Source organism: Trachurus japonicus, chromosome 13 (genome assembly GCF_045865225.1).
Source record: "Trachurus japonicus isolate A0001 chromosome 13, Traja_1.0".
In the NCBI taxonomy this organism is placed as follows: domain Eukaryota; kingdom Metazoa; phylum Chordata; class Actinopteri; order Carangiformes; family Carangidae; genus Trachurus; species Trachurus japonicus.
The window spans coordinates 28590415-28837144 of NC_140919.1; the positions used below are offsets into that span (position 1 = coordinate 28590415).

Sequence of the window (246730 nt, forward strand, 5' to 3'; positions counted from 1 at the left end):
AAGTCAGGCCCTGCAGGAGTCAGACAATACCCTGAAATTTAGATTTTGGCTCTGCAGAATTTGGCCTTTATAGAACAACAACATGTAGCTGTATGTTATCACTGCTGTATCAGTCCTGAATTGAAGAAGGTTACAGTAAAGATTATAAAACAGGAAGAAGATCAAAATCAAAGTCTCTCTTACCATGAGTCTCAGTTTCTTGGTGAGGGAATACAATGCCTTCAGTTTCAAATAGGGGCTGCAGGAAGGCCACTACAGAGAGAGGAAGCACAGGGGTGGGGAGTGTGTGGCGTAAACTAATCATACAGAGAAACAACCATTATCATGATCTCTTAGCAGCACTTTGACTTTATATAAATTTAAAAACTGCAGCCTGTTGTGTATGTATAAATACAAAACACATTCTCAGTGAAAAGATACAGGTTCAGTTAAAAAGCATTTTGGCTAAAATCAGCCACTAGATGGTGAATGTTTTCTTCTGCATCAAGGGCCAGGAATATAAACAGCTTCTGCATCTTATTAGCAAAATAAAAGAATCGTTTAGGCTAATCTCATGTGTGATCTGATTAATTCAAGCTGAAAATGTCAATTATAATAGAGCTCATCAAGACCTGATTCTAAATAAATCTATCTGAATAAACACACATTTTGTAAAACAGAAGTAACTGACAATTTTTTTTCACCAAAGACCCGCAACCAAGCTGATCCCTCTTTGTTGTTTATGTTAATGTATGTGTGTATGTGTCTGTGTGACTTGGTCATTTTCAACCAAATGTCATCCGATCATCAGCCTGATGCTGTTTGCTGAAGGAGTGTTGACCTGGTGTTCAGCGCGGCCCCAGTAAAAGCCTGCTCCGCCATGTTCATCATCATCATCATCATCCCAACCTTTTCATTTGTCTAAATGGGCGAGCTGCCTGAGTGTTATGCAGGCGAGAGGATGGCCCTCTGGGGGTGGTAGTGGGGGGAGGCCCTTGGGATTTTACATGCAGTGAGGAGGAGGCTTTAGTGCTCTGAGCGCTGCATCGATCTGCAGTTAAACAACGCCGGCTATAACCTGCAGCTCACCCCTCCTCAGCCGGACACTCTCACTGTCTAATTATTACTCTGTCTGTCATGTTTCCTGTTGGGAGCTGAAGGGACTGTTAAAAATGACTGACTGTTTCTTTCTGTCTTTGCCGACAGGTCACTCCAAAAATCAACAGAAAGATACAAACTTATTGATCTTGAGTTATTTTCTTATTGCACCTGTTATTGTTGGGGAAAAAAGGACATATCACTGAATCTCTTTGATCTTGTGAGTATTTCATTGTGATCTGCTAAATAAATTAGGCCAATAATGACACCTTAGTGTTCGGACCAGTCTTGACCACCTATGACAGGATGGAGGTTCCTCTCTGATCAAACCTGCTCAATCCTAGTGCAAAATCAATGTTTTTCATTTGCATATTTTATTGAGGAATTGACTATTTTTTAATTACTCCCAAATTTGACTAATTCACCAAGCATTAGTCATTTTACTTTGATAATATACTAACAAAAACACATTTCATCAGTGTGTGTTTGAGTGAAGAGTTTTAAGGGTTTGAGACTATTTGTCCTTTACAGGAAAAAACTATTTATGGTGTTTTATCACGTAAAAATGTAAACAATTTAAGCAATAGAGCTGCAGGCAACTTTATTCAGAAAATATCCTGATGTGGATCTATCCTTAGCATTAAAGGTGCAACTCAAGTAAACTTTGTGTGTGTGTGTGTGTGTGTGTGTGTGTGTGTGTGTGTGTGTGTGTGTGTGTGTGTGTGTGTGTGTGTGTGTGTGTTTGCTTTTTTCTAAATCTTGATGACCATCAATGGCAGTCGTGACCTTAAAGCTTGGCTCTCTGCCACTTCATACTGGGATATTTCCCTCAGTCTTACTAATGACATGTTTTTCTGTGTCTCCCAAAGGAACATGTGTCCAAAAATAGAATGACATGTTCACAATTGACAGTCAGATTTAACAGTCAATAACAAAATGTTGGGTCTCCCAAAATCTAATTATAATGTTTTAAATCATCAGAGTCAAAATCTTTGGCTGCATATGAACAAAATCTCCTAAATCCATATCTTCTAAGAGTGCACGTGGTGCTGTGTCAATAACACATTTGAAGGTGTATTGTATGTCCAAATGTCCATGATGGGGTGCATGGCCAGGAGAGGCTACTGATGGTTGTAATGTCGGGTGATGGGAATGCTTGGCGCATGACAGCATGTAAACAAAAACCAAATATGGTGATTGCCATGGAGACATATCCATATTTCATCCAACCAGAGAATAATGAAGAAACATGATTGGACCGATTTAGAGAGAGGAAAAAAACTCTCTCTTCTAGCTGCAGGTTATTAAAATCAGGACAGCAAAGCATGGTAAAATAAAAAATAGACAGGCTCTGACATATAGCTACTGCAATAACACAGAGACTGTCGCATTCTGAGCTGCTCTGGATCTGGATCCCCCTTCCAGAGCACAGGCCTGCTGTTATTATGAGTCCGCTTGTTTATCCGCTTGTGTAATTGTACACAAAGCGGCGATGGTGGCTGATGTGTGAGATTATCACAAGGTCATCCGTCGACGGGATGAGAGCCTGCGATCACGCACCAGCCCGATCTGGCTTTCACTTGTTTACATCCTTATTTTGGCTCCAGCATGGCCGCTGTGGCTGCGCGTAAATCTTAAGACGCAATAAAAAAAAATAAATAAATAAATAAAACACCCAATTCTGCTGATCTACAGAGGCTGAGGGAGTCAGGATGTGCGCGAGGGGAACTGGCGGCTTCCCTCCAAATCCCCCCTCAGTCCCTCTCATTGTTTCCTTCCCATCAAAAGCGGCGGCCTGTGATTATTTTCATGCTGATGGAAAATGACTGTCACACGTTTAGAAAGCGGATAAAAATACCGTGCTCTCTGTATTTATAATCAGCGCGTTATTGAAGTAGAGATCTGAGTGCGGTTGCTGTAGCATGCCGCTGAGTACGTCAAGAATCAGATCAACCTGCTCTCCTTTCTCTCTGCCTGGCTCAGGACGAAGCAACATTCACCGAAACCCGAACAGCTCCCCGCATCCCCATCGCTGCTCTTACCTCCCGTGTTTGTGCGCTTGGTGCTGCTGGCCTCCGTGGGAGTCTCCAGGGGTCTTTTACGCGAGTCCGGAGGATCGGACTCCATGTGTGGTTGTTGATTGTGATGGTGAGGATTTGAGAAAATCCCGTTTTGTTGTACTGCTCCGCCGGCCATCATTTTCGAGCTTGCTCTTGGATGCTTGGGCTGCGTTTGCGTTTAAATCCCCCCTTTTCCGTTTTTTTACGCAGCGTAGCCGTGCAGATGAGTCCTTGGAGAAGGCGAAAGCGATTTAGGAATTGGAAAATACGCCTGTTTCTTACGGACGGGGGAGGTTAGCTGCGCGTTTCTCCGTGGTGCGCCGTGCGTACAGAGAGATGCTGCGCAGGGACAGAAAGCGGCGGATGATCGGTTCGGAGTGGGTGAAAAAATCCGAAAACTCTACAGATAGAGTATCTTCTAGGCTACTAAAAAAGCGTGCAAATGGAGCGTCAATCTTCCATTAACCTTCAGATATGCGGGCTAGGATATGTGTGTCATTCCGCTGCAACCGGATAAAAGAGCGTACTCATGTCAGGCAGTGAAGGATGGTGGCGCTCCTCTGCAACAGCAGCGAAACGAACAATAAATAAAACAAAACAAAATCACAACCGAAAGACAAAGAGGCGAAATCAACCGAGGAAACAAGAGAGAAAAGAAAAGGTCGGTGAAGCAATAATGATACAAAAAAAAATCCGATGCGTTACTGGCAGGCTATAATTTCTTTCTTCTTATCCTGTCCTGGGTCCGATCATGAAGACACCCAGGGGTGACGGGGTGGGTGAGGGTCCGGAGACGCGTAGCTGGATGAACACACAGAGAAAGAGACGTTTTTCCTGCTCGTTCTCTCGGTGAAGATGCTGCAGTCTTGCGTTCAGAGCATCCCTTCTCTGACTGGCTGCTGGAGGGAGCGCAGGGGAGCGGCTGACGTCACAGGCCTCGCGATGCCTTCAAAGACTAAATATAAACTCGGATTTTTAGAAATTTATAGGCAAGCGTGCCACTTTTCTGTACCTTTCAGGGGATTTGGTGAAGAAATAAAGTAACCGACAGTTAATCTAGGTAGTGCTTTCTATTTAAAGCAGCGTTTTGCTCGATGAATGGTGCAGAAACATCACAGCATTGTTCTTATCCATATTACATCCCAAATTTGAAATGCACTCACGTTAGTTAGGCTTGTAGGCCCACTATATGTGCTTTTACCAAATAAAATCAAACGAGAAAACGAGAGCAAATGAATTCTAAAGCTATGTTGGTACCCTATTGCATGTGGTGAGTTAAAGAATCAAACAAATAAAACCCGACACCCACATTGAGCTCACTCACAGCGAGTGAAATTCTTAGTTTCGACGACACATGAAGGCGTCACGAGAGAGAAAGCGAGAAAAAATGAGAGGGAGAGAGAGACGCCTCCGTCGAGACGCGATTGGCCGAGGACGCATTTCCCCAGCAAAACGAAGAGGACACATATATTCGCCCGGTGGAGTCACATGACGGAGAGGAAAGGATGCGGCGGCGGGTTTTACTCTGTTACAGCCGCGGCAAATGCAATTACGGCTGAACGGGAGCCTTAAGGTCCCGCTGCGGCTGTTTGGAGGTCTGTAGCGCTGCCTGTCAGGAGGCCAAGAGAGCCTCCAACACACCTGGAAATCTGCAGGAGAAGAAGAGCTCACCTACAGTTTTCTGGCTTACTGTCTGAGATTAGAAATCAGCAAGTGTATGAGCTGGTGGAAGTTTAAGGAGGATGTTTTAGTGCCAGAGCAGTAAAGGCGCACACTAGTAAGCATGGGTGTTTGTCAAAAGTCGTTGGCTATTTTTGACTTTAGCCCATTAGGACTTGTGTATTGTGATATCCAAAGGTTCAGATTTTTGTTTCCAAAGCTGGTCAACCGAGATGACCCCAGGCCGGACTGCAGGCCCACTCAGCCTCTAATTGCGCCAAAAAAAAAGAAAAGAAAAGAAAATACCCCAAACCTGTTTCCTAGTTTTGCATGAGCGTCATGTAATGATAACAGTGAAAACTGCCCTGTCACGTAAGACACATGATAATGCGAGAGCCCGGCCTGTCTCACCTGTCCCCTCAGCTGCCGTGTGACCCACCTGTGTGTGCTGCGCCTGACATCTCTGCGTCGCTCTGCCTGGATCTGAAGAGGGATCCTCCAGAACTGTGAGCGCTATACCCGCCTCAGTTTCCCTCTCTCTCTCTCTCACACGCTCATACACTCACACATTTGGCATATTCTCACTCACACTCCGAGAGACACGCAAATACCTTCTACTCCCTCTCTCCTCCTCTGTCCAGTGCCGTGCAGATGCAGTGCGCCCTCAGTGCCTCTTGTAGATTGTAGTCAAGGTGACATTGTGCTGCCTGTGAGCACACACACACGAGCACGCACACACATGCACGGTCGCACAGAGCAGCTATCTCACACTATTTCACATCGCCATGAGAAACGCACCGGTGAGCCAGTCTCCTGCTCTGGAAATACGTGGCAAATCCGAGGCAGATGGATCCCAAGCTGCAGTCTGAAACAGATTCTGCACCACAAATAGCAGGCGCTGCACAGAGGGGCAAAAGGCCTGGATGGCGGCACCTAATTGCATGAGCTAGTCGCAGTCTGGAGCGTGTAGCACACTTTCAGATGGATATATGCTTTTATACATTCAGAGCAGAGGCATAATCTATTGGAAGCAGAGCTGTGAGGGTCCCACACAGCCAGACTGTCCACACTGCAGCAACAGCAGCATATGGAAAAAGTGAAGTAGCCCCATAAGCAGTAAAACACACAGACTAGCAGCATTCTTGAGTTTTTATTAGGCTGGGCTTATGAGCAGATGTTAGTGAGATGGTTTTAAGAGATTTGGTTCTGCAAACTCCTGTTTGGCTTTGGACAGTGACCCCCAAACACTTAAGCTCTCACGGTTGCCACAAGTTATCCCGAACAGCAAATGCGAGAAGGCGGCGAGGAGGAAGAAGAAGCACGGTTACAGTAATAACTCAGATTTTCCCACTATGTATTAATCTGAATGCAAAAGCCTCAGTTTCGCCAACAGCAAATGTTATTCGGTTCCACATCAGTTAGGAAGAGGAAACTTTCCAGTGATGGATTTTTCATTTTGGATCCAAAGCTTAGGAATTCCCAGTTATGTGACTAAAGATGTTTGGTAGTGACTCAAAAGCAAGAAGGAAGAGGAGCAGAGAGATGAGCCAGCTGGAGCGTCAAATCTCAAACCTCTGAGATAGTAAAAGAGCTTCTTGAATTTTGCCTGGTCCAGAAAAAAAGAGCAGTGAGAAAACCATAAGTAAACATTTCCTGTTACGCCACCATCAGTCCTGTGATTAGAAAAGCATTTGGTAGCATTTCTTTAATCCCCATTAAATCAAATAGACTGTGAAGCTCTCAGAAATTTATTTCCTTTAGAACAAGGTCGTCCTCTGCAGGTGTGACCTACTCGCACCTGTTTTCCCTGCAGAGTTCAGCCCTGTGCCTACAGCATTCAGGGTGTTTCTCTTGCACTGGGTCAAGCCTGACTGCAGCTAAATGGATATTCAGCATGTAGAAGCGGCTTTGTTGCTCTCAGATGTTGGGCCTCTACTGCACCCTGCTGGCAGCCTGTGGAACAGCAGCAGGCGTTTGTAATCATCCCGCAAGTTTCCTATGTGGGAGTTCACTGGTGGAAGTGACTTTTTGTTGTCTATGTATTTTTTGTCCATTATTGTTCAAACATCTGGCAGTCTTACACTGTCACTAATGAAATTTCCTTATCAGTTGACATTGGCTCATCACAGATATACTGGTTATGTTGACAGACATCTATAAAAAAAATACAGTAAGAGAATATTTTTGTCTGCAGTTTTAGCAAAAGATATAGCCTAGCTCTATACATTTAGTTTCCAAAGCAGGTATAGGTTCTATAAAAAACAATGTGAAAGCAGCAAAGCCCCAGTCCACACAGAAATCCACACAAGCTGTATTTAGACAGCTTCAGCGTTAAAACCAGCCGTCAGTACTTCTGTAGCTTTGTGATTAGTCACAATAAAGCAGTCACCGCCCTCAATCATGACCCACCCACCTCAACCCACCATTTAAAGCAGAACTAAGCGGAATGTTTGTAATAATATAAGTCTTAAATAGTTATATCTTCCGACAGCAATCACTTACATAGAGTGTTTGGTCTGAAACACAGGTCTGTCAGTCACTCTGCTCTGCTGTAAGCCGAGGAGAAAACTTTCCTTGTATCCTACAACCTTTATCCAATGAGGAGAGAGAACGGCATAAAGGGGCGGTCCTCTCTGTGTGTGCAGCCAAGGGATGCGCGTGAATGTGGTGACGTAGGGACGAGGGCGGGGACTGCTAACTCCATCGGCTGACAAGAAGTTAGCCAAAACGACCGGATCGCTTACTTCTGCTTTAACCTTGCAGGATTTGGTTTCTGAAATCTACAGAAGCTACTTGTATTTGACCGCTCAATAACTGTCTGCCAATCAAAAAAGAGGATCTGAGCCTCCTCTCTTCAGATTGGCTTACTGACTTGTTGTTACTAGAGCTCCAGATAGAAGCCAGAGAGAGATGTAAAACGACTCTGGTTTATTAGAACTACAAACATACCTCTTAATGGATCAACGCTTCGAATAAAACACAGGAACTCTTCAGGATCAGTGTAAACAGCTGGAATAATTACAACAACTATAAAGCCATTCATTGCTCCATGTGAGTAGATGTGGAAAAAATGTTGGCATTAATTAATTTTTCAAATACAGTTTAAACTTTAACTGTTCCTGTGATTATGAAAATGAAGGCCAGAGTTCAGCAACAGTAAGAAAATTAGACAACGCTCACTGCTCACTCTCCCAAAAAGGAGATCTTGTTCATGTCTAGTGTCCTGACATGGAGGCCTAAACTTACAGTGTAAGTGAAGGACTTTTCCCTGAAGCCCAGTGTGTCCCCTCCCTCTACCCACTTTTGCATAATTGTCCTCCCACAACGCACTCATTCAGGTCTGTCCCAAAAATCAATTGTGAAATCGATACAGTGGAGGAGGCTGGGCCACTCTGTGAGATTGAAAGGAGACAGATGTGATGTGTCCCTAGTTGCTGACCTCACTCGTGCCATCATGCTATCAAGATTTATGACTGAAATCAACATGACCTGACTGCAGCAGAGGGAAGCGGATTATAAGTGTATACCATTTACAGACTTTACCAATCAGCACACAATTGTTTTTTTCTGGAAACGACTGTCCTGGAGCAGAGTCAGCTTTTATCTGATTATTTTGCAGAGAGGAGGGGTAGCTCTTCCTCATCATTCATTATCTCAACCGTGCAAATGAGTTTGTGTGGAGCGAGATCACGACTTAATCATAAAGCCACACAAATTACAGTGTAATTAATCAATTTAAAAGCCAATCTCACTCACCTCCACTATAACTAAAGTATATAGTTTTGAGGTTTCAGGGGCTCAAATAACAATTCAAATAGGTGAGTGAGAATTTACTCAAAATCTACAGTACAGCCACATTTCTGTCCAAACCAGTCTAACACTAGTTCTGGATATTACAGACAATACTGAAGAGTGGAAACAAACAACCGCGTGTGTTATGGTAATTTTGGACAGATGGTAGTGGGGGGGTTGGCTGAGTGAAAAGCCATCATTCCTCCACCTCTGGTGGAGGTTTATGAGCTTTCCCATAAATCCACACTGTTCTCTGCAAGCTGTCTTTACAATGCTGCTGCGTGAGCGTGTCTGCACATACATGTTAGATCGAGGTTGTTCTCCATGCTGTGTTTCACAGTCATTCTTGGGATCCCACTTTGACCCACTTGAACTGTTAGTGTTATGTTTTAATGATCAGTGTCCTGCAGCTTGACTCTTTTACACTTATTTAAACCACTTTGGAGAACTGTCAGCTCACTGTCTAAAACACAACAGTAGTATTGAAGTGTATGTGACTCAGAGGGTGGAAGGATAAATCACTTGCTTCTAAATCATTTCAACTTTCTATCCCTAGATATGATTTTCTGTCTCCTTGGGTTGGCCAGCTATGAATGGACATGCAATGGGCAGTGAGCTGTGACAACCGAGGATTTGGGTTGTTTCACATGACAGATGTGGTAGGAGGCCAGGAGGCAGGTGAAGCAGCCATTATTTCACAATGAAACTGGAAAGAATAGGACACATTTCCATTAGAAATATGACTTTTCCATCTCCCCTCCCGAGAGCCGCTGATGAAGAGTGGGAGCTCCTGTCTGGCCAGATGCCATCACAGTCATTGCTCTGCTGCACAGACTTATGCGCATGGACTGACGCACATCTGGTCAAGAATAATGAAGAATGCCTCTGTGTTTCTGATATTGTTCCTTTTGCAGTTACACTGATATTAGTCCTGCTGCAGGAGGTGAAGTTACAGCTGCTCTCAAGATCACATTGTGAAAGAAGCTTTGGAGTTACTTCAGAAATGTCACAGCAACCACAGCTGTGCTGCATCTTAGAAACACATTAGAGAATTGGCTGTGGACAAAAACATAAATATATTTTTTATATAGAAAACAGAAGCAAATTAAAACCACCTCTAAAATCTGAAGTGTCTGGGGGAGACAAGGTCCCAGCGTGGAGAGGAGAACAGCCAGATGAAGTTTGTATTGCAGCCTGTGAGATCATTTTACACAGCAACTACTGCCTGTAAATCCAGCTGCTGCTGCTGTTGATTACATCCACTAAGTACTTGTCAAGTCTGATTACTATTTACTTGAACCAGCCAAGTTGCACTTAGTGTTCAAACTGTAATGATCAGTTATAAGACGGCGAGGTAGCACCTTCTCAGCACAGAATACATTTTTGCTGCATTAGGTGGGATTTCTCTAATCTCTTATCCTTGCAGCGTCAGGCCCTGGTTTTCAAAATGAAAAACTGCACAGGGAAAGTTTTTGAACAAATGAAAAAGTGATAATGTCAGACACTAACCATTATCACATAAATGAATGTGAGGTTTAGAGTCAGCGGTTTTCAGCCATGCTAATTCTGATAAAATGTTTAAAATTATAGTTTAATTTAAGCCTTGAGGGAAAAGATTCAATGATTTTCAACTCATGACCAAAAGAGAAAATCTAGGCAGAAAAATGGCTAAAAATCCTTAAAGCAATGAGGGGCAGACTGTTTTTATCTATAGTTTTAAATTAAAAAAATTAAAGAAAGATTTATTTCATTTAAAATATTTGCCATGTTCACCACAACCAAACGTCCAACCATCACTGCCCAAAAAATCATCCAAATTACGAAAATATGTTATGGTAAGGATTTTTGCTCCCATATAAATTTTTGAACACACATCTTGTAGCAACTGTCTGCCCTTTTGATGATTTACTTCCGTTTTTGGGCCATTTCTATGGCGCTGCAGCATGTTTGACAAGATTTTTTACTCTACAGGTTCTACAGTCAGTAGGTTGTTTCAGGGTCAGTCCACTGTACATGTGGGACAATACAATAATGTGTTTATGAACTTACAGTGCTTAACCCATTTAATCCCATCGGTCACAAAAGTGACCGTAAAAAATATTTCCAGTTGAAAGGCCCTAAAAATGTTAGTAAATGGAGTATTAACATATTTCCAAAAAATACTGAAGCAAGAAACCCTTCTGATCACATATGTGCAGTTTCACATGTTTAGTGTAAATTGTCACATGATCAGAGCTGATTACTTCCTGGTTGCACCATCCGAGGAAGATGGCTGCATCAAAGCCTCAACAAAGAAGGTCAGTAAAGAAGGTTGACATAAAAATAAGAGAAAGATTTTTGGCACACATCATCTTTAAGGTGTCTAGTATTGATATATGCATCTACAATCACTCAACTGTGTTTAGTGTGGTCACAGCATGAGTAAGATTGTTGACGGCAACAATAGTGACCGGTGGGATAACACAGTGTAAGTAGCTAACTTTCTACTTTTTAAAAACTTTCTTTTTTTATTATTATTATTTAAATTTGAATCAAACACAGTATATGTTGGACCTTACAGACCCTAAAGCATTTCAGTTAACCTATCTCTCAAAGTGAAATAGATGTTGTCCCCAGTGACTGTGATATGGACTATAAGGGCGAGACTGGCCAATTGCCAGCCAGGCTGTTGAATGAAAGTTAGGCAAAAAGATTATGTAAGAAACAATGTTATTAGGGATGATAACTTCCCTCTCACCACCCCACTTCCACCCACTGTTGGTGAAGAGGCAAATCCCTATACCCACATGAGCAGCTATGGGCAAACCTTCCCACAAAGGGCCGCGCGGCTGCAGGTTTCTGTTCCAACCAAGCAGCAGGTGCAGGTTGCAGGTGGTCAAAAATAAAATCTAAACATTCAAACAACCTTCATAAGGTGTCATATCTTAATCAGGTCCAAGAAGTGGTGGGGGCCCACCTTTACATGGTCCCTCAATGCACTCATAAGCAGCCACCTCTTCTACAGAGATGTTGTAGGAAGGAGGTCTCATACATGGGTCAGTGACAAATAAGGGTTGGCAAGATGAGCAATTCATGGATTTTCTTAAAAAACAATTTTAAAAGCTTGCATCAAATTTGTTAAAATGTGTATTTTGTAGTCATGTTGGTTTTATGTCTTTTGAAATTACATTTGAACCTGAACAAAAGTAAGACTGAGGTTATGCAGGTTATTCTGAGTGACCCCTAGGTCAATAAGTCAATATTGCACTAAAAATGTACATTTACAATGGTAAAATGAAAAGTACACTAAAGCAATATTGCACTAACTGTAACACACTGTAAATCCAATAACAAAGTTACAATATGCATGTCTTAAATTTTTCACAAAAGTGACAATGGCAATGTTGATAGGCGTCTTTTCGTTTTTGCTTTTAGTCGTTCTACATGTTTTTGATATGTAAAATAGCCACACTAACATGTGATAAAGCACACAAGCATCTGTTATGTATGCTAAAAAAAAAAAAAATACAGTTTAATTTAATTTGTATTGAAGTGATATTCCTTCCTATTGGCATAGCCCCAGCCCCTTTTGGCATTAACCAAGATTCCACTGCGACTAAAGTCCAAAGTTGAAACAGACATGCTGCACTATGCAACTGCAGATACAGAAACCTGACCTGACTTAAGTCTTTGTGCTGTGTGTTTGCATCTCTGTTTGGGCCACATGCAATGTTCTTATTTTCTTTTTGGGTGTAGATCCAACATATAACGAATACCAGTCTCATGTTTTAGGTGTTCCATCACTTCTTGAACAGTTTTTTATATCATTGTGTTAACGTGCACAACATCATAATTGAGAGTTATTGCAATCTGTGGTCAGTGAGCATTTTAAAGCAATGGAAAGTCTTCCATGGTTTGTCCACACAGACAGCTGTTATAAAACTATAATAATAGACACTTTTATCCAAAGTGCAGCTCGTACACTTCAGTAATAGTAATATCAAGTGTTCAGCAGGAAATATTTTTAAGTATGATTTTCTCACCATTTAGTAGAACTGTACAAAATCTTACATAGCACTGGCATCTCAGATCCAAATGAAACTGACTACTACAATGAGGGTTTGGGCAAAATGAAGTAGTCATTTTCCCAATTCATACACTGGATGGTGCTGTTGTCCATGTTTCAGTAGATTAAATCCAAATACCAGATGACAGAACTGAGCAGTGCTGCAGTGTCAATACAGTATGTGCTAACTAACGTCCTACCAAAACTGAACATCCTGGTTTATGGCATTACATAAATTATGTTCTTATAGAGATTCACCCTAAACGTCATCAACACAATCATCCCACACACTTCCTGTTCTGATACAATAGTTTGTATGTGAGAATTAAAGTGCTGCAGATAGATCAAACAGGGAAAGAGGCACAACAAAATCACTGAATGAAATGAAGGGGGAAAAAAAGAGAAATTCTTGGAGCTATTATTTTGTCAATGAGAGTTCTCCATGTCTAAACCTATTCTCTTTTTCCAACTGTCTTTCTGTGTTAATGGTGTGTATACAGTAAAACTCAGCCATACATCAAAGTGTATTATATTTTCTTTCAACAGATTCATTTTGAATAATTTCAATAACTCATCTACAGCCGTTTTTAGACTTTTTGTCTCTCCAGACCTTTTGCGATGCTTACATTGTATTTTCTTCTTCAAAATGTTCTCCCCCATTAAAGAAACAGGGAAATCAGATTGCAATCACTGCTGTAATCCGAGTAGTGTAACACCCTTACAAAATGCTGTCGGTGCAGTGCAATAAAACTGCCTGTCAACCATCTTGGGAGGGAAGGTAAACATAATGGTCACGTAGATGATATTCTTTGACCACGCCAGTTTGTTTGTTCAGCATCGGTCCAGTCTGGGTACCGTGAGAAAGCTCCTTCTATTGGTTCTTCACAGAAAGAAACACACAACACATATTTGTTCTATATGGAGCCGAGTCTCCCGCCGCTGCTGACAGGCCACGGCACAACCAAGGGTGTGTGTAAGTCATCCCTAGATAGATGTATTGTATGTCCTCCTTTGATTATATTCATTACAACATACAATATGCTAAAGAATCAACCTACATAATTGTGTCAGAAAATATTTATTAAATGTTTATTAATAAAGCCTCACACTGTGTTACCATGTAAATGCTTATATGCTCATTTGATTAATTTTACTTAAACGGGTTAAATTTTGATCTGTAATATCCTGTAAGTGCGAAACTATCCATATTTCACAAGTCACAGTATATTGATTTTCAGTAAGGAAAAGAAAATGCTTAACCTGATCATTTAATTCAAACCTGCAAAATCTGAAAGTTAAAAATGAAGAAGAGCGAGAGAATGAGCAGCAATGAACTCAAAATAAAAGTAAGAGCAACATAAACTGTTTAAAAGAAAGAGCCTCCATATCCAGAAACATGAGATTGTAAAACATCATTGGCCAAACAATATAATTATATCACTTGCTGAAAATAAGCCTGGTTATTGCTTTAGTGATTAGATGATTTTGAATGGAAAATAAACCGAAGCAGAATCGCTGATGACAGCGGAGGCCCAGGCTGAGCAGAAACAGAAGGAGAAAAGGGAAATTTTGTTTGTAAACAGCGTATGGGATGAAATTCTTGCCTGTCTCATTTGCAGACGATCGAGGCTGTTTGTTTTCTTGAGCCGATGCTATTTACTTTGGACATTTTCCTCCGTGTCTACTGGTTTACACTGTTCCAGTCTGAGGACATTCCTGCTGAAGCTTCTGCTCACAAACAAAGATCACAGCTCGGCAGAGGTAAAACATCCGCTCCTGCCTGGACACATCACAGGGTCAAAGCCCATCAACAGAGACGGCTGCTACTTTAGTTTTATATTCATGAATGAATCTTTTTTTTAAAAGGACCCAAATATGACCTTAGTCCAGATAACCTGTGGGTATTTAGACCACAACAAACCTTGGATTACAATTTATTTTCTCCAAGTATAAGCAAAGTTAACCGCAGCTTGATACACAGCTTCACAGCTCACACAAAGCCATGAACAAATAATGGGGTTTCCCTGATATTGTATGACTCCTGTGAAAAAGTGGAACTGCCGATAAACTCATTTGTGGTTCTGGGATTCAGTCTGGAAGTGATGATGAAACAAAAACTTCTTTGGTAAAATCATGAATCACTAATGCTCTCGGCTGCAGATGACTGCTGAATCATACAAAGCTCAGCTGAAACACACAATACCTGATATCTCCTGTATAATTTTCTGCCTCGGGAAAATGCCTGTTCGGCTCCTGCTGGTTTTACGACTGTTGTCTGTGTCCATCTAACATAACAGACTCATCTTTCATTGCTTTTAAAAAAAGTCTCTATCATTAAGTAAAACCATTCTTAGCTAAAAGTATTTGCTGTATTTGACTTTTTCATATCATCATGTGTTCAGCAATGCAATTGTTATTTCATATCATATGTGTGAATGTGATTGCTCTGCTGTTAATGCGCCTAATGCCCAGTCAATCCTCACTGACTAAATAATGGTTGGAGGAAAAAAAAATCAATAGCAACATTTTTAAAGAGCTGAGTAGGCAGGCTTCATTAAACCACTCCCGAGCAGAGCATTAGCCATCGATCATGTCAGCCAGCAGCTAAACCTGAAACACTGCAGCCAACACTTACTTCTTACATATAGGTGTTTGTGAGTTGAGAGTTGTCTATAGTGCAGCTCGTCACAGGTTCAGTTCTTTTCCAATAGCTGCTACAACCACTGCAGTGTCCTTTAACAAGATGCCGAGTCCTAAACTCTGATGGTTGCCTCTCTTCACCATCTTATGTTCAAGGGGCCACTGATGGTGATGACGGTCACTTGCCAGTAGCACTATCTCTTAAAACAAAGATGTGGGAAAGAAAAATATAGATCCACACACTGTAGCTCTCTTCTTTCTCTTTGCTTAGTTTGCAATACAAAAGATTCTTCAAAACTGACAGGATGCTGAAGGCTGCTGCTGCCTTTTTTTTTTTTTTGCAGTGTAGCTACATTTTGTCACAGCGTGACGGAGCGGTTCCGCGTGGCGCACACCTTGGCGACACACACAACACACACGCCACACTCATGTCTACTTTCCTCAGATCATTCTCGCTAACAACCCCCTTTTCGCTTAGTATCTGAAGCGCAACCAACACCTGGTAGTCCCAATTTCATTCATGTAAACATTTAAACTTACCTCATGGCCTCTTAAACTGCACGGCAACTTACCTGCTGTCTCTGTGTTTGACCAAACAGAGACAAATCATTTCTGGTGGTATATGGTACTTCCGCATTTTCCCGTGAATAACCGAGGGGGAAAAAAAATAAAAAATCAAATTGTTGTTGAATTTATAACAATGGAAACAGACTATGGGTCTCAATAAATCAGAATATCATGGAAAAGTCAATTTATTATTTATTTATTTGTCTAATTCAAATATACACACAGACTGCAATTCTCTTAATTGTAATGATTATGGCTTATCTTAACCCAAAACCCAAACCCAAAAATCAATAAATGAAAAATTAGAAGAATATTGTAAAAAGTTCACTATCCAACCTAATGGTGTCATACTCTTATCAGCTAATTAACTTAAAACACCTGACTGCTGACCTCAATGATAATTTAGTTCATTGAGATTCACCATAGCTATATAGTTTTTTGCACCCTGGGAGTTTGGCACAATAAATCACAACAAATAAACTAACTAACTAACTCCAATTTATATAGCACCTTTAAAAAACCCAACATCATTGGGGGGGGGGGGGACTAAACAGCTAATTGGGAAAGGCCATGGTGAAAAGGTGTGTTTTATGGGCTGATATAAAAGTTTCCAGGGTTGGGGCGTGACAGAGAGTTGGAGGAGAATGGAGGCTGCCATGCTGAAGGCTCTGGCGCCGAAAATAAAGAAGAAGAAGAAGAAGAAGAAGAAGAAGAAGAAGAAGAAGAAGAAGAATAAGAAGAAGAAGAAGAAGAAGAAGAAGGGAAAAGACTTTTCAATTACACCACAGATTTTTCCCAGTTTGCCAATATAACCCTGTGACACATCGATATCTTTCTTCCCTTATATTTCCATTTGTTTCCTGTTTTCTTATGGTACTATTATTATGGTTGTGTCTCCTCTCTGCAGGCCTTCTTCCTGCCCTCCTGTGTGATTACCTGACCCCGCCCTGATGTGTCACACCTGTGTCATTGTCTCCCTCCTGTATTCAGTCTCAGCGTTTCCTTCAATCTGTGCCAGTTCTTCTGTGTCATAGGTGCAGCCTTTTCCTATGTGTAAATTCTGGTAAAGACTGGGGTTGTATTGCTGGTAAAGACTGGGGTCTTCTTAACCAGGAAGTAAAGATCCCAGTGGGAAGCTGAGTTTTCTCTCTTTCTCATGTAGCTCCTCTTAGTGTCGATTTGTATCAAGGGCTCTTTGGAAAAAAACATGCATTTTGCAGTCGCACCAGCAGAGGCAAAGGTGTATCTGATTATTAGTGAACACATATGCAAGAATCATTACCAGGAACTAAGCAAGTCTGGTAGCTTTTTCACTGTTTTGGTTGCTTTTGTTCCTCTACAGACCTCCCCCTACAGTTTTGGAGCATATTTTCACTGTCATAAAAACACTGTCGCTAATCCTCCTCCTTGTTTTCATGAAGCCAGCGAGAAGGCAATCCGTGGAGCGCTGTCTACTGAGATGGGTAACGTTAACAAGAGATGACAGATTAGTGGGCATTTTTGTGTCGTAGTCCATGTTTCTCAAAAGCCGAGATCTGGGACACCAGGTTGGAGGCGCTGATCTTGCAAGGTTGGTTTTCAGCCGCTACAGGTGGAAAGCAGAGAGCCTCCATTCACCCTGTAACAAGTCATTTAACCATCACAAAGGTAAAAATCTTTCACAGCTCCTCTTTAAGTTGTTGAGACAATGACAGTCTGAGGGTTTACAACACATGGGGATTCAAAATGCACACAAATCAAAATTACAACACACTTTATGAAGGAACAGAGTTTCACTTCTGGGTCCTACGTGTAAGTAATTCCAGTGACGTCAATGATTTTAAAAATGTAACCACAAAATCCAAATACAGCCAGCGACACTTTTTTGAAAAATATTTTTCTTCAAAATATGTTTGAAAATGAACCAAATAAATCCTTCAGTCAGATTCTACTTTTAGCAGGGCTGTAAGAGTAAAAATACAGGTGTTTCCTGACAAAGTGTGATTTGAGATGTTCTCTTGGAGACACACCCCAGCTCTCTTTGACATGTAAAAAGTTCATGCTTATTCTTTCATGTGATACTCTCCTAATTTATGCTGTATTTTTGAATTATGTTTTATGTGTAATAGATTCAAATCATTTAGAGTTATCTTTTTTTTTTCTCAACTAAAGAAACCAGCCCCAATCTAAAAACCCAGTTCCCACCAACTCCTCTCCCAACCCCTCATAATTTGAACCCCATCCTGTTCTCTCTACTGTATCAGCCTCCGGGTCTCTGTTGCAGCTCTGGTGTCGGTCTCTAGACCTCACCCAGTCCTCAGTGTTGGTTCCTGTCCCAGTCTCTAATCTGAGCCCATCCCTTTCAAAATTCACAGACCCCACACTGACACAGCAGGACTCACTCTGTCACCACCATGGGGACTATCTGTTAACAGGAAGTAGGCTTGCTTTACGCTTCAGGGCTCATTTTCTTATTTCCTCTCTGAGTCAACCAATCGGAACAGGAGTCATAAACTGGGACAGACCACCAGCTCAGTGTACTGTCGGGAAACATCTGCAGGGGTTAGCGAGGGTGTTGCATATATTTTAAGGAAACCAAAGATAACCGAGCTACTGGGTCACAACTGCTAATAGTCTGACCTGCTGGCAGAGGAGGAACTTATACAACACTTCTACAAAAAAAAAAGACATTACGAATTCTTCAGAAGTTACTGATGTGTGTTGGTTTACATTACATATCAACAAGATTAAACATGTGACATTTTGCCCCATTTCTTATGTGTTACCACTGTGACAATTCAGTGAGTCAAAGAATGGATTGTGATTTTGTGACATCCGGGATATAAACACAGTTTTGTGTTAAACCAAGTCAGATGCCATCACAAATGATCTCATATAAATGAAAAGACCATGTTTATTCTGCAAGGATTATCTAAATGAAGTGTAACTAAGAAATAACCAAAATAAATTGGTGTATTATTTGAAAGTTGGGACCAGCATTACGATGAAAGACAAACAGAAGCGAACGAGCGAGAGACTAATCACGCAAAATTGCACAGATCCAGGAACAGTAAATACTAAAAATAAATTTGACAGTGCAAACCATATAGGCCAAAAAGGCATTACTAAGACCAAAGATTTGCAAAACCAGGACAACCCTTTAAAGGAGAGAATTGCAAGTTTTGCTGTTGCAACATGGTTATAGCATTAACAAACCCCATGCTGCCCCACTCCATGATGCACACACAGATTTGTAATTGGTGCATCTTACCAGCCAACAACTCTCAACTAAACACATGCTGGCAGGTTGGTAACTCGAAACACTGATTGATACAGCTAATTAGTGTTTGGTCAATTCAAACATTTTTACAAAACCTCTTTTCACGGCAGGATTGCTTCAGTCGAAGAAAGTTCAGTCCAATTCAAACAACCAAGGCCTTTTGTCAAAATAGACTCAAACAGCTCAAAATGTAACAGCAGTGTTACCTCATGTCAGTCTGGGGTTTATCCCTCGCGTGGACAGACTCACAACCTTCTGTGACCTTTGTGGGGACATGTGGCTGGAAATGCAGATACCACAACCAGAGGATAGGGTCAGGTGAACTCCTTAGGGTGGTTAAGTGCATGCTCTGCTCCAAATTGAATATTTAATGCTTGTGATGTGGACAGGTTTCAACTCTGTTACTGTAACTCTGTAAATTAAAGTGGTAGACTCTATTACCTCAACTCCCACTTAAAGGTTTAAGTTAAGTTTTTTAAAGTGTTTTTTCTTCTTCTTATACTTCAATCACCTACTTCACCTCAACATTAAAATGAGTTCCTGTATGTATGTGATCAAATGTTGGAGGTACTTATGAAAATTAAACTTTATAGAGAATCCAGTGTTACCCCACAATCCCAGTGTCATTTAAACAAAATATGAATATGAATAAATATGAATACATTTCTGAAAGTGCCTGAAACAACATGAACTGGTGCTTTCCTCCATTTAAAAGTAAATAATTTGAAAACACAATATAGTTTTGCAGCATTCCCCTGTAGTAGGCTAAGTGGGACATGTAACATGTTGTATAAGTAAATTCATATTAATTAAACAAGACAAGGCTGGTTTATTGACATTCATCCATCTCTGAAAGTAAATTATTCCCATTCTCAACAAAAAGATAGTGGTGGTATATTGCACCATCATGTGATGTTCAGTCTGTATTCCAGGTCACAGGGTCATGAGATAATGACATACCAATGTCACGAGTGCCCAAATCACAAACATTAAGGAACAATGATTTCCTTCTTACTCACATAAAGACAGGTTTGATTTCCTTCTTCCCCCTCTTCTGTTGCACCATCATTTTAAAGAACAGTAAGAAACTCTGGGATGTTTGTCTTGAATATGAAGGTCAACTTTATTTTAACATGGATCTAAGTTTGCTTGGTTTCTCCTCTCATTTAATCAGGATTGCCCTCCACAGCTGCAAGTGTAACCTGATTCAAAGTAGAAATGGTTGGGGAGTGGTTTGGGACACATTAAGGCGAGGTAAGTGAGAAGAGACCTGAAACAAAACAAAAGGTTACCAAAATTAAACAGAACTCTTATTTAAATAATTATTAAACACAGACATAATTATTCTGCTCTAGAGTGCAGCTTAGTAAGATAATTTGACAACAGTTTTACAGTTAAATGGTTCATGGTCAATAGCTTGTTCTTTGACCTGACGAAACATTTGCATCTGTCAGAAAAGTTGTTAACTATATAGATGCTCCTCCGAGCTGTTTTAGGGCAAGACTGGTGGAAAATATAATTTATGTAGTTTAAAGGCTACCTATTGACATTTGAAAATAGTACCTGTCAGACACATTTTAATACAGTGGACTGCATCTGTAGAAAACATATGCAAATAGATTAAACACAGATACATTTTCAATCTTCCTCAATAACCAAATCTACAATCTTGTAAAACAACAAATCAGCCTCTGTCAATTAAGTTTAGCCTTTTTTCCATCTTAAAATGTGAAGAAAATACTTCCCAGTTCATTATGAAGCCAGTTGTTTCTGTTCCAGGGCCATGGTGTACACTTGTGCCTGTCTTAATTTCTGATTCTCTCTCAGGTTCATTGTTAAAGTGGCAGTGAGGCAGAGGACGATGACTGAGGCTCAACACCAGACATGAGTCAGACTTCAGAACATTGTGCCTCCATTAGGCTGAGGTAGAAACAGCTATTGTCCCATTTCCCCTCACCTCTTATCTCATCAAAAAACAACATGTCACACCACACGATGAAATGTACAGCATGCAGGGTGTATGTGCATATTTCCACACAATATGATACAAGCAAACTGTTTATGAACACTCACAGTTACAGGATGAATCCAGCCAACATCAAGATCTATCACCAGCCACTTACATCAGCATCATAATGAACTTGAACCTTTAGCTTAACCTCACCCTAAAATTAAAGCAGATAACAGCGGCACGGCCGTTTCGGCTAATGCTGTGTTCAAGGCAGGCTTTTGAAACCGTAAGTTACAGCTTCAAGTCACAACTACGACTTGGTAGCGTTCCAGGTAACCCGTAGCTCGTGTTTTTACCGTCCTGTTGTCTGTGAAAGTTCCCTATAACGGCCACTCGTAACTTCCGACCCGTGAACTTGTACCAGATCGAACTGGTATGACTTCACAGGAAGGAAAAACACAAAGTACGAGTTTCCTTGAACGCACCATGAGTTAGCAGCCCCCGCCCTTGTCAGGCATCAATTGGTCCTCGTGCTACGTCACCACATTCACGCGCATCCCTTGGCTGCACACACAGCCCTTCATGCCGTTCTCTCCCCTCATTGGATAACACTTGTATCCCACAAGAAAAATTTTCTCCTCGGGTTACAGCAGAGCAGAGTGACGGAGAGACTCGTGTTTAGGCTGAAATACTTCATGTAAGTGATTGCTGATGGAAAATAGGACTATTTAGGACTTATATTAACAAAAACATTCCACTGATATCTGCTTTAAGTTTAAATTCAACTCTAAAACAAAAGCAGTGGTTTTGAAGCAGTGAGGACTGGACAAAATGTCTTCACTGAGTCCTCATAAATAAATTCAAGTTCTTGATCCTCACAAAGATAGACAAATGTACCAACAAGAACAAACACACAAACCAGGAGAAGGAGGACACGACAACACCTCCTGTGGATCTTGAAGATTAGCTGCCTGGTGACTCACAGCTCAATACTGGGTGGGAGAACTGTAAATCACTGAGGCAATTTCACCTTTAGGGGGACACTGGTCTGTTTATAGCTCCAATTTGCAGGAATATATGGAGGCACTGGACTTCAGTGCTGAAAAAAGATCAGTATTTTCTGCAGATACAGGGTTGCTTCTCTTGCTTCCGTGGTACAATTATGATGTTGCTGACAGACTGAAACAAATACAAAATGAACACTGATGTTGGTCTTCCTCTCACTCAGCAGATAGATATTTCTGAGTCCACAGATTGGTTAAATATCACATCCATAGTATTATCAGAGGGATAACCTTCAGCCTCACATTGAGAAGGTTCTGGGTGTGAGGAGATTTACTGTAATGTTCGCCTTGTGCCTATGTGAGTTATCTGGGTATTTGGGCTTCCTCCCACTGACCAAAGATATTGAGCATTATGTTAATCAGGAAACAGGCAACCACCAGCTACCCCACATCTGTCAGTGGAGGGTGAGCGGTCTTACTCTTGTTGGTACAGACTTAGTGAACCATCGAAGCCAGCCAGCTGTTTCCTGCTCTCTATTTGGTCTCTTTTATGAACTTTCGTTTCTCTTCAGCAGCCACTGTGTTTGACAGCTTAGATTTATTCAACATGAAATGATGAAAGCACCTTTGTAAACACTTGAGAGGCTAATAATAGCTGAGAGTATTTGCTCTGTGTTGCTCTGTGTTAGTGTGTTAGTTTAATTCTAAATAAACTAGCTAAATACTAAACAAACATGCAGCTAAGTGAAGACAAATGTATTTAGTGCACTTGCCTGTTGAGTCCCACATTCATGCAAATATCTCAACCTTAAAAGGCAAGGATCACAAGCAGGTCACAGAGCACATGAATTATGGGGTAGTCATTTACAATTCCCTCTCTGACCTCTTTCATCTTACTATGAATCCATAAACCTAAAGGCACTGTGTGATTCAGTCACCACTGATTTGTATTTCAAATTAGCAGTGTGGTCTGGATGTGAATAAGGAGGCTGTATAAATGTGGAGGAGTCTATTGAGAAGCTCCTGAATGAGTTTGGAGGAGTCTGATGTGTGGAGGCAGCTCTGCCTTTGTTTGAGTCAAATATAACAAACTGGCTCAGTGCAGTCGTAATGATCCTTCCACTGTCGGCCAAACAGGAAGTCCTGCTCACATTATTATATTAACATTAACCACACCAAACCTTTATCTACCCACAATCTCTCTAATATTGATTCAACAAAGACTGTGTTTAGTAAAGTTTCATAACATCATTTCCATTTTTGTTCACTCTGCATCTGATAACAATTTACAAGGTAAAAACAAAAAACACAATCATGCTGAAGTCTGTAGCAACATTTTCCAGATGGACAGCGGTTCAGATGCTTACTGTCCCTCATGAATAAGTCCTAATAAAAACAAATATTTATACCGACCCAACAGAAACACAATGGGTCATGTAAAAGTGTAATATTATCTACTCATCAAGTACGCTGATCGATCTCCTTCTCACTCAGCAGATTGTTCAGCCCGTCAGTGTGGTAGAGTGGCTCTTTGACAGATGAGTTATTCCATCGAAATTTCTTTTTTTTAACCCTTGTGCCTCACTTTATTACCCTCAAGCTGTTGCCTGCTAACCACCACATGAATGACATGCACCTTATTTAGCCACTCCATTAGAGGAACATCCAAAGGACGTGGGACAGCTTTATGAAAATCAAGTATAAAATATTGAAACAGAGCTTGCCTTTGTTCTTCATTCAGCTTGTTTCTAGTCAGTGGGCGGTTGAATATTTCCCCTTGACTAGCTTGTTTATTAGCAACTGCTTGTGCCGAATTCACAAGCTCTTTGCTCAAACATGGATGATCAAAATTCTTTCAGCCTGTGTATAAAATGTAACTGTTTTGTCTGCAAGAGGTGGATGCCAACTGCATATCTTGCACCACATTTCAGTATGCTCATTGTTAGCTTCAAAGGCACATCTTGGAGCCATCTTTACATAAATAAACTAATTCTGCTCTGGCCCATTTTGCCATTTCTTTGCAGATTGCAAAACATCATAAATGCTACTTAATGTACTTACCGACACACGTGTAGATGGCATACACTGATGATGACCTGACTGTTAGGTATGCAAAGGTACATTGTCTGTAGTTCCCTGCACTCCAGCCTGCTTGCCCAGCCTCAGTCTCATCCTATCCATTAATCTCCCAGGGTCCTTATTAAAAAAAGCCCCACCTTTAATACCACCACTGTCTGCCTCGGGGTCCAGACATTTAAATGCAAATATTACATGGGATAAGCAATAAACTGTGTGGGCAGCCAAGAGGCAGATTTATGGAAAAAATATTGTTTATTGCACATGAGATAAATGAAAATGTTTGTACCTAATTGTATCTTGCCATTTGGTTGTAGCAAGTTTTGTTTCATCAAGAAGACCTTTGATTTTGGCCTCAGGTAAAAATATATTGAGGTGGAAGATTAGCAAGAAGAGTCTGAGGTTTGGTGTAATGTCGATGGACAACTGTGTTTGTGTTTAACTCCACTTTTTTTTATATCTGTTTTCTGTAAAACCATGTTTCTCACTGCTGACTTCACACATGCTGATGGTGTTTTATAGCAAAAAAGACTGAAATACTCACAGGGACCCGGAACGCCACTTCAGATTTGATAACATGTAAAAAAAAACAAAAGAAAAAACACGCTTGTCAGTCAGAAATGAAGGCTTTTGTTCTAGACTCCTACACAGTTCATGAAGCATGGTTCAGTTCTAAAGGCAATATGACTCTATTTTTATAGTATTACACATTCGTCTGAGCTGTTCAGGGGCTGGTGACCTGCTTCCTCTGCCAGGATGAAAATACAAATGAATGAGTTACTAATTGGATTATAACATGCATCTAAAGAATGGATTCTGGGTCACATTGGTCACAGTTGTAGGAGGAATAAACAGCCCATAATGTAAAGCTATGATCAAAATTGAATGTACATTGTATGGCCAAATGATTTAATGGAAGAATATTTTGAGCAAAACATTTAAGTAGGTAGTCTTCTTGTTGCATTTAAGGTGTTCATTGCAGAACAAGTGGGCTGCTCTAACATCTGTGAAATGCATAGTTCCTCTCCAAACATGCTTAAACTATATGTGAAAATACACCCCTATGATTATTATTTAGTTTAGTACTGTATAATTATCACACATAGAAAATCAGAAAACAATATCAGAAACTGGGACTGGAAGCTCATTAACATTTACCTGGACCAGTTCTTGTGCCACGCCTCTGCTACTTGCTCTATGTTGACAGGTTAGAGGGGGAAACATCATATAACTTAACTCAGTCAGAAACTTTAGAGTTTGTTGAGGAGTAAGGACTTTCTTGTGTCTGAAATCTCTGACTATATCACATACCATAACAGTAAGCTAGTTATTTGTCATGTTGTTTGTTAGCTTTGCAAGTTGACAAGAGTGGTTCCTTTGAAATATGACGTATGAAACCCTCTCTGTCTGAATCTCCTTTATGAGACTTCTTACAGTTTAGTGCAGCTTAATGTGGAAATAGTTAGTCTTAACTGATTATATTGTAATATATAATAACACCGTATGGACTTGGAACGTAAATGCCCAATTTTCATTGGAGGATTAACATCAAATTGTTGTTGACAATTAAACTTAGACAAACATTATTCTCGTTTAATTCTAATATCCTAAATCATGCAGCCAAACTGTGAATAAGTGAATGTTTTCTAAGTGCAACAGAAATCTTTTCCTCTAACTGTAGGTCAGGATTACATTGTTTAAACTGAATTACCTGTGAGAAATGACTGAGGAAAGGAAAGCACATCACTCTTGCCTCTATAAATCCTATTTAGTTACTATGAGCTTTATAGAGCTGAACTGAATGCTCCAGATTTACCTCTGCTGCAGATCTGCAGCCAGGCCAGAAATAAATCTGAATATCTCATGAAAATAACAGCACAGCAATCCTCTCTGTCCTGAGGTGTTTCTGTATCCTTACCTGATAGTAAATCATTCTCATAATCAGGTGAGCAGCTGGTAATGACAGTTGGTAATAGCCTCTGGTGAGCCTCTATATATAGCAGAGGTTACCGGCGAAGCATAGAGGACGAGAGACAGTGTTCCCTCTGAGTTATGAGAACGAGTTATGTCCTTCCTCTCCTCTCAAGAACATAAAGGCATGTGTGGAAATTTGCCTCTCGCACACATTTTCCTCCAGATACATGCTGTGAAACACAATTATCCACGGAAACACTCATGTGCATTATACTGTACACGTACCTATGCTCATTCATGTATGTTAAACAAATCCATTGTTTTCTTTCTAGGTCTGTTTCTCCCCCTTTTTTTCTTGTCTCTCCAACACACCCACATGTCTGATCTTATATAACACAGTGTGGAAGTGTCCACCCCCATGAGGACAGGTCGTAAATATAGGGTTCCTCCTGATGTGCAGGGTAAAAAGGAAAGGACACACCACACACTGTCAAAGATAAAGTGCACAAGCACACACAGTACAGTCATTGAATTACATGCAAATAGACACATGCGCATGCACACACACATGCACAAAACCCACTGTGTGTCCTTCGGGTCATTCATTAGTTGTACAGGTCTGGGAGTCTAGAGCAGGACAAAGTGAAGAGTGAAGAAGGTGACTCTGTGTTGGCAGCATCCCAGACCTGCTTTCTCTGCTTTTCACTGCAGTGGCCTGTTACCACAGCAGGACACTTGCTACTGCAGTGTAGCAGGAATATGTTGAGCTCTTGGTTCATGGAGTGTGTTCACCTCCATGTCTGTGCATGTGAACCTGGTTTGGATTTGTCGGTGGGAGTCGTCGACTATTAGCAACACATGAACTCTTTCTGATCTGCTGCTCCTCTGATAAAAGTTTGGCTATGTTTAAACTACAAGTTGAACTGGTGTTGTACAACATGTCATCCAGGTGCTCAAAGTTGTTGTGGATGACTAAAGGAGAATAAAAACCTCTCATAATCAGGCAGTCTCATCTGGATTACTTTACCAACAACAACTGCTACGTAAACTGTGTGTGACTGTTGAATTATTTATTTCAGACAGTTTGAAAACACTGGTGTGTATTCCTGTATATTTAAAGCTGAGGTGATTTTTATTGTTTGCTTTCTTTTATCCTCCAAATAAGTTAAAGGTTGTGTCCCATGTTTTATTTGAATATGTATTTGTGGTTTCATTATATCATATCTAGGGATACGGAAGCAACTAACAATTATTATATGTTTCATCATATCATATCTATGATATGATATGATGAAACCACAATATTAAATGTATTAAAATACATTTTAATTCTAAAACAGATCATTATTTCAAATTGACAGTGCAAAAATGTGCACAAATAACAGGTTGCTGCTTGAACATCCCTGAGATGTTAAAAGTAATAAATTATTATTATTAATAATAATTAAAGAAAAAACAACTACAGTAAATGTTGATGTCAAATAGCTTTATCAACAGGCTATGGGGTAACACACAACTAACTGTTCATAGGATTTGTTTCAACATGGTGCAAACTAAATAAAAGTGATCTTGCATGGCACTACCACACAGACTCTCATTCTCAGACGCCCAAAGTAAAAGACAGACACTCACAGATGATGCTCCTGTGCCATCCCATATCTCTTTTGCAAAGATTGCAATTTGCAACTAACACACAGCGTTATGTAGAGTGAAATGCTCCCACACTTGATTGCACGCAACAAAGTTGGGGCTTGCATATCGGCTGCAGAAAGAAATGTGCCTGTCTGCCTGCACTTTTTTTCAGTTCGTAGATCCCAACAAATAAACACAGGAGGATGTTCATTTCTGAATGCATAATTTATTTCTCACTGACACTGCCAATCAAGTAATACACATTATGAAGCCTGGTACCTCCTCTCTGAGACAGACATACAGATGTACAACAAAAGCAGTGGCACAGAGCAGCGTTTAGAGCGAATCTGAGGAGAAGAAAAAATAAAACCTGCCTTATCCTCATTGTACTGAACACAGTGACACTACCACACCAAGACAGCATCAAAAATAAGCTCTGATCACATTGACACTGTTCAAAATGTCTCTCATCATTATGAAGTAATAGTTTTTAAGTGCAAGTGGAACATGGATGCCTGTCTGTCACCATAAAAATCGTTGAGTTGGACTGGAGCCTATGAGCCTTAATACTGCACACAAGGGAAGTCGGTGTGTCACTGTCATATTTGTGAACGTAAAGTTGGGCATCCTATAATGTGAACTGTTTGAAATGTTACCGCCACTGGCTATTTGAGAACAACACAGAGTTGATTTTGCATGCCTCTGCTCTGACACCTGTGTCTGCATTTTGTTTTAGTTTCATTTATTCATAGAAGCTGCCATTAACCTTTAGATCCCAACTGTTGCAAAATGTAAAACCAAGACAAAGTTTGGTCAGTTTGTGTTGTTTATACTGTAAGAACAAGCTGCCGACTTGGAAAATGAAGGTTATTCATATCAGTGAAAAGTCAAATCATGGTAAATATTCAGCACATCTCTTACTTGACTCAGAGGGTAGTCAACATGTGGTAAAATATGGCAGGTAAACCAGCACTTGTTGTTACAACTGTCAGTTATGTTAATATCACCTTCACATACAAAAGGGGGAACATTGTCTGTAGTTTTGTAGTAAACTTTTATTCCGTGAAATAAATTTCTTCAAAACAACAGACGTTACGTGGCTGTTGTGAATGCAACAAACAGACAGGAGTCATGACCCCTGGAGATGGTTTTATGTTAATGTCCAGTAAAATATGTCTTCATTTCCTGAGATATTTGACATTGCAGAGAAATATTTCTTACTCTGCCTCCCTAATATGACCAACAATGTTAGCAGTCAGCAGTGTTGCTTACATCAAGAAGGAATGCACCAATTTGACATTTTTGGTTAAACCATCATGTAATTCCTGTTCTTTAATGGATATTGACTTTCAAACTGAGCTGAATGCAGCAAGTCTTCCAGCAAGTGGTTTTAGAGTTTATCCTAAACCAAATCCTCCTGTTCTCAGTGAAGTGATTTCTGACTATTTCTTATCTTTGTGGTAAAAAAAAAAAAAAACTTTGCTTACTTAAAAAAAATTCTCTAAGCCGTATCTCTGTCACAGTTTATGAGCTGAGGCTTCATTATTTCCTTCAAAAACTAAAGAAACACTAAAGACATTTCCAACGATCATTACAAATGTTTTTGACCATAAATGTACAATCTTTTTTTTCAATCAATCTTCTTTCATATTCCAAAGTGGCACATTTGGGATTTAAATCCCAATCTCCTACATCAGCCCTTTGTCCAGTTCAGGGCTCCAATCAATCTGAATCCACAGGTGTCTCCTCTCAGACTGCAACCAATACTCACCCCTGCAAAGGGTGAGTATTGTTTAAATAATTCCACTTAAATATTCAAGAATGTCTTTCAGAGCAAGAATGGCTCCTGGCACAATGGTCCATTGTCCAAATATCCAATTCATTAAGTTGTGTTTGATGTTAGCCTTGTTAGCCGCACCACTGACAAGGCTGTGGGGCTGTCAGGCGGTCTGTCGTTCTGGTGCTCCAGACTGAACATCTGGTGGCGTGACATGGTTGGCATGAAATTTTGTACAGACATCCATGGTCCATGGCAGACCAAAATGTTTCCTGGTTCAACACTACATGGATACATAAGAATCTAATGTCACAGCTTCTGTTGCCCCCAACGATTAATAACGACGACCTAGCATGTTAATATAACAACATTAGCATGCAGTATACTGTAGCTGTGCAGAAGTTGACACTCTACAGCTTGAAGTAATGCAAATTGACCCAAATCACATGTTAAAATGGCCACCATAAAAAAGATAAACCTCATGAACTGTCTCTACATGCCCCAGTTAGGCCACACTCACATTAACTGTCCCTCTAGTGGTAAAGATTTAACAATAACAATGTAGTTTCTCCATTTCTACTGTGCAGGCACTCGACACATTTGTCTGTATCCAGCACCTTTATCCACTGGGGTTCAGTAAATGACCACTCCTCATAATTGGTGAAAGCATTTCAACCTCTCAGAGGCTGCTGCCATGGCTACAGACCGTATGTCTCGTCTATGTCATCAATCTTTTTTGCCAGGCTTCTTGAAGTGCCGTGGAGTGGATCTGATTTCAGCCCATCAGGCCAGAAGAACTCAGCTGCTACTGGATGCTCCAGGTAGACGTTACTTCCTCACGCTGAGGATGGTCATCTGTAGACACTCTTCCTTCAGAGCCACCAGCTCTGTCTTGTAGCTGCTCGTCTTGCCTCCCTCAGCGTACACACAAGGCTGCTTCTTTGCCGATAGTGGCGTTTCCATGGTGACCGAACCAGCGTTCAGTATGTCGGCATGTGATGGTGAGGAAGAGGAGCCCTTGTAGCAGGCCGCAGACAGCAATGCTGAGAGGGCTCTGCCGACATCGTGCCTCGCCCCCTCATTTACGAAACAGTACAAAATGGGGTCAGCAACACAGTTGAGGCTGGTCAGAGCCAGTGATACATGGTACGCTGCAAACAAGCTCTCCTCCGAGCCACAGTCACACGGCTTCCTTAAAAACATGACACTCCGCACCAGGAGGAGGACATGGTATGGTCCAAAGCAGAGCAAAACGATCAGGATTAAGCTCAAAGCCAACCGCTGAATTTTGGCCTTCTCCTGGCGCTCTGTTGAGACGTTGCAGCGAACTGCTGCCAGGATCCCACGGTAGGCAACCAGCATGGCTGTCCAGGGAGCGAGGAAGCCCAGAAATGTCCTGTAGAGGTTCATTCCTGCCACCCAGTCTTGCATGGGGTATTTCTCAAAGCAGAAGGTGTGGTTGAACCGATCCTGGAAGAGCTCATCATGGAAGAGAGGAGCAGAGTTGGCCACGATCTCAATGATCCACACCATGGCACTGACCAGGACAGCTGTGCAGGAGGTTCAGGGAAGGAGAGAAGAGGAGAGAGACAGGTTAGACATTCAGAGAGCAGTCTAGAGATCAGACTCTGACATGTGTCCATGCTCTCCTGGTGGTGTAAATGTATCATGTTTTAATTTTTGTGTTATTCAAATTGTCTGTGTTTGACCACAATGCATACCAGTGTATATAAGTCATTTTCAACCCTAAAGAAAACTTTATTTCAATTCATTTTGGGACCCTGCATACTCATTTAGCTATATTATGTTAGAATTTGGTTTACAATTTACCTCAGAATTGCCTGCTTGCTATGTCTGATTATTTGTATTGTCTAATGTTTGTTTGTGCGCCATACCACTTACACTGTATGTGGTCGTGAGAAAATAAAAGTGAAAAGTGAAAGTGAAAATAAACGATCAGTGTGGTATTAGAAAGAAAATGTGAATTAAGTTTCTCAAAGCTAATTCTGATCTTTCATTAATAGCAGTTTCATCAACACTACTTTCATCCATATGAAGTGTTTCTAAAAATGTTAGTTAGGGCTCATGGTCATTAGATTTTATGAAAACTAATGACTAACAGACATCCTTGGTTAAGTGGTGGACATAAGTGGTTATTTATAAAAACTTCTTTTGACATGGAAGTGATCTTATCTCTGCACAAAGTGAATTTCTTGTTTCATCAAATGCAATATCTCAATCATGTAAAAACAGGATACCACGTGATTTTACAGTAATTAATTAATGTTTTATTTTAGAGATACACTCACACCAGTTTATATTCACATGGGTTATCAGCCTACAACCAGTCCTCCAACCTGAACAAGCAAGAGTGTATACTGTAGAGTGTTTCTGAATCTTCTCATATGAGTAGCCCTATAGGTCATAATAACCTGCTGCAGCGACCTGCAGCCTTGTCGTTTACAGTCTTTCCACGTACCTGTTTTGATTCGTCGAACCTTGGCGAAGCGAAGAGGATACGCCACAGCCAGGTATCTGTCCAGCGATATACAGCAGAGGAAGGCGATGCTGACATAAATATTAGTGTAGAAGATGAAGCCAAACAGCTTGCAGCTCTCCTGACCATGGATCCAGTCATCATGCTGCAAGAAGTAATCGATCCACAGCGGAAGAGTGGTAATGTAGAGGAGGTCAGCCACCGACAGGTTGATCAGGTAGATGCCGAGTTCGTTGCGTTGACGTACCTGGTGGGAGGAGTGTGATGAAGGGAAAGAAATGATGGGGAGGAATGATGCAGGTGGGATAGTAGGTAGGGCGGTGGGTGGGGAATCCACAAAGAAGGAGACAAGTCAGTTTTTACATGCAGTATTAATATTACAGTGTTAATATTTTAGTATCAGCAATCATGTTGCAATTTGTTAATGTCCATTTGTGTTGGAGCAAACCGAATGCTAGAATGTTTGAAACATGACATTGATAGTGAGATGGAAGGAGGCAAAAAGCTAATGTTCAAATGTCACTCGCTTGTCATAACGTTTGTGCTTAAATAATGGAGGAATTGCTTGAATGAACAGTCAGTAATAATCCTTCCTTCAGCCAAAGCAAACTGACAGTCTGTGGGAAACAGTGGAAGCAACTGAGGTAGTATGGGAAAATATCCTGAGCGCTCTGTTGACCCGCTGTCACTGCTGTACATGTTACTGAGTGAAAGAAAAATACCATCACCTCTAATTACGTACATCATCAATACATAATCATCTACATCTACTGTATTACTTAACCATACCTTGTTAATTACAAAATGTAAAAATGTGTTGGGGTCCATTTGTGCCAAATATGTGTCAGTGTCGACTGAACATGTGACAACAAATTTTGTCTTCTCAACTCTGACCTTAGGTTGAGTGTCATTGGTTAAAATAACTTAATATTTTGACACTACATTTATGGTCTGAAGAATTTTACAACATAAAGCACATGAACTGAACTTCTGCTTGTTTACACACACTTAAAGATATATATACTGTAAAATCCAAAGCTTGACACATCATGGAGCCAATTCTAATATGTAGACCAGGCTGACAGATCCCAAACTGACTGTGTTTGAAAGACTAATATTACTATACTGGTGACAGTGTGTATGCATGTTTTTGCATATGTGCATGCACGTCTGTGTGTGTGTGTTTCCTCCTCACCTGCATGTAGGCAGCCCACAGGGCCATGCAGTTAGTGGGCAGCCCCAGAACGATGACTATGATGTAGAGTGTGGGCTGGAAGAACTGATCCACCTTACTGTCCACATCACAGAACGAGATGTTGCACATTGTCCTGCGTGGAACACTCGGAACGTGTGCTTGTGTGCGTGTGAGTGTGTAAAGTGTCTTCAGCTACTCTCAGCTCTGTGTGTCTCTCTGTAGTTTCACTAAACTACAGCTCCAGCAGTTTGACATGCCGACTCTGGCGTCCTGCTCAGCTAACACGCCGCTGTCCACGTCTGAGTTGCCCAAGAAAACAGAAATGTCATTTCTGAAGCATTTCATGGTTCCTGTTTCTTAAAGCACTGTCCTTCTTGCCGAATGGCCATGTGTCATGATCCTCTCTCATGCTCTAAAGCCAACTCCCCCCGGTCCTCCGTACGAGAGAAAAGAGGAGAAGAAAGGAAGGAGTGAGGGATAAAATGTGCTGAAATGAAAGCTGCCTTATCGACACTGTGCCAGGCCTCCTGCGCCTGGACAGGGCCTCATCAATCTTTTAGAGATTAGAGGTCTGCCAGGTTTACTGTGAGAGGGAGAGGTTGAACATCAGCGTGTGTGTGGGTGTGTCTCAAGGTCCCGATGACACACAAGACTCCTCAGGGAAGTTAGCACTAAAACACAGGAATGACTTTACAGAGTTTCAGCACTTTGGACGCGACAGGCCGTCCATTTACTCTGAACTCCCTGACATCTGCAAGAGAGACAAAAAGAGAAAGACTTTTAAGTGATGATGCTTTTTAAGAACTGTACACAACCAAAAGCAAAAGGTTTGATAAAAGAAAAAGAAAAAAAACATTTTAACATACATACTCTTTATTTGAAACATTATTTTTGACGGATTGCAGCAGCTTAGCCATCAAGGTGCCATGAAATCAAATTAAAACAAAATAACTGGTGGTCATTTGTCTCTGCCAATCCGTTAACTTACAGGAATATGGTCACACTCTCCCCTTCCTGAGTTACAGCACTAAATAATGGCCAGACATGTTTCTGGGGAACATTATGATGTCCTAATGAGTTTTTGTGCCAAATCCAGGTGTTACTGAGATTTCACATTCACAACAATGGGGCAGAAAAAAAGAAGACAAACAGAAACTCTTGTCCGTCTGTGTCATATTCCGTTTATTGTGAATGATCGGAGCTGATTTATTCAAACCCTGTATCATTGCACCAGATGGAAATACATTATTCTGCCTGTCATGCTTCTTTTTATACACATTTCACTCATATGTTTGGTGTTTTAAAATAAAACTGTGCTCAAACTACACTGAACATAATGCTCATTGTGTTGTAATTTACATTCTCCTCTGCTCTCACCAGTCATAAATAAAGGAACAGAAACAAAAGAATGAAGTTTGTCAACGCTTCTTTCTCCTTGTTTGGCGTGTCAGAGCTGTCCTCACACTACAGCCATAAAACTTTCTGTTTTAGGCTTATTTCCTGTATTTCCTTGCTGTGTTCTGCCTCTAGTCCACATACACTTTTAATGCACTATACGGTTTCTCGTCACAAGACTCAGAGCTGCACTCTCTAGGCATCTGGTTTGATTATTTGAAGTGAATGGAATCTTTTGTGCGGTGAAAACAAACCACTCAAAACTGCCTGGAGTGAACACACCCTCAACACATACAGTCAAAGCATTTTTTTCTTAATATATTGAATTCTGCTGCTTCGAGCATCCAGGAACATGTGTGAGAGAGAAGACAGTGAGAGACAGAGGGATGGAGAGATGGAAGAAAGAGGCAGCAAGAACAGTGAAACAGCAGCGGTTTATCAGGACACCATGCTGCACAAAAAGACTTTACAGTGGGTGCAAATGAAGAGTCCATGACATGTGATAAACATCAAGTAAGCCTCCACATAAACATGATGTGGATAAACATGTGGAGTAGAAAGACAGGGAGAGAGAGAGAGAGAGAGAGAGAGAGAGAGAGAGAGAGAGAGAGAGAGAGAGAGAGAGAGAGAGAGTGGAGTTAAAGCTCAGCCTCTTTCACTCCACAACTTCTCAATTTTCACTCCTAGCTCAGCTTGTGTTTATACATCTTGGACCACCTTGATATTTTTGCATGCAGCTGATATGAGTCCACATATGCTTTCAATCATTTTACTTAAATATGCTCGTAAGCACTGGGAACTGCCTTTCTGCAGAGTTTATGTTTGTTTCAGCTTCTTGTCATTCCTTCTAGATCGACAGATTTCAGAGGGAACTGTTAAGGTTTTTCAGCATTAAGGCCAGACTAGTGGTGGACAAGCCTGCACATCAGTGACATGTTTATCACAGGAAAGACTGAAGTTGAATTATACCCTGTATTGGACACTTTTCATTTCACATTTTGATCCTATTTGAGGACAGCCACATGTATCAAGCCCTTGAACACATGGTATGATGGAGGGTCATGTAAAGCTGAGGAGAAACAGAAATGTCAACCTGATATACCTAACATTTCTTTGAAGATCATAAACAATCATCACACAATACACACCATGATTCCTTCAGTACAAAGGTCTTGAGATTGGTCTTGAGTAGCACAACACTAGTTTTCAGTGTACAAATCAGAAAGCTTTCGCTTTGGAGTATGAACTAGGGCTGTTTTCGACTAAGGATTTTCATAGTCGAATCTGATTCGTCAGATTTTGCCGTAGTCGACTGATCGTCGAACCTTTTTTTTTTTTTTTTTTTTTAGATAGCAGCAAATTTGCGACTTTTTCCCTTTAAAACAAAAGAGCTAAAACACCCAAAAAATATGGTAGGTGTAAAACAAATACCTTTATTTATTTTCCACACTTTGGATGATGTTTAGCCATTGTGAGCCAGGGTATGCGTTTATGTTACGTTGCCCTGGACAACGCTCCTTTTGCTCGGACTGTGAGTGGCAAATCAAACATCCCTCAACGTGATGAAGGATAGCGGTGGTCGTGGACACAGAGAAACCGGGTAAAACATGTAGTATCAAAACAAACGGAGGTCAGAAGGACTCGACAATCCGTACATTACGTTAATCAATCCTGTAACACACACAGCACAGTGTGACCGCGGCACCGGCAGAGAGACAGACAGGCTGCAGAGGGACGAGATCACAGCTGTGACTCCCGACACTTATGGTGCGTTCATGACAACTCGGAAGTCGGAAAAAAAACAAGTTCCTCTTCTGAAAAAGTCTGACATGTCAAACTTTAGGATGTGTTAGGGACTAATTCATCTGTCTAACCATCAGAACTATTAACACATGAAACGGTAAACACAGCTGATCCATCAAAAAAAAATCACCGCTGGAGTTAATTTATTTTCCGTGATTGAAAGCAGGTTCTTGAATGTAACTCGGTCAAAGTCAGATGTATCCTCACAATGTTTTGCTGTTCTGTCAGGTCATGCATGATAAATGCTGACAAAGTTAGACTGTCAGACTTCCTTGATTTTAAACTTTGGCGGCTCTGCCCCTCGTCTTTTTGCCACTCAGTGAGTGTTCTGCAGTGACTTCTGAGTACCGTGACTTTGACGGTCCTACTGCTCACCTCCGCTCATTTGGAAAAAAAAAAAAAAAAAACCTCCGCTCATTTGATTGTGCAACTGCAGTGGGTGATTTATTAATACGTAGTAAGAAGCTAAGACTACCGTTTAAACGCACACATAATTTTGACCTCTTTATTAACAGAAAGTAGGCAGATTTTGTATCAAAATAGTCTTTTTATAACGAAAAAAGACATTCTATATAACAATTTATGCTCAGCAGCCGTGGGCACCCCCATATAGTCAGAATGGTATGGTCTTGGTTAGATTCGACTATGAGGTTCATAGTCGAATCAGACCCCTCCGAATCGAATCGTCGAATAGTCGACTTTTGGAGGTCAGCCCTAGTATGAACCAGTGCTCATATCTCTTAACAGACACTGGTTGTCCTGGTAAACTCCCACCTGTTGGCTTTGTGACTAAAGAAAATATTGCCTGCTATTTCCAATAAAAGCACAAAGCACAATCAACTCTGTGTTCACTTCCTGGTTAAAAGTCTAAGGAAGAGGCCTCAGACGTGTCTGTCACCACCCAACAAACAAAGATCTGTGAAGGAAACAGCTTCAGCCTGTGATAATCTGACAGTCACTGGTGTGGAACAGTGATTTTAGATTCAGCTGACCTACTGCCACAATCACACACACTAACCTAAGAGCAAACACACACACACACACACACACATACACAAGGGCAAAATGAGGTCATATCTATAGTAACCTTGTCAAATTACTCTTTGTTGGGGGAAACACCCATGTTGATATGATGGACCAAAGCTAGGCCATATTTCTGCTGTAATCTGTTGTCACACACACACACACACACACACACACACACACACACACACACACACACACACACACACACACACGCTTGTTTGGTAAAAAACGTTTCACATTGGAGGTTTAAGTTATAACCTTCTATTTCCCCAAAAGGCTTGTTTGTGTTGTTGTCATTCCACAATGTCAGTGTCACTGTGGTCATGGAGGATGAGCGTCAAGCCATGTTTGCATTGTTAAAATTCCACATTAAAGCAGGCAACTGATGTCTCAGTTGTCTCTGGGTAAAAAGGCTTTGTGTTTTTAGCCTTTTAGGGAAACTTTGCTCATTTCAATAGTTTACGGATCATCATTTGAGGATGTTGCTAATACCATTACAGAGAGACCTCCTCCAGCCGGCCTCATGCCAGAAGGAATTTGTCTTGTGTGTCTTCATTTACGGTATTTCAGTAGCTGAATTTAGCATTGAATGGAATTATATGAATTTGTGTTTGTAGGAGGAAGACCACATTTGACTTTCACTTTGAATGAATCATTACTGTCATTCAATATGAAACAAACATTAAAGCAGAAGTAAGCGGAATATTTGTGTTAATATAAGTCTTAAATAGTTATATATTCCGACGGCAATCACTTATATAGAGTGTTTGATCTGAAACACGGGTCTATCAGTCACTCTGCTCTGCTGTAAGCCGAGGAGAAAACTTTCCTTGTATCCTACAACCTTTATCCAATGAGGAGAGAGAACGGCATAAAGGGGCGGTCCTCTCTGTGTGTGCAGCCAAGGGATGCACCTGAATGTGGTGACGTAGGGACGAGGGCGGGGACTGTTAACTCCATCGGCTGACAAGAAGTTAGCCAAAATGACTGGATCACTTACTTCTGCTTTAAGTTTTTGGTTTTCTCCTTGAGCCAAAGACTCTGCATCACTGGTAAAAAAAAAAAAGTCATGCATAGTATTGGACTGACAGTACAATTATACTGTATGTAAAGTTTCAAACTGATCTGTCCAGTTCTGAGGATGGTCAAGCTTTCAATAGAAAGAAAGAAAGAAAGAAAGAAAGAAAGAAAGAAAGAAAGAAAGAAAGAAAGAAAGAAAGAAAGAAAGTCTCTGTGCTTCAACCCACAGTCACAGTGTTTCACTATCAGAGAGCTGAGATCATGTCTGTCACCACTGAGCACCACAGAGAGACCTTTCGCACCCTCTATTAGATATAACCTTTGCCATCAGTGTGTGTGAAGAACTTGGTTCAATTATGAAAATACAAACTAAGTTCATGTGTGATGAAGTCACAGTGAGATTACTTCTTCCAGAGTAATATGATGCAAAGTGACGCAGTGTCACAAAGTTTTCCTGTGTGTCGCGTAATCCACTTGTGTTTATCTTTATGCAGCCTGTTACCAGGAATGTGGTTCGTGTTACAGATATGTATCATGTAGTGTTTGCATGCAATAGTCACACACGCACACATACATGCATGCACACACACACACACACACACACACACACACACACACACACACACACACACACACACACACATGCACACACCTCTGTTGGTGTGTGGTTCTGGTTCTTGTGCCTTTGTCATGGATCTGTCCTGTTTTGAGTTTTTGTAGCGCTTCCTGTTTTATTTTGAAATTACTTGTTGTTTTGTTTCTTGCCCTTGCGTGTTTTTCCATGCACCTGTCAGGCTGTTATTTGTCACTACGGGTTACTTCACTAGATCACTGTGCCTGTGTCTCTGCATTTGTGGCCTGAACTCAGCGACCTGTGACAGAGTGGAGGAACACACAGGCAGATGGATGGATGAAGTGAAAGGTGGACAACCAGACAAACTAATAAAATACAGATGCTGTATCTTAGTTCACTTACTTCTATACTCACACTTGTGATTTTGCTTGCATAAGTGCATCCACATCCACAAGAAATCATGTTTCTCACCCTCACCAATCGCCATCTTAGATTAAAATAAGATTAAATGTTGTTATCACTGTGTCATTTTGTGTTAATGCTTTTTGACTGATGGACATGTATAGATGATTTTTAAAATATTTATTTTCCCTTTATTTCCCCTCAGTCACAGTATGCTCTGTAGGGTTTGTATACAGTTCACAGGTGGAAAGACGTTCAAGAAGTTTATTGATAATTAGGAATCAGAAGTTGTGTGTGTGTGTTTGTCTATGTGTACAATGGAGGCCTATATCAACCTGCTCTGTGATGTCCGGTGCAACACAGCAATGTTTGATCTGGTTCCAGAGAAGATTAGGTCAAAGCGGCCATGCAGACGTCAGGCTGGTTGTCAGCGCACATGCACATGCACACACACACGCACACACACACGCACACTTACATAACACGTTGCTCCTCTTCCCTCAAATACAATGTACTTTTCTTCTTTTCACTTTCTGTCTTCTCTCCATTGTTCAGCCATTTCACTCTCATGGTCTACATCCATGATACATCCTGATTATCCATACTGAGCCAGTCCACACTCACACACACACACACACACACACACACACACCTTGAACAACAAATAACCTCACAAGAGATATGACACGCTAGACAAACAGTCAAAGATGCTCGAGTGATTTTCTTTTATACATCAGAGCAGCACTAAAAGTGAAGGTCAGGCTGTTAGAGTTATCAAATGTAAAGTCAAAATGGGTGACTATGTGCTTTGATAAGGTTCAATTGAAGTGACTCAGCCAAGTCAGTCATGCAGTGAGTGACCGAGTGATGATATGGACAAGTCTAAAATGTATCATACTCAGTAAGTATCATTACACATTGCTACGTGTGTGTGTGTGTGTGTGTGTGTGTGTGTGTGTGTGTGTGTGTGTGTGTGTGTGTGTGTGTGTGTTGTTTATCTATTTACATCTTTTATTTATGTGTCTGTTTATGGTTGTTTTCATTCATTCATTTTTTTTATTACTGTAAGTATAATGAAACTGCATCCTTAATGTTATGCAGCACGGTGTCATCAGGTTTTGTACTCTGTACACACTACTGCTGTCAGGCCTTTATGGTAGAGGGTGTCCCTTTACTGTAATTGTTCTATGTCAGTAGAAACACTTGAGAATATGAAGCCCGGAGGGAAGACGACACAAACAAGTTCCTGAGCTGTATCTCTGAAAACGGAAACATCAGGGTCACTGCAGTCATTTACCCTGTTGGGAACATGCGACAGTAGCCTCACTGTGTGTGTGTGTTGCACTTGTGAAGTCAAATTGATTTTCTGACCTTGAAAGTGAAGGCCTTTCTAGATAGGGGGGGTCTTGATATGACTGATTGGGGTTTAAGTTAATTCCGGTTACCTCCAACTTAACACGTTTTTGTAATTGTTTCAGTCAGTTGAAGAAACCACAAAGGTCCAAAAACAAATTTACATGTAACAATGTGTGAAGTGAAACCAAGTTAAACTGCTGCAGCTTGAGGTTGAAGCAGGGAGTCATCTGTTCACTGTGACGAGCTTTTCAACCAACCTTGAGTCTTTTTAATCAAAAATCTTCTTCCCGTGTCTGACTTGTTCTTAGTGGCATCACCACATCATACAGTACAAAGATCAGTGCTTACCTGGCACAGCACTTGTTACTGATGTCTAAAACTATGCCAGAAATAAACTGAAGCCATTCCTAAACATGTTATAAAAATAAAACTGTGTGTGCATTTGTATGTGGATTTGTGTGTGCATGTACGTGTGTGTGTGTGTGTGTGTGTGTGTTTTGGCAGTGACTGTGTGGCTGTTTGCCAAACATTCCTGTTGACAGTCAAACAGTGGAAGCAGGAAGACAGTAATGCTACACTATCAAACATGTGGACACACCTCTTATGCTGACACAAAACAACGCGGCTACTTCCAGGACACACACATACTCACACACACTCACACACTCACACACACACACACACACGATCCAGTAACCTCGCTGCCCTCGGTCAAAACGAGTAAAAATGATGAAAAACCAAACCAATGATAATCTGCAGCAGGTACAGGGAGTATCAAAGACTATGCCGTGCCTACTGAAGTATAAACTGATGTACACACTGATGGCACAGGAATGTTCCCATCCTCAAAATGCAGAGCACCTTTTTTTCCCATTGACAGTGAAACCTTTTCATTCTACTCCTTCACGACCCCGATCAGAGGGTCTTTGATGTTTGCAAGCTTGCGGTCCAGTGACTGATGTTATTTATTTATTCTAGTGACTGAGCCTCATTAGGAGCAGCAGTGAGACCTAAAGGACAACCCCCTGGGTGTCATCACGCCTACACTTCACTCTATCTGGCAAAAACCACAGTGGAAACACTGCAGTTTTATATTTGGTTTGTTTGGATCTTCGCTGTGTGATTGGGAATCAACCTGACACCGATGGAGTCTGAGCAGATGTGTTCCCAACCGCAGATTTCCAACATCCAAACATTTTTGACACTAGTGATGTTTTCATCAGTCATCTTCCAGCACGTGTTGAGGTTCAGTATATTCATGATGAATCTTGTTTAGTTTACGAGTGCACTGAGGGTTTGGACATGAATGTCAGAAAAACTTGCTGACTGTCACCCCACAGTAACCAGTTTTCTCTGTGGGATCCTCCGGACGATCTGCCTGTGCACTTTGGGACGGCTCAGGGGATTTCAAGCAATGACGTCAAACTTTCTCTGTGAATCACGACCATTAGCTACTGTATGTTAAAAATGCTTGACAACAACAACACTTCCTCTGCAGTGTCATCCAATATCCACCAACAGTTTTACACAGTCTAACCTCATCATAGTAGTACTAAAAGGTCCCTGGACTTTCGGTGAAAATGCGGCTATTGATGTTTCTAACTCCAGTGCTTTCACTTTGTCTTGAATGGCAGTAAGTCCCATCAGACCTCGCTCCTACACTGACACTCAACAGTGGATTGTGAGAGCTCTGTATGAATCCACAGTTGAGATTAATAGACTTTAACTTGGTCAGAAATATATGAAACCACTTCGAATGGATCTGGGGACTTAATTAATACATGAAACCTTTTCATTCTACTTAGTTTGAGTTTTATTGAGGAAATCTACTTCCTGGATAAAAGGCATTGAGAGATCACTGACCCCAGGCCTGACACGAACAAGTCCAACACACAGTATACTGTACACCAGGGACACAGATACTGCTACATTCCCACCAATATGGAGAGGCAGTTTTCTGTCTGTTGTCATGTCAACCAAGCTCCCAGCTACCAGCTATGCTACGAATCCTGCCCAAATAGCATAGGCTATGCCTGTTTGAAGTGAAGCCAAAGGAGAAGTTTTTAATTTTCCAATGAAATTTCCCAATCAAGTATTTCCTATAGGTTTTCCATTTTATCTATTTTTTTGTTAAAGGGACAACGAGGAGTTTCTATTCGGTTATAAAAAAGTCTCACGTTAATGTGGATGAATCTCCGCTACCCACACTTGTTAATGGGCCCATTTTCGATAAATATATCGTTCTGTCTCTATCGTTATTTTGTTATTATTAGTGGTGGCGGAAATGCTGGTCGAGCCGACCAGCTGAATGGCCGTAAATGGTCGGAACTACGACAGTAACTGAACGTCTTTGAACCTCTGACTTTAATTATTGATGAATGAAAACATGAGTCCGTCTTGCGCCGGTCAAAGAATTTTACGGTGCGCGCGGAGGCTCATAAATGTAGTGTGAAAACGCTTCGCTTTTCCAAAACTCCTCGTTGTCCCTTTAAGTTATTTATTTGGGCCATTTTATGACTTTATTGGTATATAGGTAGCCTATAGAAGAGAGATATGAGATGGGGGATTGACACACAGAAAATGGTCCATCCTGTTGGTAGGCGATCCAACAACCTTCAAGCGCAGTGTGCCCATATAGTCCAACCACTCCGTCACCATGGCTCCACAGTTTTTCAACAGATTCATTTCATTTATTAATTTATTTTTATTTCTACTCTCCTTTTCAAGTTGACATTTAAACATTTCTTTCCCTTGTTAATATGTAACAACCTTATTGTCAAGAGAGTAATGATGAATTTTGTCATTGTTTTCTATTTGAATTTGCCGAATGTGGCAAAAACAGGTACTGTTAACAACAATAATATTAGGGATATATATCCATAAGAGACTGGGGTAAGTTAAGCATAGGGGCAAGTTGGGCCACCCCATGTTGCTAGCAAACCATAAGAAAGCATGAGCATGAGCATGAGCATGTGACCAAATATTTAGGAGCAAGGCATCATTTCATGGAGTCTGTGAAGGTAAGAACCACATGAGTAAAGTGGTTTAACATTTATGTCCAATTAAATTTAACATCTATGAGCTATGAGGTAGTAAACTAAAACTTAAAGTGAACCATTTCGACTAATAAAGTCAATATGGTAGCACTGGGGTAGGTTGAGCCACCTGCCCAATACACTTAATGAGTGTATTTTGTCTGTATATGTCCTAATCATTAAATCACGATTCTGGACGTTTATGATTACAGTATGTTCCTGAAAACAGACAAAGTTGTTTATGCTGAGCCAAACTTTTCTTTCAAAGAGAAAGATGAGGGCTTATTCCCAAGATGTGATGTAACCGCAAAACTCCCCAAACCTCACTGTTGAGTTGAGACCTGCAACCTGGACAGGTGGAGTATTGAGTAAAGAGGGAGGTGCATGAAAGGGAAGTTCTGTTTGTTTGAGGGGGTGCACAACATCCTGAAATATATGAAGATATATTAGTTAGCAACAAAACTATAATTGTCTTGATGTAGTGATCCTGAACATGAAAAATGGCTTATCTTACCCCACTCTCCCCTAGTGGTTTGGATGAATTTTCTAACTCAACATCCGAGAGCTTGAAAATGCAAATATGAGTGAGTGGGAAACATTTGCATTGCTATTTGTTTTGCACATGAAAATATTGCAAACACACCTCCCACTGTTCAATTAATATTCTGTTCTGGATCCTGTCTATTCAAATAACTCATTGCTGTCTTGTTCATACCCAGCTGGATCTGGCAGTCTCCTTTTGAGAAGTTATTCAGACTGGTTGACTATGATTGCAGTACTCCACACAGCACAGGAAAGACATATTCAGTTATTGAAAATATTATTTCAGTGGTTGCTGTTAATGTTGAGAGGGTGAGATTTAACCATCCCCTCTGGAGACTCAAACTGGCAACCCTGTAGTCAAACGGCAGGGCACCCCTGACATCAGGGTGACACTGGGGCACTTTTAAAAAAAGAATAAGGAAGAAGCTCAACAGGAGGGAGGAATTAGGGGGAACAGACGGAAATATAGAGAAACAAAGAACCCAGCGTGAGATCTCCTCCCAAAGCATCATATTTCCATCCTACCCAGAAACCTTTAGTCTGGCAGGATTATTATTGTAACACAATGATGGTGTTGGTGACTGAAATCTGAGAAAAGCCTAAAAGGTTTCCATTGTCCAGGCCTGTCATGTTTTCACACAACCCAGACCCAGTGAAAGAGTTTAAACACAATTTCTGCTGCAATTGAACATTGATTTCAGGCTGGAGGCTGCAGTTTGTCATGTTTATCTGACTGTGTGTGACTGATTATTGCTTTTTATGCAATAACCCTGAGTGCATATTTCACATCTCGGTCACCACTTGCACTTGCACTTGCAGGATCAGACATAAAATGTTCTATAAAACTGGCACATTTAGTGGTGTATGCTGACAGTGAGAATAAATTTAGTCTACTTTCAGCCCCCATCTAGCACATGCTCAGTCAATGATATCACTGTAACTGCAGAATCACTAAAATGGCACTATGGTGCTGTTAAATTAGCTTCTGAAGAGATGTTTTTATGTTTTTCCTGGTTCAGGGATAATCTGGCAGCAGGGATGGAGGGAAGGGGTGGAAGTGGATGTTAGCATCAGCGGCCATCCACTGACAGAGGGATGCAGCCGCCTCCACAGTTCTCACTGAAAACATAAATGGTTTGGAGGATGGATTCCCTTCAGTGATTATTCTCTGTTTATCATGGCTTCGGTAGAACGAGAACACATTTGCTGTACACAACATTATGTGGGCCAGCATGTCATCTCATCAGTATAATTCTATTCTGGAGGTTTTTCTATGTTGTTAATAAGATGCATCATCTCTAACTGGACTCTAAACACCAGCATTAAAGAGGAACTATGCAGGATTTACTTTAACTATCCTCCATTTGCGATTTGCGTCACCTTGACGCGTAGGGGTCCATGTTGTCGACATGACATGAAACCATAAACTACCCTTAGCATAATCGCTTGTTTATGACAGATAAGACTGCACAAATATACATGTTGTAACATGATATATAACATTATTGATTGATTTCAAGCTGGCTTGTTGTAACTACGTACTACACGGCCCGAGGGATGGTTGAAAACACAGAGAAAAGTGTATACCAATATATTAGGTTTAAAGGTGATTAAATAAATGTCTCATGTACCAGATAAAGCCAGTAGCAGAGCAACATTATGGGGTTTGTTTTTTTACATTGTGGATCCATGATCGTGTAGTTAAACAGTTAATTGATACCATTTATAGTCTACACTTGCAAACCCTACATAGTCAGCGGATTAGCCTACCTGTGAAAAAGGTACTGTCAATCCATTTTAACAGGAAGGATGTAAAAATATGTTGAGATGCATAAAGTCACTCGTTTACTGCAGCTTGACAAGGTGAAGCTGCTGCAACAACAAACACAGTGAAGCTGTGTCACGTCGCGTCCGTGCCTGGTGTAGCAGTTAAAAAACTCCGCTCCGCCCCGCTTACGTATCGCGCCGCGGCCGTTCCTAGTGTATTCCTGGCGTAAGAGTGAAATAACTGATGAAATGAAATAACTTTCATTCTTGTGCCTCAACACAATTTGCTACTTCCTGTTTGGTGCAGTAGAAGCATCATTGGTCACTATCTGCTGTAACCATGTTAATGGTTAATGTCATACTCATCATTATATTATTAAATGTTTAAATTTACTCGAAAATGAGGACGAGAAAAAATACTTAAGACACCTATGGAGATGACGGCAGCTTGCAATATTCTGAGGATTTTATTCTTTCTACATTGGACATTTTTGAACTTGTAAAACAGCAGCAGGACTGATGGGGGGAGACAGCTGCTGCTGTTCTGTTGCTTTGGAGAGTTAGTCCCCTCTGTATCTAATATATTTGCAACTGGATGCTTCACTGATTGTATCAGTCTGGCTGATGAAATCTGAGCCGTGTGTGTTACCAATAAGTAGTGTTGCTCATAGTTTTATCGGCTGCTATTTTTGCTCAAGTAAATAATCTTAATTAAATATGGAAAGATTGATGTTGAGTTTCAGCTTACATCGAGTTTTCTTTTTTTTAACACTCGCCTACTTTCTCTAGTGTGCTCTCTCTCTCTCTTACACTCTCACTTCTTCTGAACAACATCACTGGGTGATACAGTAAATGTGGGAGTGGGATGGGAGTGGGGGATACTGCAGTTTGTGTCTTTAAACACACTGCATCCTACTGCACTGCCCTGTGTTGTTTGAGGCCAAAACACTGAAGAGACACGTGAATGTCATGAATGTGTGGATAACTGTAGTGTTACTGTTTAAATTAAAACTAGAATCAAAGCATTGTAATTGTTCCCTCTGCCAATCAGCCAAGTCCCAGGAAATAAGGTCACAATCTCCCCTTCACAGCACTAAATAATAACCTGAGATATATATATTTTTTTTACAAAACATTATGATTGCACGGGGAGATGATCTTTGACCTTTTGCATATGAAATGTCATCACTATGTTTTATCCTTAGAGACACTTAAGTGAAAAACACAATGCCCTGGCTCTGACTTTCACTGACATGGAGGCATAATAACAACCCAACCTGTGGAGTTTTGTGTTGTCACCGTCAACTTTTGCATGAGCTCAGTGAATCAGTGTAGGCTCCTTGGCTTATCTTAAAATGTGCTGACTATTCTAGTATAAATAACAAAGTAAGGGACATTTCTTCCTGTGTATGAAATGTCTCACATGGCCAGTTGGACACAGGTGTAGAAAAAAACAGCTGTGCTGCCATCAACTGTGCACCAGGATGGAGGGAAAAAACCCAAATGGTCCATAACATACAAACAGGTCATTCATCAGGTAGATCTGTTTGGCTGTATCTTTAACTATTATTTCCACACAAGAGGCACGCCTCCCTGATGGCGCCAGACTTGTTTGTCATGAAATTTGTTTAACAACTGTGAAGCAGACAACCAACAGAATAAAATAACAGTAGCTGCATTACATGGCGAACATCAGCATTGGTACATGTTTTTGAGAGGCTTTGATGGTGCAGCTCTGGTCTCTGTCTTTGTATAATAAACATCTTGTTTTTACCGAGAGGCTTGATGGGAAAGAAAACACATCAGTGTGACAGCTTTACAGCAGGCCTACATCTGTGGCTATTGTGACAGAGCAATAAAGATAAGAGATGAGATTAGATAAAATAAAACATTAATGATGTCTGTGGGATACTGAGTTACTACAACAACAAATTCAAGTTATAACACAATGGAAAACTGCATGGAACTGCATACACATGGTTTTTAGTTCATTCAGTAAACCTAAATGGAGTCTAATGGCCATAGTTTGCGGTGCTGTTGAACTGGATGATTTTTCACTGATGCCATGCTCCAGGACTACACTGCAAACATGGGTTGATCTCACCCACCTGCCTTACATGGCAGGCTTTCCTGTAAACTGAGTTTCAGGAAATCCGAGTTGTAATATAAATACAAAAAACTATATTATACATAAAACACTGATGACTGCCAACTGTCAGAGACGACAGTTGGACTGCATCTCCTGTCCCAGAGGGGCGTCCCAGAGGGGCCTGATTGTCATAATGAGTTGTAAACAGGAGGGAGGATGGCTCAGTGTCAGCTCCCATAAGTGTGGTGGGAAAAGCCCCGGCATCATCCTGCCGAACCCTGCAACAATAAACACAGCATGCGGAGAGGAGAAGAGAGGAGAGGAGAGGAGAGGAGAGGAGAGGAGAGGAGAGGAGAGGAGGCTTGTTGGGAAAAAAGTTGCCTTCAGCTCCAGCTCCATGAGGCTGCAGACTCAGTGACTGGGTCAGGTTGACCTGACACTGAATACATTGTGTGTTTATTTGTGTGTTCTGGTGAGCTCTTGTGAGGACCAGTTTGAGGTCTTCAGAGAAAGGACATTTTTGGAAAGTGAGGACATTTTGTTCAGTTGTCTCTTCTGTGGTGGTGTGTAGTTAAGAGGGTGGGCAATACAGTTTTTGTCATTGACGCTCTCCTCCACTCTTCTGTCAGCTGTCACTTCAGTGCTTATTGCCTTGCTGCCATTACAGCCAATCTCCAACCTATTCACCTCCAGTCTACAGTGCCCACATCTACTCCTTATCACATCCAACATTAAGCGCCTACCACCCTTGTGGGCGTTCCTAAAGTTCACAACTTCGCTTTAAATACAATGACTTCCGGCTCACATCTCTCACTTGAGAGAGGAGGAAGGAGAAAAAGTATATTAAGGGGTGGGTATTGAGAGGAAGAAAAATAATTAAAGAGGGAGAGAGAGAGCGGTAGGAGAATAAAAGGATGAAAATAGTTACACTCAGTAAACAGAGAGTTCAACTCAGGTTTGTTTATGCCAGACAAAAGAACAAGAACATTACTGTACTGTACATGCAATAAATAAGTGGAAATATCTAATACGTCTCACAATTATTGTTTGCTTAATAAAAATTATGCAAATGAACATTCAGTGATGGAGATATCACAAGAACACTGCCTGTCCTGTCTTGAGGATTTGAATATGGTGAGCAGGTTTCGACAACAAAATACTAATGTGATCAGGTTGAAAATGAAAGAGGAGTAAATTAAGGTAGTGTCCATAATTGTCAACAAGTTTACTTCCTGTTTCAACTCACAGTGATTGAACTTGACATCAGTCTCGCTTGGATCCGCAAGTCTCGCTTTCAGGTGCATTCACATTAAGTTTTCTAAATGCTCTTGATAAAGCCTGGTATTTTCTTGTATTTTAGTATTTTAATTTAATTGTTCCATGATGAATTAGTTGAGTAACTTGCACAGTAGCCTCCAGATGGCTGATGCTTGTTGTTTGTGTTTTATTTTCTTCTTGCTGGGCTCAAGGGACTCCGCACTGCCTCGACAGTTCTTACTGTGATTCCCCCTGAGCATTGTTGTTGTGAAAAAAAAATTCACGCACCAATAAATGCCCACAGTTGAGCTTTTAAAATGATGCTGCTCCCAAAAATCCTACAGTGTAACCATGCAAATGTAGTGGTGTGGAACTCTTTGTCCTTGTTGTATTAAACGTATACATACAGAAGAAGTTGTGTTGTAAGGGTGAGAGAGAGAGAGAAAGAGAGAGATCATGTGACTGAGTTCTTGTGCTGTTACTGGCTGCAGGTGATATCTACAGTATATGGGTAAGAGTTGACTTATTGTTCAGTTCCAGCTCAATTGACAGATAATGTTTTTGTGAAGAATCCCACCAAACCAGTTCCAGGAAAATCATAAGTTAATGTAATGTTGTGAGCGTACACAGAGAAAGTCATCTATTTAAAGTGGGTGATGAGGGAACAGTGCAGGTGAATTGCAGTGTACCCGCAGCAGATTCAGATCTGAGCACAGGCACACACTCTGAGGGCTGTCCTGCTTTGTAGGGGGTCAGCAACTTGATAGAAAAAAGTTCATATACTGTAAGTCAAAGTGTATGCTTTATTTTGAATTCTTTCGCCACTCATTGTACCTTACAGCCCTTTACGGGAACTACCATTAATATGCCAAGGCCATCTACAGTATAGCACACACAGGTGAACAGAAAATTTTGATCCATATGAAGAGGCTTTTTGATTGCAAGATAAAGAGGTGGAAATATTCAGTATAGTCAACACTTGACTAATATGGGCTTGTGGATGACAACACTCACAGCAGGTCAGGACATCACCCACCTCTCAGCTGCAGGTAATAGCTACAGTAGGCTACTAAACAAAAATTCACTCACCCCTTTGTAAATAACGAAACACTATCACTTTACTTCACTGTCAGTTCAATTAAAAGAAACAAACCTGCTTAATTTTGAACACATCATTAGCACCAGACTACATCCTGTGGCCTTTCTGTCTAAATAAGATAAAGTGCATGCATCAGGGTCCCCAGAGCCGATCCACAGAGGGGCTCTGTGCATCGCCCTTCACGAGCAGCTCGCTTGAGGCCCGATAAAGACTTACCCCTGTGATAGTCACAGTGTTAGCTCATTTGGTTTGCTAGCATAAACACAACGCCTGTGGTGAGCTCAGACGTTCTGTATCAGCTGTTTCACATGGAAGCGGGCCAGCGACTGTAACACCAGCACTCATGTTACACAGAGACAAACAAGCGGGTGGAACAGGGCTGCAGCCACAGACGGCTGCAGTCCAAAACCAGCTGAAACATTTTTCAAATCTGACTGAGGCACGTCAGACTTTTAATGAAATTACGCTCAGCTATAACATGCCAAAACTACTAGCACTCGTATAAACAAACATTTATTAATGCTCTCAACACTGTGATTCTAACACTAATGTAGCCTTCCTGCCTTCCTCACCTCCTCACAGAAGGGTTAGAGTTCGGTTGAAGACTACACAAGACCCTGACCACAGCGAGGGGCGTTTCTAGACACACTGATGTTTCACCCACAAATGTGAAACATCATAATTACATAAATGACAGCTCCACTTCAGTGCTATCAGTTCTAAATCGGTTACAGTACATTTTCTAAATCTAAAAATGAAAATCACCAGTATACACATTGTTTTAAGTTGATAAAGTGGCACATTTCAGTATAATATAGCTGAGGCTCATGGGAATCCCATGTCCTCTCATGAACTATTTGATTTTTTTTTTCTCATATGAGGGAACATACTACGATTCATCCTCTGGGGACCACACAAATTCTCAGATTCTTCTATATCTCACTCTCACATTGTTATAGATCAGACTAGATTGTGTATTGTATCATAACAGTTTAGTTGTTGAAATGCTATAATAGAAATTTTGTATGCAAAAATATTAAACTCTGCTGAAAATGCTGTGGTTATCATCATAGTATGCACTGCACTTTCCATGATATGTCTTCTGTCTTGTTTTGTTCTCTGTTAGAGGAAATGCTGACAGACTGTTGTCACCAACAGTGTGGCGGCCGCCCAGGGTCACAGTTATTACAACGATCCATCAAAGCTATAATCCTTTTACAGGTGAGTCACAACAGACGGTGACTTCATTAGATTACAGTGAAGATGACTGGGTATATCTGGACCAAACAACCAGACTGTATTATTAGACAGGCTCAGCCTCCAGCTAGGTAATCACTTTCTGTAATATCTTTGGAGTAAAATGCACCACTATGGCATCTGCCTTCAACATCTATGCAGAGTGTGAGTCAGTGCACACAGCGAAGCAGTCTGTGGATGTTTGTCATCAGCTGAGGACTGAACACGTCTGTCATAGTCTCAAATGTGTCAGACTTGTAAAGCTCAGCAGGAAATTGTTGCACACCTCATGTCATATCGACCTGCACTGGTCCAAGCAAGGTGAGCAGACTACACTCTGACGTTTGTGTATGTGTATGTGTGTGTTTTATTTTGTCTCTGCCTCTCAACTTTTCCCATTTTTCCTATTTAATGTATCAAATGTCAGGTTCAGGAAATTTGACTGTGATTTCCAGCGGCTCTCAATGTCCTTAAACACTGTTTGAAAATCACTTGGGCTCAATTTTCATGCAAGGTCTTACATTACAGTTTTCACTAAATCTTTCAAGTGTTCTAAACAAAACACAACTCCGCCCACACCAGGACATTAAGGTCAAAGAGGAGCAGGACCCTTAAACAAAACAACATTTTCTTTTTCCTTTTCATTTGGTTTAATTAATTAATTAACTAAATTAATTAAACCAAACCAAACACTCACAGCAACAGCATACTTTAAGTTCTGTTGGTATCAGCAAGCATCAGGGCACGGCCTTACTGTGGTAGAACCATACACTGTCACCATTAGGTTTTATTTAAGAGCAAATCTCAACTGATGAAGACATTACAACACAGTGCAATATCAACATGTAGCTACAGTATTGTGCTCAACTTCATTAAAGCTGCACTCAAAAAAATGAAACATTGACTTTAATTAAATTTATTTTGTCAACAGGTTCCACACAAGTGTATTATGTTAGTTTAAAGCAAAAATGATAGGTTCATCTAACTTAATGTATTTGTATTACCTTAACACAATGTGAATTGACCCAACTAGATAAAATAACTTCTGATCAACAAGAGATATTTAAGCTCACCCAATCTAATTTAGTTATGTTATATGGACATAAATAATATATTTACAGGCTACATATTTTACATTTGTCCTTTCAACATAATACATTTAAGTTCAATTTATTAAAAAAGGTTTTCATCCAATTTAACTTATACTTATTAGTCTGACCTAATTCTAGTTTGTCAACAGGTTCCACACAAATGAATTAGTAAACCCAACATATTTTTGTTATTTCCTTTATTCACCAATATACATTCAACATTTTGTTGCCACTTGGTACAAAATAATACCCCACAAGACATTATGGTGCAGCATGGTTCAACACTAACAGTTTTAAACTACCATCCAACTGCAGTCCCACAATACAACCAGGGCTTGCAGTTCTCCATTTTTTTGGTAACAGCATGATAATTTAACCTTGACACCTGCTGCTGTCAACTTTATTTTAATATTGTGGAGGGAATACCCTGAAATGTACTTAAATTAAAGGAATAGTTCAACATTTTTGGCAAATTGGCCCATTGCCATAATCGCTATCGTCATAGCAGTAGGTTCGTTACCTTTGATTGACGGTGCAAGCTATTTTTTAGAACGGTGGAGCAGAGCCGCGAGCTGCTCAGAGCTACGCTACGAGGCTGAAGGAATTTCTTGGTTTCCCTCATCAAACTCATCAAATACACAATCCAACAACCAAAACGCTTTTGTGGACAAGTTGTGACCTGCATAATTCACCACGCTATGAGATAATAACGGAACGTTACGAAACGGAGCCGTTTTCGAGGTAAATACAGGGTACAGAGACTGCTTGCTGAAAAACTGTCCCTGAAGGCAACGTGCATCAGCGGTTTTGCATGAATTTGCCTCTAAAACAACTCTGTCTGGTAACGTTGTGTTATCTCATAGCGTGGTGAATGTGCAGGTCACAACTTGTCCACCAGAGCGTTGTGGAGTTGTTGGATTGTGTACTTTATGAGTTTGATGAGGGAAACCAAGAAATTCCTTCAGCCTCCGTAGCGTAGCCCTGAGCAGCTCACGGCTCTGCTCCGCCGTTCTAAAAATAGCTTACACTGACAATTAAAGGTAACAAACCTACTGCTATGACGATAGCAATTATGGCAATGGGCCAATTTGCCAAAATATTGAACTATCCCTTTAACAAACATGTCACTTGTGATGTAGCATTGTTACCCAACATTAACAATTATAAACTACCTTAATGCAGCATAAACAACTCTGCATATTTTCTAACAGATAACCATTTTATTCACATTCGGCATCCAGATCAATGTTTGGTTCATTCATACAGTTTGTTCTTGAGCATCTGTACCTTGGTTGAGAGTCTGCCAGCATCCAGTTGAAGGAAGAGCCTCTGAAGTACAGTTTCCTTAGGATAACTGAGGTTCAGTGCTACACCCATTAAGAGTTCATATGCAGAGGCGACGTCTCCCAGGTCATGTAGAACTTCAACATCCTCGATCACTATGCCAACATCAGCTGGAGGTGTGGTGGTGGCATCACCTCCCTCAACTCTGATGCTGTAGATGCCATGGGTAACTTGCTCAAGCTCCCTCTGGACAGCAGCACCATCAGTATCCTTTACATAGGGGAGAAAGAAAGGACACAACCAATCTATGAAATCACAGATTTTGTAGAATTCCAAAGATTAACTTTTGCCTTTCAGGTTTCCCTTAATGAAAATAGCATGATACTTCTAATATATCTCTCAGAGTTGACCATGTCTGCTGTCATGCATGCACGCTTCTCTCTGTGTGTGTGAACGCCAATAACGGACAAAGAGCGCTAATGCGGAGAAAAAGGAACAAAACGATATTGCGTTGGTCGAGCCAAAAGCCGAAAAAATCTATTTGCGGCGGACGCAATTTATTTGTGGCGGGCCGCCACTAATAAATTAATGTAAGGGGAACACTGCATTCATTATGTGCGCCATGACCCCCCCATAGTCAGACTAGCTTAATCTAGTCAGAAGAGCATGAACTGACTGACCGACTGAAGTGGAGATGACCGGATTCAACTCTGAGAGATAACTATGACCTGGACGAACAAGAACCTTCACAGATATTTCTAATATACACTCAACAAGCATTTTTTTTAGCAACAATCTAATGCAATCCAATACAAAAGCAATCATTTTTTTTACTTTGCTAAGCTTATACATTTTAAGTTTTTTGTTTACATTGCGTCAGAAAAATGTTCTTAAGACTTTGCCACCCTCCAAATATTTTAACAGGGTAGACACAACACTTTTCTTACTTACTCAATAATAAACAAAGTAGAATTATCACCTTTCTGACAATGTCAATAAAAAATGAACATGTATAAGCTTAGTCAAAGTAGAGTAGAGTATGGTAGAGCTGTTGGATTACACAGGTGTGCCTAATAAAATACTCTGTGAGTGTATTTAGGTTTCCAAAAAAGCTTAAACAAACTGACTCCATGCAAATTTTAACAAAGTAACATGATTCATTATTCAGGAATTTGATTTAATACAGGTAGAAATTAACTATTAAAATTACCAATCAGGTATTCTTTGAAGAGGATGTTGGGGTCTTCATTCAGGTGGATACAAAGTGCCCCGAGAATCCACTCCAGTCCTCTTTGTTTCATTCTAAAGAGAGAAAACATACAGAAAATTATTTTAGGACTTCACATAGACACACACTACACCTTGCAATTTCTATAAGCATAGGAAATGAACGACAAACAGGAAATGAATAAAATAATGCAATATATTATATAGGCCTACAATACACCTCTATAGAGATGGTGTTTAAATATAAACTCAAAAGGCACAGGCAAATGCTGTTTCAAACGACCAAAAATTTTTTTTAACTAAATAATTTTTCTCATGTAAACATGACATGATTTCCGGTCAGTCGTCATGGAAACGTGTCACTCATCTACGGTTTTGACCAGAGTGGAAACACACGTGTGTGTGAACACGAACCATACGAGTTGTCTGATGTGCATCGATGTCTCGAAGCACCATGAACCAGCTTTGTAGCGCTGCTCCTCCGGTTCGGTGTTCAGACTTGTAGGGGACGACGTGCTAACAGCTAACGTTAGCAGCTAACGCTAACAGCCGCGACGGCTAACAGCCGTGGCTCTGTTTACGTTAACGGGGATAGACTTGGTGCAGTCCTCTCAGTCTGCCGGTGAACCAGCAGGTCCAATGAGCATGTCCGCATCACCGTGACATGTCCCGGTATGCTCGACCAACCGAGTAGCCCAACGTTAATTTGCTGTTAACACACGCAGCATTTCCTGTCCTGTTTTCAAAATAAAAGCCCCCCACAAGTTTGTAAAATGGAAAAATTTTAAATATGAAGCAGTGAACGTGTTAACGTCATGGATGTATTATATTAACGGTAACCGTGTTCACAGGGATAAAAAGCAGACCGACCTACCGTCAACGTAGCATTACCGTGCGACTTAAGCTAGTAAAAGTGCCAGACCCTCAGCTCTCTAAAACACAACCACAAATATAGAATGAGTGTTGTATCACAAACACAACTAAATCATGCTCAGTATGAATGAAATGAAACAATAAAATGTCCTCTTACCTCTTTTGACGACAAACCGTTGGCAACTTCACCGCGAAAATCAAGGAAGATTTGATTGTTTGCGCATGCGCAGTCTGAAGCATTTTAATCTTCTTCTTACTGCCACCTTCTGGATGTAATTAGTATTTCCACATAATTCACTTAAATTAAATGGTTTGTGTTTAACCAACACATAATTATTTTGTACACATAACGAAACACACAATTACATTGAGTTTATTAGAAAAACATATTTTAACTCAACAAAGATATGTATTTTAAGTAAACTGAACACATTAAAATAATATACAGTGCACAACCCACCCAATTCACTTTTTTGAGTGTGTATAACTGTTGACAGCTACTGTCTGTGTGGTGCTCAGGAGGAGATTCATGATGGTTTGATCTGAATAAACAGAAGAGGTAATGAAAGTCACAGTCATAAATCTTCATCCATGAAAACCAAGACCTAGCTTGGACTACAGATATCAACAATCCTACACATGAACACTTAACAATATTTTTTTTTTCTCACAACAGTTCACAAATGAGAGTGCAGCCTACATGTCAGTGAGTGTGTCACACAACTTTACACTACCAGTGAAAATAATCATCAGGAGAGGATGTGTTGCTTTTACAGTACAGTCTCAACACATGTCTGTCACCACTGTGCATGTTAGACAAGATGATGGTGCTGCAAGGACCAACAGGGAACAACTAGAGAGAGCCACCACATGATAACAGCTTCCAGCCCACCATCAGCTGCCGAGCTGAGTCATGAGACCGAAGCCCGAGGACCCACGCTGTCATCATGTGGCTGTCTCACCTGTGTGTGTGAGAGAGATATATAAAAGGACAGAAGGTTTTGTCTGCTGATGAAATAAATAACATCTAGTGAGATGAACATACAAACACACACACACACACCTTAGGAACTGAACATTGGTGAGAAACTTAGATCGAGAAATGCATAGAAACACAGATGACCATCATTCAAAACGCATACTACTCATGTAAATTCACCTTTACCACAGAAAACCGTGCTTCAACCTACTACATCCATGGTACAGTGTAAATATTACTTAGCTGGATGTTTGACTGACTACATGCATAATATTCTCAAAATCAAATGAAATCACTCTTAGCCAGAGATGCACTGGATGTGTCACGTGTGCATCGCAATGTATCACGACTGTGGAACGTCTGAGGGCCTGGTTTACCAAGATCCCACACAGAGAGTGCTAAAACGAATTTTGCATTGTAACGTATTGCGTATTTTCATGGTGCTCAACTAAGAATAGTTGCGTAAATGACAATACAGTACATGCAAACAGTATTATCTAAATGAGGGTTTTAATGGAGAGTTTGGACTGAAAGAAGGATGGCCCGTGTACAAAATGAAATTTGATCTGATGGAGTACGTATTAGTACAGTAGGTACGTATTAGTGGAAGGGGCAAATAAATGTATTGTTTAGCTACAGCAAAGAAGAAATACTCTAAAGGAGAGTATCTGTGAGATGGTTAATGCAGTTGGTAATAAGACATGAAGTTAAAGAAAATAGAACAATATAAGGAGAAGAAACAACAACAAAAAATGTCTGGTAATAAAATCTCTGCAAATGGGGGAAAAGCCTCTGACCAGTGCTGAGCAGCAGGTGCAGCTCACTTTCTTTGATGAGCAGGTCACTGGGATACCAGAGTATGACACCCAACACTGAGGAGTCGTCGCTGCAGGAACAAAAAAATCCACCTACAGTACTTGAGGTTGGATTGTCATAGCATGAGTACTCAGTTGGGACACTTGGGCCACTTCCATGCGCATTCAGCAGCTGTTCAGAGCTGTACTGTATCTGGTCTGAAGATGGAAGTAAATACCCTTGTGACAGGGACTGAAGATGGGGTAAAAGCAGATGAAAAGTCTCTTAATCCCTGTGGCCTCAGATCTGAGCAGAAGGGATGGAGAGGGAGGAGAGGAGCGCGCTGGAAGAGGGACACACTCTCTCTTCCAGTGCCACATGTATTCAGACATGTGGCACGTTTGCTTTGTTCCCATTCACGGGCTAAAACAACTGTTGCATTTTGGGTTGGGTAGCAGTCCCAAGCAGTACAAAGTTGTAAACAAATGCCATGCATTGTTCAGAAACCTTACCCGGAAGGAGGAGAAGGTTACAGGAAAAACAAAAAACATGGAACATCAGATTGACTAGTTAGTTTTGAGTCATTTGTGTCTGTTGCTGAGTCGATTACATTCTCACTGCAAACAAAACGCTCCAGGGATCCAATGGAAGCAGAGCGGAGGTGACTCCAAATCAGCCTGTAGTTCATCCAACTGCTCCAACGTAGCATTCTTAGATAGGCAAATGTCTGAATTATTTTCCCTTGTATCATTCCAAACATGTTAACACAAGTGAGAGAAACTCATATGCACACTTCAGTTGTTCCTGTGTTTCCTACTCTGTCTGTTTAGCGCACTGATTAGTACCTTCCTTTCAAACATATTCATTCTCCTCCCAGTAGTCTGCACATAAGCACAGAAACACCCCAAGCTGCATTTTCATAAATGCCAAAGGCCCTAAATGGGTATTTGAAAGAGGCAATCCTCAGTTCCTCCCAGCTTGCACATTTGTTTGTGGGTGATATCAAGTTTACAGGTTTTTACACATACAAACCTTTGGTAGCTCAGGCCTTAATTGTTATATAACCTGTACATTATGTAGGGAGATGGAGCTGGGAGCAGAGACGCACTTCTACAACCACACACACGTAAAGTAAGCAGTGTGTTGCCCGGACATAACAGACTGATGTGTGTCAACATGTCACCATGCATCAGTCACACACGGCTTGCATGGTGGCCAAACATACGGTTTCATTCATATATTTGGCCATAACTCAACCATGCATGTGTGAAGGTGCATGATATCTGGTTACAGCATGAGCTGAAAAACACAAATCTGTTTGACTCCTTAAACGTAAAGAGGAGAGGAAGAAGAAGAGAAACGGAGAGAGCCAAGCTTCACACACTCAGCTCGCCAGGTCGTAGTCGGAACTAATGAATTCAAAGCAGATGACTTTGAACTTTCAGGCCTTCCCACCAGCAGAAGAGTTATGACTGACAGGAAAGACAGGTTAGAAAATATAGCTTCAGTTCCTTCCTGAACTTTCTTTGTAGAGCTCAGCTCAGTGCTCGATTTGAATTTCCACGGCCTTTTCATGGCTTTCCAAAATTATACCTTCCCTTGTTCACAGCCTAAAAATGTTCTTCCTTCCTGTTTTGTCACATGAATCGCTGAAAAATATTTCAGGCATTTAAGGTGCAGTACCTAGACTGAGAAACTCACTGAAGTCTACATATCACTCAACAATGTACAGGACACACTCAGAAATTAGCCCATTCTTTCGCTTGTTTCACTTCCTGTTTCTATATCAGGCTCGAGGAAGCCCAAACTCAACCACTCACAATCCATTTACATCCTAAGCCTCTCTGCTGAGAAGCTGCTTGTTTACAGTGACACAAAGCCATAAAGTGAAAAAAGAAAGGCTGGTAAGTAATAGGATATTCATCGAAGGTGCCCTGGACACATTAACGGGAGCTTTGATCCTTTGTGTAACAGTTTTCACTGGAAACCATCTAGGTTATGAGAACAACATCTCTCTCCAACTGTTGTCATAGTCTCTGAGGTTTGACCTTTCAGAGAGGATGGATGAAACTATTAATTATTCACATTGATCCTGGATCATAAAGCCTCGTAGATGAGAAAACTAGAAACCGAAACCTGCAAATTTCTACAGTACAGATAAATATGTAAGAGACATATGCAAACATATGCAAAATTAACTCAGTGTGTCTGAGATGATTTACTGTCCAAGTGGGAAATCTAATAACCCACAGGCTGAGACAGAGTGAGACACAGTGTCAACACTGTACAGTACTTGACTTAACCATTGCAGCACGAAGTGGAAGATTTACAACATTCATGGTTGAGAATCTGTCTTGCAAGAACATCTTACTTACTAAATTAATAAGTTAATATACATTTTTTTTAAAAATAATTTATATTAACTTATTAATTTAAAATATAAGTTAAAGGGACAACGAGGAGTTTCTATTTGGTTATAAAAAAGTCTCACGTTAATGTGGATGAATCTCTGCTACCCACACTTGTTAATGGGCCCTTTTTCGATAAATATATCGTTTTGTCTCTATCGTTATTTTGTTATTATTAGTGGTGGTGGAAATGCTGGTCAAGCCGACCAGCGTTTCCTTACTTTCGGTTTCGTGGCGAGTCATGAGAATAACGCAGCCAAATCACTGTTTATGGTCGGAACTACGACGGTATGTGATCGTCTTCCAACCTGTGACTTTAATTATTGATGAATGAAAACATGAGTCTGTCTTGCGCCGGTCAAAGAAATGTACGGTGCGCGCGGAGGCTCATAAATGTAGTGTGAAAACGCTTTGCTTTTCCAAAACTCCTTTAACATTAATATTTAAAAAAATACCAGTTAATTCTGTGTGTTCAATATGTAGTTGAAAAGAGGACTGCAATTCATTTCGTTTCATTTGGAGTTATATCGTAAAATTTACTTCAATACCCAGGAAGCTCGAGGAACAAAAGGTGAACATGAAGTGATGACGTCAGTCAGCTGTTGTTGTAGGCAGCCATGCTGTACCTCTCATTTTAGTTTGCACACGCTATACAGTATGTTTTTTCCCTTTTTTATTCACTAAAGCATGTCTGATTTAAATCCACAGTCTAGCTTCATCATTTTTAGTTGTAAGCTGAATCTGCAACATTCAGAGAAGTTCCTGTTGAATCTTATTTCAGTGAAGCTGCTGCATCAAACCACACACTGCAAACATGTTTTCTTTTTTTATCTATCACCACCATGAAGACCTGTTATCTGCATGAGCTTCACCGGTCTGTCTGAATCTGTCCTTGCTTGTTAGTTATCAGACAGTACCCACATGCTTTTGTTATCAGTGATGCAGAGTGTTGATGTGCGTTTTGGATATCACCGGCTCTAACACCAGATTTATGTGATGCACATTACTAGGCTGTGTCACGCTCTAATGGCAGAGCTCACACACACAATTAGAAGCTATTTTGTTTGCACAGAGTCCCCAGAGCCACCCCACACTCCAGTACATCTGGCTGTGTATTCAAGAGGCTGTTTGTGCCCAGCTGAAAGTTAAGTTGTGCACACAAAATACAAATTAGGCAGCACACTAAGCTCACTACTCTGTATTCTGTATACATAATGGTGTGGTCTTTGCTTTCAGTCTTTTGGGAAGGTGGTGAGTGTAAACTCATATATCTACGGCAACAATTGGCATGTTAATGATGATAATGATGCTCCTGTTGGCATGAGACGATGTCTACATGTCCATGCATGAGGTGTTTTTCTCATACTGATGAGGAGTTCAATTACTCCTGACTTCACCTTTGCATAATTATTACAAACTTCCAAATGTCTCTAACTAGAGGATCAAGAGTTTTGCAACATTTTATTTGATATTGATACTTAACAATAATAACACTGACAATAATTAACTTTCTTTGGATAGCACTTTTCAAAATAGAATCTCATTAATTTAGAAACAGTAGCTATAGTTAACCAAACAAATAAATCACGTAAAAATATATTTGTTTCCTGTTAGTTCTTTTCCTCTATGGTATTGACACCTCTCTTCACCATGAGTTGAGCATAGTACCTGGAACCTGGTTACCTTTTGGTGTCATCTCTGCCAAGACAGGACCTGCGACTGTGTGTAACTGTACCCCATTACATTTGTTGAATTTTGTTCTAAGCCTTTATTCAACCTGCAAAAACCATGCAGTAGCAGACAGTGGTGAATATGTATGTCTTGTGTACTGTGTGTGTGTGTGTGTGTGTGTGTCCTGTTGAAGATGAGCAGAGGAGGACAAATTGCACAACTTCATTACTTGAGTCAAATTATGGATTTTTGGAGCCAAACATTCTCCAATACAAGTGAAAGGTGTTCTTTACTACTTGAATTATATTGTTGCACATTCTCAGCGCCTAATGTCTCTGAAACAACCTGCTGACTTATAGAGCCTGCAGGCTCTATAAGTCAGCTCAGTCAGCAGGTTTATAGCAAGTTTTTTATTCTCCATGGAGAATACTTGTAGCATTGCTATAAAGCCTGTGGTCACAATCGCAGCTCTTGTTCTTTGTGTGTTTCTCTATTGTGTTTTTTGTGGTTTGAAGTCAGAAGTTCCCAAAAAAGGAATACTGAACTGAACATGTACATGTACAGCACTCAGATAAATGTACTTCACTACCGTAGTGTCTACCCCTGAAGATGACCTCAAAAGCTTCATGCACCATCATGACTGATAGATATCCGCTACACAATATCTACATTGGAAATACCTGATAGAAAAAGCAAGTCGTGTCAAGTCGAAGGTAAAAAAAAAAGAGCAGCTTTGAAGGATAAAGCATGTTTACGCTTGTGGCAAGGTGAAGAGGGCCCTGGCGGGCTTCGAACCCCAGACTCCCGGGTAAGAGTCATGCGCACTAACCACTTAGTAGCCAGGGCGCATGATCAACTGGAGGCATAGTGACAGGACCCTCAACTGTCACACGCTGTCACGCACTTTATCTTGATCTCCTACTTCTAACAGCAGAAAGTGCTCTGCTGATTATTATGTTTTAGAAATTATAACTGTTTCCAAATCATACATGTTGGGCTCTAGTTTCGTGGCGCAGCCCGCGCAGTGCAAGTTTTGTGCAGCAAGACACGGCGCACCAGTTTGGCAGTTTGGTAGACCCAGGTGCGCCGAGATGGTTGTGGCGGCACAGCAGGGGGAGGTGACAACAGATTCAGCTTGGCACAGTGACAGTTTCGTGCCAAAAGGCAGCCCATGCAGTGGTAGTTTGGCTGACTGGCGTGCAGTGCGCACACGTCACCAAAACCTCACAGGCAGGTTTCCACAATTTCAGGCATATTTCAATGCAATAAATAACCACAACAACCACTATTCAATGCAACTATCTGAATCAGCACATAAATGTATAACTATATTGACTGTCCCGTCACAACAGGAGTACAAAACTTGCAAAGTGCCCCTGGACACACCCCGTTGGTGCGGCGCACCTGCGCTGCAACTTGCCTACGAAACTAGTGCCCGTTATGTGACCACTCCTCATCAGAATTTGTCTCCAACAACATGGGTTTTCTTCCTGTGTTTTGACCCTTCTTAAGTCAGGTTTGCAATCCTGTTACTGCCTGAGAGACGAACTGTGCAGTTGAGGTTGTAGACAAGAAGTCTTTGTCATAAATTTCATCATGTTTTGTCATAATTTTTTAATGATAATAATCTAGATTGTTTTATTGTCCAACACTCCACAACTCTGACTGACAGTATGATCACTACAACTGTGCTATACTACACTACATCTGACTGTCTCACTACACTCATCAAGTTTGTTCTTAGCACAAAGACGTAAAACAACAGGCATGCATTGGGACAAAAGCAGCGAAACAAAGAAAACAGAAACACTGAAGAGGGAAGACAGAGATAATCCAGGATGCAGGGCAGACACACAAAGAGAAAGTCAGGGCTGCAGGTATTTAATCCTGACTGTTCATTACATGCTTGGGTGGCCATGCAGCCGTCCATGTCGCAGAGCCCTTGTAGGCTCAACCTGACACCCTGCAGGGAAAATTAATGACTTCAATAAAAGTGTAACATTTTCCTGTGACGTTTCCCGCATCGAGCTTTATTGGACAAATCTTAATTTGGCTCTGATCGGATCACCACAGCTTGTTACTGTACGTCTGGAAAGAAATGAATGAGGCACTGTGTATGTGTGTATGTGTGTGTGTGTGTGTACCAATGACTTACTTCTTTCCTTTCTGCAGCAGCCAATACACAGGCCATGATGTATGATATTTGTGTCATTTTAGCTGAGCACCTGTGTTGTCGTAGTCTGCCCCAAAGGCCAGTGGATGTCAGGACAAGCCTTGACGTTTTTTCCACAGGGAGACTTTTGTCCACTTGATCAGATTTTAAGTGTCAACAACTGACGATTTATAATATATTAGCTTTCTATACTAAAATGTCTACAAATGACCTCCAACCCAGATAAATCTGTGATTTTATCCCCTTAAACCCCACTGGCCTGCCATTGATTCACGTTAATGCCTGTCAATGGCCTCATATCCCGTTTTTGTTATGGTAGTTCAAAAATTGAGTTTTTCCATTTTAAAACACATTTTTATGCACCTTTTACATCTTAGTTGTATTCACAAAAGCAAAGGTCCAGTCTCATGATCACCACACAGCTGGACACTGAATGAAGTGATACTAAAGGAAGCCAGACTGAGATATTGCTGACACCAGTGGTGACGAACACAACTCCCGTGATCCTGCAGTTCACAACATCACCAAACATATTAAACATGTTAGTCGCTCTGTGGTACAGTCACAGTATTTCTATTCACATTCGCTCCACTCAGTTAATATTTCTCTCTTGTAGGATCAAACCACTCTGTGTACAAACTGCTGTGTCAGAGCAACACAGCGGTTTGTACACAGAGTCCTCAGCTTCTCATGGCACCTCAGACAGATGATATTCCAGTGGAGGTTTGGATGTGGAGGTGTCAGCAGTTTTAATGACAGGCTGCAGAAAACCTCTACTCATTTCTGAGGCACAGCCTACCAGACTGATCCCACCAGGGCTCTCTCTCTCTCTCTCTCTCTGTGTTTATATACAGAATGGGACCATGCATATGATTGAATTTCTCTTGAGTGGTGGCTATGTGTGGATGTGTGTAGATGGGTGAGGGTGGGTGAAACTACAAGTGTTGACATATAGGAGGGAACTACAGTGGCCACCTAACACAACACACATACACACACAGCAGTAATGTACACACTCCATGAGCACACTGTTGTGATGTTATGGTTATACAAACTACTTCTTCAGCACTTTATGAGATTGCACAATCTCTTTTATCTCTCTGCTATTTCATATTTTACCATATAAGGGATGCATTCATGTTTATACTGTTATCATAAAACTTTAAATTGGGCTGAATGCCTCATTTAAACCACCACTGTGAGGCCCTGAATTATTCATGTCACGAAGATATTAATCTATTAACACAGTCCCACTCTGAACACTCATAAACCCATATCATTAAGTTCTAGAGTGAAGACTTGGCGGTTGACAGTTAGGTGTACATTAGGGGTATGTTAATGTGTAGATTTAGGGACAGGCAAGTAGTGGTTAGAGTTGGGTTAAGTTTTTAGGAAATTACTCAAAGTTCTCCTTGTGAGTGATGGGAACATGGCTTTGTGCGTGCGCGTGTGTGTGCACGTACTTGTGTGTTTTTGGCAGCACCACTCTCTTACCAGGATGTGGCTGCTTCCTGTGCCACTTCCTGTTCTGTGTCTTCTCATCTGATTGGTCAGTTCTATTCTGGTTATTGGCGTTGAGTGAGGTGTGGGCATGGCACCTCACTCGTTTAAGGTGGGGACATAGATGTTTGGGGACATAGACGTTTAAGGTGGGGACCAAGGGGGCAGTTGTCGGTCTGAGAAGTGAAGCTCACTTCCGCGTTCAAAAAACTGCAATCCCCTGGGCTGTCGCTGGGGGCTGGCTCCAGAAGGGAGCAACTCCAATTGAGCCCCATGTTAAAATAGCCGACTTTACAGCTTAAAAAAACATATTTACAGCCTGGTACATTTTATTTTTTTGGTCTCAACCGATAGTTTCTACCCCCGCACACACTTTGAGGGGGGTGAAGTTTTTTTTAAACTCTACCGTTTTACTGTTATTAGGTTAAAACTCTGGCCAATTAGGGCGCGGATACGTTGAGTGACAGGTCCGGAGACCGCTGCTTCGAGGCCAGTGGGCGGGTTCTCGGCCGGCCAACCGCCGCACCTCTCCAAATATGGCAAGTAAAATCCAAGATGGCGCAGTTCAAACCCCCATAGTAGCAGCACAAAACAGACTCCCCCAAACCAATGGGTGACGTCACGGGTGCTACGTCCATTATTTTTACAGTCTATGGTGGGGACATAGATAAAAGAGATATTAATTATATGTATATGTAGCCCTTGCTAAAGTAATGGGTGTATTTGCATTTTGTTAACAATATAATGTACAGATTCATAATTCATGTGAAGTTTATTGTGTATTGATGTGTTTAAAAATGCATAAATATGGTTAAAATACAAAGGTTAAAAAAGTTAAAAATCTACAAGGAGTATGTGTTAAAAATATAAGTTCATGTCATCTCATGTCGTGTCCTAAAAGAAAAAAGAATAAGTTCATCTGAAACAGTGTTTAAGTGTAATTACGTTATTTACACAATATTATTTGTTTTAAGAGGTGTCGATTACAAAAGTCTTTGCTGTGATTGGCTTGTGCAGAGCTCAGGAGACTCCGGCCAATCGCGTGAGCAGTCTGACGTGAGGGGGTGGGACTTAGACTGTGTGGTGGTTCCGGGAAAAAAGCAGGTGGAAGAAGAGAAAAAAAAAGGAAAAGAGGGAGAGACACGAGTTAGCCCAACCGTGTTGAAGTTCTGAGACTTTTTAGAGGCTGAAAGTTCTTGTTTTAAGGTGAACGGACTGTTACCGGATAATATAGACTTTTGTGCCCTGTCGAGAGGATCTGCGCCCTCCGGTGTGGACGAGAGCTGTCGGACGGAATCGTTAACGAGCGGACTGTGAGTTTCGGCTGCGCCTGCCGGCGAGCCGCCATTCCCCCCTCATCCCCCGTTTCCCCACGGACTGTCGGGAGCGCATGGACTGTTGTCGGGAGCCGTGAGTAACTGTTGATTTGCACGTGCCTTTTATTTTGCTTTCAGAGAGCGAAGCGGCCAGTGTGTTTTGGGCCTCAACGCACACGAGCAACGAAACAGGCCTGCAACGGGGTTTTGGGGTAGCTTTTCCCAGACTGTTGTGGACTGTGGTGTGTGCGTGTGAAAGTGTGTGTGTGGGTTCATTGCATTATTCGCTCGCTTTATGTTTCATGATATTTGGTGTGAATAACCAGTGATTGCCAGTATTTAAAGTGATCAAAACGGGTATCATTTCTGTTGAACATTAATTTTATTGTCACTGAACCCAAGTGATTATTTCATATTTTTTATTTTTCTATTTTGAACTAAAAAATCCTCTAACTAAAAAAGTATTTACATTTAAAGTGATATTGTGTGTGATTTTCATTTAGCCTACTCAATTCTTATTTTATTTATTAAGCATAACAAAAAGGGGAATATCATAAGTTTAACCCAGGCCCCGCCCCATAGGTACATGAGACGGGTGTTACATATATTTATTTTGAATAATTGAAATTAGATTGCCATTTGTCTTATAGCATTTAGAAATGCAGAATTCGTCTCTCGAATAAGTGGAAGATTTTAATGTGAAAGAAACAAGCTCTTGTCATCTGCATAAAAAGAAAAAAAAACAGTGTCCACAGATGAGAGTGATAAACTCAAATACTACTGTTTTTGATAAGACAAGATGATCAAACACTGTTGAAAAGCGAGGTTCTAACTTCATTGATCTAGCCGATGAAGAGGTAAATGTATGGAGGAAATTCCAGGCAAGTGAATTGGTTAGTCATGTTTAAAAGCACTTTTAGACATTTGATGGCCAGAGTTGTACAACTTATTTGTGCATTGAGTCACATGATCCCGGACACTAAAACAATTTCAGGTTCAAACTGTCATCCCTGCAGAATAGACAAGGCTTCTGTGGACTGGATCACCTCTCAGTATGAGTATATTTTGAATTACATATTAAACAAACAGCCTTCTCCGTAAGCTTGGCTGAGGCAATAGTTGGCGGTTATACAGGCTTAGAGAAGCAGGGTTAAAGCATGAGTGCTCATAAATCTGCCTGCTGCCATATTGGAAAATGCAAAGCACAGTAAATTAAAACTAACTTGTGTGCGACATTCATGCAGAACATGGAGAAAATGTTGCCATGTTGGAGGAATAACAACTAAAAGGGCAATGTAATATTTCATTCTTCATCACTTTTTCCCTTGTTGTCATTCAACCTTTCACTATACCACTTCTGTGCTGGCGACAGTGGGTGGTATCTGAAAGTCATCATCTGCTGCCAGAAAATGCCAAGGAATGATCGCTTATAGGTTCATTTTTGCTGATCAGTCAGTCAGTGTGCACCATGTGAACAGGTGGCTGCACCTGCAAGAGCAGTAACCTCATGTAGTTATGATACAGAGTAAAGAGAGCAACATGCTGGGTTTTTTCTCACTGTATTACATGCATGAATCATCCTGTGAATCTCTCATGCTTATACCAGGAATATACTGCCTGTATTGCAGTTCAAATGCTACTGGAATGTAATATATATTTTCCTTGTAAATTTCTTCTGTTTTTTGAGTTTTGTTTTTTTTTGGAAACATTATGACAGTGCTGTACAATTGCTGAGAAGGTAAGAAAACTTTTTTTTCATGTACAGCCTACACACTGAAACCATAGTGAAGGATGTTGATTTTACATAATGCCAGAACAGGAACGGTGAACACCCACCACCCATAGAAACTATAGAGAGGAGGCACCTAAACGGAAATACAAAGTTAATGTGGTCATGCTGAAACATGGCACAGACACAAACTTGGCAAAGGCTTTCTTGAAATTGTCGTGAAAATAAAGAAGCGCCAGTATCTGTTAACCTATAGCCGTAACTCTCTTCTTGTGGTCATGCTACCACCACACACTAACTGTGTATGAGTCAATATGCTATATAAGTTTTAAGAGATCAGGCCCCTGCCCTTTTTGTGAGGCCCACCCTTTTCCAAAAACAATTTGGATAAAGGGCAAGACAGCATAACTAAATCCTGTCCTTCAAAGCAGTCTGTTGCTCCAACAGTCAAATAAACCAAATAATCCATATAATTTTGTCCATCATCGCTACTGGTCAACAAAACACTATAATTTATGATGAGAGTTTTACAGCAGAGTCTTCTACAACTGTTAAACCTTATGGAGTATCACCTGAAATACAAGCAAAACAAGTCTCTTCTACTTTACTTCAGATAAATCATCATTTGCAACAACAACAACAGGATGCAGGTTCCAGTAAAGGATGTGTTATTTTTGCCTACTCTCTTGGATCAGATATCAGTGTTTACCTCATTGTTTACTTGTATGAATTTCTTTGAAAAAGAGATGGTAACTACCTGAAGAACAAGGCAATGGCATGTGATAGGAGCAATCCTGAATTACACTGTTCCATGAGAGAGAAAATAGTTAGCAATTAAATTTCAAGTAGAGTTTTCCACAGTAGCACCTATGGGTGCCTCAGCGATACTGACCAATCGGGTGCATGTGTAACAGAGTTTGGCTGTTGACTCCACTTGTCACATTGACAGCCAATCACATTGCAATCACATTGCTCTCCTCAGCATATAAGTATGGGCTGTGATGAATGGACTGACATTATAGGCTACATACAGTATTAACATCCCAATCACATCACTTTTAGCAACACTTGACCTTTGTTTTGTCTTGTGCCGCCTGTTGCATTAAACAATATCTCTGTAGTCCTTCAACTACACAAACTTAAAATATAGATTCTAATCAATATCTCATATCAATAAAATAGCCATGTGAAAGTTATCACATTATCATTTAACCCTACTGTATAGCTCCCCCTCTTTCAACTCATTTTGTTTTTGGGACCCTTCACTAATTAGATGAATTATGTTCATTTTGTCTTCTCAATATATTAGTTATATTTTTCTTGTGTTCAGACAATGAAATCAAGAATGATGTTACCTGCTTGACAGTTTCGACTGTAACTCCAGTCTTCCTCAGAAGCATCATCCGACGTGCTGTGACACGTCAGCAGCACGTCGGAAGCAGGTAACATCATTCTTGATTTCATTGTCTGAACACAAGAAAAATATAACTAATTTAGTAGGGACGGGAGAAAAAATCGATTCACATAAATATCGCGATATCCTTTTTGACAATTTTTAAATCGATTTTTTTTTCAAAAATAAATATTTTTTCTTTTTTATTTATTTTTTTTAATTTTAATTTATTTTTTTAATTTTTAATTTTAAATATTGTGCAATGTGCATTTGTTAGCCTTTTTTACATACAGAGAGTACAGGTTTTGAAAATGGTTTAAGTTGACTTTATAATGGAGTATGTAAATTTATAGTCTCCTACAGTATTTGTGTGCAGATAAATATTTAATATGCAGACTAAAAATCGAGAAAATCGGCAATATCGTAGAATCGCAATTTAAATCGAATCGCCATCCAAAACATCGTAGAAGAATCGAATCGGGAGAAAAGCATATCGTCCCAGCCCTGTAATTTAGTTCACTAACCACATTTAAAGCTACCGCAGCTTTCCCCAGACAAGCTCAGATAAACACACTATACATCACCTACACAAAAAGCTAGCAACTGGTTGGTGAAAATAGTGGGTCGTACAGCTATAAATATATGTACATCATATGTATCAGTTTATATCTTGTTTCTTCAGAAATGTGATTTCCCCCCCCACTGGGATCATTAAATATTCATCTGTTCATCTTCAATAGTCCATTACTGAAACAGTCGATAACTGCAGACCTGATGAGAGACTGTGGGGAGACACAAAGACACTGAGGCACATCTCCTGTCTCTCTCAACTGACGCTGTAAACAACATTATGACACCATCAGGCTGTCCATTTCAGGTTTCATTCAGATTAACTGTGAGTATCTTTAATTTCTTACTCAACAACCTGAATGTATCATTTCAACTTTTGTAGTAAAGTTGTAAAGTACTTCTACCAGGATGAGAAAGAACAACACCTCTCCAGGAGATTTACACAGTCGGTACGAGGGCCAGCAGCATTAGATCACATTTAAAATCAACTATAGAGAAAAAACAATATTCAAGATGTAATGACAGAGTGCAACAAACTGTTTGCCAAATATCCTAGCAGGGAGCGCCCTTAAAATATACCGTTATTAGTTTGACATTTGCATGTCCTATTGAGCTGTTAGCAAAGTAAGCCTGTAAATATAATAGAGGACGTTAACATGTGAAATCCTGCTTACCTAACAATCATGACAACAAACCTCTGAAAACGTGCCTGGAAGTATTTTTGGATTGTCACAGCAAACGGCAAATAAACCAAAGACAAAACTGTTTGGCAGCTTTGGTTGCTAGTAATAACACACTATGTACGTCGGTTTGAATTTGTCTGTGGTTGATTTTTTTATTTTTTAAACTGACAGCCCTGATCAAGACAACCACGGAGTAAGTCTGTGCTCACACAGACAGAGAAACCCGGATTAGTCACCGCTGAAAGTGTTTTGCTTTTGGATTCAAACCAGCAGCTGGAAGAGATAAACGGAGAAAGAAAAAGACTGAAAATAGAAAGACTGTTCAAAATCAAAGTCAGTATTTCACAGAAAAAGTGTCAGTAGACAGTGAACACAGTTGCACAGAGCCCACACAATCTGGACCAAAGAGGAAGATAAAAACCACCAACCAGAGTAAACTTCATGGGTTTTCAGCCCATTGGAAATGTCAAGAGATAAGAGGAACGGAAAGAGATAGAGAGATAATGTGAGAGATGGAAAAGGGGAGAGCGAAATGGACACTGAGAAGACAGGGTCATTTTAGTGACAAAAAGAGAGAGAAGAAAAGACAGAGAAAAGGAAGATGGAAAAGGAGATCTGGATCCCTCCCCTTTTGTTTAAGTCTCCCTCACAGCGAGCTGTTTCTTTTTTAGGTGCTGGACACCAGGAAGATTAGTTGTCACCAAGGCGTCAACTAATGGGGATCCATATCTGTTGTTTGCCCCCTTGTTGTTTTTATTTTATTGTTTTTATTGTTTTACTCCATTTATTCTATTTGTTTTATTGTCAATACTGATGATTATGGTTTTATGCCTTTAACCTGACTGTTTTATCTCACTCTGCAAAGCAGATCAGGTTTTTGTGGTTTTATGTTTTTCTAAATGTTTGTGATGACAGTGTTATTTTTACTTGATCTGTAAAGCACTTTGTAACTGTGTTTTGAAAGGTGCTATACAAATAAAGTTTATTATTATTATTATTATATTAAACAATAAACAGTTTCATCGACACCTAGAGACGTGCTCCGCTGCATCACAGAGGCTCACACTGAAATGATGGAGGAAGGCCTTCACAGTTTGTTGATGCAAGAATCCATCTTTCCATGTTAAGAAACACACCAACAAACTGTAGTCTGGCTGCTTCTTGTAAGTGTGGAGGAGAAGAAGAATTTTGATTGAGAAGAGGAAACCCTCATGCTGAACTCAGTTTCATTCCCTCTGACTTTGTACACAGCTATGGCACAACTATTTCTCCCTGAACCAAACCACACCCACTGGCTACACCTATATCGACCTATATCGGTGGGGGCGTTGCTGCCATTTTCAGGAAAAACTTACCCAGCATGTTAACTTCCCCACCCACTTCACACCAAGTTTGATGTGATGCTATTGATTGACCAGGGCTTCAAGATTTATCACTTTGGTCCTCAGTGAAATCAGAAAAAACTGGGGTCTGTGTGTGATTGAATAAATCAGCTAAAAACAACACATTGATCTCTGAAATAGTAAAATTCTTTTTTTTGAAACTTTCTTCCATTAATTGTAGTTTCTGACCTAAAAATCTAACGCTCTAACGACTTGTTAATTCCCCACCAGTATGAATGAAGTAATGGAGCAGTAAAACGCTTCTGCAAACTTGCAGGAGTTCACAGGAAAGTTAGTAGTGAACTGGTGTCTCTGATTAACTGAAGCTGATTTTCAGGAAGACAAATAATTGCCTTATCGCCTTGACAACAAAGAGAGGTTGGCCAGGAGGTGTTGCTGCTGATGCAGATGAGCTCTCGATTCTGGGAAAACAAAAGCACAGTCGCCTACGATAAAACACACCGTCACAAAAACACCTCTCTGCTTAGAGACCTCCAGTTCAACGTGTAACTGTGTGTGTGTGTGTGTGTGTGTGTGTGTGTGTGTGTGTGTGTGACTCAAACCACTGTCACCCTCACTGGCTCATGAGTCATCCATTTCATTGAAAGACCACAATCGTGACACCTCGCAGCATCTCCAGAACAATTCTCCAATTAGACTGTGCCGTGTGGCTGCAGGCGCTCCTCACTCTGAACTGGAGACAAACAATCTATTTGTCCATTCACCACCTCGAGTGTGCATGTGTTTTGATTTGGCCTGTTGGTTAACTTGCCAATTAAATGTTGATAGCCTCCCTGGTAGATTTATTAGTCTAACCCTCAACACTAACGTTATGACATCCATTGCTGTACAGATATAGTTGCTTGAGCTTGCTTTGTCTGTTTGGTTTGATATGAACAGTCTAACAATGCCATGTACTGTACATGTCCATGTGTTGATGGAGACCAAACAGAGCTAAAGCCATCAGTCTATCAGATAGATGAACACACCATTCAAAATCAACTGCAGTGTTGCTCTGTGTCTCCTTTAATTAGGTGTGGGGGTGTGGGGAGGATATCAACTCACAATCTAAATCGTAATCTTAAACATCTTCCAGTTTCCACTCTGAGTTGTAGAGTTGCTGATGAGTTTCTGCTTGTTAGTACTCTTTGCAGACTCTGTTACTGAACTGTGCCACAACCAGTTGTAGGCTACTTCATGCTTTTAAATCTATGTACACAGATCGGCCGTAATATTAAAACAGGTGACTGGTTTTAATGTTGTGACTCATCTGTGCAGTAGCATAAGTTAATAACAACAGGCGCCAGTGCAGGCTATTATGATGGGCCCTCAGGCTCTATAGTTATAATAAAGCACACACAAACACTTAGATGTGCACACAAAAGTATGGTACAGTACTACAGGTCAACAGTTTGGACACACCTTCTCATTCAATGGTTTTTCTTTATTTGTGTTACTTTCTACATCGTAGATGTATACATAAGACATCAAAACTATGAAGGAAGGAACTCATATGGAACTATCCAGCGAAAACAAAAGTGTTATCTGTCACCTGACCCATTGAGATGGTTTGGCATGAGTTTGACGGCAGAGTGAAGGCAAAACAGCCAACAAGTGCTCGGCACCTCTGGGAACTCCTTCAAGACTGTTGGAAAACCATTCCAGGTGACAGCCTCATGAAGCTGATCAGAGGATATCAAGAGTGTACAAAGTCATCACAGCAAAAGGTGGCTACTTCGAAAAATCTAAAATATTAAATATGTTCTGCTTTATTAAACACTTTTGTGTTTACTATAGTTCCATGAGTTGTTTTGATATCTCCAGTATAAATCTACAATGTAGAGGATAATGAAGATAAAGAAAAGCATGGAGAGAAAGTTTAAGTGGCACGTTCTCTGTCTATTGATCGCACAGCACCTGTATACAGTACGTACACGCACATACACCCACAACACACACAAACAACGCTGTCCATGGTGCTGTGACACTGAGTGACATCAGGAAAAGGATGGATGGAGAATATCCTGTTATTGTTATCTTATGCCAATTGAAGAATTAAATTTGTTTGGGTGTTTAAGCCCTTTTCTCCGGAGCTGAAAAAGACACAAATGAGATTATAAATCAATGAGGGGAAAACAAATAACATGATTTGACGATTAGTCGACTAAAGGCAAAATCTGATTAATCAGATTCGACTATTAAAAGTTTTAGTAGGGATCTCCTGCAACCAACAGCTGGTTAGAAACTGTTAATGGTACGATCTGTACCATGCATAAGATGAAGTACGTTCACCCCTCACATACGCTAACAAGAGCCGAATGCAACTTTACACTGACCTGGCTAGAAGCAGTGGACTCTGCACCTGCAGCCTGAAGACTTCCTGTGGCTGAAGTCTGTTGCCTCAGTAACAGCAAAAGGTTGTCTCTTGCCTCTCATGATGTCATGCATGTTAAGCACTGAGTAAGTAGCTAAGCGCTGATTGTGCAGCCATTTTCTGATGAGACCACTGGCTGATGATAAAGAGTGATTTCATGAGCAGCCAAGTTTCCACACATTGATTTCCTCATGCACACTCCAGCAGCTTGTTATTGCTAAGTTAGAGCTAAGGAGCTGTTGATCCTGCATTCAGCTTCCTCAACTCTTTGCAGAATGTGATGGAGTACAAAACTGTGCCTGTGTGTGTGTGTGTGTGTGTGGGTGCGTATGTGTAAAAAGGAGAAACACAGACAGGAACACAGAAGTCGAGTTTAACGGCAAACCACCCACTCGCTGCTAACAGACGATGCTGTTTGGAAGAATAAATCTCAGATAAAAATCGCAGTGTGCCTGAATCACTGTACACAAAATATAATTATTGTGATGATTCATAAACAAGTCACTTCATAAGTAAATATAGATTGTGCGTTGTATAAAGCATGGCCTAACAGCACAGCTTTGTAACGTTCACTGTTCAGATACACAACGTGCAAAAAAGACGCAACAGCACAGTCAGCTGTGACCTATACATTAACTTTATGATATACTTATACTTACTTATACTCTAAGTCAAGCAATCCAGAAAAGCTGCAAGCTCCCTGGTGGGAATCAACACAAGATCTGAAGCGAGGTAGATGACGCCAAACTCTCGTCTGAAACGTTCCTACCTGACATCAGTGTTATGTTACAGTATAATGTGATCATGTTGTGCAGTGGGTGTCGATCCTTCAGTCAGGTTAGCTGTTAGCATCGCTCTCTACCATTGTAGCCGTTCTGGCCCTTAATCACAGTGATTACTTAACCACAGAGGCTCTTAAGTGCTGCTTATCTGAACTCCTCTGGAGAGCAATTACACCATCACTGCTCTCTCCTTCACATCCACCCTCCTCCAAATCTCTTTTTTTATCCCCCAGTTCTCTCACCTCCATCTATTCGCTGTCTCCTGTCTGTAGCCAGTCTCTTGATGCCCTCCTTTCCTCTTATCCTCCTCTTCTCCTCTCCTCTGCCCTATTTTATTCTCAGCTCTGTCCTCCATTTCCATCCCTAGAGCCAGCCAGGTGCCTAGAAAATAGACCCCACTAAAAACTACTATTACTAACAATAGGAAAACAGATGAGTTGTGTCCTAAATGTCTGGTTTGGCCCATGTGCAGTACTGTGTGTTATTATTCAGTGTCTCGTGCTGAAAGGTCTCCCAGACTTCACCTAGATGAAGAGAGCAGCACTGTCTGATTGCTGAGGAAGACGGAGATCAAGGAGCAAGGAGGCGGTGTGTTTGTGTGTGTGTCTGTGTACTGTATGGCAGTGGTTACAGACATTGTGATTGGACAGCAATAGGGAACGGAGGTATTTGCATTCAGAGATCTTACACGGACTTGAACTGAGCAGGACGACAGGATTCAAGACTTACTAAGCTAGAACTGCATGCAGACAGAAGGTGTCAAAGTCCCCACTACCCAAAATGTGCATTTATCTGTTGCGTGTGTGTGGTTGGATTGGTTGGAGAGCAGTAAAAGGAGCTAACCACAGTCATCCTTCTGACTTGAAGGTCGGAGCAAAAACTACACATATTATCTTTCCTTTAGGTCAAAAATAGTTCAGTACAAGGGTTGGAGGAGGAGGAAGGGGAGGGTTGAGGGTGAGGAAGAGGGGGAAGAACAGAGTAGAGGACAGATCAAATAAAAGAAAGAGGACTACTAATTGACTTCTTCACAGTGGGTTGAAAGAGAGAGAGGGGAAGAGAAACCGAGTGCTGACAGAGACGAGAAGAAAAAAGAGATTCTACTGATTTTAATATTACAACTGTTGAGCTGAAAGCAGGAATTCTGGAGGAGGAACAGAGGATTCATTGTACTGACGGTTTACTAAAAAGGCCGTTAAGGTTGAATCATTTCCCTACAGATCTCCGTCTCTCTTCTAGTCTTTTATGCCCGCATATGAGCCATACAATACTGTATTTCTGTCAAAATAAAAGCTCCTTTTTTTTTTTTTTTACACTTTTTTACACACAGACTGCTGTTCTTAGGCCTTGTCTACTTCCATTGTGTGAGATTATCCTTCACAATGAACATGAATCTATCATTTGATTAGGATCGAATTCACTTTATCCTCCATGAAGTTGTATGGTTTTGCTTCCATGCCCTTTCCCACTGTTCCCCTCTGACGTCTGCATTACAGTAAGAAACAGAGGACTTTTATCAGGAAACAATACGTCAAAGACAAGACACTTTGTAAACTTCACTCTCATGTCCATTTAAAGCTGGTGCATGCGCAAAGAGCAGTGCATTCTCGACTGTGGTGCAAAATGCTGAGGTGGTGAAATTACTACTGATGAGCCTCATCCTGACTGTAACACTTCATTCATGTTTGTCATTGGTTTCTTCCAGTGAAACATCTGACCACAGCACCATTAAGCAGCAAAATTAGGAGCCAACAAATGATCAGTGCGCAGCTGCTAGAGCAAAACAACCTCAGCTAATTCTAGTTTGTTCTCTAGCTATCAGACGTGTGTTTGTTTTGGAGGAGTCTGACAGGTTGTGGTTTGCAAACCAAACCTTCCTCATAATTTACTGGCAGAGGTAAAAATCTAGGATCTGTAAACTACTTCAACGATGTTATGTCCACTGCACTGACAACACACAGTTGCAGCGGTTCAGTGACACGAGCAGCTGATTTACTCGTTCCCTCTCATGATTTATTAATCGTTTGTAGACAGACACACAAGTGGCCGCTGTACAGTAACTTCAATGCCGCCAGCTGAGCTCACTCTCCATCTACTAATGCAATTTGACTTGGTTTTGCAACAAGTTAATGGGAGCAAAAACCAGCCTGCTGGGCTAGGAGTGGAAATGATGTCAGATGTGGAGCACAAGCTGAGTTCAAAGTGAGGGGAAAGAGCAGAGGAGACGTTTATGTACAGCAAGTCTTGCAGTTTATTACAGTGAGCATTATGATCTGGCTGTGGAGTGTTTAATCTGAATCATAAACACTGAGGAAATGTGTGACTGTTATGAGATGTGAATAAGCTGACATACTGACCTAAAGATCTACGTAGCTGCCAGGGGAAATCCCACCAAAAACCAAGATAGATAGATAGATAGATAGATAGATAGATAGATAGATAGATAGATAGATAGATAGATAGATAGATAGATAGAAATTGAGACTAAATGAAGACTGTCCTCCACTAGCTACACCATGCTGCTGTGCATTTTCCAAGCTAATTGGTCTAAGAATGCAAGTTATCTCTGTGTAACAACTGAGCTCATTCATGCTTAAAACGCTGAACAATGGCTGTGTGTGGCAGGTGACAGTTTCACCCACACGTCCTCTGCTCTGTGTGTAAAGGAAGGAGTGAGAAAGAGTGTGAAGACTCAGCTCCGTACTCACGTTCAGGTTCCCGGACTCTCCCGGACCGTCACCTTCCACCACAGCGCCTATCCATCCAGAGAGGGAGCGTAAAGTCAGCCGGTGTCACTCGACCTCCGCGACAATACAAAAGCTTCAGTTCAGTCAGCTCACAGAGGTGATGGTAAGAGAGGCTCCAGAGCGCGAGACGGTGTGAGAGGAGCGACCGCAGCCGGCAGAGTGAGAGAGAGAGAGAGAGAGAGAGAGAGAGAGGCGGCACTCACCCAGACTGTTACGCCCCCTGTGTGTGTGTGTGTGTGTGTGTGTGTGTGTGTGTGTGTGTGTGTGTGTGTGTGTGTGTGTGTGTGCGTGCACTTGTGTAAATGTTGAAGGTTTGTGCACTGACAAATAAAAGTGCAATAACACATACAGTAATAAACTGTTTATTGAAAACGAATAAAGAGACACACACACACAAATGAACAGTAGAAAATCTCCTAACTCAGCCTATCTCATCCAAAATGACGAGGCTGTGCTGAAGCAGCTTCATCCATCCAGCAACAACTGGACATCATAATCATAATTAAGGAGCATGAGTAACACGTCTTTTAGACTGCATCAATCAAAGAGCTATCACAAATTACAAATGACCCAGATCGCCCCTCTACCCTACAGGACTCTGAGGTGGAGTCGGGCTCGGTTCAGTAAGAGCTTCGTCCCCTCTGTAATCTCTGCACTCAACAAACTCCCACTGTAACCTGTTGGACAGACCCCTCTCCCTATGTGTGTGATAATGTGTCTGGTGGGTTTTATGTTTTTGGTGGAGTACAGTACATGGTGTGTAGTATTGTGTGTCATGTGACAGAAAAAATCCCTTTGGTCCAATAAAGGCATCTATCTATCTATCATTATTACAAAAGGTTGAAATTGCAAACAGGGTAGACCAGCATCACACACTTTCTCTGATTGCAACACACAATCTACAGTGGCCCATGTTCGTGGCATGTGTTGACCTTCTGATTATCATTTTAAATAACATGGTGAATGTGAGAAACAAAGAAAAGTGATAGAGCAGAGCAGAATATCAGCACTGGCTGTTCCAGCAGTCAGTTATCTGGACAGCACATGAAGCTCTGTGGCGACAGTCCTCTTCCTGGCTCGTCTGGGAATCTGGAGGTGGAGGACGACGGTGTCGTTCCTGTGGAGAATCACAAACTGATGTGCATGTGTTATTCAGAATGAGCTCCATGTGTTTCGATTTTGATGTTTGCCCAAAGCTGAAGGAGGCTGGATTCCCTCTTGCTGCTGAGTCGTCTGTCTGTTCAACGACTTTTAAGTGTCATCACTGAGTTTTCCAGTCTATTCAGGCTTCAACAGAGTGAGTCCAGTCTGCTGCCTCAGTGCTGGATGTCCTCTCAGGAAATGTTGCTATTGTGACAGTGAGCGGCACAGTGTAATAAGCATGGTGCTGTGGGACAAAATTGTTGACAACTCTTGCAGTATTGCAAATATTGTTCACTGCCAGGGCCTCGGGGTTAGCCAGGGTGAGCCCCCTGAATTAATGTAAGTCAATACAGTGTTTGAGAGAGAGAGGGAAAGAGTGTGTGTGTGTGTATTGTCTAAACAACAGTTAAGTAAAAGCCAGCCTTGCTGGTATAAAACGTCTCCCAGCAGTGAACTCATTATGTTCCATTAGGACGCATTAAAACACCATCCAGCTCATTTACTCTGTGTTTTTGTGCAATCTGAGTAGCCACAGTGAACAGAGCAAACAGACTTTATTTCATTTTCGCTTATTCATGTGGCTCAGCCTGCTGCTTGATCTGTCCATACAGTCTATGATCTGTCCCCATAAACGTTTTAAAGATGCTACCAAGACTTTATGTGATGTTGTTGAATCAATGAATGAGTGGGGTTGTGTTAATCCACTACAACACAGTTATAAACACCACAGCAGCATCAGAGAACTAGTGACACAAGAAAAGAAAGTACTGTATACAGTCATTACTCTCATATCAAAGTACAAGAGACACAAATTATGTCACAGGGAAGTTTTAAAATATTAAAGACTTAGGCCCCAACCCCCATCCTCTGATTGTCATTAAAGGATCATAGGGCAGGATTTGTGAGAAAATACCGGAAAATACCCATGCGTTTTACGTTTTTTAAATAATAATGGGTGAGGAAGCGTTCAAAACCAAAAAGAACGAGCCCATCCGCGTATCTCTCCATTGCCCTGAACGGGGTCTGTGCTGCAAAATGCGCTGCAATTCAGGGGGTGAATTTCGCGCGTTGGCCGGCGGACCTGACGTCAGCGCGTCCACGACTGCCTTCGAATGGATCAATGGAATGGAGACATGAAGAGGGCAACCGCGGCAGAGCCGTTGATACAGTAACAGAGTGGCGACACTCCCTCTTATATCAATCGCTCTGAACCAGGGTGGATCCAAATTAGGCCTACTGTTACTGCCAGCAAACGACCCAGCACAACTGAAAGCCCTGTAAACCCCCCCCCGCCACTCTCTCTCCCCCTCCCTTCACACACGCACACAGCAGCAGGCAGGTCACTAACTTACACACCCTCTCCCTCATCACTACTGTCTTATTATTAGCCGTTACCCGCAGCTAGTGGTTAAAAGCCGACTTTATAACTTTAACAACGTTATCAGGCAGGTGGACAAACGTCCTCTTTTGCCCAGACACGTCCACTTTTCACGTCCTGGCCGGCGTGTCCGCGACGCGTCCGTTTTTTTTTTTTTTTTAATGAAATCATGAATATGTCCGGTGTTGATTGGTTTTCATGGGACCGCGGACCCTGACAGATGCGGTCCGACACCCGGACCCGGCGCGTTAATTCTCAGTACCGGCCTGTAGGAGTAGGAGCCCATACAGATCCATGCAGAGGAGCTCAGAGGAACAGACAAGCAGCCTCCTGCTGCAGCACAGTGAAGAGACAGGTGTGTGTGTGTGTGTGTGTGTGTGTGTGTGTGTGTGTGTGTGTGTGTGTGTGTGTGTGTGTGTGTGTGTCTGTCTGTCTGTCTGTCTGTGTGTGTGTGTGTGTGTGTGTGTGTGTGTGTGTGTGTGTGTGTGTGTGTGTGTGTGTGTGTGTGTGTGTGTGTGTGAGAGAGAGAGAGAGAACCTACAGTAAAATACCCCCCCTCCCTCCCCAGATAGGAAAGACTGTAAAGAGTAGAGTAAACAGCGAAGAGTCTGTGCGCGCTCCCGTGCCGGTGGCTTCGCTGGTTGCTGTAGTTACGCGCAGCGGCCGTCGCGTCACTGGCCGTTCTCATTAATCCTGCCCTATGATCCTTTAATGATGCCTAACAGCAACTGTGTCCTCTGTGCTCCTACTGGTTCTGCTCCATCCCATTTTAGTCCAATATGAAACCATGTCATCGCTTCCCAGCAAATTGCTTCAGACAACCACATTCCTACAATGTCAACATCATTGAACTGTGACAGATCATATAAAACACACTCTCAGTGGACCCAAAAACATTTTAGGAAGTTGCTTTTGATCCTGCGGATGTTTTGATGATTTTTTTTACTGCACACAGGATGAATGACAGGCCAATAGGGTATTTAATCATGTAGCCTAATCTAAAAGCTCCCATTTCCTTTTTTTTTTCTTTTTTCTTTTTTTTTTTTTTTTTTTTAGAAAATGTTAAAGTTTAATCGTTCACCCTCATTATTCCATCTTCATTCTCTCAACTCTCTAGGTTCATTCGAGATTATATGTCAATAGAGGCCGCTAAGATGTATATGCATTCCATGTTTTTTTATATCATCTACTGTTTAACTACCTGGTCACAGGCTAGTATACCAATAGAATCTTTGTATAAACGAACAGTTAAAATCCTTGACAAGAAACCGGTACATTCTCATCATTGTCCAATATTACTGTAAGAAAATAGAATCTGTTGAGTTGGGACAATTTGATTAAATATGTAAATGCCTGTCTTATGCGCAAGATTATATATGGTTCCACCACGCCTCCGCTCAGACAGTTTGTCAACATAAGAACAATTGCATATGGGTTCACAAGAGGTGCAGCAAGAGGAGACTGTATTATTCCATTTAGGAAAAGTTCGTTTAGTCAGTCTGCATTCTCTGTTAGAGCTGCACTAGAGTGGAATTCCATCCCAGCTACTATTAGAGACCTGAATACTTACAATTTATTCAGAGTTCATTTGAAGAGATGGTTAACTGGTGCTCAGCTCTGTCAGCACTAGTTCTTTTACACCTTCCTTCCTCTCTTTGGTCCGTCTGTGCTGAACCTGTAGCCATCTTGTTGTTGTCTGTCTGCCTGTGTCGGCATGCATGTCTTTCTGTGGTCTCGTTTTTACTGTGTATGCATGCAGTTTGTGTCTGTGCTTCTGCTTTGCATGCTGTGGTGTGACGTGTCTTGTGTCTTGCGTCATGGGTCTTTTTGCTGCATGTGTTGGGGATGTATTGAATTATGTTTTCTGATTGATGTTATATTATGTTCTTTTGTCATGTTGTATGTTCTTTTGTCAAGTTGTTAATGGCTGTGCATGTTTGTAGATTGCCTTGGCTAATAACTTTGTTAATTTTAATCTTATTTCTCATATTCACTCATATGTTTTTAGGGTGACTTTTTAACATCCGTCTGGGGACTATAGATGAAAAATAGCCTCTTGGCTAATTCTGGCGCATTTACAGTAATGTTATTAATGCACTGTCCCTGTTTTCAAATAAACTTATTATTATTATTATTATTATTATTATTATTATTATTATTATAACTCAACCATGCCAACACTGATTCACTTGCAGGTGCAATTTTGAAATCTATAAAACAGCACAAAGATCATAGCTTTAGTTGCAAAAATTTACATTTTAGGTTTGTTTGTTTGTTTGTTTGTTTGTTTGTTTGTTGCTTAATTGTCTGCAACGTGAGAGTGTCTTAAAATGTTACTATCACAGATATATGAGGAAAAAATGTAGGACTCATGTCGAAGAATGTCGAAACAAGTATTTCCTCTCAACTTCACTCATGTGTTTCTGTGCTGCAAAAAAGCTTTCATGTTGAATGGTCTCCAGTCTATCTCATGTGTTTCAGCTGCCCATGTGTGTGCATTGTACTGTATTGTATTAAATAGTCTACTTACCTCAACATGTGTGTGTCTGTGTGCATCACACACAGCCACGCCCTGCACCTGCTCTGTTGAGACATGTGGAGTCTGCCAAACACTGAGTGATTCCAGACAAAACCTGGAGCTCCCGTAGAATCGACATCACGCAGAGATGAAAGGCAAACCTTCATCTTCAACGTTCAGATTCAAACCACATTTTTACACCTTTTTCAGGACAACCAGGTGTAGTCTCTGTGAAGTGGGTGAGCCTGGAACAATACCCAGAAATGAAGCAAATGAAGCATCCATTGCAGCCTTGGGCTCCAGACCCAGCACACTAACACTAATCAGTTTCTATTTATTTTACTGACTCACATCTAGTCTATCAGCTGCTCGCTTTTTGGTTGCCATGGCATTCATGGTCCTCGGATGATGCATCACCACGACTTGTCATTGTTTTTGCTCATCACTCACTTATTGAAGTGAGTGCCCTGTGTGCACAGCTCTCTGTGACACTGTGTGACGTTGTGAGACTGTAAACGGTTAACTGGAGGAATTTACTTTGTTATATTTCTGTGTTTAGTTTGTTTTCGTTCGCACTGCTCGAGTTCCAGGAGGTCTGACCTGCTGGAGTCCTCAGAGACGGCCCACTGCCTTCACTAACATATGACATCATATTGACAAACATGTGTTTTCCATGTCCGTCACCTCCTGTGCTTTTGATGTGAAACAGGAACTACAGCAACATTACATGTAAGTCTTTAAAGTATAAATCTTGCAAATGTGGCCTGTACCTGCCTCCATTTCTACAGTCTCTAAAATTGTGCTTTCTCACTCTGACATGCTTCAACAGCAGCCAACAGTGTAACAGTGATTCCTATGGTGGTTCCTCTCCCCTCTGCAGGACGAACAGCAGCGCACTGCTGTTATTCAGCAACGCCCCGTACATCAACACGTAGCTCAACAGGCCATCGACAGCAGCTCAGACACCCTGGGGGTACGAAGAATAGACTGTGAGCCACTATCTACATTCTTGACCTTCTCCCTGTGCTGCTCCTTTCCTCCACTCCCTTCTTCTGACTGTACCCCGCCCTCTCCTCAGCTGTCTCCATCTTTCTGTCTATTTTTGTTCTCTCACGGTTCTTCCTCTCCTTTCTCACAGGAAAACATATTGTTCATACTAATTATCTGTAAACTCATCGTGCAGAGCGCAACCACATGGGAAAATGAAGGTCCACGAGGTGCGGCTGGTTGTTGCCTTCAAGCTGTCTGCCACATGATGCAAATTCTACTTCCACAGGATTGCAGCTATAAGAATCTGTGCTGCTTTTGCTAAAAAAGGAAAGAAAGAAAGAAACTCAGCAGTTAGCCAATGTCCATATTTTCTTTCTCCAAAAAATGCAATGGACACGTCTGAGTGGGATCAACATCTGGATCTACATTCAGGCAAAGCACAACACGGTATGTAGTTACTGAATCAACAACAACAAACGCAGGGTCTGAATGGCAGTTTGCCATTACGGAGGGAAAAATAATTATAACAATGATGAATGAACCTTAATTACAATTATTAATAATATTATTAAAGGAGGCAGAGGAAGAAATAAGGATAAGACACACTAAGCAGAGACAGCAGGAGAGAGGGAGGGAGAGAAGTCTTTTGTAACGAAGCTTTGTACTGACTGCTAACTCTACACGGAGACCTCTGATAAAAGTCTGTTAAATTATGGAGGTGAAATTTAACAAAAACTAAACTATTGATCCCAGATGGAGGCTGTGCTCTGTGTGATTAAAAAAATAAGAAAATGTAGTCTATCCATAACCTGTTAGACTGTGCACTATTGGCCTCAAGTTTGCCTGGGTTGAGTCCAGTTACTGATGGAATCCAAGCTGGGAGAATCTGACGGTAACGATGCTGAAGACTCCTGACTCCTGATCCCACACACTGAGGTCACCCAACAGTGTGTTTCGTCATTGTATAATTTGCACTCTGAACGTGCATACACTAACTAAAGGATCTACACACACATGTAAGTATGCTGCAGATATCTGCATGGGATCTTAGAAAACATGGGATTCACAATCAGCAGTGTTGAGAACAGTCTAAAAACCTACAAAACAAGAAAATCAAAAGAAATTGGAAAACGTACAGTATAGACAAATGAAAAGATTAAGATCCTGTATTCTGAGCCTTGCCCAGAAAAGACACTCAGTGTGCCTGCTAGAACGTATCCATTTTAATACACTACACTTTGAAACTTTCTTTAAACTTTGAAATGGTCTCAGTCTGGTCTTGTTATGAAACTGTGTCTGGAATATTAATTCGTGTTTGCATTTTTTCCAAATACAACATTTTGGCAGATGCTGTGTTGTATTCACTACACTGCAACATGAGCACAGATGTCAGAGGTTCAGTGTGTGACGTGCAATTAAACCTCCTACAAGCAGGATAAACTTTAAGATTTGGAGTTATGACTCATGATGAGCAAACATCACATTTTAAATGTATTATTGCATTCATATTGTCCTTTGACATTGTGTACATGACTGTTTGTAGATTGGTGATGCAGAAATAGAAGTACTTTTGTACTACATTAAGTGAGAGGATTGTCATGATATTCTTGGAAAAATACTATTACATTAACCTACAATCCGTTTGAATTATTTTGTATTTAACTCACTGTGTTTGTGTTGTTAACCTGTAAACCAGACCCAACTGACAGTGCGGAAATAACAATAAGCAGAAATATATTCAAAGGTTGGTGTTTTCAAATAACAACACCCAAAGAGATTGTGTATCAGAGCCATCAAATAGTTTCACAGTCTGAATCCTTATTAGAGCATGTTTTTGTTGGTCAGCACAACACAGCGCTCTTGTGTTAACTAAAGAAGGATTGAATAAGAACACAAAACTTTAAATACATCAACTACATGTCTCAGAGTTCATCTGCAGTCTGTAGAGGAATGATTTCATTAAGAAGTGAAACTGGTCAGCTGCAGAGGACAGTGTCTGTAGCACATAAAACAAACAAACAAAAAACAGAGATATGGACACAGAACTAATAATCAGCAAATATGTTTTATGTCAAAGGAAGAAAAGAAAAGAAAAAAAACTCCACATGGTGCAGACTCATAAGACTCCTTCTGGTTCTGCTTATAGGGTTAGAGATTAGGAAATGCGGTAACACTTTATAATGAGTACACACTATTAAGCATTAGTTAAGCATTAATAAATATTGAATTCATCATTTATAACACATGAATACTCATTAGTATGTAGTTAGTAAACATAGTTATAAATGTTTTACTCATCATTGATAAGCACAGTAGTTATGGATTAGTAAACACTGAATTCATCATTTATAAAGCATGTTTCTGACGTAAATACTCATTAGTAAGTGGTTTACAATCACAGTTGTAAATGTTTTACTCTTCATTAATAAGCTCATCTATATAAATGATGGATTCAGCATTTCCAAGCGCTCTTACGCGTTCAGTATGAATGGTTAGTGAGTGTTAGTAAATGATTTATAAAAACTCACAAATTTCATTTCCAATGGATGACTTATAAACAGTTATTAATGCAGGAATTCATGAATTCAGGCAGTTACAAAGCACTTACTACTTGTTAATTAAGTATTTTGTGTGAGCTCATCTAAAGTGGGCACTATCTATGCCTTATAGAGCATTTACAAATGAGATATTAAGGCTGCAATGCCTCAAGACTCATAAAAGTCTTGGTTATCTTAACAGACCAAGGAGAGACACAACACAAAGGGATAGTTCATATTGCATTGTATTTATTGCAACTTCCCAACATATTGTAACTGTTCTGTTGATGTAAAACAAGGGTAAGCATGGCAGAATAAAAACGCCAACAGTGGATCACAGAAGTTTAAGTTCAGCAAATAATTCTTTGAAAAAAATCCTTCTGTAGCCTATTTAATTTGTTTTTTTCTGTATCAAAAAATTAAGTCAGTTCCTTATATTTGCTGGGGGCAGCTCTCTGCGGTTGGAGCAGTGTTCCGGTCCATCCCAACACGCTTGAAAGCAGCAGACCAAACGGCCAGAGAATTTTCTTGTACCGGGAAACGGCCTGATCCAGATTTTGGACTGCAATTTAGAGAACAAAAAAGGAAAATTAGCAACAGTTTAAAAATAAAGAAAAGAGGGGGGAAAAAAAGGATATTTAACTTAAGTCACACACACACACACACACACACACACAGTCACACATTGGCTTGTAAAATCAGAACAGACATAATAACCTGTGATTTTCAGCTATGATTATCCTTTACAGCAGGCACATTCTGACAGATGAGAGTCAGTTATTGTCCCCCCTCTATTAAATATGAAAGGAGGCTGCTCTGATGATACAAGTCAGCAGTCCTGAAATGTGTGTTTACATGTCGCGGTAGTACGTCAGGGAGCGAGAGCTAAAGCCTTCAGCTGCAGACAAGCTAACGTTAGCTATCATCCATGGACCATGTGTGGCAGCAAACAAAACGAACACATACTCACCACTAGTGCCGCTGACGACCGCCGACTTCGATATCCATCTCTACACCGGCTTTCTTCTGGGCCCGCGTCCGCCGGACTCGTCGATTCTGGGCAGAGTTCTCCGTCTCCAACTCTCCATTCATCTTAGCTGCTGCACCAGGCTGCACCGGCTGCAGTGTTGCCGCCTCCCAGCGTCGTCCAGGCGTTGTGACGTTGATGACGTGTAAGGCTCGTCGACGTACACGTCCAGCGGCCGCCGGTGCGCGTGCAACCAAAAACAGGGGGCAAAAGACTGCTTCGGGGTCATGGATGTATGTTCGGAACTTTATACAGTCTATGGTTCGGAGTGAACTGATATCAGTGTAGATGCCGTATTGTTTGTAGGGCTGAAGCCGATATCCGAGTACTCGCTCGGCTTGGGCGGTACCCGGGTGCCATTTCACTGGCGGATAGCAGAACACTATAGCTAGCATTAGCATGTTACCGTCACAACACGACCTGTCCATCTGCCCGTGTGTGCGCGAGAGGGAGAGAGCAGGGAGAGAGTCGCGGCCGCCACAGACTCGTTTATAAATACAAATGGTAAACGCTGGATGCGCTGGTTGATCAGTTTTATTTTTACCAGACTCTTATAATATTCCCAAGTTGCAATAAATACAATGCAATATGAACCATATCGTGTTGTGTCTCTCCTTGTGAATCTTAATATCTCATTTGTAAATGCTCTATAAGGCATAGATAGTGCCCACTTTAGATGAGCTCACACAAAATACTTAATTAACGAGTAGTAAGTGCTTTGTAACTGCCTGAATTCATGAATTCCTGCATTAATAACTGTTTATAAGTCATCCATTGGAAATGAAATTTGTGAGTTTTTATAAAACATTTACTAACACTCACTAACCATTCATACTGAACGCGTAAGAGCGCTTGGGAATGCTGAATCCATCATTTATATAGATGAGCTTATTAATGAAGAGTAAAACATTTACAACTGTGATTGTAAACCACTTACTAATGAGTATTTACGTCAGAAACATGCTTTATAAATGATGAATTCAGTGTTTACTAATCCATAACTACTGTGCTTATCAATGATGAGTAAAACATTTATAACTATGTTTACTAACTACATACTAATGAGTATTCATGTGTTATAAATGATGAATTCAATATTTATTAATGCTTAACTAATGCTTAATAGTGTGTACTCATTATAAAGTGTTACCGGAAATGCATATGTCAATGACTGAACCCCTACAAGAGTAGTGAAACAAGTTTGTGTGTGTGTGTGTGTGTGTGTGTGTGTGTGTGTGTGTGTGTGTGTGTGTGTGTGTGTGTGTGTGTGTGTGTGCCTCAGGGTTGGCCATTTTGTGGTTGAGACCCCAGACTGTCAGAATCTTCCATCCTGTGTTTTTTGATTAAATGTGTCTGAGAACAGCTCCACTGCTTTCTGTTCTCACGACTCATCACCCATCAGAAAACAAAAACACAATCTACAGCACTTTTGTCTCTCTTAAAGGGATAGTTTGAGTTTTTGACTTGGGGTTTTGTCTTGAGTCTTGCATAGTCAGTACCAGCAGTAGGCCTGCAGTAGATTCTGATCACAGTATAGTGATGCAGTGGTTGAAAAATGTAGTGCCAAAAGGAAAGTGCTGTTTTCACAGTAAGATAAACTGTCAGTGACAATATTCTGCACAAAGCATACATCTTAACAAATCCATTACAGTTAATGTACCATCTGACTACCTCACTGAACCCCACAGCAAAAAACTCACTTCAAGTCATTCGGCTCACTGAAAAGTTACTTGATATTGGCACAACTGTCATTTATTCATTTTCTTTTCTGCTGCCTGGACGCTCCATCAGTCCACTCCCCTCTGCTGGTTTATGCCAAATATACTGTTACTCTGTCAGTCCCAACTGAGACAAACTACATTACTATTCTCTAATGTGTGGCTTATTCCATCTCCCTGTTATTTGTTGGCTTTCACACAGTGAAGAAAATGCTAATGAGAGCAGACTGTTCTCCCTCAATGAAGATCAATAAATTACAGCCCACGTCTTGACTGATTTGCATTAAGTCCAACTTACTGTGGTGCGAAGCCTAAAGTCCCCCTCTACAGTGTTTGGTACAAAATAGACTGCAGACTGTTCTTTCATCAATCCATTCAAAAACTGCATCCACATTATAACATTATCAACATCTGTAGCAGTGTCAAAAAAAAGGAACTTTAACCTTTCTCCAGCCAATAGCCCCCACTGTCTGTTAACAGATATGAAAACATCAATTGTTTTTATAATCAACCTAATTGTTTATGATGTTCATCAAGAAAAGATATTCAACATTCTCTCTGACATCTAGATGCATTTACTTCAGAATATAATAAAATTGCTTTCCATAAAGATGCATTCAGAGGTCATATCAGTGAAAATAATCTGCTTTCAAAGTGCAGGACCAGTGCATGCAGTTAAACTTAATATAACAAATCCAGTAAAGGTAATGTACCATCTGTATATTACAACAAATATACAGTCAGTGCAATACTTTGTTGTCTGGGAGAGCACAGTGGCAGGGTGCAAACCTACCAGCCAGAGGCAGCTCCTCAGTCAATCCACCCACCAACAACCATATAGGTCCCTTTGGGGCGCCGAGTGGCGCAGTGGGTTAAGCAGGCGCCCCATGTGAGGCTATAGTCCTCCTGCAGGCGGCCCCGGTTCGAATCCAGCATCGGCCCTTTCCTGCGTGTCATTCCCTCTCTCTCTGGCTTCCCAAATAAAAAAATGAATTGAAAAAGTACATTAAAAAAAACAAAAACATATAGGTCCCTTTGATACAACCAGGTGCACTGCACGTCGGTTGTCATAGTTACAATAAGAAACACACTGACTGTACCAACAATGGCTTCTTTGGTGACCATTGTTATTGTTGTAGCTTGTTAAAGGTTCAGGAAAAGACTTGGGCTGAAAATCAGTACCTTCTTAAATTTAGACAGTCTTTGTTGTCATGGTGGGTTACAATAATAATAATCTGGTTAATTTTGTCCAGCAGTCATGGATAAGAGAAACAACTTAAACTGCTCCTTTCACATGGGATCACAAACTTTTACAGCAACACCAACAAATTACACGCACACTGTCTGAACTGCACAGCTTCAGCACAACTTGTATCCCACATCACAGAGGCATCACTGAAGTCTCCAGGCAAGAAGAAAAGTTTAAACATCAACTCTATACCATCTGCGTTCCTAGGAGATTGGTAGCACTGCTGTGATCACAGTCAGTCAGTATCACGCCTGTGAGCACATCAATGTCCAACTGCCTGCAAATTTGCAGGAAATCTGCTGCTGTGGTTGTACTGTACCTACTGTAACTAACTAGTGGTCACTCATAATGGCATGGTACAGTACCTGGCCTGCCAAATAAATGTGGTTAAGTATTAGTCAATATGTCTTGGCATCTGGCGTAAAACTCATCAAAATCAAAATAATTATAACAACATTAGGCTACTTGAATAATGCATTCTGCATTTACTCAGGTAATCACCTCTCTCTGTGAACTGCCCATGATGAAATCAAATGACAATATTTAAACATCAGTCATGCGCCTTATGGAGGGAAAACAGGAGCGGTAAAGGTAAAGGAAACACAGGAGGATAAACATGGCTTTAATTGTTTAAACACTGCTGTGAAATCCCCTGTCAAGATAAGATAAACCTCATTATACCTCTCAGGAAACTGTATCACAGCTGCTGCATGGAGGAGATAGAAATAGAAAACCCATTAAGGACGTCAAAGAGACAGATGATATCAATAGAAAATTCATTGTGACTAACACACGTTTTAACACTTCCTGGGGTGTCTGCTCCTGACTCCATAACTCCAAGTTACTCTCTGCTCTATGCATGGCCCTGCAGCCTGTTGGGAGAGATTTATGACACACTGCAACTACCCTCTAAATGCCAACACACTGGTGACAGGGTTAACTTCCATCTTTGAGAAGTGATGGTGTCCTCTAGGAGGCCTTCATGCTGCCTCCTCCTCCTCCTCCTCCTCCTCCTCCTCCTCCACGTCCTCTGCGTCACCCCTGTCCTAAAGGTCAATGTTTATTGTGTTAAAGTTTAGGGTATCGTATGTCTCACGCTCTTCCTTTGTACTGTATGGGAAGTCCTTTTGTCCTTGTGGTGTTCATGTTGTCCATGCATCACAGAAGCCAACAATACAACATTTTGCTTACTCTATAGATGGAAAAATGAGTTGGGCCAAGTTTATGGAAGAAATTCAGAAAGCAGAGCTTCATAGTAGACAATAATAAGACAATGTCAAAAAAAAAAAAAATCAAAAAGTTTTACATAGAATAATTCAACAAAGTATTTTCAAGTATTATCAAGTTTGTCATTTATATGCTTTTATTTAAAACCTTAATATCATTTTTATATAATTTATCTATCTTATTTAGCTTTATTGAACTGGCCGACAAAAGAAAATTATCTTTATTTGTGTTCTCTTACTCAGTGTGTTTGCCTTGTGATCAGTCTGTACATCAACACAAAATTGTACAAAAACTGAAGGCCTGAAGCCGTGTGTGAATCTTATGGAATCCACAAAGATCAGTCTGTCTGCAAACCTGCTGACCATCTCTGACGTTTATGTTGTGAGGATGTTTACGGTTGCTCCCTCCTCTTCCAGATTCTCATCTGCACCAAGATGTATTGACAGACAACAGCAGGCCATCATGACCACAACATCAGAGTAACCTGACACTGTGTAAATACTGGAGTCCTCCTCCTTCTCTTTGACCTCAGTCTCTGCATCTTCTCCTATCATCATTACAGCTACACATAATAGCTGTGTATTGCACCTACTGTTTGAATTTGTAATTACGGTTCTAACCCTTTTTTGCTCAGGTTTATTATTTGTTGTCTGCATCTTGGGCTCAAATTCCTGTGAGCCGGAATGGGCCACACACATACAACTTGGCCCAATGACTGAAAATGATGTGCATCAACTTTCCAAGAAATATGAGCCCAATTGGCCAGATGGTGGCGCTGTTCAAAAACATGATTTTCATACCCTGCTCAGTATCCCCTACAATGTGACCGGGGATGGTTGTAACAGCCTCACTTTCACCAGTAAGGGATAACATTAGAGTTATGTGATCAATATCATGTGTACCCACTTATTCCCAGACATTGCATTTGAATTTGCATGGCTGTGTCAATAAGTGTGTAGGTTTTACAGCCAAAAAACATTTTTTTCGGATATTTATACATATGATGTTTCTTTTTAATGTATGATTTGTCTAAGTATGATATGTGTTGAGTGGGATTGTGGGGATTGTTGAGCTGCTGTGCAGCACAAATTTCCGTAAGGACAATAAAGGTCTTTTAAGTTTAAGTTAAGTTAAGAAACTAATATTGTGGACCAAGCCTAAATTTTGACTAATATTGATACTGTTGAAGTTTGAATTACCAGGTTCTTAGGTGAAATATGAGTCATTTCATCGATGTTTATTTCAAATCACCATGCTGGTACAGATAATCAAACAATGGCTGACAGGTGTGGGGATGGTCGTAACACCTTTTATCTTTGTTGTTTTATTAAGTGTCATTAAGTGTCAACCATCTTTCCTGGAATTATACATGGACTATGATGGGAAAAGAAACTCATTTATATTCATTAACCTTCTTATTGACATGAGAACATGATCACAGAGAACAAACAACACCCGCCTATAGTGGGTTACCATTATATGTCATGTGCATTTTAGTGAGTGAAAACTTAGCAAAAAGATTTAATGAAATCTGAATTTATTCCATTTCACAATAAGTATGCAGAAAATATTTAAATGAATGAATGGATGACTTTTATTATTGTGTCATGCATACTTCTGTATGCCCAGCCCGCATGCGCTTATAAACCACCAAGAAAACAGATCGGGACCAGAGCACATCATTAAAACATCAAAGAAAAAATAAAACAAACAGGCGTTCAAAGCCAGTATCCAAAAAAGGAAAAGGAAAACAATGCCAAGGTTCAAAGGAAATCATCAGAAATTAATTAAAAGATTTTTCCTGTCTTCTTTTCCAGGCTTTAGAAATAAAACTAACAGTCTTAAACACACAACCACTCCAGTTCTCAATCATCATACAAAACCCAGGGTTCACCCTGAAGTAACCTCGCTAAGTCTGAATTCTGCTTCGTAATACAGGCCCCAGGTCATGGGTATGATGTTGTGTAGAGAGGTAAGAGAAAGTTCTTGTTTACTATCAACTCTCCAGATAACTGTGTGATGTGGGTACTTGAACCTCTGGCAACAAACTGACTCATCCTCCAACCATCCCACACACATGTTGACAGTCAATGGACGGATCATACAACTTCAACTACATCACAAACAGTCAACAGCCTGCTATTAGTTCCTTTCTTCACTTTTTACAACAAAAATATTTTCTTTCATTATCCAAAATCCATTATGTACATTACCAAATTTCGACTACGAATAATAGCAATACTGCTAACACTAATGATTCTAATACTAATGATAATAAAACCACCACCAGTAGTGCTAATAATATCAATTGTTAACATATGATCAACATGTTGAACCAAAATGTCATACAGATTTTTAAATATTATATTTTACTTACATAGTCTTATATGTGTATATCATGAGATAAAAATATATCACCAGAAACTGTACGTATAGCACCGTCACCCTTGTTTTGCTCTCAGCCATTTAAGAGTTTTAGGAATTATTTAGATTATAAACATAGATATAAAAAGTATAACGTAGATATAATGAAGACACAATCATTTTTAATATATTTTTTACTCAACTCTTCCAGGATCATCTCTTGACATAATTATATATCTTAACCCTTTTTTATAGCTAGTTAACAGGAACAAATAGAGACTTCATGCAGTTTTACTTGGGTAAAAACTTTATTAACAAAACAGAAGAAGGCAAAGCACAGCTCAAGCTCACTTCTACAGCACAGTAGCCAACATTACCCTTCTGTCAATCGCTAAAAGTGCCACAAGAATAACATCCATCATTGTTACAGTTAAATATTAAAATAACACAGCCACTCGGATATACTGCATAATATATATTTTTTTACTCTAGAGACCTTTGCAACATTAACACAATCTACAGGAGGACAGCCTCAATCATGCTCATTCTCTTGTATTGTAGCGCCATCTAGTGCCTTCTCAGCACAGTTACAGTAGTAGTACAATCAGAAACACAGCAGCCTGGGGGAGCGAAATGAGGGCTCAGGACAAAACAGCCACTTCGTACCATTTTACAGTCTCTTACAGCAATCTGTGATCATTACAATCTGAATCTTAGGAGTTTGGAAATGAGGCTGGGGGCTGGAAAGTATAAGTATAAGAAGGCAATGGGGTTATAGTAAGTATTTTAGAGGGAAATACCACCTATTTTAGGAATCCCAATACCTTCCTTTGCCCAGAGAGAGGTCAGGTACCTCCAAACAGTTACTTTCATAAAGCTAGAAGCTAATAAATGGGATATCACACCTTGACAATTTAGTTTTATTACATACTTGCACACCAAAGTCAAGATTATTTGAAGTACAGCCATCATGTGAAATCTTCCAGGCCCCATATTGATTTAAAATAGAATAGGAAAAATAGGATATGTTTTACACTACAGCATACAACATATTTATGTAAATTATTATTATTTGAACAATCCATACATTATATTTTAACAAATTATTCCGCATTATTTCTCTGATTTCAGAAGTTCCAAGGACTTTATGGAAACCAATAGTTAAAGGCAAAATACCCCAAAATGAAACCCCAAAATATAAATGTAACCCTAACCCTGTAACATGCATTCAAAAATGGTCAACAAAGTGCACATGATTTGCAATGAGGGAGCCAAAATCAGCAAACATACTGGTCCTTTGAGATAGGTGGAATTCCTGTTAAAAGTGGTTAAATACAGTTTAGGCACAGTTAGTAGTAATGCTAAAAATCATTTACTGTGTATCACCAACAGCAGCTTCCTGCTCAGTTGGTGTTACAGCTATTGTTTTCTTTTTTCTTTTTGGGGAACAGTTAGGACTCACTTCCTGCATGGCAACAAGTCATTTTCTCTACATTCTATTACAAACATCTGGACACTAATAATATTCAATTTATTACAATGATACTCATCTTGTCTTAGCTGGAGAGGCCTGTGGCCCGGTTAAGTTGCGAGTGTGGTGTAGTTGTAGTTTCCAGTAGGCACAGAGGAGGGGCTGGCTCCTGGTGGTGGGACGGTAAAACAGTGGAGGGGATGACAGAGAGGATGCTGGTCCCCGTCTGTGGGGATTAGAGATGAGGGCTGACCGCTTTGCCTAGGCCACCACCCACTGCAGGATGCTGGTATCTTTCCCGCCGGTGGAGATAAGATGACTGTCGTCGTGCAAGAAGGCAATGTTGGTCACGTGACTGCTGTGGCCACTGCACTCGTGGCTCGGAGCCTGGAAATTAGAGCAGATTACATAGTAAAGTAATGAAGGTGTCAGATGATGTCAGGTGAAGGCAGCGACAGGATCAGCCGTTACCCTGCCTACTCACATTTCTGCTTATTCAGCACCTTTTCCACTTAGACACACACACACACCCTGGCAGAAAGGACAAGTCTGGCAGTCTGGACGCAGGCATGGACCATAGACAGAGGTCACATTTGGAAAAAATACTAAACTTTACTTGTCCTCTTGGTCAAATCATTAAAAATAACATGTAACCGTGTCTAACACCTGTAAAGTCACAGATAATGACTTGCGTTCAAAACTTTTTGACTGGTGTTTTTCAGACTGACAGATGGATCAGTAGAAAGTCTCTTTTTTATATATGTATATATTTTTTGGGGGGGCTTTTAATACTTTCATTATGACAGGACGGTACTGTATGAGAGACAGGAAATCAGAGGAGAGAGTATGCACTATGCCTACCGTATATGGGCTGCGCTCTATGGGGTGAACCATCAGAGCGCCCCATTCAAGATATATCTCTGTCTTATCAACACACTCATGAGATCTCGCAACACAGATCTGTCCTCTCTATGATATAGTTTCACAGCTGCACTGCTTCCTGCTCTCACACCGCATAAACTTAAGTTAAGAGGGACTTCCAGGTATGTGCAACTTAAATTAAAACCCATGTTTATTTGCTTAATAATTCTACTACTATTATTATTATTATTATTATGATGATGATAAAATTAAGCTGATTTCAAATTGTGTTACTGTAGTGAATCATCTTTCTCACAGAGTATCTTTGATTTGTTTCATGAGCTGGCGTTTGGGAGCCAATAACAGTGCCTTTGACAGTAGCACATTTTTGTACAAAGTTATGTTTTGTTTTTTTGTGAAATAAAACTGTGACTTTTAATTTTAGTCATTAAATGCGTGTAAAACTTTAACGACAAGTTAATTCCAAGAGTGCTGAAAACGGTAACATGTGTTGCAACACTGTTTGCAGCTGTTGCAACTTTCTGCGCTAATGATAGCCAGCTTGTCTGAACGGACAATTACGTTTACAACTCCAGCATAAACATCTCTGGTTGAAGGACTTGTTCGTTAATGAGCACAAAACAAGCACCTGGTAGAAATTTGTGGCACTATATGTCTGGTGATGATGCCACACTCAGTCTTGAGGTTGAGCATTTTGTTATTTCTGCTGAGATTTCATTGTGTTAATTTACTCATAATCACAGTGTGGTCAGAGTGGAACAGTGTGGCTAGTCAACACTGGAGGAGAAAAAGGTCAATGTCAGTGCAGCATGGAGCAAACTCTAGGATGGATGAGTTCTTGGGTAGAAATCAGGACATAAGCGTGTCAATACAAAAACCATGTGTGCATAGAAACACACAGGCACTGATGCTGATGTGCTCACAGACTGTGACAGTGGGTGAACACTACTGACCCTTGGCTGAGAGCAGGGGAAGGAGAACAAGTGCACTTTGCCAAAGTCATCAGCAGAGGCCAGCAGGGATCCGTCATGTGACCTGCACACGGCGTTGATGTCTGTGCCGTCTGCTCCATCTGGCCAAATTCCTGAGTGGGACAGACGGAGAGGAAGAGAGAGAGTTGGTAAAACTGTGAGACAGACACACAGTCTGCAGCAAAATGCAAATCGCTCTGCAGCAGCTTGATTAACAGTCAATATTGACAGTTTTCCACCAACAGGAATGACAAGTCAGAAATGAAAACAGCTACAGGTGAATGCTCCATCCAGAAAAAGCTGGATTCGTATCAGGTTGGTGAATATTACAAAAGTACAGTACTTGTTCCTATCAAAGTACATTTGCTTGATGCAGCTTTTTGCTTTCAGTTAATTGCTCACACACAGATAAAAAAAAAAACATCAAGTGAGTGTCATCAACCTACCAAAGGTATTAAAACCCAGAGTGCAGGTGTAAGTGGCCCACTCCAGGTTGCGCACCATGTCCATGTTGGTCACATGTTTACCACTGGATGCCTCCCCTGGGAAGAAAAAAGTCAAAATGTCACTTTAACATTTAATCTGTGTTTGGAACATGAGTGATTTGAATTTCCATATTTTAGCAGAAATTAATTTGTTTATGTTAAAATTAAAGGGCAAGCTTCTTCTGCTTGGTTTTTTTGCATATCATTCAAAAAAAAGAAAAAAATAGAAGGGTGAACAGAGATGAAAGGGAGGACCTACAGAAGAGGATCTCATAGTCTCCTGAGTTGGTGACCAAGTACTGGCTATCTGTTGACCAGTCCAGGTGAGTGACGAAGCTGGAGTGGCCCTAGGGAAGAAGGACACCGCAGAGACAATGTGTCAATGTTTTGTTCAATTCAATTAAGAAAAACAGTTCAGATTTCTTCATCTAATTTGTATTTCATTATTTAAGTTTAACAACAAAAACAAAGTTATTCATCTTTAAACTTTAGTTATGTAATAGAGTTGTACATAGAGAAAAACTGGTGGTCCTTTAAATAGACAGTTTTTTCAGACAGCCAACATACAAATTGTGAAAAGATGTTATTATCTTGGAGAAGTAGACTTACAGTGCATTTCCCAACACGGCTATACTTTCGGCCATTATCAGTCACAGCATAGATGTAAACAAAGTTGTCATGGGAAGCAACAGCCAGGAAGTTACCATCTAAAAGGCACAAGGTTACCAGAGTTAGCAGCACTACCAGCAGAGAGAAGACGGTATAGATAATAATGTATTTGACAGATCTTTTTGGTTTTGCTGATGTGATCAGATGATGTCTTACCTGGAGAGTACTTGACGTTGGAGATAATCTCATTGCCGTCTGTGTGCATAGAAACAAGATCCCGAGTGTCAGTGTCCAGCACCAACCACCTGCAACACACACACACGCAACACAACACAGCAGAAATATGTGAAACTGTCCATCACAAGTTCACAGAGTCAGAATGACTATTAGGTGATTATTTATCAGGTCATGTTTTTATTATTACCTATTCTTTAAGTGTTCAAATATGGCAATAGGTGTAATTAAAGTAGCAGCCACAACAAAATACAACATAAAGTAAGTTGAAGTAGTTCTCTATTATACGTTTTTGAATTTCATGACACACGTGCACATAATGTGTTGTAGCTGCTTTACATGATTATGGCTTCATGAAACTGATTTATTGTTGTCTTGTGTAACAGTTGTTCCAAATGTGGTGTATGTTGTGTTAGTGTTTGGTTTATGAATTTTAACTGTGGGAACAAAATGTCTGAGACAGCTGAGAGGCCGACCTTCCAGTCATGGTCCCTACTGCCAGAACAGCCCCGCTGGGATGGAAACCTACAGACCTCCCTGGATCCTGGAGCAGAGCAGAGCACCAATTGGTTCATTCACCTCATTAATCTTATCATTAAAGACTTGAAAAGAAATCAGGGCTTAACGTCCTGATGTGAAATGATTTGTCCAACTTCTCCTCACATCAATAGTCTTGCTCCAGAGGGGCTGATGGGAGTTGGTGTCCCAGAGGTGAACCTGTTTGTCCTGAGAGCATGTGGCAAACTGCTCCATGGAGGGATGAATATCCAGCCCCCACAGCTCGTCTGTGTGACCCTGTAACACATCACATGTCTTGTTGAACACATGCTGCTGCTGTGTGAACACTGAGCATCTTTATTTATTATCCGATAATTAATGCCAGACATCAGTGTTGGAGAACTAATGGTAGAAACAACTTTGACAAACACCTTTCATCTCACTCACTTGGAGATACTGATATTTAGTGACATTAGGAAAAGAAATCAGAAGGTACAGTTTATGAGATATGTTATCATCATTTGCTCTTATTAATCCGGAAAAAGTAAACTGTAATGGTGTGTGTGTGTGTGTGTACCTGTACAACAGGAGTTAATGTATCAGGGAAAGCAGCTCTGATGATGGCGTTCTTCGTGGTGCCAACAAACAGCTCTCCTGGTTTTCCTTCAGCCAGAGCTCGAACAGGTCCAAACGACTCACCCACCTGGACATGCGCGCACACACATACAAAGCACAGGCTATAAGTAAAGGGAAACATTCTTTATCTCGTCCTTTTTGATGTCCACAGGATAGTTAAGCACCATTACAGTACCTCCATCTCAGCCTGTTTCCTGTAGTCATGGTCCCACAGCACCACCTTGCGGTCCTTCCCTCCTCCAGACACCATGGTGCCGTCCTTCAGGACACATATTGAGAAAATGCCGCCCTCGTGGGCCCCAGACACCACCTGGCTGATGCGGTTACCACCTGTCAGTCGGCAGATAAACAGACACTCACTGCTTTTGGATCCTTCATACTTTTCTATGTTACTTGATGATGAACACAGTGAAAATACCTGCTTTAAGCATATAATTACACATTTTGGAAAAGTAGCAAAACAACTGTCAGAAATGATTAGTGTCAGTTAGATAACTGAGAAACTGGTTTTATTTTCCCGCGGCATGACAGGCTGCTTTTCGACAAGCCAATCGTGTTCTCACATGAACGCCACCACTGCATTAGCATTACATAGCATAGAAAGAAGCAGGGCTCTCAGCGTTGAGACTTTAGTCTGTACATGTCTTGAATAAAGGTTTGGGCTCAGTGGAATACATTTAGATTTTACCTTTGGCCCAGACGTAGATGTTTCCACTGGAGTCTCCTGTGATGGCATCTCCATTCTCAGCAAATGCCACACACAGCACATACTTTGGTTTCTCGTGTTTCTACAGAGAAAGAGAGAGATAGAGAGATGGTGATAGAGATAGACAGAGAGGGTGGCTGGGGGGGGGGCGTGGCGTGGCTGTTTCAGGCTAGACTACGTTTGTTGTAGCTAGCTGTATTTCATTAATAAGTGAGATTTCATAAGATTAATTTGGGGTATGACGTGTGTTATATTTATATTTGTGGAACAGAGCAGCTGTTGCCACGGCCATACCTCAAACAGGCCCTGTCTCTTGCTCAGAGTGTTGCCGTCCATGGTCCAGAAGTTGAGGTGAGATTTTCCACAGGTGACAATCAGGTTGGCATCCATGGGATGAAACACAGTGGCCAGTACAGAGTCGTTGGAGCACTGCAGAGAGGCATGATGAAACACAAATCTCTATCTGAATGATTCTGATTATGTTGTGTACAACCTATTTGACCATTCTGGTGATCCATACCGTAGTTTTTTAAAGTTAATAATTAATATTCAAATAATGATAGAGCTGTCTAAATGGGATAAGGCTCAGGTGGTCAAAGGTCAAAGTTTGGGATACCTTGACATCCGCCAGTTGCTTCTCCTTCTGCCAGTTCCAGACCGACAGGATGTGATCGTTGGCATCGTCCACAGCGCAGAGGAAGGTGCCACCGTTCTAAAAGAAAGATGAAGACTAGGTCAAAATGTAGTATGGCTGAAGCACCTGTGGTCAAATTCTGCTTCTCTAACCATAACATCATCTGAGAAAAACACATCAAATAAAGAAAAAGACTGAGCTGTCACTTCAGTTGCATCTGCTGTAAGTTGCCAAAATAAGGAGTTAGGTCATCATAAAGATGTATTTATTAAAACTAGAACTCATTGTATATCACATGTCAGCACTTGATTGAACTTTGCACAATGTCACACCCTCAGTAAACACCACAGGACATGCAGCTGCTCACCGACTTGGAGAAAGCTACACATGTAACCGCTCTGTCAAACACTCCCATCCCGATCACATGGAGCGTGTTGAGACTCACAGAATCCCAAACACGGACATGAGGAGCCAGTAACTGAGCAAAGAAGAAAACAGATCGAATCAGATTCAAAGACATGTTAAAAAATAATTAAAAGGAATAAATACTTTTTAAAATAATTGAACTCAAACAGGATGAGGTGTGGTTTTTCACTGTACCTTTCCATCTTTAGAGTTTCCAGCCACTTGTCCCGTTGCTATGGTAACCATGTCAGGGTGCACACTCAGGCTAAAAAGAGAAAATATTAATTATTACGCAACTTTCATTTTCTCCCTGTCCTTTCTGGGTTTTGGGGGCGAAGGGTTCAGATTCAAGCACAAAGCAAGTGAAGGCATCGCAGTCAGGATGTAACATTAGCTGCTGTTTACTCGACACAGACAAGGTCAAGGAATTTATATTTGAAGATCAGAAGCCTGAAATATGTTTGACGGACAATGTGACTCTTTGCACCATTAAGTGGACAGTGAATATTTACTTGAAATATCATTTTTCTTCTAAACCAACCATATTGTTTCCATCTTGTTGTATGTTCTGAGGTGAAACATAACATAAAAAGACTACAGTGGTGAATATTGGATCCTTTCACAGCCAAGAGAAGGAAAGGGACAAGGAAGACGAGGAGTGACGGCGTGGGAGAGGGGACCACAATTGTTTCCCTGTAGACATGAGCAGCTTTCCCAGCATGGCCCGGGGGGATTCAGTTTGTTTACATCCCAGTGGCTCCAGTCACAGAGCTCATTCAGGATGTCATTAAATAAACCAGAACTCACATTAATGATAAACATGGTCAGGGTGAAGAAACGCTGATGAACCTGTCAGCTGTGAAAACTCTGAGCCTCAGGTTTGACAAACGTGTTGTGTGCAAAGTCATTTGGTGGATGGATGAATTATACTGAGCACTGAGCACATAGAGCGATATCAGCAACTTGCTGAAAAGTCATCCAGACAAATGTGCTGCACACACAGGATGTGAGGGGGAAATCTTTCAGCACAAAGTCAGCATGTGTACACACACACAGACACACACACACACACACATACACGGGCTAAGACTGGTTACGCAGGACATTAAATAGCATGTTTACATGTGCTCTTACTCTACACCTGTAAATAAAGGAAGCAAACATTTTCTTGATACTGTAAATGTAGCAATATTCAAAATATAGTGCATATGGAATCAAAGCTGGGGACAACCACGATCAGCCTGCTGTCTGCTCACCATTTGACATCATCGTTGTGGCCCAGGTAGTGTCTCTGCTGCTGCTCCTCCGTGTTGTACAGCACCACTACGGAGGCATTGAAGTAGACGATCTCTCCTGTGGGCAGCAGGTAGAGGTTGGAGCGGCAGTCACGGCCACGGTAGCCGTAGCTGATCCACGCTAAAGTTAAGGAGGAGAAAGAGCCACCAAGCAAGAACTCACAATATTCAGATTCAGTGGATGATTTTTTTCCCCCTTCTGCAGTTTCTAACTTAACAACAGATCAAAAGTCAATAGTGATACTTCAGGTTCAGAAGTGCATCTCAGAGAGAACAGACTTAACAAAAGTGGAGAAATAAGAAAATTTAAGCTTTCAAGTTAAACTGCATAAGAACAACTATTAATAATTGGAGTCCTACAGCTACTCAGGTTTAAACATTTCAAATGTATCCATCAACTGTGTTATGGGTCTAGGGGTGTTACTGGGGGTGTTACTGGAAAACTGGTTTTCCCTTTCTCTTAAAATCTTGGATCTCTTATTTACTCAGTCCTGTTCCATCAAAGACCTGAGTGTTTCAGTGTGAAGGATACACCCACTGCAGCTTCAGCTTGTGATCTGGGAGCGCCACCTTGTGGTCAAGGCTGTAGCTCTCCTTCCGCTGGTCTGGGATGTGCATGGTGACAGGACGACCTCTGAGGAACATCCTCACGTAGCCGTCCTCTGGAGGGAAGACAGAGATGGACATTTAAGCAGAGAAAGGAACAGAGTGTAAATGTGTCTCAAAACTGCCCTTAGTGAAGGTTGTTAGTTTCAGTTTTCAGACTTTAATCTACTCCTGTGTCTTTGTGAAGCGAGATGTAGGGCAGCGAATCCAAACTATGCCTGAGAGGCCTCATTTTGAGAAACACAAACTGAAGGCACAATGTCTGCTCCCTTGAATCTTGTGATCACCACAGATTGATCATATCTATGCTTTGTGAATAGTCCCTTTAATCTCTGACGTTTGCTCTCGTTTTCTGGAAAATTGCTTGTTTACATTCCCAAGTGAAACCAAGCTTAAAACCTTCGTTACTTGTGATGATCAGATAATCTATAAACAGACACAACTTTGGTCTGCAAAGCCAAACTATTAATCACTATCGATGTCTTGGTAACATCGCTGCGTTTTTGTGGGATTTTCCAATTAAAAATAAAGTCTCTCTGTTAGGGAGAAGCCGTCAGTTCAAAATTTCTGATGAGAAATATCTGATGATTCTATCAACAAACACCCTGAAGGTAAATACAGTAGCACACATCAGAGGCTGTCATCCTCTTTACAGCAAGTTCAAGCATGACAGCAATGAGAGCCTGAGAGGTAATAACCAGCTGAGTCTTAAATTAGACTCACAGACATCAGAGGGACAGTCTTACCTGCATTGAAGGTGCATTCTTTGGATTTGCTGAAAACAGAAAAAACGGAGAATGAGTAACATGCCACCCCCAAGAAGTCTGATCTGCAGCATAAGAAGCTTCAGGCTCTGTCATTCTTAACAATAATTTTGCGTAGCTACGGAGACTTTGTTCCATAACATCAGGTCTTCGTATGAGATTCTGAATTATTCATTCTTTGTTCCACATGCTGTAACCCACACTACTCATCTTTACATTGTGTGAAAGAGCTGCACTGTTCAGTCAGCAAGAACACACAGGCCTTGCATCATACTGTACAATCACAGGCCTGGGAACCAGCTTTCATCCTGCTGCAACGCGTTTGTCTTCATATAATTAATTAAATAATTAATTAATTCATACAAATCAAATGTTCAGCATGCTCAAAATTCATGGAATTTAACATTAGTAAATTACTTATGATTTTTGGATTTTTTTTTTTTTTCGTAGGGACGATATATCCACCAAGTAAAATTAAGAACTGTGAAACATTTTTCTCTGAAAGAACAAAATGTTCACATCTTAAAACGCTGTGAACATCATTTCCTCGGGTGATGACAGTAACGGTTGTTAAAAGAACTGAAGAAATTAGTCCATCATTCTGTATGTCATTACAGATTTGCAGTAATTGCTGTGATTTGATTAATTTCAACTTGGTCACATTAATTAACTTCACTCAGGCTCCAGCATGTGTGCATTTTGAGATAATTTACTGAATCTAAAAAAAGATTATTCTGTGTATATACTATATAATCCTGAATATAAATGATTCATCCTTTCTTAAGCAGTCTACACAGAACTGGTGTGTGTACTTGTGAGTATGTGATGTGGTGATGCTGGTGCAACATGATTCATACAGTGGGTAGAGGGTGAGAGAATCAGTTGTGTTGCCAGATCTCATATAAGAAAGCTAAGTGTGTCTAATGAAAATGTTGTATAGCAGTTTTGAATCTAAAAAGGAAAACCTGCGATACAGTCACTTTGCCAAAACAGATAACTGGACCCGTCACTCACAACCTGCAGCTGCATCATCAGTTTGCAGCAGCGGAGCTACAGTTGCAGCTTCTTGAATCGGCTGTCTGTCCACCAATCAGAACTGCCTGCTGTGCATTTGAGTTTCATGCTGACCACTCCACCCAACCTGTCAGGATGCTGTCAACCAATCAGACTATCATGCCGCCTCAGCTGACAGGTGGATGTCACCATGGCAACAGCAGTCAAACCAAGTCAAAGTACGGCTTGATAAGGTACGGGGAAAGTCAGGGCTCAACTCTTCCTGCTCGGCAACAGGAGAAACTGGAAAGATGTGTTTGACTTCCCTGTGTGGAACGGTGCTGCAGAGTGAATAACACATCAGCAGCAGGGTATACACACTCACTCCACTTCAAAAATTAAAGGCAGAGCAAAACACAGATGTCTGCCCTGAGGAAAACTATGACCTGATGTGTCTCAGGTTCTAAAATCGAAAACAAATCTCACAGTGGAAAAATCTCCAAGATGCAAAGAAAACTTTTTTTTAATGACAAACAACAGCGTCAGGTTCTCCATTGTCAGTGCTCCAACAATGAAATGCAGATCAGTGTCAAATGAGGAAAAACCCGAATAAAGGAGTGGAAAGATAAGAAAAGCAGGTGCTTCCTCTTTAGAAATAATGACCTCTGCAATGACACACAGTGAGTTCTAAATGCAACAAAACTGTGGAGGATGAAGGAGACTACTGCAAGAAGCTACGTTTTCAAATATTAAGCTATATCATTTTTACATTAATAAGGAAGATCATTAATTCTACATCCACACAAACCTCAGATTATATGCAGCATTGTTGATTGTTCACAAGAGAACATCACAGCACTTCTTTGAGAACCAGGAGTTGTCTGTGTATCTACCTATCCTGACATTTGTTTAACGAGGCTTTAACTGGACCAGGCAGGTTAGCTACAATAAGTCTAACAGATCACTGGTTAAAAACAAAAGAAGACAAGAGATCACAGCATGTGTGTTTCATGACATAACACAAAGCATCTGACAGAGATGAAAAGACAAACCGCAGAGTAAACAGGCAACTGATCTGAGGAGCTGACTGGAGTCTGTTGTGTCTCTGGTCAGCTGGAGGCAACCAGGCAGGGTGTCGACTCTAAAACCACCACATAAAGGCCTGGTTGTCTCTTCAACTGTGTCTGTGTTTCGTCTGCCAGGAAGATGAGGCGTGGCCTGGTTCTAGCCAATGAGGGGAGCGGATTGATCCAGAGCCAGTAATTAGTGCAGGGCATGCTGGGTAACTGGCAGCCGGACAGGGCAAATAACTGTGGATATAAAACCCATGTGGCTGCAGTCCTAGTCACAGGGCTTCCAGGGAGAGGGAATGCACAAACACACCACTCATTAACATGGATGCCGAGTGCATTGTTGGCATTTTGTGGCTGCGTACACACTGTGAACACAAAGGGCTCTTGTAAGATCCAGAGGGGACTAATGAGCAGCAAGGACCTGTCATGGTTCCTCCGTGAAATCCTGCATCAGTTACGTTTTGTGAAGGTGCCGGCGAAATCCACTGACTCTTTGAGGGGAAGAAAAGAAAAAGAATATTTGCCTGAGCCAGAGGAGTGGGGACAGAGATACTTCTAAAGACGGTGGCAACTCCTGCAGCTCAGCTTCAAGGTTTTTTAAATTGAAAAAAAGAGAAAACAAAGCAGCTCTTCTTCAACACTGTACAAGAGGTGTCTGTTCAAAATCCAGCTGCTCACTGTCCTTCACTAAACCACTCATGCCTGACTGGTTTCAATACGTTGACTGTCAGAGCACCTCCAGAAAGACAAAGAACTAAGCCATGACTCTTTAATGTGATCTCAGGTGTCAGCTTGTTTATCATATTGTGGATGTGCCGGCCTCATTAAAACATCATTCAGTGCTCTTGTTCTAAAGACTGACACTTATTTCATAAAGGCTGGTCAGTCCATTTTGAACTTTCGCTGGATGCAAGAGTAAATGTGTCTGAAATCACACGTTTAGATTAAAAGAGATTCCTGGTCATTGTGTCCCATAAGAAGCGAGTTTTAGGTAAGTGCTCCATCCGGCTGGGAGTGATTGCAGCGATTAGTATGATGTAGGCAGAGAGGAGATGGATGCTGTGGTCTGAGTGATGGGTCACGGCCCCCTGAACTGTGGGAGTGGTGGGAACAGCCAATTTCCTGGTCCATTATGACTAAAGTACTGCAGTGGTTCAGTTAATGGACACAAGCACATCTCATTGTCTTTACATCTTCACTCAGCTCATACAAGAAACACACAAAGAGACTGAACTACAGCCGCTGTTACATCAGACTGACCCACTTTACATTATTGTGGTAACAGACATCAGACAAAATATACGAGAGAGAGAGAGAGAGAGAGAGAGAGAGAGAGAGAGAGAGAGAGAGAGAGAGAGAGAGAGAGAGAGAGAGAGAGAGAGAGAGAGAGAGAGAGAGAGAGAGAGAGAGAGAGAGAGAAAGAAAGGGATGAGGGAGGAGGATGATGATGATGATTTCATTTAACAAAAGGAAAAGATCTCAATCTTTTCAACATGGTCCAGATCGTTTGAGGTTTTCCTTTGTCAGAATTTGCATGGTTTCAATCAGACTATTTATGCTGCCTGTTGAAGCTCGTTAACTTCATTTAAGTTTACACTGGGGCCACAATACACTGTATGTAGTATTATGTATAATCTATACACAGGATGGTTTCGTCTAAAAATCGTAGGCTATATTTTGTGGAACAAAACACACTCTCCCAAACATGTAGCCAGCAGGAGGAAAACACAATGAACATGATAGAAATATTTTCCCTGTTCCTTGTATTTGCATAAATTGAATTCAAAATTAAAACTGAACTCAACTTCAAACATTTCTCTATGATTTTAAGGGCTATTGCCCTTAACCTTAAAAGAAATGTAGTCATACTGATGTTTTATGGATCTGAAGTTGGTTTTAGTACAGAATGCTTCCTGCCATCAGAGGCATGGTCAATATGTTTGTCGCATGGAAGTAGGAGGTCCAATCAATGCTATCAGTGTTTGCTGAGCATATGTGCTTATCGTAACATCAGCCCCACTGTGGTCATAACACTGCAGTGATCATAAAGAAACCGTCTCTGCACCATTACATGTAGACTCTCAGATAAAAGCTCCTCCTCATGTTCCAGATATTAACACATTCAACAGAAACTCTTTGAACCTTAAAATTCACATCAATCGAGGTACAAATGCACTCCACCCAAAACTACAGCAGTGGATGTGGTGTAGTTAATGATGCCGTAACATGGGTAAAATTCCCCCTGTGTCATAAAGGGTTTAGCAGAACAATCAGTTAAGTGACAGAGCCGCTGAGAACAGTGTGACCGCTCATCTGTCACCTCACATTTGCCCATTACATCCATGTGTGTGTTTCATAACTGAACGCAAACATGACAAGTTTGTTTGTTCCCACCATCATCAGAAGGACAAAGACAAAAGAGCCACTGATGACTAGAGTCATTCAATGTGTGTGACATGATGAGATACAACTTAACTAACCCTAAAGAGAAGTCTCTAGATTATAAAACACTCCATTATTGTCTCATTATTGTCTACAATTAGGCTTCAGACTTTACAAGGCCTTTCTAGATCAACGGTCCAACTTGCCTTTTGCTTTCTTTTTTCAAATTCTTTAAGTATTTTGTATTTTCATCTGATACTGGTAATTTGATATGTGGTCCACAACAACACATGAGTATTGTCTTTGTTTTGTCTACAGTATGTTACTGTGGTGCAGCCCCGCTCCACAGCCACACACAGCCCTGCAGACAGGGAAACCTACAACATGAAACAGTTTGCGTGACAGCAGAGTTTCATTAAACAGCCCAACTTCCTCAGGCGGTGGTGAAGACAGACTGACTGACTCAGTTTAGATTGAAAAAAACAAACAAAAAAACTTTGGATGATGACGCATGAATGCATTTTACCAACCAAACCACACTTAAATGTGCAACCTATCGACATGCAAACTATCTATCTATAGCTAATCAATAATCCATTCAAACATTAGTTAAACAACAAATGATCGTCTGAATGGGTGTGAAACAAAAAAGTATCTTTCCGAAATTCATGCAGCTGACTTTAAATGCTGTGTATGTACTTTAAAACAGCTGTTTTTAAAGATTACAGCTATACAACTCTCCTCCCTAAATATAAACATTTACTTCACTGTGCTACTGTTTTTGGTCAAGAGTGAGTAAGAGCATAAAAGCTTTACCCATAAATCCTCTGTGATCACGTCTCCCGCCCTCTAATCACTGATCTGTTGTAAAAGCAGCTATTTACCTGGAGGATTTCTTCATGTCTGCAGCCTTTCCGTTAGAGTAACAGTCAAAAGTCAAAAGTGAAGAGCAGGCAGAGCAACTCCTGTCCTGTTCAACAGCCACAGCAACACGCAAACTTCCTCCTTCACTCAGCAAAGGTTTAGCTCTGCCTGAGCAGGCCCCGTAGCCCAATCAAAACACTCTTCCTGACTGTGCAGACCCACCCCCTCTGCCTGGTGGCCACACCCCCTGTTGGAAATGTGATCCATCAGCAGAAAGTCAAGAGGGAGCGAGGTAAGGAAAGGAAAGGAAAGGAAAGGAAAGGAAAGGAAAGGAAAGGAAAGGAAAGGAAGTGAATTTAGAAGAAAGACAGAAGGTAATCAAAGGATGTGTAACTGTATAACACAGACACTATAAACTTCCTTTGAGTTTGTTTACTGGTGACCCACGTGTTGGCTCTGACACGTGGACACTTCTCTGTCCATCAGACCTATCAGACAGCTGTGGCACTGGAAAGACCAACTATCTGTTAGCTGTTAAATGCAATGCATGGTGACAACTGAGAGCTCCTGCAGGCTAGCCGGAAGTGCTGACTGTGGAAGTGTGACAGCTACACATGATGATGACGATGATGACGATGTGCAGAACCCATCTCTGTGCTGTCACACAGTCTGAATAATTCAAACCTTTAAACATCCTGAGTGAGCTCTAAACTTTAGAAACGCTAAACCATCAGTTCTCAGCAGCAGCAGCTCCCACGCTGACCACTGTCAATGTAAAAAAAAAAAAAAACATTATCAAAATCAGATACAGATGCTGAGAGGGGGCAGCTTCTCCTCTGGTCCTTTATTTTGTATTTAGTTAGCAATGCGTACAGTATTTGATTGTGTTGTGTTGTATGTTAATTTAAGAGGGGCTCTGTGGGTCATGTTGTTCAGAGATATCTTGAATGGGAAAAAGTCACAGACTTGTAAAAACGGATTAATTTGTTGTTGAACCAGGACTGTTATCTCCTTCATTCACCAGTATCAACAGGTATAAGACAGACCATCATTACATTTGATTAAGATGTAGCGAACACTGTGCATTTATTTCTGTTAAGGCAGGAGGATGATGATCTCCTGTGATAAGCTTTTATCTCACCACTATGGACTTTAATCTCAAATCAAGCACAATTGTTGGTGTTAAGGCCCAGGGATGTGTATCTTTCCATTCCCTACATCCACTTATCAAGGTGGCTGGAGCCTATCCCAGCATGCATTTAGAGAGAGACAAGACACAACAGCTTTCATTGTGTTTAGTGCTCTATTTAAAAATCTGATTATCTAAACATTATCAACATCAATAACATCTCCTTCTCCAAACCAAGAGTTTAACCCCAGGCAATAGTTTTTTTCTTTCTGCCACTGATCAGACTGATGTTCCATTTGTCTGTCCACAGACAGGAGGGTACAGTATGTCCTGCTCATTAGAGCAATCTACGGTGACCCTGTGAGCTCCTCCAGAGCCCCAGTGACCCACAGGACACAAACATGGAGCTTGTTATAGAGGTTTTCATGGCATCATTGGATATAGCATTGTGTTTTCTCTGTTACAAGGCACTGGTTTTTGTGAAAAATACAATAACTGTTGAGTGCTTCATTTATTCATAGAGCACTGAAAATGTCCCAGGTAGGAGCTGTTCATAAACTTAGAAATACGGTGTATAATTCATGTGAGATGTTCCATCCAGCAGGAAAAATGTGTTACCTTTTGCCACCAGATGAGCTGCTGGAGGAGGTGGTCCGACTCCGACTCTCTGCTCCCATCTCTCTCCTCACCAGGGTGAGACGCTCTGTGGACATACTCTTTCTAGAGTAGAGGAGAGGAGAGGAGAGGCTTTAGACATCACATCTCCCTAATTCACACAATGAGTAAATGCATAAATGACAACACTCTAGGTGAGAGCAAACACATTTTTTTGTGTTTTTTCTTTTGTCAGTATACCTCTTGATGGATTGCAGCACTTCTTTCTTGGGAGATGAAGGGGAAGAAAGGAGGCGTTTCTGTTGAACATAGCCATTACTAAGAGGTCTGGAGGGAAGAGCCTGCAGAAGCTGACGCACTGAAACGTAAAAAAAACCCCATGATTATTCTTATCAAAAAATAAATCAATAGAGGATGTGCTGTGTAAAAATACTTGTTTCTAAATCTATGTCATCAAGGGAAATGCCTACAAAACTTCTGTATGTGATATAAGAAAGCCTGAGTCTGTACATGGCCCTCCACAACTCTGATCGTTTCCATTGAGTTTAATAGTTTTTCAACAGTGGCGAGTCATTTTCATTGGTGGAGAGGTTAAACAAAAAAAATAAAATAAAAATTAGTAGAACAGCAGCTGGAGAACCACAGTGATTAGATAAAGATACAGATAAAACAACTACTATGTAAGGAAGCAAAACTAATGAGGATGGAGTTTGGCTTAGCCTCTTTCTTCACTCCTTGCCTTGAATCGTGTGTCCACTAAATGTACCTGCAGTTTTAAATCAGATTATAACGTTTTGGTGCTAAAAGTTCCTCTCAGGATTTTGGCTGGTTGTAATTCCACTACAGACTCATGGCTGTGGAAGACTGGGAAAATTACTCTGCTGGCGTATGGAAGACCAAGCTGTTCCCCTCCAGTCCAGCAGGTGGCAGTAATGAAAAAACTATTGAAAAAACAATGACATCATATGCAACAGCAAGCAGGAAGAATTTGTGCAATACTGCCACAACAGTAAACATGAATAAACTCAATAAAGCCTTGACATTAACCTTAACATCGCTTGACCTTTTGAAGGACAAAGAAAACTGTACATGCAGCTACATACTTAGATATGTATAATAAAAGAAAACAACAACAAAACACACACACACACAGAAATGTTTAGTGCTGCCTGTTCCCCCTCAAGGTTCCTATCGTTTTGGAAGAAACAAAAAAAGCAAAGTGTAAATGCGGCTTTAGTTACCCTTGGTAGGCGCTGCTGAAGCTGTGGTGGCCAGAGGTCTCCTCCCAGCAGCGTGGCCTCCTGGCTGCAGCGGCAGGCTCTGCTCCTCACAGTAGCCCAGTCGGCGCAGGGCGTCAGCCAAAGCCGCCTTTAGCAGCTGGATCTCGTCTTCCTGCAGCTGCAGTCTCTGCTCCAGGTGGGACACCCGGTCCTCCATGTCCATGTTACTGCTGGCTGACACCGTGTCATCTGGACAGGAAGTCAGTGAGGCGAGAGGGTTTCAGCTCAAAATTTTAGCCCGACACACAATGAGGTTCAGAAGCAGCCAGAATGGGCAGCTTCGGGAGCTGTTCATAATGCCTCTGTTCATTAGGAATAAAATACACTGTGATGACTGTTCTAGTTTACAATTCATCATCATTTTATAGGGAAATCTGAATTGGCCTCACTTAGCAATAATGTTAGCTATTTAACGTGAATGAATAACTTAGCTGCATGTAAATATGAGAGAGATTATGAATCTGCTGTCTGATTAGTTGAACATTTGAACTCCATTTGGACATATACACAAAGAGCTACTTGAGGTCAGTATGATGATACCTGCTACCACGGGCACTGCTGCTTTGTCAACCACTGGTTTCCAGTTTCCCTGGGGGATAAGACCACTCAGGAAACGTTACTAGGTTTTAATAATTTAGACTCCATGTGTGTTTGTGGGTGTGTGACTCGAGAGAAAGAAAGAAAACACCACCAGTTCCATGGTTGTTTTGTTTGAACAGTGTGGGAGAGGAGGAAAAAAAAGAGGGCTGGAGAAAGAGTTGAAAACAAGAGAGATGAAGCTTTGTCTTCATAACATTCCCGTGCGTCATCATTTAAGGATTCCCTGTGGAGATTTTAACTATCACTTGTAATTTGAATGAAAAGTTTTGATGGGCAAGTCCACATTTTGCTTGTATTTGTTGTGCCCTGTTATTTGCATCTCTATTTTGCTAACTGCAGAGGGCAGAAAATGCAAATGTAGGAAAAAGGCATTCAGCATTGAACAGCACCCATTTATACATACAGTCTTATGGTTCTATATAGTGTAAGAATTGTATCTCTTCTTTGGTTTTTAAAGATGGTCTAGTTCCAATACTAATACTTGTTGTTATATTAAGTGCTCATTGTACAGTGAAATGTACACAGCCTGTATTCAGAAACTGAGCCTTAAAACACGCTCGCTCCCTTTTAACTGGTGCATTTCAGCAAGTACAGTGGCCAGAGATAAACCTGTAAATCCAAACTAAGACACATCTTTTTAAATTCTAAATCCTGCTGATTCATTTGTTTGTAAAACAAATCATTCTATCACATGGTACTTGTGACACTGTGGCTGAACTGCTGCCGATTCAATCTGCCTTACACACATCCCCCAGTCCTCTGCCGTCATTCCTCTCAATTTGAACTCTTTCCAGCCTAATCGTCCACCATCCCCCCACCCACCATGATGACATCATTTGGGGCCAGCCAGATAATCCAAGGCAAACTCCCCAGTAGTGCAGATTATTAATCTGAGGCTCACATTGACAATCTGATAAAGTCAGAAAACAAGTTTCTGTTTGGAGAGAACATCTTATGTGTCCTAAATTCGAAAGCTTGTCTGCTCCCTGTTATGAAAGTTCTGCTACATCATCATGATCAGAAATACAGATTCAAGAGAGAGTTACATCTTTCATGATCTCACATGTACTGAGACAGAAGTGCCATTGCTTTCAGCCTTACAAGTCAGACTGCAATTACCTACAGTGTCTTCCACTGCAAAGTTCAGGTGGGACACCCCACAAAGTCCTAGTGATGCTCAATCACCAGTTTTGGCAGTTTTAAGGTTCTAGCCAGGAAGAACACAATGAGTTCTCACCTTCTCTATAAAAAACAGGTAGTAATGTTTGTCAATAAATAGCTGTTACAGTATCGGTACTAAAAATATGCAGCCTTCAAATACCAGGCTGTTTAAGTAAAAAAGTTAAACATTGGTAACTCAAACCAAGTTATAATAACACCGTTAAAGCAGAAGTAAGTGGTCCGGTCGTTTTCGCTAATGCTGCGTTCCAGGCAGGCTTTTGCAATCGTAAATTACAGCTTCAGTCAACTTACGACTTTGTAGCGTTCCAGGCAACCCACTCGTGTTTTTCCGACCTGTTTTACCTGTGAAAGTCACTATAACGGCCACTCGTAACTTCCGACCGGTGAACTCGTACCAGATCGAACTGGTACGACTGCACGGTCGGAAAAATACGAGTTTCCTTGAACGCACCATAACAGTCCTCGTCCCTACGTCGCCACATTCACGGCGTCCCTTGGCTGCACACACAGCCCTGCATGCCGTTCTCTCTCCTCATTGGATAAAAACTGTAGGATACGATAAATGTTTTCTCCTCGGCTCAGAGCAGAGCAGAGTGACTGACAGACCCGTGTTTCGGTCCAAACACTCTATGTAAGTGATTGCTGTCGGAAGATATAACTATTTAAGACTTATATTAACACAAATATATCACTTACTTCTGCTTTAAACACACAGTATCCTGTGCTGTTAGGGGTCTCCAAATCAAAACATTAGAAGGAGTTGGGTAAGGCCTACTTCACCAGGAGGTTTTTGTGGGCAGTTGTTGTAAGATGTAAAAGAGTTTGTCTTAAAATTGTGGCATAAAATTCGATACTTCTCTGTTTCTATTACATCTAACATAGTTCTAGTCATCTTTAAATATTTTAATGTGAAAATATTCCCTGTTTAAACTAAATGACATCTTTAAATTACATCTTACCTGGAACAATGTCTTAGTCTGGGCAAGGGATACAAATATTTTAGTCTTTTCAACACAAACACACTAAAAAAATAACCTAAAAACTAACTAATGGCCATAATGAAGAAGACTCGTAATATGATAATCTACCATTAACTTCCTCATTGTTATTATTAATGCAAAGGTCGCATTCATCATGTGTGCGCTATTCAGAGGTTTGAGCTTTGCTACAGTTTAAAGTATTAACTTCAAAGAGCAAGACACTTCCAAAAGGGGTTTACAGGTCATACAGCTTTGGCAGGCACTACAGTGCTCCCAGCATGCATCACTTCAGCAGTGCAAACTGAGCTGGAGGACACAGGGAGAACTGTTACTGTTACCGTATCACATCTCACAGTCAAATGAGAAAGGAAGGGGCCACAGGGAAATCAAGCTGCAGATTTACATACTGAAATCAAGCTCAGTGGGGATTTGCATGGCAGTCCTGCCCAGTCGACTGACAGTACTATGTTAACAAGACCTAATGCCTTTATCATTTTTTCTTAAGTATCCAACATTGTGATTCGGCTGGTTTTTTACAGAGGATGTCACCCTTTTGTTTTATCTGTCAGTTTTGTTGTCCACTATCAAAAACCAAAAACCTCAGATATTAAGAAAAATATTTTAAATGAAGCTTTACATTTCCGTTTTTTTAAATAATTTATTAAATCCCTGTATTCCTGAGTTTCCATTACAATAAGATAAGGATGGTTGCCTCCCCTTCATAAATAACTTGTGGCTTGGAAAAGGCTTTATAGTTTTCATCGTGGTCTAAGCGCTGTTTCAAATAGACCCATGTGAAAATTAAACATTGTAATTTAATGATGAGAAACCAATTCCACTGGTCAGAATATATTGGCATGGATGTTTTGTTTAAGAAATTTCATAATTAATGTTTTATACCTCCCAAACAAACTGCCTCCGCAAATGTCTTCTTATTGTCCTACTGTATGTTAAAATACTCAACATTCCCTCTTTGCAGAGAAACCACAAGTGATTCATAGTAATTCAAGAGCAATCCAATGTCTCATCTGTGGCAGAAACCATGTACAAAATGTCTGTGTAATCAAATACAGGGGAAGTGAACAATCCCATTGGTGCAAATAATTAAAAGCACAAAGTGAATGAGCAAGCAAGACTGAAACAATCTTGTGAAACAGTCATTAACTGAAGTCGAAGAGGACAGACTGTAGGTGGGAGGAGATAGAGGGTGAGAAGAACAGATAGGACTCAACGAGGGAAAAAGGAAAAGAGATGAATGATTAATTTTCAACTGACTACAGCAATAATCTTTTTTTTAATGTAAAATACCTTGCACACTGAATTGAACAGAAAACCAAAAATAATGAGGAAACAACCACAGAAACCAAATGAAAAGACAAAAGGAGACTGTTTTACTCTCAAAAGACTGTGTCTATACTTTTCAGCTTTCATTATTCTACCAACGACAGACACAGCGAAAAATGGCGAAAAACGACACAGATGAGAGGACTCAACAAGTCCTCCAACCACCATAGTATTATCCCTTAACAACCCAACAATATGTGTACCAGACTTGTGGAAACAGTTATAACAAACACAGGGTTAAGTCTGCAAAATGGATGGATAAAAGAGACAGCAATCATCAATTTCACACAGGATGTGAACGGTGCTCTCCTGTGTGAGCATTCTGCGTTTTGTCAACCCATCCATCCACCCCGACCCCATCCCAAAACAGACTTGATGTTATATCACCTCACGCCTTTGTTCCCATTATAATTACAACAGCCACTAGAAGTAGTAAATCAATAAAATGAAACCATAGTTTTTAAATCAGCAGATCTATAAACAACTTCCAGCTGTGCCTGTGGAGAACAAAAAGTTAAAGTTTGTCCTAAGGGTGGCACCGGAGAAGAAGTCATGTTGTTATTTTAACTACTGCTACATTACCGGTGGATTAGCTGTCATGAGTCTGAGCTGGTCTCAGCTGTGCTATAGCCTGTTAACATGCAAATTCATACATGTTTACCACAGCGCTGCTTCCCATTGCTGTGTCCGTTCAGTAGCAGCACTGGCTACTAATATCTTTACTTGTGTGTACTCTGTGATAACTACACCCGAAGATATCTCCAAACTGTTTCAAGTCAGAAACACATCAACAATGCAAACGTTTGGTACTATGTGATCTTTGAAACATGAACATTATCTTCCCTGGAGGGGACACTTGCGGAATCACAGAACTCACATTGACTTTACAATAAGGTACAGAAAACATTAGAAAATAAAACATGATGTTAACCTGGAAAACTTGTTTGTATGTTAACATTTTGCATGTTTAGTTTAGCTAAAGTAGCAGGCTGGACTGTCATTGATTTTTAACATCTTTACATAGTGAAGAGGCAGAGCAGGAGAGAAGGAGGGGGTGAGAGAGTGAGGGAGAGAAAACATTGGTAAGATCAGCAGGGATCACCTTCATCTCCTCTACTGTCAGGACACCTGTTTAAAAAAACACTGCCACGCTGGCTACTTTTTCTGTTTGCCCTTGAAAACACACACAAGCAATGGTTACACCTCATCTACACACACGCGTGCATGCACGCGCACACACACACACACACACACACACAATCTCAGCCAATAAATTCTTGTAAAGTGTGATTAAAAAACCAGCTTACATGAGGCTGGTTTTACATGGCCGACACATTGCTGCAATCAGGAAGCAGCAGTACAGAAGGGATGGAGGGGAGACTGATGTAAAGATGTGGATGATGAAATGCAGGGGGGTGGGGGGGTGGGGGGGTGGGGGGTTGGGCTGTGTGTGTGATGCTGCTGGAGAGAGTCAGTGAGATGGACAATGGGAGGTCGACGCGGGGCAATAAGAAAACTGAAAGCTGCTGAAATATTCATGGTGCAGAGAAGTGATGAGGAAGGTGGAGCTCGTCTCGCCTACCTGCCATCCTGCCACACTGAGCGCCTGGTCACTCCTCCTGTCAATCAACCAGTCAGTCCACAGAGTAAACGCTCAGTCAGGTTGTCCACTTGCTCTTACTCTTCCTACCCTGGAGGCTTTCTGACTCTGGCTCCCCTCCCCTCCCCTCCCCGCCTGTGGCCACTGCTCGGTCACTCCCTCTCTCCCTCTCTTTTACACAAACACTGTGTAGGAAGTGGAGATGGAGGAGGGACTGTGTGTGTGTGAGGCAAACTCCCTTGCTTCCTGTACCACTCCCTCTTCCTCCTTCCATCCCCTCCTCCTTTTTCCTCCATCACTTCCATCCCTCGTCTTCCTCCTCCCTCCCGTCTCATCAGTTACAGGCTCGGAGAACCAGCCCAGAATGGGTGGAGCCTGGCTAAGGGCCAGCCACACACGCACGTACAAACCCACACACACAGACACACACACTGCAGCAATATCAGCATCTGTACAGCCAGGCACCACCAGGAAGAGATGCTGCTGCAGAGCCAGACTCCGGGATCTGTGGCACACACACATTCTTTCACTCACAAACAAAGGTGTGACCGACTGTCACAACTTTATTCTTGTACAAGCTCCTATGTGAAAATGTAACAACTGTGCTACGGAGCACTCATGTGGCCTTACAGCCAGTAAAACATTAAACATTAAAACATAAACATTAATGATTGGCTGGACCACAACGGGACAGCCAGCCATATAATTTCAAATGTCCCCTGAATGACTGACTGGAGTTACAGCTATGCATCTGCTCTCAGTAGCGTAGTTGTTGCTAGTTTTAAAGATATTTTTTAACAAACACAGTATATTTGTACTGTGTATGGATGCCAACGGTGAGCTTAGGGCTACACCTGCAGTCTTCTCAGCCAAGCTATTTACAGTAATGTAAGCATTCGTTTGTGACACTGTCTACCCTCAGAGCTACACCAATTTAGCCTATAGTTTGTTTTACTGATTAAAAATGATCAGTTTGACATTTAAAACGTTAGTTCAAAAGTGTCAAGTGTTTTTGCTCGTACATTTGATGAGATCCAGTGTATCATAATTTTGATGCTACATTTAAACATCAGCAACATCAGTGTGGCTCATAGTGCATGCTGACAGGTGAGCTCACCACAATAGTACTGAAGATGCCCCTCATGTTTCGGAGTTAGATGGTCTGAGTTTTATTTGTAATAAATCATCCCTTTAAATAAAGGGCACATTCACTTTTTGAGGAAATACAGCAGTCAAAAATGTGGATCCCAGACTGAGGCTGTGTGCAGTGTGAGAGACAAAATAAGAAAATAATTTTTGGCATGTATATTTTCTCTTTGAGTGATTTTTTTTTTTTAAGTAAAAAGCCAAAAAACAAATTTCAGTCTTTGTCATATACATTTGGAGATTTTGTCAGCTGGCTATAAAATCAAGATTGAAGCATCAGAGCATTAGCTTAGAAATAAATGGGGAGTTAAGATACTCTCCATGGGCTTAATTCCAAGCAAAAGCTAAAAAATTATAGTCACATTAAAATGGTCCTTTACACCACCCCAGGACCTTTCCTTCAGCTCCCACATAAAACATGTGACTCGGACTGCCTTCTTTCACCTGCGCAGTATAGCCATTAGCCAAGTTTAGGAATATCCTCTCCCAGAGTGATGCTGAGAAACTGGTGCATGCATTTATCACTTCTAAGCTGGACTACTGTCTGTAACTCTCTCTTGTCAGGATGTCCGAAAAACTCTCTAAAGAGTCTCCAGCTGGTCCAGAACGCTGCAGCGAGGGTTCTGGCTGGAGTTAAGAGAGAACACATCTCTCCCGTTTTCCTGTAGGATTCAGAATACCGGTAGACTTTAAAATCGTTCTGCTGACTTATAAGGCTCTTAATGACAAAGCTCCATCTTGATCTCCTGAAAGAACTAATCATTCTTTACTGTCCTACCAGAGCACCCCGTCCCAGAATGCAGGTCAGTTAGTGACTCCCAGTATCTCTAAAAACAGACTGGGAAGTAGAGCCTTCAGTTACTGGGCTCCTTTACTGTGGAACCAGCTCTCTCCATGGGTCAGAGAGGCAGACACTCTAACTACATTCAAGTCTAGGCTTAAGACCTTCCTGTATGACAGAGCTTTTAGTTAGGCCTGGTTCTGAACCATGTTATAGCTATGCTGCTATAGGCTTAGACTGCTGGGGGACACATCTGGTTACATGGAGCCCTCCCCTCTCCTCTCCTCTCTCTCCTCCTGCACTTTGTAGTTTGGCCTTGGTGTCTTGCACTGTTTCCATAGATCCACCGGAGCTCCATCTCTGCACCAACCGCCGCCTGCATCGCCCCCTTCCCCCCTTTCCCCTGCTGTTAAACTGACCTGCCCTCCCTTCCTATGAACCAGTCTACCATCCAGTACTTCCATTAAGCTGGCCTGCCCTCCCTGCCTTCCCTCCCAGCAGAAGCTGTCTTCCTCAACTCTTGTTAACATTTCCATGTTTTGCATATTCTGTGCTATAAACTGTTTTCTTGTATGTAACAACATCTATTGCACGTCTGCCCATCGTGGGTGAGGGATCCCTCCTCTGTTACTCACCCTGAGGTATCTCCAATTTTTCCCTGTTAAAAGGGTTTTCCTGGGATTTTTTCCTCAGTCGGTGTGAGGGTCTAAGGACAGAGGATGTTGTTATGATGTTATGTAAAGCCCTTTGAGTAGGGGTGGGCGATATGGCAAAAATATATCACGATTTTTTTAAAATGAAGTCACGATTTCGATCTTAAATCGAAAAAAGAAAAACAGACAATTTAGGCCAAAGAACCTTTCTGAACAGATTTTAATCTAAATACAGTAGTTGCAGTTTTGCCAACATGTGCAAACAACATAGTAAAAGGTAAACAACAACACTCTGATAAAGTGGACTCTTGCAACATAAAAGGTAGCTTTCAATAAACATGAAAGTAAAATATTAATGAAGACATTACTGTTTGTTTTATTCAACACAGTCATTTTAACAGGATTTTAATCAAAACACTAAATAGCTGATTGAAAAGGGTAAAATAAAAATACAAACTAAAGTAACTGTTGTTATCTCTTTTAGCAAACTTTGCAAATGTCCTTTGTTTGCGCTTTGCAGCATAGAACTGCAATTTATAGAATGTGCCCCAGACGATCCTACGATCTCTGCACTTTGGCAGATCATCTACACGCTCTAATCCTTCACGATCTAATATCGCCATATCGCCCACCCCTACCTTTGAGACAAACCGTTTGTAAAAATGCGCTAAAATTGCCTTGCCTTATCAAACTGAATCTTACAACTGGACTGTTAAAGGAAATAGTATCCAGCCATTTTCTTTAACTTGGAGGACTATAGAATATCAAATTTTCACCAGACTGTAACCGGACACTCAAGCAAAATCAAAGATGCAATTTGTTGTTTTGTTTTTTCAATTCACAGCAAAGATGGTAAATCACAGGGCTGTGCAGTGTGAGGGAGTACAGTGTCCCATGACTGACAGCTCTTCTTGCTGTTAGACTCCATGGATCAATCGTCAGTCATTCTGCAGCTGAAAGAACACGCTGTACTCTGCTCTGCAAACAGATGCATACGGTATCATGGAGCTTGCGCATCATCTCTTTAAACTGTTCATAATGTTATGTTACTATGCACTGGCTGCACTTACAGAAATGCAAAGATTAAGATAAACACGCCAACAACAGCTGAACCTCTCAACTATACAAATGATATGTGTGTGCAATATATAGTGTCATTCAGGCAGGACTGGAAAAATAATTTAAAAGTTTGTTTGTGTTTGTTTTAAGATGGGAGTCCCAACTGGGTGTGAGATCATTTAGATAAAGTCACAGAGGCTGTCAGCAGGAAAGAAGCTAAACTAGCTCATTATTGCTCTACATGAATACCAACCCTGCACCTCAGTACAATAAAACTATTAAAACAAAACTGTAATGGGTGTGTGTAAACTGTCTGTGTTTGGCTCAAGATGTGAGCAGGTGGCAGAGGAGTACAGATCTGATGAACATAGAGAGTCTCTGGTTACAGTGAAGGGACAGATGGCAGAGGGAGAGGAAGACAAACCGAAAGGAGAAAAAAGACAGGAGGCTGATGGACAGACGCTAAACTAGACGACACCTTATCAATACAAACAGGGCGGCGCACACTGCTACTCTGTACTGTCTGCATCAGGTGCAGCATCACACAGTCCAACACCTCGTCGCTGTCTCTCTGACTGACTATGGTATTCTCAGGTCTTGTTAACACTTCAGAAAGGACTATTTTCAGCATCTATTTCATCACCTCCTACCACAGTCTGAAATGTTTCCTATTCTCATGTCATAGTTCAAGATTTAAGAGCAACTCCACTGTGTGAAAACCAACAGGTTAGCACCCTCTTTTCCAGGTGAGAGTGTGTTAAAATCAGCTGGGTTATGTTGGATTGTAGGCCTCTTGAGCCTTTATGACACACTAAGGAAAGAAGAGGGAGGGTCATGGCTGAGTTCAGTTTCAAATGCCTCCGGTAAGATGCTGAATCCCTCCAAGCTCCAGAGAGTTTGACCTCTGACCTCTGAATGCAGCGAGGCAAGGAGATAGACATCTTTTCCTTTGGGCATCAATACAATGTCCAGAAATGTCAGCAAGCACATTCAGGCCCATTTTCCTTCATATGTGAGGACATTCTCCAAGACATCCACTCTAATCACCTCATGAACCCTAAACTAAGCCTCAAATCAGAGCTGAACCTATACAGAAATAAGCATACTGTGGATAAATGTTTGTTTCTGAGAATTTCCACATCTTTCTCTCTCTTTGTCATTAAGAAACACAGCAACACACACCTCAGTTAACCACCGCATGTGTCCAAGGAATCAGAGCGACTGCGTGAGAAGCTGTCTCTCACACCTGTTCCATGTCCGTAGGTGTAATCTCCGTTTAATTTAAGACAGAAATGTCCTTAAATGGAATTTTCTTGAAAATAAACCACAGAAATGAAACAAAAATGGTCTTTGCTAATCAATGAATTGAATATATTGCCAAAACATCATCACAGTTACAGCTGTCCTTAACAAGCTCTGGCATATTTCTCTTAACAGTTTTATTTTACCTTTAGCAGATACATGAGTTCAGCTCCTGTGACGCTCACTGGGCAGAGTATGTGTGTCTGTCTCACAGCTTAACTGAAATTGTTGTGACCCGTGGAGCTGCAGGAGGCTTTGGACCACAACACTCACCAAATGGTTTGAATGGCACATGTTACATCTTGGATCACCAACATTACAGCGTTGGTTAGACTGCCTTGACCCCTTGCTGTCTCGCCACCTGCCACTCAGTATGGCTGTCTGTGAAGTTTAGGGACGGTGAGGCAGACCATGGAGAACTCTCTCAGATAACAACATCACCTTACATGCTTACAACCCTTAATGATATACACTGTGTTACACTAAGAGAAACATGCCATCTGCTTTGCTTAAAACAGCTAGAGAAACCATCACTTACTGCTTCAGCTGACAGACAACCTTTTCTTGCTATAGAAAACAGCCACAATGCTCTGCAGTCAGCCCTGATATGATCAGGCAGGGCATTTGCATTAAAGCAGGATGTGACAGATAAAGAGACACAGGCTGCAGGAGTCAGAAGAGCCGCAAATGAAACTGGCTAATGACCATCAGGGATCATCGTCTATTTAAATACGGACATTGATAATGTTGATGGATAAAATCTGGCAATTTGTAATAATACCAAGTTTCTCAATCAGGATGACAATCACCTTTTAGTGTTAGAGGTGAAAAGTGAGTAGTACTTTCTAGACAGCATTTTGTAGCTTTCGCTTGGGAGGACCTTCAGTCACCTGAGATCTTAATAAAAAAGAAAAGTCCAAGATGATACCTAGTTCACTGTTTAACCCTAAAAACCAGCTGCGAACCACCCACATGAGACTGGAAAAGGCCCAATGTAAAACTCACTTCTACAACAACCTAGGTCATTGATGGAAAGTAAGAGACTTGATTAATGAAAAATTAAAATGAATTTTAAAAAATGAAATAAAAAATTACAAAATATAGGCTAGTTGAATGCTGCATATAGCCCATTTTAAGTCAACACATTTCACAGAAATATTTCTGTTTTTAATTTAAAACAGACTTGGTCGTAAATAAAAACATAAAAAAACACAAAAAAACATGACGTTGTTTGTATGTGTATGTAACTTCCAAAGGTATTGGAAAGCATAAAAGTGATCGATACATTTGGCGATCAAATTATGAAAGACAAAACATGATGAGAGAGGGAAAAAAAGCTGGCGTCCCAAGAATATCTGAGATGACAAAATGGCACTCATAAATGACGCAGCCAATCAGGCTAATTTTTGGTAAATAATATTAATGTGTCTCTTTCCATCGAGTTTATGTCATTTTCAACAGGCTTTAGCTACGCTTATGGGTTAATGCCCGTGAATCTACAACCAGCACTGTCACCTCGCCTTATAAATGATTTCTTCAATGAGTCTTCGTGTGTCGACATTGTGTCTGAGATAAATTCACTGGGCTGCCTGGATGATGATTTTTTTTTTCTCTGTTGTGTCTGATGAAGTGAGATGAGGGGCAGCTCACCGTTGTTGCAGTACTGTAGCAGCAGGTTGGTGCTGTCATACAGGCTCCCACACGAAGCTATCCTCTCCGACATCCTTCCCTCTTTGCTTATCCCGTCTCTCTCCCCAGCTCTTCCCTCTCTCTGCCCGGTCCTTTGTCCTCTTTTCACCCCTCTGGACCTCCTCTTCACGCCGTCACCCCTTCCTTTCTCCCCCACATTCATAAACAGGCTGAACACACACACACACCTTTACCTGCCTCGGTTCCCTCTCTCCCGCTCTCGTTTCGCTGCTAAGTTACATACGACATAAAAAACTACACTTCCGTTTTCTGATTTCAAAATAAGAGTTTACCGGTATGAAGGGTTCACTGATATTGTGTCAGAAAAGCAGCTAGCTAGACCTACTGTATTCATAACATGTTTATTTAGCCTGACAGGTTTATATCAATGTTATGCTGTTCTCTCCTCGTATTAATATTTAAATAACCCAATGGACACACACAAACCCTACTGGCTTCCATTTAAATTCTTAATTAAATTTTATATTTACAGATAAAATGTTGCCAAATATTCCGTTACATATTGCAAGATATTTTTCCACTATAAATATATCCCCCCTCTTCTTCCACATTCTCTATTTTTACCACTACTACTTCTTTCCATTATTTTGAAATGAGAAACCCATTGTTTCCGGTGAAAATCCACATTATTATCATTGACTTGACAAAACGTCGTTGCCTGTATCTGCCCCGCGTACTGTTGTTGCTATAGCAACAGCCTCTCCACCACCTCCGATCGAGATGATTGGAGGCGGGAGGGAAACATAAATGAACAAAGTGCATTTTTCAACAATTTGAACAACACAGGAACTGAGGGAGTCGTTTGTAAACAGAGTTTTCTTCCTCCTCAGGCCTCAGTTTGTGAAAAGGTAGGTGATCCTTCCTTCCTCTAAATAATTCATTGAGAAACGGTGTGCTACACCTGGCGCACGTGTTTGTAATTGACGCCACACTGTTGGAACATGAAGCAGGAGAATTAACCCCTTCCTCTTTAAATCATGTGCAGAAAATTGACTACTTAATAATAAGCCTATAGCTCCATCATGGCGCCCACAAATATATTTTTTCTTAAAAAAAAATAAAAATCATTGTGTTAGCAAAGTCACACTTTTGAAAGTATGGAGTAGCCTATTACGCCAGACATTAAATCATTTCACACACACACACACACACACACACACACACACACACACACACACACACACACACACACACACACACACAAATGCTCGATGGAAGCATTTTTCAGGCTGAAAATGTTAATGTAAACACATGAACCTGTGTTGATAAAAAAAAAAAAAAGATTAAAAAAACAATGTCAGCTTATATTCTTAACACATTTTTTAGCCCACTATTGCCTAGTGTGGAAGGTTCCTAGTTCAAGACATTCAAAGGTAAAACGTCTCTGGTAAATGTAGCCAGTGTTACTTCTGGCACTGGTGATCATCACAGGACTTGCACTTTAGTTTTGTCCAGTAGGTGGCAGTGTAGACATGTCCTGAGGTCTTCACTGGCTTCCTCACTGTCTGTCACCCTGGTCGAGGACTCCTCTTTTTGGGAGCTCCTGCCCGGTCTGCTCCACACAGATGACACGAGTTCCAGGGATGGCGAAGTCTTTGTGCATCTTGCATTTACATCTTCCACAGGTCTGCTTCCACAGGTCTGCATCCGCACCACTTTAAGAGATGGATGTATGATCCATTCCCTTGCCTTTCACATCCATGTCATTGTACAAACCTACAGGACTGTAGTCCAAATTCAAATATTTTATTATCACAATAAATTACAATATTATAATAAATAATAAAATACTTTAATTTGGAGTGCTGGTCCTGTGGTTTGAGGATCCAGCACCCAAATATCTTTGGAGGCTGAGCCCCTGAGGGCGTTGTTTTTTGGATTCCTATATTAATACATTCATTAATAGCAGCAGGAGTAGAGTGGGTAACATCAGAAGAACCGGAGATTGTGGAGCTGACTCGGACAAGTCAACTGTAATAGATCCATGGGACAAGTCTGCAGATGTGAATGAAGCAGGGTGGAACGTAACGCGTCGTCTCCTACGTAATGTTGTTATTGTCACGTGTTTAGCTGACGTGACTCCACGACCTGTTGCCAAGTAAAGTAACTCAGAAAATGATGAAATATCACGAAATACACTGACTGACTGGTGACCATGGTTCAGCGATAAGCTGTATAGGAAGATTAAGGTTCGTCATCCTTCGGAAGAGGAGTCGGGCTGCAAACGGTGTCAATACTCAAGGCTAGCATTAGCATTAGCATTAGCCAGAGCAGCAGAGAACAAGGAAGAGGACTGAGCCGACAAGAGTAAGTTTGTAGCCACTAAATGCCGCTGATAAATTCGTATTCGGGTATTTTGTTATTTTCAATCAGAATCTAATGTTTTACAAATGATACTTAGTTGTGAGACTGTTGACCGTCGCTAAACTAATATGCAGGCTTTTCCACAGTCCACAGACGTCAATCCACTGTCGGAACAAAATAGCACCATGATTTTACTGCCATTTATTGCCACATAGCCTGAACAAAGTAAAAGAACCAGCCCATCGTCTTTGAGCTTATCATAACTGAAATTCTGCTGCGTAATTTAGATAATGGCATAAGAGAAGAACTGACAACATTTCTCCTTAAACTTTGCCTTGTAATTCTGAAACACCGGTGTAAGTGCACTGTTTACACTGATAAAATAAAAAGAACAATGTCGGATTTGGAGTGGAAATTGGCTATATTGTATGTGTGAATTTAGTGGAAGTGTATAGGAGAATCCTACTTGGACATAGGCTACTATACCAAAAAACACAATCCCTGAATTCACAATTAAGTCACAAAGTTTCTTGCTCACTGTAAATGGACCAACCCTAAAATCCTGATGCCGTATGTTCATAAATTTGAGTCTTGCTGCTGTGATGGCTTCTCAGATATCAAAGACGCAACACTTCCTGTTTTTCAGAAGAATAAAACAGGCAAATAAAAGCTGGGGGGTGATTACTGTATGTAAAATAAAAATACAAACTCTGTTAGAAAACTATAGATTAACACGTGTAAAGATCTGTCTTCCTTCTGACTTTATTAGTGGCTGTTTTGGAGGAGCACCAGCAGCAGAGGTGTAAAAGTCATATTTCTGTTTCAGCCTTGACACGGGAACAACAAGAAATCTCTGTCCCTAAAAAGTGGACCTGCAGTTATCAGAGGACACAAAATACCTCCTCTTCACTCCTGCTATGTAGGCTAATATTTTAGTAGTAGAGGTGATCTTGATTAGAAGTCAAAATGCATTTGTCTCATTGCAGACTCTTTTGAGTATGCGGAATCGACAGAGGGGATCCCACATGGGATTGTTGCTCCTGGCCTCCCAGCTGTTTCAGGTGGGTCTGGACAACATCCCACCTGTCACCCTGGCTGTCCTGGCTCTCAATGTGTACCTGTACCTGTTTCCTGCAGCCCCACTAATGCAGGTAATGCACTAACATAACTAAAGAAAACACAGAGTTTACCTTTTAGAAGATTTAAAAAACCTACACAAAAAGGTCCAATCAACACCTGGACCACCATTCAGGAATGACTTGCACTGGTGCATTGGACTACAGTATGTTAAATTATCAGTACTAATGTGAATACCACTATCTATCCAATCCACAGGCCTGTGTGAGTGTCCAGCAGGCATATTGGTTCAGTGATTGGAGACGTCTTGTGCTATCCCCACTGCATCATGCTGATGACTGGCATCTTTATTTCAACATGGCGTCCTTCCTCTGGAAAGGAATCAGACTTGAGCAACGGCTGGGTGGAGCCTGGTTCGCCTACCTGCTGTCAGTCTTCTCTCTGCTCACTGGATTAGTTTATCTGGTGTTGGAGGGATTGCTAACTGAGCTCACTCAGGACCAATCCTACAGCATGACCTGTGCTGTTGGCTTCTCAGGTATGGTCTACTGGGTACAAAAGGGAATAACAATAAAACATTATTGAACAGTATTTCCATTTAAACATTGTATGTCCACACCACACAACTTACTACTTTTTAAATCCCAGGATTGCAACATTGAACTTTGTCAATGTGACTGTGTTTTTAGGTGTCCTGTTTGCTCTGAAGGTGCTCAGTAACCATTACTACCCTGGAGGTGTGACTTATGTGATGGGTTTCCCTGTGGCAAATCAATATGCTAGCTGGGCGGAGCTAGTGCTGATCCACGTAACATCACCAGGGTAAGTTTAGTATCACAACTTTACATAATACACAATACATAATATATAATACACGAAGATTTATGATTCATATTGCAGATATACTGTAGTAGAGATTGCAATGTGATGGGTGTAGTAGGGTGCTGCAGCCGGGGTCAGCGGTTCTGTTTTCAGTGGGATGACCTTTCAAATTGCATGTCTTATACGGTAATACCTATATATGTGCTATTGAATCATACACCTGCTGTACCGTATTTTCCGGACTATATGTCACACCTGAGTCGCATCCGTCAAAAAATACGTCATGAAGAGGAAAAAAAACATATATAAGTCGCACCGGTTTATAAGTCGCATTTATTTTTATTTAATAGCTGGGTCTTATACAATGGCCGGGGCTTTGTTTACACGAAAGGCCGGCACCTATAGCCTACTACAGGCCGGGTCAAAAGAAAGAAAAACAACTCCGTCGCCTGGAGCAAACTGAAGAGGATATGATCAGAAACTCTTTGAGGACTGTCTGTAAAGACTGACGGGAGCCGACCTCTCCTCTGCTTCAGAGAGGGACAGCCTCGCACTGTCGGACCTGGGTCTCTGATTCCGGTTGGGACCGGAGCAGAGACCGAAGATGGACTGCAGAACACGCTGTGAAAATACCCTGAATTGACTGGGAGTGAAGCGCTACAGCGCAACGGAGACGGGTCCAACAGCGCAGCGAGGAGAACAGCACGCAAGGAAGATGAAGATGAGCTACTCAACGAGGAGGGATTTAGAAATAAAAGCCTCCCTTCCCTCTTGTGGTCATAGCGTAGGCTATATTTTTGATATATATATGTCGCTTCTGAATGGCCAGCCAAACTACAAAAAACCCAGCGACTTATAGTCCGGAAAATACGGTACACACTTCTCAGGTTCCTAAATATTTTATCAGATGATGCAGGCAGGGGCCACAGCAGCTAGGGTAGTTACAATTAGACACTTTTTTTTTTGGTAGATAACCTTTTGAACTTGAATGGATTTTAAAGGCTAGAGAGACAAATCAGGTCTGCCGCTAAATGTAAAAAAATAAAATATATAAAATAATATAATAAAGTGTTGTAGTAGAAAGTAGTGGCATACAGGTACTGTCTTTGATCCCAGTCTGTATTTGTCAGCAGTACAGATGAGAAAAGTAGTAAGCAAGAGCACCAGTGATTTCTGAGGAATCTGAAGGATAGTCACAACATTACTATGTTCACAGCAGAGAAGGCTACATAATGTTGTCAGTACATATTCAAAGATCATGGATCTCCCTTCAGAGTCACAGGCCACTTCATACTTAAACGTATCCTTCAGACAGCCAGTAAAGTCCTCCAGGTGGAGAACAAACAGAAAAAGGCCAAATATTTGTTTATTTACCTCTGACCTGTCTCTGAACTTTGGAAACTTCTGGGTCCCACTTCCTGTCAACTTAGTGTTGGCATTCAAGTAGATTGTCCTGTGCTCTCTGATACTGTGGATCCAAGTGTCCACAGGATGGCAGTGTTTCATTAGAAGTTAACATTTACTCTGATGCTTTAGGACCTCTTTTGTTGGTCACCTGTCGGGTATCCTGGTGGGTCTGCTCTACACTTCTGGACCCCTGAAGACCATCATGAAGAAATGTGCAGGTCTGAATTTATATATTATGTGTTGTTCATATAGACAGGTCCCCTATAGGATAGGACATTTATGGGGCTACACAACAGACAGAGCAAGAGTGTGTTTTAGTGTGTGTGTGTGTGTGTGTGTGTGTGTGTGTGTGTGTGTGTGTGTGTGTGTGTGTGTGTGTGTGTGTGTGTCAAAAAAGTAAAATATTTTTGTGTGTGTGTGTTTTTATTAGGATTTTGAGTGATTCTGTAGACCACTTTGAAATGGATGTGTGTGCCTTAGTATTAATCCATACTCACGTCCAGATGCACGTTAACAGTAATATTCCTGAACTGAAATACTCTGTTTATATGTGTTACCAGATCTGGTGGTGTGGAATGGACATTACTCCCAGCCCAGTGCACGCTACTACTCTACAGGATCATCAGGTACCAAAGTCTACAAGGAAATCGTTGTATACATTAGTGTATAAGCTAAAACCCAACACTGAACACTGTCTTAAGAGCTCCATCGCTGTCCATCACTAATAGGGTGTGCTGTAGAGTTGTGGGTGGCTGTGTGAGTATCTTGTGAATGGGGGAATGTGGCTGTAGAGGAAAGCACTTTGAGTGATCATAGAGACCTTCATAAGCACAAGTCCACCCATCTTTAGTGGAGCAGTGACAACAGCTGCCAACAAATACACAGTTTACTCATGTAACCTACAGAGTCCTGCTGTTTTAGGAAATTACATTACTGAACCTTTTTTTTTTTCTAAACAAATGAAACTATATTGTCTTCAATTGGAACCAGTGGACTGGGGGCTGAGTGCCACAGGCAGGGAATCAAAAAGTCATGAGAGACTGACTAACACTTTGAAGGTTTTGTTCTTTTCATATGATTTATTGACAAAAGGAAAAATGCAAATATAGAAGCTTAACCTTTTTTCCTCTTTCTGTACTCTGTGTGTGTATGTGTGTAGGCTCCAGTGGCACCGGTGGAGGATACTCAGGATATAATCAGTATGCACCAGGTTACTCCACAAATCCATCAACATCTTATACAGGTGGGCTGACAGAGGAGGAGCAGTTGGAGGCAGCCATCAGAAACAGTCTGAATGACAGAGGTAAGAGAGGAGAGGTAGATTAATTACGGCCTAGAGTGACACTGAATCCTAAAATCTTTACCCTGCTTACAGTAAAGTCACCAAAGTCCCTTAAGTGTGTATATTTCAAATAATACATATTTTGTTTTTTAGGACAAAGCAGCAGGAGAGGAGCTCCTCCTCCTTATGGTTTCAACCTCTCAGAGGAGGAAATCAGGCGGAGGAGACTGAGAAGATTTGACAGCTGAACTGCCAGGCAGCAGGGAGGAAGAGTGTTTAGGTGACAAGACACTGAAGCCTGGTGCACACTCTGCTTCCACAGGCTGAGCAGGAGCACCTTGAAAGAGAAGGTCTAAGCATACAGTCAGACACTTTAAGACCTCTTTCACTGCGTGGTTGTATTAACATGCTTCTAAGTGTATACCAAAGACTTACTGTTCGCCATGGAAAGGAAATCTACATTAATGCATAATAACTAGAACGTTATGCTATGCATATGCTAATGAGCAGGTTATGTTTGGATGTTGAAGTCGTCCTCTGGCAAGTTGTGCTCTGCCTTCTACAGCTTCCAGTTTCGGGAATTAAGGGGAAAGTTATGAGGATATCCATTGTTACATCCCTTAAAGTTGTAATTCAGGTACAAAACATCACTTTAAATAAGGTGTTTAAAATCCAGTTCTTAGCTCTAGGAACATTTGGAAAACAGGAAAAGGGGCAATATCAATAGTTGTTCTATTCGTTTAGACCCAATTGACCAAAAATCACAGTGCATAGACTTGTGAAACAGGCAAACAGGACAATGGAGGGTCCAGGGACTAGTCAGAAATAAAGAACGTTGCATAGGCATCAATCAATCATTGTTTTTTATTGTTTAGTTTCTGATTTTTAGTTGATCGTCCGTGGTTGAAGATAAAGCGATGGAACTGACTCTTTTCTGTTCGCACATAGAATTTGTTTTTCAATTTCTTATTTCTTTTTTTTTTTTTTTTTCATAATAAATAGCAAACCAAAACTGGCCAGTATTTTCAAAATGTGAATATATATATGTTAATACCAGCAACACCCATGTGATACTTTTCAGTTTGAGCTGTGGCCTCCTTCATGCTGTTCATGAGATTTCTACAACACAATTTTTTTATAGTGCCAAATGTTCATGCTGTACTTTACTATTAGTTCCCTATCATAGCGCTGTTTTACAATACTCATAAGAAAGTGCACATCTGGTTTCAAGAAGGCACAAGTTGCTCCTGTAATGTTATGTAATAAATGTTCTTTTGAAACATTACTGCTATTTTTTTAAGCTGTGCAGTGGCCCCTTTCTAAACACATAGCTGAATTTCATCATATAACTCACGACCACCGATATTATTGTCCACCAAACCTGTTCTCAGTAGCATAGATTTTTTTTTTTAGAATTTCACAATTGTCACTGACTTGATGACTAACTGACTGATGGTACTAATACTATACCTGAGTGGAGTGCTGAGCTTCAGTTGTTTAAGAACTCTTAGTTGATCAACAAGGCAACATTCAGCAGCAGCAGGGGTTTATTGCAAAACACAGCCAAATATGACAAACACCCAACAACTTGGGGACATCCAAAAAACCCGCTGATGCATAGAATTTCAGGCTCTTATAGTCTCACAAGAGCAACTTACAGCTCAGTGTTCAGGAGTCCTTGACCTAGAACATGTTCTTCGCTCAATCTTGTTCTTACTGGGCTGGTGTCCATGACGTCTTCAGACAACTCGGGATTCTTGGATATTATGACAAGCTTCTTTGAAACAGGGCACAAGCATTTTAACAAACCATCTTGTAGTTTTTACACATAAATATTTAACAACACAGTCCACTGAGCTGCTCTGGTTTCCCAGCTGCTCAGGAACTGCAATGAAGCAGGGAAGCCTGAACCTTGCCTTAGTTACAGCAAAAAAAGTTAATTTATTTCATGTGTCATTACATAATAATAACCAAACTCACTGCATACTCAAATTGTACAAACTGGCTGCTATGACCAATTCTACATATCAAATAGAGGAAGTTACACATAAAAACCTGGCTCCAATCTTATGATTTATGATTTGGAAAAAATTAAGGATAAGCCATTATTGATCCCAGATGGAGGCTTTACTCTCTGTGAGAGACAAAATAAGATATATAGACTATCTCAGGACAGGTTCAGTTGTTAGCTCACCTGCCCTTTGTTGCATGTCTTCCACTTTCCCTGTCTCTCTCTAATTTTCTAATTTTAGTTTTTCTTTCACTATGGCTGAAATAAAGGTAAAACCCTGAAAGAAAAACTTTAAAATATACAGTAGTCTGTCTCTTCTAACTCTCAGATAATTTAATTAATATAATATATTAATATAATTTAGTAGATATCGCAAAAATCGCAGCACTGTCAGCACGTAACTGGTGATTTTACTATATGTGGTCCAGCCATATTTTATGTTTTGAACCTGTCTTGTTTAACAACCTCAGCACTGTGCAACTGTAAATTTTCTAAAATATCCCCGTGCAAGAATGATGAAGTTACAAAATCAACATCTAAGAAAGTACAGTCCTGGCTCTGATACCACTAATGCCCTGAGGCATGATGGGAAGTAGGACAACTTAAATTAGAGCCAAGAAACGCAACAAACCACACATCACCACTCATGGGTCTAAAACCATCCCACATGATCAAACTGTATCCAGTCCCTAAGGTAGAATCTCAATAGGGAGAAGGGGAGAAAAGGTTGTCTGTTAAATATCCCTACTCAGCGTCTCAGTAGGTGGATATATAACTGTTCTGACATCAGTTGCATTTGACAGTTTATGCTGCATGATGAGTGTGGGAGCTGAGTGGAGCACAGGGCCCTTGCAGAACATGAATGGTGAAAGCTGAAGAGTGACAATACATAGACTTGTCAAACATGGTGCAGGGTAGGAATGACAGGATAGGGACAGGGATGACGCACTGCACAGCAGATGCTGCCGTTGCAGCCCACTGTGTGTATGATTGTGTATCTTGACATGTTGGTGGTTTATGTCTTTTTTCTGTGTCTGTACAAGTGAGGGATGTTGCATGTCAGTTTGTCATCTCAACTCACACTTCTTCTCTAAATAGATCCAACTAATTGGTTCTGCGAAGAGCTCCACCTGCTGTGACACTGTCACTGAGTGTTAGAGATAAAACCATGAGAAACCCCCTTTTCCTGGTTTACACATGAAGGCTGAGTTCAGTGGACCTTTGAGAGACGCAAGAAAGCTCGATAGAGTCACTTATTAACCAGAAGACTCCGGCTCAAGCCATACTGACAGACTTGGAATCTTGGCTCCTTGAGAAACTCTCTGGATCCCTGTTGTGTACTGTATCTGAAACTGGTGTCTACAGATGGACTGAAGCCCAACATTAGAGTGAACCATTTGAATTGGTTCATCGGTGGAAGTAGAGTTGTCATTTCTATGCCAGGTGCCATGGCAACAAGAATGAAGGGAGTGTAACGTATTACCTTTTTTTTCCCGATTTGTTGCCATGAAATAAGATGCAACAGGATGGAAGGCCTCAATACTTAAAATCACCTTTTCTAGGTCTCTGTGGCGGCCACAGTCAGTGCCAGAGGCATTATGTGTTTGGGTTGTCAGCCTGTTCCATTCTCATGGACATGTTATCTCAGGAACCCCTAAAGGGAATTTCTTCAAATTTGGCAGATGATGTTCACTTGGACTCAAGGGCTAAGTGATTGATATTCTAAGGTAAAAAAGTTTTTCATTGAGCATGATCACTTTTTGAGAGATCTTGAGTTTATATCGTATGGAGCTCTCAGGGCTGGTGTGGGTGACGTCATCAGATATAGACTCTAACCCTATTCAGCTGAGCCAAAAAGGTTAGAACTGCTTGCAGATATATTCTAATTGTTGTTCTTTGTCTTTTTACTTGTAGCTACTCTCATGCTCAAGGGGGTTATACCTATTAGGACTTGTACTTCTGCTTGTGTATTAGTAATTATGAGATGATGCAGTTCTGGTGTATGATTTTGGATGGTTGGAAAAAGAGCTTAAACATGCAAGACACTGGTACAGTCCTGTCCTTGACTATTGAAATATGGCACTGTGTGCCCAGCAGAAATGTTCTCCCCTTCTTAAAAGCCATGTTAACTGTACACAGAGCCACAATTTGTCAGACGTGTTAAGGTTATTATGTTTGATTACAATGTCAGCTTTTCAACACAGTAGCTCTGAAGCTGCTGGCAACCAAACACACCATGACAGGTCTCTATTTCAGACAGGGACATGTAGGTGGGCTGAAAAAAGATTGACCTAAAATATCCCTCGGCACTCTGACTAAGCTTAGCGGAGATGTGCCACCCTGCTGCCATGGGCTGCATACCCACTGATCCCTTGAAAAAAAGAAAAGAAAAAGACAGCCTTCTCTCAATCCAACGTGAAGGTCAATTTGTCTTTGTGTCTGCCAAAGCTAGCTCAGATCACAATAGGTTCCTATGGGGACCGATAAATATACCATTGCGTAAATGAAACAAGCTATTAGAAAAAGACAGCCAGAGTTTTGGATCACATTTTCTTTACTCCCCACAGTGTAGTGATTAACTTCATCACAGTCAAATCCTGCTCAGCAACTCCTAAAGTCTCATGGAGAATGGTATTAACTTGGGCAGAGGTATAAGCCCAGGGCAAATTTTAGAGCAGTTCTATCGCTCGTGTGCCAGAGTTGCATACTGGCATTGATGACTAAAGAAAGTTGCCACACTATTTATAGGATAATCTCATGAAATCCTCCCGTCACTCCCAGCCCACCCTCACCCTCCCACTTATAATTATCCGGCAGACTTTGTTCTCCACTCTGCCTGTTCTTCCCTGTGCTGTAGTTGGAGTTAATGGAACTTCCTGTTGCACAGTCAAAGGCTCTGCACGCCCACATAGGTATTTTCAGCTCTGATTGATTAGAGCTCGGTTCTAATCAGCTACAATAACCAAACTCACTGCGCTAACAACCGATGAAGGTGCAAGGCGTAAACCGTGTGAGGCTGGATCATGATCAAAAGTCTTTGGTTTTCACATAGAGAAAACTAGCCATGTTTCAATGAATCCTGAGTTCACACTTTGATCTATAGAGCTAAACTGTTAATTTAATATTTGATTAAATATCTTATCCACCTCATCTGTCATCAGAAGTAAAGGGGGTTTCCACAGCTAATATTACAACGCTGTCTGAATGGTAGAGAATGAGAAAAGACATTGCATTTGAAACATTCCTTCATCCATCCATCAGCCTCATCACTTACATCAGATATTCCCCTCTCACATCTCTGACTCATATCTCTCTCTCTTCCTGGCATTGAGCTGCAACCTATTTTGTGCAATACAAATATTTCTACCATCTCAAAGCTACTGACTTCTATTTATTCAATTTCTTCTCTTCTGTGATTGATACATTCAAATCAATTCCATTAATACAGCCCAATGTCACAAATCACAATTTTGCCTCAATGGCCTTTACAATCTGTAGAGAATTACAATACCCACTGTCCTTAGACTCTCATTTCAATGTAGATTTAGTTAGATGACCAAGTGTCAGTAACATGTAGTGTATAGTATATAGTATACACTCACCATAACACAACACCACATGGTGTATTTTGTATTTCTTTCTCATCTGGAGTCATTTGCATCTTACTTCTTCGTTCTTGGCACTTTGACATGTGGACTGGATAAACAAAAAGGTACCGTATATGACTACGCAACGATGAACAAAACACAATAAATGATCAACTAGATACAAAATAGAAACAGACTGAGTCTAGAATTAGGTCCATATATTTATGATACAAGGCAGATACTGAGGACAATATTGATTTACTGTCTTCATATTTCATATTATCTGGTAATAGAATTTTTTACATAATCATACAGTACACCTTTTTTTTTTTAAACTGCGCACATTATACCCCTTACTGATTTTGTCTTTTCTTTTTTCTTTTACTTGTGTTAGTACTAATAAGGTTAAGAGACACACCATAAGGCGAGAGACACCATCAAGTGGGACGAGGGGGTGTACACCCTCTCGCACACCTGGGATTCCCTGATCCAGAGACCACCCAGGGCAGGGGGAGCGGCCAGCTGATAAAAGACACGTCAGCAGCACATCAGATGACGCTTCTGAGGAAGACTGGAGTCACAGTCAACACTGTCAAGCAGGTAACATCATTCTAATTTTTTGTCTCAACACAAGATAATATAATAAGAATAACTTATATCTACAAGAAGACAAAATGAATAAAAATCAATCTGAAAAATCAGTTTGTCAGTGCTATTTTTAGAAACTTTCTCAGAATTAAGTTCGCCATATTTGTACTGCAGTAACTTCTCAGCTAGCATGTGGTGATGCCCTTAGGTCTGCAATAAGTTAATATAGTCTGATATTGATCTGGATGGTGTATTGGTTTACCTAGCTTCTCAGCTTGTGTGTGTTGTATAAACTTTACTACACAGCTATGGACATACATTTTTTTAAAGGGATTCACACTCATTTACTTTACTCAAGATAAGCGTTAACACTGCCAGACAGACACTTGATTGTATCCCTTGATCACAGCCAGCGCCCGAGCTTCCAGAGGTGGAAGTTAGTTCACCTCACATACTTGGAACATCAGCTGTCCACCATTTGACTTCCTCCTCTTCAGCGGCTTGAGGGGTTGACAAGAGTAGTTAGGATGATCATGTTCGCCCCTTCCTCAAATATCAAGTCAAATCTGCTCTAACACATCTTTTGTTACTGGGTTATATCCTGTGCTGCTGTCACACAAACTCCCTCCACATTTCTCTTTTGTTCTGTGCTGCATCACAGCGTGTCTCTCTCTACTGCTTTAGGATTTTTTCTCCCTTTGAATTTTGATTCCTCCCCAGTGTCTGCGCTCCACTCTCGCCTTTTCTAAAACTCTTCTCCCCTTTCCGCTCTATATCTCTGCCTCCTTGTACGCGTCTCAGTGATGCGTTCTCTCTTCTTCTCCCTCCTTGATGTTTCGCTCTGTTTCTCTCTTGATTTGTTTTCACACTATCTAGCACCAGTTTTGATCTCACTCAATATACCTCTATTTTACTCTCTCTCTCTCTCTCTCTCTCACACACAATACACTCACTCTGTCTCTCTCCTTGTGGGTTGCCTGTAGATCCGAATCGGCATGTCTCTTAGTAAGCTGCAGCTACCAAGCTCCTTGATTCATCTGATCTATCTGGGTGACCCATTTCTGCACAAACTCAAGACATTCCATCGCTGTGATTTGATTCTGTACTGTAAAGTGTTTTACAACATCAATTCAACAGAGCACCTATATAAATAATTATAAATCAAGCCTCTTCACATTCTAAAATGGAATATGGATGCCTTCATGAGGAACAGACTGAAGACACATTACACATTTAACTAGCTACATGTTTCTTTTGTCTCTGACACCATAATAAAACTCCTGGAGCTCTGTTAACGAGGATGTATACACTGTTGAAAAAACAATAAAGTTTATGGCTTGTAGAAGCAAGAAAGGTGACAAGCTGGAGCTTTCCTGAAACAGATTTGTTAGTTCTCTCTAAATCCTTTGGTCTAAAGACACACTGCCATCACACACAGATTGCTGCAGTGATCAGGACGACCTCTAAATGTATTTAACTATCTAATGAGATGGATCCGCTAATGAAATGGATCACTGGGATAGGATCACAGAGTCCTTTATATATATTTATATATACGTATACGAGAAGTAGGACAATACATACTTGTGCACATACACGTATATTCATGTCTTAGACTTTTTCACACAGCTATAGATCTTCTTTTTTTTTCAATTCTCTATTTATGGTTTCATAATGACTGAGTCACCGTAAACTACGTGCTTTATTTGTTAACTGCTATCAAGGAATATGACTCTCCTTCGTAGTATGCCTGAGAGAAGATGCAGCCAGATTTGTGGACGTCTGCTGATAATGTAGTGGGCTGGTCTGGACAGAAATGTCAGGGCTGATTTTTTGTCCCAGTCCACACCTGTATACATAATATACTGTATAGACCTATATACTATATATAGCCTTCATGATAAAACCACCATGTGGGTATTTACTTCATAGGGATGACTGATGAGTTCTTTGACTGCCCTCAGATATGAGTTTCTCTTTGTTCTAACTGGGTCACTATTCATTTATGACTAACTTCAGAGGGAAATCATGAACCTTTTATTCACTTTTTCATTATCTTCCTATTCATCTTAGTTCCTTTGTAAACAGACACGCAGTTGTTTTACAATATCATAAAATAAAAAAATCATTAATGCTTTTAACACTTCACAATGGGTTTATATTTTATGTTAATACTTAGTATAGTGCTGCAATACAGTTGTAATGAAGTATTACATTGATAACACTGATAAAATAAAATGCTCTGCCAGGACAAAGAGAAACACTGGCTGTCATAGATCAGATGGTGTCTGGTCGGAGCGGAGGGATGTTGGTGCGATGTCCTGGCGGAACCTCAGCTGTTTTCCCAGGTCAACCTGCAGCTGCCAATCAGGGACAGGGTGTGGAGGAGGCCTACTGTTGTCTGTGGCCGTGCCCGAGGTCTCTCTCTCCGGCTGTCAACATTTCAAGTAGACCCTTCAGAGAAACCAGTTCCTACAAGGTTGAATTGAGTTGATTGGGCTGGAGTGAGGGCAGTGACTGCTTAGTTGTGACATCACAAAGTTACAGGAGCCCAGACCGCTTATTTTAAGGTTCAGATTCTGAATACAGGCTGTGAGCATAAACTGAGCACTTTAATACCTTTGATACTCACAGTATAGAGCCTAAAGCTGCTGAGTAGCTTCTAATCAAAGAAGACATGGACAACTTTTTTTTTTTTTTTACTAGCTATATGGGAACTTTAATGCAGAATGGGTTTACTCTGCTTTGTGAACTGAACTGAATTGAATTTGTGTATATAGTCCGTTTGAATCATTAGTCCATGGTGCAGATGGATATTGTGACATAACTGGTAAATTAAATAGGGTATGAAATGACTATTTATTTTTACCATTGGGGGAAAAAAAAGCCATCCTTGTAAGTCCCCAGCCAGCAGAACAACACTGTAAAATCTTTGAATGTTCTGTAATTGCAGGTAGATAATTGGGTGCTGGTGAGAAGACACCCCACCCACCTCCCCCCCTGACCCGCTGTGGAGTGAAACGTCGCCGGGATCCACGTTTTCCCCCCGCCTTCGTGAAGCGCCGTGGAGGCTATGTTATAAGGAGAATAAGAGGAAATAGCAGGGCACAACAAACAAGGGGTGCGTGCGGAAATAACAAGAAAGCGTTGCTGCCAGAATGAGAGAAAGCGGGAAGGGAGAGGAAGCATCGGGACATAGGGCTACTACTCTCTTTCCCTGCTGCTGCCGCTGCCGCTGCGTTCCCGGAGCATCTCTACCTTCAGCGGAGGACGCTGCATCTCTGAAGCGCTGCTGGTCCTAATCCACGCAGCCTCCTCAGATCAGTCTCACTGTGATTATCGTGTGACGGGGAGGAGGACGACGCGAGAGCTGCTGTCTTTCAGGGAGCAGGAAGGTTGGCTGAACGTTTAGAAGGTTTTTCCCTGAGCATCAGCGAGGGCTTTTTTTTTTTTTTTTTTTTTTTTCTCCTGCGCTCCCGGCTCCTCTCAGTCGCATCACTGCCGACTTCTGTTAGACGCAAAGGAGGGAGAGAGAGAGAAAAAAAAAATCACAGACTTGATAATCTCCTCTTTGTTCAATTATTTAAGAGTATCTGTTCCTCAAGCTCAACATATGCCGGGGTCTTTGTTTTACATCTGCCGTGCATGATCTTACAATCAGACTAGAAGTGGCGCTGACACGGATGAAAACCGATGGCCAGGCGCCCCGTATTTTCTCAGAAGGGGGATGCAACCTAAAATAACCCCGGTGCCAAATGGTAAGAGAGCAGATTTCGTGTCAGGAGATCAGTAGCCTACAATGTCTGGACATTGCAGTAACATCTCTGTGGGCTCTTTATCTTTAAGGTCAGGTTGCTGAATTATCCCTGCAGCTTTCCGCACATCGCATGCCTATGGGAGTCCTGAATCTGTGACACGTACGGCTTCTCCGGAGACTGTCCCCCTCTCATCCTCCTCCTCCTCCTTTACCCCCTTCTTGCCCCCCCACCCGCCACCACCACCACCACCACCACCACCTCTGAGGCCCCGGACGTCGGTGACTTTTTAATGGCTTTTGTGTTCAGAAGATGGAGGGTCTTACTGGTGCTGAACGTGCTTGCTGTTGCCGGGTTCATGACTTTCTGGGCCAAGTGCAACACACGCAGCGTCCAAGCCGCCGGTCCGGAGGCTCCGGCTGACGGGAAAAGGGCCCGGGGCAACGGGACGGCGCAGGGAACCAGCATCAGCCATGAGGTGCTGCTGAAGAGGCTCAGCTCGCTGGAGGACGTGGTGTACAGGCAGTTGAACGGTAAAGTGCAGCGTAACATTTTTAAACCGAAATGACATGTCAAGCTGATTTCCCTCTAAGGAATAGATCTGCAAATGAAGGAAAAGTCACTGCTGGCTGACTTTCTCTTCACTCTTCACCTGAACATGTGAGAATGTAGTGATTAACATTGTCTCTTGTCTCACTGTTCCCCACAAGAGTCTCTCACTCTGTGCAGACACCTGTCACATTATTTCACTTTGACAGGATAAATCACCCTGCTACAAATCCACTTCACCGGCCTCTGGAGAAACTGTCCTTATGCTAACCTCTAGGAAGCAAAGATCAACAATAAAATTGTAATACATTTGCATTAACAATTACATTTATTGTTAAATAGCTAAGATAGGTAGATTAAGCTTATATTTTACTGCAGTGTTGTTTAAAATATATGAAAAAACACAGCAATTTGAATTTAGACTTGTTGTTTATTAGTAATTTGATTTGACGGTTCAAAGCGCAAAATTCACAAGGCACATTTTAGTTTCCTTTTTTGTCCTCCAATACTGTGGTTCTTTAGGTGCATTGTCTTCCCTCTATGGAGCTCAGAGGTCAGGGTCGACTACAGAGCAGACGCTTTTAGGGATTCAGTGCCTTCAGGACACTTCAGCAGGATGTTTGCCAACACGGAGGCTTGAGCACAGCTTGTCACATTGAAGGATAGTCACTTTAATTACTCTGCCACCCACAAATACACCAAGTCACACTGAGAAGAATCTTATTTTATCCTTAATTTGAAACAGAGAACGCCTTGAAGCATCATTAACATCTTGCAGCCTTAAAATGGGGAGGTTTTTGACTTTCATCTTCAAACAAAAAACATTTCATTCAGTGTATTCTTCCTTACTTGAGTACACAGGAACTGCTGAACTCATTAGGAGCAGGAAGTCTCAAAATAGGCCTGTTTTACACAAGCTTATTTGTAAATGTCTATATGTACCATGATTGTGAGTATTCTGTGTGCATCTGTGCCATCATTTGTCACAAGTTCACAATTTTGACAACCACTGACTACACACTGTGTGTTCATGCAAGGTTGGCACCGTGGTGAGGAGGAAGGCCATTAGCTGTGAGCCACAGAGCGCGTTACTTAGAGGACAGTGACTCAACCAGACTAAAGGATCCTGACATGTAATCTTCGCTTGTTTGCCTCGCCCAGGACTGTCCAAATCTCTGGGCCTGATTGAGGGCTTTGGGGGTCGGGGTAAAGGCGGCCTCCCTGCCACACTGTCTCCAGCTGAGGAGAGCGATGCTAAATTCCTGAGGGAGAAGTACGGTTACAACGCCTACCTCAGTGACAGAATCTCCCTGGACCGGACCATACCGGACCATCGGCCCAGCAAGTGAGTTGAAGAAACTTTAAATTTCACTTGCAACATTTGTTGCATAACACATATTTTCCCACGTACCCTGAGTGGTATCTTAATCATGCATGTTTTCAAGATGAGATCTGTTTCTGAGTTCTCTGGCTCTGTCCAGTACAATGGGGATGAATGGAGTTTTTTGTTTTTGTGGTGCCAACAGTGGTCAGAAGGAAGTGTTCCAGCTCTCTTGGGAATGCACAGCTAACAGTCTCCACATTGTGTCATAGTCTGTACATTAACAATACATAATAAGACGCTATTATGAACAGAAATGTTGCTGATGAATAATTGAAATGGAGTGAAGTGGCTCAGGCGGAGCACCAAAGTTCCTTTCACATTAGCTGATTGGCGTCAGCTGTTTCATTCAGCTCCACGATCACTGGATCATTCACCGCTGTGTGGCGATCAATGGACAAGCTCCATTCAGCACAATCACACAGGTGTAGAACACAACTGTTACACCCTGATGGCTCTACTCATTCACTGAGGCCACATACTGTAGATAGATAGACAGATAGACAGATAGATAGACAGATAGATAGATAGATAGATAGATAGATAGATAGATAGATAGATAGATAGATAGATAGATAGATAGATAGATAGATAGATAGATAGATAGATAGATAGATAGATAGATAGATAGACCGCACAGTGCACACACACACACACACACACACACACACACATACACTCCTGCTCATCCAGACAGCTTTGTGCAGTGTGTTGTGTATCTTCATGCATGTTGCTCCATAAATGCTCCTTTAAAGAGTCTCTGTCCCAGTTTGCTGGTTAAGCAAGTAACAGCCCCTCTATTTGAAAATCAGTGATTATGAGAAACCCCTCGACCCATGGCTGCCACCAGCTGTGTGTGTTTGTGTGTGTGTGTGTGTGTTTTGGGGGTGGTGGGATGGAATCAGAATCCACTGCTCTCATTTGTCACTCGGGGGGGTCTTTTATGTTACTGGGATCAAAGTGGCGTGTGAAGCGTGTTAGGGTGTGATATCCTCAGGCTTAGCAGCAGCATATAAACTGGAGTCTGAGGAGTCTGCTATGTTTGGCTGAAGGTCCCTTTACACTGCAGAGATGGTGATGGTGAAATGAGAGAAAGGGAGAGCGAGAGATTGAGAGATGAAGAGACACAAAGATCAAATGTTAAACCTCAAATACAAAGAAGAAACACTGTTGTTTTTAGGGTGTACTCTACAGTACATTTGCATAAGGTCTTTTTAGGAATATTATTTTGTCCGAGCCGAAGCAGTAAGTGTATACAGTACAATAATCAGAACCAGTTCTCATGTGAAACAGCTGATAAATAACAAGAAACTGGAGTGCATACATGCAACAAGGGGCTTTGGCTGACTCTGCCGACTCTTAAGTCAAATTAGTCAAATGAATGAGGGTGTGACTTGCGCTGTGACAAGTTCACACTCTCACACCTTGGGATCATTCATGCTGTTCTCTTCTTCATGCTACTGCTGTCACTGGCTGCCCTGATTTGCCTCCTCCTGTTCTTACTATTACCATAATTGCTGTGGCACCTCTTGCCTTGCACATTATGTACATATATTCCACATTTCACTGAAAAAGGCATCTGCCGGTCTCTGCAGACTCCTTGAGGAATTTTAAATACAAAAAAAAATATTCACACTCTGAGACAGTTGCTTGGTTCTTCAAACATGGGGCCATTTCCTGCAACTGTGTCTACTTTCGCCTGACAAAAAGCGCACATGTCTGTTTAAAAAATATGTCTAACAAACAAATGATCATCATGATGTTAAACAGAGAAGTCAGGTAAAACTGTGGGTTTCTTAAACCACAGGGTTTCCTATCAAATTACTTAAATTGAACTTGAAAATTTCATTTGGCGGCAAAAATCACTTGTTCATCATGTTTAATCCATGAAAAACTATGTTAGCATCTCTTTTCTGGCATGGAGACTAAAACAGCATCATAGGACCTCATGCATTTTCATGAAAACTTTGATTATTCACATTTTCAATAATTAATATTTCATTTTCAATGGAAGTAAGATTAAAAAGAAATTTTAAAAAGGATATAAGTAAAGAAAGGCGTTTCCTCTCCCCACTCTTATGAAACTTAGAGACAAAGACTCAGCCTGCCTCTTTCCTCTTCATCAGAGCTGTTTAAACAAACCCGCAGTAAAAATAGGCCTCCTATCTGCAGCAGACTCTCTGTGAAAAGGCCAATTTGGAGGGGAAAACAATCTATGTGATTATCGTTGAACAGGAAGCAGCATGAGGTTGTGGCCTTTCAGCCTCATCAAACAAGATGTCAGCAGCTCCACGGAGGCACTGGTGAACCAGTGAAGCATGCAAAACCCCAGAATGCAGCCTTCGCAGGTGCACATCAAAAGGTTTTTTATTTTAGAGATGCTGTGTTGTGGTTGCATGTTTCTCTGCAGATGCAGAAAGGTCAGCTACCCGAGGGACCTCCCCCAGATCTCCCTCATCTTCATCTTTGTCAACGAGGCTCTGTCCGTGATCCTGCGCTCTGTCCACTCAGCTGTCAATCACACGCCGGCACACTTGCTTAAAGACATCATCTTGGTGGATGACAACAGCGATGACGGTCAGTAGAGATTAAATGTTTGTTATCTGACTTGGTATATCTCAAGTCAAATATAGTTTTATCCCAAAGAGCCTAAATGACAAGAGAACAGAACAGTGAGTTTATCAAAATGCTTCCAGCATGCCTCTTGCTTAGATACATGGCCTGAACTCCCTCTATAATTATGGAGAAAACTAAAGTAAACCAACCAAAACTCTAATTCCACTGTAATGTTTTACAATAAGCTAAAATATATTGATTAATTATTATGAATGGTGAATGATTATTAGATGTATCAACAGATTATTAGACGTATCAACATTTAAGTAAAAACGTCCATGTTACCAACAATAATGAAAATGATTTTACACAGGCATAGATCACAGAAAAACTCGAGGCGTTCCGTGTAATGAAATATATTTCATTATATTTGGTCTGATCGCAACCCTTTGTAAAACATATATAAAGATATTGTCAACAACCACTTGTCTGCTAACAATACCTGTCATTCCCTCCAAACGGCCCCACAGTCTCTGCACAGATTTTGTCCGTCTCTCTCCGACTCAGTGGTGCATGTTCAAATGACTATGAAGGCTGATTTTTATTTATTTATTTAAAACTTTAACTTGTTGGCCACTGAGGTTTCCCTCATTTACAGGGACGGCGAGTTTACAAGCAGCAGTAAAACATAAATACAATTACATTGAATAACAATTGCAGGATGATTTACAAAAGATAAGAGAGGGAATATTCCCCAGCCCCAAAGTATGTTGGAGAATATTCCACAATGTAGGTTGGATGAGGACTGATGAGTGGGCAGAGGTTCTGGGATGGGATGGATCCACTGTGGAGGAAGAGCAGGCTGGAACAGGATCACTGGCAGGCAGACACAGAGGAAGTGATCCTGTGGTAAAGGCAGATTATAATTGGACTCAAGTCAAAACACAAGAAAGCAAACAAATATTAATTTGAGGTTAAACTGTGTTTGAAGTGCTGATGGTGGGGTGCAGGTCAGGAGGAGGAGTAGTTGATACCACTCCCAGACACATGGAAGGACAGGCAGAGAAAGAGAGACACAGGCAACACAGCCGAGGGGGGACGCGGAGCCTTGACTGGGACCATCCATGACACTTCCAAGGAATCTCTAAGACTGAATGCATAGTCCAAGTCTTGACTAGTCTCTCCATAATAATATCAATATCCCCCCTTAACCCAACCAAAGTCACACAAAACCTGGGTGTCATATTCAATGACCATCTATCCCTCTCTGACCGTGTTGCATCTATCACACGGAGTGTAATCATGTCATACCTGACTCTTGTCTTGGTCCAGCCCCATACTTCATAAAGCTCACTACACACACAAAGTACCAACAGTGAAGTGTAAAAGCATCAATCCAGGATTTCTTTGTGTAACAATATTTACTGACACTGAGTAGTTGCAAAGCAACCAGCATAGACTCGTGGAACTTATGTCTGATGCATGATATCTCTCTGGTCATATATCTTTACAGAAAACATCATATAAACATATAAACTCCTGCAGATATGTTAACAGTACCTCATCAAACACGTAGGCATATTATGAGTATGATATGCAAATATACAAAGAGTAGCATAAAAAACACATTACACACCACAAACACAATGCAACACATATGTTAACACTTGAACATAACAATGCTGTAAGCTGTGCATTCCCAAGTCCTGGGAACAGTACTGGGAACATGTCCTTCAGACCACTGTCAGCGCCATAAAGGCAAAACTTGATCTCCATTGTACCGGATGGAGCCAGAAATCTCATCCCATCCCATACGTGATTAGATACCACCAGGGTACATGGGAAAATATGTTTTATAAACCAGTCTTAAAAGAGAAATTTTAAAAGAGATTCTGTAAGTGAGGTAGGTGTTATAGCCATACTCCTTCCTCAGGAATTCAGCATCACTCACCTCAACAGGAGACAGCCATACTTTACCCCGACCCCCAAAGTCTTGAAAGTGAAATTCAAAGTGTTGCTAATAGGACAAAGGTATCAGACTCGTAAGACTCAGCCTGACAGTGTGACGAGTGTCTCCTTGACAAAAGCTGTGGTCATTGCTTTTGAGGAGCAGCATTTGCCGAGGTGACTGATGAGGTGCTGAATTTTCTCAGGGCAGACAGGCAGATAGAGGTGGAGCGCCACAATTGGATGCCACAGGAGAGATGTCCCAGTCTTATTTATTGGGCAGGGCTGCCAAGTCGGGCTGTGTGAGATGAAGGGATGGAGATGAGACTGCAGAGCGGAAAGGAGAGATGAGGTATGGGAGAAATAACAAGCAAAGGATGTCTGTGTTGGGATGAAATTTGAAAAAGAGGTGGATGAAACTGAAATAAAGAAGGATGGGTAAAGGGCTGGAGAGGGCCAAAGGGTTTGAAAAAAAAGCTAAGTGAAAAAGAGAGGAGGATGAAGAGAGAAACAGGGATGGAGATGCATCTGAGGCTGAAAGAGAGAACCAGGCTATTAGAGAAAGTGGCAAAGAGAGAGGGAACGGATGAGAGACAGAGAGGCTTTAAGATAAATAAGGTCGGACAGACAGGAGAGAGAGAGTGAGAGCGCACAGCGATGGATCTCTGAAAGAGGAAGACAGGGGCCGATCTAATAGAACAGAAAGTAAAGGAAAAATAACATGGGAACCGGAAGAGAGAAATGCAATGGAGGTTTTAAAGGATAAGGCCTGTTAATATCCTTTTTCTTTTATTGTCAACAAATCCCAGGGCTCCAGTCTAACTTTTTTTACTTGGAGCAGTGGCCCCTAACTTAAAACGGAAGCAGAAATTTTAGGGGTGCACACGGCAAATTGTCTTGCAAGGCAAATATTCACATTTCCATTTCGTTCATGATCCTCACAGACATTGGCCTGGCATCTGCAATGACAGATTCCAGATACTTTGAGTCACCCCTTCCACATTTCACCAAAAAAATAGCAAATTTACTGGTTGCACCTGCGCAAGCAAATGAAACATTTACTTGCACTGATACATTTTAGAGGCAAAATGCCCCCATTTAGGGGCAGTGTGGAGCCCTGAATCCCATGAAAAGACCAATACCTACAATGTGTGAGTCTGTCACTCAACATGTTCTGACTAGAGACAGACTCAGCCAAAGCCCACTTGTTTCCACTTAGGACATCAATCTTTAAAATCAAGTTTCAGCCACTCTGAAAGGAATTAAAGTTTGGGCTTATTACAAGTGGAGTCTCATTTCTGTGGTTCGGTCGGGCACTGCACCAAGTTGATTGCTGAGATCCGGGTGTGTGGTAATATACCACGAAGTACATCTAAATGGGCACGAACCATGAACATCTTTCACTATATGGACTTCTCTCTGGCTCGGTGGCAGCCTGGCTGTATGAGCCTGAGCAGTGGGTCAACTCTGAGGAGCAGAAGAGGCAGGACTAGTCTAGCCTGCTGTTGAACCAGCTCAGAATCTGCTTGGTATGTGGAGGGGGAGCAAAAAGGCAACTTAAATCTTGCACAGGGGTCCAGGCCTATGAGGGGGCTCTGCCAGGACTCTCCTGATTAGAGAGAGAGAAAAGATTCATTCCAGAGGTTAGTGAGGGTTAGGTTCTGCCACTAACCTTGCCGTCCAGTGTCTGCCGTTCTCTCCTCACGCTCCACTTTGTCTGCAGCTCCAGGCAGTCTCGCTTCTGTTGATCCTGCAGGGTGAAAGAAGGCTGCTAATTTCCTGATTGCCTCAGTGCACCTGATCAGGATTATTCCCAGACTCGGGCACTGTGGAAGTTACACTGATTTGGGGTAGTACCGCCCACTCACCACAGCTCTCTGATTTGGTTGACCTCTATGTGGCCCTGGGAGGTACCGAGCACAGACTGGGCTCTCAGTTCAATACTGAAGGAAGATTATTACAGTATTAGTGACAGTGGAAGGTGCTCTTCGTGTTAGTTTTACCTCCAATAACGATTTAATCAAAGGTTTCTCTTTAATGTGTGTTTCTGCAGCTAAACAGGGCACTGGGACTGAACTAAAATGAACTATACTGGTAATAATAGTGAGGGAACATGACACCCTGTGCAATGTGCAAGTGAAATAAAAACACATGTGGAAATTGGAACGTCATACGTCTGGAATGTCATAAATGTATATGTATGTCCAGGCCATACAAATATGTTTATTTATACAGCATGTACTCATATTGTGTAGACTAATGTTTTAGCCTGTCAATATTTATTGATGCTAAATAGATGCTGTTGGGTCAAAAGGTGTGGCACTGGGTAGACAAAATTAATGACCAACAAAAAAGAAAAAAGCAGCATATGTAATTTTTTATGTTGTTTTAAAAAAACGTTCACATATGAATTGAATATACAGTATATCATCAACATACATAATTACAACATGTTATATACCGGTAATGTACAAATTAATAATATTTGTTTATATATGTACAGACACACATTTTACAGGGTTATAAATAAAATATGTTATAAATATTTTCACACATCCAGAGAATGTGCATGTGTGACAATACTATAGCCCCTTGTACATGACATGACATCATCACTATATATACGGGGATATGGATGTCATACGTTACATTTCTGTGTGAGCTGTTAGAAAGTATAATCATTTAATTGTTGTTGTTTTCATTGGATTTGTTGACAAAGACAAAAACTTTGAAGATTGTCTTCTCTTTTAAAACGTGTCTGTGGAACATAGATACAACCAGCAGTGTCTCTCTCTTGACAAGGCTGCTTGGCTGAGATCCAACTATCCATCACAGAGGGGAAGAGATTGCAGTGGCGCAGAGGAGGAGGCAGCAAACAAATAACACTCACCACTCTCACTGCCTGCGTGAGAGACCCAGCTCCATGACCTCGCATTGTGCACAGCCCAGTGTGTGCGAATAACATGATGTGTGTATGAGTGTGTGTGAAAGAGAGAGAGAGAGAGAGAGAGGGAGGACACAGTGCGGGGAATGAGTTTGTTATCAAGGGTGTGAGTGTGTGTGTGTGAATGAGACATAAATAAAGAGAGGCAGACAGAGAGAAACGGAAAACACAGAGAGCATGAGAGATGTGTTTTTTGTTTAAGGGAGTTTTTAAGTGAGTGTTGTGTTTGTGCTGCAGAGGAAAAGGGGTTGTGAGTGTTTGGATCCGGGGGAAAAAGGCTGATGAGTTGATTGAGAGATCAAAGGTGGAACAGTCGTTGGCACTCAGGAAGCTACAGACTCCCTCCGGTGTGTTTGGAGTCTGTTGGAGCTCAAAACAGCACCACAGGGTACAGAGAGAACGAAACTGTGTCCTCTGTCTGTTTCCCTGTGTGCGTATGTGTCATTTATTTTTGTACTAACTCATCACTGTGGTGGAACTTTCTGCGTAGTTGTTAATGAGTGTGTCAGTTCTGGGCCATATGGCAGTGACAGCAGTACATCACACTCACGTCATTGGCTAATTACAAAAAAACATTCAAGTGTTGATTTATCATGTAGTGTTGATTATAATTGATAATTGCAAAAAAAGTAATAATAATATCATACTGTAATTTGAATGTATTTTTATTTTCTTTGTTTGGTCGTAGTGTTTGAAATGCACCAATCAGCTATTTAAACTGATTATGTATAAAGCTTCCAGAGTCTATGGTGCACCTGTTGTCAGTGCCTCAGACGCACAGCAGTATTTGCACATTGAACATTGAGTTCAGAGCTTGAATGCTGGTTGTGGGACATATTTGGTCATACTAACACCTATCATACTATTGTTCATAATCTGCATTCAGCTGATGTATGTCCATGTGCAAAAAACAACCCAAGTAGTCTTTATAGTTGATTTTAACTACAATGAGGGGAACTCACTGAAGTGTTTTGGGCTGAAGGCTCCTTTGCGTGAGAAATACGTCAGTCAGTGATCCAGAGAGCCAGCAGTGTGCAGCCGCATGGCGTTGATGAGCCTGTTTCTGTAAGGGAAGAAAGTGAATTCATTATTTTTAAACTTCTGCAGGCTAGGTTGCAAGTGTGCAACATGTTTTAGCGATGGAGTATAATTAACTCATCCTCTTGAGCCAGTTGTTTGGAGTGATACACATAATGGTTGGAATTTAGATGTGTCAGAGAGTAAAGCAGGGTGCAGATTTCCAAAGACATAAATGGCTTTTGTGAAATGAGTGAGACTAAATGAATGAGGTGGCAAAACTGTCTACAGGTTTCATTGATAATTTCTAATCCTTAGTCTGAGTATGACAGGCAGAAACTGTAGAAACATGAGCTTTTCTTTTATCCCATTAAGTCATCAGCAGGAAGGATGGTGCTGTGATCTCAGATTTAAGGATATTCTCTCTAACCATCTTTACTCTTGTCGTTTTGTTTGCTCTGTTTTCTTTTCTTTTTACGGCCTGCAGAGCAGCTGAAGGGCCCGCTGGAGGAATACGTGAACAAACGCTACCCTGGCCTGGTGAAGATCGTCAGGAACCAGAAGAGAGAGGGTCTGATCCGAGCCAGAATCGAGGGCTGGAAGGTGGCCACTGGCGAGGTGACGGGATTTTTCGACGCCCACGTGGAGTTCACACCGTCCTGGTGAGTAAGTCTGGAATCTGGATGTGATAACCATTAAAACACGCTCTGCCTGGAAAAAACAGATCCTCTGAAAACATATTTTTCAGTCTTAATGGTGTAACACCTACATGATTACAAGTAATGAAAACAGCAATAACATTAGTAGACTTTACTTTAAGTATCACTTTCAAAAGACAGTTTGCGAGGGCCTTTACAGATTCATTGAATGAGAAGGCAAAGGATAGCAGAGGTGCTCGGAAATGAACACACAAAAAGCAATTTCACACCTGAGAAGTTTGAGAAAAGGAGACAAGGAGAAGACTAGAGCCTGTAGAATCAGGATTAAAGAGGACATGCCACATACATTGTTAAATAACAAACAAACCATAAAGGAAACGATAAACTGGGTTAATGCTGGGAAATCTGTTCACAAAATTACATCAGAGGAATGATTTTAACGATGAAACTGGATGAGCTGAGTGATTAAACACTTGAACATTTCTAATCTAATCTCACCACACCCCGCTGACACCTTATTGTCGGCCCACTATTCGTTCTCAAGCTCAGTGTGTACTTAGGAGTATGTACACAACCTAGTTCACTCAGCATAAATAGACACATGCCCTCCAGGGCTGCACTGAGCCGAATCAAATAGAATTAGTAATAAAGATGGTACAACTTGAGGGACTGTGTAACTGACTGAAGTGGGCGAGAAAGAGGAGATCTTAAAAGGAGTCGCTTGTGTTTTTAGTTTGGGTCTCTATAGTGTGTACATGTGTGTCTTTTGCCAGGGCTGAGCCGGTTCTGGCAAGAATAAAAGAGGACCACAAGAGGATTATTTTGCCTTCTATCGACAACATCAAGCACGACACGTTTGAGGTGGAGCGTTATGAGAACTCAGGCCATGGCTACAACTGGGAACTGTGGTGCATGTACATCAACCCACCCAAACAGTGGTGGGACGAAGGAGACATGTCGGCTCCCATCAGGCAAGCCAAGTTCACCTGTAAAAATACACACTTATATAAAGCAACAAAGGAAATAGGTCTCATATTACTTTGATAAAAAGGAAAGATGAGGATTTCACACTTCTACATTGCAGTTTGGTCTACATACAAAGGCACAGGCTCCTTGAATAAAACAATACTGGAAATATTTTTGATGGAGCAGACTAGTTTACCCTGTTTGTTTGTTCCACATCATCAAAAGTTCTTAGGAAAACAACAAGTAAGCTGCTGATTGAGTAACAGACTCCCTCAAAGCGATTATAAAAAATAAACACTCAGAAGACAATGTTTGTGCAGCAGATTGGATTTTTATGATTTGTTGTTTGTTAAATCTTTCCCATCCATTTTTTGAAATGAAAATTAAAACAGAGTGACACCTGAACATGCACTGAATCATTCAGAATCACACACTGAACAAAAAAGTCAACAGTTCAGATTTATATTTACCAAGCCATGCTCATCACATGTGCATGTGGAGACTCTCAATGTGTCACGGTTCAGATTGTGATGTTTTCCTCATTGCAGGACTCCCGCCATGATTGGCTGCTCCTTTGTGGCCAACCGCGAATACTTTGGCGAGCTCGGGCTTCTCGACTCGGGCATGGACGTCTACGGAGGGGAAAACATTGAACTGGGCATCAGGGTTTGTGTGTCACCCAGTTTCCTCTCCTTCCTGCTCCCTCTCTGCCCCTGTAGATTTAAGTGGAGCAGTGGCCACCGCAGCTGGCACCGCTGATAAATGAGACCCCATTAAGAGTCCTGGAGGACCAGGCCTGTGTGTGCAGCTCACAGCAGGGCAATGGAGATAAATAGGTCACATAGAGTAAGAAGGAAGTGAACATTTGGAGAGACTGGAGAGGTTGTTGTTGTTGTTGTTATTCCACAAGGTAGAACTACAACATTCGTCTTTTGTTGTTTTTGCAAAGACAAAAGAATGGATCTCCAGAAAATCTCAGACTGAACCTGCACACTGTTGATTATATGATCTGTGTCTGTACAGAGACACTGTGTAGCATCTGCACACTGAAAAAGTCAGACATTTTTGAGTTTGAGAGTTGGTGGAGAGATCAAACCAGACCAACAAGAGGGAATATTTGTGTCCAAAAAACAATAAATGAACATGAATCTGCTTTTGTCTTTTCAAAACACAGAATGCAGCTTGAATTTAATTCCTCCATTCTGTCAAAACCATCTGTCTGCAGGTGTGGCTCTGTGGGGGCAGTATGGAGGTGCTGCCTTGTTCCAGGGTGGCTCACATTGCACGGATGAAGAAACCCTACCACAGTAACATAGCTTTCCACACACGGCGTAACGCTCTGCGTGTGGCTGAGGTCTGGATGGACGAGTACAAATCCAACGTCTACCTGGCCTGGAACATCCCTACGGAGGTAAGAGGGGGCAACAACCCCTTCAAATATGATGTTGCTAGTCCTGTTTATGAAGCAAATGTTATGGTATTGTTATTTTTATATGTATTGTTATGGAGTAACCCACAGCATTTTTACATCAATTGTTTTAACAACAAAATGTACAAGCCTTTGGTTGCCTCACTAGTGTAGTGGGTTATATCAGGGCATTTGCGTCAGAAGTTTCTGGATTGTTATTTGAAGAAAAAATGTTGAAAAAGGCGAAGTATGCCCTTAATGACTTGTTGTGCTCATCTAGAACCACGGTATTGACTATGGAGACATCTCTCAGAGAGTTGCCCTGCGGAAGAGTCTACAGTGCAAGAGCTTCGAGTGGTACCTCGACAATGTTTACCCAGAGATGAGGAGGTACAACAACACACTGTTCTACGGAGAGGTGAGTCAGAAGCCAAACTGACATGAAGGAGTACGAGGCCGGAAAGAGAAATCCGAACTCTGGTGCATTTGCACATGTGAAAACACATGAGTGAGAGATGGATGAGAAAAATAAACCCTGAGGGGCTCATGAAACATATCTCAACATAAAAACAAAAATACAGCTATCGAGCACTTTGTGTGTATCCCTCTCCACCCTGTGACATGTGTGTTTGTTTCTCAGACATTTCTAAAAAAGAGAAAAAAAAGGGTTTGGAGCAAATAGTGTAATAATAGACACACAGTCATGTTGATGGACCGAATATTAGGACATTGTATCAAGTGAACGTGAGAACAGCTGAGAGATACTTTTTTTAATTTCAGATCCGTAACTCCAAGGCAAGCCATCTGTGTATGGATCAGGGCATGAAGGAGAACCACACGGCCACCCTTCATCCGTGTCATGGATGGGGTCCTCAGGTACAACACAGAGTGCATCTTTTTCCTCCCCTTACTTCCTTCTTGAAAACACAAACAACTCATTAGTGGGTTTCGACAGTGACATGATTTACAGCCCTGTTTCTCTCACGGGCTCAGCTGAAACCCTCTCAGGTGCAAGTTCTGCTGTCAGGATCAAAATTTTTATCATCTTGCACTTTTTGGCTGAAAGCCTGAGTCAGCTGATGTCAGCTCCTCAGCTCTTCAGCCCTCAGGGCATCTTGTTTTAGCTCGCAACATGTGCTTCAAGGCAGGCAGGTCTGGGCTCAAGTGGTAAAATGCTAACATTTATTAAACTATAAATAACTTTAAATCTGGTTGTGAGTGGTGCAAAATATCACCTTCTCTACAAAAATAAATGTATTTTACTTTTGCATCTTACAAAACAGACATTTCTGTCAGCGCAACTGTTTCTCACTAAATAATTTGCATGCATTTAACATTTCTCTACTGTCTACACACTAGACTCAAACTTTCTGTTGCTAAATTTCGACATACTTTGTTAAGAATTTTGGTTGATACATTTCTGAAGACTTGCTTGATGAGTTAAGCATGCTGTCAAAGTCTCTCAAGAGCTATAGTTGAATGTTAACAAATCATCAATTTAGCTTTATTGAAACAACAAGTAGAAGGTCAAGGTCACATTTATTTATAGAGAACCTTATAAACAACCTAGGTTGACCAAGGTGCTTTATATAAAATAAATAACAATAAAATACAATGATACATTTCAAAATACAATTTCAGCAATGACAGGGATTAAAATTGTTGTGTTTTTATTAGATGGGCTGAGAAAAATGGGCCTCAAGTACTCATCCAGCTCAGGCTTTGTTTAGTCACATTAGTTCACCAAAATGCTCTCAAATTAATATTCGCTTATTAAGACCTTTTTTTTTAGAATGAAAATAAGAGCAATACACAATCCGGCATGTTTGTGATGCAGTTCAGAGTGTCATATGTGTTGTGTGTTTTGCCTCAGTTAGGACGCTACACCAAAGAGGGTCAACTGTTCCTGGGCCCCCTGGGCAGCACGGGGGAGGACACTCGCTGCGTGGTGGACGATCAGATCAGCAGCTTTCCTCAGCTTCTCAACTGTGACAAAGTGACCAATGTGAAGCAGAAGACGTGGCATTTCTCTCAGGTGAGGAGAAGGAAGAAGACAGTTTGCTTTAAGTGTTAAAGATATGTAGAGCTGCTCCTTTCAGTTCCACAAGTGAATCCATAAAAGCCTAAAGGCCTATACAGTAGTATAACGGTAGATGTCTTACTTGATGAAAAAGCAGTTCTAACTTGACACTGTGAAAGTATCAAAACCTCAGTCCACAGAGAAATGCGCACAGCGTGTATTCAGACTGTATGTGTTTGCTACATCACTGAGAAAACTGAGACGGCCATTCAGAAGAAAAACTCAGAGCCTCCTCTCCTCTGATTGGCTATCAGATCTAATGTTACTGGAGGTCCAGAGAGAAGCCTGTGAGAGGAGATGTAAAACCAAGCTGAAACAGTCTCTGGTTCTTAAAACTATGTATTGTGGTATGTTCAGCACTTCAAATAAAACACAGGAAGAGCATAGACTACTGGATCATAGGGGTTAAAGCAGTGTTTGTTCTGGCAGAAGAGCTCACCTTCTGCACATGGCATGGGTCCTGTGTCACACAGCACAGAAAGTAGGAGCAGAGTAATAACCCCAAGTGATCAGTTTTAAAGTGAAGTATACATACTAACATAACATGATAGATTATATGGTTTCAATTTTGAAGCAACAGCTTCTGTGTTCACTATGATTACAACACAATAATTAACATATAAGGAGTACATGAGAGCCATCTGTCCATTTAGGGCCTGGCTCTTGTCGTATGTGATAACTTAGGCCATCTGTAAAGCCTGTTCAAACCAGCACTGTCTCTCCTCCTGCCCTGCAGAATGACTCCATCATTAATCGAGCCACAGGACGCTGTCTGGAGGTGGTGCCAGCTAACGTTTATTTTGGCCACCTGCTGGTTCTGCAGCCCTGCTCTGGGCAGAGGTGGACCATCAAAAACACCATGAAGCAGTAGCTGATGGGCCAATTTCACTGGGACCAATGACACCAAAGGCCATTTTCAAGAGCTGCCACCTGACATACAGCTTGGCTGAGCCACAACTAATGAGGCAGACGCACCTTGTCTTCTCAAGAAAAAACGGCAAAGATTTAAAAAAAAAAAAAAAAAAAAAGATGTGAGCTGTGAGCATCTCAGTGATACAAGATTTTGTTTTTGTTTTTACAAACTGGACTCTCAAAATGATGCAAGTTTCGTATGAGGACTGTTTCTCTCTCCATCTGAATTTGACAAACTTTCAGAGTTGACATTACTTTAACTCTTCTATGTGCCACTTTTCTCTCATGTTGTTTAAGGATGCAGAACTGACCAGCCACAAATGTGTTCTGACTTACTGTATGTGGGGGGATAAAAAAAAAAGTGTCTGTCTTCATCATCAAAATGTCTCTGATAACTTCATTTAGTTACAATAAATGTCTTTCAAGATGTATAAAAGAATAAAACACCTGGAATAAAATTTTTAGTAATCATGCAATGACCAGAATACATTGGTAGGTTGTGTTAGGCTTCATCTGTGGTTCAACCTTTTATCTTAAAATGAAGTTGAAGAACCTATGACAGGCATCAGTTTATCACTATTAAATATTAATGCCCAAAAAGTGTTTTTTATTTTCTTCTTACAATGATCTAGACCCTGTAAATATTTATGATTTGAAGGGGGAAAAAACATAAATAATGAATATTACTTGGTTATCGGGGCCTATGTTCTTACAATTTCACCTCAAAATCCACATGGCTACTGGGGAAAGCCATGGTTTTATATGTTGTTTATGCATTTGTCTTTTATTGTCATTTTTACTTCAAGCATTTTGTAGCAGCAAATGCAGTACATGTTGTAGCATGATTGTAAGTACTGTATACACATGGGGATACAATTGAGTTGAGCTTAGTCGATTCATTCTGTTACTTGCTGAGTGCCATAACTACTGCAGACGGCCAAAACTAACAGAGCACTTTTCTGATGCAGAAGAAGAAGCTGCAGACTGTGAGAGGAGGAATGAGTCAGGAATGGAAAAATGCACAAGTGTATAGATTGTGGAAAAGCAGGAGGCCTCCAAGGCCAGTGATGTTAACATATTGAGATGTATATGATGTCATATTGGATCAATTCAATGTTTTTAGTTGGGTTTTTGCTCCTGAGATTGTCTTCCAATAAACAACTGGTTTCCTGGCTTCTGCATGGTTACTGTTTCTGGGAACAGATTTGCAGGTTTTGCAGTCTTGATGAACTGAAAAATACATTGACATTATATATGCTGAGAATTTCTTATAATGACATTTTTATCGTTTATTTTCATTATGATACATAAGAAACTACTCAATCAGCTTGACACTGCAAAATAGCTTCTGTGCTACTGTGCTTGTGTTACATTGGATTACATATAGTTTAATCACATATAGTTTTAAAAGTGATCCATCAAAACATTACATAGCTTTGCCTGAGGCAGCTAGTTAGCCCGACCTTAAAAATGCTACCCTATAAATGGAAAGTTATGGCTTTAGTTGTGTAGCAGCCGTGTCCTGTGTGAAGTGTCCTTGAACCAGACATTGAACTCCTGCTGCTCACTTTAACTAAGCTGCTCTGGATGAAGCATCAGCTAAATGCTTAAGATGTAAATGAAACAGGAGGAGCCTGCTGGGAGTACAAGGGCCTGTTTCTAGAGGAGTGGTGTGGCTCTGGAGGACAGAGCCTGCATGCTAACACAACGCTGAATGCTGATTACACTCGGCAGCAGCAGGCCTGCTCATCACTGCCTGTCATGAAACAGGATTAATATTGTGTTTAAATGTCAGTCAACACTTACTGTAACACAAGGACAGTCTGATCCAGTGAAGTTTAAACAAACTATAATGCTACAAATTACAATACTCAGGTGGATCACATGGACACAAAGATTTTGAGGAATTTTGCACGATGATAAAAGTCAATTAAAACAACTGGAAGCATTTATAAAGCTCATGATGGAGTATGTTACATTCCTGTATTAGTGTGTGAATAACTGTATTAAATGATCTATCACCAAAAGGTTTCATCACAGAACAGAGAAATCAGTCTTTTTACATGTAAGTACAATCCTGTCATCATTTGCACCGTATGGCACTATGTTTAGTCATCTGCCCACAGGTCAGCGCCTCTGCAGTAGACCTGTTGTCTCTGTAGCCTCTCAGCTTATATTGTCTCTAGATAAGGAGTTGCAATTATCTATGTGAGTGCCAATAGAGACATTATTATTATTGGACAGAAAATGTCACCCAGACATGCATTGCAATGTAAGAAAAAAGTTCTATTTACTGTAGGGGATGTTATCTGTGGTCTATGAAATAAGACTCATTTTACACTGGTCTATTTCAACACATACCTGATTTTGATGTGTATTGTTCTAGTGCTTCTAACTGCATCATATCCATGCTTAATGCTACCCTCTTGTGGTCTTAACATAGATACAAGCAGAATATTGTACATTTAAGTAGTGGGGAAGGAAGCAAAGCTAAGGCTTCACATCTCAGAACTCACTTAGCTGTTACAGAGAGTAACTTGCTGTACCAGACAAGCTGTGCACATTTAGTTCAAGGACATGTCCACTGACAAATTGACAGCCACATTACTAAATTTGTGGATCGAACCTCCAGTCAGACAGTATGCCAGACTTTGACCTACAGCAGCATTTCTTTCCTCATTGATCTGTCAGTGCTTTCATGATGACACATCTACCTCTTCAGCCACAGATGATCTCTCCCCCTAGACAATGCTTTTATAATGTAGAACAAAACAGCTACATAAGAGCTATATAAGCTATATAGAGCAACTGTATTCATCAAGGAGGAATGTAAGATACAATAACTTCTGATGAATAAGACACACTTATTAAGGACTCATTAAAAAGAGAAGAATAACAGACAGTGTAGAAGGACACACATCAATATTTCTTTTTAAAAAGCTGTTTTTAAGTTTTACACTATGCTAAGTCTAACATGAAACATTAAGTAACCTGCTCCAGTGATATCATGTCCATGGGCAGAGGCAGAGAAAAACACAATGTTTTTCAGCGTGTTTGTTTTTTAAAATTCATTTTTCAATAAACTAAACATATAACATGTACTTTTAGATATTGGATGAGTAAAAAGAAAGACTCTGAAATTTTACTTTGAGCAGGTTCAGGTTGATAGACAGAGGCTGATGTCTCACCTGAGTCTGACCTCATTATGTTGCCCCATATGTCCTCATTCGGCCCCGGTGCTTATACACTTGTCCTGTTTCCGTTAATTTAAACCTTCCCTTCACATCAGTTTTCCTGTCTTAAAAGTCTTCTTCAGCCATAAAAGGGAGATAGGTCCATGTTGATTAGATTTTTAATGTCTCTATTTATTTTCTATTAGACCAAGGTATAAAATAATAGAGACAAAGAAACAAATACCATAATTTTAACCCACGTAGATAGAGATTTGCATGAAATACTTGTTCTCAAGTGTAAATGTTCATTTATGTTATCTTATTTTAATTTTTGAAGAGAAGTGTTTGTTTGTTGGATGGCTTTGAACTTAGACTCTCCTGTAAATCCAGTACAGATGATTAAATAAAACATACACCACATTTAAAAAACACAGTTTTATTGCATCAATGCTTCATCCTTTGACTTTTGTACAATTTCTCTATTTACAATTTTATAATTATTTTGCCTCTAATAAATAGTACAACTCAAAGTCTCTCTCTAGTCTACATGTTTAAATATTGCACATGCAAAGTATGTATAGTATGTGCTTGTCTAATAGATACTTATTAGCTTTATACAAAGGTATATTAACAAAAACGTGGGATCCAACCACCATGCTACTGAAGAAACACTGTGCGGTTCTCCTTCAAAATAAAACTCTAGTCCAGCCATGCAGCCATTCTGCAGAGGGGGCGAGGACAGTTTGATTACAGTGAACCTGTTACCATGGTAACTGCAACTCAAAACTCGCAAAAGGTAAATTTGAAAGTAAGAACAAATAAATGAAGCACTTTCTCCAGTTAACCACTGTGTGACAGCAGTGACCAGCTGTGGACCTGGTGGGAAATTTCCACCATTTACTGCAAGACTGACAGATTAAAAAAAAAAGAAAAAAAAAAAGAACAAAACAAATTTTAATCAGTGTTACTTTTTCAGATAAAAAAAAATATAACCAGTGTGACCTACAAGGTTCTGAAGACTGTTATATTTTATTCCGTCTCCAAAACGTAATATTGATAAGTCATCTGTGAATTAAACCCTTTACAGGTTCAAAAGGACTTTTTCTGCCATATGCCAGAAATCTATTCCTATAAATAGATTGTGTTTAAATCTATGTGTCCGCGTACAAGTGCTGTTCTACCCGCAGTGTCGGTAGACCAAAGTCAAACTATACATTATACATAAAAATCCTTGGATTTTAACATTTAATATCAACAATTTCCAGACATTGTGAATATAATGCTGTGAGAGTCCTGTCTGACATCACATTCCTATAGTGCACATACACTGTGTGGTGCGTGAACAACGTGATCTTACTTCACCTGTAGATGGCAGTCTTGCACAAACCTACAGCTCTCCTTGTCATTTTATTGGAATGGATGACAGGTACAGTGCAGCAACAATAACAACAACAACAACAACAGGAACAAACCAAATCCTACAGGATAAACATTATTTCTGCCAAAAAAATGCCCGTTTGATCTTGTGTTTCCATGTGGGAACAAGGAAAAGCGTCTATATTGAATCGTCTGGTTCACCTCTGTGGAGTTCTATGGCTTTGGCAAGAAGAGTTGAGAGGAAGCAGAAAGGGCCGTCACCGCCGTGAGCCTGATGTGTTTGTGATGAAGCAGCCGCCCCTCAGTCTGCTGAACCCCCTCCCTGCACCTCTGAACCCGAGTGAGCAGAGAGCACCAAGAGTCATGCACATACAGAGATACTGTACACTTTCGACAGACACATTAGACATGAGTTATGGTATTTACAGAAGACACTGACTTGACTGACTGCATGCACTATGGTCTGGGTTAACATGTTGAGATGAGAGTCAGTGCAGGAGTTCAGAGCTGACCTCAGCAGGAATTAAGTCTTTAAATTATTCAGTGCTGTGAGAAAGTTTGCTCATCCTACAAAATGATTTCAAATGATATGATCTGATTTCTTTATCTAGGTTGTGATTTCTGCGGTTCAAAATAAAGAAAAAAGAAATATGGGCACTATGTTTTACCAAACATATTTGTAAAAAAGAAAAAACATGTTGCTCAATTCTCATCTCAGGTTGCAGCTACAGTTTAACTGAAATTATTTCTGCCTTTAATCCCCAATGCTTTTCGAAGAACAGTAGGTCCTAACTTCAATGACCTGGAACCTACTACACATAGAAGACATTAAAAACAAGCAAATGTTCAAAACTGGGATGATACAAAACTGTTGCTCAATGTGTGCCTAAAATGATCAACTTTGATCAACCATTTCAGCTGTATAGCCAACAACAGCTGATAAGGGTTTATGTGCACAGACGATTAGGTGCTTCTTGAGTTGTACACAGCCTTAATCAGAACTAATTATATAAAACCTTATGTAAAAGGAAACAAATGGTGCACAGATCACAAACAAAAAATGTAGGTATCTGATGGAAAACTGTTTTTGTGCACAGAAATCTGAAGGGGATCAAAGCTTTTCACAACACCAAGGTGTAATTCATTGATTTGTTTTAAAGAAAAAAAAAATCCACCCTTAAATACTGATTCACTGTTTAATAAACATCCCATTGCTGCATCATCGTGACTGACAAACACACAGAGATGTTGCATGTCATCATTTTCCAATTAGATTTGGATTTGAGAGCAGATGTCCAAATGTCTGAATATTTAAAACAATAATGACATGTTAGGTTTTGCAGTCGCTCATGATCAAATAGCAAATTCTTCATTTAGTAACAGCATCCACAGGTATGCAGGTCGAACTGTCTCTGGGAGCCAGACTGCATCACAGATTAAAAGGTGCAATTCAGGTTTTGTCAACTGGAAAACCTCTTTGCTATTTTTTCCATGCATCTTTCCACCTACACATTAGCACACAGCTGAATGCAATGGGTTCACACCTGTTCTCTGGAGGTTGTCCAAAGTCATTTTGGGGAAATGAAGGAAATCAACTGAGGCAAAAGTAGACAGACAGACTGTGAGAAAGTGGGCAGACCAAAAAAAAAAAAAGATGAATTGAATAACTCCTAGAGAGTACTGAGCACCACAGATAGATGTTCTCACAGTGAGAGAGTATTGGAAGGTGGATTTTTTTTTTTTATCAAAAAGACACAGAAACTTTTTCTTTGCACTTTCGAACAGTGTTCACCCAACAGTATCCAAGACAGAGAAGATCCAAAACCAAACATTTGGAGCCACTGTACTCATTCATCGATATCACAAGGCCTGGATATACCTTTTAATATTTTCCTCTCTTGACTGCTTGGTTTGTAGCACTGTTGGGCCGATGCCAGTGCCTCATACCAGCCCTCAGATGAAGAAGCTGAAAATGGAAAGTTGGAGAGCTGAAGTATCGTAGCACCACAAGAGCTTCAGGAGCCGTGGTCTGACGCTAATAGATCCTTCTTCTTGAGTGGCGGTTAGGCTTTGCCATCATTCATCCTGGAACTATAATAAGAGAGAAATTGTTCCCCCTCCTCTGCTCCCCTGTCAAGGCCCAGACTGCAGCCCTGGTGGCTCATCAGACTCCTGGTGGGTGACGGATCTGAAGACACACAAGTCACATCTCACCAGATCGGAAAGCAGCGCTGAACTTCTGCACTAAATGTTTTTTTTTTGTTTTTTTTTTACATTATTTTTATTGCATCAGGGAAACAGAGACAACATAGTATTATGTGTAATGTCAGCCCTTGAGTGTCCCTGTCAGAGTAAAGTGGGAGGAGTCCTGCATGACTCCTCATGCTGGCTTCATGGTTTCATTGGACGTTGGGCGGAGAGGCGCCGCTTGGTTAAAAAAGAAACAGAAAAACTGAGGGTAATTTTAAAAATGGATCTCGTTGACGATTATTTTTGAGTGTTACTCTTTGTTGTTCTTTTTCCTATCAGCAGGGACATGACCTCACCCACTGGCATGCACATGCAGGCTGGCTTGTTCCCCTGCTCACAGTGAGAACGGCTACTCCATGCCGTTCCTCAGCATCTGATTGGCTGCGATGAGCATGACGCTGATGATGAATGCCATGGCGAAGGCGCAGATGAGGCTCTTCCTCACACACGTCTGACGGTTCTTCTTCGAGGGGTGAACTGGAAGGGAAATGAGAGGGAGACAGACAGGGATGAAGAACGTGGAAAAGGAAAAGTTTTTTTAAAAGAGGCTACAACTTCTGTCTCCGACATGTCTTTGAACGGGTCATTTACTGCAGGGAAAGAAAATAATGAAGACAAAGAGGGGACCCTCTGAGTAGAGTTTGCAGAGGCTTATTGTATTGTGAAGTGTTTACTGCTTTATGTTGTTGGTTAACTTCTCTCCCCTCTGTGTGTGCTCCCTTTCTTTTTCAACTTCTGTTTTTCGTTATTTCACTACTTTACCCAAGTGCAGAAAATGACCTTGAAAAGCCAAGAGTAGGTATGGTCTAATGGCTGGAGAGCAATAAATTGCAAATGATAATTTGCAACCGAGGACACACCTTTAGGAGGGTTGAAACCAAAGATAGTTTTCATCTATGATACATGTATATTAATGGCATGGCAAAGTGAAGTTACTGTATCTCACCAACACTGAAAAACTTCAAGTTTCAAAACCTCTGCCCAGTAAACAAACCACTCAAACTTACATTTCCTGGCCGACTTCAAAACAGGTTATGATTCACAAAAATATGTTTCACAGTGTCCCAGACCAAAGGAAATAACTGGAGGTGTGATCTTACATCAGTGTTGCTGGGCAAAACGCTCTGCTCTGGATCCCAGCTGAATGAACAGCGGGTTGATGGGAAGTGACCAGCAGAGAGGGACAGTTACAATTCACAGGAGCAGACTGACTGCACAGCATCAGCCAGAAATCTGAACACAACACCCAGTTTGTCTGGCAGTTTTACAGCGCACTAGAGCATGGGGATGTATAAACTATGAAATAACGCACATGAGAATGAACACGTAGAAATTCAGATATCATAACTTCCTGTGTTACTCCACTAGCCTACTTCTAATCATAAAGTTCAGCTGATGTATACAGCTTACCCAGCACAATTGCATCCCAGCAGCACCTCTAAATGGACCACACCTCTATCAGCTCAATATAGGCTAACCCACAATCCACATTCACACAGTGCTGTTGATGCAATAAATCCACCCTTCTTCAGTGTTTATAATGTTCACTTATTTTATTGAAAGTGATTCAGAGGTGTTGATTCAACTTTATGGTCATTTTGGAGGAAGTAGTTTGTGGTGATGTTGAACTGCTGAGAGCTGTTTAATGTTGTGTACACTTCATTCATCTATATTAAAGTTCCCATATTATATAAAATTATATTACTGTGTCTGTTTTGATTATGAAATAGATCTAGATTCAATACTTTGAAAGCAGTCATGTGCTCAGTACACAGAAAAATGTACTCAGCCTGTATTCAGATGCTGAGTATTAAATCGAGCCATCAGGACTTCTGCAACTTTGTGATGTCACAGCTAAGGAGCGGAGCCCCGCCCACCTGAACCTACCATCCAACACTTGCAAAACTTTCTTTTTTTAACTTAGGGTGTATTCAGACCTGGCTTGTTTGGAGCAGGTGTTCAAAAACAGGGAGCGTTTAACTCCACAGACGGTTTGTTGGGTCATATGTGAACACAGCAATCGCACTCGGGTGCAGGATAAAACAAGCGGGCCAAAACCGCCAAGAAGGGGTGGTCTCGGCTCGCTTCTATTCGACTAATCGACTCAGCAACCGACACAACTGACTCAAAAAAAAAAAGTAGCCAATCACGCTGCTGCTGTCTAATGCTGATGTTCAAGCTCCTCCTCCTTCCGGGTAAGATTTCTGACCAATGAGAGAACAGTTGGCATTTGTTTACAACTTTAGATCGCTTGAGACTGTTACCTTGGGAACACTAACGACACAAAAGAAAAATGCAACAATTGTATTGTTTTAGCCTGCGAATCATCGGAACAAAGCAAATAATCCACAGGTCTAAATACAACATTAGTGTTTACCCAATGTCTGATCTTTTATGAGATCGCTCGCAAAACAGTCGACCAATCAGAAGAGAGACCCTGCCTGCTCTCCTTTGATTGGCTGACTTAGATTTTGTTTCTAGAGCTCCAGGGAAAAATCCTGAGAGAGGAGATGTAAAACTACAATTGCTTCTTAAACTCGCAACTATATCTTTGCATGGATCAACACTTTAATTAAAAGACAGCAAAAGTGTAATGGAGCTTTAATGAGAGTCGAGGGTATTTGAGGAGTGTCGTAAAAATGCTGGTGAAGCGGGGGGGATATCAAGCATTTAATACCAATCTTCATGAAGATCAAGACTATTAATTACTATTATCATTATATATAATTCTCCATAATACCCTCTCCAAAGAAACAGAATATGGGAGTGCAAATGAATGACACGATGTCGAACATGACAATGTTATATACAAATCCAAGCTGATGAACACGTTCACATAACAGCAGTCCAGCCTCCCTCTAAGAGACAATTTTCTGCTTCAATCAACCTCCGGTGCCAACCGGTAACTCAGCAGCGGGCTGTGAGAAGCTGGGATGATTTTACCGGGCCACGGTAATTAGGGGAGCTGAGCCAATGACCCACAGCCACACAGCTCTGACTTGCTCTATTTTTAACTCTTAATTCACGAAACACTGAAGTCATCAAAAATGCTGCTCCAAAGAAAATTCAATGTGGAAAGTAGGGCAGAAATTGCTACATCTTTTTTTGGCAGAGGTGTTATTAGTTGGCAATCTCCAGCTGAAAAATACTATTCCAGACACTCGTATAATATAAAACATTACATGACATGATCTTGGATCATCTATGAACGAGCATTCAGCCAATTACCAAGGTTATGTAACTCAATGCTCTCTGAATATTGAGATTTTATGTCAACATATTGTATCTATACAATATGTTTTTTTCCCCTAATGCTCACACACACATTCACACCACAGGTAGAACCACGTTGTATCTGTTGAGCATTTGTACCAGAGCAGGTAAAAACTCACTTTCCACTCCACAGTTTTGTCCTGGAAATGTGGGAACTAGCAGTGAGTCAATTGTAGAAACAGTTTCACAACTCATGATTCTCAAGCTAACCCCAACAATTTAAGCCATGAAGCTGAGGTAACATTATTTCACATATTTTTCAGTGTAAATCAGTATCATTGTGTCATTTCCTTCATTCTAGTGCAGCAAAGTGCCTTATTTTCTTAACAGACACAGACAATCATCTCTAGAAGAATTTGAGGGCAATTGGCAGATTGTTTTTGCAGGTCTACTGAAATTCCAAGTATCTATAGTTGTATTAGAAATGGTGAGTTGACCGGGGTGTCGATGGAAAGACCATGTGTTGAGCTGCTGGCTGGACTGCAGGGACGGGAGGAGAGTTGTGGTCCAGACATTAGTTCTCAGTCCAGTCGCCTGAACCTGCTGTCAGCCTCATAAAACACCTCCTCAGCCGCCTACAGTAACTGCACCACTGCCAAATACCCACAAAGGGTTTTCTTCAGTTGGACCACTGTGCACATTAAAGTAATGAAGTGTAGGTTGGTCTGCGGACTCTGAATTGTGACTATCAACATTCACATGTGCTTCTAATGCATTCAGTGGGGACACTTGAGCCAGCAATCATGCAGTACATAACTGTTTAATTATGATACTTATTCTATTTTCTGCTGAGATCTCTGGTGCCAATATTTAAGTCCAGGTTAGAAATTTGAGAATCTAGGTGAGACATTGATTCTTTTTAATAATTCTCTCCTAATAAAGTTGCATTGTTTGAGAGGTAGACATACAGTACATGACACATTTATCCAGCACTGCATCTCATTCTGATGCTGTGTCTGTTTGTTCATTTGTACATTTTAATTGCACTTGTTTATGCAATGGTGTGTGCCCTGCTACAAATGCAAGTTGTAACAGCTTACAGGTATCCAAAAATACATGCACTCTGCACTCTGCGAGTAGGCAAATCAATTAACAACATTTACATCTTAATTATAATCTTTGTTCATTTTTTCCATAATAATACTGTGAGTTTCGAACTCTGCAGTTCAGGGTAATTAAGCTCTTCCCAAGGGTCCAATGTTGTTGGAAGTGAAATGTCCATTGTTTTTTGATTACAAAGCAGGTCTTGGAGCTACACTGTGTAGTTCACAGACAAACTGTATGCAGCCTGGGTCTAGACGCTGTGTCTTAAAATGAGCTGTCAGGACTTCTTTGTGATGTCTCAACAAAACAGTCACCACCCTCAGATAACAAAGAAAACCTGGACCCAGTGCCTGTCCTTGCCAATTAGAAGAACAGAGGCTTCGAGACTATCCTCTCCTGATTGGCTGAACAGCCTGTTGTTGTGAGAGCTCAAAAGACGAGGTATAAAACTACAATGAGCTGTTTTTCAGTATAAAAGCTACAATATTTTCTCATGAATATTAACACTTCAAATAAATCACACTAAAAACTATTTAATATGGGACATTTAAGGTGGATATCTCTCTAGTAATCCAAAATACACAAATATGTTATGATAAGAAAAAACAATAGAAAACATGACATGACAAAGTCAATTATTGGAACTTCAAATGATGCAGGTTCACAACACAGCCATGCAGGTTCACTGTGGCCTTTAGATCTATACATCTGTATGGTCACAAAGTTGACTTCCACGCTTGTACCTGGCTGCTTGTCACGCCCCGAACAGCTGTTCCTTGGCCCCAAACACTATTGGTGCAATTTGTTCAGCCATGAATCAGTGCCTGGTGAACTTCTATGGATCAGTGGTTACATTCTTTATTCTGTTGTTTTTCAGCTCCACACATATTGATTCAGGAGTGAGGTGAAGCCGGAGGGAAATCAAGTGGCTCTTATGCTACCTCATATATCAGAGAGCTGAAGCAGTAAGAACCAGAGGAGCATGATGAGTGGTGCTCAGTATGAATCGCACTGTGACACAGTGTATTGATCTCGCCATGACTGAGCACATTTTGGTGTCCCTCTGTGGCAGGTGGTGCTCATGGGCCTTGGGGCTAACAGATGTGAATGCTGTCTATGAATCTGCAGTGGTCAGTCTTCATCATAAAGCCAGCAGGGACATCATGTTGTCATCACTCCACGCCAGTTTATACACCCTGATAAAGTACCGGCGCAATCTGTGTCCATCCTCACTGACACGAGGGTCAACCCTGTAAATCCCCTGTAGGACAGGTCGTATTCATAGACAGGCGGTGACTGGTCAAAAGGGGCATCAAGGCCTTTGGTATTCGACACATACAATATTATTTATGTTGCAAACACTGCACGCTAAGCAAGTAGGGACCCTGCTCGACAACACTGCCTTCAGGATCGGTAGGAACTAGTAATATTATGACTCAGCATTTCCTACAAACAAATTCACCAGTATGGTGTTGATGACAAAGTGGACAGCAGTGTGAAAGCCTTCTCTCAGAGCACAGATGGCACCAGTCAAGGCAATGAACTCCTATAATGCAATTTAAAATTCACATATTCACAGTATGATATTTCTCCCTACGCATCTTTGAGCACAGCCATAGTCAGCTTGCCAATTTATTTTTGTTTTTGCTGTTCTGTTTTTTTTTTACTAAGGTACCCTTAAGGACGCATGTGTTGTACATTTGTAGATATGTGTTTTTTTGTATAATATACCGATATTATAAATATACTGCAAATAATATAAATATATTGTACATTATACAGTATACGTACATATTACTAAGGTATAACTCAGTATGTACACATAGAAACATATGCATATAGATGAAGATACCAATGCATGATTGATTCTTTTATTCTTTTTCATTTTATTTTATTTTTATTTACCTGTGTGGATGATGGAAATATGAAGATACTTGGTGTACTGCTATGTTTGTACATCTGTAGTTTGTAAGATGTAGAAGAAAAATAAGAAATCTCCCTCTAATTAGTCCCTATCGTAACCTGTAAATCTGTTTTGACTATAAAGACAGTGAAGCCTTCCAGTTGAGGCTCACCAGCAGAGAGAGAGAGTGAGGAGCAAGATGTGCGCAGACTTGCTCAGAGGGTAATAATGTTTATTTGAACACATCTTTTTGGCTGCTGTTTAGCAACAAGCATCTGCTTGGGTGCAGCCCAAGAGGTCCTTGTCAACATATGTTGGTACAGTAGTACATAGTAACACATGGACTGCAACCTGAGCACTATGCCACTAGGCTTTCTGTAACAGTTTCTGTTCAGATGTAAATGTTTCATGTAGATTCAGCTGCTTTTTACTCTGGTTATCTGATCAAAAAAAATATCTTTATCGAGACTAAATGCAAAAGACACTCGAACACTGACTAACTCGCTGAATCTAAAGCCAAACCAGGAGTACAGTGTGAAAACAAAAATACTTCAAAATAAAAACTGTTTGAAAAACACAAAAAGACAGCATTTGAGAGATTAAAAAAGACCCAGAATACCCTCTGCTGCTCTGATATCCATAAATCTTGGATGGCTAGTTTTGCGGAGCCAGGTCATATATATTTAAATGTGCACCACTTCAGAACAGGTGACCAGCCGGCGATCGTCTCCACAAACGCTCTTTATCAATAAATCAGCAGGCATGCTGCGACTCTGCTGGATGTAGATCCTGATGAGGAAGCTCAAATTCTTCCTGACAGCGTGGATAATTTTCTCTCTCACTGCACACACACACACACACTACAGCATACACACAGGCACACACACACTTGCATAAGTGCCTGTGTGTGAAGTTAGCTCACTCTCGCTCACCTCCCTCAAACTCTGTCTGACAGTTCCCAGAGTTTTCCTTCAGGCTCTCTTCCTCGTTGATGATGATGTTCTCGATGTCCTTCATGGTGAGGTGCTCGCGGAAGGCGAAGAACAGGATGTGTTTCAGCTCCTCCAGGGTGATCTTCTGCATGTCGAACTGCAGGAGGAGAGAGATGAGATAAAATGGGATGAGATTGGGAGGTAGTCAAATAGTTTTCCTTTCACACTAATAAACTTTATGCAGGACATCAAGAGTATAAACCAAACAGGTGCTAACTCATGTCTACAAAAACAACAAGACGCAGCTCTCCCTCAGTTTCAGGATCAGTGTGCTGGCTCCAAAAAAACAATACAAAAGAAAAACCCCAATCACACTCATGTCACTCATTGAGATTTCGCTGCCCACATCTTACAATAAATGATGCACAAGGAAGTCAAATACATAAATCAGTATGCATGTTCTAGTAATTCTTTATCATGACGCCCCAGTCTCTCTCACTAAAATGCACTCACTTTAATCAAAGCGACGCACAAAGTTGGTGCTCTGATTAAATTAAATGTGCTGGAGTTACGGCCTAAAAGAGATTGATTTGTTGCTCAGTTTGAGCATTAACACAATTCAGTCCAAAAGAAGGCATTCACACACACACACACACACACACACACACACACACACACACACACACACACTTGTAGAGAGGTTTGAAGGGCAAAGACTAAATACAAAGTTATTGTATAAAATGTTGGGAGGAGCTTGTTTCTGCTGGTAGTTTATCACATGCCCTGCTTGAACATGGTTCTTTATACAGGGGGTGATACGGTTTTCTCTGTGTTAAGATGCTTAAAGCATGGGAACAGCTGACCCTAAAACTCACATTTCAATCACTCTAATGGCTTGACACCAGTTTTAAGGACAGTCTGGGGCATGAAGCCACATCTGAGCAATCCTGTTACAAAAATGTGCCTATTTTCCTCCGGCGACCTTGTGTATTTTGGTCTGGAGTGCACAACAGGATACAGTCTCAAAGCCAAATTCTGGACTAAGTAAATCTAATCTGTGACATCAAGTAAAATCTTTCAATGCTGCTTCAATGAAAATGATGGAAAGTGACAAGCCAAGGTGACTGAACCTGCAGCAAACAAAATTAGACCATCTGAGTGGATTGCACAGGGGAATACAGACTCATTTAATGGTCACGATTACTTTTGAAATATATCTTTTCAGCTGTGTAAAGGTTCAGAAGAAGCAGCTTCAGGTTGTGTCAACACACTGTGAATGAAAGAGATTTTCTTCTTGTGACTACAGAGGGAGTCAATGCCTTGACATTTTTATGTTCCCCCAAAGACAGTTAGAATGGATCAGATTTTATGTAATTTATTCCTTTGTAAAAAATATTTAACCACATTTTGATCTCAACTTGCAAATCCTATATCCCATCCAAAAATACTTTGTATTATCAGTGCATAAATCACACTTTATTGTTATCTTTCCTCCTCAGAGTGAACTAATGAACACACAGACCACACACACACCACCACCACAGCTCCACAAAGATTCATTATTGAAGCTCACTAAAAATTAAGGGTCAATATTATAGCTTTTGTTTTCTGAGTCATTAATCAAAGGAGAAAGTAAATGCAAATGTTTGCAAGATGAAGGTAAAATAAAATTCATATCATAACAGAGTCATAAATACATTTTGGTGACATATAAATGAAGGGCAAAAAAAAAGAGTTTATTCCTTATGTAGCTAAACATTAGACTGAGAAGTGAAAATCACACCACACAGGACTGTTTGGTGTGGAGTGTTTTGTTTTGCCTGGAAATAGAAATGCTCATTGGTACTTGACAGAATAAAGCAGGGGACAGTCAAATGACATATGAATCTGACCCCAGTTTGAATATGGTCTCATCTTCTAGACCCCCCCCCCCCACACACACAGTCAGGCACAGAACCTCTCGGAGAACGAATATAATATAAATGCAGTATATCAAGACTGAAGTTATCAACAACGGAACTAATAAATTAATGGACTGTATTATTGAGAAGTCCTGCATTATTGACTCCACTAACGCCTGGGGTACTAAAAACACACTTTGTAAATTTCTTCAGCAGAATGATGGACCTGAATAACGCCTGACCACAGCAAATCCAGAGACCTTCCTGTCATTGTTCATCATCATCATCAAACACTGAATAAAAGCACAACAAACTTGTGTCGCAAGATGTCTTACACCAAAACACTCAGTATTCAAGTGAACGTGTTCTGATGCTAATGAGCTGCTGCACAAACTCTAGCACAAGGTTTTGCGTGTCTAACTCCTCTCACCTCTCATGTGTGACAACTTAAAACAGATGTTTTGTTTATTGTTTCAGAATCAGATGACATGTCCTCTAGGCAGCAGCGCTCTGCTCATTTCTCCTCTACATCTCCGTGTGGGGAACAGAGGAAGAATGAAACGCTAACCTGTCCTAAACAGTCACATCCACCTGGAGCCATCCTGCAGCATCTGCCACTTAAAGTTATAGTCTGCTCCTCTGTCGCCTCTCCACACGGGAGACAGTTCGGTGGCCAGAGTGTGTTTACCTGACCTTCGTCCAACCTTGCTGCCTCCCAATGACGCCACTGCTAGGAGACATCAAGAGACTACAGGAGCTTCATTTGCCAGGGAAAAGAAGGGCAAGCCAGGGGATAGATACATTCACTCCAGCGGCAGATAAGGAAAAGTCATTTTATTTCCCCTTTCCACATCCCACGGACTTGCTCAGACTATATTCACATTCAAGCATGGAGTGACCTTTATGAGAAAATACGCGGAGTAGAAAAGAATGATGCCACAGAAAAGATTTTTAGTGGGACACCCAGTGTTGTGTTACCTGCTGTTTTATACTAAACCCCATACATAGAGAGAAGAAGCCTTCAGTCTGATATCTATAACATACCTCAAGCACCTTAAAGGAAAACTGGAAAAGTACAAAATGTAAAGACCCGACAGAGAAATGTCCATGAAGACATTTACAAGATCACTAAAATCTCTACTTATCTCTCCAAAAGCAGTTTCCATAACAACAACAGACAACAGAAGACCCTATAATCTACTGCATCTGAGACACCACTGGTCCCATCCTGATGAACCTGTTCAGTATTTACTTGCACTGAATTGTAGACAACATGGTGAGGAGGAGCATACTTAACTGTTCTGTTGGTTGTGCGTGTGTGGTGTATGGTTTTTAAATTGTTTTGCAGGATGCACAGCACTGATTGTCCAAGACAAATTTCCCTCCAGGGACAATAAAGCTTACTTTGATTTGATTTGATTAACACCAGTATCATCAGCACAGTGCGTTTACAAATGACTGAACACACCTTATGCATTGTTTTTGTTCACATTTAACATTGCAGAATCAAAAAGAAAGTAATAAGGGGATATTGCATTTTTAATTCTATCTCCTCTGGGGCACCCCAGTGGCTCACCTTGTTGAGTGCATACCATGAAGGCAATGTCTTCACTGGAGACACCTGTTTGATTGCAGCCTCAGGCTGCATGTCATCATCTCTTTCTATAACAACTTTCCTATCTCTGTGGAGGAAAAATGTCCTGATTAACAGGGGGAAAAAAGTGAATGAGGGTGCAATGACATCATAAAGGGGGCATATGTTGTTTTTTTTAGTCATCACTGGTGAGGTTGTATCAGCACATATTTTATGTTGATAAAATGTATATTCTGTTCAAACTAGGACAGCATCCACATAACTTACAGCTTGTCAGCAGAGTGCACCATGACTAACATGTCAGCATGGCACTGAGAATACAAATGTTCATTGACAGACACGGTTTGCTGTCTTTTTACATCAGTATTTTGTCTGAGATGCAATTTCCATTTTAGCAGATTATAGAAGAAACATTATCTTTGAAAAATATTATCAACAATAACAATCTCTTCACCGGTTATCATCAAAATTCAATAAAACGATGATTATGATAAGTGTTATGGTGCAAAATGGAGCTCAGTCTAAAGACAGGCATTGAGGTTGATTTTCCAGCCCGAGCAGGAACGTTGCCCTTGGATTAAACCATGAACCTTTTCGATTTTGTCCGACTGAGCGCGTGCCTGTTCTTCACACTGCTAAGTGCATTTAGGGTTGAAGATGAGGGAGGAGAGAGACTCAGAAGAGAAAAGCTCTGTTCTTCTCTACACTCGTAAATGAGGCGTGTTCAGCAGCTCACACACAGAGGAGGTGAGAAGGTGCCAAGAGCCAGCATCAATCCATCTGCCATCAGCACTTCGCTGTACAGCCAAATCATACAATTAGATAATGCTCTGCATACACTCTATGAATCATTTACATTCATTTGCTGAGCTACATTTTAACATGATCAACTGACAAGACATGTCTTTTTTAATGGCAGAAACTTCATGGTGGATGGTGGATAGAAATGCAGAACAATTCTGTGTATAGCCACCAAGCTACAGACATTTATGACCTCTGCTCCTAAAACTCGATTTAAACCTGTCAGTTCATGTCTGGAAACATACTGTACGATGTGTGTGTTTCGACAGCCATCTTGACAGATATACAAACTACCACCATCACCAATACATACTTATACCACTGAAATGTGGTATAAGTTTTTTTTTAATCAGCAACTCAGAGCCTGCTCTCTTCTGACTCACACACTGGCCTGTTGTTACTACAGCTCCAGAGAGAAGCCTGAGAGAGGAGATGTAACAATACTGAAATACTCTTAAAACTATTTATTATTATTTATTTATTTGTTTATTTCGGGCATGTCAATTAAATCATCATCATCACACTTCATCTTAGTTCAAATAATACAATACACATGGCCGAAAGGGAAAGCAGGAGAAGCTAAAGCTTATCTAGTCCCGCCCCCATTACCCACAGAATAAAATCTTCATCATAACCTTTCCTTGTCTTTTGCTTTTTACATTTTGACAGAACACTTTCTTTTATTCATGACATCTTGACATAAGATCTTACAACAGTAGGTAGTAATATACAGAGCTTAAGTCTAGCTCTAGACAGTACATACAGATTACGTGTGTGTCTGCACATGTGTCCATATTTGTCCGTCATGAGTGAACAACAGTCTCATCTTGTAGCCTGGCATGTCACAAAGTCACAAAGTGGTCCAATTGACAGAGAGCAAAAGTCCAATGTACTTATTATTATCTTCTTTTAAACAACTTAGTATAAGAAAATTGAAATGCGTAAAATATGGATCTTAAATATTGCAATATTCTAATAAGGTAAACAAAAGTTTGTAAATTAACAACAGAAACTTTCAAACTTAAAATGAACATCAGCACTTGGCAGGATTTTTGATGACAATCCTGGTCATCTATGCTGGTCAACAACTACACAGTGTCAACAAGAAGTCGCACTGGCATTGCAGAAATTGAGACTTAGATGTGACCAGTACCTGTATAGCTTTATACAGTTATGTCTTTATGATTGCCACATTGTCAGAAGATGAATAAACAAGTTGGAAAAAAAAGAAAACTGAAAAGGAAAAAACCCTATTTTATGCAAGCAACTATATGTGACATCCAAGAGATGATGAAAAGTCGCTTCCCTCCAAATAAAATTACATCCTCTTGCACTTTGGGAAGTTGCAGCCGTCAGTTCAATAACTTCAGCACCTCCTTTAGACTCTGTGCAGACCTCATTTGCATCGTCATCCAGTCACCAGCTGTCTTACTCCATACAGTATACTGTACACTCAGCTGCTGAATATTTGCACAATAACCTAAAGACAGGTTCAACTCATCAGTGCAATGAAAGTTAACAGGTTGAGGCGTTGACAGGCCACTTATTAAGCACTGACCACATTAGCTGCCATATGTGAGGGAGGTTATAAAGTAATGACTTGTCATTGCTCGATTCCATCGAACAATGTCTGAGCAGTAACTTCTCAGATCATCCCTGCTGCAAACCTCTCCACTTCTTGCCGCTGGTAAAAATTTATTGACATGACATTTATTATTTACAGGGCAGTTTATATACACTCTTGCATTATTCACAGTCCAGTATCTGAATCTGCTCTTTTTCCTTAATGCCACTTCTCACTCCAAGGAAATCTCTCTCTTTCTCTCCTGCTCCTGTCTTAGATTTGTGTGTCTTTCTGTTCCTACATTTAAAGTTTATTTCTATATAATGACTTTTATTGCAACTTATAACTTTAATGTATTTCACACAGCTGGAGGCAAAGTCTTTTGTCTACACAGTGTACACTGTACACATTTGTTCCTGTTCATCTGTGACGTCCTGCTCTCTACACATCTGTATTGAAGCTGAGCACAAGATCAAAAAGGAAGAACTCTCTTTATACCTCAACCTTTCACAATTCATTCTCACTCTGAGGTGATTTTAGTAACCATTCAGATTTCAGCACAATCTCAACCAGCCAATCATGTTGTCATGGTCCAACCTTTAAAATCGGTCCCCCCCTGTTCTGCTGTCAGCTGTCATGTTACTGTTGCTGCAACCTCTCCTCACCCTTTCGCCTCCAGCAGCATCCCGCTCTGGTTTTCATGTGATGACATCACGACAGGGTCCAATATACAAAGACTCTCTTTTCCCCTCTTGTTTTGCACATTCAGGAGGATGTGCAGGGAGTGGATCACCCTGTTTGCTATTTCTCAAAGAAATTTGCACTTGCCCTTATGCTTGCCGTGTATCATTTTGAAGTGTATTTGGGGTCTAGTGTGGTGCCAGTTCAGGTTTTTACAGATCACAATCCCGTGGTGTTCCTGGCTAGGATGCGTAACACTTCCCTCAAAAATTTTATGAATGGTGTTTACTCAAATGAGCTGGTTTTAAATACTGGAGCACCACAAGGTTGTGTATTGTCGCCGCTGTTGTTCTCAATTTATATAAATGCTATGACTGTAGATATATGAACAATGTTAAACTGTTAAAATATGCAGCTGACATGGCCTTGGTCGGGCTTATGTCAGAAAATAACCCCACACTCGAGGAAGCTTATTTGAGACAGGTCTCTGTACTGCAGGACTGGTGCCAGTCCGGCTATTTGGAAATTAATGTGGCCAAAACAAAAGAACTCATAATACAAACAAAGGGAATTACTAATGTCACCCCTGTTGCTCTCAACAACCAGACTGTGGAGGTCGTAGATCAATTTAAGTATTTGGGCACAATCATTGATCACACCTTGAGCTTCAATGAGAACTCAGAAAGTGTTTTTAAGAGAGCAAACCAGCGACTGTTTTTAATCAGGAAATTAAAGAGCTTTGGTATAAGTCGACATATACTGGAAATGACATACAGAGGCCTTGTTGAAAGTATTTTGCAGTTTAATATAGCTGCTTGGTATGGCAACCTGAAGGTGCAGCAAAAAAAGAAGCTTTCCTTTATAGTAAATATTGCTGGGAAGCTGGTCGGTAAGCAACGTCAACTCGGTGAGCTGTTCAACGCCGCAGCTGTCAGGATGGCCAGACAGATATCTGAGGATGTTACACATCCATTAAACTCAGAGTTCAAACTGTTCCCATCCGGCTGAAGATTCAGAGTTCCCAGGATGAGTCTGGAAATTTTTTTTTAAATCCTTTATTCCACAGGCCATACAAGCATGTTATGATTGTTTGACTGCACCTGGCAACCCCTTAGAGGGCTGTTGTATCTGCTGTTGTTGTTGTCTATGCCTGTTTTACACAACATTTCAGTTTGTGTCTTGTTTCTGCACTCCATGTGTATGCTGTGGAGTGCTTTGAGTGTCTTATGATTTGTTGTCTTGGAGAGGCCGAAGACAAATTTCCACTACGGTGGACAATAAAGTCTTTCTATTCTATTCTATTTTTCATAGCACATAATCAGGTAACAAGACTAGACTAACCTTAGTATGTTCATTACTGTATATCCACCTCCATCCTTGCTTAAAGCCCATGGTCCTCTGCACACATTGGCTTCATTGTTAAAATGAGTGCTCAGCATTTTTATCGATCCCTGCTTTTAAACAGCGCTACTTCCCCGCCCTCCCTCAAAAAGGCCCTGAGCCTTCAGGAGAAATTTATGTCTCCATTACCACTGCGTCATCCAGCCATCAAAGGGCCGAAGATTAATTAAAAGGAAAAAAGAAAAACATAACGTGCGCCATGAGAGTCACAACAGGCGTGAAAGTAAATAGGAGGTCGTATCTCAAAGCGGTCACTGGCCTGTTGGAAGTGACAGGAACACTGGCAACGTGGTGCGTTAATGAAAATGACTCACTTCGATTCTGATGGACCAAACCCTTTACACGTTTAGGCCCTGTGCCAAGGTCTGTAACCTTTTTGCTCCAATAAATTCTTCAGTGTGGCTAAGGCCCTGCGATCAACAAATGTATTTCTGTGGCCTCTTCAGACAAAGGCAGACAACAGAAAACTGATAATTAAAGAGGGAAAGATGAATGCTCACTTCAGGTGTTTAACAGTGTGAATCCCTCTGGGAAATCTATTTGAACCTCGGGACAGGGCGCGATACTCGGCTTTCACGAGGTTCACTCACTTTTTATTCACTCTTCATTTGCTGTGAGCACAGTGACATGATGCCCTTGCCAGCAGCAAATCAAAAGGACAGCAGACCTGTCCTGTGTGTCATTCCCCCCCTTTCTGCTTCCCATTTCCCGTCTCTCTCTCAACTGTCCTGTCCATTAAAGGCAAAAAAGCCCCCCCCAAAATATATATTAAAAAGAAAAATACAGCAGACTTTAGATGGTTTACAGTAACTTAAATCTGAAGAAAGTGAGGAAAGAAGGGGATCTGCCTCAAGCCACTGAGTGAGCTATCAATAGCCAATTACTGTTAGTATGATTAATCAAGGAGAAACTACTCCCATTAACCCCTGGAGTGGAGGCTAGAGGAGCAGCCTGAGGGTCATGGCCCTCATTAGTTGGATTCAGAGGATCTATATGTCCTGCCGTGTGCAATTCATTGCCTCTACTGAAGAAAAACGAGGAAGAGAAGAGACAGAAGGCAGGAGGGACGCTGAAAAGAGGAATGGGATGAGGACAGTGGGTGACAGAGAGGGATGAAGAGGTGGAGGGGAAAAGTGGAGGACCAAGTTAATTCTAAGCACAATTTCACTTGGAGGTTTAACATTCGATTGCAGCTCAATACAAACCTGAGAATTTTCAGCACAAGCTTTAATTAAGCCCAGCGGGCAGAAGCAGCTTCCGTTAACAGTCAGGAACCAAAGATAAACCATACTGTAGTTCTCATCTCCAAACTTTTTTGTTCTCACTTTAACCTAGGTCTAATTAAAACCCAGTCCAACCCAGGAACAGCAGATCGAGTTGGCCTTCAGAACAGGACTGAGGCATCAAATACTGAGCTCCAAGTTCCTAGTGGAGTAGTGACAGCCTTAGACTCCATTTTTTTCCCCATTTGTTTCCAAGCGAAGTCCATTATCCAACTTTGAAAGCAGGGAGATGCATCGATCACCTGCTGACTCTCAGTTCTGAAATTAAAATTGTATCCAGAGAAACGTTACATTAGCTGCTCTGTTTTATTATGTGGAGAAATGCATAACTGAGGACTCAGAGGCCACACTTAAAAGCCAGGGGAAAATGGTAATTTGTGCCGTAATATGAGTTCAGCTCAGAATAGGTAGAAAAAGAGAGAACTCCAACTGTGTCAGGAAATGCTAACAAACTAAAATGTTAAATGATGAATGATGAGAATGAGACCTATCTTTTAAAAATGCACATTCATCCATTCACTATTCATCCTCACTGTCTGCAGCCTTGATGGGACTTTGAAGTGCAGCTTGGAAGACAAAAAGAAAAAAAAATAGAGCTTTCTCCGCATCTCAGCCGACGTTAGCGCACTGATCTGTGCTGTGAAATGATGAACAATGAGAAGCTGAGCCTATGTCTTTTCAATTGCGTTTAGCTGACAAACGATTTTCTCCATACATCTAAAAAGGATTCTGCACTGTGATTACTTACAAGATAAAAATGAAGAAGCTCGCCCCTGAGGAAATCCAGTGTGTCAGGATAATGCAGTCAAAGGCATTTATTTTGATTGACAGATACATCATTAAAATTCTGGGCACTCTGGAACACAAATGATCTTCCAGTGTGTGTGTGTGTGTGTGTGTGTGTGTGTGTGTGTGCGTGCGTGCGACTGACTATGTGTGTCTTAAGTTAAGCGACTGTGCAGTAATGTGTTGCTGACACTTATCAGAGCTGTGGTCTGCATGATAAAGAGCTGTGATGAAGTGAATCACTGAGGTAGCCAAGACTCACATGTAATTAAAGCTCCACAGAACATAAGGGAGGGGGGTTGGGATCAAAAACAACAAAAAAGACACACTGTATGTGAGGAGAAAAAAGGCTCTTTTAAAACATGCAGAGAGGCTTCGTGTGATATAGAGAGCAGGCGTAAGGAGGAGACAAAGTCAGATGAGCTTTCACTTCTCAGGAGGCCTGAGGGTGCATGCTGCTGCTGCTGCTTCTCCACGAGCAGCAGAACTTCAAAGAACACCATCCATGTTTGCTCAGTGCTGGGAGAAGGAGGTTTATCAGCCTGACTCAACACACACAGGCTGATTGGCACAGTAACTCTATGCTGCCAAGCACTTTCACCACAGACTCACTGCATTTACATCCACACTGTGTTCTGGATTATGGCTCAAATGGTTGGATAAAGGTTAAGCCTCTTACTGTATTCTGCTTTATTTGTGTCTAATTAATTCACAAATACAGGTACTTCTGTACCCAAAGGGGAAACCTGTCTGTTTTCAACTGTGACGAGCCCTGGTTTGTGAGAGGCTAGACCCTATTATTAAATACACTGCATGCATTGGCATATTTTAGGTGACAAAACAAACATTAAGTGTCTCAATAAGTTGCTGGGTCACCTTGTGCATCCAGGACAGCTTCAGTGCTCCTTGGCGTTGATTCCACAGTGAAGGGATGGACACAATTCAACTAAAACATATTCTCTCCGCTGGTGTTTTGATGATGGTGATGGAGAGAACTGTCAAAAATGTTCGTCCTAAATATCCCATAGGTGTTCAGCTAGGGGTTCAGCAAGATATGATTCACATCCATCCTCTTGTCCTCATCCTCCAGTAATTTTGGTTTGTCCTTTTACTTTGTCTCCTGCCCGCAATATACAGTAGTAATATCCCACTTACAACCGTATGCTGTATAACAGAAGTTGAAATGCATTGTTTAAGTGTAGTTTTTGTTTACGAGGTAACATGGTAAATCAAATGCAAATGGCTGCGGTTGTAGTTTTTTTTCATACATACTGTATTCAGTAAGTCTAGATTCTTTCTACTTCACTTGACTTATTATGTGGACCCTCTTAAAGTGTCAACTAGTCCAATTTCCCTCCATTCAACTCTTTTTGGAAAGGCTGCGATATCTGTTCTGCACAATTTATATGTGTGTGTGTTGAAAATGAATATGCACTGAAGTAAATGTGCTTTAGATTCAGCAGCAAAAAAAACAAACTATTATGACTCAGATGCGGCCTTGAGCAATTAAGTAATTTAGATGACAGGTGGGGAGAAAATCTGACAACCACTGTGGGAGATTCATCGCAGATGTACCATTGATTTCTACCTTCAAAACTTTACCTGAATTTTAATCACCCAGTAATGCCAATGTAATGAAAGCTGGCAGGCACTGTTCAACAAACCTGTTGCCAGAAATGGTTATGATCAGTAGTCGAGTTGAGGGGGGATGGGGGGGGATGGCATCCCCCCTGAAATAAAAACGATCAAAATCATCCCCCCTGTAAAAATGCCATCCCCCCTCTCCATCCCCTTTTTACATTAAATGTTGGACATAACCATAATTATATTCAGGCTGTCGCCTGGCCTGGGCTTCCCGGCTCTTAGCCCCGAACATTTCTTATATAGCCCAGGTCCAGGATGTTTTCTAGACGGAGTTAAACAGAAGCGCACATTAACTGAGAGGGTAGTTTTGTAATTTCCCGGTCACAGTGAATGCAACACAGGCACGACGCCACGACCAATCAGAGAGAAGTGTTGTAGAAGCGAGAATCCTCCTCCGTGTTTTATTGGTTAACAGCCAGGTAACCAAGGTGACAATCTGAACTCTAGCGATAGATCGCGTTCCGAGCGGTTCCGAATCACGGAAAAGGGGAGAAGTTTCTGCAATCGTGGTGACTCGCGCCAGCAGGGGCAGACCGCCGGTGGGTCAGTGGACCGGCCCGGTCCGGCGTGGTGCTGCAAGTGACCCGCTGACGTTAGTGTGTTTACATTTTTCTGAGCGCGAGGAGTGACTATTCTCGGTCAGAGTTTTGTTTTTGCTCTCCAGCCACAGCTCCACACTAGTTCTATTTCGTCCCTCCTGACCGCCAGAGGCGGTGCTTTAAGCACTGGATAACTCCGCCCGCGCTAGCGCATGTCGAGTACGAATAACAACAATGTCACCTGTGACCCCTGCATGACCCCCGGGAGGCTATATCTTCCGGTGTCAGCAGGCAATCGGCTCCTTCATTCTTCTCGCGACCGCGCGTCGAGGTGTACGTAAGTATAGCATGGCCATTTAATTGGCCTGGTACAGCTATTACTGGCGTGCTGCTGGCTTTGTGCAGCCTCGTGCCTCCGTGGCGGGAGTAACGGGCTGACGCTCGTCCTCCCAGAGGCTGTAGCCGGCGATTTGCACGTTGTATGTTCTTTACCTGCTCTGTAAAGGTGGCTGGCTGGGTGGTGGCGTTTCCGCCCCTCACCTTCCAGCATTGCACGCAGCTGCTGAGGGCTGTGTTGCTAGCAGGTTTGTGCTGCTTTGAATGCTATTAACTGTTCTTTTTTGTGTTTCTCTGTTAGTGTTCAAAGTATTATTGAAGGATTCAACTGTGTTATTGAGGTAGGGTTCCAATCCCTCTTCTAGCTCAGTTGTGTTAAAAAACTGCTTACCTTGTTGGTGAAGGTTGCGTTCCTGCCCCCTCTCCCAACTTGGCTTTGTGTTTCAAGGTGTTGGCGTTTCCGTCCCGGCGACGTCACATCTTGTCTCTTTTTTGTGTTTTTTTGCCACCTGGTTCCGGATGGCGCATGCCTGTGGCAGCTGTATGGCGTCCCTGGAGCCTGAGGATGGCCATGACCGGTGTGTGTCCTGCCTTGGTGTGGATCACCTGCGGGAGGCCATCACCGATGAAGCCTGTATAAATTGCAGCATTATGCCGAGGTCGATAAGGCTGGCCAGGCTAGCCCAACTGGATCCACTCTCCTGTCTGCCCTCATTCCAGTCCGGGGGGGGCGGATTCCTGTCGGGATGCTGCACAGAAGAGGCCTGCCTCACGGGACGTGGGTGCTGTCCCCGCAGGGAAACGACGCAGGAAGACGGACGACCAGCTCTCCTCAAAGGTTGACCGTCTGGCGGCTGATATGGAGGAGATGAAGGCGCTTCTCCTTGGCCTGCAGCCTGCTGGTAGGATGCCACATGCTGCTGCTACGGCTACTCGGGGGTCACCGCTGCCAGTGGACGATGCCATCTCCATTGCAGCGTCATCCAGCCAGTTTAATGATTCTGAGCAGGTTGAGTTGGCGACTCCGACGGTAGCGGGCTCCTCGCATTCTTCGGCCTCGGGTTCCCGGCGGGGCTCTGAGGATTCGTCCATGGGGGCAATCATCCGGGCTGCCCTGGCACGCCTGCAGCTTGATGCGCCTACCGAGGGTAAGGCTCCCAGTGCTTTCTACAGGCACAACCCCCCACCGGCGAAGACTGTGGTACCGCACTCTCCGGATTTTTTGAAGGAGCTGCACTCTTGCTGGGCAGACACGTCGGCCTTCACCAGGCCGGGGTCGGATGAGCGGGCCTTGGCTGCCATGGAGGGTGCTGAGGCAGTTGGCCTTCTCCACATGCCAGCGGTGGAGCCTGCGATCGCGGCCTTGATCGTGTCTCCAGATGAGGCAATGAAGCCTGACCCCCGGTGCCCTTCTGCCCAGTGTAAAGTCACTGATGATTATGTCTGCAAGGCTTACACCACAGCAGCGCGCATCGGCCGCCTGGGAAACACCCTGTCCCACTTCCTCTTGGCTCTCTCGACTTCTCTGCAGGATGCCCACGTGGACGACTCCGTCCGCGACATCTGCGACGCCTCCCTGCAGGCCTTTGCCTGCCAGTCGAGAGAATTGGGTCGGCTCATGTCCACTCTGGTCCACACTCGCCGTCACGTCTGGCTGGCCCAATCGCCCCTGACGGAGGCGACTCGCAGGGTCCTTCGTGGGGTGCCGGCGGCGCCTGGTGAGCTGTTTGGCTCCGCAGCCCTGGAGGCCTTGGACCGCACAGCTGAGGCGGATGAGACCAGGAGGCGACTGGCAGGTCTCCACAAGAGGACGCCTACCTCCAGCAGGCCGAGGGCGTTCCCATCTGCCCCTCCACGTCCTCCACAGATGCCCCCCCAGGCTGCTCAGCGGCCGTCGCGACGGGACACGAGGAAGCCGACAGGTGACTTTCGTGCCACAGTGCGCCGCTCACCGCGCCAGCAGCAGGCCTCTAAGCCCGACCGCCGTTCCTCCGGTTCCTTCAGGGCCCGGGGGCAGCGGCGCTAGGGCCACGGGGCCGGTCGTCGGATGCTTTTCCCAGCAGCAGCTCAGTCACTGGGCTGCCTGCTGTCCGGACCCCTGGGTTGTGTCCACCTTGACCCAGGGGTACGAATTGCAATTCCGACGCCGGCCCCCTGCCTTTGGCCGGGTGAAGATCACATCTATCGATGACCCGGCCAAGGCCCAAGCCCTAGCCCAGGAGCTGTCCACCCTCCTGGACAAGGGTGCCATCCTACCGGTGGACCCCCTCCTTCATCCCGGGGGGTTTTATTCCACCTACTTCCTGGTCAGCAAGAAGGACGGCGGACTGCGACCCATCCTGGACCTGCGTGGCCTGAACAGGTATTTGAAAGTTCTGCCGTTCCACATGCTGACTACAGCAGTTGTTCAGCGTGTGGTCTGCCCCGGCGAGTGGTTCACAACCATAGATTTGAAAGATGCATACTTTCATGTCCCGATCGCGGCTCATCATCAGCCCTTCCTCAGGTTTGCCTTCCAGGGCCACCATTATCAATTCAGGGTGCTCCCCTTTGGGCTCTCCCTGTCCCCCAGGGTGTTTACCCGCTGTGTTGCAGCGGCCTTGGCGCCTCTGCAGGCAGGGGGCATGAAGGTCCTGCCTTATCTGGACGACTGGTTGGTGTGTGCGCCATCCCGGGCCCAGGTGATGCGGGATACCAACCGTCTAATGTTGCATGTGTCTCGACTGGGCCTCAAGGTCAACGTTGCAAAGAGTTGTCTGGTTCCCACTCAGCGGGCTGCCTATTTGGGTCTGGTTCTGGACTCTGTCGCCATGAAGGCCTACCTGTCGGAGAGACGCGTGGACGACATCCTCCGGCTCCTTCCTTTCTTCAAGAGGGGCAGGCGGCTGCCTTTCGTTCAGTTCCTGCAGCTCCTGGGCAAACTGACGGCCGCATCGACTGCCATACCTTCCGGCCTGCTGCTGCTGCGTCCGCTTCAGATGTGGCTGAACAGCTTCCATCTGGACCCGAGGTCTCACAAGCACAAGCTGCTCAGGGTGTCTCGGGTGTGTGTCCACGCCCTGGCGCCATGGCAGGACAGGGCGTTCCTACTGGGGGGCGCTCCTCTGGGGGTCCTTCCTTCCTTCCGAGAGACGGTTGCAACAGATGCATCCCAGTTAGGCTGGGGTGCAGTCTGGCGTGGCAGGTCCGCCCAGGGACGGTGGTCTCCTCGGGACCGCACGCAGCACGTCAATGTGTTGGAGCTGCGGGCTGTCCACCTGGCTCTCCGCCATTTTCTTCCGCACCTGCAGGGGAAACATGTGCTGGTTCGGTCAGACAACAGGGCAGTGGTCTCCCAGATCAACCATCAGGGGGGCACCAAGTCGGCGCAACTGTTGCAGGTGTCCCAGCGCCTGCTGACATGGGCCACGCCCCATCTGTTGAGCTTGCGAGCGATGTGGCTCCCGGGGGATCGGAATCAGGTGGCGGATTTCCTTTCTCGGCGCAAGCCCCCGCCGGGGGAGTGGAGGCTACACCCAGAGGTGGTCGAGCTGATCTGGGGCGTTTTCGGCAGGGCGGAGGTGGATCTCTTTGCCTCGAGGGCGTCAACCCATTGTCCCCTGTGGTTTTCCTGGACGGAGGAGGACAGTCCTCTAGGACAGGATGCCTTGGGGCACGAGTGGCCCAGCGTCTTCCTGTACGCCTTTCCACCGCTGCCTCTGATCCTCCCGACGCTGCAGCGGGTCCTTCTTCGGGGACATCGCCTCCTCCTGGTGGCCCCATTCTGGCCAGGGAGGCCCTGGTTTCCTCTGCTGCGGAAGCTCTGCTGCAGCTCGCCATGGCGTCTCCCAGGGAGGAGGGATCTCCTGTCCCAGCTAGGGGGCCGGATTTGGCACCCCGACCCCTGCCGTCTCCAGTTGTGGGCTTGGCCGCTGCAGGGCCCGACACACTTCTGACCGGTTGCACTGAGCCTGTCCGCCGAACCATCTCGCATGCTCGTGCATCGTCCACCCGCCTCCAGTATGACTGCAAGTGGAGGAGGTTCTCTGCCTGGTGTGCTGACAGGGGGGAGGACCCCACTTCTTGTCCAGTGACCACCGTTCTGGACTTTCTTCAGTCTCTCCTGGACGATGGTCGTGCACCTTCCACTTTGAGGGTGTATGTGGCTGCCATTTCAGGGCGGCATGATCTCATTGACAGTGCTACCGTCGGGTGCCAGCGGTTGGTGTCTCTATTTCTGAGGGGGGCATTGAGGCTGCGGCCCACTGTGTCCCCGAGGGTTCCAGCGTGGGACCTCTCCCTGGTGCTGAAGGCCCTGGCTTCTTCACCCTTTGAACCTCTCGCCCAGGCTGACCTTAAGTGGCTGTCGTTGAAGACGGCCTTTCTTCTGGCTATCACCTCAGCAAAGCGGGTGGGGGAGTTGCAGGCTTTGTCTGTTGGCGAGTCCTGCCTACGTTGGGGGCCTGAGGGTGCGAGTGTGACCCTGTGGCCTAATGTTGCATTTCTGCCGAAAACCCTGCCCCGTGGCCATGTCAATCGCCCTATTCACCTGGCGCGGTTTGATCCCCCAGCGGCTGATGATGAGTTGCATGTTTTGTGTCCTGTGCGGGCCCTGGCTGCCTATATCAGTGCCACTGCACATGTGCGGCAGACGGAACAGTTGTTTGTTTGTTATGGGGGTCGTACCAGAGGTTGTGCCCTCTCCAAACAGCGCCTTTCTCATTGGATTGTGGACACCATCTCTTGTGCTTACAGGATCAACGGTCGGGCGTTGCCGGCGGGGGTCAGATGCCACTCCACACGCGGTGTCTCCACGTCCTGGGCTGCCCTGAGGGGCGTACCCCTGGATGACATCTGTTCTGCAGCCTCTTGGTCGTCGCCGGGTACTTTCCACCGCTTTTACCGGCTTAATGTTGCTGCTCCCCACCCGTTGGGCGTGGTCCTTTGCCCTGGGCCTTCGACCTCTCTTCAGTAAGGTGGGTTGTGGGATTCTTCATGACACTGTTGGTATATGTCATCCAGTGCTTAAAGCACCGCCTCTGGCGGTCAGGAGGGACGAAATAGAACGAAAGTTACAGTTGTAACTACGGTTCTATGAGTCCCGGATGACCGCCAGAGCGCTCTGTCACTCAGAATCCTCGCGCGTTCACGAGCAGATTTTGGGAGCCGATTGCCTGCTGACACCGGAAGATATAGCCTCCCGGGGGTCATGCAGGGGTCACAGGTGACATTGTTGTTATTCGTACTCGACATGCGCTAGCGCGGGCGGAGTTATCCAGTGCTTAAAGCACCGCCTCTGGCGGTCATCCGGGACTCATAGAACCGTAGTTACAACTGTAACTTTCGTTCTGAGTTCACTTTCATACACTTAGCCATTATTGTCATTACAATGAAAGGAAGTTTAGTCAGTAGGCCTACTAAATGGGCTTTTTAAAATGTTTTATGTGAAGCAATGTAGCCTCTCCCTTTATTTTCTCCTCAGAGTACACCAGAATGCCTTATTTATGTGTTAAGAATCCCAAAAAATTTCTGGGGGACTGCCCCCAGACCCCCCCTACAGTGCTGTATAAAGATGGCAAATCAATGAAAGCCCAGCTGAGTTGGTACTATTGGAGAAGCTCCATAATAATAATAAAATATATATATTTATATATAATTTAGAATTTTATAATATAATTTACATGAATTACACTAACCCCCCCCCCCCCCCCCCCCCTTTTTTTTTAATGAGGTGAAAAAAATTGACCATCCCCCCTGAATTTTTTTTACAACTCGACTACTGGTTATGATGCAAGTAAAAATGAAGCTAAACCTGGAGTAAAATGTAGTAAAACCCTAACCCTAAAATAATAAAAGGGGACAACAACTAGATTTTAAAGTGATAGTTCAACATTTTGGCAAATTCCCCTTATGCCATAACCCCTAGTCTTAGGGGTAGGTCCATTACCTTTAATTGTCGGTGCAAGCTATTTTAGATCGGCGGGACAGAGACGTGAGTTGTTCAGCTAACGCTATGGAGGCGCATGGTACCTTTGCCTCATCAAACTAAAAAAATACACAATCCAACACCTCCAAAACACTCTTGTGTACAAGTTGTGACCTGCACATTCACCACGCTATGAAACAATAACGTATAATTATGTAAAATTACAACACCTGAAGCAAATATTCTGAACTACTTGCGTTGAAGTCACTTTGCTCAGCAGCCGTGTCTGGAATGTAGTTCCAGCTTTACATTTTCCTCGAAAACAACTCTGTCTCATAATGTTATGTTATTATTTCATAGTGACTGGTTTTTGACTGGTCCGGATGTTCATTGTATTAATATGTAATGAGGCGCGCATTGATTGGACGCCGGAAAGACAGAGCCGGAATGGTGGGTGGCTGGCCCAGTAGGCTACAGTACATGCAGGCGTTGCTGCATTGGAAACCGCATACCATGCTGCTCTCTGTCGTGTGCTGTAACCATGTTATATAACTGAATAAAATAAAACAAAATGTAATCGTTCATTGTAAAACATGTATACATTGATGCAAATCTGGTGATTTCTGTACATAGGCTACAGAGCCCCGGGGCAGAGCTGCTGCTCTGTGTGAAGCTTCACTTTTCATTCAAACAAACTAATACGACTGCCACAATTGTAAGATTTCATCAATGAGACCAACATTTATCTCCTAAAAAGAATTTAACCAGTCGGCGGTAAACCTCTACAAACCTGCTGTCATTTGGATAAACTAACCGCACATTGGGGATCTAAACCCTTACTTTCTCGCATGAAAAAATATTAAAACTTAATAAAGTGATGAAATAACAGCGCTACAGTGGGAAATAAAACAACAATGGCGGCGCCGCAGAAGTCGGGGTGGTGGAAGAGAGGTGGGTTTTTTTTTTTTAGAAGAGAGGTGTGTTTATGAAAGCAGACTCCTATGGTGACGTCAACACAGGAGCAGAGTCAAAATCTCGTAATTTTGCGGTGTGCAGCCTCATGAGCTACTCTGGCTTAAACAAAGAGCCCAAATGAAAAAACTCAGCCACTTTCAAACTCCAGATTTTCAAACAAGTTTCCACTTAGGTCCAACACCAGTATACATGTTTTAACATGGAACAATGTGATTTCCGGGTGATGACTCCTTAAAGGAATGGCAATGTCAAAGTTCCTACCAGTTACAGTAGTTAGCACTAACCTCATCTAGGCTAGAGGTCATGATGAAAACATAGCTCTGCCGCACAGTGAGGGGGAGACTTTGGCTGGGGGATCAAAACGATGTTCCCCTCTGGTATAATAGCACTGTAAGGTTTGACGTGATTGAGATGAATGGAGTCATTTTCACTTTGATAATCCTTCATACAGTAAGTCACCTCCCAACCTCTGTGCTGGAATCTGAGCAGAGGAGGGACATCAGAGGGACGACACTCAAAGCAGACCAGACTGTTTGAGGGAGGGTGATTAGGTATATTGAGGAGACGGAAGGAGGAGGTGTGCATGTATACGTGTGTGCCTGTGCATATGCGTGTGTGGGTGTTGATTAGCGGTCTGTCACGTCATGTCTCTGTGCCACCTTCATTGCTATTCAAGGCCATGCCTGGTGAAGGGAATATGATTTTTCTCCCTCTCTGCCTCCCCAGCAGGGATGTGAATGCCCTTACACTGTGTTTATACGCTGCATGGTGGCCTTGAATCCAACACACAGCAGCAGCTTGTCGGAGAAGTAACCTGCTCTCCTCACATCACCTGTCTGGAACTGAGCCACTGACAGTCAGCATCGCTTCAGGCCAGGGCACGTGATCGTTTGAATTTCAGCAATTTAGCATGGCAGTTTGGGAAATGTGCTATTATGCATACACTGGTGTGACGAGTGAGGGTGAAAAAGGTAATAATTGTGGACATTTAATCAAATGTATCATCCGGCATTAGGCATATCCAACATTTTTTCAGTGTAAGCTGGTTTGATCCTACAGGGAGAGTATATATGTATGGAAGTTATGTTTGAAGGGTATAAATCAAATCTAAGAATAGAAGAATGATCTTTGACAGCAGCTTTTTATGACATATTTTAAGTCCCATGGGTGTAATTTGTTAGCTCCAAAAAAGGAGAAACTTTGTGTTGTGTTAAGTGAATTGGTTATAAATGGTCAGATGAATAACAAATAATAGTAACATGTAAGCTCTGTAATGAGAGGACAACACTTAAACTTTTAATTGAAGTGAACAGAGAGAGACAGAAACCACAGTGGTAAGCAGCACCGCAAGACCTAAACAAGCCAAGAAGAGAAACTACGATCTCTTAAATTCTTGGCAGTTTCATTAAAATAAATGCAGTAAAAAAACAACAACGACAAAAAAACAAAACAATTATGTGTTTTTTCTACATTTTGAAAAACTCTGTTCCTCAATCCATAAACTGTCTGTTTAAAGAGCCACTTTCCTCTGAACCTAGGTTTAATTATCAGCTGTTAGTTGTGACCCGTTTCCCTCTTAATCTCGGAGCCAGTCTAATAGGACTTTATTGACCAGGTGGAAAATTGTCTTGCTCACCGGGACATTAATTTATCATAAACCCAACATATTAGGAGTAAATGTGGTATGTATTAAGAATATGACAGCCTTTATAAATGACTTGTCGTTTCCTGGACATTATAATTTATTTCTGGGATTGAGGGCATTAAATGATATTGCATATATTTGATGTGTATGCCATATAAGCAGCCGTAGCACAGAGAAAATTACTCCCGTTTTCCACAGAGTATCAGGCTAACTCTGTAGGGGCCAACATAAATATTAGCCTGCTCTCACCTCGCTCCAGAAAAATCATTGTGGCCCATGTATAAAATTCATCATATGAGTTGTTTCAAAGTCATTACGAATCCAAAATTGTGCCCTGACACGAAGGACCAAAAAAAAGAAGATTAATGGGTCTGATTTATGATGAAAGTTTGCATAAGCTTGGAGGAGGCAAAGGCTCCATATTCAAACAGCTGCCTCTGAATGTTGAGAGCTGGAAACAAAAAGACCTGAATGCACAAGTCTTAAATGCTCCAGTCAGATGTCCATCTCTTTTCTGATTATAAAGCAGAGAAAAGCACACAGTCAGTATTCAGTAACTGGGGCTTCGGGAGTTCTGTAACTTAATGAAAAAATGAAATATGACACCTTCACATTTGAAAAGTGCGGCATATAACTTTCTGGACATTTACCCAATGTAAAAATTTCAGGTATGTTTAATAATGGTTTTCAGAGAGATTTTAAAAATGTTTCTGCTTATAAAGAATCTATCACGATTCAGTCCAGCAAGTCATAAGTTATTTTTTCAACCCATCCATCCATGATGAGCCATACTGCTTGTCTGTGCGGAGTCACAGGCGGCCTGGAGCCAATCCCAGCTGACACTGGGTGAGGGCCAATCAACCTAATGTGCATGTGGCTGCTATGGGAGGAAGCTGCACCTGGAAAGAACCCACACAGGCCACAGGGAGAACATGCAAGCTCCACACAGAACCGTCTAGCTGTGAGGCGACAAGTGCAAACCAATGCAACACTACGAAGCCCCGGTTTTAGGTTTTAACCCCAGTAGAATTTCACCCTTCTAGCTGATTTACTCTTTATAAAAGAGAAGAGGAAAAATTTATCCCAAAATGCTTTCTGAGGCAAATAAAATATTATCACTGGTTGTGTTCAGCTGGAGGAGTCATTGTGAGGAGAGAGAAGTGAATATCTGCTCATTAGACTCCGGGATCTTCACATCTCCTGACGCCTGCTCCCTGAAACAAACTCCACTGCAGGGAAAGCAACTCCAACTCTCTGCCCCCTGTTTTCTAATTAGTATTTCTGGAGCAACATTCACTGACATCAATTCAGTGAAAATTATTTTAATTACACTTGGTTAAACCCCCAGAAACTTGTGACAATCAAGACCAAGCTGCTCTTCTGATCTTAACAGTTTAAAACAGCATAAGCTATACTGTAGCCACACATTGGTACTGACTGAACAGAGGAAGAAGCACATAAATTAAACATACAAAATGGTCACTAATAACTTGTGTTGGTCCAAGAGAAATGAATAATATGACTAATGAATGTTCCAAGGATGTTGTCATATAAATCTTATGTTATACAAGGAAGATACACTTTGCATAATGGAAAATCCATTTGACTGTACATTTTGGTTTTGTCTGTGCTCTGATTACTACAGATTTAAAAAATATTGATGATCTAAACATAGCTCTATCACATTAACAATAACCTGATCAAATGCCAGTATTTCTTTATCCTTTGTCCTTTTAGCAGATCATACTGTAAATGCAATAGCACTGAGCAATTAATAAAGTAGAAATGTAGCAGGGATAGTTTCCCTTTCACTGCCCAAGGGAACAAAGAGGTGAAAACTATTCCTTCAGTATTTTACACCACATGCAGATTATTACCCGATTCTGCACCAAATTGTACAAGGTCATATATTTCACCACCATACATTTTTTTCACATCAAGATCCAAACAATTTTCCAGAGAAATCAATGTAAATTCCCTTCCCTTGAACTGCATTCACAACACGATTTAATGGTTTGGGGAATTTTTACATCATCCTGCTGACAAAAAACAAACAAACATGGATGGAAACCAAGCAGCCAAATAATGTACCCAATGCCAAACTACAAAAAAGCACAGTTGCTTCATGGCCACTCAACGCTTGAGTCAGTCCCCATAGACAGAAATAAAAATGTTTTAGTGCCTGGTACAATAATTAGGGCCACGGGCAATCGCACCGGGCACTGGTCCCAACAGCTATGAAATAGCTGCAGGGACCAGTGCCCGGGCGAAGCCCGGGCACTACTGTTATTGTGTGGATTTTTTCCTAGTTATTAGTGTGACTGCTGAAGCAGTCACACTATTGTTCTTCTGTTTGGCCATTTTCTTCCGCCTTTTTACGGTCTTCTTCTAGTCCTTCATACTTTGTGCTATTTCAACAATTCATATATCAAAACGTGCAGCTTTTTTTGAACTTTATCGGCATTACTTTTCTCTTTTCAACTATTTATACTTTTTCAAATATTTAACTTTTTCACAAAAAATCTCACATTCATCAAAGTCTCAACCTCTCTTCTTCACAACTCCACTGTAGTGTAGGGGTTAGGGTGTATGCTTGCCAACCCTAAGGTCACTGGTTCGAATCCAAGGGAAGAACTCTTGTTATGTTATGTTGAATTCTGCTCTCCTCCCCCGCCTTCAATTGGTTACAGGTGTTTGTTATCTCCTTGATTACTCATACCAGTTTGCAGCACATCATCACATTACGATGAATGACAACAGTCTTGAAAGCAGTGTGCTCTCTGTAGCCGAGTGGCAGAGTAAAGGTTTAGTGATCATATGGTCATGGGTTCGATTCCTGCCTCAGTCTTTTCACTTCATTGCTTGACTTTTGATTCCAATTATTCAGCTGTCATTGGACAGTCTTTGATTCCTCATAGTATAAAGCTCATTGTAACTCAGGTTCTCTGTGGCCATATGGTTAGTGCTCAGCCTGAAATTCACAGACATTTTCATTCTAAGTCATTCAAGCTTGACTCTCAAGCTTTCTTGATGTTGACAGTGTGCAGATCATTAACAGACAACAGTCTCTGCAACTGTGTGTGCACTGTGGCCTAGAGGCAGAGTGGAAGTCTAATGACCATGAGGATGTGGGTTCGATTCTGACCTTGGTCAAACATTTGTATGGTGATCACAGCTTGCACTATTTGCTAATTCTGCAACAGCGTTCAGTTGCTGTCAGCAGTCACACCATTTCCATTCTTGGAAATGCTTTTTCTAGTTAGGGCCACGGGCAATCGCACCGGGCACTGGTCCCAACAGCTATGAAATAGCTGCAGGGACCAGTGCCCGGGCGAAGCCCGGGCACTACTGTTATTGTGTGGATTTTTTCTTCTTATTATTATTTTTCCACTTCCGGCCGATTTTCGATGCGCTACTAGTCCTGCAACTCGAAGAGTTGCAGGACAAATTATATATCAAAACGTGCGTCCTGATCGGGATCGGTGTGCTATTACTTTTCTCAACAGTTTACGAATTTTTCGCGACGTAGTCGCGAAAAACTGCGCAAAAATTTTGCATGTAAGTCAATGGGACGGGCGAAAAAAAAAGACCGAAAAAGACCAATCATTGGAGTTTAACAAAAGTCTACTGCTCAGGCATACTTTCACCTAGAGACTCCATTTAAACTTTAAACAGTAGACACAAGTCTTGTGTATTGTCGTATTACTCCACGTTTTGATAGGTCATATAGTTTTTGATCAATCCCTGATCAATGACCATGATCATTTTTGGAGAAATTATGAGTTTATAATGGGTGTGTATTGCATGGAATGTTCGTGTCAGAGTGCGTGACATCATCGGTTAGAGTGGGAGAGAGTGAAGAAACATTCTGTATTTTTTCTGGATAAATTGCCACCACGGCCACAATTTACACTCTACAGACATAATTTTTTCAGAATTTGTAAGACAAACTTGTTATCTCTCATGTCATGTGCTCAAAATATCAGAGAGACTTACAGAACTTACAGAATCAGCCTCTGAGTGCGGCCACGTCTGTCCCTGCTCCTCATTGAGTCCAATACAAATATTTTCTGAGAGGAGCAGAACGGCCTGATGTTTTAAAACTGCCAGCGTCGCCAAAATATTTACTGTAGAAACACCAAATCGTACCGAAATTTTCAGTAAGTCCTTAGAGCAACGTTGATCTGTGTTTTGTTCTGATAGGAGTTACCGTTTTGTCATGCTAAGCCTAATTGTGAGGCCGGTTTAGAGGCAGAAAATGGCTGTTTTTCTCCACGTTTCTGTCTGTCTCAGCCTGCGGGGGCCCCTATCGCCGTGGTAACCTCTTTGATCCTCAGGCCAGAGCTCGTTAACTTCATAAACAATCCACCTGGCGCTCGTTTAAATGTTTATAAACACAGACACAGCTAAATCAGACTGACACAGGATGCAGCTACTAACTAACTATGTGACAAGTCAGTCACACACACACACACAGACTCTAGAGCCAGCTTCATGTGATTACAGTCACACACACACACACACACACACACACACACACACACACACACACACACACACACACACACACACACACACACACACACACACACACAGGTAACCTAATGTGGTTACAGCTCCTCCATATCAGTGCTTATAGAAAGATGATCATGTGTCTGTCTGATCAGCTCTGTCTTGACCTTAAGATCGTGGGTTTGATTCCCATGTTGACAGAGATGGCACAACCCGCAGTAGCTCCCGTGGCCCATTCAAAATTTCCCGAGAGGAAATTTTCTAGTTATTATTAGTGTGACTGCTGAAGCAGTCACACTATTGTTCTTCTGTTTGGCCATTTTCTTCCGCCTTTTTACGGTCTTCTTCTAGTCCTTCATACTTTGTGCTATTTCAACAATTCATATATCAAAACGTGCAGCTTTTTTTGAACTTTATCGGCATTACTTTTCTCTTTTTAACTATTTATACTTTTTAAAATATTTAACTTTTTCACAAAAAATCTCACATTCATCAAAGTCTCAACCTCTCTTCTTCATAACTCCACTGTAGTGTAGGGGTTAGGGTGGATGTTTGCCAACCCTAAGGTCACTGGTTCGAATCCAAGGGAAGAACTCTTGTTATGTTATGTTGAATTCTGCTCTCCTCCCCCGCCTTCAATTGGTTACAGGTGTTTGTTATCTCCTTGATTACTCGTACCAGTTTGCAGCACATCATCACATTACAATGAATGACAACAGGTTTAAAAGCAGTGTGGTCTCTGTAGCCGAGTGGCAGAGTAAAGGTTTAGTGATCATATGGTCATGGGTTCGATTCCTGCCTCAGTCTTTTCACTTCATTGCTTGACTTTTGATTCCAATTATTCAGCTGTCATTGGACAGTCTTTGATTCCTCATAGTATAAAGCTCATTGTAACTCAGGTTCTCTGTGGCCATATGGTTAGTGCTCAGCCTGAAATTCACAGACATTTTCATTCTAAGTCATTCAAGCTTGACTCTCAAGCTTTCTTGATGTTGACAGTGTGCAGATCATTAACAGACAACAGTCTCTGCAACTGTGTGTGCACCGTGGCCTAGAGGCAGAGTGGAAGTCTAATAACCATGAGGATGTGGGTTCGATTCTGACCTTGGTCAAACATTTGTATGGTGATCACAGCTTGCACTATTTGTTAATTCTGCAACAGCGTTCAGTTGCTGTCAGCAGTCACACCATTTCCATTCTTGGAAATGCTTTTTCTAGTTATTTTTCCACTTCCGGCCAGATTTCGATGTGCTACTAGTCCTGCAACTCGAAGAGTTGCAGGACATATTATATATCAAAACGTGCGTCTTGATCGGGATCGCTGTGCTATTACTTTTCTCAACAGTTTACGAATTTTTCGCGACGTAGTCGCGAAAAACTGCGCAAAAATTTTGCATGTAAGTCAATGGGACGGGCAAAAAAAAAAGACCGAAAAAGACCAATCATTGGAGTTTAACAAAAGTCTACTGCTCAGGCATACTTTCACCTAGAGACTCCATTTAAACTTTAAACAGTAGACACAAGTCTTGTGTATTGTCGTATTACTCCACGTTTTGATAGGTCATATAGTTTTTGATCAATCCATGATCAATGACCATGATCATTTTTGGAGAAATTATGAGTTTATAATGGGTGTGTATTGCATGGAATGTTCGTGTCAGAGTGCGTGACATCATCGGTTAGAGTGGGAGAGAGTGAAGAAACATTCTGTATTTTTTCTGGATAAATTGCCACCACGGCCACAATTTACACTCTACAGACATAATTTTTTCAGAATTTGTAAGACAAACTTGTTATCTCTCATGTCATGTGCTCAAAATATCAGAGAGACTTACAGAATTGACAGAATCAGCCTCTGAGTGCGGCCACGTCTGTCCCTGCTCCTCATTGAGTCCAATACAAATATTTTCTGAGAGGAGCAGAACGGCCTGATGTTTTAAAACTGCCAGCGTCGCCAAAATATTTACTGTAGAAACACCAAATCGTACCGAAATTTTCAGTAAGTCCTTAGAGCAACGTTGATCTGTGTTTTGTTCTGATAGGAGTTACCGTTTTGTCATGCTAAGCCTAATTGTGAGGCCGGTTTAGAGGCAGAAAATGGCTGTTTTTCTCCACGTTTCTGTCTGTCTCAGCCTGCGGGGGCCCCTATCGCCGTGGTAACCTCTTTGATCCTCAGGCCAGAGCTCGTTAACTTCATAAACAATCCACCTGGCGCTCGTTTAAATGTTTATAAACACAGACACAGCTAAATCAGACTGACACAGGATGCAGCTACTAACTAACTATGTGACAAGTCAGTCACACACACACACACACACAGACTCTAGAGCCAGCTTCATGTGATTACAGTCACACACACACACACACACACACACACACACACACACACACACAGACTCTCGAGCCAGCTTCATGTGATTACAGTCACACACACACACACACACAAACACACACACACACACCTTCATGTGATTAAAACACAGTTAACGTGCAACAGAATTTAAACTTAAACCATGATTTAATCTGGTTTTAAAGTTAAACCTTGTTGGTGTCACACACACACACACACAGACACACACAGACACACACAGACACACACACACAGACACACACACACACACACACACACACACACACACACACACACACACACACAGGTAACCTAATGTGGTTACAGCTCCTCCATATCAGTGCTTATAGAAAGATGATCATGTGTCTGTCTGATCAGCTCTGTCTTGACCTTAAGATCGTGGGTTTGATTCCCATGTTGACAGAGATGGCACAACCCGCAGTAGCTCCCGTGGCCCATTCAAAATTTCCCGAGAGGAAATTTTCTAGTTGCTTTTGCTCTCCTTTCATGACAAGTGTACAGTGGATAAATCGTTATATACCTCACCTATTTACATTTTATTTAGGCTTAAAGTTAAAATTTTTAATTTAAATTTAGGCTTAGTAATTGAAGGTGCCACTTTGAGTGAAAGTATGCACTGCCACAAAACATCTCACTCTGAGCCTGTAAACCACTCCTCAAAAACTGAGGCTACATCTGTCATTTTATGTGATCTGTGATGATCATAACCTCCTCAGCAAAGCATTCATCAAATTAATAATTAGAGCTACTATTATTTAAAGGTGTTAAGCTTTGTGTAGTGACTGATCCATCAGAAAAGTCAGAGATGAATATAAACAGTCCAACTTTGTTGTTGCAGGATTAAATTCATATCTGTAAGTATTCCTCCTCGGAGCCTCCAGTAGCACCTCTTATACAAGGTGGGTGTAGGGTTAATGATTATCAAGCAAACAGCTCTAAAATGTATTTATTTATTTATTTGTTTATTTCGGGCATGTCAATTAAATCATCATCATCACACTTCATATTAGTTCAAATAATACAATACACATGGCCGAAAGGGAAAGCAGGAGAAGCTAAAGCTTATCTAGTCCCGCCCCCATTACCCACAGAATAAGATTTTCATCATAATCTTTTCTTTTCTTTTATCATCTTCTTGTTCATTAATACGTTTAATTATTTTAATAATCTAAGCCATGCTGTTTTGTTAAAGAGGTCCAAGACCTTTCATCAGTCAGTTTACCTGTAGGAAACATGACCGTGGACAAATGACAGTAGACAAAGTTAACAACAGGCACATTCATCTTGGCTTAGTTTACTTGTTTGTCCAAGCAGAGCAACCTGTTCACCAGATCTGAAATCAAAGTCAGAGATTCTGATCTGCTTTTGGATTTTTTGTTTTGTTTTATGATGAAAATGATGTGGTTGAGCAAACAGGAGAGGACGGAGCGAGAAAGCAGCAAAAGAGGACTTTGTGGGTTGTGAGAATCAAACTGAAAATCTGAGCTGTCATTCTAAAAGCAAAATGACTGCAGTGTTGCACTGTGTACGACTGAAGCTATCAACAGAATAACTTATTCTGAAAGATGCCCTTTGGTTCTCATGGATTGATACCAAACTACAATGTTTGTTGTTGCCATTTCACAGATATCTGGACACTCCACTCCCTGTAGACGAACGATCTACAAGGACATTCTGTTGTATCATCTTTTTTATTTTTTAGATATCTGGAAACATCCAGTTTTCTACCCACCAGTCAATAATAAGCAAGATGCTTCTAAATTGCTGTGGTGAGTCTCATACTCTTTTTTTTTTTTTACAGAGTAACACACATTTGAATGCTAATTTTTTTCAAACCACCACACCAGTGCAAAGCAGACCTGCAGCTCTCAAACACTAAAAAACACTCTACATCTATGAGGTGTCAAAACTCAGGGCAAATCATAAACTCTGCCTGTGCCTGTGCCTTTATGAATTTGACATATAAACATCTGGTTTGCACTGCCAACGGTGTTTAATACTTCAGGATTTGTTCACATTTGATAAACTCAAACTTCATGTTTAAGTCATGAGCATCAATTTGCATTTTGTGCTTGTTGAGGAGGAAAATATGAGCCTGTGTTAAAGAGATTATTCTTTAAACTGCTGAGAGCAAAGACTAATACTGAATAGGTTCATGGTTTTAATTCAGATACAGAAAGTTCACTGAGGTTTACTTACAAACTGACTCTTGTAGTTTTGATATCATAGAGTAATTGGCATGAATAACTGAACAACCTAAAACTGGGCAAAAGGATGAAGGTGGTCATGAATTAAATAGCAGAGAAAAAACAAGCTTCTATTCATTTCAGTCACAGAATTTGCAAAGAAAGACACAAGATTACACTTTCAGGCTTTGAATAAATATATAATTATGTATAATCATCAAGCAAGAGCTGAAATGTAAAAGTCTAAAAAAGAGCGTTAACAAAGCTTAAAAAGCTGCTTCTAAAAACTGCCTGAAAGCAAGTTTTCCCTGGATGCTGACCCGCACATTAGTTCAGCTTGGGATGCTCACACTTTTCTGCCCAAACCTCAACCCTGGAACGATTTGGCCCTGTTCAGACCTTATAGTAACCCACGTCTTCAGTGATCTTGTCCTTGATGCATCTGGGGTTCATATCTGAACTCAGAGGTGAACAAATCATCAAAGACACATGTTAATACCAGGTCTGAAGTGTGGTGTAACTAAGCTGAAGGAATGAGTTTGTGTTGTGCCTGTAAACGGTTGTTATTACCATGGCCATGCACAGCTGGCTTGTTGTTTACCCTGATTACACACGTGGAGACCCTGTAAATAACTGTCAAAAGGCACTGATTTATGAGGGCTAGAAGTTATTTTGACAGACACACATTATAATGTCATCAACAGTTACAATCACACACAGTACAGTAGGTTAACTCATCCTAATTAGTAAATCAGAAGTCAAATGTTCACCCGACTCACAAACACATACCACTTCTTAATTTCTTCTTCCATTGGATTTGTGTTGGGTATCCAACTTCTACTGCACATGATCGGCCTCCTGCAGAGTGCTATCTGACTATGTAGCTGACATTCTATAATACGCAATAAAACCTTGACAGATGCTGCAGGTTAGGACTTTTAGCTGTACACACCAATATTGTGATGAAATGAGGAAATGTATCCATTTTGTTTTGAAGACTGAAAAAACAATGACAATGCTGTCAGGTCAGGACACTGTGAGGGTCTGGTGAAAATTTTCATAAAAATATTCCTCACTAAAAACTGCCTGTATGGCTTACAACAGATTTAGGAAAATTACTATAAAAAATTGGAACAGTATATTCTGGACAACCTCCTTTAAATAATTATTTTTGGACACAGCCCCCAAACAAATTATGTTGAACAAGAAAAGGTAAAAAGAGAAAACAATTCAAGTGAGTGAAAGAGAGAGAATACTCAGGCCATATGCATCTTGATTAACACAGGAGCCAACATCACTGCAGCTCATCGTGTGCTCCGCCACTGAAATCATGTGATAAATCTCAAGCAGACAGAGGTGAATACACTGTTTGACCAGTCATGACTTATGACTTTCAACACGTAATGGCATACGAGTTTTCACAACTTATGATTATGACAGCACCTCATACGATCTGTGTTTCCTCCACCCACGCCTAGAGCTGCTGTGTACCTCACTGTACTGAGGTCAGTGGAATAAATCACCATCTCAATGATGAGACATCGTGGCTCAGGGATTAATTAGCACAACGTGAGGGTCATCGACCTGTAATTAAAAGCACAGAGGAGCCTTGATCTTTTAAAATATGTAAATATGTAATATATTCCATAGCCTTTAGTAGTTATCACACACGCAGGAGTTAAGTCCTTCCATGTGACATGTTGAAAACCTTATTAAGGTCAATCTATCGTGGAAATGAAAAAGAAATGACAGACATTATCTAATGTAACTGTAAATGTAATCTATTTAAAGGCATGTATTAAGAGATTAGAGATTAAATACTGAAGTACACACACCTTTATCAGAGTCCAATAGTGAGCTCATAATTAATGAAATTCTGTTTTTGCAAACTGTCCTGAAGAAGATAAGCTAAACAGAAGAAAAAATAAAATGTTTGCGGTTGTTCAATTACAAGCTCATAATTATCCTGACGGGATAATTAGATGCGATACGAGTGAGTAGGAAGGTGAATGTGTGACAGTGGGTGAATCATTATCCCGTCACTCCAGCTGGTGAGGATGTGACACTTCGCCCGACATTAGTGGAATGAGAAAATCTCTGAGCTGAAACAGCAACCGAGCTGCTCCCATGGTTAAAAAGGACTGAACCAGAGCATTAACAGGAGGTCGATGCGAGTTAGCCAGGGTCGGCCTGTGTCACGCTCGGACAAACTCCGACAACCTTGGTCATGGAAAAATAAATAGTTGATTATAAAATCCAACAAAATGCCAGATGGAGGAAAATTCATGTGAGATGCTGTGATAACTGTGGATTTTAATGAGGATAACACAAAAGCCCTCCAGCTAAATACTTTCAGTGATGCACCGTCATGATTCATGTTTATAGAAATGGTGTGGTATCAAAATGACTCAGATTTTATAGTAAAGAGTCTTGATCAGTCATAAAGCTTCAGTGATTTGTGGATTTATAAAACTCCTTGAAGCACTTTGTTCTTACTCCTCAGTATTGGCTTCTTTGTTGAACATTTAAGTTACTACAGCTCTGAAACTCAAGAAAAATAACAGTTATTGCCTCACTGTCTCATATTCTAATAACTCCACAATGCACAGTGGCCGACTGAGTCAATCAAGATGAGTTTAATGGGTTTCCAATCTTCAAAGGCAGATCATTAAAATGAGATGTGTTCAATGAATGTTCTCTAGTAAAGTTGAAAGAAGATTTAAAGGGGAAAGTTAAGCGGATATTGACTCTTCCTTTATAAAAACTTCTGCAGACTATCTCAGTATTATTATAGAGCTCTGATAAAAAAGAAAAAACTACTTTCCTTAAAGAGTACTATTTATTTTCCTGACAGGTACACTGCTGCACTGAAAGTCTCGTGTTGGAAGAGAAGAAAATCACTTTAAGAAAACTTGAAAGTTGTTCAAAAGACAGGGTGATATTTGGCCAAACTTGGGTTTGTGCTTTCTCTCTCTTTTTCTTTCAGCCTCATTGTGAATGCTTGATCCTCTGCAATCAAACAATGTGGTCAGGTGTTTCCATCTCACGAAGACGTTCCTATCCTTAAGCCCCATTTGTTTCCACAATACTAAACCAGCCATTTGGGAACAACCTGAGTATATAATCAGCTGGTTGTCATGGCTAGCATGCAAATAAGAATGTAATAGATAACCTGTCAGATTGATAACTATAATAACTCAGAAAAATAGTTGGGTCTATGGCAAATGTTTTACTTTTTTGTCAGATTTTTTTGCTATAAACAGCAGGTGCTTTTGTTAGAAACGAGCAATTAGATTGAGCCATTCAGTAAATGAACACCTGCAGAACTGGGTGATCTTTAAAAAAAATGTTTTTAAACATTACACATAAGCTGTGTCCCGATATGACGAGCACATCACAGCGTCATGATGTAGATTCATCACAGTTTGGGGATGTAAACAATAAAGCGGCAGACAACACTGACAGACAGCATGAGGATTACACTTTTAAATGTAGGAACTGGGGTCCAGCTCAGTTCAGCCTCGAATAGAACAACTTTTAAATCCACAGATGTTAAAACATCAAGTTACCTGTTGTGATGGTCGCTGCAGTAGGTGACAGGAGTCGTGTTTTGCCATGCAACAGTAGGAATCTTCTATAAACCTGACTGTCTCGTTTCATTCACAATGATGAAAGTCCACAACACAACACGGACCACATGCTGAATAGGGACACAGCAACAGACACTATTATACTGCATATTCCGTGTGGATTTAACTGTGAAAAGACACGTTGGAGGGAAAGTTGTTTTATGAGCGTAACAATTAGTTGATTGACAGTCCAGCTTTGTGAGCCAGCAGCATGTTGCCCAAGTTGATGGGTTGATGCTTTATTCAGTGTTTGCTGAACTGTTGGTTGATGGTGCTCTTGTTCTTCATGCAATTGCATGGTGAGATATTTTTTCTTCTATTACTATTTGGAAAAAGGTAAAATACAAATTACTTACAGATGTAATGTTGTGTGGTATGGTGTTTTTTAAAAGATGGTTGAGCTCGTTTTAGGACAGGAGTGCCCACCTACCAGGATGTAAAGCCAAACCCACTGAACACTTAAAAACACTTTCACTCACAACAAATATTCAAGCAGGATGACTGAGCACAAAATGAATATGTAAGAACCAGTGTGAGTCATACACCACAGTCCATTAACAAACTAAACTAAGCACAAAACTGTAATACCTCAAGCAAGTAATTGTCTGTGAGGCGTGTGGAGAAATAATCATGATAAATCAACACTGGCAGTGCATTTTCCCCCCTGAATATGCTCCTCACATCAGATCAAGTATTTCCTGCCAATTCATGCTTTTAGGCATTAATTCATCAGAGAAGAAAAGTGGGTTCGTATGTGTCGTAACCAACCCCAACTCAGCCAACCCACAACACATCAGGCGTCTGAGGCCAGCGGTTCTTCTGCACAAGCCAAGGTCATTGCAGCAGTCAAATCGGGCTGGCAGCACATTTGCCCAGCCTGTACTCCTCCCTCTGAGGAGTCATGTCCTCACGGTGTTAACCACAGCCCCACCCCCCCCACCCCAAGAAAAAGGCCAGGTCGAGCCGATGATTACATCAAGAGTACGCAGGCTTGCCAAGTGTTACAATCTGTGCCAAACGTTGGGTTCTTTCCCTCACACCTGCTCGATTCGTCACCATTCCCATCATGCTCATTCTTTCTATTGTCCGCACATTCATCACTCTCTGTCAAGGGCGGTCTACTTCACTGTCGTACTCTGACATTTTCTCTCCTCTTCATTTCTTATGTCACAGATTCCTCTCTCACTCCAAGTCTCCTCAGATTCTCAAAGCCCGTATGGCCGTCCAACGGCAACATCTGTCAGGGTCATGTATTACCATCATCAGTCACAATATCACTCAGAAGACTGTGTATTAAGCATTTTGTTTTTCACTGCCCTTCAAAAGGGCACAGAAACAATGTGAGTGTGGAAACTGAGTTAAATGAAGTATGGATGGAATGAAGGATGGTATTCCCATACAGTGATTTATAGATTACATTAGCACAGAGATGTACTGTAGAGAAGACTCTCTGTGATTGTCACACTTTGACTGAGCACTTGGATCAAAACCCAAGATAGTTTCTAAGTTTGAGCAACAATATTCTTCTCTAGAAACATAAAATCCTCTAATCGTTGATTTGATTGCACAAAACCATCACTCATCAGTGACACATGCTGCCTTATGCAAGACGGAGAAAATGAAATAGGCTGCATCTGTCTGAAAATGCAGTTAATCAACCACTTGTGTTTCCATGTTTTTGTTCTACTTTTTAAGTGGACACCATAGCTTGTGCCATATGATGATATTTCACTTCATATTGCAAATGGAAATGTGTTTGTTGCACACTGGGATTAAAAATGGGACATCCAGGGGGTGCATGAGTGTAAATAATTCCCTCGATCCTTCTTCATTTCTCTTCTTTTGAAATATCAAAAATACAAGCACATCAGCATAACTTAAGCTGTGCACAACAGCTTGTCTGGGTCTAATGATGTGTCCTCAACACTCACAAACACCCTGTAAGTTGCACCAAACATACACTCTGCTACACACAGCTCTCAAAATACACTCACACTGATAATATCTTCACATTCACGCAAACTTTTATTTCAGCAGGCTACAGGTTTTCCACTGCTGAATTCCTCAAGCACTTCAACACATGAGGTTCTCTTCAGTTACACTTGCAACCTATTTGCATTACCCACAGTTCACTCATTTTTTACATGTCTTTTCAGTACTTTTGCTCACCTGGAAATACAGAAACACAAGTACATCACCATATAATGTATGCACACAACAGGTTGTCTCACCCATATACGCTGCCCAATTCCCTGCAAGGCTATTAGTCCTTATAACTTTAAATTAATCTGCTCAAATAATGAAGCTGTCTGTTATTGCACAGTGAACATACATCAGGTGAGCACTGTGATTACCAAATCAAACAATGAATAATAATAATGTAGTTTTTGGATAATGTATATTTTTACCATAGGCCCCACACATCACACCAATCACCATCACACATTCGTTTTTCAGTTTTCACATCTGGTTCAGGAAAGAATAAGTGAACATGACCACATTATCACACACAGCAGACCAAGGACTGCTACTCTGAACCACTGCCAAAAATAACAAGACCTTTCATTTGAAAAAGAAAAAGAGCTTTCTGAAATTTTGGGCCTTGGTTTCCAAAGGAAAAAAAACTGAAGGCTGAAGAATGAAAATCATTGTCATGACTCCTTGCCTGCACTACTTTGCAGTAATTATCTTTCAACTGAGACTGAACTTTATACCCAGTTGTATTCATGACTCATGGTTTGGCAAAGTGAAGCAGAGATATGTTGAAGAGAATAAAGTTTAGTTTTACCTGCCAGAAGATGGTATCTATTGTGCTGCCCAGGAAGCCTTCTCTCGTCTCAGACGACAGGAGCTTGGGTCCGAGGATCGTCATGAACTCATCAAAGTCCACCTGTCCATCACCTGACACCAGGAAGCACAGCAAGTTACACACAGCAGTTACTAACAGCTAAAGATGGACTGATATACATCGGCATTGTTTCCAGCTTCTGTCGATGAATCAGTTTTTATGCTGGTTATGAATCAGTTTTTAATTCAAACTATGGTGATGTCAGAGCTCAACACACTGCAACTGCAACTGCAAAAGAACATGAAAACATGCAAATCTTTTTCCCCAAAGGAATTTAAGTCAAAAGCAACTGGACTTGGTTATTTGTCTAGGAAGACGTTTCAGCTCTCCTCCAAGAGGCTTCATCAGTTCATGTACGCATCTGACCAGGCTGGGACTGGTCCTATTCACATGCTTATGAAAATCTTTTAACACACACACACACACACACACACACACACACACACACACACACACACACACACACACAAAAACACAGTTAAAGGGATAGTTCACCCAAAATTGGAATTCCACTCATTATCTACTCACCCTCATGTCGACTAAGGGCTGGGAGGAGTTTCAGAGTCCTCCGTGGCTTCTCTGAGTTACAGGGGGTCTCGGTGTAGCAGTGCATGTCCATATAACGGTTGCAAATGGATACTGCTCTTCGGAGCATGGAGCAGCATGGAGGTATTTGGATGTTTTTTGGTGTGTCTTTTTGTTACGAAGACAGTTGGTATCCATTTGCAACCATTATATGGACATGCACTGCTACGCCGAGACCCCCTGTAACTCAGAGAAGCCACGGATAACTCTGAAACTTCTCCCAGCCCTTAGTCGACATGAGGGTGAGTAGATAATGAGTTTCAATTTTGGGTGAACTATCCCTTTAAATAAGAGTAATGTACTGCAAGTATCACAGACAACAGATAAATTAAGTGAAAACTCCTATGAAACACACTTGCATGGATGTATTATGATACATTACATGTTCACCTATTGATCAATGCTTTTCCAAAACTCACAGTGCTGAACAGAGTCTCTCTTGCAGAGTGGTTGTGTGTCGTTTTGGTTGTGTTGTGTTGTATGTGCAGCACCTGTGTTGTCACAGTTGATGAAGATGTGAAAGTTAGTTGTGTTTTGTCTGTGTGCAAGTAGTTCATCTTTCAGGGCCATTGTCCCAAACCCATCTTCTCCAGCCTCCGTAAATAAACATATTCCCTTCTCCGTATCCATTAATCTGATGGATGCTTCTTCTATGAAGTCCTGAAGTCCCAAGTGCTATCCTGGCTGTTTACAGTAAGGGAAAGCCAACCATTGTTTTGGTTTGTGTGTGTTCGCTCAGCTCTCTCATCTTTATCTTGATCTTAAGTTCACCATCTCATACAGGGAAAATCACTCAGACAGCAAGAACACAGTCTCACTCATATCCCTTCATTGGTTTGGAATGCGACGCGAGGCAGAGTGAATGACAAATGATGTTCCTGTCCTGTACAACTGCTGCGTATTTGCCCCTGAGCAGTGCACTCAGTAGCAAACAGCCTGCAGCTGAATGTGTGTAACTACGTAAAAGTGAAGCCAGATGTTAAGGGAAAACAAGGACAGAGCACTGAACTTTTCCTGGATTGAAAGAGTGTAAAGCACAAACTTGCAAAGGATTTCGGCACCTTTCTTTTTTTCCTCTGTCATGTTTGTGTGGAGGCTCAGTTATTACGCTCAGTGTTTGTGCTTAAAGGGAGATATGGATGCTGTCCATAGACACTTCAAATCACAGTTCTTTCATTTCACCATTTACTACTGAGTCAAGAGATAAAAAAAAACAAAAAACACTGAGCTCTGACTTACAGTACTCTGTAATAGTGGCTATGAAGCAGATCAAAGTTTACAGCTACAAATTCACAACACAGAGTTCCCGCAGTGCATATTGATTCCTGCAGTAGTGATCTGGGTGCCTGCTGATAGCCTGGATGCTGAAGCTGCTGCAGAATAAAGCATGAAAACTCCAGGGAACAGATTGTGAATTCATATTAATTTTTCATATTAAAAAACATTCCAACCTTTACTCTTTGGGTAGAGAGTTTCCTGTCCTCAGACTTGTCTGATCTAATTATCTTTAGGTGAAAAATTCAGTAACTCTCCATCTTAATACAGAATCATTCACTGTCTTTCAAAGTCTTAATACAGAATCATTCACTGTCTTTCAAAGTCCAACTCCAAGCAGAGTTTATTCACTCTTTCATTTTTGTTGTCTCAGGTCTCTTATGACCCTGTAGCAAAATCCTTTTTTACCTCCCTGTTCATCACGCCTGCTGCTCCTGTATCTGCAGATGAGGCCAGGACCTTGTCAGTGTAAAGTTACAATGCAGGACGACTCAATCTGCCCTGCAACTGCAGCAACTCCTGCTCCTGCTCCAAATGTGCCACTGTAACATTTGATACCATTGACTGCACTTGCATCTATGCATATTCAGTAGGGAAAATGCAGGGCTGCGTGCCAGATGCAGCAGTGTTGAGACCCACGGGTGTCAGGACGGGATGATAGATGGATGACAGTAGAGAATAAGGTGGACAAGGTGAGCAGGTTTAAGGTTCAAGACAGCGTCGCACAGCAGGCAAAGTTACCCACTAGTCTGTAAAGACAGAGCTGGAGATCTTTCTGAGGAGTGTGTGGTGATCAGAGCACAACTACAACAGGATGATCATGGTGCTATGTCTGCTGAAGTGTGTAAGCAGGCAGCAGTTTGTTCACAGGTTTGATTTGATCATGCAGAAGAATTTCATCGATGTGTTTCTGTGAGGGATTTTCCTGCCTATGTGATGGTCAAAACTGATTTATTGCAGCTTTAATTTCATTGATACAAAGTGTGTCATCATAATTAGTTCTTAAACAGTTTACTACCAACAAATAACTGGTCTCCTTGTAAAATCCTTGTAGTTCTGTGTGAAAATGACAAACTGACTGACTTACTGACTGAAATAACATGTTCATGTTACAGTAATGCTTCCATTTTTCCTGCACTGGGTAAAATGAAGAAGCTCCTCACACAATAATGACTTAATAATATGTCATACTATAAATATGTCAAAATCTCACATTTGAACAATTTTAGCAGCAACAATCAATGTTATAAAAATAAATCCATCTACAAAATAGCAACTTGTAAGAGTTTTTGCATATTATGTTATTTTCATAATTGCAGCATTTTATTAGCATTTCACATTGTTTTATATCATAGGTGCGAAAAGGGTCTCCATCAGTCCAAACCTCTGTGCATTATTGTTCCCAACAAGGACACACTCGCCTGTACACACACACTCACTCCTGTAGAACTGTCTGACAGTCAGGTGACATTTTTAAACTTGATATTTTTTGACTCAATCTCCAATGTGAAATCTCTTCATTTTGCATTGTTACGTAAATACAGAGCAAAATGTCACAGTGCATAAAAACTAAATAATAATACTATTGACCCTAAAAAGCCTGTGTGCCTTTCCCAGAACATAATACGTTTGCATACCAGCTCTTATTCTGATGAATCTGCAGTTTGTGACAGCTCAACATTATGCACATTGTCACTGAGTCACTTTCTGAGTCTGTCATAGGCTGAGCCACCTGCTTTTGACATGTCCCTTTCTGTGTTATGTCACAACCGAGCATCCTGTTCCAGCCAGAGACAGAGCACTAAATTATTGAACAATGATGCAAAATCATGTTCCCTTCAGTAAAAGACAAGCAAACAAATTAAAGACAGGATGTGTCTACACAGACCCAAACGTAGAGTTCAAGCTAAAGTTCCAGTTACATTTTGTAAAGGTCACCTCAGAAGAAAAAGTGGAGCATGTGTGATCTACACTGAAAAACAAAGGTGGCTGCAACGCTGTGTTCTGGAACAAAGACGAGGAGTCACACCTCTCCATGAAGGACATACAGAGCTCAATAACAGTCACATGGATTGATCTGACAGCAGAGACGAGTGGGCAGATAACCCATCAGTATCTTCTAAAGATCAGCTGGACTTGGCCGCTGGGCTCAGAATCGATGGCTGTGAACGAGGATCCAGTCCTCACAGCTGCCCACTTGGCTGAGATACAATCACTGTCGTCTATTCTCATTCATCAGCTAAAACCCACCAACCCCCCCTCAGTACCCCGTCCCTTTGATCACTGGCTCTTTATCATTTGTGTCTACACACATATGGATGGGAGGATAATGCCACCAACTGTTTTGTTAATAACCAAAAACCCACCAGACCAGATTTCTAAGAATACATATTAGTCTGTTGTACTTTACATTGTGATGAACTGCTGTTCTCCAACACATTCCCTCCAATCAGTGTGTGTTGGAGCTGGTTATAGCCCCTGTGTTGTCATGTGGCCATTAATGAATACAGAGAATGAGGGTAACATGGAGGCTACAGTAACATAAAGTGAGGAGACGACCCGACCTGACTGCAATGAGCTGATCGACCTACAACCAACACATAAAGTGATAGACATGCACATCACTAGTGGACACCATGCACTGTAAATTAAGATGGATGTAGCCTCTGTGCTGTCATGTGTAGGTTTATAAAGAGCTGTTTTGAAGCTCAGCTACAAACATGTTTTTTTTCTGCTGTGAAGTTGATTCATTTCATGGCAGGTGGCACCAGATAGAAAAGAAGAGGCGCAACAATTAAGAGGCGGGTAGAGATAGGCCTACCTGGCAAGAGTAACACAGGATTGGTCTGTGTGGCTCCGGCTGGTGGAGTGAGGCAGGTGCACACCTCACTCCATGCTGCCATGCAGGGAAACAAAGGAATACTGACCTGTTTCCCTGCTGGGCTGAAAGCAGCGGGTAGTCGACAAGCAAACAGATCGACATACCAGAATATACACGGCCTATTAGCTGTTCTTGCCGTGGGAATGTTTTGTTGTTTATTGTGTTGCTTGTTATTAGGGGGAATTGCCGTTTTTTACAACCTGGACCTTATTTCTAGCATAAAATACGATAATTTACTTTATTTATGCGAGTCTACAGGGCAGCGAAATGCAGCCTCTAAATAACACATTATCTGCAGAGAAACTCGTTCATTTCACCAATATGTTTGTTATGATATGCTAGCGCTATTCCCCTCTGAGTCCGGGGTTACTGTTATCAACATCTGGGGTCTGTAGGTTGACCTACTAACCTCTGACCTGGATGATGTCATCGCTGAACGCCGCGCAGTGCGGCTTGTTTACCTGAAAGTTGCTAATGCTGGTGTATGTAGTGTATGTATGTTAATTCTGATACTAAATCACACACTTTCTGTGTACCTGAAAGTCTGTCGAGTGTGGTGTGTGGGCTTTCTCTTCATTTGTTTGTGTCCCTGAACAGTTTGACAAATTAACAAGCACAAAAAACAGCCCTCGCTAGACAACCAGATGATTATCAGATTCAATAAAGTTTAAACCGAGTTTCCAACAAACTCTAATTCAGTACACAGAGAGGATGATGAGAAGGGAGTGAATTAATAAGTAAACAGCTGCAGTACACTTCACAGACTTCCTAAGACAAAAGCCATTGTGACCTTCATCAGATCCTGAAGTAACCTTGCCTGCCTCTTGGAGCTGCAGCAGAAGATGCAACGAGAGCTGGCCCTGAGGCACAAAAGGCAGCTACGTTCTCCTGAGATCCTGGAGCGGATGAGTCAGATGAGGAACAGAAGCAGTAACTTCTTATACTTTAATATTCAGCCTTGAACATTTACAGTATTTCTCTCTCCACAGTGAAACTGAAAAGCACTTATCAAAGGCTGTGATAGCAGCATGAAGAATTTGAATATTTTCCCACTGATCTGACATTTGCATATTGCATTTCCGCCTCCCTGCCTCATACAATTTTAAGAGACTACCCTTTTATAAAATGTCAATCACAGTTACTGCAGAAGACTTTGCTGTCTGTGAGAAATGGGACTGAGTGTGTCTATGTGGGATTGTTTTTTTTTATCTCTGAGGACAAGGGGTTAAAAGGTGACAGGTGAGGAACCAAGCACTTGATGTATTGTTAAACTACAATTTTGTGGTGCGCTCTCCCACAGATACAGCCGCTACAGCGAGTACATTGACGCCGTTTGATTTTGTTCCAGCTGGAAAACCGACATAAAACCCTACTTTGTTCTCTGGTAACCACACCTCTGTCATGTGTGCACACATATCTCTTTATTTAGGTTGTTCTCTCACAGCGCGAGTTTCACATTGTTTCTTTCATGTGTCAAGTGGAAACAGTGAGTGGTTGAGACTGAAATGAGTACATGCTCAAGCATGCATGAATAAATGTTTTATGCATGACACAGAGGAATATGTAATCTGAACAGGCAAGTGTGAGTAGAAAAACACTGTGGCTTCCTGTAAATCTTTGCCAAGTTGCCTGTCGATGAAATCATATACCTCAAGGTGTTTACAGTTGTAAACGGTGAGTGAATGGTTTTTTTTATTTTTTTTTATGTCCGTACATATGTGCAGAGGAACCCTGCATTGCTCGATACATTTTTACACCTCTGTGTTTGTGTGTGTGTGACTCACCATCCATGTCTAGTCTCTGCATGATGATGGCCAGCTCCACCTCGCTGGGCATGTAACCCAGAGAGCGCATGGCCATACCCAGCTCCTGTTTGGAAATGAACCCGTTTCCATCACGATCCAGCACCTTAAACGCCTCTCGGATCTCTGCCAAGACAAACAGGAAATCGACTCAGATTCTGTGAACAATGCCCGCCCCCCCTCCTGTGCTTCCCAGATGCACAGACATAAACACTTATATTTGCTCATTTACAGGACTGTGTGCAATGGTCTGCCAAACAACCATCTTCTTATTTCTTCACACCGCCCCCTGTATTTTGGGGATTTCTTCTTTTGGCAGTGGTACACTTCTCACAACTTGCAATTCATTTTTCATTTAATGAAGTCAGTTGGCATTTCACTCTTCCCCCTTGTTCATCATCATTTGCACACACCCCCCCCCCCTCCCCCCTCCTCCCCTGTCTGACCCAGCTTTGAGCTGCACGTTATACAATTGGTTTCGCACCACTGCTTCAAGTTAACAAGATCAATTCCACCCATCGATTCATTTTTTCCACCTGCTGTCACAGCCACTGTCACCTCCACTACTTAAAGCCTTCACGTAATTCCCCTTAACGTGCGTTAGTACTTCATTCTTTGTCTTTACCTCTTATATATTTTACAGTATATTCTTCATCTTTTACTTAGATCACTACCCAAAGTCACGTTCTGTGGTCTGCTGAAGGCGTCTTATTGGTTGCATGGGGGTAAAAGTAGAATATCATTTATAATGGAGCTGTTCGATGCATAAATAGTTAACAGGGATTAGGAAAATCTCAGTTCTCAATGTTGTTGCATCATGTCTGGATAAATGGTTTAGTAGTCAATTTATCATGACAGGTTCTGATGGAGGCGTTACTCCAGGCTCGCTGGGAATTCCCACTCAAAGTTGATTTTGGGCTTTCACTACCAGTGTTTCCCCATTGACCACTCTGGGTGGGGGTGCTGTCTGCTGCACTTTGTAGCTGCAACAACAGCTCTCTGTCCAGGTCCAGCTTCCCTGAAAACATCCTCACCACAGCAACCAAACACCGCCTGACTTTCAGACGTTTGGGGTCGAGGTGCCTGCATCTTTTGTTTTTACCAGGAGTAACAGCTTTTGTTGGGGAGTCTTAACTGCACTTAATGTAACGAGGTGTCAACCTGGCTCTGCTCTGTGTGAAGTGAGGGGCTAAGACTCATAAACATGGGGACACAGGACTTAGAGGAGAGAAAAAAACCCCAGCAGAGACTCCATCACACAGCTGTAATGAAAGGAGAGCAAATAAATTCAAAACAAAATAGTCCCTGGGTAAGGCATGATAATAATTCCGTATCTCTTCAATAATACCAAGTCAAGTCAATTTTGTTTATAAAGCATAAAGCCAAGATTTGCCTCTGAGGAGAAGCAAAGGTTGGAGAACCATTTTCTGTCTTCACTGGCCCGTTTAACATCTTGTGACCCCTCAGATTTACAGAGTCTGAACTCCACTGCAGTTTCATCTTCACCTGATGATATTACTTTGTCTTTGGCAGGAGTGTGAGCAAAAATATCTCTGTGGTTTTTCAATATTCTCACTTTCCTAGTGACTATAGTACAGCAGCATGGAAGATGAACTAAATCAAAATAATAAAAGACCTTATAGCCTGACAAAACAAAAAACTCCAATCTGCTGAGATTCACACACATTTTCAGTTTCCATTCAGTCTCACAGCCATGGTCATTATGGAGGATGTGCTGCTATAATAAACATCCCTAGAAACATACAGTAAAGTTGTAAAAAGACAGATTTTCATTACCACAGGTCCTGTTTGTTGGTAATGTTTTCCAGAGTTTGTCAAAAGATCCAAAAATACAAATCTACAAATCAGATTTATTAAAGAAAAGAAAAGAGAGAGAAACTCCATATTCATTTAGAGTGAGTTACATAATGTTTTTTGGTCAGAATGTGAGAATGATCATTTCTGAATGTGACTTTCGCTGTGAGTAGAATACACACAGACATGATGATGATGATGATGATGATGATGATGATGATGATGATGATGATGATGATGATGATGATGTGATTATTGTTGGAGCTTCTACCAAACAACTATGTTCATTTACATTGTGAGGGCATGTGTCTCCATAGCACCACATACTCTGTGATGTGGATACTGGATAGTATTACCATATTGTGATTCACTTCAATAATGGCCTCATTCATTTTGAAGCTGAAATAAGAAAGATTACATCATCCTCTGATGATAATATTTTCATAGCACTGCTCAAGCTTGAGCTCTAAGTGCTTTCCAAGATGGAAGGGAAGATTTACAGAGTGTAAAATTAAAATGTCTGGGCCACCCTGGTGAGACATGTAAAGCTTAGGAGCATAATGTATATCAAACAGCACTGATCCCAGACATTGACAGAATGTTTAACCCTTTTCAACTGTTTCCTGTCATCGGCACATTAGTAGTGATCTACATGAACATTGTGGCTAACCTTAACCGTGGTACGAACATGTTGAGCCACTGAAACAACATTTTACTGACTCACTCCCACAGCAGAGACAAGAATGCCTCACTCGTACACAGCAGCTGGTTCACTAGCTGCTCGATCTGTGATCAAGTCATCAGTGCGGCGAGTCGGCAAGCTCCGCTGTGCTTTAATAAATGCATATTCCAAAACAGGAGAGGGTGTGTGGTACAGGAGAAGAGAGGCCGATGGTCACACGGTGATTTTAAACAGAGGTTGAATGCCACTTCTCTGAGGAGCACCGTGACTGCATGACATGCAGGAGCACACCGCTGGGCACTGGATGATTCCAGACTGGAAAGTGGAATAGATGGTTTAACGCCATTGTTCTCAGGAAACCACAGGGGCAAAGTCTTTTCAGGGATGTAGAGCAGTGCATCTCTCTGCGCACATTTGCAGAGAACTTGGTGTAGGGAGGATAATAAAACATAATTTAGGTACAAATGTCAATCATATACATCTTAGCTCAGAGGAAATGTATATAGAGTGTTTTTTATAATGTTTTTTTCAAGCAACAAACAAGCTGTAACAGTATTTCTGTCTGCCTGAGCCAAGAAGCAGTCATTAAGAAATTAGGCCATCAATCATCTTATTATCTGCTACACCGCTGCATTTCTGAACCAGCCTGCTGGCAAATGATTTGGAACAACAAAACATAAATGCTACGTAAATTATAAATTGTCTCATAAAATTGACAACGGTGTTTTGACCGTGTTAAGTACCTACAACAGACAATGAGAGGTCGCAGTCTCCGACCTGCATCCAAACAGCATGTCACTGTTTCCTCAAACAGCTGCTGCTGAACAAACACAGCCCCATCATCATTCGCAACAATGCAAAGCCTTGTTTTACAGATAACATTTTCTAGAATGTGCACGCGGAAATGTTAACAAGCACACATCAAAGGGATACAGACTCTTCTCCCCCATGCATTGAAATGAGCGTTACATGAACAAATCTCAAATCAGTAATTCAGGCTCTTACAGTATTGACTACTTTTCTGTGTTCTGAGCGTCCAGAACAGAATAACAACACACAGGCCAGGTTTGTATATTCAAATCACTCAGTCTATTTCATGCACAAATGCTCCTATCCATCAAGGGTCGAACACACGGGGAATTCTGAGACGCTTTCTAACACAAAGTCTGACATTTGTTGGAGAAATGTTTCCACCAAAGGGACAGAAGTGATGAGAGATGTCACGGGAAACACTGACTGGAAACGAAACAGAATCTTAAGATGGCAGATTTTGTTCATTTTGTATGCAAATGATGCTCATGCAGTGTTAAATGTTGATGAGGGTGACTGTGTGACTGTGTGTGCTTGACTGACTGGTGCCTGTTGACTTATGTAATGTGCTCCCTCTCACATTCTGCCTGACCTTTTAGATTACAGATGCAGAAGCTATGGCAGCAGTAGCAGCACACACACACACAGCTGGCCCATGTGCTGGTGTTGTCACCACAACTTTAGGAACACAACTGACAGCTGTCAACTCTCAAAGCTGCACCCAAAAATGCCAAGTATAATTTTCTCACAAGAGCAATACTGGCATTTTAGGCAGAGGTTTACATACAGTTATTTTTATACTAGAATAATGTTGTTCCCTATTAGATGTTTTTGCATTCTCTGAAAAACACCCCATGAACATGTTTGTCAAGTCCTGGCTTTGAAATCAAACCAGTACATATGTCTAACAAGGCAGTGTTTTATACCAGCACTAAGGAAGCTGGTGAGATTTTCAGATGTGTAGAATTGTTATTTGAGATTGATTGACCAGACAGTTATGATGCAACTCAGTGGTCCATACTTTTGCCTATAAAATGTCAGGAAAATAATCATTGTTATCAGTTCTCAAATCTGAAGGTACTATCTTAAATTCATTGTTCCATCTGACATCTAACAGTAACAAATTATGTTTAATCTTCCATGAAATATGACTCCAGTTTTAAAAAGAAGAATACCCAAAATATGAAGAACAGTGAGAAGACGGAGCTGGAAAACCTCTGCCTGAAAAATGTCTGAAACAAATAGTAGTAAATTCTCAAAATAGTTGATGATTAATTCTCTGTTGATTGGCTGCTCAATTAATTAGCCAGTCAATTATTTTAATAAGAGCCTTACGTATAGGGCTATTAGAAGACAATTATAAAAGGTTAAATTTATGTTAGACCTCAACAGGCATTTCTGTTGAGTTTGGGGATTTTGAGATTTATTGAGTAGATGGATGCACTCATAGAATGACAGAGGGGTTTTGATCCTTGGATGATACTGTGTCAGATCTGACAACAAATCTGTTCCATATTTGGCTCCTGGCACTGCAGTGTTACCAATGACTGCATGTGACGTGTCCCAGTGAGACCATGGAGAGGGAGGAAACAGTCAGTACCATGGACAGCTCTCCCCCAAGCTCCTGTCTGTTTCAGTGTGACTCTGGCCCTGTCCCATTTTGCACACTTGATCACACTTACAGGTTTGGGCACTTGACATGTCTGTTAATGTGCTTAATGCAGTGCAGTGCATTTGCACTTACATTTACGATAAGACCGTACCTGAGCGGTATTTGGCCAATATAAAAACCACAATGCAACCAGCTGGTGAATTCTGCCGTCATCGAGAACCACATGCCACGTTTGGGAATTGCCACCAAATAAATTTTGATAAAATCGCCTAAATTTGACTTTCTATCTCATAATTATGACTTTTTATTCTCAAATTTTGTTGTCTAAATTTACATCTCAGATATCTGACCGTTTATCATAATTACGGCTTTTTCTCCATTGATTATGACTTGCCACATGAATATTTTTCAAACTCTTTGTAATGTTGTTTTTAATGTTTAATGTTTCTTCATTTATAATTTGAATCTTGCGCAAAGGGACACTTTTGGAGTGTCACAACTGAACTAGGACTTGGACACAAATGCACCACTCAGAAGACAAAGTAAAATAAACAATCAAGTGCAACGGAAAATCACTCAGAGAAAAACACTACTATAGCTGAGGGATTAAAAACCACTCTTTCAAGGATAGAAACGACTGACAAATAAAAGGCTTGACAAAGCATAAAATAATACAAAACCTGACACCGCCGGTTTTCTGACTTACAGGACAAGATGAACAGTCACAGAACAAAGGGAAATGCAAACCATACACACACACACACACACACACACACACAAGGTAATGGGAAACGGGTGAAAACAAGGTGGGGAGGACAATCACACCAGCAGGAGACAACCAAGAGGAAGGGGCAAGTTACCTGAAATAAGAGGAGAGTGGGATTTCAAAATAAACCAGGAAGCCACACGACAACTACTAAACAGAATTTCTTGGACATGACATGTATGGAATATGTAATGGAGTAGATGAGACTGTGATAGAAGTTGCGCTCCAGTGTGAGCAATGGCACTCAGATGAAAGGCTGCACTTGTCAAGTATGTCCCAGTTGCTTTTAATTATCCCTGCATGCTTGGCTACTTACAGTAATACGTGCCTGCACACTATAGGCAAATGTACGTACAAAGTGTGTGTGTGACCAAGCGCACTCAGCCAAGTGTGATTGAAATGGGACAGACCGCATATGTCTGCGTGCTGCTGGCACACAGTGCACTCAGTACACCTGGTTCCAGTCTCACAACCAGTAGCTTCACTGCCAGCACCAGTCCTGCAGGTAGCCAAGTCTGTCAGCGGCTTACTAAGTTTGGAAATGCACAGTCTACACAAAACCGACAAGTGGGAACTGCTGTTTATGTGCTCATGGAGTTTGAAACAAGCTGCCTAATGCTGGTTCCCGTCACCATCCCTCATCCCTCTCCCTCTCTCCTTCAAGGAACACTGGTGGGCTGAAGAGACACAAGTCTCCCAGCAGGCTTCCTTCCGTCTGGTCTTGCACAGTACGTTTAGTGGAAGAAGAGTCTGAGTGCCGACTAGGAGGGATTTCTTCGGCTGCCCTTTCACTAAACCTTTAATAAAACAGCCCTTTTTAGTTTTTGCTGTAAAGCCTGCCAGGATTTCTTTATTGTCAAATCTTCCAGAAATTCACCCCAGACTACCACCGGGGGCTCAGCTCAGCATGTGGTGGAGCGTCTAGAAACCAACCACCCTGGTGCACTACGTATACACACTTCACACTCTGAAAATAACACTGGGTGAAATTGCAGCTGCTGAAAACAGTGGGTGAAGTTCCCAGTCTAAAAAAGCTCAAAAAATGCATTGGTCTCATACAGTTCCCTAAGGTGAACTAATTTAAATTCTAGCTAATGGCCCAAGGTCATAGAAAATGATGTTAACATTTGATTTGCATAAAACTGAAAGAAAACACATTTCCCTAAATGCACAAATGTAACCAAAGGTCCCTGGCCTCATGCAGCTCTTGGCCTGGTGTACAGTACCAACCTCAGCAACAGCACATCACTCAACTGAGCACACACTAACCTCCTTATGTCCATTATATTATGTAAAGCACATTTTAATCTGTTTATCATAAGTAAATTATAGGAAGAGGTTTTCAAAGCATTGCATGCAGTGTTGTGCCTCATGAAATGTGGCATTAGAGGCTTTGCACAAACAGCTCAGTTTAACTCCAGTAAGTCTGGGATGTATAATGGAAAATAGAAAAGTGAGTCTTTGTCCTTGCACCGGGCCAAGAGCAGAGGATACTCAGTCTTGCTGCTCCAGCGTAACTCAATTTGCAAGAACGTGTTAATGAATGAAACAAAAGATCCCTCTGCTCTTAAAATAACAATGGAGCTACACACAATGAACAAATTGCTCTCAGAGGGCACATGCCGTGAAGCAAGGACAGTGCATCTGTGGAACAGAGCATCCACTGTGGCATTAACCACGTCACACATTCAGATGTATAAATGCCAGATGTAACGATGAAGACGTGATCAGTGGCCATCGTCATAAATTCGGTTCATTAATTCCAGAGGGAATCGCGGATGTTATCACTGTGTGTTAATGAAGACACACTAGATTAACTCTAACGGACATTTGGATGTGCAAAGTTCAAATGAAGTCCATAAAGCCAGTCTTCATCTTAGTGACAGCAGAGCGCTTGGGTTTGGCCTCTGATGGGACCACGGATCAGAGGCTGGGCTCTAGAGCTCAGCTTGGCAGGAAGTGCAGAGTACGTTCACATACCTTGATTTAAAATCGCTGAGATCAATGAAGCATCTTGTAAACTGTTTTAATAAATTTCATGCAACCCTTCATCCTGTGTGATATTAATAGCTCCTGTGCTGCCTCAACCATGACTACAGTTGACTGCTGTAATGAATCCACAGGAAGCACATGGAAGAAAATCACAAAAACACAGGTCAGGGAAAAAAAGTTTTTTGTATATTTTACTGATTCAAATATTTGTCAATTCTGTGCCCTAAAAGCAAAAATCAAGTATAATGAGATAAACACAGCAGCTCCTTCACAATGCCTGACTCACATAAAGCAAGAAAGACCTGAGAGTCAGTTGTTCTATGTATAAATCCCTACTAACAACAGCAGCTTCTCCTGAGAGATGAAACATTAACAAAAACATTTCAGCTGAGTGATGCCACAGTGCCGGCCATGTGACAGCTCAGTCTGCCACTGCAAGCTTTTTAATGGCCCCAGACAAATACAGTAAATTGGCTCTTTAAATATTGTGAAGCAGAAGTGTTGAATGTGCAGAACGTGGGGGCTGTGCAAGCTGCACCACAGAAAGGAAATCAGTGGGAGACATAAAGGTGTTGCTGATGATGGCTGACAGACAGGTAAGGCTGTTCTTCATGGTGAAAACCGTGTATGTCCAGATTGTCTGTCTCAGATAAATAACTTCCTGTGCAGAGGACACTGGACAAAACTGCACAAAACTTCTAGCCGTGATCACATCATGTACCTGCTGGATAATGGATTGCTTAGTCCGAAATGCACTGATAGCGGAAAGAAAAAAAGACACAAGTTCATGAACGTTGTTGCCCCGATTGTTTTCATTTTTCTTATTTTAATCTTTATGGTATTGTGGGACCACAGAGGTGTAAGGTTGCCATGGTGTCAGTACATCTGTGTGCTAGGACCTGAGTCCCATGTTCCAGTCACATTCAGATTTTGGCTAAAAGCTGCCCTGCATTAGTTCTGTTTGTACTATACCCATAGATATATACTGTATGTAAACACAATTTAATCTATGACTTTTATAGATCATTTTGAGGATGGATCTAATGTTCAACTGTGCTTCATTTTACATGATACCGCAGTGGATCATTGAAACTTAACATAGACATCACAGACATACGTGGAGAGAGTCACTCCTACATATCCCTACTGGTTTGTAATCCATTTTGCTTTCACCACTTAACGTGTAGTGTATAATACATCCTTATAGAGTAATTACAGAGCTAATAGGCTATAGTTTCTGTTAGTTGACCTTATGGGGACCCTGAACTCACAAACCATTTCTTATTCAGCAAATAATATGAGCCAATGAAATGGGGAATGAGAAACCCACATATTGCAAATATCTCCATGCATATTAAAACACCACCCTGACAGAGTATCTGGTGATTACTGTGTGCTGTGCAGCCAATTTTCCAGGCGGCAGCTTAATGTTGCATCAATGGATTAATATTTTGTGGGTCTAGTTCGTTTTGCGGTGAGGCTGCCACTGCTGATTCCGGCAGACTGTTATTGATCAGGCTTGTGTTCTACAGGCCTGGGTGATTATTCTCTGACAGACTCCAAAACAAAGGGTTCATAAACGCAGCCTCGGCTACAGCACAAACCTGAAGTCAGACACAGGAGCCAGCAGACCATGAATGCTCCAGGTTAGATAAGCTACATGGAGAATAATGCATGTCTATGCTTTGTTAGCTCAGATGAGGAGGATGCTGCTGGTCCTGTACCACTTTTTTGTTTTTCAAAGCATTACTGACTATAAAAAGGATCCTGGCAACTTGGACGTCACGAGTCCTTATGCTAGTGACTCTATGGTAGCCTATACCACCGTCATCAAACGCAGATCTGTTGAGTAACCACAAATGTTTTCTTAAAACGAAGCTCCATATGGGTTTAGGATTCAGCAGTGTGTTCAGGCTCGGTGCCCAAAACAGTCATTTTTACGCAGTAGGCTCCCACTGTGCGAGCGTCTGATCCACCTTAAAAATCACAAGTGGCTGCGCCTCTCTTTTATGTTTTTCACCACACACAGTTAATGAAAATTTCAAAATCCTCATACATCTCTGTTGCTTTTCTGCTGCTGTCAGTGTTGTTCTTTAACTTTTTGAGGCTGTTTAACTCGCTTCTGGTTTTTACATCCCCCTCAAACTGGCATGAAGCTGAACTAAACATAAGGCTGCAAGGATTCAAATTTTTATTCAGTTCATTATCATTTGTATACAGCGCCATATCCCAGGTACAACTACATCAGTCAATGCTACAGTATGCTAAATGTATCATATTGAAAAAAAAAACATTGTCAAGTTTATTTCTCTGGTTAAATTGACAACATACTAGATGTTAAATCTGCTGATCCTAATTTGTAGTCAAACTGATGCTAGTGGCAGTGGAAGGCAGAAAACTTTTAAGGGGACATATTATAGAAATATCACTTTTTGAAGCCTCTTTAACATATAATTGGGTGTTTGTCTTGCCTTCTGGCAAAACAATCTGTAATGTGCAGGCGCCCTAGATTGAACCAAGACGAGACGCTGCGTCTCCCTCGGCCGTCTTATAAGAACGTCTTTCTCCCATGTTGTTATTATTTTGTTTTTCCCGGTTTGTACTTGAGCGTTTTCCTACCGTTATCCTGCTGGCAAAACGCTTCCTGCCCCCCATCTGCAGTTGTGACGTTCTGCATGACATCACCTGCAAACCACCCATTGTAAGTAAATGTCTTTGTGTATTGATCAGGTCCAGGTTTTATATTAACACTGTGAACGTATCAAAGTCTTAGAGAAAGGCACAGAGCCGATGCTAAGCATTTTAAATGAGCCATCAGGATTTCTGTAACTCTGTGATGTCACAACAAAGAAGTCACCACCCTCAGCCAGGCTCCAAGCCCCACCCACGTTAACCCACCTTCCCAGCTTGCAGGATTTAGTGTCTCTAAGTGTTTTAGCTGTAATTTGCTATATTTTTATCCAATCACTCAGTCAGCCAATCAGAGGAGATGCTCAGAGCCCCCCTTTGTTTGGACTGGCTCGCTGACCAGAGCCTGAGAGGAGAAATGTAAAATTACACTGAGATGCTTCCTGGTTGTCAATGCCACAGATACAGTATATCTTCTTATCAACACTACAAATACAACACAGGTAAAGTGTCAAATATGGGACCATAAAATGGACATTAAAGGGATAGTTCAACATTTTGGCAAATTGGCACACATTTCAGTGACCAAAAGTTGGCAACCCTGTAGTAATAGCAGTAGGTTTGTTACCTTTAATTGTCGGTGTAAGCTATTTTTAGAACGGCGGAGCGAAGCGGCAGGCTGCTCAGGGCTATGCTATGGACGCTAAGGGAATTTCTTGGTTTCCCTCATCAAACTCATCAAATACACAACCCAACAACTCAAAAACGCTGTTGTGGAAAAGTTGTGAGCTGCACATTCACCACGCTATGAGATAATAACGGAACGTTACGAGACGGAGCTGTTTTAGACGTAAATTCATGCAAAACCGCTGATGCGCGTTGCGTTCAGGGACAGTTTTTCAGCAAGCAGACTCTGTATTTACCCTGTATTTACCTCGAAAAAGGCTCAGTTTCGTAACGTTCCATTATTATCTCATAGCGTGGTGAATGTGCAGGTCACAACTTGTCCATGAGAGCGTTTTGGAGTTTTGGGATTTTGTATTGATGAGTTTGATGAGGGAAACCAAGAAATTCCCTTAGCGTCCATAGCATAGCCCTGAGCAGCCTGCCGCTTCGCTCCGCCGTTCTAAAAATAGCTTAGGCTACACCGACAAATAAAGTTAACGAACCTACTGCTATGACTATAGCGATTATGGCAATGGGCCAATTTGCCAAAATGTTGAACTATCCCTTTAAGAAAAACAGCCAATCAGTGAGTAGACTTACCATCAAGCTCCTCCACCGAGATGCTGGCCAACACGTCGCTGTCACTGTCTGACAGCGAGCGGCTCAGGTAGTTCCCCTTGTAGAGCAGTCCTGCCGTCACATGGTGGAACGGCATCTTCTCCCTGAGAGACACCAGAGGAAAACATTTAGACAGCAGTGCAGGCGGAGAAGAGGAGCTCGAGGAGGAGATTTCTCCCTTAGGGTTTTTTGGAAGATTAATTCTGAACACAAACACCAATTAAAAGCTTCACACATTACACATGTTTCTGAACAATGTTTATCAACAGGGGGAACTCCCACATGTGAGATATTTCACAGTCATTGCATTCAAATTAGCCACTTATGAAAACATAAAGTTTAATTGACCAGTACACCTCACAGGGTGAAAAAAAACCTTTACAAACAAACTCAAAATAAAATGCGAACCCATAAACTGTTACAGGGAGTTGCTCTTGTCATTTGTGATATTGGTGAAGCTAAAACAAATTAACATCCAAGGGCCACAACATAAACAAGCTCTATAAACGAAGCAGGGCTCATTCACTAAATGGAAAGTCACACAGTGAAGGAGACTGCAAGTAAATGTAGTGAAAGTGTGAGTGTGTGTGGCTTGTGGAGCGCTTGCGCATGTATACTGTATGTGCAAATGTGACTGAGGCAATTAATTATTCAATAAATCGAAGCCCAAGGGCACAGGAGGAAAAATAAGAGCACAGAGATTTTAATTTGGGTGACTACTTCCTTCTTTCTAATTGGATTTTGTCTGGATGAGCACTTTAAGAAGGAGTTTCTGAGACAGAGTGAGGAGTTCAAAAATGGGATGAGATATTACAGAGAGAGCAACGCTGAACTTCTCTGAAGCACTGAGCTTCTCAGTGTGTTTGTCTCTTTCATCACTTGACTCTTACACCATATTTCTTCAGAGGCAATGCCACACAATTACAAAAGCTTTGACAACAGAAACATGCAACATTTAACATGTGTTTAGAAGAGAAATATGCCTTTTTGGAAAAATAGACGCCGGTATGCTGGAGCTGCAGTGGTTCTGGTCCATTGAAGCAGCATCACACAAACAAGCTGATGTTCCTCCTTCTTATAGCTAAATGAATAAATATTTCTTATTAGTCTTATTCTTCAGCTTGTGAAGTTGCTTTGTGTGCTGTCTGTCTCCTATAAAAAGATGACATACTACCCATTCACCACTCCACTGTACATATTGTTCTGTAATAAGGAATACTTGTAATGTAAAAAGTAAAAACATTTAGAAACATTTTTTTTCAACCACTAAGACAGCTTATGACAAGTGAATGAATTAAGTTTGATGCTTCAGTCACAACATTTCCTCTTAAACATGCAAAATGCAAACACTAGAGTCTATGCAATAGCCAAACGTACCAGTTAATTCTTTACAATCACCCTGAAGGATTGACATAGGTTTATAGCACTGCTGACAACTCAGACAACTCTGGATTGAAATCATATTAAAGAGCATATGTGCATAATCGAAGCAGAGCATAAATAATATTAGCATGTCTGAGGCAAGTTTGGCGTCAGGCTGTTCTTTCCCAGATGATTGCTTGACCGACATAAATAGCAGACCCCCGTAGGGGATCATACAGAGGTGGATGCTGGGGAGGTGGCGGGATTGAGAAACTTCATTAGCAGCCAGGGCAGCAGTTAGCAGCAGCAATGGCAACACCAGCAATAGCAATAGTGATAGCAGAAGGGGCTGCAGGAATGATCCAGGTAAGCCAAGGGTTTAAATAGCCCGCCCTGCTCAGATGAGGAGAGCATGTGACTGGTCAGCTAATCAGGATTGGCACAGCTTGAGTTGTCCGCCTGAACTCGCTCCGCAGGCTTCACATCTTTAACAGAGGTGTAGCACATCACCACACCCTAAAGGGCAGTTTTGCCCTTTAGTCTCTAAGAAACACAGGACCTCAGTAATTTGCTTCATTAACTTTCTAACTGGCGATTAAGCCTGCTTATCAAAGGCGTGATGTGGAAATGCAAAGCACTGTTAAAATATTCATAGGTTATGAATAAAGCAGATATGGTATGAATAACCAGGACAAGACATACATTGAAAATACTGTGAATTCTTTTACAAGACTCACATCAGTTGCAGATTGTGCCAGAGGCAAAATTAATCCCTGGACTGAATTTTTCAGCGAAGAAAGTAAATTATATTGCCCTATCGATCCAGTAATTGATACATTTTTTTGTTTGTTTTTTCGCTATTTGAAGTTTTGTTTTTCTACCATGTCTGGAACCTGCCAGAGCCAATGCTTATAGTTGGAGTTGCCAGCCATCCATTGCCACACAAATGGAAAACTGCTCCCTGCATCTTTCTTGTTTGTCACTTTTATTAAGCATGCATATTAAGACGTCTCTGCCTAAAGCCCTTTCTATGACCTGCTTTCTGCACACATAATGTCAGGATTTTTCACTTCCTAATTCATCAATTATTCAGCCATCTCTCAGATGTCATTTTGAATATTACAATCATATTTCTTGCACTTTTTTCCCCTTCACTCTTGGTACCAGGCAACCCACTTACAGTATTGTCAGCCTTCTGACACAGGTGTACACCATCCTTGCTTTGTGCTGCTGTGGCCGACGTGAAGACATATTGACCAGAATTATGTAGGGACAGAATATATACAGTTCATTACAGTGACTCTGCATCTCGTAATGACTTGTGAAAAAAGTGAATATTTTTAAAAGCTGAGTAGAGGCAAAAAAAGTAATAATGTTATGCAGCTCAAGGTTTTGGCTTTACAATGGCAAAAATCACTGTGTGTGTGGTTTATGTGTTGTGTGTGTGTGTGTGTGTGTGTGTGTGTGTGTGTGTGTGTGTGTGTGTGTGTGTGTGTGTGTGTGTGTGTGTGTGTGTGTGCGTGTGTGTGTGCACTTGTGAGGAGCATGAAGGGCAATTGCTTCGATTGTAAGTTTCCTCACACTCTTGACACCTTCGGCTCTGCATCCTTAAGTGATCTGTTTATCCAGCTAAAAGCGGCACTGGGCAGGGAGGACTGACCTGCCTTTTAGCAACAGGGACTGTGATTTGGTTGATGCTGTTTTCCACTATTGTTTGATCACATGTTCAATACCCTCCCTTACCTGAAATCACCTGTCATCCTATTAACCACATGCAGGAAGTTCTAGTCTGCACAAGCATTTCCCTCCAAAGCAGTGGTAATGAAGAAAACCATTGTGGGTTGAAGAATGAACCATTAAACCCTTATTTGGATAATATTATAGCAGTTATATTATAGTATGGCTTTGAATGTTTATTTGTATTATGTTACATTAGATTCCACATGTAATACCCTGAATATGAGGAGAACACATAGTAGATGCATAAATATAATGTCAGATTTACTTTGTAGTTGATATGTTATTGTATTGATTTTTGATGTTTTATTACACCAGAAAAAAATCATCCTACCATTCATCCGTTGGAGCTTTTAGATTGTGTGTTTACATGTTTGTGGTGTTAAATTATAAACTTGTACAGAGGGAACAAAGTCTGGAGTCTGAAAACAGAGGTGGAACATAAAGCATTTTCAGCACTTAAAAAATACTTTGTCGCATTTCAGAGAGAAATGTTGGGTTTGCTACAGCACATTTATCTGATGGTTGTATCAACCAGCTCCTCTTCAATTAGTGTAGCTTTACGAGTGAAATGGGCTTCATAAAATGTGACCGACTATTGGATTTTAAACACCTGCAACAATATTGAGAATTGTGCTAAAACAATAAATTGAATGAAAATTACTCGACTGAGGTAGTTGAGTAGTCGATATCACCACAAGCTCCATTTAGGAGCCGCTCTGCTCTAAATGGACCATGTGATGATGACACTGTCATCTCAGCTGAAGCTATTTATCAAGCGTGTATTATCGCTAACAGCTCCTCGCATAACAGTTTTCTCCTTTTCTTGGTTTAAGGCTGTTGTAATTTGAATATCTTTGGGCTTTGGGCCGTTGATTTGGCTCACAAGCCATTTCAATATATAATATATGCATTAAATGGGGCATATGCAGTAGCATTGGTTCAGGCAGAGCACTTAAGTCGCAATATTGTAGTGGCTCACATATGGCTATGACTGTTTCATACTATATAAGCCTCACAATCGTTCATTCACAGCTGTGTTGATAGTAAATCCAGTCATATTCATGCAGGTGTTAGTTGTATTTATTAAAGGGGGGATTAGTTCTCCCAGGAGAATCACCATTCAGACTGTTTGAGCACTGCCTCAAAGTGCAGAGCTTCTTCTAACTGTACTGTATAAGCAAAGGCTGCTCTGGAGCTTAGACAGCCACACAGGGATCTATGTGGATGACCTAACCTCTGAGCCTCCATGAGACAAAACCCTCCTCTGCATCACTGAACAACTCCAATTAAATGTCCTCTTGACGTGTTCGCACTGAGGAGAACGAAATGTGACACCGCTGACAAACAAAGAACAAGACATGTCAAAGGACATAGAGGAGAAGGTTTTACTGCAATATTTCACTCACAAGGACACTTGTGTTTATCAACGCAGATGATGAAAAGTGAGATAATGCGCTGAAACTGTAAAACACCTGATCTTTAAGCCCTCAGGAAGACGGCGCGGACCAGAGCTGTCCAGAACCTTCACCATCATTATACTTGATTAAATTGATCAAGGTCTCAGCTGAACAAGCTAATGTGCCCTTCAGGAGCAGAGCAGAGTACAGTAATCACTTAAATCAGCAAGTGATCACCGCAGCCTCAACCAAGACCATGTTTAATACTTTCTGCTTTTTTTCCCCTCCATTAAAAAGTTATTCCCCCGCAATACCGTGATATATCAGTTCAATAGAAAAGAAGGGAGGATTCTGGGGTTTAATATTCTGATTCAGCTGGTGATAAAAATGATCCATAGAAATGACTTAAAGATAATATCAGAGGATGGCACCTCGGCATTTTACTGAGCTGAATGCTTTGGCAAATTCTTAATCTCCAACTCTTTGTGGAAACACAGAGATGCATTTTAAGCCATTACACTACTGCAACAAAAAAATATTTATTGTCAATTAATTGTAGGACTGACTGCTTGTTTTCTGTGTAAAATGCAACATCAACATAACAGCAAATGAAACCTGCTCTTGTTTTATGAGATGGTATAATTACTATTGATGCCAATAGCTGAAGCTGTTGCCCAAAGTGACCTTCAGCGAGTGAGTGAATGGAGTCTGGCTCAAGGACATGTTAAACTGACAAGACACATGGACTCAGCTGACGGCTGCACCAGCAGAGATTGGACCTGTGGCATTTAATTGCAGGGGCGACCTGTCACTCTGCTGTTTCCTGAGCTTCAAAGTTAAGCCCAAATGTGATTCCACAACAGGATCAACCCGTCACCAGTCTCTTCATTTCTCAGAGCTGAGTTACAAGGTGATTGTTGAGTTTGATGTCTGAGAAAAGGGATGCCTTAACAATTTAATATCAGCAACAGCTTCATATCGAAAAAAAAGACAAACAGCTCACTGCAGACGTTGAAATCCTTCAATTTCCCTTCAAATGCTCCATATGAGCTGATTCATTAGACACAGTGTAGACAAGAGTCAAAGATCAAAAAATACGGGGAGAAAATGTTTTACAAATGATCAGCAAAAACATTTTAAGTTCATTTGAAGTGCACTCCAAGTTCAAAAGCTACAGTAATCTGTCATCATTGAGTGGACTGGTGTGAGGTTGATATACACTGCCAACCCGTCTCGTTGCAGTTTACATCCATACCTACAGTATCTTACCTCATATAACAAATGTAGTGAATTCTCTGACATGAATTTAACAAAAAAAGTATTATATGTATTTTATTATTATGCTAATGACGCCATTGTAAAAAAAACAAAAAAAACGTGTTTTGTATGATCTTGATGACCTTGACCTCTAACCTTTGACCACTAAATTTGAATTATTTCATCTTTACATTAAGTAAATATAAAGAAATTCCCTTAAGAAGTCCCTAAGATATCAGGTTCATGAGGATGAAACAGAGGCTCAATATGTAAAGAAAACGTCTCTGCCATGACACTGCTGTAGGAAAACAGACATCACTGCATCTACGTTTAAATGCTGATGATGATGAACAATTAAACAGAACAGGAAATTGTACAAAGACGGAGTATCTACAGTGCATTCAGTGTATTCTTCTTTTCTTTGCCAGTCGCCCACAATAAAAGTATTTCAAGGCAGGATGACAGTAGACAAACTATTACTGCATCATTATTGTCCTTTTAAGTCTTTCCACTGTTGTTAAGACCAGGTCACAGCAGAACTGAACCCAATTACGGCACAGACATAAATAAAACCACCTCCACTAAACTTGTGCGCTTGCCTTACAGGGAGAGCACTACTTGTACTGACACTTAAAGGAAGAGACAAAGATGATATGACTAATCAGAACACTTTGACACTGAAGGAGGAAGCAGGAGGCTGCGATTTCACTGTCCTCAAAGAACTGGTTGGAGGGGCTGGTGAATTTATTCCTCTCTGCAAATTTGTGTCCAGCAACTGCTCATCAGAGGTCAGTGACACCTTTGTCTACAACACGGAGGCGTGATTGAGAGAACAGGGTCATGACAACAAGGTGTTGATACAAATGTCAAAACCTAAATTTCCAGTTGTGCAAAACAGACCAACTGTGAAGGCTAATATTTAAGAACCTGGAAGCTGAAAGTGACTTGTTATTTTGACCTAAAAATGACTTAAGCATTTTTTTTATCATCAAGATTATTGTCTGTATTTTTTTTTCTGTGATTTAAATCATTCATTGATCATCTTTGCACTACAATTCAAACTTTGTGCATAAAGGTGTAATTGCCTGCGCATCTGAGGACTGTCCAGACAAAGACGCTTAGTCCAAATCTTGATATTTTACACAGGATTAAACAAATACAGTGAAACAATATTAACCCAACTACATCTAATCGTATCCTTTTGAAACACTGACCAATAATCATTCGATATTTTTGTTTTATCATTGACCTTCTCCTACCCATAAACCACAACCAACACCACAATACTAGACTGCTCCTCGGCTCAGAGTCTCCACTCTTTGAAGAGAGCACAACCTGATGAAAAGAGCACAGCTTTTATTTGAAGCCCTGTGCATGACAAGGAGGCCAGATGGCAATTTCTCACATCAGACCCCGCAGCACAACAGCCAGTAGCAACGGGGCGATACTGAGGGGGGACTCAAGAACACTGTGTACCAGCTGCAGACCCTCCGGCCACAAGATCAACTCTGGAAAGAGTACTGTGACACAGTTTATGTTATGGTTAGGTCTAAACATCTGTATTGACAAAATACACCAGTCCAAAATGAAATACATCCAAGTTATCAGCAGGATGCAATTCCCCTTTAAAGATGACGCCATTTCCATAACACTGATCAACTGGCTGTCCTTCTCATCACACAGAGGCAGTGCTCTGCTGCGTGTTGGTTCAAATTTCTATTTTTCGATCGCACCCTGCATCAGACACAAACCAAAGAAAAACATTGACTGTGACATTACAGATTGAGGCACGGTCACATCACCGGAATAACTACAAAGTTTCCACAGAGGCAAGTTCTCAGTGTAGAGTTACCAGTTTTACTATTTCCCATCACTGCCAGAGAAACGCAGGAACAGGCAGCTGCTAATGAAAGCAGCCTGTTGAGGACGTGACAGCAGAGCCAAGAAGACGACATGTGCAGAATCTATGAACTTTCGATCAAGTCAGAAGTGAGGTATTCTGGTCACACTTCAGTCTCACCAACAGCACACTGTGGCTCCATGCAGCGAGGCAGCTTGGTGTCAACTGATGACTCTATCCATTCATGTCAACCTTCACTTTGATAACATAATACTGCAGCAGCAAACACACACACACACACACACACACATGATGCTACAAAATCACCAGAAGTGGGCCATTCATTTCAGACATTAACTGCTTTTGATCTTCCAACTCTACCAGATCCCAAGATATGCAACACCAAAACAAATGTCTGGCTAAATCTGCCCCAGTAATGTAAATAATGTGGTGAAAAATATTACTACAGTATGGGTCAATGACATGCTTGAACCTTCTGAAAGAGAAATCAATGGTTTAATTACTGTGCAGTGCAATGGACTGTGCAATTAGTGCATGAAAACGTAGTCAACTGGGTGCAAAGACAATCCATCAAACCATCGCTGCAAACCGGGAGCCAAACGTTCTCCAAACTGAGAGGAGAGATGGAAGCGTCCCACAGAAGTGCCACCTCTCTGTACACATTCCCAGCTGCTTCCTGCTGCAACAGACCCTTTCCCTGTCTCTCTGTCTTTCTCCCATGCTGATTCTTACCCATACTGGTGGCTGTGATTGTACTCAGCAGGATACTGCAGCACAACAGGCTCCCTCACTGGACTCTCCATCACGTCCACCGTCCCGTCCCTCAGGTATGGGTTCCCTGGCAAGTCTCCGTTTACCTCCGAGCGCGTCCCCAGCGGCAGCATGCCAGAGGGCTCCTCCGTCTGAGGACTGGACTCCGCCGTCTGGGGATCGGGCTCTGTGACCTCCTCCTCCATCACTCTCTTAGATGCAGTGGTGCCTCCAGCAGCAGCAGCAGCAGACTGCCTGTCCACAAACCACTGAGCCCGGCTGCCTCCACAGTTTGGGCTTGTCCCAGAGCAGCAGCATCGGTTCCCAGAAACCCCTTGTTTAATATTTGAGCAGTGAGAGCAGCAGGTACGACAGCTCCTCTCACGCTCCACTCCTTGGCTCCTCACTCCCTCCCTCTCTCCCTCACTCACTCCCTCCCTCTCCCTTTCTCTCTCCCCCCTTTGCTCTCTCACTCACTCTCCAGTGCAAACATTCCTCCACATGGGGAGACAGAGTGGAGGGCTCATTAGTGAGTCCCAATGACAGACTCAGCCCTGCCTGCCTGCCTGCCTGCCTGCCTGTCTGCAGCTGTGCTCACAAAACACACAGGGAGAGGCTGGAGAGAGAGAAGGAGGGAGCGAGCGAGACAAAAAGGAAGAGAGAGAAAGAGGGGCAGAGACTCCAGGGCAGGATGAGTAAAAGAGAGAGAGTGTGGACAGACGGAAAAGGAGTGAGAGCCAACAGATGCTGATAAAGAAAAAGAGGAAGGCTGACAGCTAAGCAGAAAGAACAAGAGACTGATTGTGACTGTGATTGTGTGTGCAGCAGGAACACACACATACACAGGGACAGGCGCACACACCGTCGCCTTCATATCTCTGTGGATTATGCTTACAGTGCGCTCTGCAGGTCAGCACCGGGATGCTCAAAAAGGCTCGTCACACACAGAGCGACACATCTCCGAGAGAGCGCACCGTGCCGTGCCGTGCCGTGCCGTGCCGTGCCGTGCCGTGCCGTGCCGTGCCGTGACAGCGTGCGCCACCATGTGGAGCAAATAGCGCGCGTTGGATGCTGAGCAAACGACAGAATGGTGATGGTGATGGTGATGGTGATGGTGGGTGGGAGGGGGGCGGCCGGCATCCCGGCGGGGGTCCACAGTGAGAGCTCTGCTGAGCGCTTGTCACAGCTCCAGTGCATCACCACACACACACACACACACACACACACACACACACACACACACACACACACACACACACACACACACACTTCCTGCGAACTATGTGTGGCAGTAGACGCTACATTCATGCAACAGCCATCCATCAGCACCATCATCCTCATCCTCATGCTCATCATCATCATCACCAAGACCACCAACAGGCGTTAGTGTTCACACTCAGAGACAGTCTGCCCCTGGTCCTCTGTCTCCTCACTGAGAAATGTCGCTTTAAAACAAACACAGTTTCACATTTGACTCTGAAAACAACAGGTCCGGTAGAAAATGTGGCAGACTTCCACAACCATCACTGAGACACAATGAACCACGTGCTGCAGATGTTAACACTCTCTCCTGCGAGTGGACGTCCGCAGGTCCTCACCGTCACAACAGGTGTGGGCCTGCGGGGAGCTCCGATGTGGGGGGGGGGGCAACAATACACCGGCTGTGCTCAGCTCCAGCCTGCTCGTTACTCACTTGTAGCAGGTAATTTACAGTCTCATTTCTCCAACTCACCTCTGAAGGTGTTGGGCGTCTGAGTGCGATCAGTCAAATCCGTTGATCGATGCCCGCAGTACGATCCAGTTTAGAGACTTGAGGTGGACTCAATCAGCCTCGTTGATCGATCCACGTCGCCTTTTGCGTTATCGGTGAATTATTCCTTTACTTTGAAGAGCACTTGTTCCTTCCCATCGCGTGAAAACGATTTTTAAAAAAAAAGGTCACACTGGTTGGTGGTTTTCTGTTTTCCTGATATGAATCGAAGTCCAACAGCAGCAGCAGCAGCAGCAGCACCGCGCGTTCAGACGAGTTGCACTTTTCACCAAACTCTCGTCAATGTTTTAATTTCTTCTCTCGCTCCGTCGCATCCGGTGATATTCACGCACTTCGAAGTCAGGTAATTTCAGTTGATTCAAAGTATATATAAAAAAATAAATAATAAAAAAAACAATCCACGGAATGTAGATCCGCAAACACGCGCGCACGCACGCACACACTCACACACATACAGATGCCGAGCGTCGGTAAGATTGATGAGAGCAGCCCGGTGTCCAAAGGAGACGCTCCAACCCAAATCAATACGCAATCGAGCAGGAGAGCGATGATTGGCTGCTTTTACTCCTGTTTGCGTTCATCCGTTCACTCTGTCCTTTGTGCCGGACGAAAACTATCTGTGTCCTTCAGGAACATTCACCTGGACAAATGTGCTCCATAACTATTATTCGCTTCTTCCTCAGCTACAAATTTGAAAAGGAAGTCTGTGTCAAGTCAGCCAAAATAAGACTTTATTTTCCGGTGATAATTTTCAAAATAATGCCTTTATTACCGTAAAATCTAAGGCACAACATTTTATTATTGTTTAAATGATGAAAATTTCTCATTTTAGTTGACATAAGGGGTCATTATTATACGTTTTTCTTAAATTCAGTTTCACCTTCTGCTCACAGAGTTTTAGTTTTGCAATTATATTTTGAAAGTTGAATCATCCAGTTTCCGGTGTTCTCCTTATAGCTATGTAATTGACGAAACTATACTTTTTCCAATGGCACTATTTAAAATTTCGTCTTTCAGATGCAAAAAGGAGAAAATGTGTTTGCGCTCTTACTGTCCAAAAAAGAACAACAGGAAAAAGCTCGCACACTGATCAAAAATGGCAATGTCTACTAGAGAGATTGACGGATGTAAAATATTTAATGGTCCATCAGAAATAATAGAAAAGTGCAAGTGTGATGCAAGTGGTAATGAAATAAAAAATAAAGAAACAAAAGCAACTAAGACAAAAACGTTTCGGCCAGAGCCATCTTCAGAGACAGACTGAAGATGGCTGTGTAGGCTGAAACGTTTTTGTTATTATTTTGGACCTGATGACTTTAAATGTATATTGATGTGTGTTTCACATTTTTGTCTCACATTATAGTGGCAAAGATGTGTAGACCTGCACAGTATCTAAATGATTCCTATCTGGTTGTGTCAAAAACACATGGGTGTGAGTTGTGGTACACGGGGGAAAAAATGAAATAGAAAATGTAACAGTATAATGTGTCATCCTCACTGACCACCACATTATTTCAGTTGAAAATTGTTTTATTTCCTTGACCCATATCCCAGATCAGCCTATTGAACACTGACTGTTGTCTACCACAGCCAGAAACAAGAACAGTGAGTGGGAGCGGCCACCTGCTCTGTGATGAATGACTGGATAAATCAGAAAGGTTTGTTCTAACAGTCTGCAGGTATGTGATTTTCTCAGGATAAAAGTGCCTGTTTTGGTACAACAAGATATGAGTTATATTCAAAATAGAGCTGAGTCAGGATGATGCACCTTTTTCTCACAAAAATGAAAAGTTGTTGGTTTGGAGACAGTGAAGAATACAGCTGACAAAATGATAGCTGCTTTGTGTGTGTGGAACTGTGAATAAAACATGCAGCTGGTTTCTCAGGCAGGCTGTGCAGCATATATGCATTAACAAGGCTCAGTTAATGAGGCTTTGGCCTGTGGACAATCCTACATATAGTGGAGACTGGGGACTGAGGTGGAAACACTGTCTACATTTCTCGCAGTTACTCAAAGATGATGTGCACTAGACCAACCAAACCTGTATTAATTAACATGCATCTGTCTGCTAATTACAAATGGCATTTAAAGATGATTACATGTCATTCACAGTGTTTATTTGCATGGAACAATTCAGATGTTACAACTGACTCCATTGCAGTTATAAAACAGATCAGGGATGCTTCTTTTGGTGTATATGAACAATAATATACTGTACCATTATTTTGTAATAATAAGCAATATTATATATTCGTATAATCCCGTTTTAAAAGACCAATTATCTAGCTATATTTTTAGGCAGAATATAGGCCTAGGTCTGCCTTGAGGCAAAATAGGCTCAAAATTGTGTTGCTTATAATAAATGGCACAGGCAAATGTATTTTAAGAAAATATATAACAAAGTAATTCCAGAAATTACTTGTTTTTATTGTATTTTGCTGCTAAATTAAACAAATGGATTGACAGCTGATTCTGCTTTTGCCAACAAGCATATCACACATACACACATCCTTTTATTTAACATTTACTGAGCGTGCTCTGGGGAATTTGCTGCACACTGAAGATCAGGTTGACACTGTTCTTATTCTTCATGTAAATAAAGTAATGTTTTACACTGAACAACTGACCAATTAATATCTATGTGGGGAGAAATTCAGTCCATTTCAGTGACTTTATATCAGTTATTATTAAAGGGATATTCCGGTGTAAATTTAACCCATGGTACAACGCACCGTGACCCCCCTCGAGAGATGAAGTCTGCTGACCCTTTAGCAAGTCTATTTTCTCCACGCGCAAACCACGATCAAAAAGCCAATCATAGCCACAAATAATGCTCAGAACCAAACGTCATCAACAGTACAAACAGGGTCCCAGTAAATAATACGAGGCATCAAACATCTGTTAGCTTAGCCTGGTTTCTATTGAAAAGAGACAAAATCAACTCACCCACTCTCCTCCAGTTATACGTTATGCAGCAACTTTCCGCGTCCAGGCGCTGATAAAACACGTCCGAGGCCGACTGGCAGCACAAACATTTAGTTTCAGCAGGCATTGGCAGGCAGTGACCACAGACAGACCACTCGAACCCCCCAGGCCCAGCACATAGACTCCACCGGAAGATCTCCCTCTTTCAACTTTCTTCTCCAATTCCTTCAGCTCATCTTCGATAAACTCGGTCTCAAACTGATGGGTCGCCCATCACAATGAAACCAGTCGTCGTTGTTCTCAAACTGCATGAACTCAGCCGTGTTGTCCCTGCTGTGATGTCTGCTTGTTACTGCCATGTTTACAGGTAGTCCGCTGGCGTGGAAGCGTACCGAGTGAAGTAGAGTCCTGCAGCTCAAGGATTCAAGGATGAAAATGTGTGATTATTACTCCATGCAATGCAGTCAAAGTTCCTATGTATATTGCCTATCAGTTTATAAAAGTTATTATCGAGTGTTCACAGGGACATGAACAGAATTGGACATAACTTTAGATATTTGTGGGATCAGGACGATGTTTGTTGCCGGAAGAGAATGTGCTGGGCTGCCCGGCCGACCAGCCTCCTTCCAGCTCTGGAGCTTTGCTCTGCACCGCTAATGATGGCGGCGCCACTTGCCGTCACCGGCGTCATTACCGGTAGCCTAACTGGTGCACGACAGTGGCAACGAGACCGCCGGTACCGGCGCCGTCGCTAGTAGCGGTACCGAGCAAAGCTCCAGAGCTGGAAGGAGGCTGGTCGGCTGGGCAGCCCAGCCCAAGACGCTGTGTGTGTGGGAGAGGATCAGGGAGACTCGGGGTCTGGAGCTCAGTGGAGCCACGGTGTGCAGAGCGACCCCGCTCAGGCTGCAGTGGCAGCACCATTCATCCTATAAGACAATAAGTCTACTACTTAAATGAGTTTAGAAACATTATTTTAAGGTAAAAACTATGGGGCTTGAAAAGACAAGAGAGGAAGAGGCGATGCGACAAAATGAAAGGATCATCGTTTGACTGATGGAGAGAAAACTCCGCCAAGATACGAGCCTGAGAAGCGATGCTGCTGATACAGCAGAGTTTATGTTCAACAGGTAATCTTTGGTTTTATTGTGGAAGTTGTGACTGTGAATCTGACATTGTTACTCATTCAGAGCTGAAACCGTGTTTGGTTTCTGATGGCAGGCTTGTTGCTCTGCTCTGTTGAAAGGGATGTGTTGTGAGGCTCCGAGGGAAGGGCCATACGAGCTCAGAGGGGAAGAATGTGTGTGTGTGTGTGTGTGTGTGGGGGGGGGTTCTGGTTGCTTTTTTCAAATCCTTCTCATCGTCTTTCAAATCGTAGACCATAACTTTAAAATGTTGGTGAAATGCAATTTAAACAATGGTTAAATTTAGAGCAAAAGACCAAGAAATGTTCGCTTTTGAATCAGTTTTCACATTGAGACATCCTTTAAACTGGTAATGAACTGCTTATCACTGAGGGTGCAGCCAAAATGTAGAAACTGAACCACTCTGGAATGGCACTTGTTAAAACTAAGCAAAGAGGAGCCTCTGAAAGATTTCAGGCTAAATACATGTTAGAAGCCGGTGGTTGATTTCTAGTGAAGGCTACAAGGTTGATGTCAGAACAGAGACACCCACTGTCCTGTATTATTCCTATTCCTGTCAGATTTATCAAGATGAATGCATACCGTCCAACAGGGCATTGCAAATTTAACAATGGTGATCCAGATTCATGGTTCTGTGCACACTACCAATGAGTATTTAAAAATGACAACCATGCTGTCACTGTCATGGTTACAACCATTATTTTTCACATTTAAAGGCTTTTAGAGCGTTCTCAACCACTGTGACCCAGTGTGAGTCAGCAGGTAGGAGTCCAGGCATGGATGTGTATGTGGTCCTGACCCTTTGCTTATTGTATTATAGTCTGAGGCATGCAGGATATAATCTGTATATCAAATCTCCAATAAGAAACAAATTGAGATGATACTTATGTGTTATTTTTTCTCTCAAGTTTACAGCACAAGTGTCTCTGTGGGTCAGTGTTGGTGTTTTTCAAAGAAGTTGACTGACTGAAGTTGAAGTTTCGGAAATGTATAACATATCACATACTGTACAGTAATAGTAAATGCAATGGAAAACAATGTCAGCTAATACAGACCTGTCAAACCTGGGAGGTACAATGCATAAAACAGACATGAGAAAATACATGCTCCATTTATTTTGCTTTGTGTACTATAAACCAATCATCTGCACCATTTTGTCTTCCTGTTTATATAACACTCACGCTTTTACAGTGCACTGTTCACTGTAATCAGAGCGTACAGCAGAAAAAAGCACTGACGCACCTGATTGAAGGTTCCAATCACCCAGGCCTATTATTTACATCCTGATTGATACGGTCACGTGACCCTCATGCTATTATAAGTGCATACAGTATTTCTAGTAGAAACATCCCTTGACTTTCCAGTTCCTGCAAATCATTTGATGCCAACATTAGAGAGAGCCAGCACTTCATTCACTTACATCAGTGCAGGACAGGATTGGACAAGACCCTATAAAGATTAAGTAATAAATGAATAAACAAATAAATAAGCTTAGTGAGTTAAGGAGACAGCTGTTTAGAAACCCTGCAATACGTAAACAACTGAATTTGGTAAATAATTACTCAAGCAAGTCAGAGAGAGAAACAAAGTGCAGCCTTTGCAGTTTTGTCAGGTTTCTGTTTATCATGGGGCTCATGCAGGCAACGCTGTGACGTATTCTGATGTTCTCCTTTTATTCTGCTGCGCACATACAAAGAAACACCACACACCATTTACCACAGATCCAATCTGTGCATGGTTCCTACTGTACACCAGTTCAGCCTTGGAGAGCTCATCATGTGTGTGTATGCATGTGTGACTGCAAGTCTATAAAGCGTATACTATATGTGTGCGTGTGTGTGTGTGTGTGTGTGTGTGTGTTCTTGATGGAATGAGTCACACTGTTCCTGCTGTTGCTTCGTCTAACTTTTAGGGGAATCTAATGAGTCAACATGCCTGTTCTAGATTTGCTGTAGTGAAACTAACGTCCTGACTGATGCTGCTGACGACAACAGCGCTGCTGAGGGACCTGAGCCGTCACCTCTGTGACACATTCACACACAATGAAGACTGAATGTTTATTGTCAAAGCTGTCATCCTGGATGCCACTTTAATGAGATGAAGCATTTCTGTTGTTCATGTTGCCTGAGAATCATGAATCATGCATTGAAGAGAATTACCTGATTTAAAGTGGAGACGATTATACTTATATATATAGGAGACTACGAGAGCTCTGACAATGCATTATATTGAGCTCACATGTTCAGAAGCAAACAGTCATTCATAAAACTTGCATTTGCACATGGGCAGAATTGTTCTTTATGTTTGCCTTTTTAAAACAATTATTCTCTCAATATCTGCAACCCCATTAAGAATTGCTATCACCAGACTACTGATATTTGAGATATTTTTTATATCTTGTCAGTTATGATGACCATGACAATTCAGTGTCTCTGCTGCGTTCCCATTGCAACCCTCCAGATTGAATGAAATGAGATTCACAATGAGAGACACAATCTTTGCACACTGTTTTGCAGCTGCCTTGTCATTCAAAGTAAATCCAGAAGCCAGAGTAAAAGATCTGCCAGTGCTGAAGAAAAGAAAAGACTTCCTCAGGCAGTCAAGGACCCATAGCTGCTCCCACTGGCTCAGTGACATAAAGAAAACCTCTCCTTTACTTTAGCCCAAGGTGTTTGTTTTTTTGTTTTTTTCCCCCCTCATGCAATCTTATGTTATTGTTTCACCTGTCACCTACCCACAGACAAAGAACAAGAATAGGTGCAGAAATGTAACCAAAAGCCTTTTCATACACAACAGTATTCTTTTTGTGATGTGCCAAAGATTGAAAAACCCTGGAGCTCAGCTGTGCAGCCAGAGAGGGACACGTGTTGTCAACAAAATGACACATTGGTGACACAGATCTTCTGGTTTGCAGGATTTGAAACTTGTTGGGGACAGATGATAAAATAGAAATACAATATCTATTTAAACAACACATAGTAATTTAAGAGAAATAAAGAACTTTGCCTTTACTGAGTGTATTTTGTTATACCCACTAATTTTTTGTTCAATCTCAATAGGACTCCTACCTGTGTTATAACTGTGTTGAGCTTTAACTTATATTGTGTATACTGGACTGATTTGGAGAATGAAATGCTTTCAGTAGAGAAAGAAAAGAAGCAATGTGCTCAGTCACTTCTCACAAAGACTTTGTATTTCATTCAGTATGATAACCTTCATCTCATGTTGACCTGTGCTGCCTGCAGGAGTGGTATTTATCTAGATTGGCTTCCGCCTTTCAACATGTTGCAGGGGCTCAGTGTGAGTTTGGCAGAAAATGTCAGCGACTTTGTCCGTATGTTAAAACAATCACGAATCACGATTCAAGCCGAGGTATTTCAGGAGAAGGTAGGATTGAATCTTCGTCGTCGGGCAGCCATCAGGAGCCTCGACTACGCTGACATTTCCTTTTATATTCCTCACACCTGGTGAACTGTGCTCATAATCACACACACAGTCCTTCTCGCTCCTATATTTGGCTCATCACATTTCTGCCAAGCTCGCTGCCGCTCACAGACTTGGTGCATGCATTACAAACAGTTTCTCCAGACAACAACTGAACGTAAGGCATTTGTGCTGTGTGACTGCTAATGTGCGTGACACTGTGTCCATGTGCAGGGACAAGAGCCACAGTGTTAGGGACACAAGCTCTACACACACGCAAACACACACACACACACACACACACACACACACACACACACACACACACACACACAGAAGCTCTCATGACCACTCTGGCAATCCTTTCCTTTAACAGAATCACTCCAGCCGTCCTTTAGCTCAATAATAAATCACAGCATGCTATATGAAATGTTGTTGGCTAGCTGATGATAAACTGCTAAACCTATTGTGGCAGTGTCAGAGCCACTCATTTAGGAAACAAAATGATGACATTCATCTCACTGATCCCAGAGGAAACTTCATCACAGCAGGAACAGAGCTGAGGATGCAGGTGAATTAGCAGCACAGCTCACTGAAGATTAAAGACTTGTCAGCTTCATTATATTAACACGCTGCTCCTGCTAGATTGAAATAAATGTTCTCATGCAGACTAATGACTGTTTGCACAATAACTGTCTGTTTACAGACGTGCATGGTAGTGGAAGAGTATTAACATATAATATGAATATTCATCACTGGCTGTTGAATGATTCTTTACCTAAGATGCACATACTGTATCTCACCAGGCCTGGGTCTGAACCACAGGAAGCATCTGTCAGGTAGTGGTCCATGTTTTGTCCTCACATATAAACCCGTTAAAGCCCTGAGTGATTTTTTTTTTCTTTCAGTCTGAATAAAACCCTCTGGGATGAAGGCAATCTATACAACAAAGCAAATACAGACCTCAGCATCTTTTAGATGAGTTCAGAGAAAGGTTAGCCAGAGCACAGGTAATCATCACGTGCAGCTTTCTCTCAAAGCATAATGTGCTCAAACATTTATGTTGCAGTGACAGTTATATTGCGTAACAGTTATATTTCTAATGCAATAAGGCATAACATGACTTTCGAGCATCACACTGGTAACACAGTTTCCACCTTTCTGGCTTTAACAGTTGCATCAAATTTCAGTATGAAAAGGTGGCATTCCTGTCCCCCAAGTGTTGCCAAGTCACTCGTGACAGGGAATTTGTCTTAACTGTGTTATTTTATGAATTGATCAGCAGAGAGTGATTCAGCTCTCAGACCTGACTTTTTGCTTGGCCACCTGCCTTAAATCCATATACTCAACCACATAACACAGGCTGTGTGCCAAACAACAGGCAGCTGTGGAAGATAAAT

General features: G+C 41.5%; 6 protein-coding genes across 9 annotated transcripts in view; 2 read left to right on the plus strand and 4 right to left on the minus strand.

The window, feature by feature from the left end:
* The window catches only part of nova2 (NOVA alternative splicing regulator 2), a 72633-nt gene extending 68602 nt beyond the window's left edge, over positions 1-4031 (minus strand). The window contains exons 1-2 of one of the 2 annotated variants that reach the window (XM_085795763.1): positions 3120-4031; positions 184-252 (exon numbers count right to left, since the gene is read on the minus strand). In XM_085795763.1, coding sequence (XP_085651889.1) covers positions 184-252; positions 3120-3276 — 226 coding nt within the window. In that variant the 5' untranslated portion in view covers positions 3277-4031. The remainder of the gene's footprint in view (positions 1-183; positions 253-3119) is intronic. The other variant, XM_085795765.1, reaches the window with a different exon arrangement.
* A 23860-nt stretch (positions 4032-27891) lies between these two features.
* gpr4 (G protein-coupled receptor 4) lies at positions 27892-78878 on the minus strand. 2 transcript variants are annotated; one of them, XM_085795766.1, is made up of 4 exons: positions 78686-78878; positions 33146-33896; positions 31933-32197; positions 27892-31003 (listed from the first exon to the last, which is right to left on the minus strand). In XM_085795766.1, exons 2-4 carry the CDS (start codon positions 33272-33274, stop codon positions 30282-30284), a joined length of 1116 nt encoding a protein of 371 aa, XP_085651892.1. In that variant the 5' UTR covers positions 33275-33896; positions 78686-78878; the 3' UTR covers positions 27892-30281. The 2 variants fall into 2 exon arrangements, with proteins under 2 accessions (XP_085651892.1, XP_085651893.1); XM_085795767.1 differs by lacking the exon at positions 78686-78878 and adding an exon at positions 56957-57150.
* Positions 78879-95164: 16286 nt separating this feature from the next.
* eml2 (EMAP like 2) lies at positions 95165-126005 on the minus strand. Its single transcript, XM_085795768.1, has 22 exons — positions 125705-126005; positions 113369-113596; positions 112368-112485; positions 112131-112232; positions 105054-105082; positions 104234-104363; positions 103663-103812; positions 102602-102671; positions 102369-102479; positions 101984-102079; positions 101662-101796; positions 101350-101449; positions 100837-100991; positions 100603-100728; positions 100191-100322; positions 100004-100071; positions 99510-99598; positions 99294-99391; positions 98944-99031; positions 98646-98741; positions 98182-98312; positions 95165-96733 (listed from the first exon to the last, which is right to left on the minus strand). The coding sequence occupies exons 1-22, from the start codon at positions 125904-125906 to the stop codon at positions 96608-96610; spliced, it is 2580 nt and encodes an 859-aa protein (XP_085651894.1). The 5' UTR covers positions 125907-126005; the 3' UTR covers positions 95165-96607.
* Positions 126006-127815: 1810 nt separating this feature from the next.
* rhbdd1 (rhomboid domain containing 1) lies at positions 127816-133592 on the plus strand. The gene is made up of 8 exons (XM_085795769.1): positions 127816-128071; positions 129055-129219; positions 129404-129683; positions 129835-129967; positions 131504-131592; positions 131935-132000; positions 132534-132677; positions 132810-133592. The coding sequence occupies exons 2-8, from the start codon at positions 129067-129069 to the stop codon at positions 132902-132904; spliced, it is 960 nt and encodes a 319-aa protein (XP_085651895.1). The 5' UTR covers positions 127816-128071; positions 129055-129066; the 3' UTR covers positions 132905-133592.
* Positions 133593-141945: 8353 nt separating this feature from the next.
* On the plus strand, positions 141946-160203 carry galnt17 (polypeptide N-acetylgalactosaminyltransferase 17). Its single transcript, XM_085795770.1, has 12 exons — positions 141946-142600; positions 142689-143130; positions 144308-144491; positions 146938-147104; positions 153479-153653; positions 154424-154621; positions 155165-155282; positions 155842-156027; positions 156305-156442; positions 156805-156900; positions 157898-158059; positions 158841-160203. Exons 2-12 carry the CDS (start codon positions 142890-142892, stop codon positions 158973-158975), a joined length of 1800 nt encoding a protein of 599 aa, XP_085651896.1. The 5' UTR covers positions 141946-142600; positions 142689-142889; the 3' UTR covers positions 158976-160203.
* A 5614-nt stretch (positions 160204-165817) lies between these two features.
* Positions 165818-238421, minus strand: caln1 (calneuron 1). Of its 2 annotated transcripts, none has more exons than XM_085795771.1 (6): positions 237801-238421; positions 227684-227805; positions 216095-216238; positions 209510-209622; positions 172969-173125; positions 165818-166293 (listed from the first exon to the last, which is right to left on the minus strand). In XM_085795771.1, the coding sequence occupies exons 2-6, from the start codon at positions 227796-227798 to the stop codon at positions 166166-166168; spliced, it is 657 nt and encodes a 218-aa protein (XP_085651897.1). In that variant the 5' UTR covers positions 227799-227805; positions 237801-238421; the 3' UTR covers positions 165818-166165. The 2 variants fall into 2 exon arrangements, with proteins under 2 accessions (XP_085651897.1, XP_085651898.1); XM_085795772.1 differs by lacking the exon at positions 237801-238421 and adding an exon at positions 236051-236491.
* Between the last annotated feature and the right edge of the window lie 8309 nt (positions 238422-246730).

Excerpts from the sequence above, each read along its gene's own strand:
- caln1 (XM_085795772.1), bottom strand. The coding sequence starts at position 236,274 with ATGGAGGAGGAGGTCACAGAGCCCGATCCCCAGACGGCGGAGTCCAGT. Across the intron at positions 227,806-236,050 it reads AATCACAGCCACCAGTATGG|GGAGAAGATGCCGTTCCACC; the intron begins GTAAGAATCAGC and ends GGTGTCTCTCAG. Across the intron at positions 209,623-216,094 it reads GCAGAGACTAGACATGGATG|GTGATGGACAGGTGGACTTT; the intron begins GTGAGTCACACA and ends TCCTGGTGTCAG.
- gpr4 (XM_085795766.1), bottom strand. The coding sequence starts at position 33,274 with ATGTGCAACATCTCGTTCTGTGATGTGGACAGTAAGGTGGATCAGTTC. Across the intron at positions 32,198-33,145 it reads TGTGGGCTGCCTACATGCAG|GTACGTCAACGCAACGAACT; the intron begins GTGAGGAGGAAA and ends TCCTCCCACCAG. Across the intron at positions 31,004-31,932 it reads GGTTCGACGAATCAAAACAG|CTGTCCTGGTCAGTGCCATG; the intron begins GTACGTGGAAAG and ends CCTCCTGCACAG.
- galnt17 (XM_085795770.1), top strand. The coding sequence starts at position 142,890 with ATGGCTTTTGTGTTCAGAAGATGGAGGGTCTTACTGGTGCTGAACGTG. Across the intron at positions 156,901-157,897 it reads GTCATGGATGGGGTCCTCAG|TTAGGACGCTACACCAAAGA; the intron begins GTACAACACAGA and ends GTTTTGCCTCAG. Across the intron at positions 158,060-158,840 it reads AGACGTGGCATTTCTCTCAG|AATGACTCCATCATTAATCG; the intron begins GTGAGGAGAAGG and ends CCTGCCCTGCAG.
- eml2 (XM_085795768.1), bottom strand. The coding sequence starts at position 125,906 with ATGAATGTGGGGGAGAAAGGAAGGGGTGACGGCGTGAAGAGGAGGTCC. Across the intron at positions 100,729-100,836 it reads GGAAACAGGCTGAGATGGAG|GTGGGTGAGTCGTTTGGACC; the intron begins GTACTGTAATGG and ends GCGCATGTCCAG. Across the intron at positions 99,392-99,509 it reads CAACGTCAAGTACTCTCCAG|ATGGTAACTTCCTGGCTGTT; the intron begins GTAAGACATCAT and ends TGTGCCTTTTAG.
- rhbdd1 (XM_085795769.1), top strand. The coding sequence starts at position 129,067 with ATGCGGAATCGACAGAGGGGATCCCACATGGGATTGTTGCTCCTGGCC. Across the intron at positions 129,684-129,834 it reads CTGTGCTGTTGGCTTCTCAG|GTGTCCTGTTTGCTCTGAAG; the intron begins GTATGGTCTACT and ends CTGTGTTTTTAG. Across the intron at positions 129,968-131,503 it reads ATCCACGTAACATCACCAGG|GACCTCTTTTGTTGGTCACC; the intron begins GTAAGTTTAGTA and ends CTGATGCTTTAG.